The sequence below is a fragment of the Solanum dulcamara genome, chromosome 11 (genome assembly GCF_947179165.1).
Source record: "Solanum dulcamara chromosome 11, daSolDulc1.2, whole genome shotgun sequence".
In the NCBI taxonomy this organism is placed as follows: Eukaryota; Viridiplantae; Streptophyta; class Magnoliopsida; order Solanales; family Solanaceae; genus Solanum; species Solanum dulcamara.
This window is the reverse complement of record NC_077247.1, coordinates 24,883,078-25,171,435: the sequence shown is the minus strand read 5'-3', so window position 1 is coordinate 25,171,435 and position 288,358 is coordinate 24,883,078. Positions and strand designations below refer to the sequence as shown.

The 288,358-nt window shown below is 36.6% G+C and overlaps 2 protein-coding genes and 2 long non-coding RNA genes across 12 annotated transcripts; all 4 read left to right on the top strand.

Annotated features, from left to right (window-relative positions):
* Nucleotides 1-138,675: 138,675 nt before the first annotated feature.
* LOC129872459 (protein pxr1-like) lies at nucleotides 138,676-140,345 on the top strand. Its single transcript, XM_055947445.1, has 2 exons — nucleotides 138,676-139,133; nucleotides 140,150-140,345. The coding sequence occupies exons 1-2, from the start codon at nucleotides 138,676-138,678 to the stop codon at nucleotides 140,343-140,345; spliced, it is 654 nt and encodes a 217-aa protein (XP_055803420.1).
* Nucleotides 140,346-144,216: 3,871 nt separating this feature from the next.
* LOC129874525 (protein ROOT HAIR DEFECTIVE 3 homolog 2-like) lies at nucleotides 144,217-179,848 on the top strand. 7 transcript variants are annotated; one of them, XM_055949815.1, is made up of 22 exons: nucleotides 144,217-144,517; nucleotides 145,310-145,376; nucleotides 145,513-145,615; nucleotides 150,742-150,812; nucleotides 159,698-159,761; nucleotides 159,837-159,902; nucleotides 160,016-160,063; nucleotides 160,204-160,266; nucleotides 160,350-160,406; nucleotides 160,525-160,683; nucleotides 160,760-160,828; nucleotides 160,901-160,992; nucleotides 162,104-162,182; nucleotides 163,933-164,098; nucleotides 166,993-167,117; nucleotides 167,273-167,535; nucleotides 167,612-167,708; nucleotides 167,820-167,987; nucleotides 168,069-168,173; nucleotides 172,532-172,626; nucleotides 172,702-172,798; nucleotides 179,329-179,848. In XM_055949815.1, the coding sequence occupies exons 1-22, from the start codon at nucleotides 144,367-144,369 to the stop codon at nucleotides 179,608-179,610; spliced, it is 2,487 nt and encodes an 828-aa protein (XP_055805790.1). In that variant the 5' UTR covers nucleotides 144,217-144,366; the 3' UTR covers nucleotides 179,611-179,848. The 7 variants fall into 7 exon arrangements, with proteins under 7 accessions (XP_055805790.1, XP_055805791.1, XP_055805792.1 ...); XM_055949816.1 differs by having other exon boundaries at nucleotides 172,702-172,793; nucleotides 179,329-179,551; XM_055949817.1 differs by lacking the exon at nucleotides 172,702-172,798 and having other exon boundaries at nucleotides 179,329-179,530.
* An 18,534-nt stretch (nucleotides 179,849-198,382) lies between these two features.
* On the top strand, nucleotides 198,383-259,584 carry LOC129874297 (uncharacterized). 3 transcript variants are annotated; one of them, XR_008762868.1, is made up of 4 exons: nucleotides 214,051-215,503; nucleotides 231,680-231,744; nucleotides 232,306-232,462; nucleotides 259,328-259,584. It is a non-coding gene; the product is annotated as an uncharacterized LOC129874297 (long non-coding RNA). The 3 variants fall into 3 exon arrangements; XR_008762867.1 differs by lacking the exons at nucleotides 214,051-215,503; nucleotides 259,328-259,584 and adding an exon at nucleotides 198,383-199,404 and having other exon boundaries at nucleotides 232,306-233,579; XR_008762866.1 differs by lacking the exon at nucleotides 259,328-259,584 and having other exon boundaries at nucleotides 232,306-233,579.
* Nucleotides 248,664-249,872, top strand: LOC129874298 (uncharacterized). Its single transcript, XR_008762869.1, has 3 exons — nucleotides 248,664-249,028; nucleotides 249,124-249,194; nucleotides 249,831-249,872. It is a non-coding gene; the product is annotated as an uncharacterized LOC129874298 (long non-coding RNA).
* Nucleotides 259,585-288,358: the final 28,774 nt, after the last annotated feature.

Sequence of the window (288,358 nt, the reverse complement as noted above, 5' to 3'; positions counted from 1 at the left end):
TTTTCAGTCTTGACTAGCCCATATCTTTTCTAAACAATCCTAAATTTTATAGATGAGCTGGTCTTCATGTTTCGAATCTTTTGATATGTTATTCACTCTAAACGAATCCCGTTTGCAGTAGGTCAAATTTTAAAATTTGAGTTTTGGAGCTCTTAAATAGCAGTTTGTTTTATTTTTTTCACATGACCAAACCATCTTAGCATTGCGTTCCACATCTTTTCCTTCATCGAAGCCACTCCCACTTCATCCCTAATCATTTTCCAATAACAAAAATAAATATGACTATGAAAATTTGATACCCATAATTTTATTTAATCCATATAACAATGTCTGGAATAGGAAGACAATCAAGCTCCTTATATGGTTATTTGGATCTTTGCAGCAATAAAAAGAATCCAACTTGAGAATTTATTTACAATAAGCACATTATTACAAGAAAAAAATCACAAAGGTAAGAAAAAGAAAATATGTGTGTAATGCACTTTTTCTGTAATGAAAAGAATCGAATGGACATAATTGGTAATAAATAATAATTGAGTTATTTTGGATAATTTTTTTGACTCAATCTATATTTTATCTATTTTTAAAAAATATTTTTCCTTAATTATCTAAGTCCAAAATCCAATTTATTTGGCTATTCCATTTAATTAGGCTAAATATAATGAACCTACTTTATTAAACCGAAGATATCATTTTTTTATGAAATCCAATTTTGTATTATGTGCCAAATGAGCTGGCATACCAAGTTAAAAATAAAGGCAATAGGATCATGTATGCCACATGTCAAAATGACATGCAAGCCTGGTCAAATTAAAGTTCAATGAATATGTGTCACACGTACAAATTATAATTTTTGACCAATCAAATATCGCCATGTCAACTTCAATCTTATTAGTTCAAATGATTTTTCCTTTATCACAACTATTTTCATCCTACAACTATAAATAGAGATTGTCATAATTCACAAAAGAAACTAGAATTCAAATAAAAAGTCAGAGAGAGTTTGTGGATGAAACAACACACATTTCTCTACAAGCTACATTATTCAAGCAATCAAGTATATATCTCTACAAGTTCTATAGATCTAGATGAAAGATTCCAAGATCAAGATTCAGACCCTTGAATTGAAATACAAATCAAAATCATGGTTTCTAAATTTATGATCAAGCTTCAAGCACAATTTATGATTAAATCTATAAAGCTCAAGATGAAACTCAAAAGTCCTTGAATATATTACTCAGTAAAAAAGAATAAGAGAATTTATAAAGTATGATCATTATGGTATTTTCAATCTTGATTGTTTTCTCGATGCAAATTTTGTTATCTTCAATTTCTATTTCACCTAAAGTTAAATGGAGTACCTACTTGGAGAGAAGGAAATTAAAATTGGAAAAAATAAAATGAAAAAAGAAAAAAGAAAAAAGAAAAAAGAAAAAAATAAAAGAATACCACAAAAAAATACATGAGGCAAAATCAGAAATAAGAATGGAGAAATGAACTCTACATTGTAAAATTGGGCGAAATTATTTAAGTATGTTTTATATTTGTAGAATTCAGTTGCCAAATCTTCATTGGTATTTCTTGGCCTAATGAATCCCTTATCTAGAAGATCTTTCAACTTCCCTTTTAGGTCTTTAAACTCTGCTGGAGCCATTCTATATGGTGGAATAGAAATAGGTTGGCTATCGAGAAGAACGTCTGTTCTGAAGTCTATCTCCCTATTGTGAGGGACTCCTGGTAAGTCCTCATGAAAGACTTCAGAAAACTCATTTACAACTAGGACTGGCCAAAGGGATGGTGTTTCCACACTGTCATCTCTAACTCGAATAATATGGTAAATCCACCCTTTAGAGGCTAACTTTCTGATGTTAAGGTATGAAATGAATTTACTCTTAGGAACTATGGGACTACGTTTCCACTATATTATAGGCTCATTCGAAAATTGAAATATGACGACTTGAGTTCTATAATCAACTGAGGTATAAAATGCATATAGCCAGTCCATACCTAGAATGACATTGAAATCTGCCATGTCTAACTAAACTATGTCTGCAGTGGTGTATTTATGGTAGATGGAAACTATATAATTTCTATATACTCTTTTAGCTAGAACATACTCAATAATTGGAGTAAAACACTGAAGGCTCTAAAAGATGTTCCGGTTGAATCTCAAACTTCACTGCTATATATGGAGACACAAAGGACAAAGTGGCACCTGAATTATCAGAACCCAAGCTAGACTCTAGCTATGACATGGTGATTAGAATCCCAAGGAAACACAATCAAGACTCTTAGCATATCATTCATAAGCATACATAAGGCAAGTAAAGAAATAAAGCTAAGACATAGATGAGGAAATAAAGTCTCAATAATAGATAATAAGTCTCAAACTCGAATGAAAGATAACATAAACTCCATGACATCCAACATGCCTCTACTAATTAGTTAAAGGTAGAAGGTAAGCTCCTACATCACCCATGAAAACATAAAAAGTCATAAGTATGATAAAGATAAAAGTCTTGTCCTCTGATAAAGATAAAAGTCTTGTCCTCAAAACAAAGGACTCACCACAAGGAAAAGTATTAGCTCAACTCTACTCACAAATATGAGGTGTCTGATGATCATCCGTCCCAACATTATGATACAATGTATGAAAAAGTAAGCATTAGTACATGAAATGCACTAAGTATGTGAGAAGAATGCATGAACAATCATATTGGAATGTACTCTCACATTGAGAAGGAAGAGGCTATTTTGCCAAGGTAGACTCCGTGATGGTACTTTCTCTAACTTTTGCTTTATGTGGATCCACTAGTTACGCCATATTGGCATCATAAACCTAAGCGGGAAATGTAGTTAGGGACTAAATGTTGCGACTATGATTCCCTTGGGTAGCTACAATGACTACTGAACCGAACTCTACCTTATAGTCCTCTTAGTGCTTAGTCATTATCCCAATGAAACTTCATGAAATATATTATTTAACATCATTAGGAAATAAAATGAAAGATATCAATCCTCGTCATAAGAAAATAAGAAGAAAAGCTAATTAACATGATTGATTCATAAGAGTTCATGAGTTGGTGAGAATGTTCTTTCACCTCTTTAACATGATTATGTGAGAACTACCTTATTACACCATAGCTTCTTTCTTAAATCATAATTGAAAATCATTCAGAATCTTTCATGAGTCGTTCATAATCTTTGATAAGCATTCATAAAATATTAATTGAAATCTTTTGAAATTCATGATCATGATTCATTGAAAACATACTTGAAACTCGCATATATAATTAGTCTTTGGAATTCAACTTGAAATCATGCAACGCATTGTGAATTATGCATAATTAGACTAATAAAAATGAAATTTATCATAATTAGGAAGACCCAACAAAAATTCATTAAACTAGGACTTTTTAGAAGAAAAATTTATAAGAGATTTTGAGAGAAAATTTGGGATTTAATGGGTGAAAAGTACCATGGATGAATTCCTACATACCTTAAATCCTAAAAGCCCTAATCTTTCCCTTCATTGGAGACTTGATTTGATTTCTCTTGAAATTAGCTTGAGGAAAAAGAAAGCTCTTAAGAGAAGACTTTAGAGAGAGGATTTTGGGTTATGAGTGAAAATGAGAGGGTTAGGAGGGATTAGGGGAGTTATTGGAATAGAATAAACCCCCTAAAATTGTCCATATTTATTAATGAAAATATAGAAAAAGACCAAAACACCTCTAACTTAAAATGAGTTAGCCAGCTAGACGGAGGGTCCCGATCCGCCACTGAGGACGCTTCTCCAGACTACAATTCGGACTGCGGGGCCGCCCGATTCTAAGGCTGGGCTGTTCCCGGTTTGCTCGCCGTTACTAGGAGAATCCTTGTAAGTTTCTCCTTCCTCTAAATGATAAGGTTCAATGGACTTCTCGCGACGTCGCGGGCAGCGAACCGCCCACATCGCCATGATCCGAACATTTCACCGGATCATTCAATTGGTAGGAGCGACAGGCGGTGTGTACAAAGGGCAGGGTCGTAGTCAATGCGAGATGATGACTCGCGCTTACTAGGAATTCCTCGTTGAAGACCAACAATTGCAATGATCTATCCCCATCACGATGAAATTTCAAAGATTACCCGGGCCTATCGGCCAAGGCTATAAACTCGTTGAATACATCAGTGTAGCGCGCGTGCGGCCCAGAACATCTAAGGGAATCACAGACCTGTTATTGCCTCAAACTTCCGCGGCCTAAAAGGCCGTAGTCCCTCTAAGAAGCTGGCCGCGAAGGGATACCTCGGCATAGCTAGTTAGCAGGCTGAGGTCTCGTTCGTTAATGGAATTAACCAGACAAATCGCTCCACCAACTAAGAACGGCCATGCACCACCACCCATAGAATCAATAAAGAGCTCTCAGTCTGTCAATCCTTACTATGTCTGGACCTGGTAAGTTTCCCCGTGTTGAGTCAAATTAAGCCGCAGGCTCCACTCCTGGTGGTGCCCTTCCATCAATTCCTTTAAGTTTCAGCCTTGCGACCATACTCCCCCCGGAACCCAAAAACTTTGATTTCTCATAAGGTGCCGGCGGAGTCCTAAAAGCAACATCCACCATAGACCGTAAAACCTACCACGGCCTGTAGTAGCGGTCGTGCTAAAGGACTTTAACTTGGGTGAGTTGGGTTAGCTGGGGGTTCCTCCATGGAGACCACCATGATCCGTTGTGTCCACTACATGTCGTGGACATACAATGTGGTGGAGACTTCTCAGGACCCTTGAGGGGGTCAAACCACGAGACCACACCATACCTCGTAGTGCTTCCCATGGTTTGCGAACCATCCCGTGATCCTCCACCCCTAAGTCCCAATTCAAGAGTTGGACCATGTGAGTTCTCCACAGCCCGTGGTCCTCTTCATGGATCATGAAGGTCTCCTTGAAGTCTACCTAGTACTAAAAAGCTAAGATTTTATGAGAAACTTCTTTTGAACTACGTTTTCCAACTTTCCAATTTTTGGGATCTGACACTGATCAAGTAAAGCAAATACATCAAGATAAAGGACTTTAAGCATACCAATAAAAACATCTAGCGAGTTCTCCTGATCCTGGCGCTTAGCCATAGCATACAAACGGTTTGGACCTGCGCCTTTCCTAGAAGTAGTATCTCTTTGGACACTCTACTTGACAGTGCTGCTGACGATGATTGAGCTTTATTGCCCCAGTTACTCTGCTTTCCAATTGGGAAATCCTTTAGAAAGTGACCTGTCTATTTACATTTGTAGCAACCATTCAACCTAATATAAAACTCCAGATGGGTCCTACCATACTTACATACTGTAAATGTTAGGAAGACCCTTGAGACATACTCTCTTGAGACTAGGAGATCTGAAATTCTAAGTCCTCTATCATTTTGGTTTCTAGGTGTGGGCACACTAGTTGATGACAATGCTAGTACAGATGACCTTTTTGGAAAAAATGGACGATTACCATTTCCAGTTCCCTGCTCTCTCATGGTTTGCTGTCTTAGCCCTCTTATTACAAAATCCTTCCCTTTCCTTCAACTTATCCCCCTCAATTTGCTGCACATGAATCATCGATCTATTGATATCTATGTATCAAATTAACATAGCTGTTTTACCCTCTTATCTGGACAAATGGGAGAGTCCCAAAATGAAATTCAAAGCCAATATTTGGATGGGATTATGAAATTCAGCATTGGTAACTTCCACCTGTGGTGGCTGTTCGACAGGCGCAGTTGGACCTCTTAGTCCATCAGGAACTTAGGGTTCTTGCTGGTTTTTATTCTGTCTTTCAGGATGTTCGACTGATCTTCTTAGAGGCATGATCTATAATACGTGAGCACATGAATTTGAAGGAGTTTTTATAGACAAACTCTATTGCACGAACTGGTGTATGAAAGAAGTGAAAAAATTCCTAAAGTCTGATAACCTCCTAATAATAGGTGTAGTGCATCAAACACCTATAAGCAAGACTCTACTATACACGACTTCATAGACATCCTAGGAAACATGAATCTACTACTCTGATACTAATTTTTCACATCCTGAGTCTATACCCTTAGCGTGACTGTCATTAGAAACCATTGTTGGTTCCGAGGTGAACCCTAGGCTTAGCTAATTTACTATGTGAAAGACTTTAGTTCATATTAGTAACTTAGATGGACACAAGAAGAAAATGCAAACTTAACTTTCTCAATCAAAATGCAGTACTCAAATATGTACTAAATGAATAGTTTTAACATAACTCTAAATGATAATCTCTATGAACTCGAATGAATAAATTTTAATGAAACATACACTATGTCTGACTAGTCTATGAAATCTCTAAGACTGACTCTAAAATAGGTATCATGACAGTCGCACGACTAGCTCAAACTAGTAAAATAAAGAATGAAAAATAAATGACTAAAGAATTCCTTCGAATGCAAGGAGGTCTCTTAAAAGGCCGATGAAGAATGATCCTCAACAATACGTTTATTGATGATCTCTAGCACCTATGTCTGCATCATTGAAAGATACAATTTTAAATGAAGTCAGTACCTGGAATGTACCGTATGCAAAATAGCCAAAAGGAAACTTACTCAACCCAATGAACTCATTTTAAATAGCTCAACTCAATACAACATGCAATATAAACAAAACAATGTTTTACAAGATATGAAATAGTAAATGCAACTTATATATAAAAGAAATATAATACTTTACTTCTTAGGAGTTTCTCTAACCGGCAACTACCACTATATTTTTTATGATGATACAACCTTGCCAACGTTTCTAGAGTGTAAAACCCCAAAAATGTGGAAGGTCCTAAATCAAGGATCAAGAGATGAATTTTTAGAAAGTGAAAAACATTAGCATCATGAGTTGACCATGGAAGCCATTACAGGCCGTGGTAAGCACCACTGACCTTAGGGAGAAACTATGGTAGATATTCATAGACTCATACTTGAAGCGGACGAACCACGATAGATGACCACAGACCATGGTGAGCACCACAGACCGTGAAGGCCTCCGTGGTGACCCATCCCCAAGAACCTTAGGAATTTTCCTAAGGCAAGGTCCATGGATGACCACCACGGATCCTGGAACCCTCCACGGACCATGGTGTGTCCTCATGGTGGTCATTCTGTAGGCTTCCTACAGGACCTGCACCACGGCCACCTTTCACTTCCCTTCGTGTACTTCACAAACTGTGAAGGGGTTCTATGGTGAAAGCTTAGAGACTCTCTAGGTCTTTCCAAAATATTTTCCAATTCCCTTACCACGGGAACTCACCACAATCTGTGGTGAGTATCACAGACCGTGAAGGGTCCCCATGAAGACTCACGACCCAAACTAAGGATAAGCCACGACACAGAGTTTGGAATGTGAGGGACCCAATCATTAGTCATCGTAACATACATCGAATACATAAGGTAAAGAAAAATACTAAAATATAAGCGTAAGTAATAATCAAAAGGGAATGGGACTAAGGGGAATCAACTCAATAGATGACCAAATCGGACTATATTGTATGCCATCTAAACATACCTCTAGTCAAGTATATAATGGGGATAAAGGACAAGCTCCTAACTCACCCTAACAATAGAAGAAAGTCATGAAACAACAACAATAAAAGTTATGTCATCGATAGAATGACAACTCACCAACTCTTTAATACTCTAGGGCAACTCTAGTCAGAAATAGAATGATAAAAAACATCGTCTGTCCCTAAATTATGAGACAGCGTAGGTAAAATATGTGTTAGTACATTTGAATGTACTAAGTATTTGAGCTATGCATAAACAATTAATAGGATCGTGAACAATATGCGATAAGATCCATGACCAATCATAATGAACATGAATAGATCTTAAAAGTATTTATAAACATATGAAACTCATGGTCAATGCATATCATAAAACTTTACCATAAACTCATAACTTAACTTCAAATTTGTGTGGGATAAGACATTTAACTGGCATCTAAGACCATGCGAGTTATCACATAGAATCCGATGATCTCCATATTGATAAGGGGGAGGATACCTTGCCAGGGTATACTCATCATGTTACTCAACTCAACTCAACTCAACTATGCTATACGTCGATCCACTAGCTAGGCCATGAAGGCAATCCTACGCGGGCAACGTACTTTAGGACTTTAAGTTGCTACTAGAATTCCCTTGGGTAACTAACTGCATTACCATACCGAACCCTACCTAGAAGCCCTCTCAGTACTTAGTCAATATCCTAACAGAAACTCATAAAGCATGATCATAACATAATAGGAAAAGATAGTAACTGCTTATCATTCTATCATTAAAACATATTGGGAATAACTCACTAACATAATAGAATTGTCCTCATCACCATCTTTAACATGATTGTCTGAGAATTGTACATATCATACCATAATAACATCTTTGATCTTAACTTTTATCATCATCATAATTTTTATCATAAAATCATAAATTTCAACTTTTAATCATGGAAACTTTCTTTAAACATCATTAAACTCTTGATCAATTCATGGAAATCATTTTAACATCATAAACATAACTTGAAATTAGCTTTATGCATGAGCCTTCATAATACAATTTAAAATCATACGATTCATGTAAAAACTTGCTTATAATGATCATGGATAGTATCTATAAATAGAATTAAATCAATCCAATACAATTCATCAAAACTAGGGGTAATAATCAATTGAAATTAAAAGACACTTTGAGAAAAATATGGGAATTCATGGGTGGAAAGAGTCCATGAATCAATCCCCACATACCTTGAGTGATTTTACTTAGAATTGAAGAAGAAACCTTGAATAAATATGAAACCCTAGTTTGTAGATTGAAGGAAAACCCTTGAGAGACTTTGTTCTTGCCTTTGAGAAATTTTAGGAGAATGAATTGAATAGTAGTGGAATTTGTAGAATTGAATAAATATAGGCTTTGAAATGTCCATAAAAGTGTCTAGGTTTATTGAACCAAACTTTGATAAATACATAATTATCCCTCATTAAACTTTAGATTTTGGACCTACGGGGCCCTTTCTATGGGTCATAGAAGTATTGGCGAGTCATCAAAATGACTCATCCCATGTGTTTGGGAAAAGGCATAATTTTTCAAGTCTCTGAAGTTTACAAATAGGTCGTGTCTACGACCCATAAACTTTTCTACGAATCGTTATTATGACCTATACTACAGGTCCTAAAACCTGCAAATTCTACGGGTCTCTGAATTTTGGTTATGAGTCATTCCTACGACTCGTAAGAGCTTCTATGGCTCATCTTTTCAAGTCATAGACATGACTTTGAGGTACTTCTGAAACATAGTCTTTGAGGTCTATCTACGAGTTGTGTCTATAGGCCATCTAGGAGTTTATGGGTTTTCAACCTAGGTCGTAGGACCTTCCTCTGAGGTTGTCCATGATAAACTACCAAGACTCCCTCTATGACTTGTTTCTATGGGTCATAGAAATATCTACGGCTCGTAGAGGCGATTGTTAACTTGGGTCCAATCATCATTTTGAAGATTTCTCTTTGGTTTCAAACTTTTTGACATTCGAGGTCTTAAAATATCTCCCCCTTGGGAATATTCTGCTTTGAATGAGATTAACTTATGTTAAGGAGGACACAAAAAGAGACCTAGCAGCCCAAGATGAACATGATGACACCTTAAAATTCATGGAACATGAAAACTTCAAATTAACATAAAATCATGACTTTAAAATCAACTTTTCATAAACATGCATGCATATGAATGATATATGAGGAACTGAATACGTAAGAGTTCAATTAACTTTAGATACAAACAACTTACTACTTTAGTCTTGAGTAGAGGGAAAAAGGTATGGGTATCGTTTCATCATATCCGCCTACGCCTCCCAAGTAGCACTTTCTAGTTGGTTATTCCTCCACAACACTTTGACAGATATAACCTATTTGTTCTCTAACTTCTTAACTTTCCAGTATAAGATTTCCACTGGAACTTCTTTATAAGTCAAATCCCCTTCAAAAGTTACATCTTTCAATGGCACTATGGAGTTTGGATCACCCACAAACTTCCTCAACATAGATACATGAAACACCGGATGAACCATATGTAACTCAATTGGCAAATCTAACTCATAAGCCACCTTGTGAATACATCGTAATATCTTATAAGGACCAACGTATCTAGGACTCAATTTCCCTTTCTTGCCGAAATGCATTGCACCCTTCATGGGTGAAACCTTTATATAGACCCAATAATTCATGTCAAATTCAAGGTCTCTTTTCCTAACATTGGAATAAGACTTTTCACGACTTTGAGAAGTCTTCAACCTCTCCCTTATGAGTCTTAACTTCTCCATAATATCTATCACTTGATCTGTACCAATCAGGGTCATCTTTCCTACTTTAAACCATTCCACCGGAGACCTACATCTTCTACCATACAATGCTTCAAAAGGAGCTATTTGGATGCTAGATTTATAACTTTTATTATAGACAAACTCAATCAATGACAAATGTTCATCCCAACTTCCTTTAAAATAAATAACACACGCCCTCAACATATCTTCTAAAGTTTGGATCATTGTTTTGGCTTGACCAGTGGTTTGAGGATGGAAAGCGATACTTAACTTAACCTTGTACCATGTCCCTTTTGGAAGGACTTCCAAAAGTGTGAAGTGAATTGTGTACCTAGATTTGATATAATGGACAAAGGAACACCATGAAGTCTTACAAACTCATGGACATATAACTTAGCATAATCTTCAGCTCCATAGGAAGTCTTAACAATTACAAAATGAGCCGACTTCATCATCCGATCTACAACAACCCAAATGGAATCATATTGCTTCTAGTATGAGGAAAACCTCTAACAAATTCCATATTCACACCTTCCTACTTCCAAGTAAGAATTTCAATATATTGGGCTAAACCTTCCGGCCTTTGATGCTCAACTTTAACTTGTTTGGCATTTAGACACATAGGTACAAACTCTGCGATGTACTTCTTCATGCCATTTTACAAATACAGTTCCTTCAAGTCAGGAAATATCCTGGTGGAACCCAGATGAATCAAATATTGAGAACCATGAGCCTCATTGAATATAAACTCTCTTAACCCATCAATAGTGGGTACACATAACCGACCATGATAATGATTCACACCATCTCAGCCTTAGGAGAAAGTGTCAATGGCTTTTTCAGCAATCGACTATTTCAACTCAGCTAATACCGGATCATGGTCTTGTTTGGTAGTAAAATCCTTCATAAGAGATGATTCCAAACCATTATGAACAAGAATATCTCCATAATCATAGTCAATAAACCAAGAACCTAAATGTTCCAATCTATGAACAACTTTGATCTATTCTTTCTTACCTTCTTCAGCATATGAAACACTACTCATGGACAATCAACTTAGTGCATCAGCAACCCCATTAGCTTTGCCGGGATGTTACAATACACTCATGTCATAGACCTTCAACAATTCAAGCTATCTCCCATGTTAAACGTTCAAATATTTTTGCTTAAACACATATTGTAAAATCTTATGCTCGGTGAATACATCCATATGGACACCATAAAGATAGTGTCTCCAAATCTTCAAAGCAAACACAACCGCCGCTAGTTCTAAATCATGAGTTGGATAATTCTTTTTATGCACTTTAAGTTTACTAGAAGAATAGGCTATTACTTTACCATATTGCATCAAAACACAACAAAGACAAACCTTAAAGCATCACAATACACCACAAAACCATCGAACCCTTCTGGTAGAGTCAAAATAGGAGCAGTAGTGAGATGATCTTTCACTCATGAAAACTCTTTTCACAAGATTTCTACCATTGAAACTTCACCTTATTTTGACTAAACTTGGTCAAAGGTGATGAGATCAATGAAAATCATTCAAAAAATCTCCTATATTATCCGGCTAGGTGAAAGAAATTTCTAATATCCGAAGGAGATAATGGTCTTGGTCAATTTTTAACTACCTCGATTTTCTTAGGATCAACCATAATTCCTTCACCAGACACAATGTGACAAACAAAGGCCATCTCCCTTAGCCAAAACTCACATTTATTGAAATTGGCAAATAATTGCTTGTCTCTTAGAGTTTGCAGCACAAACCTCAAGTTATTAGTATGCTCATCCTCATTTTGAGAGTAAACCAAAATATTATCAATGAACACAATTAAAAATATGTACAAATATTATTTGAACACCCTATTCATTAAGTTCATGAAATTCGCGGGGGCATTGGTCAAACCAAAAGACATAAATAGAAACTCATAATGGCCATACTTTTATTTCAAATGCCATCTGGGAAATATCACAGTCCCTCAGACTCAATTAGTGATAACCGAAACCAAGATCTATCTTAGAGAAGTAACTTGCCCCTTGTAATTGATCAAGCAAATAATCTATCCTAAGAATTAGGTATTTATTTTTGATGGTTACTTTTTTCAATAGCTGGTAGTCAATGCACATATGTAGTGAACAATCCTTTTTTCTAACAAACAAAATGGGAGCACCCCATGGGGATATACTTGTTCTGATGAAACCTTTGTCTAACAAGTCTTTTAATTGATCGATCAACTCCTTTAATTCCATCGGGGCCATTAGGGAAAGAGGAATTAAAATAGGTTAAGTATCCAGAAGAGGATCTATACCAAAGTCAATCTCCCTTTCAGGAGGGACACCAGGTAGATCATCAGAAAACACATTCGGAAAATCATTAATAATGGGGACCGACTCTAGCATAAGGGCTTCAGAATTTTCATCCCTAACCCTCACAAGATGGTTGATACATCCCTTGAAAATCATTTTCTGAGCTTTAAGGTAAGAAATGAATTGACCTTTGAACACGTAATTACTACCCTTTCATTCTAGGATCGGCTCATTTGGGAATTGGAACTTAACCACTCGGGTTCCACAATTAATAGAAGCATAACATGCATATAGCCTATCCATACCAAGGATAATATCAAAATCAGTCATCTCAAGCTCAACTAAATCACATAGGGTACCTTTATGGAACATCGTAACCAGATAACTTCTACAGACTCTTTTAGCCATAACTGACTCACCTACGGAAGTATAAATGGAAAAATGCTCGAACAATTATTCGGGGATAACATCAAACCTCATGGCCACATAAGGGGAAACAAAACATAAATTTTCACCTAGATTAGGTAAGGCATAAACATTATCGTGAAAGACCCGTAATATACTGGTAACCACGTCGGGAGTCTTCTCCACCTCTTGCCTACCATGGATAGCGTAAAACCTATTGTTGTGTTAACCACCATTTGGTTGCATATGAGCACCTTTTGCAGCTTGTCCTTGAAGACGAGCATCTTTTACCTTACATTTCTTAGATTATGACCTGGCTTACCACACCGGTAGTACACATTCAATCTGGATAGACATTCACCCTTATTGTTTTTACCACGCTTCTTACATGCTCGAGTAACTTGGCCAATAGGAGCACCTCTTTGAGGCTTAGGGTTGGGCACCCTATTCTTCTCAAACCTTGGAGTAGTGGAATTAGAAGATCCTTGGCCAGAGAACTTTTGGCGAAAATAAGGATGTCCACCACTTCCGTACTTAGCATGAGAGAATTCACCACCATCGGTCCTTGGCCTCTTGGACTCCCTATTATTCACCTTTAGCTTCTCACTATCTCTTTGCTCTACATAGGTCATGAGTCTAGATATGTTTATATCGCAAATCAACATAGCCATTTTGCACTCTTTTGAGACTATAGCCGACAAACCCGACACAAACTTACTCGTATAGGCTATTGAGTTAGCAATAATGAATGGAGAATATTTTGAAAATTGAGTAAACTTGAGGGCATACTCCCTCACACTCATACCACCTTGCTTATGGTTGATAAAGTCTTTCACTTTGGCATCCCTCAAGTCAAATGGGAAAAAATGATCAAGAAATACTGCTTTGAACTCATCCCAAGTCACAAAATCTACCTCTCTAGGCCTCTCACTTTTCTATTAACCAAAATAAATTTGAGCAACACCCTTCAATTGAAATGTGTCTAACTCCACCCTCTCAACAGAACTAACCCTCATGATGTCCACAATCTAGTGGATATTATAAATGAATTCTTGTGGATCCTTGTCAACTTTAGAATCCTAAAACATCAAAGGATTCATCTTCATAAAATCACAAACTCTTGTTGTTGCCATACTCACATTTGGGTTCACGGGAGCTACCACCTCATGCTTAAATTGAGCCATAACGGCTTGAGCAAGTACTTGAAAGTCCTCTCGAAACATGGCATTAGAAATTTGATCACTCATAGAATCATTCAGAGCTTGTGGCTCCTCCTAACCAGATTCTTTTCATAAGGATATCTTCGTGGAGGCATATTCTGAAAATCATAAAGAACAAGCATTAGAAGGAGAGACTTAACCACTCTACCATTTGACATAGATAGTGAAAGAAGTGAAAATTTTCCTAAGACATTTCATAGCCCCTTATTCATGGATGTGGCATACTTCAAACCAATGAATAGGACTCTACTTAATGCGGCGTGTTAGACTCCCTAGGAATCTTGCAAACCTTATGCTCTGATACCAAGTTTGTTATAATCGAACTACGGCCAAGCCGCAACACGACGATCGAAATGTGAGGGACCTCAACCATAAGCCATCTTAGCATACATCACATACATAAAGTAAAGAAACATATTAAAATATAAGCAGAAGTAATCATACCAAGGGAATGGGACTAAAAGGAATCAACTCAATAGATGTCCAAATCGAACTACATCGTAGACCGTCTAAACATACCTCTAGTCTAGTCTTTGATGAAATCTTAGTAAAAACTCCTAGATCACCTTAACAATTGAAGAAATACATTTTACAACAAGAATAAAAGTGATGTCCTCGATAGAATAAGGACTCACCATCTCCTTGAGATTCAACGATAACTCTAGCCATGAATAGAATGATCAACAATATCATCCATCCCTAAATTATGAGACAATGCAGGCAAAATATGTGTTATTATATTTGAATGTACCAAGTATGTGAGGTCTGCATGAATAATTAATAGGAACATGAATAATATTCCCTAATATGAATGACCAATCATAATCAACATGAATAGAGCATAAAAGCATTTGAAAACATATGAAACTCATGGTCAATGCATATCATAAAACTTCATCATAAACTCATAACTTAACTTCAAACTTGTGTGGGATAAGACATTTAACTAACATCTAAGACCATGTGATTTATAACATAGAATTCGATGATCCCCACATCAAGAAGGGGGAGGATACCTTGCCAGGGTATACTCCATTATATTACTCAACTCAACTGGGCTATATGTGGATCCACTAGCTAGACCATGAAGGCACTACTACGCGGGGCAACGTAGTTCGGAACTTTAAGTTACTACTAGGATTCCATTGGGTAACTAACTGCATTACTAGACCAAACCCCACCTAGAAACCCTCTTAGTTCTTAGTCAATATCCCAATGGAAACTCATAAATGATGATCATAACATAATAGGAAAAGATAGTAACTTCCTCTCAATCCATCTTTAAAACATATTGTGAATAACTCATTAACTTTAATGATTCAGAGGAATCTATAACTTTGGTGAGAATTATCCTCATCACCATCTTTAACATGATTGTGTGAGAATTGTACTTATCACACCATAATAACATCTTTGATCTTAATTTTCATCATCATTATAACTTTTATCATAAAATCATTAATCTAAACTTTAAATAATGGAAACTTTCTTTAAAAATCATTGAACTTATGATCAATTAATGAAAATCATCTTTAACTTCCTAAACATAACTTGAAATTAGCTTTATGCATGGGCATTAAACTTAAAGTCGTTCAATTCATGTGAAAACTTGCTTATAATGATCAGGGATAACATCTAGAAATAGAATTAAATCAGTCCAATGCAATTTATCAAAACTAGGGTTCATAATTAATTGAAATTGAAAGAAACTTTGAGAAAACTTTAGGACTTCATGGGTAAAAAGCGCCCATGAATCAATCCCTACATACCTTGAGTGATTTCACTTAGAATTTAAGAAGAAACCCTAAAGAAATATAAAACCCTATCTTATAGATATAAGGAGAAACCTTGAGAGACTTTGTTCTTAGCTTAGAGAAATTTTAGGAGAATGAAGTGAATAGGAGGGGAATTTAAAGAATTGAATAAATATAGGCTTTGAACATGGCCATAAAAGTGTCTAGGTTCATTGAACAAAACTTTGGAAAAGAAACAATTACCCCTTATTAAATTTTGGATTTTTGACCTACGGGGTCCTTTATATGAGTTGGAGAAGTATTGACGAGTCGTCAAAATGACTCATCCAGAATGTCTGGGAAAAGGCCTAATTTTTCAAGTCTCTGATGTTTGAAAATGGGTCGTGTCTATGATATATCAACTTTTCTACGATTTGTTATTTGGACCCGTCCTACAGGTCACAAAACTTGTAAATTCTAAGGATCTTCGAATTTTTGTTATGATTCATTTCTATGAATCATAACAACTTCTGCGGCTCATCCTATCAAGTCGTAGACTTTGCTTAGAGGGACTTCTAAAACATGGTCTCTGAGGTCTATCTACTAATTGTGACTATGGACCGTCTAGGAGTTTACGGGTTGTCAACCTAGGTCATAGGACCTTCCTCTGAGGTTGGCCATGATCAACTACCAAGACTCTCTCTATGAATTATTTTTATGGGTCGTAGAAACCTCTATGGCTCGTAGAGACGATCATAAATTTGGGTCCAGTCATTATTTTAAAGATTTCTCTTTGGTTTCCAAGTTTTCGACTTTCGAGGTCCTACACTATCTCCACTTTGGGAATATTCCTCCTCGAATGAGATTAACTTATCATAGGGAGGAAACTAAAAGAGGACTAGTAGCCCAACATGAACATGATGAAATGTTAAAATGCATGGAACATGAAAACTTCAACTTAACATAAAATCATGACTTTAAAATCAACTTTTCTTGAACATGCATGCATATGAATGACATAGGAAGATTTGAATACGTAAGAGTTCAATTAACTTTGGATAAGAACAACTTACTACTTTAGGCTTGAGTAGAGGGAAAAAGGTATGGGTATCTTTTCATCATATCCGCCTCCGCCTCTGCCTCCTAAGTAAAACTTTCTACTGTTGATTCCTCCATAACACTTTGACGGATGCAACCTCTTATTTCTTTAACTTGTTCACTTTCCGGTATAAGATTTCCATCAGAACTTGTTCATAAGTCAAATCCCCTTCAAAACTTACATCTTTCAATGGCACCATGGAGTTTGGAACACCCACAAACTTTCTCAACATAGATACATGAACTATCGGGTGAACCATAGCTAACTCAATTGAAAAATCTAACTCATAAGCCACCTTGCCAACACGTTGTAATATCTTATAAGGCCAAACATATATAGAACAATTTCCCTTTCTTGCCGAAACGCATTGCATCCTTAATGGTAAAACCTTCAAATAGACACAATAATCCACCTCAAATTCAAGGTCTCTTTTCCTAACTTTGAGCCATCTTCAACCTCTCCATTATAAGTCTTACCTTCTCCATAGCATCTATCCCCAAATCTATACCAATCAAGGTCAAATCTTTCCTATTTCAAACCATCCCACCGGGGATACCTACATATTCTCCCATACAATACTTCAAAAGGAGACATTTGGATTCTAGAGTGATAAATATTATTATAGTCAAACTCAATCAATGGAAAATGTTCATCCCAACTTCCTTTAAAATACTTAGCATACGCCCTCAACATATTATCTAAATTTGGATCATTCTTTTGGCTTGACCGTTGGTTTGAGGATGGAAAGCAATACTTAAATTAACCTTGTACCAAGTCCCTTTTTGAATGAATTCCAAAATTGTGAAGTGAATTATGTACCTCGATCCGATATAATGGACAAGGAAACACCTTGAAGTCTTACCTCCATCATCAAAGTCAACCAACTGATCACCTAAATAAGCCAATTTATGAACATCTTTGATCAATTCTTTCTTACCTTCTTCAGCATATTGAACACTAGTCATGGACAATTGACTTAGTACATCGGAAGCCACATTAGCTTTGTTGGGATGGTACAACACACTCATATCATAGTTCTTAAACAATTCAAGACATCTCCCTTTTGAAGGTTCAAATCATTTTTCTTAAACACATATTGTAAACTCTTATGGTCGGTGAATACATCCACATGAACACCATAAAGATAGTGTCTCCAAATCTTCAAAGCAAACGCAACCGCCTCTAGTTCCAAATCATGAGTTGGATAATTATTTACATGCACTTTAAGTTGTCTAGAATCAAAGGATATTACTTTACCATGTTGAATCAAAACTCAACCCAGACCAACCCTTGAAGCATCATAATACACCCCATCAAACCCTTCCCTTAGAGCCAAAATAGAAGCAGTAGTGAGCCGATCTTTCAACTCTTGAAAACTCTTTCCACAAGCTTTTGATAATTGAAACCTCGCCTTCTTCTGAGTCAACTTGGTCAAAGGTGATCAGATCAATGAAAATTCTTCAACATATCTCCTATATTATTTGGCTAGGACAAAGAAATTTCTAATATTCGAAGGAGATAATGGTGTAGGTAAATTCTTAACCATCTCAGTTTTCTTAGGATCAACCATAATCCCTTCACCAGATACAATGTGACTAAGAAAGGCCACCTCCCTTAACCAAAACTCACATTTATTGCATTTGGCAGATAATTGCTTATCCCTTAGAGTTTGAAACACAACCCTCAAGTGATTATTATGCTTCTTCTCATTCCGAGAGTAAACCAAAATATCATCTATGAACAAAAGTATAAATATGTACAAATATTGTTTAAACACCCTATTCATTAAGTTTATGAAAGTCATGGGGGCATTGGTCAAACCAAATGACATAACTAGGAACTCATAATGGCTATACTTTTTTCGAAATTCCATCTTGGAAATATCACACCCCCTCACCCTCAATTTATGATAGCTGGAACAAAGATCTATCTTAGAGAAGTAACTTGGCCCTTGCAATTGATCAAACAAATTATCTATCCTCAAAATTGGGTATTTATTCTTGATGGTTACTTTATTCAATAGCTGGTAGTCAATGCACATACATACTGAACCATCCTTCTTTCTAACAAATAAAGTGGGAGCACCCCATGGGAATATGCTTGGTCTAATGAAACTCTTGTCTAACAAGTATTTCAATTGTTCCTTCTACTTCTTGATTTCTATCGGGGCCATTCGGTAAGGAGGAATATAAATAGGTTGAGTACTCGAAAGAAGGTCTATACCAAAGTCAATCTCTCTTTCAGGAGGGACACCGAGTGGATCATCAGAAAACATATCCGAAAACTCAATAATAATGGGGACTGACTCTAGTATAAGGGCTTCAGAAGTTTCATCCCTGATCCTCACATATTGGTAGATACATCCCTTGAAAATCATATTTCGAACTATAAAGCACAAAATGAATTAACCTTTGAACATGAAATTACTACCCTTCCATTCTAGGATCAACTTTTTTTGGGAATTGAAACTTAGCCACTCGGGGTCTACAATCAATAAAAGCATAACATACGTATAGCTAATCCATACTAAGGATAACAACAAGATCAATTATCTCAATCTCAACTAAATCACATAGGGTAACTTTATGGAACATCGTAACAAAACACCTTCTATAGAATCTTTTAACCACAACCAACTCACCTATGAGAGTATAAATAAAAAGAAGTCTCTAACAATGTTTCGGGTCTAACATCCAACCTCATGGCCACATAAGGGAAAACAGAAGACAAATGTGCACCCGGATCAAGTATGGCATAAAAATAATAGTGAAATACTCGTAACATACCACTAACCACGTCAGGAATCTCCTCTACCTATTGCCTACCATGGAGAGCATAAAACTTATTATTGTGTTGATGACCCTTTGGTTGAACTTGAGCACCTTGTGCAACTTATCCTTGAGAAAGATCATTTTTGACCTTACATTCCTTAGCATGACGACCTAATTTACCACACCGGTAGCATACATTCAACCTTACTAGATATTCACCTTTATGGTTCATACCACACTTCTTACATGCAGTAGTAACTTGGCTAATAGGAGCACCTCCTTGAGGCTTAGGGTTGGTAATCCTATCCTTGTCAAACCTTGCACTCCTTTGAGACTATATCCGACACACCTAACACAAACATACTTATACGGGCACTTGTGTCAGTAACCATGAATAGAATATATTTTGACAGTTGAGTAAACTTGAGGGCATACTCCCTCACACTCATACCACCTTTCTCAGGGTTGATGAACTCTTTCACTTTGACCTCTCCGAAATCCACTGGGAAAAAGTGATCAATAAATAATCCCTTGAACTCATCCCAAGTCACGAAATCTACCTCTCTAGGCCTCTCACTTTTCTATTAATCAAAACTAATTTTAGCAATACCCCTTAATTGATATGTTGCCATCTCTGCCCTCTCAACCAGGCTAACCCCATGATGTCTACAATCTTGTGGATACTATCAATGAACTCTTGTGTATCCTTTTCAACTTTAGAACCCCAAAACTCTAGAGGATTCATCCTTATTAAATCACAAACTTTTGTCGCCGCTGTACCCATATTTGGGTTCATGGGAGCAACCACCTCACGATTAAATTGAGTCATCACGACTTGAGAAGGTACTTGAAAGGATGCTTGGAACTCGGCATTAGAAACTTGATCATTCATAGGATTATTCATAGCTTGTGGCTCCCCCTCAACCATATTTATGGAGGGATATTCTGAAAATTGCAAAGAACAAGCGTTAGAGGGAAAGACTTAACCACTCTGTCGTTTGACATAGATAGTGAAAGAAGTGAAACTTTCCTAAGACATTTTGTAGCCCCTTGTTCATGGATGTGACGTGCTTCACACCAACAAATAGGAATCTACTTAACGTAGCATGTTAGACTCCCTATACCAAGTTTGTCAAAACCCGAACTAGGTCCAAGCCATGACATGGTGATTGGGATGTGAGGGACCCCAACCATAAGCCCCTTTACATACATAGTATACATAATGTAAATAAATATATTAAAATATAAACATATGTAATCATCACAAGGGAATGGGACTAAGGGGAATTAAAAGATGTGCTAACCAGACTACGTCGTACTCGTCTAAACATTCCTCTAGTCTAGTATTTGATAGAGGCTTAGGAAAATCTCTAAGCTCACCCTAAAAATAGAATAAAGTCATGAAATAACAAGAATAAAAGTCATGTCCTCGATCGTATGAGGACTCCCCAACTCTTTGAGATTTTAAGGCATTTATAGCCACGAATAAGATGATGAAGAACGTCGTCCATCCCAAAATTATGAGACAATGTAGGTAAAATATGCATTAGTACATTTGAATGTACTAAGTATAAGAGGTATGTATGAAGAATTAATAGGAATGTGAACAATATGCCATAAGATGTATGACCAATCATAATAAACATGAATACAGCTTAAAAGCATTTATAAACATATGAAACTCATGGTCAATGCATATTATAAAAATTCAATATAAACTCATAACTTAACTTTAAACTTGTGTGGGATAAGGCATTTAACCAACATCTAAGACTATGCGCGCTATAACAAGGAATAATTAAAAGACTTGTTAGAAAATAGGTTTATAAGGACAAGTATCTCACCATGGGGTGCTCCCGTATTATTTGCAAGGAAGAAGGATGTGTCACTTTTAATGTGCATAGACTACCATCAATTGAACAAGGTGGCTATTAAGAAAAAGTACCACATCTCTAAAATAGATAATTTGTTTGATCAATTGCAAGGGGAAAGTCACTTCCTTAAGATCGGCCTTCGGCCTAGCTATCACCAACTAAGGGTGAGGGACTGTGACATTCCCCAAACAGCTTTCCAAACAAGGTATGAACACTTCAAGTTTGTAGTGATGATTTTTGGGTTGACGAATGCACTAGTAGTGTTTATGGACCTAATGAATGGGGTATTCAAACCCTACCTTGATGCTTTCATTGTGGTCTTCATTGATGATATCTTAATCTACTCTCAAGGGAAGGAAGAGCATAAGAACCATTTGAGGGTTGTGCTTAAAACATCAAGGGATAGACAATTGTTTGTAAAATTTAGTAAATGCAAATTTTGGTTGAAAGAGGTGGATTTTCTTAGTCACATAGTGTCTGGTGATAGGATCAAGGTTGATCCTAAGAAAATATAGGCGGTCAAGAGTTTTCCTAGACTATTGTCTTCTTCAGTTACTAAGAGCTTCTTGTGTATAGTCGAGTACTATAGAAGGTTCTTGAAGGGTTTTCTTCCATCTTATCTCCTATGAAGAAATTAACCAAAAAGAAAGCAAAATTCATATGTATAGATGAGTGTGAAAAGAGTTTCCAAACTTTGAAGGATCGACTTTCCTTTGCTCCTATTTTGACTCTACTAGAAGGATTTATTGCAACGCTTCAAAGATTAGTTTGGGTTGTGTCTTGATGTAAAATGGCAAGGTTATAGCCTATGCTTCTAGGCAATCAAAAGTGCATGAGTGTAACTACCCAACCCATTATCTTGAGTTGGTGGCTGTTGTTTTTGCTTTAAAAATTTGGTAGCACTACCTCTATAGGGTACATATGGATGTGTATACCTAACATAAAAGTCTCCAATATGTATTCACCCAAAAGGACATCAATCTAAGGCAAAGGAGGAGGCTAGAACTCCTTAAGGACTATGACATGAGTGTGCATTATCATCCGGATAAAGCTAATGTAGTTGCCGATGTACTTAGTAGAGTGTCTATGGGATTGTGGCTCATGTAGATGAAGGCAAGATGTAGTTGGTGAAAGATGGTTGCTTCTAGGTTAGGAGGGAAGTTGAGTGGTACCGATGGTGGTGGTATAGTTGTTCATAATAGGTCCAAATACTCCTTGGTGGTATATGTCAAGTTGAAGCAAAACCTCAACCCGACATTAGTGGAGTTAAAGAGGTTGTTGAACGAGAAGAAGGTAGAGATATTTTCATAAGGGGGAGATGGGGTGATATACTACCAGAATTGGTTGTGTGTTCTGGATGTGGATAGCCTAAGGAGTTTAATCTTGAAGGAGGATCATAATTCTTCATTCTTTATTCATCCTGGTTCAACAAAAAATTTACCGAGATTTAAAAGCGTTCTATTGGTGGGGTGGCCTGAAAAAGGACATAGCAATTTTTATATCTGAATGTCCGAATTTCCAACAAGTGAAGGACAAACACCAAAGTCTAGTTGTTCTAGCACATGATATCAAAATACCTACTTGGAAGTGGGAAAATGTGAATATGGATTTTGTAGTGGGTTCGCGTCATACTCTAAAGCTTCATGAATTTATTTGGGTAATTATTGATAGAATGACTAAGTCGGCTCACTTCCTACCAATCAAGACTTTCTATAATGCCAAAGACTATGCCAAGTTTTATATTCGGGAGTTGGTGAGGTTGTATGGTATGCCATTGTCCATTATTTTAGATCACGGCACCCAATTTACTTATCACTTTTGTAGGTCGTTTCAAAGGACCTCGGTACTAAGGTAAAGTAGAGCACCGCAGTCCATCCTCAAACTGATGAGCAAGCCAAAAGAACTATTCAAACAGTAGAGGATATGTTAGGGTCTTGTGTGTTAGAGTTAAATGGGAGTTGGGATGATCATCTACCACTCATTGAGCTTGCCTATAATAATAGTTACCACTTAAGTATTGAGATGGCATCGTTTGAGGCTTTGCATGAGAGGCGATGTAGATCTCTGATCGATTGGTTCAAAGTAGGTAAGATGACCTTGTTGGGTCCTGAATTGGTTCTTGATGATTTAGAGAATGTGAAGGTCATTAGAGAAAGGTTGAAGATGGCTCAAAGTCATCAAAAGTTCTATTCTGATACTAGGAGGAGAGATCTTGAGTTATAATTTGGATGATTGGGTGTATTTTATGGTCGCACCCATGAAGGGTGTGGTTTGGTTTGGTAAGAATGGGAAATTGAGCCCTATGTATGTAGGACCTTATAGAATCTTGAGGCGTGTTGGAAAAGTTACTTATGAATTGGACTTGCCTTCAGAAATGGCCATAGTTTACCCGATATTCTATGTGTCTATGTTGAGGAAATGTGTGGGAGATCCTAGCTCCATTGTGCCTTTGGAGATTGTGAATGTTGAAGAAAATTTGACCTATTAAGAGGTTTCGGTTAAAATTCTAGACCAGTAAGTCATGATATTGAGGAACAAAGAAGTTACATCCGTTAAAGTCCTATGGAGAAATCAACAAGTTGAAAGTGCTACATGGGAAGCGGAATGGATATGATGAAATGTTACCCCCATCTCTTCCATTCTACTCAAGCCTAAGGTACTAAGTCATTCATGTTCAAGTGTTTAAGACTTATATTTCAGTTTTCCAAGTCTTCATATGTATGCATATTCATGAAGTTAAATTTTAAAGTTATGTTTTATGCTAAAGTTTAAAGATCTCATGTTTGATGCATTTTAAGTTTCATTGTATACATGTTAGGTTGCTAGTCCTCCTTCCACGTCCTATTCTAAGTTAATGATATTCATTCGACGATGAATGACCCTAAGTGGGAGATATTGTAAGACCCCAGAAATGTGGACGGTCTTAAACTAAGGATCAAGAGATAAATTTTTAGAAAGTACAGAAAATTGGCACCACGAGCTGACCACGGAAGCCATCACTAGCCATGGAAAGCACCCTGGACTATGCTGAGCAACCATGGTAGAGATTCAGAGAATCAAACTTGTAAGGAATGAACCACGATAGAGGACTATAGACGAGTCTTCCGTGGGGACCCCTCCCTAAGACCCTCAAAATATTTCCCTAAGCAAGGTCTACCGTGAGTTAGGGACATGTCTTAGCCCCCGCTCATGTTCATTAGTAGAGAAATCTAGTTGGACAAATGTTTTGAGTCTATGTTTTCATGCAATATTCCTCATTTTCTACTTATGGTCTAGACTTTTTTATAATGTTTCCTCTTTTACATTACCTTATACATGCTTATGATATGAACAAGAGGCTTGGTTGGAGCCCTTAGGGGTTTCGATCGACATGTTACAACTGGGTCCTAGGTTGGGTTGTGACAAACTTAGTGTTAGAGCATAAGGTTTAAGATTTCCTAGGGTGTCAAACATGCCGCGCCAAGTCGAGTCTTATTCATTGTTGTGAAGTGCGCCACTTCTATGAATAGGAGGCTATAAGATGTTTTAGAATTCTCCCTTATTTCATGATCTATATCGTGCGGTAGACTGTATTCTAAGACTTTCTATCCCTAACGATTGTTCTTTTTGATTTTCAGAAAAATAGCTTCAAGAAGACCACCATTACCAAGGGGAGACAATTCTAATGAGGCCCAAGCTCCCTTGGCTCCTCAATATAATGGTCCCCTACCGAACCAAGTGACTAATGCGGAGTTCCGGACTGCTATTACTATGCTAGCAAAAGTGGTGACTAATCAAGAGGTTGTAGCTCCTTCTAATGTTCCTACTCCGGCCTTAAGAGTGAGGGACTTTGCACAAATGAACCATCTCGAGTTTCATGGCTCAAAAGTTAATGTGGACTCTCAAAAATTTATAGATGAGGTCTATAAGATAGTGAGCAATATGGGGGTGTTGTCCAAAGAGAAAGTGGAGTTAGCGGCTTATCAACTTAAGGGGGTTGCACAAGTGTGGTATACCCAATGGAAGGTAAAAAGGGTGGATGAAGGTCCTATTGAATGGGAGGCCTTTAAACTTGCCTTCTTTGATCGGTTTTTCCATCTTGAACTAAGGGAAGCTAAGGTGTTGGAGTTCATTAATCTTCAATAGCCAATATGAGAATAAGGGACTATGCCCTCAAGTTTATTAAGCTCTCTAAGTATTCTTCTTCATTAGTTACTGATCCTCATGCCCAAATGAGTAAATTCATATTAGGGGTGTCCGATCTGATTGCTAAGGAAAGTCGTACATATATGCTTATTGAGGAGATGGAAATATCTCGGCTTATGACTTTTGCCAAAAAATTGAAGTAGAATAGTTCAAGGAGATGAGGATAATGGATTCTAAGAGGGCCCGGTATGAAGGTGGATTCTCCAATGCTAGAACCGGAGGTGGTAGTAGTTACTGGTCTCAAAAAGGCCAAGGTTCGGGGAAGAAGTTTGTTAAGGATAGGGTGCCATACCCTAAGGCTCAAGGAGGAGGCGATGTGAATGCTAGTAGCTCTTATTTTCCTAAGTGTGAAAAGTGTGGAAAGAATCATGAAGGTAGATGCTTGATGGTTACGTGGCTTGTTATAGATGTGGCAAGATGGGCCATAAGCTATCTGAGTGCCCATATGTTGACAACAAGGGTAGAAAAGATCATCCTCAAGGAAGCTAAGTGCAACAAGGCCCCCAAGCTCAACCAAAAGGTTCCAACTTGTCTTTTGTTACTCCTTACCTTTCTATGAGATTTCATGTGTGCCCCAAAGTGTTGTTAATGTGACCAATTTTTACATCATTCTTGGTATGAATTGGTTACATGCCACTTATGCATCTAAATATTGTAGGACTAGTGTGGTTAAGTTTCACTTTCCTAATGAGTCCATTATTGAATGGAAGGGTAATAATTTGGTGGTTAAGGGTCGATTCATCTCATGTCTTAAGGCTTGGAAAATGATTTCCAAATGGTGCATTTATCATACTGTGCATATTAGGGATGTTGATTCTAAAACTACTACTTGTGAGTCGATCCCCATAGTTAATCAGCTCTCCGATGTATTTCCCGATGATTTTCCCGGTATTTATCCTGAAAGGGAAATTTACTTTGGCATAGATCTCCTTTGTGATACCCAACCTATTTCTATTCCTCCTTACCGAATGGCTCTAGTGAAACTTAAAGAGTTGATAGAGCAATTGAAGGATCTATTGGATAAGGGTTTTACAAGTCCAAGTATTTCACAATGGGGGTGCTCCCGTGTTGTTTGTTAGGAAGAAATATGGGTCACTCCGAATGTGCATAGATTACCGACAATTAAATAAGGTCACCATTATGAACAAATATCTAATTCCAAGGATAGATCACATGTTTGACCAATTACAAGGAGCAAGTTACTTTTCTAAGGTTGATCTCCGTTTTGGTTATCATCAATTAAGATTAAGGGAGTGTGATATTCCCAAAATGGCATTTCATACAAGATATGGTCATTTTGAATTTATAGTAATGTCGTTTGGGTTGATGAATGCTCCTGCTATCTTCATGCATTTGATGAATCATATTTTCAAGCCATATTTGGACATGTTTCTTATGGTGTTCATTGATGACATCTTGATTTATTCTCTAAATGAGGAAGATCATATGAGTCACTTGAGGATTGTGTTGCAAAAGTTAAGAGAGAATCAATTATTTTCCATGTTTAGTAAGTGCAAAATTTGGCTAAGGGAAGTTGCATTTCTTTGCCATGTGGTGTCCGGTGATGGGATTAAAGTAGATCCATAGAAAATAGAAGAGATTAAGAATTTTCCTAGACCGTTATCCCCTTCGGATATTAGAAGTTTCTTGGGTGTAGCCGACTACTATAGAAGCTTTATTGAAGGATTTTCGTCTATTGCTTCACCTTTGACTAAATTAACCCAAAAGAAGTTAAAATTTCAATGGTCAGATGAATATGAAAAGAGTTTCCAAACATTGTAGTATCATCTCACATTGGCTCCTATTTTGACATTGTCCGAAGGATTAGATGGGTTTTTTATTTATTGTGATTCCTCACGCATTGGTTTTGATTGTGTTTTGATGCAACATGGTAAGGTGATAGCCTATTCTTCTAGGGAACTTAACGTACATGAGAGAAACTATCCTACTTATGATCTTGAACTTGTGGCGGTGGTATTTGCTTTGAAAATATGGCGTCAATATCTTTATGAGGAGCATGTTGATGTGTTCACTGAACATAATAGTTTGCAATATGTGTTTAGCCAAAGGTACTTGAAGCTTAGGCAAATGAGGTATCTTGAACTTCTACAAGACTATGACCTGAGTGTGTTGTACCATCCAGGTAAGGTAAATATTATAGCCAATGCTCTTAGTCGGTTGTCCATGGGTAGTGTTGCATGTGTTGATAAAGGAAAGGAGGATTTGGTTAAAGACATACATAGATTGGAATGTTTAGGTGTGCATTTTGCTGACTCCAATAATGGAGGTGTTCTTACATAATAGTTCAGAATTATCTCTTGAGGCAGACGTCAAGGCCAAACAAGATAATGACTCGTTGTTGGTTCAATTAAAGAAGTCGGTTGCCGAAAATCCAATGAGGCTTTCTACCAAGGAGGAGATGGGGTATTACATTACCAAGTTCATTTATGTTTTACGGATGTCGATGGATTAAGAGAGTTGATATTGAATGAGGCCATAGTTCTTGGTATTCAATTCATCCGAGATCCACCAAGATATATCGTGATTTGAGGAAAGTATATTAGTTGAATGGGATGAAGAAGGACATAACAGAGTTTGTGGCTAAGTGTCCTAATTTCCAACAAGTTAAAGTTGAGCATCAAAAGAAGGGAGGCTTAGCTCAAGACATAGAGATTCCTACATTTAAGTGGGAAGACATGAATATGGACTTTGTAACGGATTTCCCTGGCACTGGGAGATAACATGATTCTATTTAGATTATTTTAGACCGAATGACTAAATCGACACATTTTTTTACCGTTTAAGACTTCTTATGGTGCTGAGGACTATGCCATGTTGTACATTCGTAAACTTGTAAAACCTCATTGTGTTCCTTTGTCGATTATAGCAGATAGAGGTACTCAATTAACTTCCCATTTTTGGAATTCATTTCAAAAGGGTCTTGGTACTAGAGTCAAGCTAAGTACCATTTTCCATCCTCAAACCAATAGACAAGTCGAAAGAACGATTCAAACTTTTGAAGATATGTTAAGAGTGTGTGTGATTGATCTTATAGGAAGTTCGGGTGAGAATTTTCCATTGATTGAATTTTCTTACAATAATAGTTATCACTCTAGCATCCAAACGGCTCCTTTTGAAGCGTTGTACGGGAGAAATATAGGTCTCTTGTAGGATGGTTTAAAGTATGTGAAATGGCATTAATTTGTTTATACTTGGTAGTTGACGCAATGTAGAAGGTAATACTTATAAGAGAAATGTTGAAGGAAGTCAAAGTCGTCATAAATCTTATTTAGACAGTAGAAGAAGAGAGCTTGAATTTGATGTGGATGATTGGGTGTATTTAAAGGTTTCACCTATGAAAGGTGTAAAGCGATTTGCTAAGAAAGGGAAGCTGAGTCCTAGATATGTAGGACCTTATAAAATAGTGAAGTGTATTGTAAAGTGGCATATGAGTTAGACTTGCCATTTGAGTTCGCTATGGTTCATCGTGTATTTTATGTGTCTATGTTGAAGAAACTTATGGGTGATCCTAGCTCGATTGTGACATTGGAAATTGTGAACGTTCAAGAGAATTTGACTTATGAGGAGGTCTCGATGGAAATCTTAGACAGGCAAGTGAAAAGACTAAGGAATAAAGATGTTACGTCTGTTAATGTGGAGAAATCAACAAGTACAGAGTGCTACGTGGGAAGCATTTTCCCTATCTCTTTCCTCCCACTCAAGCCCAAAGGTACTAAGTTGTTCATGATCAAATCAATTAAACTCCTATGCATGAAACTTATTTTTTTCAAAAGCTATGTTTTATGATAAGTATGATGTTTACATGTTTTATGCTTTCTAGAAATATCCTCATGTTCATGTTGGGTTGCTAGTCTTCTTTCTATGTCGTTCCTACGCTAGTTGAATCTCATAGAAGATGAATGCTCCCAAGGGGGATGTCACGACCCGACCTAGGGCCTAGTCGTAACACGGCAACCGAAACCCTGAAGGGTCTCCAACCAAGCCTCTTGTACATATCATAAGCATACATAAGGTAAAGTAAAAGCAGAAATATCATAAGAGAGTCTAAACCATAAATAGTAAATGAAGAATGTCACATGACGACATAGACTCGAAATATTTGTCCAACTAGATGCTTCTACTCATGAGCATAGGCGGGGGCTAAATTATGTCCCTAGCTCATCCTTAATATTAAACATAACAAAAGTCTTTGAAAATAATAACCAACTCGATGAGTAATCCACGATAAATAAGGACTCACCACAAACACCGCCGAATAGGAAAACTTAACTAGCCACATGGATGAATATGATCTTCAATCTCAACCCCTATGTTATGAGACAATATAGGCAAAGAGTATGCATTAGTACGTTGGAGTGTACGAAGTATGAGGGCATGAAATGCAACGTAAATTATGGAATTCAATGGTCAAGTAAGACATATGATAAGATGTGATGACTAAAGTCATAAGAAAATCATAATGACCAAAGTATTAGAAAAGCATAATTTAGATCATGAAAATACATATGAGGTAGTACATATGTGAGATTGGAACCATAATCGACAATAAGATCATGCGAGCTATAACATAAAATCTCATTGTCTCCCCATACAACGAAGGAAAAGGGGAATCTACTTGCCAAGGTAGACTCTACTCCGTTAGGCAAGTCGTACATAAGCTATATGTGGATCCAATAGCTAGTCCATGAAGGCAACCTACGGTGGCACGTAGTTTAAGAGGCATGAGGTTGCTACTAGGGCTTTTGGTAGGCCCCCACCTAGTCCACTCGGTGCTAAGTCAAATCTCACGTAATACATACATAGAATAAAAATCATAATTACATATACCATAGTCATGATCATAGGTTTGAAATAATAGAGTAGCTCATTTTCATAACATACTTGTAATGTGAGAATTGTCCGTTTATCATTACAATCATATTTGCATAATTCATATAGTTAGGTCCTAGGTCACCACATAGGGCCCTAATTCACCTTACTTCATAACTTGATTGAAATTCATACCTTGAACTTAGAGTAAAACTCAATTACATAATCAAGTGACTTAGACATCATTAAATTTTCTTGGAAACATGCATGATCATATACTTTCTATCAGCCCATACACAATTCATAAAGATGATATCATTAGGAAGTATAATTGAAAAATACCTATAATTTACATCATGAACTCTAGAGAACAATATAGGAGAATTAATGGAAGAACTCTTCAATTGAATGCACTAACCATCAATTTATATAAAAATAGACTCATAGTCATATTTTGAATCATAATTAATGCAATTGGACTATTGATCATAATACCCATAAAATACCATACTTTAATTTGATAAAAAACTTGAAAAATTGATTGGGCTTCATGGATGAAAGAATCCATAAATCAATACCCATATACCTTAAGTGAGAAAACCAAATAATTCTAAAAACCTTGAGAGTTTTGAGTGAATTTACTTAAAGTTTTCAATGGAGTCCTTGAGAGTCTTTTGTACAGAGAAAAATATTTGAGTAGGTGAATTGTAGAAGAATAAATAGAATTAGAGGTTTAGGTTAATTTATAGAGCTGAATTAGGTCCTAAAAACATCTAGGTTCATTAACTAACAATTAGGGAAAATTCTAAAGTTCCCTTACTAAAAAATCTAAATTCGGACAAAAATCACTGCCCAGGTGGGCGATGCAGAGGTGTTCCCTGATAGGCAAATTTTGAGCGAATGATATTTTGGCCAGATTTTGACTTTTGAAATATTGCACTGAATAGGAGCAAGTATGCGACACGGACTTGCCATGCACTTTACTGTTTTGTGTAGTTTCTTCAAAAAATCAATCTTTCAATATACGGGTCCTAAAAATCCACCGAGATCATTTTTTACAGGTTTTGACCCCTAATCGATATGATGGACTTGGATTTTCCAAAAAGATTCAGGATAATGTATTACGTGAGTGGCCTATTCTCATGTCATTCTTAAGGAACTTATGAGCATTTTGAGGAATGTTACAATATCTCCCCCTTGGAAACATTCGTCCTCGAATGAGATTCAAATAATATAGGAAGCACATGAAAAAATGACTAGAAACCCAATATGAACATGAAGACACTTTCAAAATGCATAGAACATGTAAACTTCATACTTAACATAAGACATAGTCCTTGAGAAAAAGAATCATTTTCATGAATCATGCATGCATATGAATGACATATGGAACTAAAATGTAGGAGTTTAATCGATTTGATCATGAACAACTTAGTACCTTTAGTATTAAGTGGAAGGAGAGAGATATGGATAACGCTTCATCATGTCCGATTCTGCTTCCCACATAGCACTCTCTACTTGTTGATTCCTCCATAATACCTTGATGGACACAAGGTCTTTATTTCTTAACCTCCTCACTTGCCGGTCTAAAATATCAATCGAGATCTCTTTATAAGTCAAATTCTCTTCAATACTCACATTCTCCATTGGCACAATAGAATTTGGATCACCCACAAACTTTCTCAACATTGACACATGAAATACCAAATGAACCAAAACCAACTCAAGTGTCAAGTCTAACTCGTATGCCACTTTGCCAATGCGCTTCAATATTACATAGGATCCTACATATCTAGGACCCAACCTCCCTTTCTTAGCAAAATGCATTACCCCTTTGATAGGTGAAATCTTAGAATACACCATATCATCCACATCAAATTTAAGCTCTCTCCTTCGAGTGTTTGAATAGAACTTTTGATGACTTTGACCAATTTTCAATCTCTCTTATGAGCCTTACTTTCTCCATTGCGTTAACTACCAAATCTGGAAAAATCAATGCCATCTCACCCACTTCAAATCACCCCACAGGAGACCTACATCGTCTCCCATACAAGTCTTCAAAAGGAGCCATTTGGATGTTAGAGTGATAACTATTATTGTAGGCAAACTCAATCAAGGGCAAATGCTCATCCCAACTTCCTCTAAGATCAATCACACATGCCCTTAACATATCCTCCAAGGTTTGAATTGTTCTTTATGCTTCTCTATTGATTTGAGGATGTAAAGTGGTACTTAACTTGGCTCTAGTACCAAGACCTTTCTGAAATGACTTCCAAAAATATGAAGTGAATTGGGTACCTATATCCAATATAATTGAAAAAGGAACACCATGAAGATTCACAAGTTCTCGAAGGTACAACTTAGCATAATCTTTGGCACCATAAGATGTCTTGACCGGCAGAAAATTCCCAATTTGGTTATCCGGTTCACAATGACCCAAATAGAATTATGTTGTCTTCTAGTACGAGGCAAACCCATGACAAAGTCCATATTAATATCTTCCCACTTCCAAGTAAGTATTTCGATTTCTTAAACTAGACCTCATAGCCTTTGATGTTTAATTTCACTTGTTGAGAATTAATACACTTAGCCACAAACTTCGCTATGTCATTCTTCATGCCATTCCACCAATACACCTCCCTCATATCACGATATATCTTGGTGGATCCTCGATGAATTAAATATCGAGAATTATGGGCCTTATTTAATATCATCTCTCTTAATCTATCAACATTTGGAACACAGACGACCTTGGTAATGTAGTACTCTATCTCCCCCTAGGGAGAAAGCATCAATGGTTTTTTTGGCAACTGACTTTGTCAATTCAATCAAAATCGAATCATTGTCTTGTTTGGCCTTGACGTCTACCGCAAGAGATGATTTCGAACCATTATGTATAAGAACGTCTCCATCATTGGAATCAACCAAATACACACCTAAATGTGCCAATCTATTGACCTCTTTAACCAATTCCCTCTTGCCTTCCTCAACATGTGCAACACTATTCATAGATAACTGATAAGAGCATCGACTACAACATTTGTCTTACCCGGATGGTAAAATACACTCAAGTCATAGTCCTTTAGGAGTTCAAGCCACCTCCTTTGCCTAAGTTTCAAGTTCCTTTGGCTAAACACATATTGCAAGATTTTGTGGTCTGTGAACACATAAATATGCACCCCATAAAGATAATGGCGCCAATCTTTCAAAGTAAACACAACCGCCGCAAGATCAAGATCATGGATAGGATAGTTCCTTTCATGCACTTTAAGTTGCCTAGAGGTATAGATTATAACCTTACCATGTTACATCAAGACACAACCGAGACCAACGCGTGAAGCATCAAAATAAACAACAAACCCATCCAAACCTTTGGGCAATGTCAAAATAGGAGCCGACGTGAGACGATCCTTCAATATTCAAAAACTTTTCTCACATTCATCTGACCATTGAAATTTTGCCTCCTTTTTTGTCAACTTAGTTAAAGGCGAAGCAATAGATGAAAATCCTTTAACAAACTATCTATAGTATCCTGCTTAGCCCAAACAACTTATAATGTCCGAAGGAGATATTGGTCTAGGAAAATTTTTAACCACCTCTATTTTTTTGGGTCTACTTTAATCCCATCACCGGACATCACATGGCCACAAAATGCCACTTCCCTCAGCCAAAACTCGCACTTAATAAATTTAGCGAATAATTGATTCTCTCTCAATGTTTGCAACATAATCCTCAAGTGACCTATATGATCTTCCTCATATCGAGAATAAATCAAGGTGTCATTAATGAAAACCACTAAAAACATGCCCAAGTATGGCTTGAAAATATGACCCATCAAATCCATTAATATAGCGGGAGCATTAGTCAAATCAAACGGCATTACTACAAATTCAAAATGACATTATTCGAAAAGCTATTTTGGGAATATCGCACTCCCTTACCCTCAATTGATGATAATCGGAATGGACGTCAATCTTCGAGAAGTAGCTTGCTCCTTGTAATAGATCAAACAAGTCATCTATCCTTGGAATTCGATACTTGTTCTTTATGGTGACGTTATTCAATTTTGATAGTCTATACAAATTCGAAGTGACCCATCTTTCTTCCTAAAAAATAACATGGGAGCACCGCATGGTAAAATACTCAGTCTTATAAAACCCTTATCAAGAAAATCCTTTAATTGTTCATTCAACTCTTTAAGTTCTGCCGGAGCCATATGGTAAGGAAGAATAGAAATAGGTTGGGTATCGGAAAGGAGATCTATGCCAAAGTCAATTTCCCTTTGGGGAGGAATATCGAGCAAATCTTCGGGAAACACATTGAAAAACTCATTAAATATAGGGACCAACTCAATAGCAGGAGTTTTGGAATCGACGCCCCTAGCTCGCACAATATGATAAATACACCCCTTGGAAATCATTTTTTGGGCCTTAATACATGAGATGAATCAACCCTTAACCACAGAGTCATTACCCTTCCATTCAAGAATAGGCTCATTTGGAAAGTGAAACTTAACCACACGAGTCCTACAACATATAGATGCATAAGCGGCATGTAACCAATCTATACCAAGAATGATTTCAAAGTTAGTTATGTCAAGTTCAACAAGATCATATGGAAAACTCTGCGCAAGACCCATATGCGATAATTTTTATAAGCTCTCTTGGCTAATAGCAAATCACCAACGGGGAGTATAAACCAAAAAAGGTTCTAATAATACATCGGGGCATATATCAAATATCATAGCAATGTAAGGAGTAACAAAAGACAAGTTGGCACCCAGATCACATAATGCATAAACATCATAGTTAAAGACTCGAGAGTCTCATCCACATCTTGCTTAGCGTGAAGAGCATAGAATCGATTGTTACGTTGGCCACCCTTGGGTTGAGTTTGGGTGCCTTGTTTCACTTGGCCTCCTAGAGGATGACTTTTTCCACCCTTTTTGTAAACATGAGCGCACTCGTATTTCTTATGGCCGATATTGCCACATCCATAACAAGCACCCGTTCCCATCAAGCACTTTTCTCCATGATTCTTTTCACACCTTGCACAATTAGGAAAAGGACTACTAGCATTCATACCTCATCCTCCTTGAACCTTAGGGTATGGCACCCTATCCTTTACAAACTTCTTCCCTGAGCTTTAACCTTGCTGAGAGCATCCACTACTACCACCCGTCTTAGCATTGGAGAACCCACCTTCATATCGAGCTTTCTTAAAATCCCCTATGCTCATCTCCTTAAGCTTTTATCCTTCGATTTATTTATTAAAAGTCATGAGTCGAGATATATACATCTCCTTAACAAGCATAGCGGTACAACATTCCTTAGCAACCAAGTCAGATACCCCTGATATGAATTGACTCATTCGGGCATGTGGATTGACAACTAATGAAGGAGCATACTTGGATAGTTTAGTAAACTTAAGGGCATAGTCCCTCAACCCATATTGCCTTGTCAAAGATTTATGAACTCCAAAACTTTAGCCTCCCTTAATCAAGAGAGAAAAAGCGATCAAGGAAAGAAAGGTTGAAAGATTCCCATTTAATAGGATATTCATGTACCCTGTCCATATCGTAAGCATATATAAGGTAAACTAAAAGCATAAAAACATTATAAGAGAGTCACAAATAGTAAATGAAGAATGTCACATGACAACAAAGACTCAAAACATTAGTCCAACTAGATGCCTCTACTCATGAGCATGGGCGGGGGCTAAGACATGTCCCTAGCTCACCCTCAATATGAAACATAAAAAAATTCTTTGAAAACAATAACCAACTTGATGACTAGTCCTCGATAAATAAGGACTCACCACAAACACCGCTAGATAGGAAAGCATAACTAGCCACATGGATGAATATGATCTTTAATCCCAACCCCTATATTATTAGACAATGTACACAAAGAGTATACATTAGTAAGATGGAATATACTAAGTATGAGGGCATGAAATGCAACGTAAATCATGGGATGCAATGCTCAAGTAAGACACATGATAAGGTGAGATAAGTAAAGTCATGAGAAAATTAAAATGACCAAAGCATTAGAAAAGCATAATTTAGATCATGAAAATAGATATAAAGTCTTACATATGTGGAATAGGAACCTTAACCGACAATAAGATCAGGCGAGATATAACATAAAATCCCTTTGTCTTCCCATAAAATAAAGAAAAAGAGGAATCTACTTGTCAAGGTAGACTCTACCCCATTAAGCGGGTCATATATACGATATATGTGGATCCAATAGCTAGGCCATGAAGGCAACCTATGGTGGCACGTAGTTTAAGAGACATGAGGGTTCTACTAGGGCTTTTGATAGGGCCCCCATATCAAGTTCACTCGGTGCTAAGTCAAATCCCATGAAATACAGACATAGCATAGAAATCATAATTACATATATCATAGTCATGATCATAGGTTTGAAATCATAGATTAGCTTATTTTCATAACATACTTGTAATGTGAGAATTGTCCTTTTATCATTACAATCATATTTGAATAATTCATATAGTTAGGTCTAGATCACCACATGGGGCCCTAAGTCACTTTACTTCATAAATTGATTGAAATTCATATCTTGAACTTAGAGTAAAAATTATTTGCATAATCAATTGACCTAGAAATTATGAAATTTACTTGGAAACATGCATGATCATATACTTTCTATCAGTCCATACATAATTCATAAAGATGATATCATTAGGAAGTATAATTGAAAATACCTATAATTTACATCATGAACCCTAGCGATCAATATAGGAGAATTCATGAAAAAACTCTTCAATTGAATGCAATAACCATCAATTTATATCAAAATAGACTCATAATCATAATTTGAATCATAATTTAGGCAATTGGAATAGAGATCATAATACCCATAAAATACCATACTTTAATTTTATAAGAAACTTGAGAAATTGATTGGGCTTAATGGATGAAAGAATCCATGAATCAATACCCACGTACCTTAAGTGAGAAAACCAAATAATTTTGAAGAACTTGAGAGTTTTGAGTGAATTTACTTGAATTTTTCAATGGAGTCCTTGAGAGTCTTTTGTAGAAAGAGAAATATTTGATTAGGTGAATTGTAGAAGAATGAATACAATTAGAGGTTTAGGTTAATTTATAGAGAAGAATAAGGGCCTAAAAAGGTCTAGGTTCATTAACTAACCATTAGGAAAAATCTAAAGTGCCCTTACTAAAAAAACTTAAATTCGGACAAAAACCATTGCCCAGGTCTGCGGCGCAGAGGTGTTCCGTGATAGGCAAATTTTGAGCGAATGAGATTTTGGCCAGATTTTGACTTGGAAAAAATTGCACTAAACAAGATCAAGTCTGCGACGTGGACTGGCAGCGCACTTTACTGTTTTACGCAGTTTTTTTGAAAAATCTATCTTTTGATATACGGGTCCTAAAAATCTATCAAGACTATTTTCCCACAAGTTTAACCCCCCCCCCCCCCAATCGATATTTCAGACTCGAATTTGCTAGAAAGATTAAGGATAATGCATTACATGAGCGGACTATTCCCAAGGCATTCTTAAAGCACTTATGACCATTTTGAGGAATGTTACAGGGGAGATATTGCAAGACCCCTTTAGATGAAGAGATGAAAAAAAGGGAAATTTCAAGAAAAAAACACTTACCCCAAGCTTATGAGTGGGTCTACAACCTATAGGGACCTTTACAGGCCGTAGAAGCAGGTCGTTAGACAATGGTTCAAGGATAAAAGTATGGCTAAGGCAAGGTTGGGGTTGACGAGGTATTAAAAGACCCTTAGAGGAAACAACGGCCTATAGGGACGAGTCATCATGGCAAAGAATGTTTGGCTTGCAGGCATCACCCGCAGGACTTCATCTATGGCTTAGCAGGATGAGTCGTATAGAAGTTTACAGCTCGTAGGAATTGGTCGTAACAAAACTTCAGACACTCCTCAATTTATAGGTTTTGGACCTGCAAGACAGACCCATTTGACGACTCGTAGGTGCAACAATGAGCCCTAAACACGGGTCGTAGCAAAAGACCCGTCATAATGTCTACGATTTGCAGAGACGAGTCGCAGGGTTGACCAAATTGGATTTTAATGAGGGGTAATTTAGTATTTTTCCTACATTCTAATAATGTATGTGGAAGTTTTTATGGGCTAGATTCACTACGAATGGGATTCTAAATACTTCTAAAATTCTTCCATTCCCTTATCAATTTCCAAACAAGTTTTTGACTTCTCTCCTAAGGTTTCTCAAGAGTTCTTCAAGCTTCCATTAGGTTTTCTTCAAGATCAAGTAACCTCTCTCAAATCCAAGTCCAATTTAAATCAAGGTATGTGTGGATTGATTCATGAGTCCCTTCCACTCATAGAGACCAAGGTTTTATTCAAAAATCTCAAGACATTTCATTGTTTTCAAACATTAATTTTGATGAATTATGTTGGGTTGATTTAATTTTGTCTTTAATCATTATTTATGATCATTATGAGTATATTATTACATAAATTACCTGATTTCAAGTTTAATTATGGAAGCCCATGCATGATTCTATTTGCTATGGTAATTTTATGAATCATGATTTTGGAGTCACATGGTTTCAAGTATTCTTATCATTTCCAATCAAATTGATTATGTTTATGAGTTTTTGAGTTTTTACTCTATATTCAAGTATGGATTATGACCATAAATTATGGGAATGTTTCAAATCATGATCTTTCATACAAGCTATGAAAAAGGCTGATTTAGAGCCCTATGTGGTGACCTAAGGCCTAATGACATAAATTATGCAAGTATAATTTAAAATGTGGAACGACAATACCCTCATTGCACTTGTTATGTCATGAGCTACTACATGAATTACGAATTATGATCATGACTATGATATATGTTAACTATTATTATGAAACTATGTATGTATTTTGTGGGATTTTACTTAGCACCGAGTGGACTTGAGGTGGGCGCCCTACCAAAAGCCTTAGTAGCAGCCTCGTATCCCATATCTACGTGCCAACGTAGGTTTTCTTTATAGCTTAGCTAGTGAATCCACATATGTACATGACCCACCTAGCGGGGTAGAGTCTACCTTGGCAAGTAGATTCCCCTTTTTCTAGTGTAGGGGCAACATCGGGATTCCATGTTATAGCTTGCATGGTCTTAATGTCGGTTATGATTCTAATCCAACATATGTATATGATTTTCATAATATCTTATGACCTTCAACTATGTGTTTTAAATGCTTTGATCACCATGGTATTTTCTCATGACTTAACTTTTTTTAAACATGCATAATCTTGATGCCTGCATCTCATGATTCATGTTGCCTAAATTGTTTTATAATATAGGGGTTGAGGCTGAGGATCATATACATCTACGTGGCTAGTATACTTTCCATAGGTGAAGTCTTGGTGAGTCCTCATCTATCGAAGACAAGTATAAGTTATTTTTTCTTATTTTCCAAAGACGTTTATTATGTTTCATATTGAGGGTGAGCTAGTGACATGTCTTATCCCCCGCCCATGTTCTTGAGCGGAGGTATCTAGTTGGACAAAAATTTAGAGTCTATATTTTCATGCAACATTCCTCATGTTCTAGTTATGGTTTACACTCTTTTATGATATTTCCACTTTTACATTACCTTATACATGTTTATGATATGAACAAGAGGCTTGGTTGGGGCCCTTCATGGTTTCCAAAGTTGTCTTAAGACTAGGCCCCAGGTTGGGTCGTGACACTTGGCCTGCCTCAACTCTACTGGAAAAAAGAAATCAAGAAACACCCATTTAAACTCCTCACAATTCACGGGCTCCACCTCTCTAGGCCTCTCATCTTTCCATTAATCAAACCAAGTTTGAGAAATGTCCCTCAATTGGTACATAGACAACATCGCCCTTTCAACCAGGCTAATCCCCATGATCTCAAAATTCTTATGGATGCCATCTACAAACCCTTGTGGATCCTCATCAACTTTAGAACCCCAAAACTCTGAAGGATTTATCCTCATGAAATCATGAATTCTTGTCACCACCGTACCAATATTAGGGTTCACAGGAGCAACTACCTCACAGTTGACTTGAGCTGTAATGACTTGAGCAAGTACTTGAAAAGTCACTTGGAACTCGGCATTAGAAATTTGATCATTCAGAGGGTCATTTAGATCTTGTTGCTCCTCTTCAACCACGTTCCTTCTAGAGAGGTATCTTCGTGGAGGCATATTTTGAATATTTCAAAGAAGAAACGTTAGAGGGGTAAAGACTTAACCACTCTACCATACAACATAGATCATGAAAGAAGTGAAACCTTTCCTAAGATATTTCATAGCCTCCTATTCATGTATGTGGCACACTACACACCAATGAGTAAGATTCTACTTAACACAGAATGTTAGACTCCCTAGAATCTTTAAAACATTGTGCTCTGATACTAAGTTTGTCATGATCCAACGTAGGGACAAGTCGTAATATGGTGATCATCATTTGAGGGACCCCGATCATAATCCATATTAGCTTATATCACATACATAGGGTAAAGAACAATATAAATATGAGCTTAAGTAATCATTAATATGAATGGGACTAAGGAAATTCAACTCTATAAACGTCCAATCAGGACTGCACCAATAAGTATCGTCTAAACATGCCTCTAGTCTAATCTTTGATAGGGGCTTAGGACAAGCTCCAAGCTCACACTAATAATAGAAAAAAGTGAAGAAAATATTAACCATGAATAAAAGTCTTATCCTCAGTAGAATGAGGACTCACCAACTTCTTTGAAATCTAAAGAAATCTCTAGCCACGAGTAGCATGATCGTGAGTGTCATCAGTCCCTACATTATGAGACAATGTAGGCAAATATGCGTTAGTATGCTTGAATGTACTAAGTATGTGAAGTATGAATAAACAAGTAAAAGAATGTAATCAATATTCCATAAGATGCATGACCAATCATAATGAACATGTGTAAAGCTTAAAAGTAATTCAAAACATAAGAAACTCTTGGTCAATGCATATCATAAAACTTTATCATAAACTCATAACTTGACATCTCATAGCTTTAACTTGAACTTGTGTGGGATAGGACCTTTAACCAAAACCTAAGACCATGTGTGTAATTAGATAGAATCCAATGACTCTAGCATCGAGATAAACCGATGAATCCTGCATCAAAACAGGAGAAGCTACCTTGACAGGGCATACTCCAAAGTAACTCAACTCAACTCAATTGTGCTATATATGGATCCACTAGATATTCCATGAAGGCAACCTATGTGGGAAATGTAGTTTGGGACTTTAGTTTGCTACTAGGATTCCCTTAGGTAACTAACTATGTTACCAGACCGAACCCCACCTAGAAGCCCTTTTGGTGCTTAGTAAATATCTCAACGGAAACTCATAAACATGGTCATAACATAGTAGGGAAAGATAAAAACTGCCTATCAATCCATCTTTAAATCATAGTAGGAATAGCTCATCTACTTGGTAACTCATAAGAATCCATAACTTTGATGAGAATTCTCCTTATCACCATCTTTAAACATCTTTTGATCTTACCTCTGATCATCATCATAACTTTAACTTTAGAATCATGAATCTCAACTTTGACTCATATAAAACTTTCATTAAAAATCATTTAACTCATGATCAACTCATAAACTCATCTTAACTTCATAATCATAACTTTTAAATGTAGCTTTATACATGGACATCTATAATTTAACTTGAAATGATGCAATACATATGAGAACATGCGTATAATGATCATTGATAACATTTAAAAACAAAATCAAACCAGCCCAATGCAATTCATCAATACTAGGGTTCATAATCAATTGAAAATTGAATGAAAACTTGAGGAATCTTTGGGACTTCATGGGTTAAAAGATTCCATAAATCAATCCCCACACACCTTCTAGAATTCACTAAGAATTGAAGAAGAAACCTCGTAGAAATTTGGAAACCCTAGCATTATTTAAAGAGGAAACCTTGAGAGACTTTGTTCTTGCCTTAGAAAATTTTAGGAGAATGAAATGAATAGGAGGGGAATTTGAAGAATTTCATATTTATAGACTTTGAACTTGGCCATAAAAGTGTATAGGATCATTGAATTAAACTTGGTAAAAGGCACAATTACACCTCCTTAAATTTGGAAATTTGGCCCAACGGATCCATTTCTATGAGTTGTCGAAGTGTTGATAAGTCATCTAAACAACTTGTCCTGTATATCTTAGAAAAGTACCAAAAATTAATTCTCTAAAGTTTTGCAATGACTGTAGTTTATGACCCATCATAAAGGAAATGAGTCGATCTTTGGGCTCGTTCTATAGGTCCCCAAAACCTACAAATTGGAGGGTCTCTGAAGTTTTGTCACGATTTATTATTACAACCCATAAAAACTTCTACAGCCCGTCTTGACAATTTCTAGACTTAGCCTTAAGGGATCTTTGAACAAGGCCTCTGAGATCTGGTTTATTAGAGGTTCCTATGACCCGTTAAAATGATGACGTTTTTTGAGGGCAACTTCTTATTTTGCTCGAGGGGTTAGTCTACGACTTAACATTATGAGCCGTAGAAAGCTCTACGAGCCACAGAGTGACTCATTCACATAGGTAAGTTCAACATTTTGAGATTTGTTTCCTTGGTTTCAACTTTTTGACTTTTGGGGTTTTACACCTGAACTTCTCGAAGCCCAAAACTCACCCCTTTCCACGGACTCTTATATGGTCTGTCAAGCTTGTGCAGATCATATAAGGGTTTGTATAGGGGGTCATTTAGTTAAGTTCTCAAGGGGTATTTTGGTCAGTACCACCTATTTTTAGTCCCAGTAACAGGTCATTTAAAAAATTTTCCTACAAACTATACATACCCACGCCCTCCAAGTTTGCCCATGCCCTTTTATTCACCTAAAATTCTCTAAGAATCACAAGGATTTCTCTCTTAAGGTTTTCTTCAAGTCCAAGCTAGGATTTCAAGAACCCAAGTCTCCTTTTTAATTTTGTAGCTAAGGATCATTGAGGTATATGGAAATTTAATTTGTGGATCATTTTCATTCATGGAGTCCCAAAGATTTCTCTCTTTTTCTATCAATAAATAGTCGTAGGGTTGTGATGATTTAGCATTGGGTTCATTCAATTATGTGTTTACTCATCTTCAATGATCTTATTACGCATGAATTGATGTTAATATCATGTTTTCAGGGTTTTTTACATGAATCCAAGCATTATGACTATTTTAAGACTATGAACTATGATTTGAGATTATGCATGCATCACAAATTTATGAACAATGATTTTAAGGATGCTTATTGATACAATGTCAATATAAATTTTATGAAAAGATTATCATGATTTTGATGATTTACATAGTATATTTATGAATATTTTATGATGTCATTCTATGTTGAAGGAGATATTCTTATAATTTTCAAGTATTTATGATGAATTTGGTATTACTAGATTCTTACATCTTCAAAGCTTATAATATATTATGTATGGTATTCCACTGAGAGTTGACCTAGCACCAACTGGACATTGTGATAAAGGCTCACCTGTTAGTAGAGGCGGAGTTCCTTAGAAGCAGTTCCACTGTCCCATTACTACGTGCCACCATAGGAGAAAGGATCACCTATTAGTAGAGGTTTGATTCCTTAGAAAGGGTCACTCGTTAGTTAAGGCTAGATTCCTTAGTAAGTTAGTGGATCCACTTAGGCGATGTTATGGTTCTTACCTTGAAAAGTATGGACCCTCTCTTTTTAGAGAGTGAGAAAAACACCACACTCCATATTATAGCTCACATGGTTTATGTCGGAAAATGGTACCTCTCACAAAGACTTATGGCTCTCATTATGACTTATTGACTCTCTCACTATGTCACATCTGATATAGGAAATTTGCATTATTATTGTATTATGTTTCACATGATGTTTTAAAGGTTTTTAAATATATTTAGATATGTCATTGCATTACCATAATTTACAACATGAATTGCATATTCTCCATATTTAGTATATTTTATGTCCTAACACATACTTTTGCCTATATCATTTCATAATATACTTCACGATGCTCCTTCCCATCCTCATGGCTAGTATGGATTACACTCAAAGTTAGCTTGTTTTGCAGAGTCCTCATATTCCAAGGGTGAACGTGTCTTGCCTTTTCTTTTATTTTCATACTTACGTTCTTTCATTATGTTTTGGTGAGTTGGGAGCTTGTACCATACCCTTTCTATATTAGTAGAGGCTATGTGAGACTAGTATGATGTCTTTCGTATTTTAGATGTTATTCTAAGAGTCTTCTCATGTTGAGTAGTTATGATAAGATTGTTTTTAAGACTTACCTCCACATTGAGGATTCATCTTTGAATTCATGTTATGTATGGTAAGAGACTTGGTTGGAGTCCCTCGAGATTTTAATCATCGTGTCACGCTTAGGAACTAGCTTGATTCATGAAACTTTCTTAGTCTCTACTCCTACCGGTGATTTGATCTTAGCTAACAGATTTTTAGAAATTTCCCAATCTCAATTGTTTTAGAAAATTACCTCAGTTGATTTTGTAGAGTTAGATATGACTAAATTTGATGCTATTCTCTCTATGAATTGGCTTCATGCTTTTCATTCCCCTATTGATTGTAGTACTAGAGTGGTTAAGTTTTATTTTTTGAATGAACCATTCATAGAGTGGAAGGGTAGTAACTCAGTGTTCAGTGTTTAAGGGTCAATTTATCTCGTGTCTTAAATCTCGAAAGATGATTTCTCAAAGTTGTTTCTATTATCTAGTATGAGTTAGGGATATGAATTTTGGAACTCCTACCCCTGAGTCAGTTTCTATTGTGAATAATTTTTTGGAATGTTTGCCGATGAACTTCAGGGTATTCCTCCTAAAAGGAAAATCAACTTTGGAATTGACTCTCTTTTCAATAACTAGCCTATTTCTATTCCACCTTATAGAATGTCTCCAAAATAAATTCTTGAAAGATCAGTTAAAGGACCTTTTGGATAAGGGTTTTATAAGACCGAGTATCTCTCTAAAGGGTGCTCTAGTTCTCTTTTTTCAAAATAAAGATGTTTCTCTTCATATGTGCATTGATTATCGTCAGTTGAACAAGGTAACAATCAATAATAAGTATTTTATCGCAAGGATTTATGACTTGTTCGATCAACTATAAGGTGCTAGTTACTTTTCAAAGATTGATATTCGATCGGATTATCATTAGCATAGAGTGAGAGAATGTTACATTTTGAAGAAGGCTATTAGAACTCGGTATGGTTACTATGAATTCTTGGTTATGTCTTTTGGACTAATGAATTCCCCTAGATATTTTATGGATTTGATAAATAGGGTATGTTTAAACAATATTTAGATATATTCTTCATTGTCTTTATCAATGATATTTTGATCTATTCTCAGAGTGAGGATGAGCATGTCCATCATTTGAGGATTGTCCTGATAGTTCTCAAAGATCATCAGTTGTTTGCTAAGTTTAACAAGTGTGAGTTTTGGTTAAGGGCGATTGCATTACTTGCCCATATCATTTTCGAAGATGGTATTAGAGTTGATCCTAAGAAGACCGAGGAGCTTAGGAATTGCAGGATTATTACATGAGTGTTCTTACCATCAGGTAAGGCAAATATGATTGCCGACACTCTTAGTACATTGTCCATTAATAGTGTTTTCCATACTGAGGATAAGAAAAAGGAGTTGGTTTATGATGTGCATAAGTAGCTCATTTGGGAGTTTGTTTGGTTGATTTCAAGGATGGTAGTTTTATTGTGCAAAATAGCTCAGAATAATCTCTTATGTCATAACCTCCTACTCATAAATGTGGCACTCTTCACACCCATGAATAATATTCTACTTGATGCGGTATGTTGGACTCTCTAGCACACTTCAAATCTTGTGCTCTAATACCGAGTTTGTCATGATCTGAACTTGGTCCTAGTCGTGACACGGCGATTAGGATTCTCGAAGAAACCCTAACCAAGCCTCTTAGCATATCATAAGCATACATAAGGTAAATAATGACAAGCGAAACTCATGTAAGTCAAAGAATATAGCATATCTAGTGAGAATCATGACAACATAGACTCCTTACACAATATGACCAACATGCCTCTATATGACAACATAGGCGGGGACTAGGACATGCTCCTATCTCACCCTCAAGAAAGTAGAAACATCACATGTAATAGTTTAAAAACTTCAGCATAGTCTACAACTGACAATAAAAGAGTAAATGACTCAACTTGCCCTCGAAGCATGAGGACTCACCACACAAATCTTCAACATGGATCACCAACTAGCCACACGAATAATATGGAGCTTTCGTCCCTATGTTGTGATATAATATAGGTAATAGAGCATGCGTTAGTATGTTTGAATGTACTAATTATGTAGGCAATACAATGCATAATTAAAATCATATTGTGCAATGGCCCTTTTTAAGTAGCATGATGAGAGAGTTATAAAATCATAAGTAATCATGAGAAAGGTCAAAACACTTTAAAATCATAAGAGCATCATATAAGAGTAAGGGATAGGAATAACCTTCCAAAATATTATAAGGACCATACATATGTGGGAAATAACCATAACCGACAATAAGACAATGCGAGCTATTATATATAATTTGTTGATCCCCACATCAAGAAGGGGAAGCTACTTGCCAAGGTAGACTCCGTCCAATATTATCATAATAATGTGTTATGTGTGGATCCACTTTCTAGGCCATATTGGCAACCTACGGGGGAAACCTAGTTTAAAGGACTAGAGGTTGCTGCTAAGGATTAGGTCGAGCCCCCACCTCAAGGTCCTCTCTGTGCTAAGTCAACATCCCACGGTATACATATCATAACATAATCATAAATCATAAGACTTTCATAAACTTTTTCATATGAATAGCTCATTGTCATGTAATTCATGTAATGTGGATGCACGACTTCCATCATTACGAATCATTTTCATAAAACATGATTAGGGTCTTAAGTCACCCTCATTCATAAAACTGGCTTACATACTAGAAATTCAAGATCATAAAATATACTTAAAATTAGGGTAAAACATAAATACATGATCAATTGACTTGAAAATCATGAAATTGGATTTAAAAGATGCGTCATCATATACTTTCTATCATCCCATACATTATTCATAAAGATAATATCCTTGGAAGTATAATTGAATATACTCATAAATCATATCATGAACCCTAAAGATTAATATAGGAAAGTTCATGGAAAAACTTTTCAATTCAATGCAATAACAATCAATTCATGTTAAAATAGACTCATAATAATAATTAGAATCATACTTCATGAAACTGGAATGAAGATCATAAAACCCATAAAATACATACTTTAATTGATTGAAAAAGTAGGGAATTTATTGGGCTCCTTGGGTGAAAGTACCCCAGGATCAACTACCCACATACCTTCAATATGGAGACCAAAGAATTTTGAAGAATTTGAGAGTTTTAATAGAGAGCTTGAATGAATTTCTTGGATGTCTTCAATGGAATCCTCGAGAGCTTTTGTAGAAAGAGAAATATTTGAATAGGTGAATTATGATTGAATAAATGAAATTAGACGTTTGGGATGGTTTATAGACTAGAATTAGACCCTAAAAACGTCCAGATTCATTAACTAATAATTAGAAAAATGTCTAAAATATCCTCATTTAAAAACCAAATTCGGATAAAAAGTCACATCAAAGTCCGCGATGCGGAGCTATTCCTACATAGGCCAATTTTGTGCAAATGATATTTTGGCAAGATTTTGACTCGGGGAAAAAATTACACTTAGTGGGAACAAGTGGACGATGTGGACCTGTTGCGCACCTCACTATTTTGTGCGATTTCTTAAAAAAATTATCTTTTGATAAACGGGTCTTTAAAATCCATCGAGACTATTTTTCTACAGGTTTTGACTCCCTGATCGATATTCCAGACTCGAATCAACCAAAATGGATAGGGATAATGTGTTACGCAAGATACCTATTCACAAGGCATTTTTAAGGAAGTTGTGAGAATTTTGAGAATTGTTACACTTAACCTTACCTTTGATCCCAAATTATCTATTCCTGAACAAGGACAAACTATTAGATGAGGGTTGGTAGCCTCAAATATTCGTTGTATAATCTATTTTCCCATTTGTTACCCCCTTGGTCCAAGAATCAAGAATAAGGCAAGTTCTAATATAGGCCTCCATTAAAAACCAATCAAAGTGAAGGGAAAAAAATACATGCATGCACACTTTCCAAGGATTACTAGTCATTAGGTCTACTTCATTAATTCTTTATGGTTCTCACAACCCTAGTTGTAATTTAGCTACTCATACTTGTATGATCATAATCAATAATAATTACATTACTTAATGATGCACTTACAAGATGAAAGTGTGAAATCTCTCCGAAATCCAATAACAAACTCAAAGTAATTATTTCCTTCTATTTTCAAAACTACAACGAGCATAAAGTGTAAAACAAAACCTAGGAAAATTGGAATCGACAACTTCCACATAAAGCTTTTACGAATCATAGATCCATTTACGGGTCATGGAACCCTCTCGTAAACAACAATTATTGTATAGTCTCAGAACTTTTTCCTTGAACAAGAACTATGGTTCGTGGAATGTTATACAGCTCATAATCCCCCTCGTAGAAATTGGGCTCTTTTTCCCAACACTGTGAATATGAACCACGAGAGCATTCTATGACTCGTAAAGTCTTTTACAACTTGTCCTGTTCACTCGAAAAAATCCAACATTTTTGCATACCTTCAATACTTTTTATATGATCCCAATCTATGACTTGTGGATGCATTTATGACTCGTGCTGCACACTCATAAACTCAAGCTCCTTTCCAAGTCTCTAAATCCTCATCTACCAGGGCATTTATGACTTGTGGTTCAAACCACGGCTCCTAGAAGGCACTCGTAAATTTTTTAAAATTCCACTGAACAACTCCTATTTTTGTACTTAGCTACTAAATCTTGTTTTACTTGCAAAACAACAAAACATATAAAATCTACTAAAATGTACTAGAGAACTTACAAAAATCCTAAGTTTTAAGCATCAAAAGTGTCGTAAATCTACGATACATCAACCTTCATGCATAGATAGATAGATAGATAGATAGATAGATAGATAGATAGATAGATAGATAACAAATATATAACTAAAATTAGTAAAAAAAACTATTTTTTATATATTAGAACTTTGACTACTCTATGTTGATTGAATTTTTATGTAATTAATTAATGAAGCAACACACCCTTAAATTCAAGAAATGTGTGTATCACAATTGAGGTTGCGTAGTCGCCACCGGAATATGTCTTTTACTCTAACAAAATAAGAGCAAGTGTATTATCAGTATACAAAACCAATAGTATATAGGTAGAATCATCGGCAAGCAAAATATAAAAAATATGAACATATAACTATACTTAGTAAGGCAAAACAACACATGTATAACCCAAGTCAACAAATATACACAAGACACTCGGTCATAATCATGAATTAACAACAACATGAAAGATGTCCAATATCATAATAATGAATAAACTCAGTGCACTAATGGGACCAACTCACAGAAGAACAATCAATATGTACCAGGCTTGGTACTCGAGCCAATCGTATTAGAACTTGTATTGGGCTTTGTACCTGAGCCAACCTATAGACATAACATACCAAGCATGGTACCCAAGACAACGGAGAGTCACATATATCACACAATCACAACCACAATTAATACAACCACACTTGTAAAACCACAAGCAATTAAGAAAAGTTCATTGCATGAGATTGATAACAAGATATCATTTCATGTTAATCTCTTTTTTCCCTAAATATGTATTGTACAAGCAATAATAAAATAATTAACATGCACACATAGCATAAGTTGAGAATAATTAAATCATCACCTACTTCTAATCAAGTCTAAATGCTCTACTAAACCTTCCCCTTCCCCTTTTGTGAAGATTTAGCTTGTTCTTGTTCTAAACACAATAGCACAACACCAAATCAACCTCAAATTACCTAAATATCCTTATATTAAATTTGAATCCAAAACCCTCGGTCAATCTTATGACCTTTCCACCAAACCTAAGAATTTCCATCAATTATTCACCTAGTATTATCACTTTTTATGGTTATACTAGCAAATTTTTATTAATATAATCATGAATAAATAGTTTATAAATAAAGTCTGAGGTTTCTACACCCAACAATACTTGTACCCCAGATTTTCCATCCTAAACAAGCCAAACCTTCCCCAAGGACCATAACTATCAATTCTAAGGTGTAGGAATCAAAGTACTAGATTAGAGAGATAATTTACTCACCATTACAAATAATTTGGGTGGAAAATCAATGGAATTCACCCAAATTCGCTCCTACACTTCTCCAAAACGTTATTGAGTAATAATGGATGTTTTTGGGGAAGTTTTTGCATAAACAACAACTTACCCACCATAATGGCCCGATATCGCTGTAGCGGCATCGTCATAGTTGGATCCACCCACTATAGCGGGGTTGACTACCTTTGACTTTTGCTATAGTAAAAGTTTCTCTACTATAGCAATCATCGCTATAGTAGTGTGTCACCTGCTGTAGCGGCTGACACAGGACAAAAACTCAAAAATCTTCCTAGTTTTACCTATTTTGTAACACATTCTCAAATCTTGACATTTTAGACTAACCCCTTTACATCAAGTTCGATATCGGAAGTTGTACTCACTCGAATTCAAATATGAAAAGTCCTAAAGATTTCCTAATGTCTTAGCTAGAAGGAAATATAGCTCCAACTTAGATATTTTACACAATATTTTCTCAAATTGCTCTAGACTTCACCTTGCTCAGATTTCGTCCGAGCCTAGCCTAGTGTGAAATTTTCAACACCCCAACCTGGAAGTTTTCTCACTAAATTTATTTATGATCAACTCACCCATAACAATAGGAAGGATCATTAGAATAGATACTAATTTACCCATCGTTCGTCTCCAAATGATCAAATAAGAAAAGATCAGCTAAATTAAGAACAAGGTAGTGCATGCATCCTCAAACAAGTGTAGGTACTTGTTTTGCCTGTCCTTCACTGATCTGATTTCCTTTGTCTTTATTTTCTGGTCATCCCGATCAAGAATCATAATCGACTCCTGCTTGTACCAAAGTTCTTTATCTAGCAAGATCAAATCTAACTTGATAATGTAATTCCCATCTCCATGGTATCTCTTCAACATTGATACGTGAAAAATTGGATGGACTTCAGAAAAATTGGGTGGCAATGCTAACCTGTAAGCTAATAGCCCTACACTTTCAAAAACCTCAAATGGACCGATATACCGGGGTCTAGGCTTATGTCATCCTTATTACTCCTTTCATTGGTAATACTCTTAACAGAACTTGTGCACCAACATGAAATCCAATAACCCTTACCTTGAGATCTGCATACTCTTTTTGTTTGCTCTAGGCTGCCAACAACTTGGTTTGGATACCTCTTACCTTTTCCTTAGCTTCCCCTACCAAGTCAATGCCTAAGGGCTTCACATAGCTTTCCTCAAACCATCATATGGGTGATCTACATCTTCTCCCATAAAGTGCCTCGAATGGGGCCATGTCAATAGTAGAGTGATAGATATTGTTATATGAGAATTGACACAACAGCAAAAATCATTCCCAATGGAGATATCAATTATACAGGCTCTCAACATGTACTCTAACACCTAAATCATCCTCTCCAACTAACCATCCATCTAAGGATGAAAAGTTGTGCTAAAAGTGAGCTGGATACCCAAATTTTCATGTAACTTACCCCAAAACATAGAAGTAAACTCCGTACCCAGTCTAAAATGATAGAAATGGGCAATCCATGCATCCTCACTATTCCCTTGATGTAAATCTGGGCCCGTTGCTAGGAATTGTAATCTATCCTGACCGTAATGAAGTGGGATGATTTAGTAACCTATCCATGATGATCCAAATCAAATCATACTTTTTCAAGCTCTTAGGAAGTCCTACCACGAAGTTTAGTTTTCTCATCAAAATATAGTTCTTTTAGAAAATGAAACAAATTATAAAAATATTTTTTTCACAACTAAACCCAACACACACAAAAACCATAAATGTAAAGACTAATAAATTTTAAAGTTATTCTAAACTAATAATGTTCCTAATTATTGATTAATGTGTCATTGATATGTGAAAGGGTACTTCCTCTATTGTCACGATCTAATTTCCCTGGCCGTGATGGCACCCACTAATATCCACGAGCGTGTAAGCCTAACCCTCAATCCTTAGCCCGGAACTAGAGGTAATGGGCTATCAAGCAAAATATTAATAAATAAAGTGGAAAGTAAGTTCTAATGAGAAGAGAAAGAACAACTGAAACAACACAAGAATCCACCCCAAGACATGGCATCAGTCAGTAATCGAGCATCTAAATCAAAATAGGAGTACAAGGCTTTTACAAATACAATATGAATATAGATAATCTTCGAAAGCGAGTAAAGACTATTCCTATTTTGGCATGGATGGAAATAGGCAACTCCGGACGCCAGGAGCTCACCAAATCTCTAAATCAGAGGCTGCTCCGCACCAGTCCAAATCAACAGTGATAACCCGTACTATGATCTGCAAAGGGCAGAAATGTAGTATGAGCACCAAATAAATAGTACTCAGTAGGCATAGATAGACTGAGCTCCACAGATAAAGAAAGTATAATTAACATATGATCAAGTAAATACTGCACAAGTAACTAATCAAGAATTATCACAATAATGACATGAAATAAGAAAAGAAAACTGGAAAAATAGATAAAGTAACATAGTTAAAGAACGCATCTGAAATGCAATCCAACAACCTATTAACAGGAAGAAGGCATCCTAGGAGTCTACTAATGAAAATACAGTGCTAACTGGCAACTCTAACCGCATAATCACCTAAGAACTATTCCAACTATACCTAACAGGGAGTACCAACCACCATCCAACTCAATTACAACCAAAAAGTGTCACCTACAAGTACAATAGAGAAAAGAACAAGTAAAATCTGACAATCACTGACCGGATGCCCATACCCCCAGAAGGTACAATCAATGACAAATATACACCTAACCGACCGCCATAAAATTAGGGAACCACACCATAAAGTATAGTGGTGATAGGCAATGCTAATGAATACATGTTTGTAGTAAAAATTAGTGACATGATCGGTGGCTATCAGAGATCAACAACAATAAGTGTATACACCCACCTCAACCCCCAGCCTGCCAGGTGGGACCCATGCGACTCTCTCATCTATTTCAGTAGTGCACTGGCCAGAGGGGCTCATAGGGGATGTGGGAAGTCCGTATACACTGCCTGGGCCCAAACCAGGTCTTATATTGACAAATAGTATCCCCGTAGTGGTACCGGAGAGTGAGCAACCAAGCCAATGTAGAAAGGGCAACACCGTGCCAAATATCAATAAACCAGTAAACCCAACTGTGAGCACCCTGAAAAGGGGCCGCCCACCCAATTAGTAACCTCCCAGAGGCATGGCCCTGCTAGCAAGAGTAATGCCGAGGGCATCATTGGGTTAAGAAAGGGAATCAATGAGACGAATAGACAAGTAAAAATGAGCACATCCCAGATGCCTCAAGTAGAAAAAGGAGAACATGTCGACGCCTCATAAGTTTCAAACCAGTGACCAAATATCCAAGTGGTACGACTCCCATTAAAACCAGTTTAAAATAGTAAAAATGTAAGAAAGTCTTCTCAAAAGGAGTAGTGAAAATTCTAATGTCAATACCGAGATCGTACCACAAAATGAGAGAATATGCTCAAACAATGAAAGCATGCCATCACCAACATCCAAACAAGATACATAAAAACATAAAGGAAATACCAAGTCCTAGCACGCAAACAAGTTAAGGGAATAACCTGGGATCCAATCTCTCCTCAGATACGGCTTTGTGCCTAACAATAGAAAACAGTTAAGATAACATCATAAGCCTACCGCTAAACAAAAGTGAGACAATTGAGACATGGATCAGAATCATATAGGGGAAGAAATATCTCTAGGATGGATGACCTACCCCAAATTACGCCAATTCAGCTCCCAATGAACACAATTAAGCAAAACCAACAGCTACGACAAGCCCTAAAGGCCACAGGCACTAGCATAATGAGTATCTTATCCATAATAAGCCCTACCAAAAGCTATGCCTAGTTAAAAAGGCAATAAACACCTGATAAAGCACCTAAGGCTCAAACCTAAACTAAGGCCATCAATAGCAATCCTAAGAAGGATAATAATGCTAAGCCAACACCACAACCATGGCCCTCAACCCGATCTAAGGATTGCACGAAACTATTCTAGCCTAAAGCTCACCCGAGAATAAGAAAATGGGATTGGATGAGAAGACTGCTAACCTCGGCAGATACTCAACTAAGTATTAGGTCAAATATACTACACGATATCTAATAGAGTTCAGTCAAAAGGGGGAGACCGTAACCTACCTCGAAGCTGATTATGCGTGCTCTAAATCTACCACGATGAAGCTCCCGTCCTTCAAATCGCCTCCAATTTATGCCACACTAACAAAATATTAATCACCTCATCAATATGACCATTTTAATGCTAAAATAATTGAATTCGGAGATAGGTCAATTTCGAAGTAAAAATCAGGAATTGTGGGACCCGCTTTATAACTTATGAAATTGACTCCGATAATAGATCCTAAATGCTAAACCTAGCTTGTCTTCCAAAAGGAAGCACAATTCGCACACTAAAACAACTATAATATCAACATGCATCTATATTCATAATTTGGCCAAGCACAAGAAGGGGCCACAACAAGACGGAAGAAATTACCTCTAATGAAGGTTTTACACCAACTTCTGAGCTAACCACCTGATTCCCCTCAAAAATAAATGTGAAATAGCCTTTGGAATAACTCAAATTGCCTCAAAATGGGGAGAGAAATCGATCTTTAAAGTTAAATACTTACCTAAATTTTTGAACATAAAATGACCCTCAGGTGCTTCTTAAGTAGAGCCCCGCTGGTCGCTCAAGGGACACCCACCAAAAAGTGGGCATTGCTTTTAAGACACAAGGTCACTTAAGTAACATGCGCTTTAGCGACCCCTGCCCCTAGGGCCAAAGGCGCATTAGCGACTCGCGCCCCTAGGGCTAAGGTCGCTTCACCGACCCTTTGGTCTCTTTAGCCACCAGGGATCACAAAAGCGATGGCACCAGACACAACTAGTGCAAGATGGACTTTGGCATGTCCAAGTCTTCAATAGGTTGCTTAGGATTTATTCAGAACCCCATGCGTGCAAATGAGATATGCTACCCCACCAAATTCGACATTCCAGACTCAATGGTGTAGTCAAAATTCCCATATGATGTTATTACGACTGAATGTCATCACACTTGCAATGCCATTTGAAGCCAACTTCCACAATGGGCCTCGAGATTAGACCAAAAGCATCAAGAAGTGAACGAAGGGTCGTTCTAGACCAAACTCGACATTCTAGAGGTAACCAAGCTGATGCAATTTTCATTCGAGTGCGTTTTCCAAGAATGCTGACCAAAGTCAACTATAGGCCAAATTTAAATGGAAAAAGCACCAAATGATCCTAAACTCGTATCGATTGCCTCGAAACTCATGTTGACTATGCTACTAGCCTAATTTGGCTATTGCGGAGCTAATGGAACTATCAGAATTCTTTTCTAAAGTTATTTACCTAAATTTATGACCAAAGTTAAATTTTTAAGTTATAAAATCTCCAGAACAGGGAAATAGGCATAAAACCCAAATGAATGACCAAGCAACAGAACTATTAGTGCCAGCAAGTCATAAAGGACTTAGGGTCTTTACAGGAAAACTCTAAACACTGAAAAGTTCAAAGAATGAATAAAATGACCTGGAAGATCATTACAACATCCACAAATAAAAGAACATTCATCCACAAAAGTAAAAGACAGTCGCAGCCTAGAGGTATGAAAAGAAGAGGGTGCTGGGCCCACTTGCTTTGCCAAACCTCGGACACCGTCTTGGGTCAAGCAAGGCCATCACAGAACTCGGGCAGAGAGGAAAATCCTCAAATTCCATTCAATCTCCCAAAAATCCTCCAAATCACCTTATGGACTCCAACTCTCGCTCGCTTAGCCCAAACTTGACCAAAAACACCGGGTACTGAGGTCGACCAAGCTAATCCAAAACCACCAATATGAGAAATATTGGGCCATGGCAGATAAGACTAACTCAAAATTCCAAATGCTTGTCGTATGCTTCCACATCCCTTTCTCAAACCCACCAAGGTCATTTTGTCAATCCTTAACTATCCTAAGTACTACCAATACCATTTGACACTTGTTTACTGAAAGTACCGCACAACCTCGCGGAAGTCACGTAACTTAACTAAACCTCAAGGGATGACAACAGCCAAAACAAGGAAACTGAACTGAGGCAAAGCCCAAAATTCCAATCTCAACTTCAAAATCCAAAAACCCAACTAAAACCCACCTTCTGAGATTGAACAATCCACTCAAAAAGACCAATTCACCCTGCGAAGGACAAGACCACATTGAGTCCATGTTCTTTGACTTACTCATAGGAAATTCTGAAACACTGACACTAGGATCCCACAAACCACTTTGCCACCTCAAGGAACACCACAAGAACATATGCAAACCTCACACCCTAAACAAGAAACCAAGAGATGATACCACGAATTACTTTGACTCCATCTTGAAGGAGTAATTTGAGAAATTCCATTCATCCATGGAAGCAAGGGTCTGAATTAGTCAAAGCACAACACAACAAAAAACTTAATTCAATAATCTTACTTTTTGAACTATCAAGACACCCATTGTAGATCATGGTAGAACCAAGGAATGATACGGAATCACCAAAACTAAAGGTAGTCCTAGTTGTAAGGTAGAACAAGCCTGCAACTAAGATTTTTGAAACGTATTGACTAATCACCTAAAAGTCCAATAATCACCAGATCACAACAAGGCAATTCTTATAAACCACGACTCATCGATATGAATGCACTCGCTCTGCAATTATCCTTTCTCGCTAATTTTTTATCGGTCATATCCATAAGACAACCACTATTTCCATGACCCCAATAAAACCGTCTTTACATCAACCTTCAAGGTAAAACATCACTATACTTAAAATAACCAGAGATAATTAATTCCAATTTTCTTAACTCAAACATAGAAATCTAATAGCACATCACATAACCAGTTGAACCAATAATTAAACCATTAAACATATCATGAAGAGACAACCCAACCAATCCAAAGGGCAAACCTTAGCTCTGCCACCTTAGAAACTAAGAATAGGAAATCGAACAAAGAAAGAACCGATGCACAAGATCTATAGAGGACCATAAGGGCCACAACTACTAACACACCCTTTTCTTAGCAGCAACCTCACACTACTTAAGCACACTAAGGGGGCAAGCTAGGAAGGGAAAAGTACTAAGCCCAGAAGCTCTATAATAGCTGAACAAATCCCACCAGAGCAATGACCTAGTCTCAACATCCACAAGATATTACTCTACATCTACTATAACATAATAGTAAAACAAAAATAATCCACTACTAAAAGAAATTGACTACAGAGCCAAAACACACACTCATAGGTCAAGATAGGGCAGCCACAACAGTCAGGAGTTATTTAACAAGCCAAATAGACACTTACGGGTGTGAAAACCCCAAAACCACACCAAATGAACAATATAAAATAAAACAAGGAATAAAGAGAACATCACTAATACCTAGATCCTCAGCCTTAGACCGACTTGTAGAAACGTAGAATGGATCATGACCGACCTTGGCCTAAACAACTGAAGCATCACCAGCAACCCTCTGAGTTCTACTTCTAAGTGGAGGCGGCATAAAACCCTAATACTGACATGACTGAGCAAACTGTACATGGGTTCCATATCGGGGATAATCTCTAGATCGATGTCCAGGCCCTCCACATGTACGACAAGATCAAACAACTCTAGTCTGGTGAGTATGACGAGTCTAAAACATTGAATCTCACCTGGGGCACTCCTAGGACCAGTGATCAAGTGAACCGCAGTCATAACACCCTTGTGAATGTCGGCTAAAAACTTGAGGTCGGCCACTTTGGCTGAAAGAACCCATCTGTAAGCCACCTCATGCCTTACTCAGACCAGCACTAGAGCCACCCTAATAGGGCAGGCTACCACAAGTTTCTACTCTCCTAGTTGACTGCATTGGGGCCCTGCGATGCTCCTTAACAAAATAGCCTTCCTCACCAACCCCAAAGCAACTGTCACTAATGACATCCTGCTAAAAGGACCCAAATTGGACAAGATAAGCTCCAACACTTGAAAGACTAATATTCTCACCCAGAGAATTTTGACCTGAACCCTGTCTGCTGTAATCCCCATATCTCACGTCAAAACCTCCTAGGACCTAAGGTACTATCGTTGTGGGCCTGATGGGTCAAGAAGGAAGATAAACTGATACTCTCCCTAAAGAGGGATGTTAGCACCACTATACTGATGGAGAGTCATGTTACCACTACCTTTGTACACCTCAAAGCATGCTTACTCCACTGCCCTCACGTGGCTGACAATCTGGGGAAAGGTAGACTCAGCTGCTCTTAAATGTTCTGATACCAAATGGAATAACAAGGATAATCCCTTAATGAACTCCAGTTGATAAGTTGATATCAGGATCAGTAGAGGGTTATCCCTAACCACCATCCAACTCAATTACAACTCAAAGGTGCCAACTACAAGTACAATAGAGAAAAGAATAAGTAAAAGAAGACAATAATCGATGAGATGCCCATACCCCCCAGAAGGTACAACTAATGACAAACATACCTATAGCCCCATAATATTAGGGGGCCACACCATACAAGTATCACAAAATGAGTGAATATGCTCAAACAATGCAGGCATTCCATCACTAGCATCCAAAAAAGATACATGCAAACATAAAGAAAATACCAAGTCCTAGCACGCAAACAAGTCAAGGGACTAACCTAGGATCCAATCACTCCTTGGATACGGCCTCGGTCTCAACAATAGATAATAGGTAAGATGACATCATAAGCGTATCGCTAAACAAAAGAGAGACAATCAAGACATGGTTCAGAATCATATAAGGGAAGAAATATCTATATGATCAATGACTTACCCCAAAATATGCCACCTCACCTCCCAACAAGTACAGTAAAGCCAAACCTACTGCTACGACAAGCCTAGAGGCCACAGGCACTAGCATAAACAGTATCCAGTCCATAATAAGCCCTACCGGAAGCTACGCCTAGCTAAGAGGGCAATAAACATATGATAAACCACCTAAGGCTAAAACCTAGACTAAGTCCATCAATAACAATCCTAAACAGGATAATAATTCTAAGCCAACGCCACAACCTAGCCTTACAACCCAGTCTAAGGAATGCACGGAACTATTCTAGCCCAAAGCTCACCTGGGAACAAAAAAATGGGATTGGATAAGGAGACTACTGACCTTGGCAGATATTCACCAAAGTCACATATAAAATATACTACACGATATCTAATGTAGCTCATTCACAACGGGAGAGACCGTAGCCTTCCTCAAAGCTGATAATGCATGCTTTGAATCCACCATGATGAATCTCTAATCCTCCGAATCGCCTCCAATTTTTGCCGCGCTAATAAAATATTAATTACCTCATCAATATGACCATTGTGATGCTAAAATAATTGAATTCAGAAAATGGCCAATTATGGAGTCAAAATTAGGAATTATGGGACCCGCTCCATAACTTACGGAATTGACTCTGAGAATAGGTCTTAAATACTAAACCTAGACTTTGTACCAAAAGAAAGAACAATTCGCACACTAAAAACAACTTCAATATCAACATGCATCTATATTCATAATTTGGCCAAAACAAGAAGGGGCCATAATAAGATGGAAGAAATTGTCTCCAACGAAGCTTTTACACCAACTTCTGAGCTCACCACCTGATTTCCCTCGAAAAACCAAGCGAAATAGCCTTTGGAATCACTCAAATTGCCTCAAAATGGGGAGAGAAATCGAACGTCAAAGTTAAATACTTAACTGAATTTTTGAACATAAAATGACCCTCATGGATCGCTTCAGCGAACCCTCGCTAGTCTCTTAAGTGACACCCACTAAAAAGTGGACATCACTTTTGCGACATAACTTTACTTAAGTGACCTATCTATATAGCGATTGGCGGTCACTTTAGGACCCCGCCTCTATTGCTAAGGCCTCTTTGGCGACTAGTGATAGTAAAACTGATGGCACCAGACACAGATGGTACAAGAAGGACTTTGGTATGTCCAAGTCTCGGATGGGGTACTAGAGATTTATTCGGAACCCCGTGCGTGCAAATAAAATATGCTACTCCACTAAATTTGATGTTTCGGACTCATTGGTGGAGTTAAAATTCCCATACAAGGTTGTTACAACTAAATGTGGTTCCTATGCCCAATGCCATTTGAATCCAAATTCCACAACGGGTCTCTAAATAAAACTAAAAGCCTCGTGAAGTGAATAAAGGGTCATTCTAGACCAAACTTAACATTTTGGAGTTAACCACACTAATGAATTTTTTATTCGAGCGTGTTTTCTAAGAATGTTGACTAAAGTCAGCTATAAGCCAAATTTCAAAGGCAAAAATGCCAAATTCTCCTAAACTCGTACTAATGGCCTCGATACTCATGTCGAACATGCTTCTAGCCTAATTTAGTCATTCCAAAGCTGATAGAATGGTCAGAATTTTGTTCTAAGGTTTGTTACCTAAATTTATGACCGAAGTCAAATTTTCAAGTTATAAAAGCTCCAGAATAGGGAAATGGGCATAAAACCCAAATGAATGACCAGACAACTGAACTATCAGTGCCAACAAGTCATAAATGACTTGGAGTTACTGCAGGAAAGCTTTAAATGCTGAAAAAGTCAGATAATAAAGAAAATGACCTGCAGGGTCATTACATCTATGTATTTTTACTTGCTCATATTTTATTTAGTTTACTCTATCACGACTCGAGCTACCCCATAGATATGACACAACGAATAAGTTCCCGAAGACCCTAAACAATCCTCTTAGCATAAGCATGACTTAAGATAATACTATAATAAAATTAAATAAAAAACAAAAGATAAGTCTCAATAGCAGTCTCATCGCAGCTTAAAAATATTTGAAAAAGACCATAAGTGAAAAACTAAGTCAGACATATGCCTCTATTACCATAGGTGAGATGTTAGGACATCTCCCTAGCTAACTCGGACATATGAAAACTAAAAAGATAGTCTGAATGAAAATCATATAAAACACATCCTCGGAGCATGATGACTCACCATTCAATAGACAACTGATAAGAATCCAATACTAACTGTAGGCATGACTAAAAGTATTGTGACCTATATTATAAAAAACTTTATGCAAAAGAAGTATGCGATCAGTAGTATGGAATGTATTGATTATGAAGAATGTGCAATGTATCGTATAAAACCATTGTAATGAATTGACCAAGATAAAATATGACATAATCATTTAAAACATTATTATAAACATGAAACATGGTCAATGCAAAACTCGTAAGAACATTCACTATTCAAAGCATAGTATAATGAGAGATACCATTAACCGATGTAAACCCTGTGAGCAATAAAATAGAGTCAAGTGTCTTTCCCACACTGAAAAGATGTTGTCCTACTTTCCAAGTAAGGACCATAAACATGAGCTACATATGGATCCAGTAGCTAGAGATAATTAAGGTAAAGTCCTATGTGGCACGTAGTTCTAGGATCTGGTTAATTGCCACTATTCCAACTCAGTGCTAGGTAATATGCTAAACTAGAATAGCCATAATCATAGCATAGTCTTTTAAAATGGTAAAGATCTAGTAATACCAAATTCATCATAACGTACATAAATGATAAGAATATCTCTTTTAACAAATCATGAATTCATAACATATTCATAAAAGACACCTATCTAATAATCTTGATCATGATAAGCTTGTTCATAGAAAAATCATGAAAATCCTTTATGATGAGAATACTTCACTTTGAAGGAACCTTATTTTCATAAAATCATAATTGAAATTTTGTTCAAAACATCCTTAAAATCATAATTTCATAAGTTCATGATATATGCATAATGTTCAAATATAGTTATAATCATAAAATAGCCATAACATATGGGTTCATGAGAAATTTATGAAAACATGTAATTAATATCAAATCATGCGTAATAAGATCATTGAGAATGAGTAAAGCTATAATTGATTGAAAATAATGCATTAACATGAAGACCCTAGGTTTTTGGAGGAAATCATAAAGCAAAATTGAAGATTCTTTGAAATTTTATGGATGGAAAATAATCAATAGATGAAATTTCCGCATACCTTGAATCAAAGTCCTAAAAGATCTTGTAATGGAGACTTGAATTTGAAACTCTATCTTGATTGGAGAAGATGACCTTGCGAGAAATACACTTGAGAGTCTTACGTGTTTTGAGTGAATGAGTGGGAATGGGTAATTTTTGAAGGGTAAGGGTAGTTATAAATCTTGGGAGTATTTCCAACAAGACATAGCTTTTGGGTTAAAAGAATCAAAAATTACTAAAATAGCCCTAATAAAATAATTTTTGGGGCCTAGTTAACGAGGTAGATCATGCTAGCCGACTTAATCAGCGAGTCGCCAAACGCAGGCCACATCGCCAATTTTTCTTGGTCCCTGAATATAAATTATATTTTAGGCGAGATCAATTGTGCTCCTCGACTCAATCACCAAGTCACCAATCTCTTTCACACCTCACCAAACTGCTTGAGTTTCGGGAAAAATTCTCCAATCATGTGGGCGATATCAACTATGTTCGAAGACTCATCAGCAAGTTGTCGTTTCCATTATCCTCTCACTGAGTTTTCTTTAACTTTTGACCAAAATACTCTCAGAATAATTTGGTGAGATCACGTCACTTTGGTGAGTTTCAGACTCGCCAAATTCTAAATTATTTTTTTAGGCTCGATTTGAACTTTAGAATTTCTAGGACGTTACAATATCTCCTCCTTGGAAATATTCTTCCTCAAATAAGACTTGAGCTAGTATGTATAAAGTAGGGAAAAAAGATCTATCAAACCAATCATGAATGCAAAACACTTCAAAATGCATAAAACCAAGGAGTGCTCCATCCCAAGCTAAAACACGAACTTAAAAATCAATTTTATGAACATGCATGCATATGAAAATATGAGAATTACTAAGGCGCATTAATCCGAAGGAATAAATATGAGGAAATAATACTTTATGCTAAAATTAAAGTAGAGAGAACGAGATGAGGATACCAGGACATCATATCAGATTCAGTCTCCCAAGTAGCACCCTCAATTAATTGATTCCTCCAAAGGACTTTCACGAAAGAAACTCATTTATTTCTCAACTTTCAGACTTGACAATCAAGAATCTCAACTAAAACCTTATAAGATAGACTTTCTTTCACACCAACACTCTTTAATGGAGCAGTCAAAGTAGAATCACCAATACACTTCTTCAACAAAGAAACATGAAACACCGGATGAACCCATTCCAATTTCGAAGGCAAATCCAACTCATAAGCCACCTTACCAAACTGCCTCAAATCTAATATGGGACTAAATAAAAGGGTCTAATCCTACCTTTCTTACAAAATTGCATCATACCCTTCATAGTTGATATTGTCAAGAAAACCCAATCTTTAACTTTGAACTCAAGCTCTCTTTTTCTCATATCGGCATAGGATTTCTGTTAGATTTGGCAATCCTCAACCTGCCTCTAATGAGTCAGAAATTCTTGTGTTTAGGTCCATACTAAGAAGAATTCATAAACTATTCAAAGGCTCTTTGAAGATTAGAAACTTTCTCCATGGCCTCATGAAAATACTCACAGGCCCTATCAAATCGACCTTACCAACTTCAAACCAACAAATAGGAGATCTACACCTCTCACTATAAAGAACCTCAAACACAAACATTTGAATACTCAAATGATAGATATTATTATAAGAAGACTAAATCAAAGGCAAATGGCCATCCCAATTACCCTTGAATTCAATCACACAAGCTCTCAAATATCCTCTAAAATCTGAATAGTCCACTCGACTTAACCATCAGTTTGAAGGTGAAAATCTGTATTAAGCTTTGAGTACCAAGACCCTTCTGAAACAGCCTCAAAAATTGAGAAGTAAACTAAGTACCTTTGTCAAAAATGATATACAACAGAACATCATGCATCTTAACAAACTCCCAAATGTAAAGTCTAGCTTAATTCTCAGTTGAATAAAAAGTCTTAATGGGAAGAAAATAAGCAACCTTAATTATTCATTCTACAAAAACCCAAATTAAATCATGTTGATGATGAGTATGAGGTAGACCTATAATGAAGTCCATAATCAAATATTCCCACTTCTAAGTAGGAATGCTAATATCTTGAGGTAAACCTCTATTTTTTGATGCTCGACTTTCACTTGTTGGAAATTTCGGCACTTAGCCAAGATTTTCATACATGAAATTATACCAATAGAATTCCCTTAAATCACAATACATCTTAGTGGGTCTTGTTTGAATAGAATATCACAAACTATAAGCTTTTGTCAATATTTTTTACCTCAACCCATCAACATCGGGAACATAGAAGCAACCTTGATAATATGGCACACCATCTCCCCCTTTGGAGAAAACCTCAATATCTTTTTCTCAAACCACTTTCTTCAATTCATACAAAGTTGGATCACTATCTTGTTTGCGTCTTAGGAAATCCTCACTTCTTTCATGATCTATGTTGTGCGATAGAGTGTACTCTAAGTCTTTTCCCCCTAACGATTGTTCTTTACAATTTTCAGAAAATGCATCCAAAAAGGCCTCCACTTCTAAGAGGGGTTAATTCTAATGAGATACAATCCTCTCAAGCTTTTAATGATCCTCTAGACGATCAAGTTACCCATGCCGAGTTTTGGACTGCTTTCTCTATGCTAGCCCAAGCCATGACTACTCAAGTGAAAAAAAATTAGTAGCTACTCCCAATGTGTCTACACTAGCTTCAAGGGTTAGAGATTTCAAAAGGATGAACCCTCCAGAGTTTTATGGGTCTAAGGTTGATAAGGATCCCTAAGATTTTATTGATGAAGTGTATAAGATTGTTGCTATTATCAGGGTGTATCTGGAGGAAAAGGCGGAGTTGGCGGCCTACCAACTCAAGGGTGTTGCTCAAGTATACAATCAATGAAAGGCCAAAAGGGTTGAGGAAGGTCCCCTAGGTTGGGAGAATTTCAAAGTTGCTTTTCTTAACCGCTTCTTTCCACTTGAGTTGAGGGAGGCAAAGGTGATGGAGTTTACCAACCTCAATCAAGGTGACATGATTGTAAGGGAATATGCCCTCAAGTTTACAAAGTCCTCCAAGTATGTTCCTTCTTTGGTAGTTGATTCATGCCCGAACGAGTAAATTTATTTTGCGTGTGTTTGACTTGGTGATGAAAGAATGCCAAACCACTATGCTCATCAAGGAGATGGTTATTTCTAGGATTATGACATATGTCAAACTAATTCATGAGAAAAGCTTAAGGAGAGGAAGGAGCTCAATTTGAATATGGGTTTTCTCAACCCAAGTCCAACGGATTTGGAGGTAGAATTCACCTATCTAAAAGACCCCAAGTCTTCCTAAGCTTATTCACTCTCGCTCTCATTTCAATAACTCAAACCCTAACCTCCTAAGTGCTCTCAAAGTCTCTTTCATCTTCAAGAAAGGTTCTAGGGTTTCTCTCCAAGAAGATAAAGCCTTCATTTTTTTTCAAAGTTTGCAAAGGAATTATTTCCCTAAGGTATGTGGGTCTCATCCATGGTTTTTCCACTCATGGAGCCCAAATATTTTCTCAATTTATTATTTAAATTTTAAATGATGAAAGCTTATGGGTTTTTATATGATGGTTCCAAATGTATAAATTTTAGTTTATTTGAAGATTATTTACCTACATTGATACATATTGACTCTCTATTTCATGAAATGAATGATTTTTCAAGTTCATTATATGAAGGCATGAAAGTAGTTCTAAAGTGTATGTGGTGGTTTTTTTAAGATGTTTTAATTGATGCATTTCCATCACTCTCATGCAAGTTTGAATTTTTTTAAATATATTTGAAGGTTGAATAAAATGAACCCACCTAGTTTTATTATATTGAAATGAAGTTGAATTGAAAGCTTTGACTCCCAATAAACATTTTATGAAAGCAAATGTTTATGTTTAAAGGGAGTCTTATGAAATGAAAGAATGATTGAATGAGGATAAAAGGGCTTCTTAGACAAAGAATGGGTTCAGTGTGATAAGGACAATTCTCACATATTTGAATCAAATGAATGGTTTTAATGAGCTATTCCACCGAATGATGATTTGACATCTCAAGTTATATCAATTCTTATGTAGTATGATATTTAGATGTTATTCTGTGGGATTGACCTAGCACCGAATGTAGCATGTAGATGGGGACTCAACCTAAGGGTTCCTTAAGTAAAGTCTCATATTGCATTAATTATGCGACAACATAGGAGCCCTTATAGGCTTAGGCTAGTGGATCCACAAATAATCTTTTTGGCATCCCTCCTGAAAGGAAAGTTGATTTTAGTATTGATCTCCTCTATGATACCCAACCTATCTCCATTCCTCCTTATTGAAGGAGTTGAAGAAATAGCTAAATGACTTGTTAGAAATAGGGTTCATAAGGCTAAGCATTTCACCATAGAGTGCTCCCGTTTTGTTTATTAGGATGAAGGATGGGTCTCTTCGAATGTACATAGACTACAAGCAATTGAATAGGGAGACCATCAAGAACAATACCCAATCCCTAGAATAGATAATTTGCTTGATCAACTAAAAGGGGAAAGTCACTTTTCCAAGAACGATCTTCGGTTTGGCTATCACCAATTAAGGGTGAGGGAGTATGACATTCCCAAGAAGGCATTCCGAATAAGGTATGGCCACTTTGAGTTTGTGGTGATGTCATTTGGGTTGACGAATACGCCGGCGGTGTTTATAGATCTAATGAATAGGGTGTTCAAACCTACCTTGATCTTTTGTAGTGGTCTTCATTGATGACATCTTGATATACTCTCAAGGTAAGGAAGAACATAAGAATTATGTGAAGGTTATTCTTCAAACACTAAGAGGTAGGAATTTTTTTGTAAAATTTAGTAAGTGCGAATTTTGTTTGAAAGAGGTAGCATTTCTTGGTCACATAGTGTTCGGTGATGGGATCAAGGTTTATTCTAAGAAAATAGAGGTGGTTAAGAATTGGCCTAGACCATTGTTTCCTTCAGACATTAGGAGCTTTTTGTGTCTAGCTGGGTATTATAGAAGGTTCGTTGAAGGATTTTCTTCCATCTCATCTCCTATGACAAAATTGACCCAAAAGAAGGCAAAATTCATATAGACGAATGATTGTAAAAAGAGTTTCCAAACTTTGAAAGATTGACTTACCTCCGCTCCTATTTTGAATCTGCTGGAAGGCTTAGAAGGGTTTGTGGTTTATTGTGATTCTTCAAATATTGGTTTGGGTTGTGTCTTAATGCAAAACGGTAAGGTCATAGCCTATGCTTCTAGGCAATTGAAGGTGCATGAACGTAAATACCCTACCCATGATCTTCAGTTAGCGCCGTTGTTTTTGCTTTAGAGATTTGGAGGAATTACCTCTATGGGGTACATGTAGATGTGTTCATCGACCATAAAAGTCCCCAATATGTATTCACCCAAAAGGACCTCAACCTAAGGCAAAGGAGGTGGTGAGAACTCCTCAATGACTCATTAGTGTGTATTATCATCTGGATAAAGCCAATGTGGTTATCGATACACTTAGTAAAGTGTCAATAGGGAGTATGTTCCATGTTGATGAAGGGAAGAGAGTGTTTGTAAAGGAGGTTCACCAGTTGGCTAGGTTAGGGGTTAACTTGAGTGGTGCCGAGGATGGTGGTATGGTTGTTCATAATGGGTCCAAATCCTCTTTGGTGGCGGATGTTAAGTCAAAACAAGACCTTGACCCAATATTTGTTGAGTTGAAAAGGTTGATGAAGGAAAAGAAGGTCGAGGTCTTTTCAAAAGGGGGAGATGGGTACTATACTACCAAGGTCGGTTATGTATTCCGGATGCAGATGGCCTAAGGAGTTTGATATTCAAAGAGGTTCATAATACTTTATACTCTATTTATCCCGATTTGAAGAAAATGTATCGAGACTTAATGGAGCTCTATTGGTGGAATGGCATGAAAAGTAATGTAGCATGGTTCGTGTGCAAATGGGTAATTATTGATAGAATGACTAAGTCAGCTCACTTCCTATCGGTCAAAACTTCTTATAGTGTCGAAGATTATGCAAAGTTGAATATTCGGGAGTTGGTGAGGTTGTATGGTGTGGCATTGTCAATTATTTCGGATTGTGGTACCAAATTCACTTCTCACTTTTGAAAATCATTTCAAAGGGATCTCAATACTAAAGTAAGTTTAAGCACCATATTCTATCCTCAGAATAATGGGAATGCCGAAACGATAATTCAAACACTAAGAGATATGGTAAGGGCTTGAGTGTTAGAGTTCAAAGGGATTTGGGGTGATTAACTACCGCTCATGGAGTTTTTCTATAATAATAGCTACAACTCAAGTATTAATATAGACCCATTTGTGGCTTTGTATGGGAGGCGATGTAGGTCTCCGGTTGGTTGGTTTGAAGTAGGTGAGATGACCTTGTTAGGTCCCAATTTAGTGCTCGATGCTTTTCTAGAAGGTCAGAGTTATTAAAGAGAGGTTGAAGACGGCTCAAAATCATCAAAAATCCTATTCTGATACTAGGAAGATGGGCCTCGAGTTTAATATGGATGACTCGCTATATTTGAAGGTTTCACCCATGAAGGGTGTAATTCGGTTCGACAAGAAAGGAAAATTGAGCCCTAGGTATGTGTGGCCCTATAAAATCTTAAAATATGTGGGAAAGGTGGCCTATGAGTTGGAGTTGCTTTTAGAGATGACTATGGTTCATCTGGTGTTTCATGTGTTAATGTTGAGAAAATGTGTGGGTGATCCAAATTCCATTGTGCCTATAGAAGTAGTGATTTTGAAGAAAACTTGACCTATGAAGAAATTTCGATTGAAATTTTGGACCGGTAATTTAAAAGATTGAGAAACAAAGAAGCTGCATCTGTTAAAGTCCTTTGGAGGAATTAACAAGCTGAAAGTGGTACATGGGAGGCAGAAGCGGATATGATGAAACATTACCCTCATCTCTTCCATTCTACTCAAGCCTTAGGTACTAAGTTACTCATTCTCAAAGGTTTAAAACTCCTACGTTTTAGTTTTCCTAAGTCTTCATATGCATGCATGTTCATGAAGTTGAATTTTAAAGTCCTGTTTTATGCTAAGTTTAAAGATCTCTTGTTTATGCATTTCAAATGTCATTGTATTCATGTTGGATTGCTAGTCCTCGTGCAATGTCCTTATCTATGATAATGACTCTTATTTAAGAATGAATGTTCCCAAGAGGGAGATATTGTAAGACCCTGGAAATTTGGAAAGTCCTTAAATGAGGAACAAGAAATCAAAATGCAGAAAACTAGCACCAGGTGTCGACCACGAAAGGCCATCACAGGTCATGGTACACACCATGCCTCGTGGTGAGCCATTGTAGTGGTGATTCAGAGGCTCAGACCTGTAGGAAAGGGACCATAATGAGGGACCACGGACTGTGGTGAGGATGCCCTCCGTAGTGACCCTTCCCCAAAGCCCTCAGGAAACATTCAAAGGCATAGACCACAAAGGACTTCCATGGGCAGTGGAGATCTTCCAGACCGTGGGGTGTTTCCATGGTGGTCACTCTGCAGGCCTCCTACAGGACCTGAACCATGGCCACGTTTCACGGGCTGTGATGCCATTCACGGACGAAGGTCTTCGTGAAGAAAGTTCACAGACCTACCCTGCAAACTTCCAAAAATATTTTCCCAAATCCTTTACCACAGGACCCCACCATGGGCCATGGTGAGCACCACGGACCGTAAAGGGTCCCTATGAAGCCCATTCTGACCAGATTTTAAGAGGGGCATTTTGATCTTTTCATACATTCTAACACAAAGTGAGGTCATTTTGGAGGCGGATTTACCTATCTAAAATACCCCAAGTCTTCCTACACTCATTCATTTTCACTCTCATTCTAATAACTCAAACCCTAACCTCCCAAGTGCTTCTAAAGTCTCCTCCGTCTTTAAGAAAGGTTCTAGGGTTTCTCTCCAAGAAGATCAAGCCCCCATTTCTTTTTCAAAGTTTACATTATGGAATTATTTCCCCAAGGTATGTGGGTCTCATCCATGGTTTTTTCACCCATAGAGCCCAAATATTTTCTCAACTTATTATTTGTATTGTAAATGATGAAATCTTATGGATTTTTATATGATGGTTCCAAATGCATAGATTATTATTTATTTGAAGCTTATTTACCTACATTTATATAAATTGACTCTCAATTTCATGAAATTAATGATTTGTCAAGTTCCTTCTATGAAGTAATGAAAGTATAAAGTGTATGTGGTGGGTTGTTTTAAGATGTTTTAATTGATGCATTTCCATCACTCTCATGAATTCTTCAATTATTTTAAATGTATTTGAAGGTTGAATAAAATGAATCCACCTAGTTTCATTATATTGAAATGAAGTTGAATTGAAAGCTTTGAATCCAAATGAAGGTTTTATGAAAGCAAATGTCTATATTTAAAGGGAGGCTTATAAAATGAAAGAATGATTGAATGAGAATAAAAGGATTTTCTAGCCAAATAATGGGTTCAATGTGATAAGGACATTTCTCACATATTTGAATTAAATGAAAGGTTTTAATGAGCTATTCCACCGAATGATGATTTGATGTCTAAAGTTATATGAATGTTTATGCTATTTGACATTTAAATGTTATTCTGTGGGATTGACCTAGCACCAAATGTAGCATGTAGATGGGGACTCGACCTAAGGGGTCCTTAAGTAAAGTCTCATATTGCATTAACTATGCGCCAACACAGGAGCCTTTGTAGGCTTAGGGTAGTGGATCCACAAATAGCCCTTAAAGTTAAAGTTAAAGAAATGATTAAAGTTGACTGAGTTCTACCTGAAAAATAGTCTTCCCATGCCAACATAAGGGGTTATGTTAAATTCCATGTAATAGCTCGCATGGTTTTTAATATTGGTTACAGTCATATATATATAAATATATATGATTTCTCATGCATGCATTCACTAATGTACTATGCTTATAATTGTCTCAACTTCTTCCATTATATTACATGCTCACATACTTAGTAAATTCAAAGTACTAATGCATACTCTTTGCCTATATTATATCACCATGTAGGGACCGGCGTTGCTCCACACTCTCCTCCCCATGTCTAGTTCGATCGTTGAAGGCTACTACTACATTGGTGAGTTCCCATATTTCGGGAATAATACCCCTTTTTCCTTTCTAGTTTATGATTTGTATTGACATTTAAGGTTCTTTGAGTACTTGTTCTATTAGCTATGAGAATGATCTAGGGACATGTCTTAGCCCCCGCCAAGTATTTTAGTATAGGTATGCTTGGACATAATTGTATGATTCTTAAGTCGACTCTTGATTTATATTCTATGCTAAATCCCTTAGTCCCATTATCCCCTCTATTTCACCTTATTGTCTTTGAATGTCATTACTTATGAGAAGCTATGTGAATGCTAAGAGGCTTGGGTGAGGTACCTTCGGGTGTCTCACTCACTGTGTCATGTCTAGGCATAGGCTTGGGTTGTGACACCATCCTTGACCACATTGACATCTCAGGCGAGCATCTGGGTAGCCAGTCCCGGCCTCGGTCCCTGAAGGATTCTTGGTTCATCGATTCTTAGAGATTCTTGATTCAGAAATGACATGGCTCTTCAGTTCCTAGCATTGCAGATTCTTGGTTCCTAGCCTAGGTAGTTGTAGCTATTTTGTGTACTAGATGGGCTTATGGGAGTTCGTCAGGGTTCTTACTTAAACTTGCGCACGAGTGCCTCGGCTGGGCTTATGGGGGTCTAGTTGGGTGTAGTTAGTTGTAGTTCTCTTAGATGGTACCTTCTTTATCTTAGATGCTTATTATGGCTCCTATTTAAACTTATTTCTCTTTTTCATAGTGGTTTTTATCTTTTCTACTCAGTCGGCCTATAATGCCTACTAGGTACCTGTGGTCCTGGTTCTCATACTATACTCTGCATCTTCTTTCATGATGCAGGACTGAGCACCAGTTACCATCGCAGATAGATCAATCTTGTTGCAGTCAGCTTCGTAGACTAGGGTGAGAACTTGAAGTTTTGGGATCATTTATCTCTTCTTCAGCAGGGTGGCTCGTCTTTTGACTTTTGAGACTAGCAGTTGTTGTATAAATTTTTCATTCACTTTTGGGACTTGTACTCATCTTTTATTTTGTAGTAGCTCAGTACTTGTGACCTCCAGGTTCTAGGAGGGATCTTTAGTTGTATATATCATATTTTGATTTGCTTCCGCTTATGTATTCTATTATTTTAGAATTTTCCATTCTTATTTAGTTTGTGCCCTCAAACCCATTACTTTTCATTCCGAATTTACGGGTTGGCTTACCTACTTGTGGGTTATAGTAGGTGCCATCACGACTCGAGAAATCGGATCGTGACATTAACTTACCAAGATTTAGACTCCTAAAAACTTAACTAATGGGTGTTCCACTACAACAATTCTAATTAGTAGCCGCACACAAAATCATGTCAATTACTTTGTCTTCTCCTTTTTTAGGGTCTGTCGTCAGTGACTTTACAAACAAGGACAGTTGTCAAAATTGCAGCATGCAATTCAATAACGAAGATGGATTTATCTGCCTAATGCTGCTTCTTAAGACCTTCTTTGTTGTCTTAATCTTCATGTAACCAATTCACAAGGACAATAGAGAAGAAGAAAACTACACAACAAGTTCAGGCAAGTATTTTACCAAACTATTTTCTTAAAATGTGTGTTACAAAATCTATTTTTCATGAAATTACCATGGGAAAAAGGATTAGCACTTCTAATCCCAGTTCTTAGACATGGTGGTGGTTTATGGATCCAAACATGATTATTGCAATCAAGAAACATTGATTGTTGAATGGACCAAAGTAGATGAAGTGAAATGTGAAGAAGACAAGAAGTTTAGGTATTTTTTTGTTCTCACTTTAGATTGATGTCGATGATATTGAATTTGATTGTAGCAATATTTTGAAATTTGATTATTCATCTGCAGTGGAGAGATTCTCCAAGGTTTTTTTGTTAAATTTTCTTATTTATATCAGAGTTTGGGAGTTATAGTTGATTTGCGACACTTTCAAAGTATTGCTTCTAAAAGAGAAGTATTGTTCATAGATAAAAAAAAATAGAAAAATACTTTTTTATAGAAAAAAAATGAAAAGTTTGTATTCTTAAGCAGATGTCTTCAAGAAAACCGAAAGCCTCTTTAAAGTCAAAAGTAAAATGACATTTTCTTTTCATAGATTTGGAGAAACCATGTTGTTTCTTCTTGGGAGGAAAATAAATCAAATTAAATAACCCATAGTGAAAGATATTAGAACTTGAAAGAATTTTCTGAATGTAATTGTTGTTTTACTTTTCTCTATACATGTCATTAGAGAGTTACTTGCCTTTTGGTATGAAATACAACACCCCTAGAAGGATGGGAAAATCTTTTTTAAAAAAAAAGTTACTTGCCTATTGTGATTGATTTTCTCACTTTATATTATTATAGATAATAAATTATAGACAAGGCAATTCAAACATCCGTGAGAAACCTCTAGCATAAAGTAAGTTTGGGGAAGGTATGATACTTTCATGTTTGATTAGTGTATTGTGTTGAACTTTATCTTCTTTTTTTAGGTTACTCATAGAAATAAAATTTCTAATTATTGATTATATTTTCGTTCACATATAGCGTTATTAATTAAGATTGAAGTTGTCACAACGTCTAACAACAAGACTATTTAATCAATCCTCTTGACTTCTATTTAATTTTAAGTTTGTTTTGCATTAAAAGTACGAACATTTGGTGCTTTTTATTTCTTAAAATAATGACACATGACTGATCATTTAGTACTCCATGAGTTTTTGTCTATGGAAAAAGGATATAGAGGATTTAGTATTCCATGAGTTTTTGTCTATGGAAAAAGGATACAGAGATTGTTGCTTCTCTTTTTTTGAGTATATTTTTAACATTTCACTTGTCATAATAAAGTCCAGATTTATATATCATAATAACAAAGGTGAACAATTTTTCTGATATCATTTGTTATGTGACTCTTCAAAATTGGTATTGCTAGAAAAGTATTAACAACCAGTAAAAGGTATTAACATTTTAACTTGGCTCAAAGACATATACATTGGCTTAAGACTGCTAAATACTATAACTCAATAAATGAATGTTTGGTTGTAAGGCATGTTTGATAGTGTACAGTATAGTTGGTTTTGATCCAAATAAAATTTACTTTTCTGATTTTAGTAGGGTGCTAACAACATATCAATATGTGAGAACCAATCTGGACTGACAACATATTCATTTTTCAGGTCGCACTGCCAAGTTTATGCTCATATTTTAACGGCATATCATTGGATAGCCGAAACACTATTAATTAGCTACTGCACATGTTGAGGATGTCACACTGAGAAATAGAGATACATAATCTTAAGCAATGAATCATTCATTTTGTCCATATAAAAGCCAGGGGTCGTATGAGGGTCTTTTGGTACGTGGATTAAGGATCATACTCCCGAGATAAAATTTAGAATAACTTTATTCCATGTTTGATATGAGGTGTATTAGCTAACGTCCGAATTAATTTATCCACCATTAATACTATTAAATACAATGATGGGGTTACTATCCCATATACAAGGTGGGATAAAATAATTTTAAAGATACTCCAACTCATGGTTTTTAAAAACAGAGGAAATACATCAACTCTCCCCTCTCAAACTTGGCAGCATAACTTATTTTAATACTTCAACTACACGGGTGTTTAAATACCCTCCTTAACAACTTCAAGTGAATTAACTACCACTCTAAAGGGTGACATGACAGAGAGAGTGATTGCACTCTCCTTAAAGCGAGTGAAGACATTTTTTTAAAAAAAATTATAAAATCATACACATGGCATTTTTTATAGGTAAATATATACTTAATATTTTAAATTTTATTTTCTTGATATATTAACTTTTATTAAAATATATAAATTTTCTTATTGGCCACAATTTTTTTAAATCCTTTTCTTTCTTTATTCTTCCCCAACATAGTTTCTTCTCCATAGAAGCATCATTTTTTCCTCCATCTTCATCTTCAACTCTACCATACCCATTTGGCATACCCATCATCGAAATATCAATTACATATTTTCTTTGAAATTTTAATATCTCAAATTCGCCATTGATGAATATCTTGGTGAGAAATTGAAATACATTAATGGTGATTTATTTTTAGAGGAAGAAAGCCTCCATTCTTATTTGCATATCTCATTTTTAGGGAAAAGAAAAAAAGGAAGAGGATAAGAACAGTGAAAGACAAAAAAAGTGAAGAAGGGAGAAGAAAGAAGTGGGGGCGGGGGTGGGGGCGGGGGTGGAGGAAAAATAAAAATAAAATTAATGCTGTGGTGCTGACATGGCAGTGATGTGGTGCTTACATGGCGATGATGTGACAAGTGAGAGTGGTTTTATGATCTTAGGGTGCTATTTAATTCATTTTAAAGTTGTTAACGGGGGCATTTAAACACTCGTGTAGTTAAACTACTAAAGTAAGTTATGCTATCAAGTTTGGGGGGCGGGGGTTGATGTATTATCCTTTAAAAAATTGTTTTCTCCTTCCTTTCCAATTCTTTGTATATTTGTACAATTTCTCAAACTAGAGTGTTCTTTTGATTCCTCAAAGCTCTCATTAGTAAAGTAATGTATATGTTTTAGTTTAAATTTTTTGAAAAAGAAATTACTACAGTGCTACCAATTTTTAAAAATATAAATGTATATAAATAGCTCTGTTCTTAATCACTTCTATTTATTATAAAATGGTAGAGTTGTTTCATTTATATTAAGCGAGAGAATGTAAGCTCACTTTCAATTTAACTTTGAGGTGCTTAAATTGAAACATAATGTTAAACATAATGTATAGAAACTAATAAAGTGGTGGTGTCGTTTCATTTAGATTAAGCTAGAGAATATTTTTCACACTTTCACTTTTACTTTCATATGCTTAAATTGGAACATAATACATTGTGCCTATATAGTTTTCTTTTATCAAAATTTAAAACACTACTCTTTGAATAGATCTACTATCCGGGGATTATATTAAGACTTGTGATGAAAAATCTAGAATAAAATGAAGAATTAACAATAAAATGTATTAAGACTTAGAATTAAATCTTTTTATTTGTAGGATTTAAAAAATTACAATTAGCCTTTGGATAAAATATTCTTGACAGTTCAGTTTATTCACTTGAAAATAGATATATTAACAAATAATCATGGGTAAGTTTAAGGTAGTTCACCACTGCGCGAAGCGCGAGTAAGTTACGTAGTTTAAATTATAAGTCATTATCACAACTTAATAGTGGACATCATAGTTTTAGAATAAACTCCAAATGAATCAACATGACTCTACTCTACTCAGTCTATGAAGCCTCTACTAACTATTAAGAAGGTGCCGAGAAAAGCCCAGGGATACCTCACAAGAACTATCATAATGAAAGAAAATTGAAAGTAAAGGAGCTCTTCTGAATGGAAATAGGTCTTACCAAAAGTTATGGAAGATAGATCCTCAACGGTGCACCTGTTGATGATCTCTAACATCTGTATCTTCATCATAAAACAATGCAGGTTGAATGACGTCAGTATATGGAATGTATGAGTATGTAAAATAGCTGAAAGAAAACTTACATCAAGATACTTAGCTCAAGGAACTCAACTCTGAAAACGAATCAACTTAATAAATCATGCAATATAATAAAATAGTGCTTTCAAAGAAAGCAATCATAAATGTAACTCAGTATAATAAAATATAATATATTTACTTTACTAGGAAGATTCTCTAATCAACAACCATTATTTATGAGCTAGCGACAATACAATAAAGCATTGTTGTTGCCAAAGCCTTACAATACCTTGCCAGGATAAAGGATGTCAAATCATCTCTGAATCCATATAAAAAGTCCTCTTTTGGGACAATGAGGAGTCTCCCAAATGAATGGCAAGATCCTATCCTATGCTGCCTATGTAGTTTATGGAGATTGAGTTATTTAAACTCTTCCCCAAGTCGGTGCTCAATACTACTCCCAAAAGTACTCTGCTCATATACATCAAGTGAGATAAATACTCAAAATATATCTCATCTAGTCTCTTTGGACTTTCACAATAATTTACATCAACTTATCTTACCATCATCTACTCTGTTAAATATAGGTAATACTCATTTTATCAAAAGCATTTAAAGATACATTGTCACGTCCCGGGAGGGTACCCTAGACGTAACCGGCACCCGAAGGCCATTTTTGACCTCCGAGCGAACTCCCTAGTTCAGTCACACATTCGTTCTATCACATTTTCTTAGCGGAACTCAATTAATGAAGTACTATTCACAATATGGGGGCCGAAGGCCATACATGTTTATCTCGACAAAATAAATATAATAAAACTCCTCACAATAACCATTCAACCTCCCCACACTCCAGTCTATGAAGCCTCTATCAAAGTCTAAGAGGTGCCAATAACAAGTCCATGGCTACCAATAATCAAAATAAAGGGAACGACAACACACTATATAAGAAAGCTCAACATCCTCCGGAAACTAGGAGGACTCACCAACTATCTGGGAGTGTATGTGGATCTTCAACGGAGCGCCGGTTGATGATCTCTAGTACCTGTCGCTGCATCATAAGATGATGCAGGCCAAATGGCGTCAGTACATGGAATGTACGAGTATGTAAAATGGCCGGAGGAAACAAACATCAAGAAAACATCAATATCAACTCAGGATCTCAACTCACATATATATATATATATACATAAAATCTCACTCAAGGGTCCTAAATCTAACAAGGAATGAATTAGACTGGACCGAATCTCATGCCACTCAACTCAACTGACTCGGAGTACTATCAAAACCTAAATGGGAGTTTCTCTTACCCGACAACCATCACTTATAAGCCAGTGAAAGTACAACAAACCGACGTTGTTGCCGTCTGTTCATACTTTTCCAGGGTATGAACGAATCAACAAATCATGGATCCAATCCAACCAGGTCCTATAATGTCAGGACAAATCTCTCGGGGAAGCATCCGACTTTAACGGTTCCATCCCCCCTACGTTTGGCAACGCAGTTATTGGGTTCTAGTATGGACTATACTCTTGCCCAATTCGGTGCTCGATACTCCTCCCAAGACTCAATGTTCATAAAACTCCATCCAATAAACTCAATCAAATCACATCGACAAGTCTCATTACAACCTTGTCAACTCATCAACTCTATCACAATCAAATCTCTTCTAATCATACTATCTGATCAATCTCAATCATATCTTCAAAAGAAATTTAAATGCGCATATATAGCAACATCTAGATATAATCAATCATTTCCTCCATCCATATGAGAAATCTTTGAGACTCATCACAATTTCAAGATTTTAAATTTATACTTTTATAATAAGCAACATTTTTAAGAAAATAGCATCCTTTATCAAAATCTACATAGTCAAGAAGATCAATAGAACATATTTAACAACTCATTTTCATCAACTCATACTCACATAAAGGCTCATTTTGGGAACTTCTTCACTCAACAATATCAATACATATAGAATCAAATAAATAGGGGACAAAACTCATTTAAACTTAGACCATACCAAGAAACTCCATTTTTATAAACATCTAACCTCAAAGCAAGAATAGGGCACATGGGTGGACTCAACCCATGTTTTAGATAGCCTTACATACCTTAGTGAAGACTTGAAGAGAACCTTGTGGTTGGGTCTTCAATGGAGAACTCAAACCTTGAAGCTCTTGGAACTCTTCTGGTTGGAAATGGAGAAGAAGAAGAAGAAGAAGAAGAAGAGAGAGAGAGAGATAGGTTTCTAGGGCTTTTAGAGAAAGAGTGAGGGATTGAAAATGATCCCAAAATGTGCTAAGGCTGATACATATATAATTTGGAATAATTCCCAAATTGCCCCTCCTTAAAAGTTCTGAAAAATAGGCGAAAATGCACCTGGAGCGATAGTGACGCGTCGCACTATTGCAGCGCCAGGCCGATTATGCCTAAAACCTGCATACCTCGTAGTGGCGCGCCGCGCCAGAGACCAAACTACTGAGGCATGTTTCTGGCGCGATAGTGGCGCATCGCGCCTTTACAGCGCCAAGGCCATATTTTCTGGGTTCTGGAAATTTGGCCTGAAAAACCCTGCACAACTTTTAGTGGCACGTCGCGCCAAGGACCAAACTACTGAGGCATATTTCTGGCGCGATAGTGGCGCGTCACGCCCTTACAGCGCCAAGGCCATTTCCCCAGCAGTTGCAACCCAGGCCAAAAATGAAATTCCTGCCGTGCTAGTTTGTCTTAGGATCGTCGTATCTTTCGACTCCGAACTCCAAAATTCACATTCTTGGTGGCGTTGGAAAGAAGACTCGACGACCTTTGATTTAATAGGTCATGGGCCACCCCGATCTTTATATATCAAAATATAGGGTCGTTAGAAGTGAACCCCCCCCCCCCCCCATATCACCTCCAACACTCCTAAATTACTTGGGGACTCATCTTAATTTAAGCACACACTTCTAAATAATTGGGTTCGACCCTGCACGATTACAAGAAAGGTCTGAATCCTAGGGGAAAAATTTTGAGGGGTGTTACATTATCTCCCCCTTGGGATCATTCGTCCTCGAATGACGAGTAACCAAGGATGGACTCGGAGTACCAATCACAATCAGAATTCAGTCAATCAACCAATCGATTTCTCAAACAATTTACCAATCAAACTCATAATACGCAAACGAATTCAAGTCAAGGAAATGGACATTACCTCCAACATTATCATCGGTAGGAACGAATAGATGTGGGTATTTAGATTTCATGGCTTCCTCCGCTTCCCATGTGGCTTCCTCAACAAGTTGATTTCTCCACAGGACATTGACTGAGACGATCTCTTTGTTCCTCAATTTGCGAATTTGGCGATCAAGAATTTGGACTGGAACCTCTTCATAAGATAAGCTATCCTTAACTCCAATACTATCAATGGGAACTACCAACGAAGGATCGCCTAAGCACTTCTTCAACATCGAAACGTAGAATACCGGATAGATAGAAGCTAACTCCGAGGGTAACTCCAACTCATAAGCAGCACCCTCAATCCGCCTCAAAATATGGTATGGACCAATATATCGAGGAATGAGCTTCCCTTTCCTTCCAAACCTCATGACACCCTTCATGGGTGATACTTTCAAGTACACCCAATCACCCACCTCAAACTCCAAGTCTCTCCTCCTCACATCGGTGTAAGATTTTTGGTGGCTTTGGGCTGTCTTTAGCCTATCTTGGATAACTCTCACCTTATCCATGGCTTGGTGAACAAGGTCAGGCCCAATCAGCTCAGCTTTACCAACTTCAAACCACCCAATAGGCGATCTACACCTCCTCCCATACAAAGCTTTATAAGGAGCCATTTGAATGCTTGCATGATAGCTATTGTTGTATGCAAACTCTATGAGAGGTAAGTGATCATCCCTATTTCCCTTGAAGTCGAGCACACATGCCCTCAACATATCTTCCAATGTTTGTATGGTGCACTCTGCTTGGCCATCTGTCTAGGATGGAAGGCTATACTCAAGTTCACCCTCGAACCTAATCCTTTCTGAAAGGATTTCCAAAATTGGGAAGTGAATTGAGCTCCTCTGTCTGAGATGATAGACAAAGGGACCCCATGCAATCTGACGATCTCCTGTATATACAACTTTGCATAATCTTCTGCGATGTCAGTAGTCCTAACTGCCAAGAAGTGAGCTGATTTCGTCATTCTATCCACAATCACCCAAATGGAATCATGTTGCTTTCGGGACTTCGGCAAGCCTGTAATAAAGTCCATGTTGATCATCTCCCACTTCCATTCTGGAATTCCTATGTTTTGGGCTAAACCACATGGCCTTTGATGCTCAACCTTCACCTGTTGGCAATTCGGACACTTGGAAACAAATTCCGCAATATCCCTCTTTATCCCACTCCACTAATAGATTTACCTCAAGTCATGGTACATTTTCGTGAAGCCTGGATGAATAGAGTATCTGGAACTATGTGTTTCAGCCATAATTCTCTCTCAAACATCATTGACATCAGGTATACACAATCTAATTCGGTACCTCAACACACCATCTCCCCCTTTGGTGAAAACCATCACCCCTTGTTTGTGAACAACTTCCTTCAACTGGAGGAGGACGGGATCCTGATCTTGTTTCTCCTTTACCTCTGCTACAATTGAGGATGTAGACCCATCCTGAACGGTAACTCCGCCTTCATTGTTCTCTTCCAGGCGAACTCCCAATCGGGCTAATCTATGCACCTCCTTTGCCAATTCCCTCCTTCCCTCCTCTACATGGGTAGTGCTACCCATAGACAACCTGCTAAGAGCATCAGCAACAATATTAGCTTTACCTGGATGGTAGAAGATGCTCATGTCGTAGTCTTTGAGTAGCTCAAGCTATCTTCTTTGCCTCAGGTTGATTTCCCTCTGACTAAAGACGTATTGCAGGCTCTTGTGATCAGTGAATACGTCAACATGCACTCCATATAAGTAGTGGCGCCAAAGTTTAAGTGCAAACACCACAGCTACCAGCTCAAGGTCATGAGTTGGGTAGTTTCTCTCATGAACCTTAAGCTGCCTTGAAACATAGGCTATCACATTTCCCCTCTGCATCAGTACACAGCCCAACCCTATTCTAGATGCATCACAATAGATCAGAAAGCCCTCTGTTCCATCGGGCAGAGTCAGGATGAGCAGTGGTTAGCTTGGTCTTCAATTTCTGGAAACTCCCCTCACAAGCATCGGACCATTGGAACTTAGCCTTCTTTTGGGTTAGCTTAGTCAATGGTGATGATATGGATGAGAATCCCTCTACAAACCTTCGATAATAGCCAGCTAAACCCAAGAAGCTTCTTATCTCTGTTGGGGATGTGGGCCTGGGCCAATTCTTCACAGCTTCAATCTTCTGGGCGTCAACCCGAATACCATCTCCAGATACAATGTGGCCTAGGAAGGCCACTGATGCAAGCTAAAATTCACATTTAGAGAACTTTGCATACAGTACCTGGTCTCTCAAAGTTTGTAAAACGACTCTAAGATGATAGGCGTGCTCCTCTTCATTCTTGGAGTAGACTAGAATATCATCTATGAATACAATCACAAACATATCAAGATATGGTTTAAACACTCGGTTCATGAGATCCATAAAAGCTGCGGGGGCATTTGTCAATCCAAAAGACATGACCAAAAATTCAAAGTGGTCATAACGAGTCCGGAAAGCAGTCTTCGGAATATCACATTCTCTCACCTTCAATTGGTGGTAACCGGATCTCAAGTCTATCTTTGAGAAATACGTGGCACCCTGAAGCTGATCAAATAAATCATCTATTCTGGGGAGAGGGTATTTATTCTTTACGGTGACCTTATTCAGCTGCCTATAGTCAATACACATTCTAAGGGACCCATCTTTCTTTCGAACAAATAGGACCGGAGCTCCCCATGGTAAGACACTCGGCCTAATAAATCCCTTATCTAATAAGTCCTTCAACTGCTCCTTCAACTCTCTCAACTCAGTTGGGGCCATTCTATATGGAGGAATTGAGATAGGCTGGGTATCAGGAAGAATATAAATCCGAAAGTCAATCTCCCTATCAAGAGGGACTCCAGGCAGATCTTCAGGAAAGACATCCGGAAACTCGTTGACAATCATAACCGACTCAAGGGATGGAGACTCAATGCTGTCATCTTTCACTCGGACAATGTGATAAACACACCCTTTTGAGATTAGCTTCCTGGACCTAAGGTATGAAATAAACTTACCCTTAGGCATAACAGGACTACCCCTCCACTCTATGACAGCTTCATTCGTGAATTTGAATTTGACAACCTGAGTTCTACAATCAATGGAGGCATAACAGACATAAAGCTAGTCCATGCCAAGGATCACATTAAAATCAACCATGTCTAACTCAACCAAGTCAGCCAAGGTATCTTTGTGATGAATTGACATAGTGCAATCTCTATAGACTTTCTCAGCTACGACAGAATCACCAACAGGAGTAGCTACGTAGAAAGGCTCACTAAGACATTCAGGGATTTTATTGAACTTACTAGCCATGTAAGGAGTCACAAAAGATAATGTGGCACCCGGATCAATTAAAATATAACAGTCAAGAGAAGAGACTCGAATCATACCCGTCACGACGTTTGGAGAGTTCTCCTGATCTTGGCGACTACCCATGGCATATAGGCGGTTTGTACCTCCACTCGTACTTGAAGTAGTGCCCCTATGATTACCCCTAGCCGGTGGTGCGGTGGTAGAGAACTGGGCTCTGTTCCCCTATGCTGGACACTCCTTCTGAAAATGGTCTATTTGGCCGCATTTATAACAACCCATCCTTCCCGCTCTGTACTCTCCCAAGTGAAGCTTACCACACTTGACGCATGGTGGCTTCCCTTGTGAACCTTAACCCACGCTAGTTTGGGATTGAGAACCCTGGGGTCTGAGATTCTGGCGACCTTGTCCCTGCCGATCATACCTGTTTTGCGGCATAGGTGCGCTGGCGGTAGATGAGGCATAATTGGGAGGCCTCTTCTGGAAGAAGGACCTGTTGCCCTTGTTTTGCCTCTGCTCATTCTCATGCCCAGCTGATCTTGCCCTTTTGCTCAGATGCTCCTCTCTGTCTTTCCTCTTCTCATCCTCTACCTGTTGAGCATACACCATCAATCTGGAAATATCCATGTCCGAGATCAACAATGCTGCTTTGCACTCCTTCTTCACATGTCTCCCTAATCCGGAGATGAACTTTCTCATCTTTGAACTCACATATAGGATCATTTCTGGAGCAAACTTGGATAACTGGATGAACTTTAGGCTGTACTCCTTAACAGTCATGCCTTCCCTTTTTGAGATTTACAAATTCCTCCACTTTCGCTTCCCTCAATTCTCGGGGAAAGAAGTGGTCAAGAAAGTCTCTCTCAAATTCATCTCATCTAGCAGGTTCAGCATCCTCACCTCTACCCTGTTCCCATTGGTTATACCAAATGTTCGCCACATCTTTGAGTTGATAGGACACCAACTCAACCCCCTCAATCTCCGTAGCATGCATAGCTTTTAGAATTTTCCACATCTCATCAATAAAGTTTTGGGGGTCTTCATCAACCTTAAAACTCGGGAATGTAGGCGGATCCATCCTCAGAAAGTCTATAATTCTGGTGGCAGCAGATGGCTCTTGGGAACTAGAGCTGAGAGTCGGCGAACTCTGGTTACCATTTCGGGCAGCCATTAATTGCGTGAGCATTGCAATCGCTCCTCTAAATTCTGCCTCTGACATGGGTACAGGCAGAGTAGCAGGTACTTGGGTTGCCTCCACATTCCTCGCAGGTCGGCCTCTAGCCCTTACTGGGCGTACCTCTGATTGGGGCATCTCGGCGTTGTCAACGTTTCTCTGGACAGCCATACGTTTAGGAGGCATTATCTGTAACGTACAAACGCACGAATTAGAAAGGAGTTTTATAAAGTTTTAACTCAATCGCACGAAGTCAGAGTATGAAAGAAGTGAAACAATTCCTAATGTCCTATAGCCTCCTGCTTATAAGTGTGGTGCACAACACACCCATAAGCAAGACTCTACTAGACACGGCTTCATAGACTCCCTAAGACACTTGAACTCTGTGCTTTGATACCATGTTTGTCATGCCCCAGGAGGGTACTCTAGACGTAACCGGCACCCGAAGGCCATTTCTAACCTCCGAGCGAACCCCCTGGTCCAGTCACACATTTGTTCTATCACATTCTCTTAGCAGAACTCAATTAATGAAGTACTATTCACAATATAGGGGGCGAAGGCCATACATGTTTAACTCAACAAAATAAATATAATAAAACTCCTCACAATAACCATTCAACCTCCCCACACTCCAATCTATGAAGCCTCTATCAAAGTCTAAGAGGTGCCAATGACAAGTCCATGGCTACCAATAATCAAAATAAAGGGAACGACAACACACTATACAAGAAATCTCAACATCCTTCGGAAACTAGGAGGACTCACTAACTATCTGGGAGTGTATGTGGATCTTCAACGGAGCACCGGTTGATGATCTCTAGTACCTATCGCTGCATCATAAGACAATGCAGGCCAAATGGCGTCAGTACATGGAATGTACGAGTATGTAAAATGGCCGGAGGAAACAAACATCAATATCAACTCAGGATCTCAACTCACATATATATATATATATATATACATAAAATCTCACTCAAGGGTCCTAAATCTAACAAGGAATGAATTAGACTGGACCGAATCTCATGCCACTCAACTCAACTGACTCGGAGTACTATCAAAACCTAAATGGGAGTTTCTCTTACCCGACAACCATCACTTATGAGCCAGTGAAAGTACAACAAACCGACGTTGTTGCCGTCCGTTCATACTTTGCCAGGGTATGAACGAATCAACAAATCATGGATCCAATCCAACCAGGTCCTATAATGTCAGGAAAAATCTCTCGGGGAAGCATTCGACTTTAACGGTTCCATCTCCCCTACGTTTGGCAACGCAGTTATTGGGTTCTAGTATGGACTATACTCTTGCCCAATTCGGTGCTCGATACTCCTCCCAAGACTCAATGCTCATAAAACTCCATCCAATCAACTCAATCAAATCACATCGACAAGTCTCATTACAACCTTGTCAACTCATCAACTCTATCACAATCAAATCTCTTCTAATCATACTATCCGATCAATCTCAATCATATCTTCAAAAGAAATTTAAATGCGCATATATAGCAACATCTAGATATAATCAATCATTTCCTCCATCCATATGAGAAATCTTTGAGACTCATCACAATTTCAAGATTTTAAATTTACATTTTTATAATAAGCAACATTTTTAAGAAAATAGCATCCTTTATCAAAATCTACATAGTCAAGAAGATCAATAGAACATATTTAACAACTCATTTTCATCAACTCATACTCACATAAAGGCTCATTTTGGGAACTTCTTCACTCAACAACATCAATACATATAGAATCAAATAAATAGGGGACAAAACTCATTTAAACTTAGACCATACCAAGAAACTCCATTTTCATGAACATCTAACCTCAAAGCAAGAACAAGGCACATGGGTGGACTCAACCCATATTTTGGATAGCCTTACATACCTTAGTGAAGACTTGAAGAGAACCTTGTGGTTGGGTCTTCAATGGAGAACTCAAACCTTGAAGCTCTTGGAACTCTTCTTGTTGGAAATGGAGAAGAAGAAGAAGAAGAAGAAGAAGAATAGAGAGAGAGACAGGTTTCTAGGGCTTTTAGAGAGAGAGTGAGAGATTGAAAATGATCCCAAAATGTGAGGCTGATACATATATAATTTGGAACAATTCCCAAATTGCCCATCCTTAAAAGTTCTGAAAAATAGGCGAAAATGCACCAGGCGCGATAGTGGCGCGTCGCGCCATTGCAGCGCCAGGCCGATTATGCCCAAAAACCTGCACACCTCGTAGTGGTGCGCCACGTCAAAGACCAAACTACTGAGGCATGTTTCTGGCGCGATAGTGGCGCATCGCGCCCTTACAGCGCCAAGGCCATATTTTCTGGGTTCTGGAAATTTGGCCTAAAAAACCCTGCACAACTTTTAGTGGCGCGTCGCGCCAAGGACCAAAACTACTGAGGCACGTTTCTGGCGCGATAGTGGTGCATCGCGCCCTTACAGTGCCAAGGCCATTTCCCCAGCAGTTGCAACCCAGGCCAAAAATGAAATTCCTGCCGTGCTAGTTCGTCTTAGGATCGCCGTATCTTTCAACTCCGAACTCCAAAATTCACATTCTTGGTGGCGTTGGAAAGAAGACTCGACGACCTTTGATTTAATAGGTCATGGGCACCCCGATCTTCATATATCAAAAGATAGGGTCATTAGAAGTGAACCCCCCTCCTCATGCGAACTCCTCCTCAAGTTTAGTCACGACGAATCTTTTTGGACTTAGCTTGGTCCTAGGGGTCCTCTGTGATCCCACATCACCTCCAACACTCCTAAATTACTTGGGGAATCATCTTAATTTAAGCACACACTTCTAAATAATTAGGTTCGACCCTGCACGAATACAAGAAAGGTCCGAATCGTAGGGGAAACATTTTGAGGGGTGTTACATACATCGACCTCTCAAAATATGACATGTAATTTGTTAATACTCGTTGTTGAAAATAGATGGAAAGAGACTTCTTCAACCTCAACATCATACTCAACTCATCATTTATTTAATATGGATAAATCATCGATCTTTTACATCAATAATGCATAAAAATAGATTAATACAACACTCAACAAGGAGTCATGTGAATGTAAACATGAAAAAATGTCTCAAGGATTCAAATCTTGAAAATCATCAACATATATTTGTATATATTCAATAAACTCAATAGAACTCATATAGATAACTCAAGAATTCACTTTAATAAAGTTGGAAACTCATACTCATAATTCAATTTGACTTAACGAGAATGTAGGGAACGAGGACGAGCTTAGTCCAACATTCTGATAACCTTACATACCTAGATTGATGGTTTTCTAGTCGAAAATTTAAGACCCTACTTAAAAACCTTGAACCGTAGCTCTTCTTCTTCTCTCCAATTCTTGCTCTCAAAAGTTATAAGTGTTAATAAGAGGTAAAACCCCTTTTAGGTACTGATAAGGGACTAATTTTAGCCTAAAATGGGTTGGGTTTAATTTGGAAAAGATGGAAAAATACGAAACTAACCCTCATTAAAACTGGGTTCGGGTTATCTACGGACTGTAGGACTTCCTATGGACCATAGAATTTTGGTTGTTGAAACCTAGTCCAAAAACTTGAACTTTCTGGAAATTCCTCACATGGGTCTATGACCACTTTTTACAGGTCGTAGAAACCTCGACATGTCATCTTGCTAACTCATAGGAAAGGTTCGGAGAACCTTCCTGAGGGTGGGGTCTATGGGCCAATTACTATGGCCCGTACATAGTTCTACGGGTCATCACTTTGGGTCGTAGGAATGGTCCTTGACCACTAGATGTTTTGCTAACTATCAAGGTTCTACGGATAGTACAACAATCAAAGGGTCATCCTGGCAAGTTGTCTTGCACACCAAAGTTTCAAGGTCTTAAAACTTCACTTACGAGCCTCCCTAAGGGTCGTAACACTTCCTATAGGTCGTAAAGTTGAATCATAGTAGTGATATGATGTTATGAAAAATGTATAAGTGTTGAGGGGTTCTACAATCCCCTTCAATAGACCGTAGATCACTCTACGGCCCATAGAGTAGGTTGTGGACTCCACTGCCAATTTACTTTCTCAAGTTTTCTCTGGTTCTCTTAGTCCTCGAACTTGATCTTGGCTAGAATAGTATGGGTTGTTACATACCGAAAATCCCTCAAGAATACTTTTATTAATTGTTTGGATTAAAACTTTTAGCTTGTAATTCTATATTTCTACCCAAATTGGGATTATTTGTTTGTTTTTTCTTTTAGTGTTGAATCTATGGCTTCTTTTGATGAAACCAAACTTGGTGGTTGCAATCCCTATGTTTATGATCCATGTCCTTGTTGTGAAAGACCTCATGTTGGGAAAAGTTGTGTAGATGCCTCTCATGATAAAGAAATGTGTGACAAAATGGGTATTGTGCATCAAACTTGTCTTGCTAGCATAACCCAACAATTTAAAAATTATGTGAGGCTATGGGATGTCATGTTTTGGATGAAGGATGAATTCCTTGACTTGCACCTAAATCGGTTCCACGAATTCATCCAACTTGAGATTGCAATTGCAAATTTGAAGAACAATGTAACAAAAAAGATTAGAGCATGTGATGTTCCTCTTCAAGTGGTCAAGAATAGCGAATCTGAGTTAGAGTATTAATAAAAAGGGGTTGTGATAAATGTGGAAGAGATCTTAGGTATTTGCAAGACGATAATAATCCAAGATGTCAAAATCAAAGAAATGATACTAAAGTTGCATAAAAAAATCAAAATATCATATATGACAACTCGAGTTTATTTGGGAGTGAGAATGTCACTCATTTGAAGGCCACCGATTGTGAGATACAATGTTCAAGAAATGACCTAGTGATCTTCTTTGTTTTACCCAATGTCCTCAAAGAAAGAACAATATGAAATTAGGTAAGAAATTAAATTCTTCAAGTTGGAGAGATAGAATGAGACTCCTGACTCTCTCATGTTTTCACCATGCGTCTCAAAGAAGCCTTGTTTTAAAGTTGGGGAGGAGATTCATTACCTCAAAGTAGAAACATAAAGATTGATGTATCTGGTGTCGTGTGGTAATATTAAATTGTGCACTTGATGGGAGGCAACCCATTGGTTTTCAAAATATTTGATTTTGAATTTGAATTTTGTTTTTAGATGAGATTATAATTTTATTTTGATTAATCCAAAAGTTTGCAAAATGTTAAGAGCCAATTTGAATAGGTTTGGAAGCAAAAACTTGAGGTTGCACTACCTTGACAATGGAGTTTGAATTACTTCTTGGGAGCGTTGGGTCACCACAAGCAGTTGGCACATCACTACTTTGACCACTGCATAACCCAAGTTTTAAGAAGTTGTCTACAGTATAGAGGCCTCTGATACCGCTAAAGCAGCAAATTGATTGCTAAAGCGACCATGTACCGCAAAAACGGATCTTCCTGAATCATTAAAGGTCACTAAAGTGGTTGAGCAACCGCTTAAGAGGCTCTAGAGAGTTAAAAAGTCAAAAACTGTATTTAAAATGATACATTTCCTTTCCTCTTTAACTTTGTTCTAAGAATTCTAATCTTGTTCTCTGGTATGTTTTCTACTCTCTTGTGCTATTTAGTTGGTAAAAATCTTTGCTTTGTCTCTCATGGCTTGCTTGAATATTGGTGGATTTTGTTTAGGAGAATGAATTGGGACTCGATTGGTGGTAACTTTTGTGTGAATCTGAGTTTGAGTGAATGTGAGTCTTGATATAATAAGTGGGGAAGCCTTCAGTACCCAATTGTGTTCAAGTGATGTGAAAAAGGTGTTGCACACCAAGTGTTTGTTGGATTTTTTGTGAGATCTTAAATTTAAATTGTTGACGTTTTGATATGAATTGATAAGAAAATTAGGTTGCAGGTTGCTTGTTGATGAGTAAAAACCTAAGTGGGTTGTCTTTTGTGTTAAAAAATGAGTAAAAAAGAGTTTTTGGGGATGGTGGGTCCGCGAAAGCGACCTTTCAGGCATTAAAGTGGTCTTGCTTAAGCGACATCTGGTTGCTAAAGAAACCTATGACCTTTTTTGAGATATCTGAGTCCTTTACCTGTAGAGTCCAAATATGTTGAAATGTGATACTTTTGCCCCAAGTTAATTCTTAACTCATTTGTTTGGCTTCTATCAGTAGTATTGCATTGGTTTATACATTATATTTGTACTCTCTTGCTAATGTGGTGTTGTCAGGTTTTTAGAAAGTCAAGAATGGATCATCGCTTTATTGATGAAGTAGAGGGTGACAGAGATTATGAAAGGACTCATTTCCTTTCTTTTGAAATTCAAACCATCTACTATGTTACCCAAGCAAGAATGTGCATTGGGCCACCACAAAATAAGGGATAATGAACACAGATTTCAAGGCCAAAGTAAGGAACAATACATCAATCATTTCTAGTCGAGTCTCTCAATGCGGAAAGGCGAATTATATTCAAGTGTTGAGGCCACGGATAGTGGCATGCATTCTAGACAACATTTCAGTTAATGTTGGTTATCTAATTATTAATGCACTATGCGAGATCAAAGCACAAGATAACCCTACTCTTATGTTCCCTTCATTAGTCACTGAACTGTGCAAACAGGCTGAAGCCTGGGAGTATACGGGAGACATTTGGATAGGACCAAGGATACCAATCTTTCCTTTGAAAAGATGAGCCGAAGGAACTGCCACCAAGAGAAAGAAGAGGAATATGGATTCAGGGAAGTCAGTTCATATTGAGGTTGAATCTTGGAAGCCATTGGTTGTAGGGCTATTTGAATTAATGACTAAGGAGGTGAGGTTTTTCTGAGATTTAGTATCTAAACTTCCTCAAGAGCCAGATGAGATATTTGAGGACCTAATTCTTTTGTCCCACAATAAAAGTTAGATATGTTTTTGGAAGATCAAAGGAAGTAAAAATCTTATCTCTTAAGGTTGGAGAAATCTTATAATGATCAAGCCAAGTCACATGGAAAGATGAGTCACTCTCACGACAAGATGATGAAGAGAGATAAATTTTCATCTAGATTTGGAAGGATGTGAAAGGGTGTGGAAAGTCCTTAAGGCTAATGATCCACTCCCCTCATCAAGACTAGATGAGAGTGATGATATGATAGCATAGTGGTTTGGTGATGATAATGCTGAGGATGGTGATGGTATCAAGAGTGAAGACAATGAATGATGCAGCTTGAGGGAGCCCACTACCCCCTTTGGTTTTGATTTTGCGTTGGTTGAGGAAAAACAACATCTATAAGTTGGGGGTGTTTATTTGTGTATATGTTGATATGGTTGTTTTTGAGTAACGTTATGTTGATACATTGGTTGCCTTCTCGGGATTGAATCTGTTCGATTATGGATGTTGAGTTTTAGCTTGTATTTGAGTTTGAAGGATTAGTAAATTTTCATTGTTTTTGTTATTTTGTTAGTTTCTCGTAGTTTTTCTTATGTTAAAATTTTTAGATGATTTTTCCCAATGATAGATTGAGTGACAACATATTTAAGGGAAAATTGTTATTGTTAAGTGTGGTATCTTGTGTGCAAGGTAAAGTCTGAGTAGACATTGCATTCATTTAAGCAGTGAAAATCTGAGTACCTGTAGCTAGTATTGTTGTGTGCACGGTGAAGTTTGAGTATCCATTTCGTTCATTTGAGCAGGGAAAGTTTGAGTACCCATAGCTAGTATGAATTGGGTTTGTTCATGGTGAAGTCTACAAAGTTGTGGCATTATTTCCCTTGTTGGAGTTAAAATGTGAGACTATAGCTTGCTTGGTACTAATAGAGTTAGTCGGGCGTTATGAATTGTTGAAATAAGCATACCCCTACTAAATTTTGTGTGAAAAGAAAGTGTTTGGAATTGAATGATGTTGTTACAATCCTTTGACTCTTTTTGTAACTCCTTACTCATTAGTGGTGGAAAAGTGAAAAGAATGACTTTTTTGTTCTTGACTAGAAGTGAAATTGATCCGTCTCAAATAGTTTGCATGCCATGTGTGTTGAATAAATTCTCATATTTTCCTGTGTTATCTACAACTTGCCCGTTTAGTCATTCAATATTGGTCTCAATTGCTTTTGGTTGGAGAGATGACCTTAGGCCTTCTTTGTGCTTTTTGGAAGTCCACTAGACCTAAACAATCCTATAATTGCATCAAATGTATCCCTACTTAAACCTTTGAGCTTAATATCATTTCTTTGGATACTACATTACAAGTTTTATCCTTATTGAGAAAATGAATCTTCTTTTGCACTGATCCCTCTTTAAATGCTAAAGAAGTTGGAAACAGAGGCAAAAAGCCTAATTTGGGGGTGATGAGAATGTATGGAAGAGATGTTAACCGCGTGATGGATTGAGAACTGAGAAATGAAAGAATAATCCAAAGAAAGGAGGAACTTGTGCTAAATATTGTGCATTCTAGAAAAAGAAAGAAAAGGAAAGAAGAGCTGAAAAAGAAAAAAGATTCCTCTAAAAATATGAAATTGTTGCACGCGGGGCCTCTAATGTGAAGTCAAAAGAAGGGTGTGCCTTGAAAATGATGAAAAAGGGTGACGAGGCAAGTGACAAATATATGTAAAGTTCAAGGAGGATGTAGTCACTATTTCCCAAATAATATTAAAAGCTTGAGAAAAGTCTTTTATGATCTCCGACAGATTGATTTTAGTCTAGGTTGATTGAAAATAAGGGCAAGCCTATGTTTTGGTGCTCGTGAACATAAGAAGTACTTTATGAGTGTAACTGTTTGTATGATTTTCCCTTGTTTTGCAAATACTTTGTGAGTGTTTTGGGATATTCTTTCTTAAGAGGGAATACAAATTATGATGGATTGGTGAAGTTGATAGATCTTGAAGTTGAGTCAAGAGAGTTTGTTTGGATGACTAGTGGTTTTGAGTCACCTCTTGAGAATTAGCATTGCTACTTGATTATTCTGGAGAATTCGTTATGTTTTTCAAAGTGAGCTTCAAATTGAGGGAGTTTTTGGCCCCGAAAGTTGGCAAGTCAGAATGTGAAGTATAAAAGAAGAAGTTTAGGAACCTAGAAGTTGTGGCTCGCCCTATGGACTTGGCGACTCGTCGAATAATTTTGGCGTGTCACCAAAGAACGCAAGATCTTGCCAAAATTCTCTACAAATTCACTCAGGGAAACAATAACTTTTTGTGAGAACAACATGGGTTTGGCGACTCTTCAAGAGGGTTTTGCGAGTTGAGGAACTTCGCCAAAAGGTTTAAAGAAAATTTCTTATAAAGCGGGAATTTTTTTTTGAGGAAACACAAAGCTTGGAAACTTGCTGAATAGGTTCGGTGAGCTAATCTACCTCACCAAATAGATTAGAGAAATTGATAGGGAAAGGAAGAGAGTTAATGAGGGAAAGGCAATTTCGTCAACTCACCGACTTGGATGGTGAGCGGAATGAACTCTCCAAGTATTTTAGAAGAAAATCTTCAAAAACTTGGTCAATTTGGCGAGGTGAGAAGGAGATCGGTGACTCGCCAATCAAAATGGCGAGCTCGATCGATCTTGCCGACTAATCTCTTTCATACTTTTAATGAGGTTGTTTTCATCTTTTTCTACCCAATTAATCCCTAATCTACGATATTTAGGACCTATTTCTAAGATCTATAACTACCCAAACCCTTTTAATTTCCCTCATTCCCTCTCCAACCACTCAATAAAATGATTCTCTCTCTAGAATTCTCTCCCAAAGGTCAATTTTTAATTCAACACTAGGGATCCAAGATTCAAGTCTCCTATTCAAGAGTTCAAGCTTGATTTTAATCAAGGTATGTGAGAATTCATGCATGTAATTAAAACCCAAGGGTTTTGATCAAATTTGCATTAGGTTGATTCAATTATGATTTATTCCAATATCAATGACTTAATTATACATGGTTCAAGTTAAATTGCTTGTTTTCAATTGAGTTTTCATAGACCCATGCATTATGCCATTTTCAAAGTATGAATTTATGGAATTTGATCACGGATTTGATGAAGGATTTATGAATGATTTGTGGAAGTAATGAATTATGGTTTCAAGGATGTCTCAAGTAAGTTTAAATGGTTGTGAAATGATTATGAAAATTTTTCTCACCTACTCACGGATTCATAAAAGTGAAAGCTTTTCTCATACTTGTATGAATCATAATGTTGATGACCTATTCTTATGATTATTTTATGATGTGGATTGGTATGGAGTATTTCCTTTTTGAATGTTATTAGTATATGACTTATGTATTCTATTGGAATATTTTCTAAGCACTGAGATAACTTTGAGGCGAGGCTTGGTGAAGAAGCTCAAGTAGCAACCTAAGGGAGCTCTAGTAGAAACCTCGAATACCAAATCGCGTGCCCTCATAGGTTTACCTTAATTGGCATAGCTAGTGATCCATAAATATATTTATATTCAAATATTTACTCACGGATTCTACCTTAGCAAGTTGCCTCTCTCTTTTTTACCTTGGCAAGTAACCTCTCTCTTTATTACGTGGAAGTAACACCAGATGCCATGTAATAGCTTCCATGGTCTTAAATGTAAGTTAAAGGTTATATCCCACAAATGAACTATATTTTCTTCTTATTATCCCTTATGATGATTCCAAATAATGCATTGATCACATTATGCTTTTAAATCTCATGCTTTTAAATCTCATGCTTTTAAATGGCTATTGGTCTTGCATCATACATTTTATGCTCATCATGCTATCATATCTATATCATGCATATTTATCACATATTTTAGTGCATTTTATGTACTAATGTAAGACCCCGAAATTTAGAAAGTCAAAAAACAAGGATCAAAACATGAAATTTCTGAAAACCTGCAAATTTTCCCATCAGGTGATGACCACAAAAGGCCATCACGGGCCATGGTGAGCACCATGCCTCATGGTTAGACACCGTGGTGGTAACATTGAGGCTCAGTCTTGTAGGGTGAAGTCGACGATAGGGCACCACGGTCCATGAAGCCCTCCGTGGTGACCCCTCTCTAGAGACCTCAGAAATTGATTCCAAGGCAAGGACTAAGCTACATGGACCATGGTGAGTTCTGTGGTGGTCATTCCTGCAGGCCACCCTACAGAGCCTACACCATGACCATGGTCCACGGACTATGGTGCACTCCACGTACCATAAAGGGTTTCGTGGAGGAAGTTCAAAAACATTCCTCTGCAACTCCCAAAGTTCAATTCCAAGTCTAACATCACAGACACCACCACAGACCATGATGGATCCTCCGTGGTGAGTCCCAGTTCCAATTAAATGAGAGGTAATTCGTTATTTCCCTATTCTTTTATTAATGTATATGATGTTTTTGAGACTAGATTCATTACAAAAATATCCTAAATACTCCTAAACCTATTATTTTCCCTCATTAATTCCCAATCAACTTTAAGACTTCTCTCTCAAGGTTCATTTAAGGGTTCATCTTCTTCATCAAGTTTGGCTAGGGTTTCTTCAAGAACATGTCTCCTTTTTTAATTCCAAGGTCAAATTCAATAAACATATGTAGGGATTGATCCATGCATCCCTTTCACCCATGGAGTCCCAAGGTTTTCATTCAAAATCTCATGCATTTCAATTGGGTTTGTAACCCTAGTTTTATGAATTTCATTAGGTTGTTAAAATTATGTTTTTAAACATTATAGATGATCATTATAAGTATGTTTTTACATAAATTACATGATTTTAAGTTGATTTATGATTACCCATGCATGAAGCTATTTTCAATTATGATATTATGAAGTATGAATATGAATTCAAGGATTTCAAAGTATTACCAGGGTTTTCATTCCAATTGACTAAGTATATGAGTTTCACTCTAAATTTAAGTATGAATTATGATGATCATTAATTACAAGTATGTTCAAAATATGAATTTCATGCAAGTTATGAAGAAAGGTGACTTAGGGCCCTATGTGGTGACTTAGGACCTAATGACAAGAATTATGCAAGTATGATTTGTAATGATGAAAGGTCAATACTCACATTGCAATTATGTGATGAAATGCGTTATTCTATGAATTATGAAGTTTATGAACAATTTATGATATATTCTAAGTATATTTACTATGATATGTATTATGTAAGATTTGACTTAGAACCGAGTGGACTTGAGGTGGGATGCTACTAAAAGCCTTAGTAGCAGCCTTAAGTCTCTTAAACAACGTGCCACCATAGGTTTTCCTTTATGGCTTAGCTAGTGGATCCATATTAGCATATATACATGACCCACCTAGTGGTGTAGAGTCAACCTTGGCAAGTAGATTCCCCTTTCTTCCGTTGTATGGGGAGACATCAGAATTCCATGTTATAGCTCGCATGGTCATATTGTCGGTTATGGTTCTATCCCACCTTTGTATGACCTCTTATGTACTTTTATGATTTCAACTATGCCTTTCAAATGCTTTGATCATTATGGTTTTCTCATGACTTTGCTTATCCTCTTTATCATGTACTCAGTTAATCATTGCATCTTATGATTTATATTACATGTCATACCCTCATAATTAGTACATTCAAACATACTAACGCATATTGTTGCCTACATTATTTCATAATGTAGGGCTTGAGGATTACATTCCCATGTGTGGCTAGTAGAGCTTTATCCGGTGAAGTTTTTGGTGAGTCCTCATCCATCTAGGACAAGTGATGAGTTGTTTCTTCTTTCAAGATACTTATTTCTTTTATGTTGAGGGTGAGATAGGGACATGTCTTAGCCCCCACCATTTTCATGTAGTGGAGGAATTTGTTGGACATATGTTTAAAGTCTATGTTGTCAATTCTGACACTCTTTAATTTTATGATTTAGACTCCTTTTTTTGTTATTTCCGCACTTATCTTACCTTATGCCTGTTACGATGTGTCAAGAGGCTTTGTTGGAGCCCTTCAAATTTTTGATCTCCATGTTATGAGTAGGCATTAGGTCAGGTCATGACAAACTTGGTATCAGAGCACAAGGTTTAAGATTTCCTAGGTTGTCCAATATTCCACGTCAAGTAGAGTCTTATTCATGGTTGTGAAGTGTGTCATATCTATGAATAGGAGGTTATAAGATGTTTTAGGAAACTTTCACTTCTTTCATTGTCTATGTCGTTCTATAGAGTTTACCCTAAGTCTTCATTTCCCTAACAATCTTCCTTTACAATTTTCAAAAAAATGACTCCAAGAAGACAAATTCCTCAAGACAATGGTCCTCTACCTGACCAAGTTATTAATGTAGAGTTTTGGACTGCTATCCCTATGCTAGCCCAAGTTGTGGCCAACCAAGGAGTTATGGCACCTCTAAATGTTCCCACTCTGGCTTCTAGGGTGAGGGTCTTTGGAAGGATGAACCCTCTAGAGTTCCATGGTTCAAAAGTTAATGAAGATCCCTAAGAGTTTATCAATGAGATATACAAGATAGTGACTATTATAAGGGTGACGTTGGAAGAGAAAGCGGAGTTGGCAGCATACCAACTCAAGAGTGTTGCTTAAGTGTGGTATACTCAATGAAAGATGGAAAGGGTGGATGAAGGACCTATTGAATAGGAAGCGGTCAAACTTTCTTTCCTTGATTGCTTTTTCTTTCTTGATCTAAGGAAACACAAGGTGTTGGATTTCATCAATCTTTGACAAGGCAACATAGGAATGAGGGATTATGCCCTTAAGTTCACCAAGCTATCCAAGTATGCTCCTTTATTGGTTGCCGATCCATATGCCCGAATGAGTTAATTCATATCAGCATATCCAACTTGGTTGCTAAAGAATGTTGTACCACCATGCTTATAAAGGAAATGGACATATCACGGCTCATGACTTTTGCCGAACAAATTAAGGGAGAAAAACTCAAAGAGATGAGAATGAGAGATTCTAAGCGAGCTCGGTATAAAGATGGGTTCTCCAATGCTAAGTCCAGTGGTGGTAGTGGCCATTCTCAACAAGGCCAAATTTTCGAAAAGAAGTTCACTAATGATAGGGTGCCATACCCTAAGGCTCAAGGAGGAGGTGTGAATGCTACTACCCCTTTATTTCCCAAGTGTGCAAAATACGGGAAGAATCATGGAGAGAGATATTTAATGGGAATGGGCTCTTTCTTCGGATGTGGAAAAATAGTACATAGGCAATCTGAATGCATTCATATTACCAACAAGGGTAGAGAAAGTCATTCTCAAAGACAAGTTACGCAAGGTGGCCAAGTTCCACAAGGTGCCCAAGCTCAACCTAAGGGTGGTCAACGCAACAACCAGTTTTATGCTCTTCATGATAGGCAAGAAGTGGAGGAGATTTCCGATGTTGTTACCGGTATGTTATGGGTCTTTCACTATTATTTTTATGCTTTGCTTGATCCAAGTGCAAATTTGTCTTTTGTTACTCTTTATTTGGCTATGAGGTTTGATGTTAGCCCTGAAATATTGATGGAGCCTTTTTCTGTTTATACTCCCATAGGTGAGTCAGTTATGGCTAAAAGAGTCTATATAAAGTGTCCCATATCGGCTTTGCATAAAGTTATCCCTTGTGATTTTGGCAAACTTGACATGACCAATTTCGACATTATTCTTGGCATGGATTGGTTATATGCCTCTTATGCATCCATTGATTGTAGAACCCATAGGGTCAGTTTTAATTTCCTAATGAACCAATTCTTGAATGGAAGGGTAACGATTTAGTAGTTAAGGGTTGATTCATTTCATGTCTTAAGGCTCGGAAAATGATTTTCAAGGGATGCATCTACCATCAAGTTTGGGTTAGAGATACAAAATTTGATACTCCTACTCTTGCGTCAGTTTCAGTTGTAAATGAATTTTCGGAAGTTTTCCCCAAATATCTCGTAGGCATTTCTCCCGAAAGAGAAATTGACTTTGGCATAGATCTCCTTCCTGATATTCAACATATTTTTATTCCTCCTTACCGTATGGCTCCGATGGAACTTAAAGAGTTGAAAGAACAATTAAAGAATTTGTTCGATAAGGGTTTTATAAGGCCAAGCATTTACCTTGGGGTGCTCCCATGTCATTTGTTAGGAGGAAAGATGGGTCACTTTGAATGTGTATAGATTATCGGCAATTGAACAAAGTCACAATTAAGAATAAGTATCCCATCCCAAGGATCGATGACTTGTTCGATCAACTTCAAGGAGAAAACTACTTTTCAAAGATTGACCTTCGATCGGGTTATCATCAACTTCGAGCGAGTAAATGTGACATTCTAAAGACAATTTTTAGAACTTGATATGGTCACTTTTAATTATTTTTATGTCTTTTGGACTAACGAATGCCCCTGCAACTGTTATGGATTTAATGAACATGGTATTTAGGCAATATTATCGATATGTTTGTGATCGTCTTTACTGATGATATTTTGATTTACACACGGAGTAAGGAAGAGAATGCCGATTATTTGAGGATTGTTTTGCAAATTCTCAAGAACCATTAGTTGTATGCCAAGTTTAGCAAATGTGATTATTGGCTAAGGTCAATTGTTTTCCTTGGTCATATTATTTCTGGAGAAGGAATTATGGTTGATCCAAAGAAGACCAGGGTAGTTAAGAATTGGCTAGACCGTTGAGTCCTTCATTTTAATAGATAGTTTGTGGAAGGTTTCTCTTCCGTTGCATCGCCCTTGACTTCTTTGACTAAAAAGAATGTGAAATTCTAATGGTCTGAGGTATGTGAGAAAAGCTTTCAAGAATTGGAAGATAGTCTTACCACCGCTTCGGTGTTGACGTTACCAGAAAGTTCCAATGGTTTTGTTGTGTATTTTGATGCTTCACGAGTTGGTCTTGGTTGTGTTCTAATGAAAAATAGTAAGGTGATAGCATATGATTCAAGTCAACTCAAGGTACATGAGAAGAATTACCCGACTCATGACTTAGATTTGGCACGGGTGGTATTTTCTTTAAAGTTCTGGAAACACTATATATATGGTGTCCATGTGGATGTTTTCACCTATCACAAGAGTTTACAATATATATTCACTCAAAAATACTTGAACCTTCGACAAAGAAGATGGCCTAAACCATTAAAGGATTATGACATGAGTGTGCTATACAATCTGGGTAAGGAAAATGTGGTTGTTGACACTCTTAGTAGGTTGTCCATGAACAGCGCTTCCCATGTTGATGATGAGAAAAAATATTTAGTATGGGATGTGCATAAGTTAGCCTATTTGGGCATGCTTGGCCGATTCGGAAGCTGGTAGTGTTATTGTGCAAAATGGTTCTGAATCATCTCTTGTAGCTGATGTAAAGGCAAAGCGAGATGGAGATCCCTTTTTGGTTAAATTAAAGAAAGCAGTTGCCGAAAATGCTATTGAGGCTTTATCCCAAAACGGAGATGATATTTTGAGATATCAAGGCAGAATGTGTATTTTGAATGATGACAGCTTGAAAGAAATGATATTTTCTGAGGATCATAGTTTGTTGTATTCTCTTAATCCCAATTCCAATAAGATGTATCGAGAACTAAGAGAAGTATATTTGTGGAATGGAATGAAGAGGGACATTGCAGAATTTGTGGCTAAGTGTCCCAATTATCAATAAGTGAAAGTTGAGCATAAAAAATCAGGAGGTTTGGCTCAAGACATTGAGATTCCTACTTGGAAGTGGAAGGCTTTGAACATGGACTTTGTTACAGGTTTTCCACGTACTCGTAGGCAACATGATTCCATTTGGATAATCATTGATAAAAGAACTAAGTTGGCTCATTTTCTCGTAGTTAAAACTTTATATTCAGCTGAGGACTATACTAGATTGTATATTCGAGAGTTGGTGAAGCTTCATGGTGTTCCATTATCTATCATTTCTAATTGAGGTACTCAGTTTTGGAGATCTTTCCAAAAAGGTCTTAGTACCCAAGTGAAGCTAAGTACAACCTTTCACCCACAAACAGATGGTCAGGCCGAATGTACCATTCAGACACTAGTGGATATATTGAGAGCATGTGTGATCAATTTTAAAGGAAATTAGGGTGACCATTTATCGTTAATAGATTTTACTTATAATAACAGTTATCACTCTAGCATTGAATTAACTTCATTTGAGGCTTTTTATGGTAGACAGTGTTGATCCCGTATCGGTTGGTTGGAGGTAGGTGAAGTTTCTTTGATAGGACTCGAGTTGGTATTTGAGGCTATGGAAAAAGTTAGACTCATTAAAGAAAGATTGAAAATAGCCCAAAGCCTGTAAAAGTCTTATTCAGATGTGAGGAGAAGGGAACTTGAATTTGAATTCAATGATTGGTTTTACTTGAAAATTTCACCCATGAAAGGTATGATGCATTTTGGTAATAAATGGGAGCTAAGTCCCCGCTATGTTGGCCCATATCAGATTTTGAGGCAAATTGGTAAGCTGGCTTATGAGGGATTTGCCTTCAGATTTGGCATCAGTGCATTCGGTATTCTATGTGTCATTATTGAGGAAGTTTGTTGGTGATCCTAGCTCCATTGTGCCATTAGAAAAAATTAAAGTTAAGGAGAGTCTTTCTTATGAAGAGGTTCTGGTTGAGATCTTGGACCAGCAAGTTAAAAAGTTAAGAAACAAAGAAATAGCTTCAGTTAAAGTATTATGGAGGAATCAATAAGTTGAGGGTGCTACATGGGAGTCCGAATCTGATATGATATCCTGATATCCTCATCTATTTCCTTCCATGCCTAGTTGAGGTATTTATCTCCTTCACGATCCAACCAGCCCAAATCTTGCATTTAGTTGTTTCATGGCTTCAAATGAGTTTTAAAGTTATGTTTTTACTTAACATTAAGGATTTCATGTTTTATGCATTATCGGGATGTTTTGCATTCATGTTGGGTTATAGTGTTCCTTTCCTATTCCATTCATGCTAGCTTAAGTCCCATTCAAGAATGACTTTTCCCAAGAGGGATATATTATAAGACCCCAGAATTTGGAAAGTCGGAAAATGAGGATCAAAACATGAAATTTCTGAAAACCTGCAAATTTTGGCACCAGGTGATTACCACAGAAGGCCATCACGAGCTGTGGTGAGCATCACGCCTCGTGGTAACCCACTGTGATGGTAACCTTGAGGTTCAGTCCTTCTGGGTCAGGTCCATGATAGAGCACCACGGACCATGGTGAGCACCACAAGCCGTGAATCCCTCTGTGGTGACCTCTCCCCAAAGACCTCAGAAATGGATTCCAAAGCAAGGACTACGATCGACAACCATGGGCCGTGTAGCTTTTCTCGGATGTGGTGAGTTTCGTAGTACTCACTCCTGCAGGCCACCCTACATAACCTACACCATGACCATGGTCCACGGACCGTGGTGAACTCCACGGATTGTAAAGGGTTCCGTAGAGGAAGTTCAGAAACTTTCCTCTAAAACTCCCAAAGTTCAATTCCAAGTCCAATATCATGGACACCACCACGAGACATGGTGAGCATCACGGACTGTGATGGGTCCTCCTTGGTGAGTCCTAATTCCAATTAAATGAGGGGTAATTTGATCATTTCCTATTCTTTTATTAATGTATATGGACATTTTTGGGATACAAAAATATCCTAAATACTTCTAAACCTATTATTTTCCCTCATTAATTCCCAATCAATTTTAAGACTTCTCTCTCAAGTTTCATTCAAGGGTTCATCTTCTTCATTAAGTTTGGATAGGGTTTTTTCAAGAACAAGTCTCCTTTTTCAATTCCAAGGTCAAATTCAGTAGACGTAAGTAGGGATTGATCCATGGGTCCCTTTCACCCATGGATTCCCAAGGTTTTCATTCAAAATCTCACGCACTTCAATTGGATTTGTAACCCTAGTTTTATGAATTTCATTAGGCTGCTTAAATTATGTATTTAATCATTATAGATGATCATTATAAGTATGTTTTTGCATGAATTACATGATTTCAAGTTGAATTATGATTACCCATGCATGAAGCTATTTTCAATTATGATTTTATGAAATATGAATATGAATTCAATTATTTCAAAGCATTATCATGGTTTTCATTCAAATTGACTATGTATATGAGTTTCACTCTAAATTTAAGTATGAATTATGATCATGAATTACAAGTATGTTCAAAATATGAATTTCATATGAGCTATGAAGAAAGGTGACTTAGGGCCCTATGTGGTGACCTAGGACCTAATGATATGAATTATGCAAGTATAATTTGTAATGATGAAAGGCCAATACTCATATTGCAATTATGTTATGAAATGAGCTATTCTATGAATTATGAAGTTTATGAACAAGTTATGATATATGCTAAGTATGTTTACTATGATATGTATTCCGTGAGATTTTACTTAGCACCGAGTGGGCTTGAGGTGGGGGCCTTACCAAAAGCCTTAGTAGCAGCCTCAAGTCTATTAAACTATGTGCCACCATAGGTTTGCCTTCATGGCTTAGCTAGTGGATCCACATATAACGTATGTACATGACCTGCCTAGCGGGGTAGAGTCTACCTTGACAAGTAAATTCTCCTATCTTCTATTATATGGGGAGACATTGGGATTCCATGTTATAGCTCGCATGGTCTTGTTGTCAGTTATGGTTTTATCCCACATATGTATGACCTCTTACATACTTCCATGATTTCAACTATGCCTTTCAAATGCTTTGATCATTATGGTTTTCTCATGACTTTGCTTATCCTATTTATCATGCACTCAATTGATCATTGCATCTTATGATGCATATTACATTTCATACCCTCATACTTAGTACTTTCAAATATACTAATGCATATTGTAGCCTACATTATTTCATAATGTAGGGCTTGAGGATTACATTTCCACGCGTGGCTAGTAGAGCTTTGTCCAATGAAGTTTTTGGTAAGTCCTCATCCATCTAAGACTAGTGATGAGTTGTTTCGTCTTTTAAGATATTTATTTCTTTCATGTTAAGGGTGAGCTAGGGACATGTCTTAGCGCCTGCCATTTTTATGTAGTAGAGGCATTTGTTGGACCTATGTTTAGAGTCTATGTTGTCAATCCTTACACTCTTTACTTACATGATTTAGACTCTTTTTTTAATATTTCCGCACTTACCTTACCTTATGCCTACTTGCAATAAGTCGAGAGGCTTTATTGGAGCCTTTCGGATTTTCAATCGTTGTGTTACGACTAGGCCTTAAGTCAGGTCGTGAAAACTAATACTTACTTTTTACCTACATTGTATCATAATAGAGGGAAAGATGATCATCACGCTCACCCTCTCGCTCGTGGCTAGAGATGGTCCATTTCTAGTATCACTTTATTGGTGAGTCATCATGCTTCGAGGGCGCAACTAAGATGAGTTTACATTCTTTGATTATGACGTTATATTTTATCTTTTGGGTGATCTAGGGCTTGTATTATGTCCCCATCTATACTAGTAGAGGCATGTTTAGACTATCATGAGTATGTAGCTCCATTTATTCAAATATTCATCTTTGATGTTTTCCCTTATACGAGTTTCTAGTTGACACTTATCTTCTATTTTATGCTTTTATTGATGTCTTTACTAACCTTATGTATATGATGTATGCTAAGAGGTTTGGCTAGAGTTCCTTGGTATTCTAATCACCTTCTCACCCCTGGGACCTAGCTTGGATCATGAAAGTCTCTTAGATTGAAATCACATGCATGTTTACTAATTGTTGGTAGCAACCAAATTCATAGTCATGGCTTATAGTTGAAGAATGTGAAGTGGAAATTTGGTGATGTTAGCCTCTTGTATCTTTGAATTTGTTTTTCTTGAGGATGAGCAAAGTTTTTAAGTTGGCAGTGTTGATGAGTCGGGGATTTTGGACTTATTTTTATATCTTTTCTTATGATTTTTGTGTCAGTAATATAGAGTTTGTGGCTAATTATTCTTTCAATTGTGTTGTTTCAGCTATATTTTGGTTGACAAGGAATTTTGATGGAAAGTAATGAAATTCAGGTGAAAGAGTTAAAAAGAAGAGTTGAAATAAATAGGAAAAATGACCCTCTGATGTCGCAAAAGTGGCTAAGGACCACTTAAGTGGTAGGTCAGCAAGAGCTCAACAGCCGCCTAAGCATCCAAGATGATCAACTTAGCGGACAACTCAATAGAAGTCAACTGCCGCTTAAGAGGCCACTTTGACTGCTTTAGCATTTAGTCAATCAGGGTCAATGTCACTTAAGAGGACATCTGATCACCTTAGAGAAAGTCAAGGCACTATTTATGTGCAATATTGTAAATTCATTTTTTGACCCCCAGTTTACTCAAAAGCTAATACTTAGCTCATTTGGGAGATTATTCATTCTATTATTCATCCTACCTTGGAATTTTAGCCTATCTTTGAGAGAGTTTCCACAACCAACACTATTAGAGTGAAGATTGAGAGCTTTAATTATGATGATTCTTAACCCTTTGTTCAATTCTATGATTTGTAATGAATATTTCTAGGTGTAGTTGTAAATTGTAGGTTTGGATATTGTGTTAGCCATAAACAATAGTTGGGCTGTGAATTTTTATCTTGTCCTTTTGCAATTAGTTGAATATATTATTATTTATGAAATGGATCTTTGATTATCTAGTTAATCTCATGATTTAATTGCTTTATAAAGGATTTTATCACTCTTAGGACTTGCCCATTTACTTTAATTTAGCTTGAAAGAGTTTATTAAGGTTGTGAAAGATTAATTGGTGCTAATTTGAAGATCAATCCTTCATCTATTGTAATTGAGCAAGTAATAGTAGAATCCTTGCATTGCCCATAATTGGATTGTCTTTGTTGACACTTAATTAGGTTTGAAAGAGCTACAACAACAACAACAACAACAACAACAACCCAGTGAAATCCCACATCATGGGGTCTGGGGAGGGTAGAGTGTACGCAGACCTGACTCCTACCACTGTAGAACTGCTGTTTCCGAAAGACCCTCGGCTCAATAGAGGCATAGAAAAAGGTCAGACAAGAATATTAGAGTAAATAAGTAGAGGACGAAAATGGTCCAAACAATAGTATAATCAAAGCACAAAAAAACAGTAGATATTATTAGATAATAACATAAATACCATAAATAACATAAATCAGAGTATAAGAAATCATAGTTGAGAAATATTTGCCTACGATCGAAAGTTAAAGGTTGGTAATTGAGATTTCAAGGCATGTTTGATTTGACCCATGATTAATTGAAATTGTATGCAATTAATTTGCAATGGATCGTATATATGTGACTGATTTTCCATTCCAAAATATCCTTGGTATCCTTTCTTGAAAAGTTCATTGATCTTTCTATCCTCTATATCGTATCCTTAATTATCGTGTTTGTGCTGTTACAGAAAAACCCCTAAAAAATACTTGTATCCATTGTTCGGATTAAAACTAGTAGCTTGTATATTTTCAATCACCTAGACATTGTTCCTTGTAGGATTCAACCCCGACCTCATAATTTGGGTATTATATTGCTAGCAACAGCCTACATTTCTATTTAGGAAGTATAGTTGAGCGTTATAAATACACGAGATGCCACTTTATCTGAAAAAAGGCATGCTCAAGATGAGTATTTTTGAGAAGCCTCAAATCCTGACAAAAGGTTTCACATCGATCCCAAAAATTTAGGCCACCTTCTTCTATTATAGGTTCGAGTGGATGGCTGCACTCCTCAGGAGTTACAGTCCAGCCATGGTTAGGGAGTTATATGCTTCATACGTTATTACAGTTTCACAAACTACTCCATAGCAAGTAAAGTATATTGATCAGCATCCACACACCAGTACACTTATTCATCGGGAACCTGTCGATATTTTTTAGTAGACCATTGATGACTTCTTATATGGGCCAAATTATGAGCTCCCCACGACCATAATTGAGTTTGATCACCAAATAAAAATGGTGAGAGACTGGAATAAAATAAAGGATCTAGCCTAAAAGACCGATTTATTGAGAAGTATTGCTGGTTATATCATCGAGAAAGGCGATGATGTTGATTGAGTGATAGGATGGGCCCCAATTAAGAAGGTTTCACTGAACTCTGTGGGAAGTTTTAGTGGGCGAGAGTATGCTCGCATGTTTGTCACACTTTTGTAGACAACACTCTGACTCCCGATCAAGTTATATTGGTAGCTAGATTTATGGGAGGTTATGACGTCAACATACCACGATACATTATTGAAGAGATCCATGAGAGAGCTTTTGAGATAGTACCAGCATTTATTTCCCTTTCCAGATTTATAGACTATGTAGGGAATACGAAGTGTCGCTTATGTATATGGTGGATCGTCCGATTGAGGTGACTCAGAAGCAGGATGTAGAGATGATAAAGGACAAGACTAATCCAATCTCTTAGAGACGAGCTCCTCAGCCCAGATTTCAGCTACCATGGATTTTTTAGTAGCTCGCCGTAGAGCCAAGTATAGAGGGTTCTTTCCCACAGTCTGGTGTTGCTACAAAAGAGCTGATGAGTTGGTAGTTTACAAAATTATTGAACTCATATTCATGACTTATTTCTATATTTTAATGTTAATCAAGGAGATTTTAGGCCCTAGTTCTCTTATTTGCAGGCATTTCTTAGCAAAAATGGAAGTTTAATGGATTTAAAGATAAAAAAGTACTAAATTGGCATCCTAAAAATTGGAACCTGCAATTTGATTGGCTCTTTATAATGGGAGATAGGTGTTTCATCGGTTGAAAAGTCAATTACACTAGTCCTTGTTGATGTGAATAGGTATTTTGAGTGGCGCTTCACAATAGAAAATGGGCGTTCACCGGTTAAAGAGCAATTCAAGAGGTGCAAATCAAAGGCCAGGTCATATTTGATGTCAGAAATACTTCCTTTGGAATATTCCAAGCATATTCCATGCTAAAAAGGCTTCCTTTGTAATATTCTAAGGATATTCTTGAAATATGTGTAACTATATATTCTTATTTTCTTATTATAAATGTATCTTACACCTTATCATAGATTATAGATAATTTTTTTGGGATCTATCAACCCTAATTTGGAAAGGAGAAGAGCCACCACTCAACTTTAAGAGTGAAGATTGCGAGCTTAAATGTGTTAATCTTAAGATCTTTCTTCCAACTCTTGGTTTTGTATTGAATATTCATAGTTGTAGTGTTTGAATTTCATATTTGAATATTGTGTTTTGATTCTAGCTTTGTGTTTTTGCAATTAATTGAATATTATCTTATTTATGATATGGCTTTTTAATTCTCTAATTGATCTCATACTTTAATTGATTTCCAAGGGAGTCATCAACCCAATGGCTTGCCTATATGTCTTGATCTTACTGAGAAAGAGAATTTGAGTGTAGAAATGATTGATTAGCATGATTTGAGTACTGGTTGGGCTATTGGACAAGAGCTCATCTTATGGATTGAGAAAGGAATAAGATGTCCTAGTGTTGCCATATTAGGTTTTTTGAATTGCTATACTTTCTAAGTTCAGAAGGATTAGTCAAGTTATACTTACTTGTGATCGGGAGATACAAGTAGGTACTTAAGAACCCCACCCAAGGCAAACTTAAATCATCCATGCTTATCTTTATAATTTTTGATTGTTTGTGATGGATCATTGAGTATGAATTGAATCCCTATTTGTAAATCCAATTTCTATCCTTTGGTCAAAAGTTATGTGATACCCGTATCCTTTATTTTTATTACCTTCGTCTGGTGTGTATTATCAATTTGAAAATCCCCCCCAAAAAAAGATATGTATCAATTTGTGGATTGAAACTAGTGGCTTGTAATTCTTTATATTTTCAATCACCCTTATATTGTTCACTTTGGATTCGAATCCGACCTCATAAGTTGGGTTATATATTGCTAATGACCACCTACATTTCTTAATTTGGAAGTGTAGTTGAGTGTTATCAAAATGGGTGTCGTTGTCGGGGAACATTTTGGTGTATTTAATTATTTTAGAATTTAGAGTTCACTTGTTTCGATCCATATTTTGCATATTTTTTTGTGTTTTTGTTTGTTTTTATTTTTGTTCTACGGCATCTTTTGGTGAAAACAAGCCTGAGGGTTGCAATTCCTATTTCGATGACCCTTGTCCCTATTGTGGAGGACCTCACTTTGAACAAATATGTATGGAGAATTCTCCAAGTTAGAAAATGAGTGGCACAATGGGATTTGTGGTTGAATTTTGGCTCATGTACATAATCCTACATCTTGAGCTCCAAGAGGAGGTACGGGGGTACTTGCTCCAATGGAGTGATGAAATTCTTGACTCGCATCTTCACCCGTGCCATGAAGTGATCCACTTAGGCTTGAAAATACAAACTTGAAGACAATGTGAGCACAACGCTTAGGGAATTTGATGCTCTTCCTCAAGTGGTCAAAAGTGTCAAATTAGAGTTGGAATCCGAAGAAGGTAGGGTTGTGCTCAATATGGATGATTTCTTGGGTATTTTCACACCATCCGAGTCAAATATAATCTAAGATTCCATAATCAAAGAAATGATATTAGAGTTGGAAGAAAAGGTCAACATCATTATCTCTAATTCATTTGAAAGTGAGATTGCAAAGAAAGAGGTGAATCCAACATTGTTGAGGCTTGCACCTCATTTCTATTATTTTTCCACATTATGCTTGGAGGATGTGATAAAATTCGATGATACTGAGCAAATGGAGGAGGGTGAAGATGAGATTCTAAGTCCTTACATCTTGTAGTTTGTCATACCATGGAGACAAAATGGATTCCTCGCGCAAAGGCCAAGAATGATATGATGTCAACAAAGTGGCCTACTACTTGCCTCCCCCTTGACTAATGTACTCCAATGAAAATTTGATGAGAAATTAAGTAAGAAGTTCAAATCTTCAAAATGGAGGGATAGAAATGTATGCATTGTGTGTGTACTCTTACCTCATGATCCTCAACGAAACCTTGATTTGAAGTTGGGAAGGAGGTTCATATCTTCCAAATTGAGAGATAAATGGAAGATTCAAGCAAGCCAAGTAAGTATTATTGTTTTACTCCTTTTTCTTATCGCCTTTGTAAATAATAGTTAGGTAAATAAACTCCAAGGAATTTCTTTATGCCATGGTCCTTTCCCAAGGAGAAAATATTTCTTTAATATTTAAACTTCTAATGATTGAGCCTTAAGTCTTTTTGTGTCGAACCGGATTGGCCTTTTCATGTGATAGATTGAGAGGTGACTTTCTTAGGGACCACCAATTATATTCATTAGGCAAAGGAAGGTTGAAAATGATTTAAAAATAAAATGAGGGAATAAGTGAATTTGAAGTAATCTCTTGTCATTTTAACTTTGTGATTTGCACGCGGTAAATATCATTGTGGTTTATCAAAAGTCATTCGGTTCAATTGATCTTGGGACTAACTTGAGACATTTTTGGGTTGTGATGCCTTGTGTGGGAAAGGTTTTTGATTAATTCTTGAGTATGCATATTTTCTAGAACTTGCTCCAAAATGTGTTTCAAGGAAAAATTCTAGATATGGATTGGCTTGAAAGATGAACCTAGGCCCTCTTTGATTAGTCACTTTATTCAAAAATTACTTCCCTTGACATGGACTTTATTCAGCCCCATTGAGCCTAAAACTATTTTTTTGGTCACCATGTCGCACACCTAAAACTATTTATTTGCACACCATGTTGCTAATGATGAAAGTGTAGGCTAAATGACTATGTTGGGGAGAGGGGGAGAGTAAAGAACAAAATTGTGATTTAGGCAAAAGCTTAAGTTTGGAGGGTTTGTGCACTAAAGAAAGAAATATGAATGAGTTAAAACGTATTTAGAGCACCATAAGCTTCAGTTTTAAAGTACATAATTGAAATCATGGATGAAAGAATGAAAAGAAAAAAAATACTGGTGTGGGCCTGCGATGTGCACATACTTCACGTGAAAGAAAAATTAGGTGTTTGAATGAGAATATGATGATTTGAATAGGAGAAATAAGGTGAAAATAAGTCAATGATGTGAGCGGTATGCTCAAATGAGAAGAAAACGTATTAGGAAGGCATCTTAGTTACTTGACCAAATAATACCATACCATTTGCCCAAGCGTAAGTTAAATCCGCAAGTCCTTGAGGATTTTGAGCCTTGTGAATCTACATTAGTGGCGATTCACATACTGAACAAGCCTATGGTTAATGTGTGTATAAATGAATTTCTTTGTGAGAGTGAGCGAATTTTTTTTGACCAATAATCTCTTGAATTAATGTTTATAAATTGTGAGCGGGATTCTCTCTTGTGTGAGTGGCATTACACCTTTCATGTGAATACTGATGTCTTGATTTCAATTGAGTTGCACGAATGCGATAAATTCTTGGGAATCTTTAGGCAAACTTTCAAGGTTGATACCATTGACTTGAGATGCATTGAAATTGTACTTGAATGATTCATTGACCCAAATTTTAATTAAAAATTTATTTTGAATGAAAGGGATTTTGAAAGAAAAGAAACCTTTGCCTAGTGATTGATGCAGGATCAAATTGTAAGTTGTGTTTGCTTTGAGATTTTTTTTTTTGATAGTTTTAGAGTTTAATTATGTATATCATATATTTTGTGTGGATGAGGTCAAATGCTATGTTTAGTGAATGTTTTGCTTGAGAACAAGCAATAGTTCAAATTTGGGGGTTTGATGAGTTGGTATTTTACCAACTTATTGAACTCATATTCATGATTTATTGATATGTTTTAATGCTAATCGAGGGAATTTTATGCCCTAGTTCTCTTATGTGCAAGCATTCCTTAGAAAAATCAAGTTTGATGGGTTTGGAGCTAAAAAATCACTAAATTAGCATTGTGAAAATTACAACATGTGTTTTAATTGGCTCTTCACAATAGGGGATAGGCATTTCACCGGTTGACCGATTCCACTGGTCCTATCTTATTTGAATAGGTGTTTTAACTAGTGCTTTACAATAGGGAATGGATGTTTCACTAGTTGAAGAGCAAGTCAAGCGGCATAAATCAAAGGTCAAGTCATATTTGATACTAGAAAGACTTCCATTGAAATATTCTAAGCATAGTCCATGCTAAAAAGGCTTCCTTTCGAATATTCAAAGAATATTTTTGGGTTATGTTTATTTTCTTATTTTTAATATACCTTATGTCACACCCCAAACTAAAGGAGATGCAACAGGCACCTGGTACCTTAATCGACCGAGCTAGCCACCGAAATATAATGGAAAGAGAACAATGAGGGCTGATAAGGCCATCACAATCAATTGTTGAAACAATATAACTGGACCGACAAGGTCACACAATATAAATGACATAATGAAAGGGACGTCAAGACCAACTTAATTAATAAGGAACTAGCAAATCGACAAGGCTGCAACTGAAATCATATATATAATAAGATGACAAGGCTAAAAATGGAAGGTAAGAAGACCCAACAATGATTGTCCATAAGTCTTTACGAATAACACAACTCAACAGGTTGGAACAAGGCTCCAACAATACCAACAATTATATACAAAAAGAAAATATACAAAATCTATACACAACCAATAGCTCTAGGAAGAATAGAGCTTACAAACCTTCAATTGAGATAACACCTCTATTGCAAAGGTCGAGGACCTTTGTCTGAACCTGTAGCACGAATACAACATCCCCAGGCAAGGGGGCGTCAGTATGAATGAGAATATATTGATATGTAAGGCAAAAAGTAAATCATAAATAGCTTCAGTAAAAAGGGTAATAGAGATACCACCTGAAACTAAAACTCTAATAGCCTCTACGGCCGACATCTAAACTCATAGCAATCAAATATGCATGGTATACTCGTGTAATCGTATGTCATGAATACATATACATTTTTAGATGCAAATACATGACATAACCAACCAAATGCTAGCAATGGCGGCCTCTTCCGGTAGAAAACCAACATCATATTTTCCATCATGTGGTCATTTGTACAATATACATAGTCTTCTAGGCAAATAGGCCCCCTTCCCTCCGATTATAGCTCAGATTCCATACATAACATGACATGTATGATATAAACTTTGAATGTCATAGTAGGACATAACAAGACTTAGCAAATCTTGGCTCATAGTACTCTTATTCTCATAATCTCATAATCACTTTCGTATAACATGCAAATGCCTCGTGGAACCTCATATTCTTTTAGAATAATCCTGGATACTTTACTCAACTTTAGAAAGGTAACATAAATATGAGGATGTTTATAAAGAGCTTAAAATGCTTAAAGAATTTCATTGTAACTTCATTTAACTTTTACATGGCCAATTAGGCCTATAAAATTCATAATAGACTCGAAGCTCTTGACTCGACTTCAACTTTGAAAATTAATCATTTAGGAACTTAAAAGGAGACTGACATGCCTGTCTTGATTTACTATAAACAACTCTAGTTGGTAATAGTATGAGCATGTTTAGAAACAAGATTGTTTGACAAGTATATAACCAAATGTCCTCAACCTTTGCAATAAATCTCTATCATTTCAGTCACACTCTTAGGACAATAGCTCGCTAATACGCATAAAGAATAAGAAATTCTATGAAAAATAACCTTAACTGTCAATCATAATTCACAATAGTACAAGAGCGATATAGATACGATAAAGTTAAGAAATAAGATTAGCTGACATCCCAATGCCCTTCGCAAATGGTCTTTTTAGCAATGAAATAGTAAAAATGACTTATTCAATGATTTGCAATTTTTAAAATTCGTGCGATATAAAATAAAAATTTTGCCTTAACATACCTCGCTTTTAATCCTTTCACGTATTACTATGAACAAATATTCCTTGGCAGCTTCAATCTTCAAAATAAGATAACTAACACAAACAATTTTCCAACGTGCAGCTTCTACAAGGCTCGAAGAATGACTACTTTGAAGATGATTAGTATTTTCTTATTTCCAAAAACTGAACATGAACAATAGATGTGAGAAATGTATATGATTATTGGGCTATAAGGCTGTGAAAGCGGTGATACAATTCACTGAATAGGAAAGTTACTAAAAATATTTTTCTCCATATTAATTAGGTCCTCCATTATATTTAATGCAACTGGAGGATAAAATCATATATTTATTATATCTATTCTTTCAATTCTTATTCTCATATATAAAATAATATATATTAGTTACTGCTTATTTTTATTTAAAGAAACAATGAAATCCCTTTTGGATTAACATTACGCAATATATAATAATTTTTTTGCCATAACTAAATTTACTATTTCCGTTAAGATATTAATAACTTATAAAAAAATTATTAAATAAATGCACACACAATTATATCATAACTAAAGAATTTTAATAAATATTTAGGACATTTTAAAAATAAAATTAAAAATATATTCTAATCAAATTTCAATTTAAAATAAAAATTTCCGAACACGAGCGATGTACAATAACAAATCTCAAATTTAGACTTTTAAGCGTTTGATACGGTACGAAGGACAACTGTAAACACCCGAAATGTTACATCTTAGTCCTTATCAAAGATCATAGACCAATTTTTGGGGACCTATCAACCCTAATTTGGAAAGGAGAAGAGCCACTACTCAACTTGAATAGTGAAGATTGTGAGCTTAAATGTGTTAATCTTAAGATCTTTCTTCAACTCTTGGTTTTGTACTAAATATTCATAGTTGTAGTGTTAGAATTTTATATTTAGATATTGTGGTTTTGATTCTTCTTTGTGATTTTGCAATTAATTGAATATTATCTTGTTTATCATATGAGTTTTTGATTTTGTAAATTGTCTCATGTTTTAATTGATTTCCAAGTGAATGATCAATCCAAGGACTTGCCTATGTGCCTTGATCTTACTTGAGAATAGGATTTAAGTGTAGAAAAATGTAAGACCCCAGAAGTTGGAAAGACAGAAAACGAAGTATAAAGGGGGAATCATGGAAATTGGAACTTTTTGGGCACCGTGTGATCTTCACGAAGCCCTTCATGAGTCGTGAATAGGACCATGGGTCGTGAAAAGGAAACGTGGTTTGGCTTGGAAAACTTGGAAAATGGGTGAAGGTCCATGAAGGGGTTCACGACTCATGATAGACTCCACGAACCATAATCCCTCCCATGAACTTGACCCCTACGACCCCTGAAATTTTGCAAGGACCGCGATAGGGTCCACTGTCCATGGAGCCCTTGATGTATTGTGGTGCCCTCCATGGTGGTACCCTCTCCAAAGCCAGACTCACCCTTATCTCCACGACCTAAAGATAACATTCAAAGGACTAGTATACCGCTGACTCCATTTTATGACAATAGTATGTATCGAAGGATCCAAGGTCTAATCATAGGTTAAGGATTTCATCATAATTATAGACCTAAGTAGGGCCAAACCTCACAAATCCCAACACAACCTCAAGGTCCTTGCACTAGCGAAGATACCAAACCCAAGAAGTTCTCACGAGGAGTCACTATAAAACTAAGGATTTCATAATACTAACTAGCCCATAGCTCAAACAGGAATCAAGAAATAGGGGTAGGAAAGAGAATCCTAAACCTGCCACATACAATCTTATATCACATAGACAATATGCTAAGTAATACCTTAAGAAGCACAATCAAGGAACAAGTAGACTGTAGCCTACCTCGAAACCAAATGCGCGCTCCAAAGTCTATGAATCCGAAGCTTTTCTTCCGGGACCACCTCCAATTTTCTACCACACTATCAAAATATCAATCACCTCATCAATACAAAAGCTTTGACACCAAAATTGCCTTAATCGGAGACAGACCCAAAATTAGGTCTAAAATAGAATTATGGGACCCACACCAACAATTTTGAAATTGACTCCGTGAAAAGGTACTAAATATATCCAGGAACTCGTGCCCCAAAAATAGGCGCACACTGAGCTTAAAATTGAGCTAAAATAGTGCAGGAAGAAAATCATCATTAAAGCCCCAAAAATAAAGCTTGGACAGCCCCTATCTGGCAGAAATTACATCAGCACGATGCTCCCTGCACTTCCTCGAATACACCAACATGTAGCCACGTAAATTCCAGACCAACACACCTTGAATCACCCAAATTGAAGGTGTATAGCTCTTAAAATTACAATATGAACTTCAAAGAAGAAGACTAAAACAGGTTGGTCTTTAAATAAAAGACCACCCAAGAGACTATCGCTAATGCGGGAGCTGGGATCCAGATCGCGACACTCCAAAAATGACCATCACAATCGTGGTGGTCAAACCTCACAATCTCAATGACCAACATGGTAATCCCCCACTAGAAGCCCTTCGTGATCGCAGCCAGGGGCCTCGCGATTGATTTGGCCAAGCTGAGTGCTCCTCCGCAATCGTGGAGGCCTCATCGCAATCACAATGAAGAAAAGCATTGGCACAAATATTTTCTGCAATAGCAGGTTTTAGCCAATTCCAAAACTCCCGATGAGGTACTCGGAATTCATTCTGAACCTTGTACGTGCAAACAAACTATGCTACTATAACACCCCCTAAAACGTTGTATGTGGTGTTTCAATTCTCAACGAAAATAATACTGCTTCTATATTTTGGGAAAAACTTTTTATAAAATAGTCCAAATTAGGTGATTCAAATTTCTAAATAACTCCAACAGCATTACCTACAACTTTTATGAGACCATATCTTACGATTCGGAGGATACATATGTCAAATAAATTAATTTTTGCAAGACATGGTGCTGTGACAAAATGGAGTATTTGTAAAAGAAAAATCATAGCTCATGGTAGATTGCTCCAAATCGGTTGATTCTTTATTACATAGAAGTATACTTCTATATCTATAATCATATGACACACCAAATCCTAATTAGGAAGTTATCTTAATCAAATGCAGCTCCGGAATGGGGTATTCCGTTAAAACAAGGTTCATCTCACCAACCATGAAAAGATCTAGATCCATTTGACATAATTCATGACATCAATAGTCCTCTATTTTACATCATCCATGAGGTCGCAATTCTCCATTGAATTTTCAAGATCATCATTTATAATTATTTTTATTTATTGTTAGATCCTTCATCCACACCTATAAATATCCACCTTATTTCCTCATTTTATTCATCAAGTTTTCTCAAGTAACTCTTCTCTCTATACACTTTTTTACTCATTCTCAAATATAGTTTTAGTTTTTAGTAGTATAAAAATTCTATTTCGGTGATTCTTATACTCCGAGTATTACACAAAATGCTCCGGTGAGGAGAAAGGCTGGGGTTCAAGAGTGGTCATTGATTTTTTCAATTCGGAGTAAAGCTTCAAATTCCAGGTATGTAAGGTTATTCATAGCATTGGATTGAGTTCGTCCATGCGTCCAATATTTAAAGTCATCGTAATTGAGCTATAGTTGAGTTTTACCCAAGTCTTGAATATTTAATAAATTAATTCTTATTTTATTGAGTTAGATATATTTATGCATTGAGAATATTATTATTTTTATCTCTCATATTATTGGAATTATTGTTCATTGCTACTTCCCCATGAACCCTAATTGATTTGATGTTCATGAATATTTTTACACGTATTTTGAGTAAAGATATTGGCTTTTAATATTTATTGACAAAAAGAGTGATTTGAATTAATAATATATATGTATTTTATTGAGTTTTGAAAAAAAAAAGAATTCCGTTTAAATGAATTTGAGTAAATGATGTTTTGAGCAAGATATTTTGATAAGATGTAAATAATATTTTGAAGTGTAATGATTGATGAAGAGGTAATAAGATAAGTTTGATGTTTTTCCAATAAGACTAGATGATGATGTTAATATGAGCAAATATTTTGGAAGTAGTATTGAGCACCGAGTTGGGTAAGAGTTTAATTGACTCAAATCTCAGAACTACGTAGTCAGCATAGGATGGAGGCTATAACTCTTAAGTCCCAAAAAGAGGACTTTGATGATTGGATCCAAGATGGTGATGTCCTTTACCCTGGCAAAGTGATTGATGGATGTGGCAAAAACATCGCTTCGTTGTATTATCATTGGCTCATAAGTGATGGTTGTCGGTTAGAGAAACTCTCAACTGAGTAAGCATTGCTTATTATTATTATTTTTAAACTTGCATTACATATTGATATTGAGATAATGTTGAGTTCTGAGGCGAGTCTTCCTGAGAGGAGTTTCTTGATATTTTTCCTTACTTTCCTACCATTTTACATACTCGTACATTCCATGTACTAATGCCATTCAACCTGCATCATTTTATGATGCAGATACAGGTGTTAGAGATCCTCAACAGGTGTATCGTTAAAGATCATTACTTTCAGCTATTTGATGAGTCTTTATTGTATTCGGAGGAACTCTTTATCCTTTTATTATTATTGAGTATTATGTTTCTTTTGAGGTAGCCATGGTCATGTCATTGGCACCATCTGATAGTGTTAGAGGCTTCTACAGAGTTTGATGATGTAGTTAGAGTTTTCTCCTTTGAAACTACTTCTTCTAAGGATTATTTCTTTCATTTGATGTTGATGATGGCGAACCCACATAAGTATTCTTATTTTTGCTTAAGTCTTCCGCTGATGAACGAATGAGTAATGAGATCAAGTGATTCTCTCGAAGGCTAAAGATTGTTTCTAAGTGCCGTCCATGCCTAGGGTACCCTCTCGAGGTGTGACAAACTTGGTATCAAAGTATAGAGTTCAAGAGTCCTAGGGTGTCTATGAAGTCGTGTCTAGTAGAGTCTTTTTTATGGGTATGTCGTGCACCACACTTATAATCAGGAGGCTATAGGACATTAGAAATTGTTTCACTTATTTCATAATTTGATTTCATGCGATAGAGTTTAACTCTATAAAACTTCATTTCTAATTTATGCATTTATACGTTGTAGACCATGCCTCCTAAACGTACAGCAAGTCAGAGAAACGCTGCCAGCATTGAGGTTCCACAGTCAGAGATGCCTCCACTTAAAACTAGGGGCCGACCTGCAAGGTATACTAAGGTACCCCAAATACCTACTGTTCATACCACTCCTACTTCGGAGGTAGAATTCGGAGGAGCTATTACCATACTTACTCGACTGGTAACTTCCCAAATGGGTAACCATAGTTTACCAACTCCTAGATCTAGCTCTCAAAAGTCATCTTCCACCATAAGGATTACAGATTTTTTGAGGATGAACCCGCCAGTCTTCACAGGGTCTAAGGTTGAGGAGGATCCTCAAAATTTTATTGATGAGATGTGAAAGATCTTGAAACTATGCATACTACCAAGGTTGAGGGTGTTGAGTTGATTTTCTACCAGCTCAAGGATGTGGCGAACGTGTGGTATAACTAGTGGTAGCAGAGTCGCGACGAAGATGTTGGACCTGCAGTTTGGGATGAGTTTGAAAGTACTTTCCTTGACCACTTCTTTCCCCAAGAGCTACGGGAGGCAAAAGTTGAGGATTTTGTGAACCTCAAGCAGGAGAGAATAACTATAAAGGAGTATAGTTTGAAGTTTATTTAGCTGTCCAAATATGCCCCAAAAATGATTCCTCATATGAGGTCCAAGATGAGGAAGTTTATCTCTAGCCTAGGCAAACATATAAAGCGAGAATATAAGGCAATGCTAATGATTTCTGACATTGATTTTTCAAGATTGATGATGTATGCTCAGCAAGTTCAGGATGACAAAAAAAAGGACCGAGAGGAACACTTAAGCAAGAAGGCTAGGTTTGCTTAGCATGAGAACAAGTAGAAGCAAGGGAAGGGTAACAAGTCCTTCTTTCAGAAGGGGTCTTCTAATTATGCACCTTCTTCAACAAGTGTTTTTACACCTAATCAAAGGTTGCTGAGTCACTAGAACTTCCGAGCTTAGGGTTCTCAGTCCCAATTAAGTATGGCTCAAGGTTCTAAATGAAATCCACTGTGTGCTAGATGTGGGAAGCTCTATTTAGGAGAGTGTCGTGTGGGCACCAATGCTTAATACGGATGTGGAAAGACATGTCACTTCCAGAATAAGTGTCCTTCAAAGAGATAGGGAGATGGAAGTAGTAGAGCTGAGTTTTCTTCTACAGCTCTACAAAATAGAGGTAATTAGAGAGGTGCAGATTCAAGTGCAGGAGTGGGAACAAATCATCTGTATGCTATGGGTAGTCGGCAAGACTAAGAGAATGCACATGATGTTGTTACTGGTATGCTCCGAATCCTTTCTTTTGATGTGTATACATTACTTGATCCGTGTGTTATACTATCTTCTGTGACTCCTTACTTGGCTAGTAAATTTGAGATCCTTTTTGAGTGTCTTCTTGAGCCTTTTAGCATGTCTACTCCTGTTGGTAAGTCTATATTAGCTAAGAGGGTCTATAGAGACTGTACTGTGTCAATCTATAACAGGATACCATAGCTGACTTAGTTGAGTTAGACATGGTTGATTTTGATGTAATTCTTGGCATGGACTGGTTTTATGCTTGTTATGCCTCAGTTGATTGTAGGACCTGAATTGTCCAGTTTCAATTTCCAAATGAGCCTATCTTAGAGTGGAAGGGGATTTTTGTAGTGCCTAAGGGGGAATTTATTTCCTACCTTAAGTCCAGGAAGTTAATATCTAAGGGATGTATATATCATATAGTATGAGTCAAAAATATTAATAATCAGGCTCCATCTCTTGAGTTAGTTCCCGTTGTGAGTGAATTTTCTGAAGTGTTTCTTAAGGATCTACCCAGAATCCCTCCTGATAAAGATATAGACTTTGGTATTGATGTCCTTCCTAATATACAACCTATCTCCATTCCTCCTTATAGGATGGCTCCCACTGAGTTGAAAGAATAGCTGAAAAACCTCATAGATAAGGGATTTATTAGGCCAAGTGTCTTACCTTGGGGCGCTCCTATCCTATTCATGTGAAAGAAAGACGGGTCCCTTAGAATGTGCATTGATTACCAACAACTGAAAAAGGTTATCATAAAGAACAAGTATCCTCTCCCCAAGATAGATGATTTATTTGACAAACTTCAGGGTGCCACATGCTTCTCTAAGATAGACCTCAGATCAAGCTATCATCAGTTGAAAGTAAGAGAATGTGATATCCCGAAGACGGCTTTCCGAACCCACTATAGTCATTTTGAGTTTCTTGTTATGTCCTTTGGATTGGCAAATGCTCCTCAGCTTTTATGGACCTCATAAATTGGGTATTCAAGCCATACTTGGATACGTTTTTGATTATCTTCATCGATGATATTTTGGTCTACTCTAGAAGTAAGAGTGAGCATGTTAACCACCTTAGGATTTTCCTTCAAACTCTTAAGGAGAAGAAGTTGTATGTTAAGTTTTCGAAGTGTGAGTTTTGGCTTGCGTCAGTAGCATTCCTAGGCCATATTATATCTGGTGAATAAATTCGAGTTGATACTCGAAAGATTGAGACAGTTAAGAACTGGCCCAGACCCACCTCTCCAACCGACATAAGGAGTTTCTTAGGTTTGGCTGGTTATTACAGGAGGTTTGTTAAGGGATTGTCATCTATATCCTCACCATTAACTAAGCTGAATCAGAAAAAGGCTAAGTTTGAATGGTCTGATGCTTGTGAGAAAAACTTTCAAGAGTTGAAAGTTAGATTGACTACTACTCCTGTACTGTCCCTACCTAAGGGGATGGATGGTTTTGTAATCTATTGTGATGCTTCTAGAGTTGGGTTGGGATGTGTGTTGATGAAGAAAGGTAAGGTCGTTGCTTATACCTGCATACAGCTTAAAACTCATGAAAGGAACTACCCTACTCATGACCTTGAGTTGGCAGCTGTGATATTTGCTCTTAAGATATGACGTCACTATCTTTATGGTTTATATGTGGATGTATTCATAGATAACAAGAGCTTGCAGTATGTATTCAGTAACAAGGAGATGAACTTCAGGAAGAGGAATGGCTAAAGTTGCTCAAGGATTATGACATAAGCATTCTCTACCATCCAGGTAAAACAAATATAGTTGTCGATTCTCTAAGCAGGTTATCCATGGGGAGTACGGCCCATGTGGAAGAGGAAAAGAAAGAGTTGGCAAAGTAAGTGCATAGACTTGCACGTTTGGGAGTTCAACTTATTGACTCTAGTGAGGGCGGTATAATAGTCTAGAATGGATCTAAATTATCTCTAGTTGTATAGGTGAAAGGAAAGAAAGATCAGGACCCCATTCTCCTTCAACGGAAAGAAGAGGTTCACAAGCAGAAGGAAATGGTTTTGGCCAAAAGGGGAGATGGAGTGTTGAGATATCAAGGGAGATTATATATTCTAAGTATTGATGGCATTCGAGAGAGAATCATGGCAGAAGCCCATAATTCCAGGTATTCCATCCATCCAAGTTCGACAAAGATGTACCATGACTTAAGAGAAGTATTCTGGTGTAGTGGAATGAATAGAGATATAGCAGAGTTTGTGTCAAAATGCCCGAACTGCCAATAAGTTAAAGTTGAGCACCAAAGACCTTGTGGAGTCGTTCAAAATATAGAGATCCCAAAATAGAAGTGGGAGATGATCAACATGGACTTCATTACCAGTTTACCGTGAACCAATAAACAACATGACTCTATTTGGGTGACTATGGATAGAATAACCAAATCGTCTCATTTCTTGCTAGTTAAGACTACAGACACCGCAAAGGATTATGCCAAACTATATGTTAGAGAGATTGTTAGACTTCATGGAGTCCCTTTGTCTATCATCTCAGATAGGGGAGCTCAATTCACTGCTCAGTTTTTAGAAGTCGTTTCAGAAGGGTTTGGGTTCAAGAGTGAGCCTTAGTACTACTTTTCATCCGCAGACAGACGGCCAGCAGAGCATACGATACAGACTTTGGAGGATATGTTGAGAGCCTGTGTCATCGACTTCAAAAGTAATTGGGATGATCATTTACCTCTTATTGAGTTTGCAGACAATAATAGCTTATTCGAGTATTCAAATGGCTCCTTATGAAGCTCTGTATGGGAGGAGATGTAGATCACCAATTGGTTGATTCGAAGTTGGTGAAGCTGAGTTGATTGGACCAGACTTGGTTCACCAAGCTATGGAGAAGGTGAAAACCATCCAAAAGAGGTTGAGGACTGCTCAAAGTCGCCAAAAATGCTACGCTGATGTTAGGAGGAGAAATTTGGAGTTCGAAGTATATGATTGGGTATACTTGAAAGTTTCACCCATGAAGGGTGTGATGAGATTTGGAAAGAAGGGAAAGCTTAGCCCCCGCTACATTGGTCCTTATCAGATTGTGAAGAGGGTTGGTAACATAGCCTATGAATTGGAGTTACCCCCAGAATTAGCAGCTATTTATCCCGTTCTTCACATCTCTATGCTTAAGAAGTGTTTGGGAGATCCTTCACTTGTTGTCCCGACTAAGAGAATTGGGGTGAAAGAGATTTTGAGTTATGAAGATATTCCAGTCCAGATTCTTGATCATCAAATTAAGAACTAAGAAAGTGGCATCTGTCAAAGTCCTATGGCAAAATCCATTTGTTAAAGAGGCAACATGGGAAGCTGAAGAAGATATGAAGTCTAAATATCCTCATCTATTCATTCCTTCCGAGGATGATGTTTAAGATAATATTCCTTACATCTACCTTTGAGTCGATGTATATTCTTGAGTTTGAGTCATTGACTATTTCAGTATGGGTTATTTGAACATTTGAGAATCAGGGTTTTTGAGAAATTAATGTCTTGATGATATTCGTTATTCATGTCCCCTAGTTTCATCTTCATTCGAGGATGATCCCAAAGGGGAGATACTGTAACACCCCCTATAACATTGTATGTGGTATTTTAATTCTCGATGAAAATGATACTTCTTCTATATTTTGGACATAATGTTTTATAAAATAGTCCAAACTAGGTGATTTAAATTTCTGAATAACTCCAACGGCATTACCTACAACTTTTATGAAAACCATATCTTAAGATTCGGAGGATACGTAGGTCAAATAAATTATTTTTTGCAAGACATGGTGTTGTGACAAAATAGAGTGTTTGTAGAAAAAAAAATTATATCTCACGGTAGTTTGCTCTAAATCAGTTGATTCTTGCATGACATGAAAGTATACTTCTAGATCTATAATTCATATGAGACACCAAATCCTAATTAGGAAGTTATCTTGATCAAACGCAGCTCCAAAAAAGGGTATTCCGTTAAAAGAAGGTTCATCTCACCAACCATGAAAAGACCTAGATCCATTTGACATAATCCAGACATCAATAGTCCTCCATTTGACATCATCCATGACATCATTTGTAATTATTTTTATTTATTGTTAGGTCCCTCCTCTACACCTATAAATACCCACCTTATTTCCTAATTTTATTCATCAAGTTTTCCCAAACAACTCTTCTCTCTATACACTTCTTTACTCATTCTCAAATATAGTTTTAGTTTTTAGTAGTGTAAAAATACTATTCCGGTGATTCTTATACTCTGAATAGTACACAAAATGTTCCAGAGAGAAGAAAAGGCTAGGGTTTCAAGAGTGGTCATTGAGTTCTTCAATTCAGAATAAAGCTTCGAATTCCAGGTATGTAAGGCTATTCATAGCATTGGATTGAGTTCTTCCATGCGCCCAATATGTAATTCATCATAATTGATCTATAGTTGAGTTTTACCCAAATCTTGAATTCTAAATAAATTAATTCTTCTTTTATTGAGTTAGATATACTTATGCATTGAGAATATTATTATTTTTATCTCTCCTATTATTAAAATTATTGGTCATTATTACTTTTTTATGAACCCTAATTAATTTGATGTTTATGAATATTTCTACACATATTTTGAGTAAAGATGTTGGCTTTTAATATTTATTGACAAAAAGAGTGATTTGAAGTAATACTATATATGTATTTTATTGAGTTTTGAAAAAACAAAAGAATTGAGTTTAAATATTTGAGTAAATGATGTTTTGAGCAAGATGTTTTGATGAGATGTAAATAATATTTTGAAGTGTAATGATTGATGAAGAGGTAATAAGATGAGTTTGATGTTTTTCCAATAAGACTAGATGATGATGTTAATATGAGCAAATATTTTGGAAGTAGTATTGAGTACCGAGAGCTCAAAAAGAATAAATATATAATAAGTAGTACGATGATACTAATAACAATAAGAGAAGAGCATAAACTACATATACGGGAAGAAGGTACGGGAATAATCATACGGTAATTAAGTAAGTCCAACCAACCATGTAGTCATCAATAATCTCAACTGATAAAATACCCGGGGAATGCACAATTGTAACTCGTAGTTAAAGGCACAAAATCCTCCAAAAGTGCCCTATTATGTCACCAATAAAATGCTCCTAAACCCATCTAAAGCACTGTCGGGGCTATACTAAATAATGCAATTTCTTCTCATCTGTTTAATTTTTTATGGATAAAATTATCCAATTTCGGGAGTTTTACTCGCCCCAATGCGATTTCGCGAAGCCGTAAATGTTTGTATCATCTTGGTTATCAGCTTATTCAAATAAATTAGAGATTCACTCTCCCACCATTCACATGGTCACCCTAGACTTCACCTGACTCAAAATTCGTCCAAGTCTGGCATAGGCTAAATTTTCCCGAATTACTACCCGAAGTTTTCTGACCCGAAATACTTCCCCATTGGCCAATTCCTTGGGTAAGAGTTTAATTGACTCAAACCCCAGAACTACGTAGACAGCGTAGGATGGAGGCTAAAACTCTTAAGTCCCAAAAATAGGAGTTTGATGATTGGATCCAAGATGGTGATGTCCTTTACCCTGGCAAGGTATTGGATGGATGTGGAAACGACATCGCTTCGTTGTATCATTACTAACTCATAAGTGATGGTTGTCGGTTAAAAAAACTCTCAACTGAGTAAGCATTGCTTATTATAATTATTTTTAAACTTGCCTTACATATTGATGTAGAGATGATGTTGAGTTCTGAGTCGAGTCTTCCTGAGAGGAGTTTCTTGATATATGTCCTTACTTTCTTGCCATTTTACATACTCTACATTCTATGTTCTAATGTCATTCGACCTGCATCAATTTACGATGCAGATACAGGTGTTAGAGATCCTCAAAAGACGCATCGTTGAAGATCATTACTTTTTAACTATTTGATGAGTCGTTCTTGTATTCGGAGGAACTCTTTATCCTTTTATTATTGTTGAGTATTATGTTTCTTTTGAGATAGACATGGACATGTCATTGGCACCGTCTACTAGTGTTAGAGGCTTCATAGACAGAGTTTGATGATGTAATTGGAGTAGTTCTCCTTTGAAACTACTTCTTCTAAGAATTATTTCATTCATTTGATATTGATGGTAGCGAACCCACATAAGTATTCTTATTTTAACTTAAGTCTTCCGCTGATGAACGAATGAGTAATGAGACCAAGTGGTTCTCTCGGAGCTAGAGATCATTTCTGAGTGTCGGCCATGCCCTAGAGTACCCTCTCGGGGTGTGATATCTACCACACCAAAATTGATTTTCTAGACTCAACAGCGCATTCGAAATTTCCATTTGAGGTCATCTCGACCAAAAGTGGGTCACACACCCAAGAGTTGTTTTTGTCAATTCTACAAGGAAGCTCGAAAAGAGACAAAAAGCCTCAGAAAATGCACGAAAGGTCATTCTTGACCAAACTCAATATTTCGGAGCTGCCCGTACTAACGGAATTTCAATCTAAGCATGTTTACCAGGAATGTTGATCAAAGTCAATCTCAGGCCACATTTCAAAAACTAAAGTGCCAAAATGCCCCAAACTCGCATCGAAAGCCTCATACTCGTTCCAACTATGCTACTAGTGCTACTAGCCTAATTTGGTCATTACGAAGCTAATGTAACCATTAGAATTCTGTTCTGAGGTCATTTTCCTAAAGTTTTGACTGAAGCTAACTATTCAAACTCTAAGAGCTCCAAAATAGGGAAACAAGCATAAAATCCAAACGAACGATCAGTAAACCGAACTGTCAGTGCCCAGCAAGTCATAAATGACTTGGGGTCACAACAGAAAAACTCGAAATGCTGAAAAGATTACAAAATGATGAAAATGACCTAATACCCGGTCTTACTAAGTTATGAATTCATGAGGATCACAAAATCCTAGTTTTGTCTATCATTAATTCAAAACTTATTTAATTGATATATTTGGTTACTTGATCTCTGTGAAGATTATATACACTGCTTGTTACACAATCCCCCCCCCCCCCCGAAAACAAGTCAACTAAAAGCACAAATAAATGCAATTGAACTAGTTTCAAACTATATTCCCTGGGGGATCGACTCTAACCTTGGTTAGATTCTATATTTGAACAACGACTGCCATATGTTTTTTGGGGGAGGTGTAATTTACGCGTATCAAAGGTCCTTAAAAATATTAATTGAATTTTTTGCTCTGCATTAAAAATACTAAAAATATTGATTGAACTTTTTGCCCTCCATTAAAAGGACTCTACAATAGATAAAATTGTCATTTATGACTTTTCAAAAATTATTTGATTATCTTTATATCATTGACTTCTAAAATATAGGGAAAAGCCTTCAAAGTTTATGTGTTCTTGTTAAAATTGAAAAAAAAATCCTACATTTCAATTTGTTAGTCTGAATTTGACTTGACATATTAAGAAAATAATTTAAATCGTATTGTCTTAAACTAAAGATATATAGAATTTACCAAAATTTCCTTAGATCTTGTGGTTTTATAAAGAAGTTATATGGAAAATAAAAATTAAAGAAGTTTCAAAAAAAGAAGCTTTCTTTATGAAACAGACTAAGAAAAGTAAAACACACGAATTGAATTAGAGAAAATAGTAACTTGTGAAATCAAGGTGATGATATTATATAGTTGGAAATGAGTTTAAGTTGAACATATAAAATGATGACGGAGGGATTCTATGAGACAAACTCCCTTATTGAGTTAGCTATATTGGATCAATATTTGTAACTTTTACGATTTTAATTTTTTAATTCTTTTTAATCATGATAAAATAGTCAAGGTGGCAAAAAAGAAAATAAACCAATAAATCATTTATTAAAAAAGATCAGGGATACATCGAGCAATAACATATTTAAGATACAATAATTATTCATACAATTAAGATAGAAATAACATTTATGTTAACATCAATTACTACTTTTTATTAATTTTATTTTTCTTGTATATATTTTTATTGATTGATCGATACAAACATGTTAAGGATTCCTAAAATATATGATAAGAGAAAAATATAGTTTAAAAATTAATGAGTTATAAAATATATGGTAAGAAGTGTTAGAATAATTAATAATTAAGGAGTCCTAAAATAGGATAAGAGGAAAATATATTTTAAAAATTATGAAGACCTAACATATATGGTAAGAGGAAAATATATGATAAGAGTTCTAAAGTTTTCTCTCATCAACATGTATGCATTATAAAGGGCCTAATAGACCAATTGTGAAACTATTTACCCTTAATAGACTCATGGCTCAAACTATTTATCCTCTTACCCCACTTTTTCCCTTTTAATTTCACGCATGACATCATGCTAACGTCAACATCACTACTCGTCTTTGATACCGTCAGAGTATATTATACTCTGATGGTATCCAGCAGTTTCGTTGAAGCAGTGTCTCTTCCTTCTTGATACCATTAGAGTATATATATATATTCTCATGGTATCAAACATGTATTTATGTTAATACCCCTTCCGTTGTTCCTCTTTGATATCATCAGAGTATATTATACTTTGATGGTATCAAACAATTTATCAAATAGCTTCTTCTTGATACCATTAGAGTAGATACTCTGATGGTATCAAGAAGGAAGAGACAATGCTTCAGCGAAACTGTTTGATACCATCAGAGTATATTACATACTCTCATGGTATCAAATGCGTGAGATAGTTAAAAATAAGGGGTATGAAAGTAATGGGGTATCCAATGGTAAATAGTTTCCTTTTGGAGGGGAATAACAATAATTATCCCTTTTTTTATATTCTTAAGTTATTTATTATCAGAGAAGATCCAGAAAAGGTAGCTACATAATGATATTTTCTTCTTATAATTATCTTCTTCTTTTTTCAATTATTTTTAAAAATGTTACTATTCATTAGTATTTTTTAGGTGGCACTATTATTTACGAAAACCAAATTGGAAGAAAGAGTAAAATCTAAGGTAACTAATTGTTTTTGGAAAAACTACAAAAAATAGACCAATTATGAAATTATTTATCCAAGTTGGATTCAACCCAAACTATTTACCCTTAATAGACTCATATCCCAAACTATTTATCCTCTTATCCTATTTTTTTTCTTTTAATTTCGCGCATGACGTCAAGCTGACGTCAACATCACTTCTCCTCTTTGATATCATCGGAGTATAAAGCTGGCGTCAACATCACTTCTCCTCTTTGATAACATCGGAGTATATTATACTTTGATAGTATCAAGCAGTTTTTTCTTGATACCATCAGAGAATAATACACTCTGATGGTATCAAGCAATTTCGCTGAAGCACTGTTTCTTCCTTCTTGATACCATCAGAGTATGTATTAAATGTGTATTTACGCAAGTGCCCCTTCCCTTGTTCCTCTTTGATACCATCAGAGTATATTATACGTTGATGGTATCAAGTAGTTTATTCTCAATACCATCAGAGTATAATGTACTAAGAAGGAAGAGACAGTGGAGAAAATTGAATTACAGGTGACAAAAAAGACTCCAATTAAAAAAGGTGACATGTTGACCAAGGCCAATTCAAATCATTTACTAATTAAGGAATTAAGTTAAATGGAGGTGAAGTGTAATTTTAAAACTCGTTATACTTTTAAAAAATACAAACTTTTCTACACTTTTCTAATAGGGCCACAACTGATCCATTTTAATTAGTGTCTCGCGTCTTTCAAAAAAAACAGTTCTCTTCTTCTCCACTCCATCTTCCTCTCCCCTCCAAATATCTCCAAAGTTCTTCAAATTTTTTCTTCATTTTTGGCTCTCCCTTTGCTCTTCATCTTTGTCGTCTTCTTCTCTTGTCCTCGACATTGTCATTGTGTTAAAGGTAAAATTTCTTCAAATAGTTAGAGTTTTGAGTTTGAGTTTTCATAGTTTTTTAAAAAAGAAGAATATGCATGTTGTGTGTGCGCGCTATGTTTATTGTTTCTCCAAATATTTCAAAGTTTATTGTTGTTGTTGTTTTGCCCTAATACATTGTATTCATTATTGTAATGGTGTGATATTGATGAAAATATGAAGAAATAAATGATGTATGAATGACATAGTAGAAAAATAAGAGTAAAAATGTGTATAGTTGCTGCAACAATTTCAAAATTTGTTTGATTTTTTTCGATAGATGAGGTACTTGTTGTAACCGCCCTCTCAATTGTTGAAAAAAAATCATTAGTAGCAACATTAAGTAGTTGCAACAAAACTTTAAGTAGTTGATGAACCAACCGCTTAAATTGATACAATAAATTTCTTAACTTGCAATATTAACTTGTAGCAACAACTTAAGTAATTGATGAAGCAACTGCTTAAATTGCTTCATTAAATACCTTAAGTTGATGCAGCAACTTAAGTTGTTGGTGAAGCAACTGCTTAAGTTGATGTAGTAAATTTCTTGAGTTGTCTTAAGTGTGTCACGACCCAAAATGGCCATTAATGGCACCCACACTTAACCTCCAAGGTGGGAGAAACAACGATACAAACCCCAACTAATAAATATGAAAATAACGCGGAAGCTCAATTAAATATGTTTTCCCAAAACCTGAAAGTCACATGAAGGACATCTAAATTCTAAAACTAAGTCTCAAATTATCAAACACCAAATTAATAAAAAATATAACATGTCCAAAAACTAAGGATACCATACTATGACAAGAGATTCCATCGCCAACTAGATGGATAGCTCACCCTGCAATCCGATGAACTGGAGACTGACTAGATCTGAGGTCGAGTCGAAGCCGATGGAAGACTCGCTCCACTCCACAAATAAAACAAAGAACGATACAAGTAGGGGCCAGTACAGGACAACATGTATTGAATATGTATCATCGGCCGACTCAAAATAGAAATCAATATGCATAAAGTAATAGCGGAAAATCAATAATAACACTTAACAGGTGGAAGCCAATGAACAATTACATAACTAGTCAACAATATCAAGATCACACATGAGGACTCAAGCCTCCACATCACACTCTTTTGGAAAATGAGTTATTGGAGATTGGGTAGTATTAAGTCATTTTAATTTATTTTTCTTTAATATTACTGTGCCCGAATGTGACACCCGATCAAAATATACCATATCGGAATGTGACACCCGATCCAAATATACCGTTTCGAAATATGACACCCAATCCAAATATACCGTATTAAAATATGACACCCGATCCAAATATACAGTGTCGGAACGTGACACCCGATCCAAATATAATTAATCTATAATTCTTTATGATTACATTTCACTTCATTAATAATATTTCATCAAGTCTTTTTTATTCAAGGCACTATTTTTGATAAGGCAAGTTCAAGATTATGGATTTCATGACCTCGATATTTCAGACCAATCACAATAACATATCAATCATCCAAACCACAACAATTAAATGCGTAGTAAATTTCACACATTACTCAATGAATATCAATCACTATTAAGAGTCTATCTATGATATAGAATAAAACCATAACCTACCTCAATCGAAGAACCAAAGTAAAGCAAGTTAATCCACTAATGTCTTTCCTTTCTTCAATGCCTCAGACCAATTTCAATCTATCAAATATATAATATTTATAAGTAAACTAATCTATAAACACCAATATTATATATATGTTTAACCTAGACCTAATAACTCACACAACTCTATAATCAATTCCCTAAAACTCAAGTCTAGGGTTAAGTCTTAGTTTCTCCAATTTCATAACTCTAATTGTATTCATATAATATAATATAATATAATATACTTAACATTTAATTACCTATCTCAATATATCTATTATATTAATATATTATTACTATTGCTCCATATCACATATGTAGTGAATGGACTAATTTGCTGCTGGATTTTTCACATTAACAACATCAATTTGTTGCTGGTAAGTGTCAAAAAAAAGTATTCATTAGTTGTAGCTTTGCTACTATCACCAGGAAAGAAATCTCTACAAACTATAGGTGGGGCAATTGATGTGATAATTTGATGCTAGAATTGGAGTGAAATCTTACCTGAATATGATGTGCTTTTGTGCGGCTGAGGTAATTTTTCTCACTTCGTTCTTTTCTTTTCTAAATATGTACTAAAAGTGATATCCCTACTAATTATTTTAATAAATATAGAATAAGTAGTACATGGTATTAAAATAAATCTGGAATAAGTAGTACATGGAAAAAGAGCAAGGGTAGAAGAGGGTACCTGACTCGACGAACAATTGTGGAGATCTTCCGCGCATATCAGCTTCAATATCCCAAGTGGACTCCTCAATAGGACGATTCCTCCACTAGACCTTCACAGACGAAATCTCCCTTGACCTCAACTTGTGGACCTCCCTATCAAGAATAGCTACATGCTCCTCCTCATAAGATAAATTCTCATCAAGCAAGATCGAATCCCAGCGAATAATATAGTTTCCATCATCATGATATTTCTTTTAGCATAGACACATGAAATACTGGGTGTACTCCAAATAAACCCGGAGGTAAAGCCAATTCATAGGCCACCTCTCCAACCCGCTTAAGGACTTCAAACTGCCCAATATACCTCGGACTGATCTTACCTCGCTTACCAAATCTCACCACACCCTTCATGGGTGAAACCTTCAACAACACTTGCTCTCCCTCCATAAACTCCATATCCCTAACCTTTCAATCTGCATATTCCTTCTACCTGCTCTGAGCTGCTAGAAGTTTCTCTTGAATAAATTTCACCTTTTCTAGTGATTCCCTCAAAAGATTAGTTCCCTAAGGTCTCACCTCAAACGCATCAAACCAACCAATAGGAGACCTACATCTTCTCACATACAACACCTCAATGGAGCCATATCAATACTCGACTGATAGCTATTATTATACGAGAACTCTTCCAGGGGTAGGAACTGATCCCAATGACCACCAAAATCTATCACGCATGCACAAAGCATATCCTCTAGCACTTGAATTATTCTCTCAGACTGCCCATCGGTCTGACGGTGAAATGCAGTACTAAGATCCAATCTAGTACCTAACTCAGCATGCAAGGTCCTCCAAAATTTAGAAGTAAATTGCGTACCTCTATCTGATATGATATATAGAGTTTGGCTAACTTCTCAACATCATAAGTCACCTTGTTCAGCTGCTTGTAGTCTATACACATACGAAGGCTAACATCCTTCTTCTTCACAAATAAAACTAGAGCACCCCAAGGAGAGGCACTTGGTCTAATAAAATCTTTACCCAACAACTCCTGAAGTTGGGTCTTCAACTCAGCCGAGGCCATTCTATAAGGTGGAATGGAAATAGGGCAAGTGTCGAGCTCTAGGTCGATACAAAAATCTATATCCCTATCAGGTGGCATACCAGGTCAGTCTGCGGGGAAAACATCCATAAACTCATGCACTATCAAAATAGAATCAATCGATGGCACTTCAGAACTATCATCCCTGAGATGTGCTAGGAAGGCTAAATAACCCTTACTTACCAACCTCTTAGCACAAAGAAAAGATATAATCCGAACTGGGGCAGAAAGATAGTCACTCTCCCAGACCGACTGATCCATCCTAGGCTTGCCTAATGTCACAGTCTTAGCATTGCAATCTAAGATAGCAAAATTTGGAGAGAGCCAAGTCATACCCAAGATTACATCAAAGTCAATCATCTCTAGAATAATCAAATCTATATAAGTTTTGCTCCTCTCCAAAAGTCACAAGGCAAGACCTATACACTTTCTCAACTAGCACAGATTCACCGACAGGAGTAGAAACACGAATAGGCATGTCAAGTAAGTCACAATGTAAATTGAGTCCATCAGCAAATGCGAAAGATACATAAGAAAATATGGATCCAAGATCAAACAATACGAAAGCCAAGCTATCGCAGACCAGAAGAGTACCTGTGATAACAGCATCGGATGCCTCTGCCTCTGACTTGGGAAAGCATAACAATGGGCTTTGTCGCCCGTCTGACCATTTCCCTTGCCGAACTGTTCTCCAGCAGTTCCAACCTGCCCTCCACCCCAGCCGAATTAGCGAACACCTCGACCTTAGCCACTACGTCCTCCAGAATGACGGCCCCTACCATATTCGTCGCCTCTACCTCTAACTGTTAGGGTTTTATAACCCTGATCATGCCAAGTCTGACTCTGCCTTGGACAATATTTTATGATATGTCCAGGCTCACCACATCCGTAACAAGTCTTAGGGTCAAGAGTGGGTCTTTGTAAAGATGAAAAAGACTGAAGATAACCCCTAAAATTAGAAAAGGGCTCACTAGTATTTAATCGACCTCCATCTAAAATCTGCAATGAAGACTAAATAGGACGGGTCGAATAATCTCCAGAACTCTGTCCTCTAGAGTAAGAACTATTAAAATCACCTTCTTTACAAAACTTCTTGAATGTTGTCTCTTTAGCAAAGTTATCTGGCTTCACTTCCTCTGTCTCTATCACAAAATCAACCACTTTTTGAAAAGATTTTGCTGAAGCAGCAACCTGTAAAGCTGGAATCCATAAATCTGACCTCAATCCCTTCACAAAGCGGTGAATCCGCTCTTCTAGGCTGAAGAAACGTTGAGTAGCATATCTGGATAAGGCACGAAACTTGGCCTCATAAGTGACAACAGACATCCTCCCCTACTTTATATAAAGGAACTCATCTCTCCTCCTATCCCTCAAGGTCTGGTGAATATACTTCTCCATGAAATAGTCAGAAAAGGTTGCTCAGGTCATAAGTGGTGCCTCTGCTGCTCGGCACTCAACATGAGACCGCCACCATATTTTGGCGTCCCCCTGAAACTGATATGTTACAAACTCAAAACCAAATCACTCTACTATATCCATCTTATGAAGCAGCTCATGAAAATCAACAAGAAAATCATAAGCATCCTCAAATTCAGTAACCCTGAAGACTGGGGGTTTCAACTTCAAGAACTTAACAAAGAGATCATGCTGGTCACTAGTCATTACCGTACCTGTAGTCAATCGAGGAAACATACTTGTTCCCAAGGACGCAGTTATGCGGGGAGACACAACATCTGCCTGTTGAATTCCTCGAATATAAGATGCTGGGGGAGCTTGTCCCTGATCAGATAACCCACTGATATAGGTGAGAACCTGGTGGATCATCTCTGGAGTAGGTTGGGGTAGTGCTTCTCTCTCATTAACCTTCTTATCCTCCACCTCAACATCCTCTCTATCTACTTCATCAGCCAGTGGAAGGGTCGCTGCTCTTTCCCTGGCTGGCCCAGTTGCCTGGACCCTATCCCTGGTGGGCTTTCTCCCACAACCTCTACCATGGCCTCTCATTGCTACTCCTTCTCTGCCTACAGCCCCAACGGCTAGCTCAAGTGCTCTTATTGCTCTAGTTCTAACCATCTGCAAAAGTAAAGAGAAGAAGGTCAGATACCAATTGGTATCACCTAGATACCAATTGGATTCAAGTAATAGCATAAAATAAAGAAGGGATGGAGTTTTCCTAAAGTCCTATAGCCTCTTGAAGAAAAGTAAAGGCGTTCCTGTACTGTTCCGCAAGACTCTACTAGACCTGTCCTTATGTGATGAGATCACTGAACCTAAAGCTCTGATACCAAGTTTCTCACGACCCAAAATAGTCCATGAATGGCACCCATATTTAACCTCCTAGGTGGTAGAATCAACTATACAAACCACAACTAATAAATATGACAATAACGCGGAAGTTCAATTAAATATGTTTTCCCAAAACCTGAAAGTCATCACATGAAGGACATTTAAATTCTAAAACTAAGTCTCAAATTATCAAACACCAAATAAATAAATAAATAACATAACATGTCTAAAAACTAAGGACACCATGGTATGACAAGAGATTTTATCGCCAGCTAGATGGATAGCTCATCCTGCAATCCGATGAACTGGAGACTGACTAGATCTGAGGTCGAGTCGAAGCCGATGGAAGACTCGCTCCACTCCACAAATAAAACAAAGAATGATACAAGTAGGGGCCAGTACAGGACAACATGTATTGAATATGTATCATCGGCCGACTCAAAATAGAAATCAATATGCATAAAGTAATAGCGGAAAATCAATAATAACACTTAACAGGTGGAAGCCAATGAACAATTACATAACTAGTCAACAATATCAAGATCACACATGAGGACTCAAGCCTCCACATCACACTCTTTTGGAAAATGAGTTATTGGAGATTGGGTAGTATTAAGTCATTTTAATTTATTTTTCTTTAATATTACTGTGCCCGAATGTGACACCCGATCAAAATATACCATATCGGAATGTGACACCCGATCCAAATATACCGTTTCGAAATATGACACCCAATCCAAATATACCGTATTAAAATATGACACCCGATCCAAATATACAGTGTCGGAACGTGACACCCGATCCAAATATAATTAATCTATAATTCTTTATGATTACATTTCACTTCATTAATAATATTTCATCAAGTCTTTTTTATTCAAGGCACTATTTTTGATAAGGCAAGTTCAAGATTATGGATTTCATGACCTCGATATTTCAGACCAATCACAATAACATATCAATCATCCAAACCACAACAATTAAATGCGTAGTAAACTTCACACATTACTCAATGAATATCAATCACTATTAAGAGTCTATCTATGATATAGAATAAAACCATAACCTACCTCAACCGAAGAACCAAAGTAAAGCAAGTTAATCCACTAATGTCTTTCCTTTCTTCAATGCCTCAGACCAATTTCAATCTATCAAATATATAATATTTATAAGTAAACTAATCTATAAACACCAATATTATATATATGTTTAACCTAGACCTAATAACTCACACAACTCTATAATCAATTCCCTAAAACTCAAGTCTAGGGTTAAGTCTTAATTCCTCCAATTTCATAACTCTAATTGTATTAATATAATATAATATAATATAATATACCTAATATTTAATTACCTATCTCAATATATCTATTATATTAATATATTATTACTATTACTCCATATCACATATGTAGTGAATGGACTAATTTGCTGCTGGATTTTTCACATTAACAACATCAATTTGTTGCTGGTAAGTGTCAAAAAAAAGTATCCATTAGTTGTAGCTTTGCTACTGGCACCAGGAAAGAAATCTCTACAAACTATAGGTGGGGCAATTGATGTGATAATTTGATGCTAGAATTGGAGTGAAATCTTACCTGAATATGACGTGCTTTTGTGCGGCTGAGGTAATTTTTCTCACTTCGTTCTTTTCTTTTCTAAATATGTACTAAAAGTGATATCCCTACTAATTATTTTAATAAATATAGAATAAGTAGTACATGGTATTAAATATATTACCACTTTAGCCCATTAATTAAATTAGTTATTTAAATTTACCTCTCAACTAAACAACCATGGTTATCGAATAGTCGAAAATACTCAATAAGCACACAATCCCAAAGAGAAGCAGCAGTAGCAAGAAACATCTACTAATAAATTAAATTTGTTGGATGATTCCACAATGGTAGATGGTGAGGCAGCCTCAAGTCCTAGGCAATCAGATAAGGGTTCTGAGGCTCAACAACAATCAACAATAGATAAAGATTATTGTTCTTCGAAGAAGTCAAAGAAGAAGTCGAAGAAGAAGTCTTCGAAGAAGTCGAAGAAGAAGTCTTCGAAGAAGTCGAAGAAGAAGTCTTCGAAGAAGTCAAAGAAGAAGTCTTCGAAGAAGTCGAAGAAGAAGTCGAAGAAGAAGAAGTCGAAGAAGAAGTCGAAGAAGAAGAAGTCGAAGAAGAAGTCGAAGAAGAAGAAGTCGAAGAAGAAAAAGTCGAAGTCGAAGAAGAAGAAGTCGAAGTCGAAGAAGAAGAAGTCGAAGAAGTCGAAGTCGAAGAAGTCGAAGTTGAAGAAGTCGAAGAAGTCGAAGAAGAAGAAGAAGAAGTCGAAGTCGAAGAAGTCGAAGTCGAAGAAGAAGAAGTCGAAGTCAAAGAAGAAGAAGTCGAAGAAGAAGAAGAAGAAGAAGAAGAAGAAGAAGTCGAAGAAGAAGAAGAAGAAGTCGAAGTCGAAGAAGAAGAAGAAGAAGAAGAAGAAGTCGAAGTCGAAGAAGAAGTCGAAGTCGAAGAAGAAGTCGAAGTCAAAGTCGAAGAAGAAGAAGAAGAAGAAGAAGTCAAAGTCGAAGTCGAAGTCGAAGAAGTCGAAGAAGAAGTCGAAGTCAAAGTCGAAGAAGTCGAAGAAGTCAAAGAAGAAGAAGAAGTCGAAGAAGAAGAAGAAGAAGAAGAAGTCGAAGAAGAAGAAGAAGAAGTCGAAGAAGAAGAAGAAGAAGTCGAAGTCGAAGAAGAAGAAGAAGAAGAAGAAGAAGAAGAAGAAGTCGAAGAAGTCGAAGAAGTCGAAGAAGTCGAAGTCGAAGAAGAAGTCGAAGAAGTCGAAGAAGAAGTCGAAGAAGAAGTCGAAGAAGAAGTCGAAGAAGAAGTCGAAGAAGAAGTCGAAGAAGAAGTCGAAGAAGAAGAAGTCGAAGTAGAAGAAGAAGAAGATGATGTTGTGTTGGCTGAAAGAAGAATAATTTTTTTTCATGATATCAATGTCCTTTCTGCCTCTACTATTGATTTCTTTCCTAACAATCCTTCAATAGAAGTCGTTGTTATGACAATTAAATTTTCAGATTATGGCTTGTAGATAGTGCTGGATAATTATCCCTGTGATTTAAAAGGTGATATTGTTGTTAGATCAGGTATGAGGAAACCTTTCAAATATTTAAGAAAGATGCTTGTGGAAAAATATTTAGAAAAACATTTTCGATCTAGTATATTTGGGAAGTTTTTGAACATAGATGAGGGAGTAGTTCCACATTTTCAAATGATCTTGACATATCAACTTCTTCGACGAAAGATAATTAGTGATGAACAAAAAGTTATTTGGATAAATTATTGTAGTATGCCAGTTTATTTCGGCATGAAAGAATTTGCAATAATGATAGGCTTAAACTGTCATTATACTCTTAGCGTTGTTGCTAGGTTGGAGAAGGTATCCAAAAGTTCTAAATTTGTCGAGAAGCGTAAGAAACTGCTTAAGTTAACTGAAAAAGGCTTCAGAGAGGGATTTGATTGTCCTTCTAAACTCCGAAGAGGTTTCAAAAAATTACAGCACCTGCTATTGTATGTTTATTTCGATGCATTAGTTGCTGCAATTATTTCATAAAACTATTGCAGCAAGTACAACAATTGTTGTGCCTGCTGAAATAACTTAATAAAATAGCTACAGCAGATGTAGTAACTATTGTTGTGTGTTTATGTTGCTGCATTAGTTGCTGCAATTATTTTATGAAACTATTGCAGTAAGTACAACAATTGTTGTGCTTGCTGCAATAATTTCATGAAATAGTTGCAGTAGATACAACAACTGTTGTTGTGTGTTTATGTTGCTGCATTAGTTGTTGCATCTTCTATACATAGATTGGTTAAAATATTGCAGCAGATGTTGAACATGTGGCAATAATTCTACTTATTAACTGATTTTATATTCATGATTGCAGCATGTAGATGAGATATTATGCCTTATGCGAATAAGACATATAGAATATCCCATACATTATGACCCGACAGACATAATTCTGAACCTCAATTTCTATAATTCTTTCAAAGATCTCTATACTCAGTTGTCGGATGCTAGCATGCAAAAGGGTGCTGTTTCATTGAAGGATCGTGTTGATACACATGTGTTTAGTGAGTTTTACATGACATTTTTTAAAGGAACCGAATCCTTTCCTGGCGGTGTCCCATGGATCGATGCGAAAAAAATTATACTGTGATGAATCTAGAGAAAAAACATTTCGTCGCTCTCGACTTTGTAATCACGAAGGAGTGATAAATGTTTATGATTACAACCTTCCATATTTTGTGGAAGATGAGTTCATCCTATTCATGATGCCGCTAATGGAGTTATTTCCTAGATACTTGAAGCAGTCCAAAATATTCACACACTTGTCTACAAATATACTCAATAAAGAATGGAAGTATGACAGAAAAAAAGAATCTCCACATAAATGAAAGTAGGTCGGCTTGTGGTTCATACTCATTGGCTTATATCGAGCACTTGATTACTCGCACTCCTATGACCTTTATGTGTGATAATATTATTAACCGAATAAGATGAAAATGAGCAGTGAGTGTGTTTGAAAAAGAATTGACACCGTAGTTGAGTTGCTAAAAATGACATGGCTTGTATGTATGTTTTTAGGTTGAAAGACAAACAATATTTTTCTTTTATATTTTTTTAAATGACTGCTTGATGTTGAACCATTATTTTATTGTAAGTAATGTTTGTGTTGAATCCTTGTTGATAAAAATTGATGTAGATTTTTTGTTGTTGAAAATTGATATGAATTTTATGTTTATTTTGAATTATTGTCTGCTTCTATAACTGCTTTACATGTTGAGAAATATTTCAGCAAGTAAGCAAATTACTTCAGCAGCTACTTCACTAGCTGAGAAAAATCTCAACTAGTAAGCAATCTGCTTCAGCAACTGTTTTACTTGTTGAGAAAAAATTAAAAAGTAAAGCAGACTGCCGCAACAATTTTTTCACTTGCTATGAAAAATCTTAGCAAATATATAGTCTATTTTAGCAACTTCTACCATTGCTTTAAAAAATATTAGCAAGTAAGATCTCTGATTTAACAATTATTGTAATTGTTGAGACAACTCATCAGCAAGTAGTTGTTTGATTCAGCGACTGATGCATTTGCTGAGAGAGTTTTTAGCAGATTACTAAATAATTTGAATGTTAATTAACTATATCTATCATACTAAGTGATAAATAAAGTGATTTTGATGTATTAGAGTACTCAGACTTGAGTTTGGTGGTGATTTTGAACCATTACATAGTAATTTATTCATAACAGACGATAAATTGAATAATTGAACACGTAATCAATCTTAATTGAGTAATTTAGTTGTTATTTGATTATGTCAATCATATTCAATGATAAATAAAGTAATTTTTATGTATTATAGTATTTAGACCTGAGTTTAGTGATGATCTTATACATAAGAATGATAGCAATTATCTTAGTTGCTACAAACAAATTCAATAACTTGCTGAGATAAATCTCAGCAAGTCCAATAGTTGCTGAGTTATACTGTCTACTAGCTAAGAATCTGTCCAGCAAGTACAACAGTTGCTGATTCATACTGCGACTTGCTGGGACAATTCAGCAGCAAGTAGTTGTTTGATTCAGCGACTGATGGACTTGTTGAGAGAGTTTTTAGCAAATTACTAAATAATTTGAATGTTAATTAACTATATCAATCATATTAAGTGATAAATAAAGTGATTTTGATGTATTATAGTACATAGACTTGAGTTTGGTGGTGATTTTATACTATTACATAATAATTTATTCGTAAGAGACGATGAATTGAGTAATTGAACACATAATTAAACTTAAATAAGTAATTTGGTTGTCAATTGATTATGTCAATCATATTCAATGATAAATAAAGTGATTTTTATGTATTATAGTACTTAGACTTGAGTTTAGTGATAATTTTATACAATTACATAGTAATTTATTCGTGACAGATGATAAATTGAGTAATTGAACACGTAATCAACATTAATTGAGTAATTTAATTGTTAATTGATTATGTCAATCATATTCAATGATAAATAAAGTGGTTTATATATATATATATATATATATATATATATATATACATACACACTTAGACTTGAGTTTGGTGGTGATTTTGTACAATTACATAGTAATTTGTTCGTAATAGACGATGAATCAAGTAATTACACGCATAGTCAACCTTAATTGAATAATTTGAATGTTAATTGACTATATCAATCATAATAAGTGATAAATAAAGTGATTTTTATGTATTACAGTACTTAGACTTGAGTTTAGTGATGATCTTATACATAAGAATGATATTAGTTCAGTAACTTCAGTAACTTTCTAAGATTTGTCTCAGCAAGTCCAACAGTTGCTGAGTCATACTGTCTACTTGCTAAGAATTTGTCCAGCAAGTACAACAGTTGCTGGATCATACTGCCTAACTTGTTGAAATTTGTCTCATCAAGTACAGAAGTTGTTGAATCGTACTGCGACTTGCTAAGACAATTCATCAACAAGTAGTTGTTTGATTCAGCGACAACTGCACTTGTTAAGTTAGCTTTTAGCAAATTACTAGATAATTTAATTGTTAATTGATTATGCTACATTTGATTCATTTGTTGATGAAGAGTTGCTGAAACATATTCAACAGTTGCTGAAACAAATTCAGCAGTAATCAAAAAAAACCAAATGAGCAATAGACACAAAACAACAACATCTACTTACCAAAATGGTCGAAAATCACCTCTCAAACAATGCTCAATGCCACACCAACATAATTTAGTTTCAAATTGAAGAAATTTTAAAATAATTTTCAAATTAAAAAAGAAGAGAAAAAGAAGAAAAAAGGTGCTCTGCTCTCTCTTCTTTCAAGCACAATAATACCCAATAATACGCGCAAAATTGGAAGAGCTAGGGCTGCGTAGAAGAAGAAGAAGAAGAACAAAAATGCGTGAAATTGGAATAAAGCTGCGCCTTTTTTTAGTTAGAGTTTTATGGAAATGGGTTAAAGTGTAAAAAAAATTTGAGGACTTATTAAAAAAGGGTCAAAGCTCATTAATTACTAACCATAAAATTGTCACCAACTCTCAATATTTAAAACTCTTGTCACTCTTTTTAAATTTCAGCACATTTTTGTCAACCTTAATTAACTCTCCCGGGACAACAGTGATTCAGCGAAACTGTTTGATACCATCAGAATATATTATATATTCTCATTGTATCAAATGCGTGAGATAGTTAAAAACAAGGGATATGAAAGTAATTGGATATTCATTGATAAATAGTTATTTTTGATATAATAATAATTATCCTTTTTAAAAAAAAATGGATACCAATGTCATAATATTAAAAAAATTATTATTTGAATATGATTAAGAATAGGAATGGGAAATAAATGAATAAAAGATTACCTAAAACCAAGGTTACGTAATACTTGTCTCTGGAACAAACGAGAAAAGGAAGGAAAAAAAGTAAGAAAAGCTTGAGTGTATATATGTTGTTACCTTGTCTAGTAGGACGACTCTGCTCACAAGCAATCTTGAGAGAATATAGCTAATTCATAGTTGCTTCTAACTTGGAAGAATAATAAAAGTTTCCATGGGTGTGGAGGACTGTTGCTCAACGCAACTCATAGATGGTAACGGAGAATTCAACTTCAAAGGTCTCGAGAATTTCGTTAGCTCTGTCAAACTTGCCCGCTGTGGTCTCTCTTATGCTGTTGTTGCTATTATGGGACCACAGAGCAGTGGTATGCCTTATTTCTTCTCAATTGCTCATACATTTTGATGAACTTGAAACAAAAAGGGGATGTTATTAGAATCAATTTTGCGAAACCCGATATTCCATTTCGAATACGGTTTTTAGTTAAATCAGTACTTAATCACAAATAAAGCATTCCAATATTGCTATCTTATGCTACCTGTGTATACTCTTGTTGCTCTTTACGGGACCCTTGAACATTGCATGCTCTTTTATTCTCTATTGTTTGTTCTGAATGATGATTGATGCACTGCTTCTAAAATTTTTGATGAACTGAAAAAAGGGGATGTTTTTATTAAATTTGGTGTTATTTTCGCTGTGAAGGTGCGAGATGAAACCTTTCATCCCCTTTCGAAATATGGATTTACTTCAATCAACTATGTCTTGATCCCCAACAAAGTTGGCCTCAGCTATATGGATAGTTTCTATTCATTCTACTCACATATGTTTTGCTTGCAAATTCAGAAGGAGATGTTTTATCAAATAAGCATTTATTTTGTTTTGAAGGCTCTTCTTGCTATCGAAATGAAACCTCCACCATCTTTCAGATTTGGTCTACACCTTCGAAATATTCTGCTCTATTCAGGCACAACTCATTGTGATACTACTTTGCTTTTACTACTGTTTAATGAGAATTTAATGGATAAGCCTTGTGGGTATCTCTATATTCTTCATTCTGTTTTGTCATTTCATTGTGATATTTTTCTTTTCTATTTTGTTTGTAAGATTCTGTGCATGCTTAGTTCTAATTGTGCTAATCGTAATGCATTTTTTTCCACAGGGAAAAGTACCTTGTTAAATCATTTATTCTATACCAATTTCAGGGAGATGGATGCTTTTAGAGGAAGGTAGGGCTCCCTCCCTCTCTCTTTGGCGCTTTGTGCATACAAGAACTTGAACAACAAAATACATCTTCCAAATAAGGAAATATAGTCAATTCAACTTTCACATTCTAAAATTAATGTATTTTGAAATTCATTTCAGGAATCAAACAACCAAGGGAATTTGGATTGCAAATGCTGTCGGCATTGAACCATTGACCATTGTCATGGATTTGGAGGGTACTGATGGAAGTGAGAGGGGTGAGGTAATAAGAATTTTGTTATCTTTTTTAAGCATGTTACAATAACCTGATACAATGTTTTGAATCATTAAATGCCACAAACCATATAGTAACAACACCATAGCTTTAGGTCACTTGGTACAATACTGTGCTGCTGTGCATATTCTTGTAAACAAAAGTAACGACATGTCCTGAACGTGTCAAACTGAGACAATTTGCACTATGTTGTTGAACAAAGTAAAATTAAAAGAATATTCTCGGACAATACATATTTTCTTGAATTATGTTATTGGTGAATAAGCCTATTGCTGGATGGAGAGGTTGTTAGAAGTAATTCTTAACAGTCAATCTGCATATATAATCAGTTTAAAGTTCCTTCTGAACTTCATCCCAAGAGAAAAAAAAGCTGTTGAAATGATGTGGAATTCTTCGTGCTGATCAAAATATAAATATGTATAATTCTATTTATTCCATTTATTCTAGGCTTAATTTACTACATGGATATAGAGTTTTGTATAAAGCTCTTGTAATTCAGGCCATCATTTAACCTGCCTTGCCTCTTTTTCCCACCAACCTGAAGGACGACGGTGTTTCACTGATTGCAATTTATTTTCTTCTCTCATTTAACTTCATTTGGGTAGAGTGTGATCTTTTCTTATTTGGTAAGAGTATCCTTAACTTTTTTCTACTTGAAGTGAGATTTGTGTGGTGTGCTGATCTTGACATCACTGGGAGATATTTTTTCTTCCTGTTTGGTTAACACCTGTATAGTTTAATTAGTTTCAAATAAACTATTTTCCCATTAAGACCTTTTCGGACTCTTCAAGCATGTTAATAAGGCATCCTGGTCTATGTAGTTCCATATCTACAAAAAATGCTCAAGAAAATGCCAGCCAAGTTATACTTGTTTTCTGGGCTAAAGAAAGAGATCAGTGAAGATGGGGACTTCATATCGTTTATGAGTATGGGGTTCTGTTAGCCTTCTCATGAAATTTTGGTTCTCTTCACCAGGATTTTAAAATGTACAAGTAATTGTCTGCCTACTATGAGAAAATAAGACAAGGAAGAGGGAACAGAGAGAAACACAGCTTGATTATATTCTGAAGCTACTGGGAATTTAAATAGTAAAGGTACATGTTCTAAACTAGGAAGAGGAGTAAATAAGTACTTACAGGAGAACAATCAACCTAATTTACTGCAGTTGGCAAACACTAAAATTACAATATTCTTGATATTTCACCTCAAGCTGGTACATACTATTTGTATGTACATACAAATTTGTATGAGACCCTTCCTTTTACCTATATTTTTTTAGTTGTCAAAAGACAAACTGATTTACTATAAAATTAATTTTATTGTAAAACACAAATCAATAGCAACTTTTTTATGACCTTTATTTGTGTCCACATATCTCAAAAGGAGGTTAGAGCTCCAATTCCAAATTACTAGATTGATGCCGGAGAAGCGCCTATTATATGCTTGAAACTGTTTTTTTTTACACAAAAGTCTGTATGATTTGACATAATATAGGCTCTGATACCAATTATTTGAAACCAAAGCACTGTAAGATGAAAACCATCATCTTCCCAAGATCCACCATGTCAAATCATCAAGAACGTACAACTAGATGCGGAAGCATATCTGAAACCATGAGAACGGCTAAGATCCTTGCATCTTGCGGTTGTTGGTCTTCCAAACCTAGACATAAGTTGTTCATATATTTTTGACGACAGGAAATCATAGAAGAAACTCTGCATCTGGTTTGAGGACCATAACGCTTTATTTATATAGCTTTTGCCAATAACCAAAATTAAATTCTCCAAAAAGAACATATCAATTCTCAGGCTAATAAACAGGGGTCTGTAAACTTAAAGCGCAACCAGTATTCAATTAACGAGATACCAAAACAACAATCTTGAATTGAAATAGGTCTCCTTATCAACTAACACTTCTTAACATATTAACAAAAGTAAGAACAAGTTGCACTCAAATATCTTTAACCAAAAATTAGCAAACAGAATACTATATTGAGTACAAAATCTTAATCATGCCAAATATTAGAATAATAATAGTAATAATAATAATAATAATAATAATAATAATAATAATTAAAAAAAATAAAATAGATGTAACTATTGTGCCCCTTTCTGCCAGCCATATACATAGAGGACGAAACACTTCCTCCACATCTCAATGCCGCAACAACAGCGAAACAAACCCCTCCTTGTACCTATATTTTTTAGTTGTCAAAAGACAAACTGAGGACATTGTTGTACGAGGTAGAGTGCTGGCCAGTTAAGAACTCTCATGTTTAGAAGATGCATGTTGCGGAAATGAAGATGTTGAGAAGTATGTGTGGACATATTAGGAGCGATAAGATTAGGAATGAGTTTATCCGAGATTAGGTAGGAGTGGCCTCTGTGGCGGACAAGATTAGAGAAGCATGATTACGTTAGTTTGGACTTGTGAAGTGGAGGTGCACACATGCCACAATGAGGAGGTGCGAGAGGTTGGATGTAGTAGGCATAAGAAGAGGTAGATGTAGGCCGAAAAAACATTGGGAGAGAGGTGATTAAACAAGATATGACGCGACTTTAGATTATCGAGGACATGACTTTAGATAGGAGAGTATGGAGGTCGCGCATCAGGGTAGAAGATTAGTAGGCAGTGGAATGTTGTGTTGCTTGTTCTCGTTGTACTAGCCGTATTCTTGATATCTATCCACATCTGCTTACTAGGTTTCAACTACTGCACCATTTTGTTGTTCGTATTCTTTCTTTTAGGCTTTATAATTCCTCTCTTGTTAGTTGTTATGTTTTCATCACTTATTTCTTCTTCTTTATATCTGAAATTGCTGCACTTAAGCCGAAAATCTTTCGAAAACAGCCTTTCTACCTCCACGAGGTAGTGGTAAGGTCTGCGTACACTCTATCCTCCCCAACCATCACTTGTGGAATTTCACTGGATATGTTGTTGTCAAAAGACAAACTGATTTACTATAAAATTAATTTTAATATCAAACACAAAACAATAGTAGGTTTTTATGACCTTTATTTGTGCCCACATATCTCAAATGGAGGTCAGAGCTCCGATCCAAATTACTAGATTGACGCTGGAGAAGCACCTACCATATGCTTGAAACTCTTTTTTAAACCCACAAAAGTCTGAATGATTTGACATAATATAGGCTCTGATACCAATTATTTGGAACCAAAACACTTTATGACGAAAACCATCATCTTTCCCAAGATCTACCATGTCAAATCATCAAGAGCGTAAAACTAGATGCGGAAGCATACCTAAATTCATGAAAATGGCTGAAATTCTTGTGTCTTGCGGTTGTTGGACTTCTAAACGTAGACGTAAGTTGTTCATATTTTTTTGATGATAGGAAATCATTAAAGAAGCTCTACATCTGGTTTGAGGACCATTACGCTATATTATAATGACACAAGTTTTGTATTTGTAGTTTAGCCCATCATTAAACTAGAAATAACAACCTGGTAGCTACACATGAGACACCATACTTTAGGAGGTGTCTTATAGACCCATTAACTTTAAAACCTTGGTAGATCATTTTTAATTTTGGTCAATCTTCTTAACCATAGCAACCAACATACAATTATTCTTCTAACAATGTCCATGGTGGACTAGTTAAGTTAGACAACTATGCTGACTATGGTATAGTAGAATGAGTGCTATCAGACATGCTAGAACATATGTCCTGATACCTCAGCATTTTCATCTTTTCTGAATTTTGGAGATGGTGTCCCAGATGTGGGATGGAGTGTCTGTAAATGCACTGACAGACATGTGATCACCATTTTCCTACTAGCCACTTTTTTATTTTGTTTTGTGTGTGTGCAGCATTGTGGGGGTGGGGGTGGGAGGCTACAGGCTTAACACATGGTATGAGTTCTCTACAACAATGCTAGTTTGTGTTTTACCAGCAGGGCAAGACGCCAACTGGGTTTGGGGGTGGTGGGTGTGCGAACAGGGTCAAAACTCCAAGTATAACTTAACTAAGCATGGATAAGACACCTTAGTCTTGATCTACAATCTTTTCAACTCCTCATTTGGGGATTTGAAACTTTATGATTTTAGTGGTACGGACTTAGACTTCGACTAAGCACTCTGTGCGACACTTGACAACTCGCTCACGAATCTTTCAAGATCTTGCAAGCTCAAGTAAGCTCTTTTGACTCTAGATCGCTAAGGAAATGCTAGATTGAAGAAAGACACAAGGAAACTACTTAAGAAGGTTTTTGTATTGCTCAAGACTTGGGAGATTTGCTTGATGGTTTATGAATGAATGCCCCTCCTATTTATACTACTCACTACGGGCTAATATGCAAATAGTAATTGCTATACAAGTCCCTACATATTTAGAAATAAATCCCTCTTTCTAGAATTCTCTACAAGCCTAGCGTATTCTAAGGCCTTCCAAGAACTCTTCTTGGATATTCTAGAGTCTTCTCAAAACCTCTCCATAACTCTAGAATCGTCCCACTAAGTATAGCATACTTATGCTTTTTATATGGCCAATTTTATGCCTAAGTGGTAGGATGAAGTGGCCGGTCATGTAGAGAGCAAAGTAAAACCCAAGCAGAAGAAGATAATCATGATGTTGGAAATCTGTTGAGGAGTGTGTCACAAATTTTACAGTGATCAATATCACTGATGAAGTTTTATGGTTCTAGTCTCTATAGTGTGCTATACATTATGTTTCCTCTGCTATTTGTGTCTTACCCCCTACTTTTCACAAAGTAGCTACCTTTCGCTGTCCATGCTATTAAATAGGTAAAAGATGAAAGATTTCTCTAGAAATATTTGACAGTCCATAAATGAAATTAATATTTATATGGTGTTCTTCATTTTGTATTTTCCCTTCTCTCGGATGAAGTTGGTATATTTCTATGTTGCCTGTACCAATTCATGTTGACAGATTAGCAATGAAGCTCCCTTTCTGTAGAGGATGTCATTATTACATTTACAAATGGAAAATGTTTTATTAAGCTTAGATTACAACCCCAGATGCATCACCTTTTGAAACTTATGTGCTTGCAGATGATTGTTTTCCCATCAGAATTAAGTCAATTAACTTACTGTACTCTACATTATCTCACTGTGGTGGAAATTCTTGGTTGCAGGACGATACAACATTTGAGAAACAAAGTGCCTTGTTTGCTTTGGCTGTTGCAGATATTGTGCTAATAAACATGTGAGTTTGTTTGTAGTATGATGCTTGATGACGGAGAAAAATGACGTTAACTTGCTCATTTAAACCTTATTATAGATCACTGAATTTTTCAGTTTCTTTCGTTTAAATACTGCATCCTCGACTGTCTTTTTTGATCTCTTTGACATGACTTCTAGATTTATCTTAGATTAACATATGGTTGATACCTTGATAGAACTGCATCTGTGTTGGTTTTTTAATAAAGAAATTAAGAAATTAACAGAGAAAGACTTTGAAAGAAAATATACTGCAATGAGGTCAAAGAGGATTATTTTATTTTACTTTTTTGAACTCTACATTTATAAGAATAAAAGCATTAAAAGATAATGATAAACTAGCCTAGAGTATCTCTACAAAATATAACTTAACAAAGTAATTACTACAACAACAACAACAACATATCTAGTGAAATCCCACAAGTGGGGTCTGGGGAGGGTAAGATGTGCGCAGACCTTACCACTACCTCATGGAGATAAAGAGGCTGTTTCCGAAAGACCCTCGGCTCAAAAGTCACAGTCTCAAGTAAGGGAGAAAAACAATATATATAGCATAATGACAAAAAAAAGAGATGCAAATTTTACAAGACAAGAACAATAACGATAGTAAAGTAATGTGATAATCAAAGGTAATAACAACACAACTATCAAGGCACGCCTAGACCTACGACCACCCTAAATCGACACACGGCAAGGCACCATTCTATTTCTACTAGCCTTCTACCCTAATCCGCGACCTCCACTCATTTCTATCTAAAGTCATATACTCGGTGATATGGAGTAGCATCATATCTTGTCTAATCAGCTCTCTCCAATACTTTTTTGATCTACCCCTACCCCTCCATATAACCCCTAACTCCAATCGTTCGCACCTCCTAACTGGGGCGTCGACACCCCACCTCTTCACATGCCCAAACCATCTCAGTCTCGCTTCTCTTATCTTGTCTACCATAGATGCCATTCTTACCTTCTCCCGAATAACCTCATTCCTAATCTTATCACTCCTAGTGTGTCCACACATCCATCTCTACATCCGCAACATGCATTTTCTGAACATGAGAGTTCTTTACTGGCTAGCACTCCACTCCATATAACAACGCTGGTCTAACCACCATTCTGTAGAACTTACCTTTAGGTTTACTTTCTTATCACACAGGACTCCAGAGGCAAGCCTCTATTTCATCCACGTTACCCCAATGCGATGCATGACATCATCATCGATGTCCCTACTACTCTGGATAATGGATCCAAGATATTTAAAGCTTTCTGTCTTGGGGATAGGTTGAGCGGCAAGCCTCACTTCCGTGCCCTCTTCGTCCATTGCAACACTAAATTTGCACTCCAAATATTCTGTTTTGGTCCTGCTCAATTTGAACTCTTTGGACTCCAGCGTTTTCTCCAAACCTCCAACCTATCATTAACTCTATCTCGAGTATCATCAATCAAGACTATGTCGTCCGAAAATAGCATACACCATGGAACCTCCTCCTGAATAGACTGTGTCAGCTCATCCATCACCAAGCAAAAAGAAAAGAACTCAGCACAGATCCCTGATGTAGTCGTATCTCAACAAGAAAATGCTCCGAGTCACCTCCTACCGTGCTAACCTAAGTCTTGGCTCCAGCATACATGTCCTTTATCGCCCTAATATACAGCATCGGGACACCTTTAGCCTGCAGACACCTTCAGAGAACATTCCTCAGAACTTTGTCATAAGCCTTTCAAGGTCAATGAACACCATATGGAGATCTCTATTTTTTTCTCTAAATTTCTCCACCAGTCTCCGCATAAGATGAATTGTTTCGGTAGTCGACCGCCCCGGCATGAATCCGATCTGGTTCTCTGAGATTGACACTCCTCTCCTCACCCTCATCTCCACGACTCTCTCTTAAATCTTCATAGTGTGGCTTAGCAATTTGATACCCCTGTAATTATTACAGTTTTGGATATCACCCTTGTTCTTGTACAATGGAACCTTAGTACTCTACCTCCATTCATCGGGCATCTTAGCTGTCTTCAAAATAACATTAAACAACTTAGTTAACCACTCCAAACCTGCCTTGTCAGTGCTCTTCCAAAAGTCCATCATAATCTTATTGGGTCTGGTCGCTCTCCCCCTCCTCAACCTTCTAATAGCACTTCTAACCTCCTCAACCCTTAAACACATGCAGTACCCAAAGTCTCGAAGATTATGAGGGCACCAAATCACCCAATACAATGTCTCTATCTCCTTTTTAATTTAAGAGTTTGTGGAAGTAAGCTTGCCACCTTTACTTGATAGAGGTCTCATCCACTAACACTTTAGGTGCCTGAATCACATTAACTAGGATTTCAATATCAGGCACATAAAGTAATTACTAATAAATAGAAAAAACTATCTAACTAACTATTAACTAGGATTTATTCAAAACTAAAGTAGTAAAATAAAGTTACTACAGTTTAATAGCATAATTCAAACAGTCCTCCTTGCTTGAGGAACTGTAGATTCTAGATTTGGTTGGAATTGACCTCATGAACAAATCTGCCAATTCATCTTTTGTCAAGGCTTGTGTGCATCTTCTGTTGGATTAAATAAGAAGCTTTTGTCTCTCATTTCAGCTTGTAAAATTTCTTGCTTAGTGGAATCAAAAATTCGACAATATTTTTCCCCAAATAATAATTTAAGTCCTTTTTCCATTAACTGACCAACACTCGACAAACTTTTTTCAATATCAGGCACATAGAGAACATCTTCAATTATTTTTGTACCTGAGCTTGAATTTATTGCAACAGACCCTTTTCCTTTTGTAGAAATATAGTCACCATTTTCAATTCTGACTTTGTTATTTTCCATAGTCACAAACTCTTTAAAAAGACTTCGGTTATATGTCATGTGGTTTGTACAACCATTATCAATCATCCAGAAATCAAATTTTTTGATTGAAAAGTAGATTGCCACAAATAAGTGGTCTTCTTCTTCAGTGGTGACTTGGGCAACTGCTTCATCTTTTTGAAATTTGCTTTTACAAATCATAGCTTCATGACCAACTAGCTAACCAACTATTAACTACAATTTATTCAAAACTAAAGTAGTAAAATCAAGTTACTACAGTTCAAAAACTTAATTCAAACAGTCCTCCTTGCTTGAGGGACTGCAGAATCTAGATTTGGCTGAAATTGACCTCATGAACAAATCTGCCAATTCATCTTTTATCAAGGCTTGTGTGCATCTTCTGTTGGATTAAATGAAAAGCTTTCTTCTCTCATTTCAACTTGTAAAATCTCTTGCTTAGTGGAATCAAAGATTCGACAATATTTGTTCCCAAATAATAATATAAGTCCCTTTTCCATTAACTGACCAACACTCGACAAGCGTTTTTCAATATCAGGCACATAAAGAACATCTTCAATTATTTTTGTACCTGAACTTGAATTGATTGCAACAGACCCTTTTCCTTTTACAGGAATATAGTCACCATTTTCAATTTTGACTTTCTTATTTTCCATAGACACAAACTCTTTAAGAGACTTCTGTCATATGTCATGTGGTTTGTACAACCACTATCAATCATCCAGAAATCAGATTTTTTGATTGAAAAGTAGATTGCCACAAATAAGTGGTCTTCTTCTTTAGTGGTGACTTGGGCAACTGCTTTATCTTTTTGAAATTTGCTTTTGCAAATCCCAGCTTTATGACCAAGTTGGTTGCAGATCTTGCACTGAGCATCTGGTCTCTTTTAACATTTATGTGGAGGATGTCTATTTTTGCCATAGTGCTGACAAGGTGGGTATTCCTTCAAGAATTTACCCTTGCTTTGAGTTTTGTGGTTGACTGCTAATGCTCCTTCAATCATGCCATCTTGTCTCATAAGCCTCCTTTGTTCCTGTGCCTGCAAAGAATTTAACAATTCTGCCAAGTTAATTTTAGACAAATCTTGTGTGTTTTACAAGGTAGCTATATATGCTTCATATCTTTTGGGCACCGTTACAAGAAATTTTTCAACAATTTTTGAATCTTTAAATTCAATGCCTAACAGTCTTACCTTGTTAATAATACCAAACAATCTATCAGAGTATTCCTTGACTGTTTCAAACTCTTTCATTCTCTGCAATTCGAATTCCCTCATTAAATTTAATATCTTCATTCCTCGTATTCTTTCTTCAGTGTTTAGATAATCCCAAATTTCTTTTGGTGATGTGAGAGTAATGAGTCTCCAGAAAATAGTTGTTGAAACAACAACAAACAAAGTTTCTTTTGCCTTGGACTTAATCTTGTGACTCTTGATTTGGGCCACTGTGGGATTATTTGGCAGCGGATTAATTTCATAATCCTCTTCCACGGCTTCCCAAAGATCAAGAGCCTCCAATAGGTTTTCATTCTCACAGCCCATAGTTGATAATTCTCACCATCAAAATAGGAGGAACCATTCGTGAAAAACTATTTTTGGAATGCAGTTTTTCACTCACAAGTCCCTCAAGTAAAAGGCTCTTGATAGCAATTGTTGGTTTTTTAATAAAGAAATTAAGAAAATAACAGAGAAAGACTTTGAAAGAAAAAATACTGCAATGAGGTCAAAGAGAATTATTTTATTTTGCTTTCTTGAACTCTACATTTATAAGAACAAAAGCATTAAAGATAATGATAAACTAGGCTAGAGTATCTCTGCAAAATATATCTTACTATTAAATAGGAAAAACTATCTAACCAACTATTAACAAAGATTTATTCGAAACTAAAGAAGTAAAATAAAGTTACTGCAGTTCAAAAGCATAATTCTAACAATCTGATAGTCTTTAAGAAACTAATAATGCACTTATCTTGAACAACTTGTTTATATTCAGAAGAGGTGGCAGCTGTGAAGATGGCATGATTGGCTACTTGGACCTGAGTGAATTGTTAGAGGGTCCTTTAATGATTAACTTCTAGTTACCTGCCTTTTGTAAGTGGCTAGGGCTGGGTGTTCGGTATTCGGTTCGGTATTTTTAAAGTTCGGGTTCGGTAATCGGTAATTCAAAGTATATACCAAATACCGAACTTTCAAATTTCGGTTCGGTAATTCGGTAATCGGTAAATCAAACTTCGGTTCGGTACGGTATTCGGTAATACCATTTTGAAGTAATATACAGTAGGAATTCAAGAAAATTGCTTAGTAATTAAACAAACCACTTTGCTTTTATCAAAGTCTAGTTTTTTAACAGAACAATTGTAACTCCAATTATTTGAGCATTTCTCATACACGAGACATTGTTCAGCAGAAGTCGGGGAAGTGGTGGTCTAAGCTACAAATTCTTTCCTTTTTTTAAACTACTGAGACTAGGATACAAATTCTTGGCATCTAAAGTAACATCAGAAAAATTCAGAACTTTATGAGAATATAGAGGCCCATGATAGAAAAGAACAACCACCACATCCCATGATAGAAAGAACAACAACCACATCAAATTTAGAAAGATTTATTTTCAATTCTCAAAACAACCAAACATCCCATGATAGAAAAGAACAACAACCACATCAAAATCATTAATACTCCCCCAAAAAGGATGCTAATGGGGCTGATCAGTGATCATAAGCAACAACATTTGGCATTATCAAAAGTTAAAAGTACTGGTGAAAATAATGTAGAATAACCAAATGAAAATTCAGAGCCTTATACCTGAGGCATCTAGCGAGTTGCGATTACAAATCAAGAACGAGGGAATCTTTTGAGCTATCAGCCATATCTAAAAAGAATTTAAAATGTGTCAACAATTAAACTAAGTAAAAAAATATAAAAATAAAATACAAAAATTGAAAAACATACCAAGTTCAAGTTTCATAAGATCATTAAAATCTTCTTCAACATTTATGGGATAAGGCTCATTTCGACGCCAATCTTGAAGACAAATGACAGCTTGCACCAATTTCGGAGTCAAAGAACTCCTAAATGAATCAAGAATACGGCCCTCGGTGCTAAAGGCACATTCCGATGCCACACTAGAAATTGGAATTGCTAACACATCACGAGCCATCTCGGAAAGAATTTTATATCTAGGAGAATGAGCTTTCCACCACGACAAGATATCAAAATTGTCTTCATCATCATTCGGCTCTAGTTCTTTACTAAGCTACTTTTCCAACTCCGACTTACCACCCAAACATGTACCATCTTGTTTGTTCCTCTTCATTTGGATCCTATCTCTCACTTTTGCTGATTTTGTGCTAGTGTTAGAGCTAGATGAATCCGATGTCTGATCCGATAAATTAGAGAGAGAAGATGAGCGTCGACATACATTAGAGAATTTTGCTACATACTCTTCAAACATAGATTTCATGTAAGTCACCATTTCATCTTTTATTTCACTCCCCTTTTCATCTCCAAACATATCCTCAAGTGTGTCGCCAACATACTCAAGTTTGTTACGAGGATCTAAGATAGAGGCAATAAAAAACACTTTATTCATTTTTTCAGGAGCACCCCAATACTTGACAAATTTTTCTTTCATTTTTTCTCCCATTTTTGCCAAAGAAGGATCATCGTCTTCCATACACTCTCTTAAATGATTGTGAAGCTCAACTATATCTTCAAAGTGACCATTAGAAGTGAAGCAGAGTGAACCTGAAACCTTCTCAGTTAGATCATAAAACCTTTTAAGAAATATTACCATATTTCTCACCTTTTGCCAATCATCACTTTCAAGTACATCTGCAACACTTCCATCTTCACAAACATGATTAGCAAGATAAGTTGACAATCCACCATCTTCAAGATCAAACCTATCAAATGCACTCTCAAAATGTTGTGCGGCATCCAACATCAAGTAGGTTGAATTCCACCGGGTTGAAACATCTAAAAATAATGACTTCTTACTGTCTATATTTTTTTAGTTCAAAACGTTCCACAAATTTTCTAATCCATGCGGCAGATTGTCTAACATATTTCACCATTTGCCTAACACGTTTGATAGATGGACCAACTTCTTTCATGCCATCTTGCACAATAAGATTCAAAATGTGAGTCATACATCTCACGTGAAGATGGTTACCACATTTCATGTTAGATCCCCAATTAACCATTTGTTTGTGTAACTCTTTCACTATGACATCATTAGAAGAAGAATTATCTACAGTTATAGTGATTATTTTCTCCAATTTCCAATCAAGCAAACACTTACTAATACAACGGGCCATTTCGTCACCCTTATGACTAGTAACAACCTGAAAGTTTAAAATTCGTTTATGCAAGAGCCAATCACTATCAATAAAGTGTACTGTCAAACACATATAATTTATTCTCTGTATAGAAGTCCATGCGTCTGTGGTTAGACAAACTCTCAGTGATGTTTCTTTCAAATACTTCATAAACTTTTGTCTCTCTTCACCAAAAACTACATAACAATCCCTAGTCACTATTCTGCGGGAGGGAACTCGGAATAAAGGTTGGGTTTTTTTCATAAACTTCTTAAAACCTTCCTTTTCAACAAAACGAAAAGGAAGCTCATCAAGGATTAACATCTCAACTAAAGCCCTCCGAGATACCTCCTGATCAAAAGTCCAAATTGTCTCATCACCCATTTCACCTTCTAATGAAAAGTTTAAATTTGATTGTTTGTACTTAGAATTGGAAGTGTTAACCTTATTTGGATTTTTAGGACAAGTTTTCAAATGTTTATTCAGTCCACTTGTTCCATTTTTAGTTGAATCAGCTAAGAGAACTTTACCACAATGCTTGCACTTTGCTTTATTAATTCCATATTCTATGAGCTTATCATAATGCGGCCAAGCAGCAGATCTTGATTCTATAGCTTTCCTCTTCACAGTCACTGAATGTTGTTCAACTTCCGGTGTTGAATCAAGAGACTCAGTAAGAAATGCGCTTCCACTGACATTGACTGTTCGACTTGTTTCATCTTCCATCTAAACATAGAAGAGATTACAAATGTTATAAGACATAAATTGGAAGTGTAAAACAAAATCAAAAAATACAATACGGAAGCTATTAAAGAAGCTTAAATAAGTTCTATTTTCTAAATTGTTATACTATGTTTCTCCTATGTCCTTTCTTCAACTTAAACAAAAAGAACCAAAACAACTTAAATTTTCCCTTTTCTGTGTGACTACACCCATATTCCCCGATGCCCTTCCCACATCAGCATGAACAATATATGAAATACAAAAAGAAAACGAATTGAATAGATGAATACCCCAAGGCCCAAGCTCCCAACATGAACCACAAGATAAAAAAAACAAATCAAGAAAGGACCCAAGTAAGCATCACCTACTCACCTCACGGAAGAAGAAGAAGAAGAAGGAGGTACGACCGTACGAAGATGGAGCAGAATCAGAAATTAACATGGAGAAATCACAGGCTTTGGATGAGAAATTTAGAAGAAGACGCTGCTGTCTAGGGCTGGGCATTTGGATGAATAGAAAGGGAAATGTAGGGCTGGGCGTTGAAATACTGTTTTTTACGGATTTGGGCTGCAGGGGCACAGGGCTGGTCTTAAAATATTTATGGGCCTTTAGCCCTTTACTCCTTTAGGCCCTACAGACGTAATTTAATATTTACCGAATACCGAAATCAAAATACCAAATTTTATACTTCAGTACCAAATACCTAACCGAATTACCGAATTATCGAATATCGAAATACCGAAATAGCCGGTTCGGTTCGGTAATTTGGTTTTCGGTATTTTATGCTCAGCACTATAAGTGGAAGCATAGGAAATTAACTTTACTCCTAATCGTGCTATTGTTGAAGTCCTTTTTCATATTCATGATGAGAATTCCCCTAAAACGAATTTTATTTACTGGTTTTGGGTTTTTGTTCCTCTTTAATTTTGCATGTACCATAGGTTAAGATCACCTATAATGGAATTGTTGTTTGACTGGGATTTTCCTCCTATGGTGTTCAGGTGGTGCCACGATATTGGTAGGGAGAAGGCTGCCAATAAACCTCTTCTCAAAACAGTATTTCAGGTTAATTCTAGTTTATTTGGCTCCTTACAAGTGATTGATTCTTCAATTGTCTAAATCTATTTTCTTGTTTTCTAGGTTATGCTGCAGTTGTTTAGTCCCCGCAAAACTACTCTTCTTTTTGTTATACGTGATAAAACAAAGGTCTGGTATATCTTTCTATTCAACATGTTTTTAAGATTCACTTGTTGCATTACTATTTACATTCCTGAATAGTATTTGCCAACTATTTGTTTCAAATTTCCTTGCACTTGCAGACTCCACTAGAATATCTGGAGCCTATTCTGAGGGAGGATATCCAGAAGGTAAGTGAATTTGCTGTCGCTTTGAAGTGGTGGTTGTTCTAACTGAATTTGTCTATTCCTCTCTACTGCTTTGAAAAATAATCTGGCAAAAGAATGAAATATTTTGTGTTCAGTCTTATTAGGAGTATCTAATTTTGCAGATATGGGATGCAGTTCGAAAGCCTCAAGCACACAAGGACACCCAACTCAGTGAATTTTTCAATGTGAGGGTTTTCCCTCCATTCTTATGTTATCAGTACAGCTGTCCATATTAAAGTTTCCTTATTTATCTTTCTCTGATGTGAAGGTAGAAGTCACTGCTCTACCCAGTTACGAGGAGAAGGAAGAGCAGTTTAAAGATCAGGTAGTTTCCTTTAGCTACATATTATCTGCTAGTACCAGATTGTTGTCATTTTGTGAATCTGATGGTTACCTATCCTAAGTGATTTTACAATTCTTGGCTTTGTACGTTGTTCATTCAGGTTGCTCAACTTAGACGCTGTTTTTTCCACTCCATCTCTCCAGGAGTCTTGGCTGGCGATAGGCGGGGTGTTATTCCAGCCTCTGGGTTTTCTTACAGTGTACAGCAAATATGGAAAGTCATCAAAGAAAACAAGGATCTCGACTTGCCTGCTCACAAGGTGAAGCATGCCTGGTAATGAGTTGACAACTTATTTACTCAAATGATATAATGACCAAACTATTTGCCTTTTGTAGGTCATGGTGGCCACTGTGCGTTGTGAAGAAATTGCGAATGAGAAGTTCAGTAGTTTGATGATAAATGAGGTCTGGAAACTGCTTTATACTTTTCTTGTTTGGATCATAAATATACAGTGCTCAATCGTTACTCCAATATAGGACTGGCTAGCGCTTGAGCATGAAGTGCAAGAGGACGCGGTTCGAAATTTTGGAAGACGACTAAACTCCATTTTAGATAACTTTCTTTCGGAGTAAGTGGATGCGTTTAACTATATTAGTCGGACCCCTAACGCTATCACAAAGGAGAGGATTGGTATCACCATTCTTTACGCCACAAGAATCATTAAATGAGTGTCTGTTTATGTTAATTGTGTGCTTATCAGTAGCTACATGCTTTTTCTTAAGTATATGTGCCTGCATCCACTAAAATAATTCTCCAATATGAGGCATGGTAGTATTGTAATTTTGTAGCGACTCCATTCATTTGTACAAAGATGAGTTCTCGGAGGGGTTTGAAGAGTTTGTCCAATCTAGACTATCTTATTTTAGACCCTTTCTACCGCTCAAAAATAGTTTCAAACTGAAGGTTGGATTAATAGTCTGTTTATTTATAACCTTTTCTCCGCCTTCAGAATCGTAAAGCATATGCATTTCACTCGTGTTACAATTATATGAAAAGGCAACTATCTCCATTTTATAGAGAAATTTATATAGAATTCTTAAAAGGAAGAAACTTTTGACGGATTCCGGTGGGGGTGATTGAGGACCTGCTCGTACCTTTCATAGAAGGATATGAAAACATACTTATTTATTGGGAACTTTCACTCGTATATATTCAAAATATGCTTCTCTAAGAGCACTATGATCAGCAACTCAAATGGTCCCTATGAAGTCTCTACTGGTCTTATTCTTGAAGTGAAGTGTGAACCTTATGAGCACGTTTGGATCCATGAAGCAATTGCTCGGGTGTTCCCCTAACCTAACCCAGGAACAGGCCGGAGGGAAGCACAACATGAGGATACATCTTATCCCTCTTTGAATTTAAGGAATGATACTTCTTTCCTTTCTCTTGCAGTCGAAACTAAACAAGGAAAGAGAAATATTTCAAACTTCCCCTTCCTTTCCTAGGTTAACATAGGATAAGCATTTAGATGGGTTATATGGACATAAGGACATAAATGAACAATTTCCTATGTGCTCCTGTATTTAATATGCATGTCATGCATTTGAACGTCCGAACTTGATGTTCTGCGACTCCATAAATCGGAAAGACACTATGCAAAGCAGGTGGTCGAATTCTTGTTTTGTCCTTAGTGTGAGCTGTAACTGATGCTTTGAATTATCTGTTTTCTCTTTTAAAAGATATGATGCGGAATCTGTCTATTTTGAAGAAAGTGTGAGAAGTTCAAAACGTCAACAATTTCTATCGAAAGCTTTGCAGGTGAGGCCTATATAACTGTGTTGTACTGTTTCATAGACGAATTACCTCATGAATTTGCATGGGATCTGCTTCCGCCTTTTGAGTTTTGCTAGTCATTTGGTAATTTGATCAGTAAACACTGTACGAATCACTCACCCAAGATGGACTTGCTGTTACCGTTCTCTAGAGAATCATGTTTTTACACTGCATATTTTTATTTTTGCTAGCAACTCATCTGGTTTACTATCTCGAAGACTAGTTTTTGTTTGTTTAATTATTGTATTTTTTTTTTTGGTTTCATCTTTACCCCCTTCCCGGTGTACTTTTATTAGATATGTAACTGTTATCTACTGCAGTGGGATCTTTGTAGATTATATCTTTGCCTTTACTTTTTCGTGCAAATTGTTTTCTAGACAATGGATATAATGAACATGGTGCTCGACATGTTTAGCAGAATAAGACTCTAGAAGGAATTTTCTTGACCATGACCTACTATTAGTCCCGGAATTGCAAAATTTGTGAGATGAGAGTCTCCATTCTGTCTTATCAAACACAGGAAGTGGGGAAAGAGTCCCCACATATTTTTAAACATGTTTGACTGCACAAGGGAAGAGAAAGGATAAAACAGGGGTGATTTGTTTCTTCGTCACACTGCTTGGCAGTCATGTACACACTGCAAAACTTCAGCCACACACACTCACAAACGTCTAAGTACTTAGACTGTCTCGTAGGCAACGTGGGATCGGATAGGCAAGGGAGTGGCGTTGGCTTGACGATGGCAAGGCAGTGGAATTGGCTTGACGGTGGCAAGGCAAGACTGCACGATGAGGCATGACATTGGCAGAAGCTGAAATAATTGTAAGTGTTGGAAGGATGCTGAAAATATTCTAGTGTTGAAGGCATGGAAATTCGGCTAAGGCAAAGACTGCCCATGTGTGTGGCACATGTGGTTAAGTTCGAATTTTGAGTGCTGTCTAGATGTTAGGATAATCAGTTTTGCACGTAGTTTTATTTGGATAGATTCTGTTAAAGTCATGAGCCTGGCATGCTGCCAGTTCTAACTAAATGCAACCTCTATGTAAGTGCCTGTGTGTAGATTTTATATGTTGGCAGAATTGTTCAAAGGCAGAGGGAGTGTGTTTCTATGCCATAGAAAAATTCGTGAACATACCTTTTTTGTATTTTGAGAGATTAAAAAAAAGGTTGGGACTTGTTCCCATAAACTATTGTGCTCTTATTGTTCCTACGTTGCCTACGAAACAATCTAAGTACTTAGACGTTTGTGAGTGTGTGTGGCTGAAGTTTTGCAGTGTGTGCATGACTACCAAGCAGTGGTGACGAAGAAAAAAATCACCCCTACCAGAGGAGAAAGTGAAGTAAAAGGGCTGATGTAAAGAGTGTTTTTCCTAGTATTTTTGTGTGATTCTTCCTCATATCAGTCTGTCTTTTGCCTCTCCTTCACACATATATTTTCAACCAAACAGTTCATTCTCCTAAGTGTCTACTTCACCCGGCCCTTGCTGACCCATCTACATCTGTCCTCTGACCAGAATGTATGTTTTATTCGCCTGCACTTTATCCATCTATTTCTATGCATAAATGTCTCATTATATAGAAAAATGATACTCCTTACATCTCAATTCAAGTTTCTTCTTCTGTTTGTGCACCGTAGTGAGGTAAGAGTTAGAATTTTATTGTGTTCAAGCAATGATATATTAGTGGAAAAAACTCACCATTATTTTACATGCTCATCATGCAAAGCTTTCTGCAGTTGGTCCATCCGGCATTTATTTCCCAGTTGGGGCAACTACATGTTAAATCACTTGAAACATTTAAGACTCAGCTGGAACAATCATTACGTAAAGGAGAAGCATTTGCGGCATCTGTTCGTACATGCTCCGAGTCTTGTGTCACTGAATTTGATAAGGGATGTTCAGGTACTTCTACATGAGATTTGAATTGCTAGGTGTTAAAAAATTGTTGAAGTCTCCTATTTAGCCAATTTTAACTTATTTCTATTCATTCTAACCTTTAAAAGAAAAAGAACTCCCTCTGTCCCAATTTAAGTGTCTTACTTTCCTTTTGTTCTGTTCCAAAAAAAGCCTCTTTCTATATTTAGTAAGTTCTCCAAGAAAAGGAAGAATGGAAATCTATTTTTTACCCTTATCTATGAGCTTTTTTACCCTTCTCTATGAGCTAACTTCGGCAAAGGGTGTTCAGGAAAAGAGGTGAGAAGGGGATAGCTCAGCACCTATATCTTGGATGAGACTAAAATCCACAATACAGAATGGGAAGAGTAAAGAGGAGAGAAAACTCTTGTTGAATTTGGTGTACGTATGAGTATCTAGCTAAAGGAGATAAAAAGGGCAGCCCAGTGCACTTAAGCTCCCGCTATGAGCAGGGTCCGGGGAAGGGCCCGACCACAAGGGTCTATTGTATGCAGCCTTACCTTACCTTAATAATTCTTATGATTCCTAAATATTTGAGTTAATTATTAATTACATTCTGCTCGATAATCTTAATGATTCTCCTAACTTTCGACATTCTCCCTCAAACACAAGGTAATGAAGCAACTTGTGTTTTCTTACTTTCACACCAACAACAACAACAACTAAGCGGAGTAATGAATGGTCACCAAAATGATGAATGATCACTGGAAAGTAAAGGGGTACTGGAATCTTTTTCTCAATGGAGGTTGCCATTAACTCCATACTGAAAGAATGAGCATCTTTTACTAAAAAAGATATCTTCTCAATCATAAAAAGAGGGCTACAGTGATACAAATCCATAGGACACCATTAGTGTAGCTTGAATTTGTGGATGAAGAGTAACTGGAGCATTAACCATAAAACTTACTAGATAAGTTGCATCAAGATTAGCCAAGATAGTGTCAGAAAGAGGCATTGCCGTACTGGAAAGGAATGTGACTTGCTAGAATGGTCATTGGAAGAGGCAGGGTGCTGCCAGAACAATCATCAGTAAAGGCAACAACAACAACATACCCATTGAAATCCCACTAAGGTGGGTCTGGGAGGGTAGAGTGTATGCATACCTTACCACTACCTTATAGAGGTAGAGATGCTGTTTTCGAAAAATCCTTGGCTCAAGTGCATCATACCCAAGTGACAGTAGAAGAAAACAATGAAGAAAACATAACATTTAATAAGAAAAACTTTGTGCAAGAACAAAACAATAACAATAACAATAATAAAATAGTGTGATAATCGAAACACAATAAATAACATATGACAAGAATACAAGGATTCTACTAGTACTACAACATGCACTAACAATCCTAAATCTTTTTAAAGCAAGACAACACTCTACCCTTACTAACCTTCTAACTTAATACGCATTCTCCGCTCTTTCCTATCTAGTGTCATGTCCTAGGTAATATGAAGTTGTGTCATATCCTATCTATTCACCTCTCCCAAATACTTCTTCGGCCTACCTCTACCTCTCCGCGTACCCCTACAACCAATCTCTTGCACCTCTTCACTCGAGCGTCAGCGCACCTCCTCTCCAAACCGTCTCAGTTTTGCTTCCCTCATTTTGTCCGTCAAAGAGACCACTCACACCTTCTCCCGGATAACCTCATTTCTAATCTTGTCTCTCCTAGTATACCTACACATCCATCTCAACATCCTCATTTCCATAACATGCATCTTCTAAACATGTGAGTTCTTAACTGATCGGCACTCCACCTCATACAATAAGATAGTCTAATCACCACTCTGTAGTGAGTTGTTAACTGGCCAGCACTCCACCCCATATAATAAGACAGTCTAATCACCACTCTGTAGAACTTACCTTTAAGTTTGGGTGGTGCCTTTTTATCACACAAGACTCGACGATAAACCTCCATATCATTCATGCCGTCCCAATGCAATCTGTGACATCATCGTTGATGTCCCCACTAACTTGGAGTACGGACCCAAGATACTTAAAACTTTCTCTTGGGGATAGTCTGTGTGGCAAGCCTCACTTCCACATCTGTTTCATCCAACTCAATACTGAAATTGCACTCAAAATACTCCGTTTTGGTCCTACTCAATCTGAACCCTTTGGACTCTAGAATCTGTCTCCAACCTAGCATTAACTCTGTTTCGTTTCTCATCAATCAACACTATATCGTTCAAAAGTAACATACACCAAGGAACCTCCTCCTGAATAGACCGTGTCATCTCATCCATCACTAAGGAAAATACGAAATGGCTGAGAACTGATCCCTGATGTAGCCCATCTAGATTGGGAAGTGCTCCGAGTCTCCTCCCACCATTCTAACCCGAGTCTTTTCCCCAACATACATGTCCTTTATCACCCTAATCAGGACACCTTTAGCCTCCAAACACCTCCAGAGAACATCTCTTGGGACATTGTCATAGGCCTTTTCAAGGTCAATGAACACCATATAAAGGTCCCTCTTACTTTTCCTATACTTCTCCACCAGTTTCCGCACAAGGTGGATGGCTTCATTAGTCAAACGCCCCGACATGAATCCAAATTGATTCTCAGAAATGGATACCACTCTCTCCCCAAACTTTCATAGTGTGGCTTAGCACCATCTTTCAAAAACCAACATATTTTTGCTTTTGTTTTCTTCTTGATTATAAATAGAATTGGAAGTTCTTTTCCAAAATATTTCCATTACATGGGAGAAGGGAAGGAGCAAGGAATGAAATAGTGACAATTGAAACCATACCTATTGTGTGAAGAACTGCCACTGATCCCACTAGACTGTAAGGCAGTAAGCTTTGGTAGTAATTGAAATGGAAGTTCATACCCACCATTTCACTCCATTAATTTGAGATTTTCTCTGTACCAATTTCAGATGCTGCCACAAGACATGCTAATTGGGATGCTACAAAAGTTTGTGACAAACTCCGTCGTGATATTGAGGCCCATATGTCCTCTGTTCGTAATGATAAATTATCAGAACTGAAGGCCACTTATGAGGTAAGTTTCCTAAATGTAAAAAACCCACCATTGGTAGTTGGTAAAAATTATGTGCAAGGGCATCTTTGTTTCATTCATCTTGGTTCCATTTATTTCTTCATCAGCAAATCAATAACTTTAGAGGACGCATGTCTTAGCCAAATTTTATTTGACAGAAACAAATCACAGCTGCACTTGCTGAACCTGTAGAATCCCTTTTTGAGGTTGGTGGGAGTGAAACATGGGCATCAATAAGAAAGCTTCTAAAACGCGAGACTGATGTAGCCATATCATGCTTCTCCCCAGCTCTTTCCGGCTTTGAATTGGATCAGGATGCATTTGACAGAATGATGCAAAGTCTGAAGGACTACGCTAGAAGTGTTGTGGAGAAGAAAGCAAGAGAAGAAGCTGGAAAAGTTTTGATGCGAATGAAGGATAGGTGGACAATTTTTTTTGTTTTATATTTTATCTTCTGTTGTCTTAACCTTTAAGTTACTGACAGCTTGGGGCTTTAGGTTTAATACTGTGTTCAGCCATGATAGCGATTCAATCCCAAGGCTTTGGACAGGGAATGAGGACATTAAATCAATAACATTGGAGGCCCGCTCTGAGGTATTTGCAAGGATATGATTTTTTTACCGTTCATCATGAACTGCTTGACTGTGTGTTTTCTGTGCCCAGAACAAGAAGTTTCTTATCGTTTCTTTGTTCTATCTGGAGCAGTCTCTGAAGCTTTTGTCAATAGTGGCTGCCATACGGTTGGATGAAAAATCAGACAGAATAGAAAGCATACTTTTCTCTAGACTCTTGGAAGGGAAGATTTCAATTTCTTCTCGGAATAGTGATATTGCAGATTCTTGTGACCACCTTGCCTCAAGCTCATGGGAAGAGGTCCAATGAACTTACATTGGCAGTTGTATTTTTTTTGATGTTCACCAATAAATTGCTCACTACCGGTACAATGTTTGTTAGGTTTCACCAGAGAACACATTGCTCACACCAGTGCAGTGTTTATCTTTGTGGAGACAATTCATGGCAGAAACAGAGTATGCTGTTAGTCAAGCTATTTCAGCACAGGTAAAAGAAGTATATATTGCTTTTTGGCAGTTATACCTTGACTTTTTTCTGTAAAATTCTTTCCTGGTTTCTTGCTCAGACTGATATATTTGCTCGTGTTCCCATTGATTCCTTCTTTCAGTAATCATTGACTGGAAAAAAGTACCAATCCTGTTCTTATCTCAGAAACTCTGATATTTTCTTTAATACTTGGCTTTGGATCTTCTGTCCCATACTTTCAGTGTGATATAGTGGCCATGCTTATTTCAATGACATGCCATGTTGGTTGAATCAAATTGATTTTGATTTGATTAGTGCAGCTGTGGTTTCAACTGTATTAAGCTGTTTTTCCCCTTCCCAATGCAAAAATTCACACTCTTTATGCTCCCCATTGATAATTGCTTCCTGCCAAATACAAAGGCTAAGAACGCTAGAGCAGAGTCCCAACCTTGCTCTCACTCTTGATGTTATCTGCTTTGCTGAAGCAAAAGTGCCTAATGCTCGGTGGCGGACCTAGAATTTTCAACGATGGGGTTCAACATATAAAGAAGGAGATGCACAAAAAGGTCAATAAACTAAATATTATTATATAATTTTTAATTATTAATTATTAATTTATTTTATTAAATACAAAATTAAAATATATTATTTAATCAAAATAATAACGCCAATCACAAGAAGGGAGACGGTTATGGAAGTAATGAACCTTTGAATGTAAACTTGTCAGAGGCAATGAAGGGTCTGCAAATTGGGAACTATTTTTAGCCTCTTTAGATTTTGTTTAAAGAAAGAACCTAAATAGTGTAATTTTGTTGGTTATTTTAAAAGATGCGGCAACAAAAAAAGGTTGAAAATGTCTCTCAATTATTATTTTTCAGTATAGAAGGGCTTTAAATAGCCAATTTAAAAACATAATCTGCATAAAAAAAATAAAAAAGGCTAAATAATCTCAACAACTAAAAAACCTAATATAAAATTTTAATTTCAAATTCATCCTAAACCTAGGCAACTTATTATGCTAAAAATTACCGCCAGTAAGTGAACAAATTTCAATACTCCTTTGCTTTAGTTGCTGCAATTTAAAAAATGCTCCTCAGTTTCTGCTTTGGCAGTTGGTACTGAATTCTTTTGATTGTTTTTAAATTTGCAAAATTTCTTCTTCTTTCTTTGTCTTCTTTTGGTTTTGTGCTTAAAACACTCAATAATCTTGTCTTGTTTGGAAGCTCTTTTGAAAGTGTTTTTTCTTGACAATGGTAGGATTTTTTTGACCAAAGGCAATTGATGGCTCAAGTGGAGGTCAATATATAATTTATACCTGTATTTCTCAACGACAAACCAAATATACAGGGTAATTTCTTGACGAAGCGGGTTCATATGAACCCTCTTGACATTATGTAGGTCTGCCCCTGCCAATGCTGAGAGTCTGGTACAGAATAGCACCCATAAGTTCTCGTATGATGTTTTTCGGAAGGAGCATTAATTTCATCAAACAGATGGACTTCCCTACCCATTTGACAAAATTTAGCTTTTTCAATACGGTGTGGCTGACAAAACAATGTCAGCAACAAAGAAGAAGAGAGATAAACATGCTCAAATTCTTTTTTTTTCGATAGGTTGGAAGAGGGGTTAGAAAGCAAGTGAAATAAAGGTGTATGTGAGTGAGACACTTGATGAGACGTAAATAATGGAACCCAACATCCTGAGCCTCGTTTTCCAGCTTAGCAGTCCCCTTTGGATCTTTCATTAGAATCTTTCAATTTTACCTTGTGGATTAATACTGTACTAACATTAATCACTCTGAATACCACTAGAAATGAAATGCTAAAGTCGTTCCTTTTTTGCAATACAAATGAAACAAAGAATCAATGAATATTCACACTTTATGGGTGTGTTGGTGGACGAGACCTCCATTAAGCAAAGATGGCAAGCATACTTTCACACAAGCTTTTAAACGACAAAGGGGACAAAGACATTGTGTGGGATGATTTAGCGCTCTTGGAAAGACATCGAGACTTTGGATACCATAGATGTTTTAGGATTGAGGAGGTTAGACATGCTATTAGTAGATGAACTGGGGAAAGGCATGCTATTAGTAGATGAACAGGGGAAGAGCGACTGGACCCAATGAGATTCCGGTGGAATTTTGGAAGAGCACAGACAAGGCAGGTATGGAGTGGTTAACTTGTTTGTTTAATGTTACTTTTAAGATGCAAAAATGCCTTACGAATGGAGGTGGAGTACAATGGTTCCATTGTATAAGAACAAGGGTGATATCAAAAACTGTAATAATTACAGGGGTATCAAGTTGCTAAGCCACACTATGAAGGTTTGAGAGAGAGTGGTGGGGATGAGGGTGAGAAAAAGGGTGTCCAATTTTGAGAATCAATTTGGATTCATGCTGGGACGTTCAACTGTTGAAGCCATCCATCTTTTGCGGAGATTGGTGGAGAAGTATAAGGAAAGGAAGAGGGACCTACATATGGTGTTCATTGACCTCGAAAAGGCCTACAACAAAGTCTCGAGGGATGTCCTATACAGGTGCTTGAAGGCTAGAGGTGTCTTGATGACTTATATTAGGACGAAAGGACATGAACGATGGAGCCAAGACTAAAATTAGGACAGTGGGAGGAGACTCAGACCATTTCCCAGTTGAGATGAGGCTGCACTATAGTCAGTTCTTAGCCCTTTCCTATTCGCTTGGTGATGGATGAGTTGACGCGGTCTATTCAGGAGGAGGTTCCATGGTGTATATTATTTGTGGACGACATTGTATTGATTGATGGGACAAAGTTAATGCTAGGTTGGAGGTTTGGAGACAAACTTTGGAGGGGTTCAGGTTGAGCAGGACCAAAACAGAATATCTGGAGTGCAAATTCAGCATTGCTTTAGATGAAGCAGACAGAAGTGAGGCTTGCTACACAACTATTCAGAAGAGAAAAACTTTTAAATATCTTGGGTATGTAATCCAGAAAAGTTGGGACATCGACGATGATGTCACAGATTGCATTGGGGCGGCTTGGATGAGATGGAGGCTAGCCTTTGAAGTCTTATGTGATAAAAAGGTACCACTTAAACTTGAATGTAAGTTCTATAGAGTGGTGCTTAGATTGTCCTTGTTGTATAGGGTGATTTGCTGGTTAATCAAAAACTCACATGTTCAGAAGATGCGTGTTGTGGAGATGAGGATGTTAAGATGGATGTGTGGGCATACTAGGAGCAACAAGATTAGGAATGGGGTTATTTAGGAGAAGGTGGGAGTGACCCCTGTGGCGGACAAGATGAGTGAAGCGAGACTGAGATGGTTTGATGATGTGAAGAGGAGGTGCACTGATACCCCAGTGAGGAGATGCGAGATACTGGTTGTAGAGGGTATGAGGAGGGGTAGAGGTAGGTCGAAAAAGTATTGAGAAGGGGATTAGACAGGATATGACGCAAATATTATCGAGGACATGACCCTAGATAGGAAGGAGTGGAGGTTGCGTATTAGGATAGGAGGTTAATAGAGGTAGAGTATTGTCTTCCCTTTGTTATCTACCGTCATATATTATGTACTGTGTTCCGATTATCACACTACTTGTTGGTATTGTTCCTTTCTTGTAGACGTTACACTACTTTTTATGTTTATTGTTTTGTTTTCTTTCTCTTTTATTTGAGTTTGATGCACTTGAGTCGAGAGTCTTTCGAAAATAGCCTCTCTACCCCACGAGGTAGTGGTAAGGTCTGCATAAACCCTACCCTCTCCGGACCCCACCTAGTGGGATTTCACTGGGTATGTTGTTGTATGGTTACCTTAAGAGGCTCCATCTAAGCTGTTCTTTGATTTTGCAAGGAAAAGCCTCATTCAGTGATTGATTGAGGCACTGTTGATTGGTTGACTAATTAATTGAAAAGGCTTGTCCGGTTATGTCAATGTGCATAAAGAGTTGCTTGCTGCTTGATTGATGTATTTCTTATGTATTAGTTGAAGATATTGATTTAGGTGGTTCCTACGGATCCTTTTTCCTGTTTGCCCTATGATTTGCATGTTCTTGTAGTGCATTGTCTAGACTATACATAGGAGATTTTTCTTGTTTCACATTCGCTCATCCATCTGCTAATTCTCCCATTGCTCAACTGCAAATACAGGACTTTTTCATATCCTATATTGTATATTTCATGCATGATTACTTTTTCGGTGCACCTTTTATCTATTTTCATATGATGCTTGTCACTCTAAATATGTGTCGTTTTTTATTGTTCTTATTCTTTTAATGAGTGTAATACATAACACAGTTTTACTGCTTCTCAATTGTCACGGTGTCCACCTATTACGACTTTGATCTGTAATCACTTTCAAGTACTGGGACCGTTTTGATGCCTGAAATTCTTTTCCGCTTCAGGAAGCATACAGGCAAAGCAATAATTGGTTACCTCCTGCCTGGGCTATAGTGGCTATGATTATACTTGGTTTCAACGAATTCATGCTTCTTTTAAGGTTCTTATTTCTATTGCACTTTCTTTATTTTTTCTGCACTTTATCTTCAACCTAATTCCGTTGCTGTTGTCACAGAAATCCGCTCTACCTCTTCATTCTTTTTGTTGTATATTTATTTGGGAAAGCTCTGTGGATACAGATGGACATTCCCAGGAAGTTCCGGAATGGTATTGTGAGTAAATAATTGTTCCTTGTTATTATTTATGGTTTTGCCATTTTCTTGAGCATAAGATGGGTTGTTTGAACCAACTGTTTCCTTATCTGAGCATCTGCTGTCTGTGTTTCCCTCCATGAATAACAAAAGATTTGACACACAAGGTTTTTAAAGACGGAGGTGATTGAGGGGCACCATCTTATTTTCAACATCGTACTTTTTTAGGTTAGATTGACCATTGACGTGTTTTATGACTAGTTTTCAGCTTGCCTTAAGCAACATTAAAAAATAAAAATGTTGTGAGCAAAGTTTTTCCCCTGTGGGATTCAAGATGCAAGTACTGTTTTCTGAACTATGGAAGAATGGATCCCAATTGAGTCTTCAGGGCTTTGGCCTAGTGGTAAGAACATAGGGCATGATCTGTGGTTAAGCGCACATCATGAGTTCGAACCGGTTCATAGGCAAAGCCTGATATTTAAGTGGAGAAGGGATAAGAGGCGAACCCATTATCCATCGTGCTTTGAACCGTGCACCACTGACCCTCGAACATTTCTCAGTTATCAAAAACCAAAAAAGTCCGAATGAGAAAGGGGAAAAAGGAAAGGAAGAGCAAGAGCATTGAGTGCATCCAGCACAATGCTGATATACTTGAAATTATGTATTAAATATTAGCATGTCTATATTGCTTGTTTGTGCTACCTTATCTGGGAATATACGAGACTGTAAAATCTTATTTGGTCCTCGATGGAGGTACTCTACAAAGAAGAACGAAAAATACTCTCAGAAGTTATGTCCTTTGTGTCTCTTAACTGCAGCTACTTGCGACCCTAATGGTGGAGACACGCCCGCGAGCTTAGAGACATGACACTTTTAGGTGAGCAAGAAATTGGTGTAGATGCCTTATGGCCATGCTATTTTAGGTGAGCAAGAAATTGGTGTAGGTGCCTTTTGTCCATGCTATGTTGGGGGTGGGGTGTAGTGCTGTGGGGGGTATTGTTTGTTCATTTTGGGAGAGGAACAGCATAGTTCATAGAGCACGGAGGGTATGGCTGGCCTACAGTGGCCTTAGCATTGGCTATGCAACTTTTTTCTTTTTGCCTTTGTTTTTCTTTGGGAGAAGTTTGTTCCATATCTTTGCGAAATGTGTTGGTGCAGGTGATCTCGAAGAACTTAGTTTTTGTTAGGTGATCATGCATAGTGGAGTTTTTGGTCATGCTGCAGATTGTTTTGTCATTGGTCCTACAAGTGGATTTTTTAAATTTTTTTTTTTGGGATGACTAGAAGACTTGAACCCAAAACCTTAGGTATCATGGTTTTTCCTCATTTTGAACATTTATTTTTTGTGTAAATAAAGGATTTTATTGAATGAAGTGCCGTTTTGTACGTGTCTCAAAAGTAAAAGCTGGCTCATGGGAACCAGCAGCTCAAGGATAAAAATTATGGGCATCTAGTCTACTAGCTAGTTTGGGCATGAAACTTGCTCTCCTTACAATCTCCTGAACAATCAATCTAGTGATGGATGCAGGGGATCTCCTCTTGCCTTGGAAGACTCTAGTATTCCTCTCTTGCCAGAGGAAGCACACACATCCAGCAACAATACCTCTGAACACTTCTGCTGTCGCATTCCGTCCATTCTCATGGGCCATCATCCATTTCAGCTTATTGTCCCAGCTAAGTGCATCTCTTTGGTAATTCTGCCAGAGTAAGAACTTGTTACACACAGCAGCCGAGAAAGTACACTGAAAAAAAGGTGGGTAAGCTGACTCTTCCTGAACCTCACACAATGGGCAGGTATTCCGATTAATAAGCCTGTCTCGAGTATACAGTCGCTTCGGGATAGCCAGGTAGAGGATTAAAATCCACTTTGAGGCACCAGCATTGTTGCAAACAAACCTTCTCCATGGCACTTTCTGGAAGTCACCTCTCAAGGCCTTATACACTTGTTTAACAGAGAATGTTTAATGGAGAATGTAGTCGAGTTCCGTACTTGTAGGCTGTCCATTCCAGCATCTGACATTGTCTTAGAAGCTTTGAGAATCCTCTTTAACATCCAAGATGCTTGTTGTGGCAAACATGGTCCATATATCCCCTCCTTTTATATAATATGCATGCACCCATTCCGCCCGTAACTTTTCCTTGTCTTTGCACAAATTCCAGTACGTTTTACAAACAACAGTTCCATTCCAGGTTTGAATATGGATAATATTAAGGACCACAGCCACCTTTGGTAAGCACAACTGATCCCACACAACAAGAGCTTTCCTGGAACTTATATTTTTCCCTGTCCACAAGGACCTACAAATTGATTCAACATTCTTCAGAATTTTCTTGGGTAGAATGAACATCTGTGCCCAGAAAGTCTTTATTGCAAACAACACTGCTTTTATGAGTTTCACTCTCCCAGCATATCAATCAGGATTCACAAGGGCTCTATCTATTCTACTCTGAATATGGCCATTACTCCTGGTATATTTGCAGCCAGCTTCAGGGAGTTCAGTTAAGCCAGTGGTTAGCAGAAAATCCCTGAAATCTCTAACCTCAGATTCCTACACATCAGTGTCATGTACTTTATTCTCAATATCAGTGACGATGTTGTAGTCCCCCATGACTAGCCATGGCTCCTGGATACCATAATTCAGTCCCCTTAGCTTGTCCCATAGAGGTTTCCTATCAACAATTGTGTGTAGCCCATACACAGCAGTAAATAAGAAGTTCAGGCCCATAGTACTAACTGCACAGAGGATGAATTGGCCATGTGATTGTAAGAAAGTAGTAGTGACCTTAGCAGGATTCCACATCATCCAAATTCTCCCTCTTTCAGTAGCATCATAGTTATCTGCCTAATTCCATCCTCGAACTACCTTATTGACAATACCAGGAGCTAGGTTACTAGCTATTCTATGTTCAACCATAGGAATCAACCCAATGTTATTCTCATTAATATACTTTACCATTTCTCTATGCTTATAAAGCTTATTGAGCCCCCTAAAATTCCATGAGACACTAACATTTGGGTGGTGGTGGTGGGGTGTGTGTGTATTTAGGATTTTGAGGTACCTTACCATGATAGTACCACTACTCTTTCCTTGCGCCATGTAGGTGTGTTCAAGCCCCACAAAGATTGGGGCATTAACCACATCATTTCTAGTGAGCTCACCCACTTGTACCCCATCAGTATCAGCACTTGTGCCCACTGCTCTACCTTCATTTTTCTAGTAATCTGTTGCTCTTGTATATACACACCATTCTGCTGTGCAGCCTTGCCTTGCTTCACCTCTAGACTCCCAGGAACCTCTTCCATTGCTTTCCATTCTTGTCTTATCTTAGTATTATGCACCTTAGGACCAGGACCCTGCCCTTTAGGCTTACTAGCACTTGTGTCTGGTTTTTGGGATCAGCTAGAAGTTTCTGAGCTGGCTGCTTACTAGCATCCTTCACTTGAGTCTGATTTGTGGGATCAAGCTGTTGGATTCTTGAACAATCATGTCCTAGTTGGCAGCATTTCCCGCAAGACATAGGCTTCCAATTGTATGTAACCACTTGATCAAATTCCTTGCCTTCGAATCAGCTGTCTTCACTGACCCTGTCAGTGGTCTGGTAATTTCCATCTAATTAGCACCCTTGCGTATGAGATGCTGTCCACTTGGGTAGTGCATTCATCTGCATTTCAAGGTGATGCCCAGTCCACTACTGTTTCTACTCAGGGAGTACAAGCTCCAACAATTGAGGGGCAAGTTTAGGAACTTAACCCACAAGGGGATGATTTTAAGCATCTCCTTTGCAAAATCGAACTCAGCAGTCCATGGTTTTTTCACAAGAGGCCTATTATTCAAGAGTAGGGGGACACCACATATTACCTCATTCCTATCCTCCACACTGTTGAATTTGACAATACAATATCCATCATTGTTGTAATAGAAAAATTCCACTTACTCACTATGAATCTTGTAACTGCTGCTATTGTAGGTGAAGCCCCAATGACATATAGGATAATGTCTTGTTTCCTCTGTTCACTCTCCTTGTCCACTTCAGCTTTCACCAATTCTACCACCTTGATACCATTCTGCACCTTAAGAGGGTATGAAGTTGAGACTCATACCTTTCTCAGCAAGCTTATTCCCTGTAAAGAGTGTATTTCAGCCACTCTTCACATTTCCAGTTTGTCCACTACCACTAGTGGTCTGTTTTGCATCGGCAGTTGTCCCTAGTGCAGTAGACTCTTCCATCGCCACTTGTTCCTTAGGGTTTGGGGAAGCATCCCCTCGCACCACAAAATGAGCCGCCTCATTTTGAACTTCCATGCTCGTCAGGAACAACATACCCAGTAAAATTCCATAAGTGGGGTATGGGGAGGGTACTTAGAGTGTATGTAGACCTTACCACTACCTCGTGGAGGTAGAGAGACTGTTTTCGAAAGACCCTCGGCTTAAGAGAAGCAAATCCAAGTATAAAGATCAAGAAAATCATGTGGAAAACATAGCAACTAACAAAGAAAACTGTTGAATTTTATTTTAGTTACTACAGTAATTCTTAATATAATAAGTTCTCTAGGTTTAGGATAAATTTGTACTAGGTAGGTTGTTTTAGTTGTTGAGAAATTCTATATTTTTTTTTGAATTTTGAATTGTAGATTTTCTGGATATTATGTGCTCAAATTGGCTATTTAAAGCCCTTCTATACTTAATAAAATTATTAGGCGATATTTCAATCAATACTTTATATTGCTCATCTTTTAAAAAAACAACAATGGTATCAGAGCTTTATTGATTTTACGGGATCTGTGAGTTCTTTCAAAGAACTACCTTACCATTTTTAACCCGTAAAGGCTACCTGTTTAACCCGTCAAGGCGACCCATTTTAACCCATTAGGGCTATTTTCAATTCGTGTTTTGTTTAACGCACAGACTAATTTTCAACCTATTTTTTTTAAAAAGGCAAGCGGTAGTCTCTCTTTCAACGCCTCACTAATTTCCACAGACAAAACTATCAAATTTGGTCTGTGAGAATAAAATCATATTTTGAAACCTATGTGATACATGATGTTGTGATGGAAGAAAAAATCTTACAACAATATTTTGCAAATCCTACAAAAGTTCAGACTAAAGCACTTTCAAAAGAGCTTTTAGACACAACAAGGTTATTGAAGGAGTTTTTTTAAGCACAAAGCCAAAAGAAGGAAAAGAAAAAAGAAAAAAGTAGTTTTGAAAGTTCAAAAACAATGAAAAGAATTCAGCATCAACTGCCAAATCAGAAATTGATGAGGAGCAATTTTTTTCAATGGCAGTAACTAAATCAAAGGAGTAGTGTTGAATTTTACTTTAGTTACTGCAGTAATTTTTAATATAATAAGTTCTCTAGGTTTAGGATAAATTTGAAATTTAAATTTTTACTAGGTTGTTTTAGTTTTTGAGAAATTCTAGTTTTTTTCGAATTTTGAATTGCAGATTTTCTTCATATTATGTACTCAAATTGGCTATTTAAAGCCCGCCTATGCTTAATAAAATTATTGGGAGATATTTCAATCAATACTTTAAGCTGCCCCATCTTCTAAAAAAACCAACGAAACAATGCAAAGCCTACAAGAAAGGAACAAGAGTAACAAAATAGTGTGGTAGTCAAAACACATTAAATAACAAAACGTTTCGAGAAGACAAAAGAAACATTTGCAGTCAGCTGTAGACTAAATCTGACCCTATTTAATGCAAAATTTGCCTAATAGAGTTTGAATCTCATCACTGTAGCACCCCTTTTGTCGGTGCTTTTGTGTTCTTTTTGATCTCCCATCTATTTCCTACCTGCTATTATATTGAAGCTTTCTTTTCACAACTCGCTTTAATGTTATGCTTTTATTTTTTTCGTGTTAGCAAGGTGAAGGGTTACAATTGTAGTTTTCTATTGTCAGAAACACCCAATCCAAATACAATTTTTCTCCAAACTTTCCCTTCAAATGGTCTTCCAAACAAGTTATTTTCTTTAGAACTTTGGGAATTTTTTTTCCAAAAAGCTGTATGACTGCCAACATTATTTATTTTTTACTTTGTGTTAAAGCTCACAGATCACTGCTTAGCCCTTTGAAATAGATTCTTGATCTTGAGAATACAATCTCTCTGTAGCTCAGAATTTTAAGATTCGAGTAAATCACTTATTCCACTAGTCAATAATTTTAATAAATTGCAGCATAACCGTTATTCCACTAGTCAATAATTTCGATAAATTGCAACATAACCGTTGCCAAGATAACCTTGAGCAGATCCCCAACTCATAGAATATTGAGATGAAAGGAAATAAATGTACGATTGGTAGTTGGAGGGGAAGAAGCATGGAGTCATTATAACTATTACTGCAGTCTGATTTGCTTTAAGGATGCTTGCCTTGTGAACCTTTCCCATTCCTGATATTTTACTGAAATTGCTATCGTAGTACTGCAGAATGTTGTGTTATGATCTTCTCTTGATGAGACACTTTTTGCTTATATCCCGTCTCCATTTAAGAGGGCAAGAGATTTTACCTTATGTGAGTTCACTAAAGTTAGCTTTCCTTTTCTTCAGCTTGCTGGACTTATTTCCATCTCATCAAGGTTCCTCCCGACGGTTATGGATCTTCTTCGACGGCTAGCTGCTGAAGCTCAGGGAAGTCCTTCTCCTGGAACTTCCAGGACTTCCCAACATGTTACTTCTCAGAGCTTTAGGAGTCAAGTAGATAGTCCTAACTCTGTTTCGAGTTCAGTTCCCAGTTCATCTGTTTCATCCAACATCTCAACTGAAAATGATTTTGAATACACGAGCTCTCAGCTGACACACACAAGAGTTACTCAAGTGGAACAGGAATAATCTTCTTGATAAAGCAGAATAGTGTTATACCATCTCAGCTAGAACAAAAGCTGCTCATGTAAATGATGCTGCTCTTTTTCTTACCCCCCATAGTCCTAGGAAGCTGTAGTGCGTAAAGTGTAGCTTTTGAAGATTCTGAGTGCACTTGTTGTCGTGTTCAAATTCGTGGAATTGACTCTTTGTACTTACTAAGCTATTATATTGTTTGAATCAGTTTTTATGAAATCTGGTTGTCATATCCTCTTTTGTGCATTCTTTTCAGCTGTCCTTCGCCCCTTTTGGATAATGTTCTGCACTGAGTAAATTTTAGGCTGTGTCTTGATAAATGGTGCCTAAAAATCCAAGTTAGATTACACAAAGATAAAGACAATGTGTGAAATTATCATTCCAATTCAGGTATTGTTTTGCACCTGAACGGATAAACCTTTACCTAACCAGTTTGTAGTGGAGAACTTAAGTGACAGATTGTTTTGTCACTTATGGAGATATGGAACCATTTACTCAACACACATAGAGAGTTTCTTTGTTGTATAATTTTTTCTTAAAGTAATAACAATATTCTAATGCTAGTCAATACTCATAGCTAGGGGTATTCATGGGTCGGTTTGGATTGGTTATCGGTCAAAATCAAAATCAAATTAATTTAATCGGTTTTAAATTTATTAAAATCAAATCAAACCAATTAAAATATACATCCATTGGTTTAGTTGTTATCGGTTTCAATTTGGTTTGGTTCGATTATTCGGTTATTAACCATGTACAAAAATAAAAAAACTATTCATTCAAAAGAGAAGAAAAGACAATAATCCATAAAAAATCAATTGTGTTCGTGCCATTTTGGATCTTATAATTTTTATTCTAGAACTTTAATTATTTTTACCTTTCTGATTATATTGTTAGCTGATTCAATGTACTAAACAATATAAACTTACTGAATAATGCATAAGCTCATGATATGATTGTACAAACAAAAGACGTATCATACCTTATTATTTTAAATTAGTGTGTTGTATTTTTTACATAAAAAAGTGTTGATAAAAAATAATATATTATGTATATATAATTATAAAAAAATATGTATATAATTTGTCGGTACAATTGGTTATTTCTTAGTTTTTTTTAGAACAAAATCAAAATCAAATCAGATATTATCGATTTTAAAAAATGTAAAACTAAATCAAACCAAATTAAATAAAAAACCAATTTTATTTAATTTTTCGATTTGAATCGATTTTTACCCAAATCGTGAGCATGCTGCTCATAGCAGTTCTTGAAGAATTTCATATACAATGGTTGAGTTGTGATTGGTACATAAATGGATCTTTCCCTATTAAGATAGAAAAAAAGTCAAAAATGACCTAATATTTTCAGAGAAATTGACACTGAAAGCTACCAATAAAGGAAAAATAAAGGGAGATTATGCAAAAGAAGGGAACAACTAGGTCACAATTCTAAATTAAGATCATATCATTTCCTTTTTTTTCTTTTCTTCTTTTATAGTGTTTCAGTACTTTCCTTAGGATCAAGCAACTGGATTATGGAGTCTGCTGTCCATAAGGTCTTGGAGGCCCAGTTGAACCCATTGGGCGATCAAAACAGTCTAGTAGTAACCAGCAACAGCAAAAAGTGATCAGGCTGTAAAATATTAAACAAGTCAACTTAGAAAAAAAAAATTAAGATAAATTTATTTACATCTGAATCAACACTAATCAGTAAACAAAATGAATCCTAATATTTGTCTTTTCTACTTTTACTTGCATTACTGAAAAATACCAGATTTTTTTTAAAAAAAATCAGGCAACGGAAAGATATAGTTGAAGAGTGTTTTGCCAGAAGCCTATAGGGTTGCAAAAACTACTAAAAAAATCACAGGGTCCTGCCATCGGCGGTCCTCCCGGACCTTAAGGAGGACCTAATCTAGGTGGTCCTCCCGATCCAGGCATCGGTGGTCCTCCCTAACTTTGAGGAGAGGTCCAGGTCCAGGTCCTCCTGGCCCCATGTTTACTTACGCTTTTACTAGTACTAACAATCAATCCTATATGTTAATTCAGACTTTGCTAATTGAGCCAAAAGTTTGTAGAGATAAACTATCTATATATACTGCTCTCAAGTCTCATATACCCTTCTGCAATCAATTAGTCAAAAGGTTAAGACTAACCTAGTCTTTTTTTCTTCTACCTATAACTAGAGTTTAGTTCGGGTAAGTAAGGTAAATTCAAAATTTAAATTTATAAATTTCTAAAGCAATTTTAAATTTATACTATAATAATATAGTATCAAATCTTTATAGATATTTAGTAGATTTTTTAAATATATACATACAAAGTCTAGGTAAAAACTTTTTTCTTGTGAACTAGTATACAAGTCTCTAGGCCCACCACCATTGATGTACGTAACTACATTCGATGCAAGTTCATATTTTAGTCAACATTAATGTTGCAGAATTCAATACAATTTTATGGGAAAAGAACACTTGTGCTCCAAAAAAGTATTTATTCTTAAATATCTATTATTTTCATATTTTTTTAATTTTAAATTCGCGCGCTGACATCATGCTGAAGTCAGCGCCCATCCTTCTTTTTCTCTTTGATACTATCACAATATATTATAATATATAAATATATTCTGATGGTATCAAAGTGTTACTGAGCAGTGTCTTTATTAAAGGACTGATTCTTCCTCCTTGATTCCACCAAAGTATAATATACTCTGGTGGTATCAAAAAGTAACTGAAGTGTTTTCATTGAAGTTTGTTTCAATCCTTCGATGAGATTACTCAATGATGCATGATATCATTATGATATATCTATATGTTGTCATGGTATCATTGATGCATTTTCAATTCTTTATTATTTTCATTTAAAAACAGTTAAAAAAAAGATTCATAATTTAGATACAATTTTTTAAAAATTTGCAACTAGAATTTTTTTTTATAAAAATATATGTTCTACTAATTTAGAGTTTAATAAATAAGATTGTAACTTTCATAATTTTCTCTTGATTGTTTCTTATTTATTTCTTAAGAAAAGAGCTCAATCATATATGATACCGATAAAGTATCAATATACGAAGGAGTATCATAAATGATTAAGCTCAGTCTTACATGATACTGATATGGTATCAATATACCGATAGAGAATCACAGAGGACTAATTTCATAGTTGTGATGCGGACATCATGCTGACGTCATGCGCGAAATAAGAAAAGAGAAAGTGGGGTAGGCGCGTAATAATTTGGGTCATGGGTCCATTAAGGGTAAATAGTTTGGGTTGGATCCAATTTGCGTAAGTAATTTCACTAATGGATCCAATTTATGTAGTTTTCCAAAAAAATTTTACCGATGTTTAAGGATTGGCCATTAAGAATGCACATTATATTATATATTTAGCTAAATACAATATGTGACAAAATAGATCACACTCATCTAATAAATTTATCATCAATGTCTTATGTCTGAAATGAGCGTAGATTTGAAGTATCCGTTACTTTTAACAGTATAATTAGAAGGAAATCTTAAGTTCTATAAAGCGTGGTTGTTAGAATGTTGTATTAAGAACTCACACATCTAAAAAATAAAAATAATGAAAATGAGAATATTTAGATGAATATGTAGACATGGTTGGAGATACAAGATTAGGAATAAGTATATGGAAAAGGTTAGTGTGACCTCTGTGGTGGACAAGATACGATAAGCGAGGCTTAGATGATTCAGACATATGAAGATGAGGAGCATAGATGCCCCAGGACGTGTGTGAGGTTAACGGTGATAGGTCTAGAATTAGAATTATGATAGGTCTATAAAGAGATAGAGGTAAAATTTAGAAAGAAATGGAGAAAGGTGATTATATAGGATTTGACACATCTTTAGTTCATCAAGAACATGATCCTAGAGAGAAAGCATAGAGGTAGAGAATTAGGATAGAAGGTTAGTAAGCACTCTCTCAAAAAAGCAAGGAGATGAATCAGCAAAGTTAAATAGTTCTTTCTTACTTTCCTTCTATCTTTCTTTCTATTTCAAAGTGGTTCAAATCACTACTTACTTACTTGGCTTGCCCCCTTTTTTAAGCAAAGAGGAAGTCGTGCAAGCAAGCGAAGTGGAATTTATCAAAATAAAGAATAATGCAGCTCGATCAGTGTAAGAATAAAGCTAGGAGGTTGGCAGAAAGGGTGACTTTCTTTTCTTTTTCTATAACTTCCCTTAAAACTTCCTGTAAAGTGGAACAGTAGGCCTTTGGCACTAGAAAGGTGAGGATCGAAACTAGGAGAGTGAAGAAAGGAAGGAAACCTCTATTTAAGTCCTATGTAATGCTCTTCTCTCAATCTCTCTTTTTTATTCGTTATTGAGAATGAGTTCACACTCTTTTGGTTATAGTAAGTGCTGCAATTGAATCAAGTATATCCCTCAAGAGAATAAAGAGAGAACCTTCTTCTACTGGAGAAAAGAAAAAAGAGAATCTCACATTAGAAAGCAAATTGTTGTCCTCCGGAGGTTAACTAAGGCACAATGCTATGCCTATCAAAGTTGGAGAAAGAGTAGAGCATTACTTCTGCCGACTTTTGTAGGAGTAGGGGAGACTGGTGAGATAGATAGATGTCTTGTCTGTCGTACTGGTTGCTTCATTGAATATGTTGATCTATATTCTATATAAGGAATTGATTTACATCCTTATCTGACAGTTAGCTCAGTTATCTAAGCAATAAGTTGTGATCGAGTAACCCCTGCCCAGTAGAGGCTGGGTTAGAGAGAGAGCGTGAGATAGTCGGTCTAATAACTAATCCAATTTCCTTCTATCTAACATTGATGACAGGCTGTTAGATATAGTAAGGAGATTTTTTGGATAATTTACTTTCTTAAACCTGTGTCATAAGAACAATGAGCCCTATTAGAGCGGCAAAACATTTACTCACTGTCAATAAACATATACTACAGTACTAGTTTAAAATGATTCACTAAGATAGTTAAACATGAAACTTATGCTTCACTGACTTATGAGGTCTAACCTTGTCATGATCAAGCTACCCCCTAGACATGACATAATAAATAGGATCTCAAAAAACCCTAAACAAGCCATTTGACATACACATGATACTAAAATAAACAACATAAGCAAGTAATTTGAAAAGCGGAAGATAAGTCTCAAGATAGCAATCTCAATATAAGGTGAATCTTAGTATACAACTGATAATGCAAAAATCATATTAAGTTTGACAACAAGCCTCTACTATCATAAGTGTGGCATAGGACAAGCCTTAGCTCACGAAATAATCACAAAATGAAAGAAGTCTGAAAAAAACATAAAGGAACTCATAATATGGTCATGCCCTTGATCCATGAGGACTCACCAAAGCAGTGCAACATTGATAAGATCCAATACTAACCGTGGACATAAGATAGAGCGTGACCTATATTATAGAACAATATAGGCAAAATAAGTATGCATCAGTACTATAGAATATACTTAGTATGGAGAATATGCAATGCATGATATAAAATATGATAATACAATGACTAAGCTAAAATATGACATAATCCTTTAAAACATTGATAGAAACATGGAACATGATCAATGCAAAACTCATAAAAAAATCATAAGCTTGACATAACATAAATAAGATTTATAAGTCTTTGTGAGAGATACCATTAATCTACATAAATCATGTGAGCTGTAACATGGAGTCCAGTGTCTTCTCCATACCAAAAAGAAGTTGTCCTACTTACCAGGTAAAGACTGTGAACATGAGCTATATGTGGATCCACTAGTTTAAGCTAATTTGTCCAATGGGACATCCTACGGGGGCATGCAGTTATGAGACTAGGAGATTGCTACTAAAGAACTACGCCTCTAATAATGGGAAGACCTCCATCCCAAAGTCCTCTCGGTACTAAGTAAACTCTCAACGGAATATCATACATAACATATCATAAGATTTGAAGATGGTAAGAATAGTAATACCAAATTCATCATAACATACATAAAACATAAGAATGGTTCCTTTAACATATCATTATTTCATAATATATTCATAAAAGACACTTGTCTAAAGTATCTAGATCATGATAAATATTTTCATAAAAACCATGGAAATCCTTCATTATAAGAGTACTTTACTTTGAAGCAACTTTATTTTCATAAAACATACTTGATACTTAATCTAAAAGCATTCTTAAAATCACAGTTTCTTCGATTTATGATGGATGCATAATTCTCAAAACATAGTTTATAATCATAAAATAGGTATAATGTAGAGATTCATGTAAAAATATTTGAAAATATATAATTAAGATCAAATCATGCATAATAAGATCAATATAAGTAAAATAAATCATAATTAATTGAACCCAATGCAAAATCATCAAAACCCTAAATTTTGAAAAAAATTATAAAGAGAAATTGGAGATTCTTTGGGACTCTATAGATGAAAAGAGATCCATGGATTAAATTCTCACACACCTCAATGAATTCTAGCCTAGGCTTTGAATAGGAGACTTGAATCTTGAAACCGTAGCTTGTTTGAAGAAAAAGACATTAATAGAGAATTTCTTGAGAGCCTTAGGGGTTTTGAGTGAAAGAGAGGGAATGGAGGAAATTTAAATGATAAGAGTAGTTGTAGGACCTAGGAATAGGCCCAAAATGACATAGCTTAGATATTAAAAGAATATGAAATAACTTAAATTGCCATGGAAAATAAATGCCAAAGTGAGCCTATGGACCGACCTACGAACCGTAGGTCCTCTTATACATGACCTTCGTGGAAAACAGGGCCAAAACCCAAGTTTCTGAAGTTTGTTCTATCGGCACCCCTACGGGCTGTAGACTCTCATATGGATTGTAGACCAGTCTGTCCTGTTGAACCCTTAAAGAAAACTCTCTAAATGTTAATATACAGGATCTCCTATGGTCCTTACTATGGTCCGTAAGAAAACTCGTAGAACTCAACCCCTGAACACCCTGTCTCCAATTCACTTCCTACAGCCACACCTATGGGTCGTAGGTCTCATCTACGGATCATCCTATGGTCTGTAGAAAGTCTTCTAAGGCTTTTAATTTTCCAACCTTTAGCTCTGTTCTAGGACATAACCTATTTCCTACTTCTCACATTCAAATGACAACTAGTTCCTATGGACCGTACAACCTTCTACGATCCGTACAAGGGGTCGTAAAACCAGTGCACCAGGAAAAAAATCCACAACTTTTCCTTTCAAAACTTTTTAACTTCCGAGGTGTTACAAACCTTCTCCACGACATTGGTGGCTTAGCTCTTTACGCTTCCTATATGCTTTTTTATAGAGCTATTTATCTTTTCTTTGAGGAAAGCATGATTTTAGTTTGTAGTATCCTATTTTTTCCCTCTTCTCCTTACCATCTTTTTTAAAATCACAACCACTAAGAGTGGTTTACCTATTTCTTCAACTAAACCATGGGGGAGATGTAAGGTTTCCTCTCCAGATTGCCTCTTTACTTTCCCTTTTCACTATGTCCATGTCTTTTATTTCCATTTTTGATTTTGTTTGATTTATTTTGTTGGTTGTGTCTTGGGCTTATCTAATTTTGTGTTGGGCCCTTTTCTTGTAAATATCCTTTGTTTTTAATTAGTGTAACTTTCAAAATGACTACAAATTGGGCTTAATTAGAAATCTATAGTTATAGCTTGTTTTATTATGATTCATAGCTACATGTTATAAGAAAGAGAGTAGAGAGAAAGATTAGGAAAGGAAGGAGAGAGGTAAGCAAGATTAGTGGAGGTAGGAGAGAGGAAACCTAGATTTAGGAAAGAGAGGAGAGAGGTTGTATAAATTAATACAATTGTATTAAATGAAATAATTGTATCAAGTGTATTTATTCCTTGTGTATTCATCATGTATCAAGTGTATCAACTAATATAAATTGTATCAACTATTTATGTTCCTTATGTATTCACAATATATGAAGTGTATCAACGAATATAATTGTATCAATGTGTAACACTCCGTAGCTTCTAAGCAAAGATCTAATCCATCTTCCGTATGCATATACACCCAAACCCTATGCCTTCTAAGTTGTACATATATGCTAAGGTTTCTTTATAAGTATTTGAAGTGTATTGAATGTAGCTTAGGATCATAAAGAACCTCAAACGCTAAGCCAAGTTCAAAGCATTTCTATTGGCTAAGTTTTCACATAAGTTCATATAAGGGCCATATTCAAATGACCATATCTCTCAGAATATAAATAGTTAGGTGTCTCATGACCTATGAAATTAAAGGTCTATGAGTCTTCTTTCCAATCCGCCAAGTTTGCATCATTTTGAGTTAGAAATAAAAAGATATGGTTGTTTTACTGGAGCATGTCCAGATTGGATAATTCAGCGAGCTCACCTACCAATTTGGTGACTCACCGAATGGTTCATCTAATTGTTGATTTAGCTCGCCAAATAAGTCTGAAGACCTTCAAACCCTTAATATTTTGGCTATCTAAAGTGCCCTTTTAGTGACTCAGCGAATAGTTCTGTGATGATCTTCCAGATCATTTCTTTCTTTTTTGATCTTTTTAGCATTTAGAGCTTTAATGTAGGGATTCTAAGTCATTTATGACTTGATGACACTGACAGTTCGATCGTCTGGTCATTCGTGTAGGTTTTAATGCCTATTTCCCTATTTACGAGCTCTTGGAGTTTGAACGGTTGACTTTGGTCAAAACTTTAGGAAGACAACCTCGAAATGGAATTTTGATTGTTCTATCAACTCTAGAATGATCATTTTAGGCTAGTAGAATATTTGGCTCAAGTTCTGAGCCTTTTGGTGCTAGTTTGAGCCATTATGTGTTTTAGATTTTAAGCTTTAGCCTAAGTTTGACTTTACTTGGAACACATTCTCGGATTGAAATTTTGTCAATGCGGTTAGTTTCAGAATATCGAGTTTGGTCTAGAATGACCTTTTGTATAGTTTCTGAGGCTTCTGGCCTCATTTCAAGCCTCCTTTAGAATTGGAAAAAATGATGCTTGGATGTGGGACCAACTTTTTATTGAGATGACCTCGGATGGAAATTTTGACTGCACAGTTGAGTTCAAAATGTCAAATTTGATGGGGTAGCATAGTCCGTTTGTGTGCATGGGATTTTGGACGAATTTCAAGCGTCCCATCAGAGATTTTAGACGTTGCCAAAATGAGGTATTGCAGAAGTTGCTGGTGCAAGGCAAAAATGCCTTTGCAATCTTGATCCCTAGAGGTTGCTTTCGCGATGCTTAGTTGCCCAGGCCTACGCGATAGTGAGGCTCCCTCCATATTCGCAAGGGTCTGGGTAACTGATCCATCATGATCATGAGGTTACCTCCATGTTCGCGATGGTCTTTTCTTGCGTGGGCCGTGATCGCGATGAGCAGTCTGAGTGAGTCTTTTAAATAAGACCAACCCGTTTTTGGCCTTCTTCTCTAAACTTTAAAATTCAATATCTCAAGCTCTAGACCTCTATTTTTGGTGATTCGAAGTCCAGGGTGTTCAAGAAGTTCATGTCTACACATTAGAGTGTTGGGGATTATTGGGGGACCATTGTTCGAGGTATTTTCTGAGCTATAGATTTTGCCAGCTCTCTTTTCTATTCTTGAAATGTGGGTTTGTTGCATGTTGTAAATTCTCCTATTTTGAGTCCCGAGTTGTGTTCTATTTTAGGACATAAGTTTGGGGAGGTAAAATAAACCTTTTTACGAAGTCAATTTTAGGGTTCCCGATGCGGATCTCACAATCCTATTTTAGATCCAATTTTGGGTCCATCTTTGAAAAATACAATTTTGGTGTCAAAATATTCGTATTGACGAGGTGATAAATATTTTGATAGTGTGGCAGAAAATTAGAGGTGGTTTGGGAAGAAAAGGTTCGAATTTGTGGACTTTGTAGCGCGCGTGCTCGGCTTCGAGGTAAGCTATGGTCTATTTGTTTTTGATCGTGCTTCATAAGATATTATTTAGCATACTTTGCATGTGAGCTTGGATTGTATGTGGCGCATTTAGGATTTCCTTTCCTTATTCTTATTTCTTGATTCCCAGATGAGCCATAGGCTAGTTTAGTATTGTGAAGGCCTTAGTTTTGGTTTGAAATTCCTAGATTTTGCCTTAGTCTAGGGTTGGTAGCCTCTCTTTGGTTGATAGTTGATGCTTTATCGTGCCCGGTATGTTTAGCACTTTAGTGATTCTTGCTACTGTAGTTGCCTCCGATGAGTATTTCTTTGATTTGGTTCCCTTAGCTAGTGCGGAGACCATGAGGTTGTGTTGGGATTTGTGAAGTTTGTCCCTTCTTAAACCCATAGTTGCGATGTAATCCTTATCTTATGGCTAGAACTTGGATCCTTCGATGCATATTATTGCCATAGGATGGAGTTACCAGTATTTTGGTCTTTTGAATGTTATATTTAGGTAGATGTTGAGGTTCTTAAGTTACTCTTTTGGATGTTGTTTCCTTTTTATTCTGTTCTTTGCTTAATCAGAGTTGTTCATCCTTATATTTTATCTTATTGGAGTTTTTCAGAGTATTTTTTTGGGCCCGAGGCCTTGATGGAGGATTAGCTAGATTTCAGATTAGTTTATGTACTCTAGGAGTGAGGTACTTGCTGTGTATATTGTGCTGATATTTTCTTGAGTTGTTTGGATGTTGGTGATGACATGCATTGCATTGGTTTCTTATTCACATATGTTTGTGGTACGATCACATGCATGCATTACTTAGATCATCTTTTTGAGAAAATAGGGTTGTTGTCGTTTTACTACTAAACTCATCTTTTAACGGGAGTTGTACCACTTGTATTATTTAGATAAACAAATTTTGGATATTTACAAGGCGTCGAGGATGTGCTCCTTTTCTACTTGGAAGTATTAGAGGAATCTAGGATGTACTCTCCTTTTTACTTGACCGGTCGAGAAGAACCTAAATTTTTCCATGTTAGTGGTTTATATTGATGATCTTCAATCACAATGACGGAGTGGAAAGTCCTGGATCAGGACCAGACAGATATATATGGACACTCCCGAGTCCCCCATGGATTCCTCTTTCCATGTGACTCACTGAAATAGGAGGAGGGAGGTGCAACATGAGTCCTACCTCACTAGCCGGGATGAGGGGTAAGTATATATATCTTGGTATTATGACACTACTCATTTTATTGATCACTCTCATTCATATACATTGCCTATCACCAACATAATTAGGTGTGGACATGTTGGTCTTATGGAGGATGTATGGGTTTTAGTTTGTGATTATGTACCTACCGGGCATATGGCTCTCAGTAAGGATTTAATTGGCTATTTTTATACTTATGGCAGTGAGAAAGATGGTTCTTTTGTTTGAAGGTTGGTACTGCCTTTGTTTTCTCCTATTTGACTCTTTTTATGCAGGGCATATTTTAGAATAACCTTGTTAGCATTTATGTACTGTTGTGATTTTTTCCGCTGCTTTGTTTCTAGCTAGTTGTCTCCCTTAGTAGAGCTTGTCTTGAATAGGTTGATGAGCTAACACACCCAGGTTCGTCCTTTACTTCCTTTACCATCTTCCTTTGTAACTTTTTCAGTGTTTTAGCGTGTTAATATTATGGGTTTTCTGTAGTTTCTTTGTTACTTTTGATATATGATTCTGTCTTACATGCCTATGATGCTTACTTTATCCTTGGAGGTCAGTCGGCTTATGCCTATTGAGTGCCACTTGTTCATACTCATACTACACTTTTGCACCATGCAGATCTTAGTACAGGTTCTCGTTGCTGATTTGGATCTCTTGCGGAGCAGCTCTTGGGATTTGGAGACTGGGGTGAGCTCCTGACATTCAGAGTTGCCTATCTTCCTCTATGCTGGATATGACTAGTCTTTATTTTATTTTCTTATACAGTTTGTTCTCTCAAGGAAGAAGCTAGGGTTCTTCACCTTCAAGCCTCCGTTCAAGGTTTCAAGTCAGTACTTTCATTCCATATATGTAAGGCTTCAATGAGAACATCCTTTTACTCTCATGCCTAAAGTATGTTAATTCTCAAGATTCTACTAGATTATTTGGAGCAAAAAATTTGGGCTTTTTATGAGATTATGATGTTTCTTCATAAATTCCTATTTTTATCCTTTACTTTGGTTTTAAAAACCTTGATTTAACATGATTTCTATGGTCCCTTATGCCTTTATGATTATTAAGCATGATATAATTTATAACCCAATACGAGTTATTTTAAGGCATGACTTTTGAGCTTAGTCTCACTTATGGTTCAAGATATGAATTTTTAGCTTAGTCTCACTTATGATTCAAGATATGACTTTTGACCTTATTGTCACATATGATTCAGATATATGGATAGTTTTTATAACCTATGATCATTAATATGTACTTATGTATTTTGGGAAGACTATTTATCATCGAGTGATGAAGGTTTTCATTTAGCATCTGTGGATATTTAGTAGCAATCCTTAAGTCCCATAACTATGTGCCACCATAAGACTTGAGTATACCTCTTTGTCAGACAACTCCATATGGACTTGAGAGGCACGGATTAGTGGATCCACATAAATATGATATGGTTCTATACCCTGGCAAGGTATAGGGAAATCCTCCCTACTGGGTTAGCTGTTCGACATCATGAGCTCACATGGTGTATGTCTGTTATGAAAAACTCCCTAGTTTTAGGCACTTTTATGATATGATCGTCACTTATTATGGTCATATTTAATTATGCTATTTTATGTATATGTTTATGCAAGATTAATGAAATAGACTCATCTATATATATGCTTTTGAAAGAAGATTTTGAATGCTATTTAGACATGGACATCAATTGTTTCTCTCAGTTCCTTTATTGTGAATAAGGAAAAAGGACAAATATACCCCCAAACTATCGTAAATGTATGTGTCTACACTTCGTTATACTTTTAGGACATCAGTATCCTTACCGTCCAAGTTTTTGAGTGTATATACCCTTAGTACTAACGGAGGAACACGTGCCTCAATCTTGAAGACCTACCCGAATTTATTTTATTTTTCACCTAAAAAATTAAAAACCCACCCAGCCAATTAAAACCCATCCAAATAACTAAGACCCACACCCAAATTATAACCCAAAATCTTGATACGCCCATTTTAAAAATAAAAGCAATTTCCATTCCTAAAAGAACTCAAATCTTGATATCACAACATAAATATCACATCCCAAATGAAAAGAAATACATTGAAGCATATGAAGGAATCAAATCGGAAACAAGATTAACATCAATGAACTTTCAAATTTCATGGGAAAAAACCTATCTTGGGTAAGAACTCACTCTGCTTTAACCACCAAATTACAAGCCCTAATATGCTTAAAGAAGTAATGGAACACTTTGAAGTCCAAATGAATGAAAAGATCAAAACTTTATCAGAAAATTCAATAACAAACTACCACCAAATCAAATTTAAAACCCATCACTGAATTAAGAAGACAAATTCAAAAACTAAAATGCTCCAAAATAAAATTAAATTGAGCACTTTGAGGTCCAGATTGATAAAAAGATTATCAGAAATCTCAGTCAACTTGATCACTTAAATCTGGATAAGATAAAATGACAATTTCATTTAGATCGTGACTTACACTATAATTTCTAGTATCTCATTATCTTCTCGGATCTTTGCGAGGCCTATTTTCATGGAAGTTGAAGCAAGTCACAACAATCTTTTCACTCAACAACAACAAATCATTTCTAATCAAGGGAATGAGTTTTCCTATAATACCCAGAAATGGGTTTACCTACAATACCGAAATGGGTTTTCCTAAGGTAGTTGAAAAGGTGTTTTGGTAATGGACAAATGGGTGGGTTTATAGTATCTAGGTGGGTTTTTAATTTTTTAGGTGAATAATAAAATAAATTCGGGTAGGCTTTTAAGATTGAGACACGTGTTCCTCAGTTAGTATTAATGGTATATATGCTAATTTGGATGGTAAGGACATTGATGTTCTAAAAGTATAACAAAGGATATACGGATACCATTTACGATAGTTCGGGGGTATATTTGTTGTTTTTCCCTTGTGAATATGATTTTAGAAATGTTGTTTCACTGTTCCTCCATATTCTATTTAATTTTATTGTGTTAGTGTTCCCTTACATACTCAGTACATTGCATGTATTGACACATACTTTTTCTTCAATGCATCCTTTTATGAAGTAGATTGTGACACTCATTCTCAAATTCATGGCTAGTGAGGTTGCATCAGTCCCAGTCAATAGTTGGTGAGTCCTCCATATTCAGGGACTTCATGGAGTAGTTTTAGTTTGTTCTTTTACTAAGTTATGGTATCCGGAGGCATGTCCCAATAAACTTATTTTTTTTATTTTAGATATTAGTGGCTTTTTTAAGACATTAGTTTTCAACCTTCATGGATATGTTATCTTTTAAATAATACCTTTTATGCATATGTTCTAGCTTTTTACTTAGTTTCATATGATATGCTTTGATGTATTTAACCAAGGATTAGCCTAGGACCACTTATGATTCTAAATTTCGTGTCTTGGCTATAGTGTAGACTTGGGTCATGATAAACTTGGTATCCGAGCACTAGGTTCAGTTGTCCTAGGATGTTTGAAAAGCCGCATCTAGTAGAGTCCTTTTTATGGCTGTGAAGCGCGCTACACTTATAAGGAGGAGGCTATGGGATGCTTTGGAAATGTTTTCCGTTTTTCATACTCTCGATCGTGTAACAGATCTATTCCCTAAGACATATGCAGATTCGTGCTTGCTCCAATTCTTCTAACTACTTCTCATATTTGAGGTGATTGATTGTGAAGTCTATTCCTACTAATAAGGTACTTTCAAATAGAACTATCAACATTTCACAGATCACTCAAAGATCTTGAGAGGAGCCTATTAATGTTATTTAGCCCTTCAATTCAAAATCTTACGTCCTTATTTATATGAATCGTGTTGTTTAGCCAAAATATGATATGTATTCACATTTTTCTATAATCTTTCATTACATAGAACATCCATGAAATGAGAAGGAATATGTCCAGATTCTTGGATAGTATTGACACCCTTAAAATAGTGTGATTTGGGATGTTATGATTTATGAGTAGATGAACCTATTTAGAAGTATGAATCTAGAATTATAGTAGTCGGAAGGTGGGGCTAATAAGTTGATGTAGATATCGTTGTAGAAGGTAGAAAAGAAGTTATTGGTTAAGATAACTTAGATTATGGTTAAACTAGGAAGGGAGTTTATGACGCAGGTCATTAGCGAAAGTATAAAGTGGTTAAATATTGATAGATCTAGGCTTTACTTTGTGATTCTTAAAAGAAATTGATTGATTCTCATAGAGTATGAATATAGTTTAGACATATGGATGGATAATTACTAGTGATGTGGGAAAAAAGGGTATGTTAATGTATTATAATTAGATAGACTATAAGAGTAAGGTCAACTATTATTAATATGAGGTTTTAGTGGAATAGTATTTATCAATTTTTATTTAGTACTTTCTAAGACATGATAGTAGGTGAAGTCATGTTGTTATGTATGTTTGGTGTTAGACACTATGTTTGAAATGTGAATGACCACTAAGGTGAAAATAATCGATAGTTTGGAGATAGTGATGCTAGTTTTATGGAATAATCTGGTAGGCTTTAAATAGCATATGTAAGGCTATAAGTTTATTAATTTTCAATAAATTTGATATTGATGGTATGATATAGATGTGATTCATAGATGAGGCAATGAATGGTGATTAAGTGAACCCAAGATGACATGTGGTTGCTTGATATTTTAAGATTATTAAGTGTTATGTGTTCTTAGTTAGTATGTAAGAGTATCTAGGTGTGGAGAACACTATGTATAATATGTATTATATGGTGTTCTTAAGAATCGAGTCAAGGATTTCGAGATAGGCAGTGTTGTGTCTCTTAGTGAAGCTTTATTCTCTATTGATTTAGATGGATATGAACTTAGAGGTGTGATGTCAATAGAATGAAAAGAAGTATTCAGATTATGAGGTGCTAGGGGAAATGGTTGTGTTTTCTATAAAGAGTTTAAGTTTTAGATGATGATCAGAAGTTAGAGGAAGTTAAGAGTGGTATCTTTGAAAGAATTATCCTAGAATGAAGCTAGTATCCTCCAATTATAGTTGCTCGAGTAAGTTAAGCATTCATGTGTATATTATTTCTGCATTTAGAGGATATGAAATAGGCGCATATTCTTAGAATGTCGATCTTGATCTAAGTGGGAGATGCTAGAAAGAAGAATTAAATAAAGTCTTGTGAATCAAATTATGATGTAATTTAGATGAAGTTATGATAAGATAGCAATTCATTTCTACCTGGAGTATTCCTTAGATTTTAGTCATTATGACACCCTACTAATCTCTTACGTGTTAGCATCGTACCAATGACCCGTACTCATGCAGATTCATGCTCATTCTCATATTCTAGAATAGAAAGCAATAACTTCAGTACAACGACCTTCATGTTACTCCATGAATCTATGACTTTTAGCACTATGATATACAACTCACAATGTATGTATTCATGATTTCTCAACATTCTCAGTCCTATATACTCATAAGTATGTTCTTGTTGAGAAGTGAAATCACAATGTATTATGTATATTGTTAGATCAAGTTTCTTGAACAACTCGTGCCAATGATTTCATTATTCTAAACTCTACTTTATTTCACCCATTTATGAGTGTCAAAGTCATGATAAGTATAAGCTCTGATTTAAGAGTATCTCTCTTATTCTAGATCCTCATACTTTTGTTTTTTTTGTGACCCTCCCTATGTTATGATAGTGGTGTTGATTGTAGCTGAATGAGGGTTTTAGATGAGAAGGTAGTTGTCTTTTTTAGGAAAGCTAAAGAATGTTAGATGGGTTGGTTACCTTGAAGTTCATGAAGTATTTATAGTGATAAGCTTAAATATTGTGTTGATAACATGGATGAATGCATTATGCACTAGTAACTTCTTGATTTGAACTTGAGGTTAGTTGAATGATGTGGTAAGAAGCAGTAGTATTCTTGACATGGAATTCCATACTGATATAGGATTAGAACATTTATATTACATGTATCACCTTTTGACTTCAAGTTAGACTTGAACATAGTGAATGTATGTAGTTAGATTCAAACTTCATAAGAAGTAGTCACATGTACCCTTATGGGCATTATAAGTTGCAGCTGATGAAGGGTATTATTCAAGAGGAGAAGTGTAGTTTAGAAGTGTTTCTAATCTTAAAAGTCATCAGTCATATCTCTTAAGGCATATTAATACTATTCTTACCTCATGCCCATGGTACCTACGTTTTATGTCAAGTAGCTTCAAATGATGTGTGACCTATGTTCAAATCTATATCATTCGTACTTTATGAACCCATATCGATCTCGCATGAATTCTTCCTATGATTCCTTCCCCTTGGAATGTTATAAGAGTTTCTTTTTCAAGTCTTACAGAAGCCAATGGGGGCCAAGTTCATGTTCGTGTTTATGTTCTTCATGCCTATACTAGTTTTTGCACTCTAAGCTCGTGCTTTTGCATTCTTATTGTTGATTGCTAGACCCTTATTTTTAGTATAATTCATATTATGCTATTATATTCAGCATAAATAGCCAAAAAACTCATAGCTTACTCTATTCACATGTTAATTCTAGCTTTGATCCTCATTTGAGGATGACTGATCCCAAGGGAGAGATATTGTAATGCCTCATAGCTTTTAAGTAAAGATCCAATCCATCTCCCATATGCATATAGGCCTCAACTCACTAACTTCTAAGTTGTACATATATATTAATGGTTTTTTCTAAGTATTTGAAGTGCATTGGATGTGGTTTAGGGTCATAAGGAATCTCAAATGCCAACCCAAGTTCAAAGCATTTCTATCAGCTAAGTTTTCGCATAAATTTATATAAAGGTCAACTTCAAATGACCATATATCTCAGTATATAAGAATTTAGGTGGCCCATGACCTATGATATTAAATTTCTATGATTATTCTTTCCAATGCTACCAAGTTTGTATCATTTATAGTTTGGAGTATAAAGTTATTGTTGTTTTACTAGAGCATGTCCGGACTAGATAATTTGGCGAGCTCACCTGCCAATTTGTCGACTTACCGAATGGCTTGGTGAATTGCTGATTTATCTCCCCAAATAGGTTTGAAAACCTTCAAACTATGAATATTTTGGCAATCTAAAATGCCTTTTTGGTGACTCCTCGAATAGTTTGGTGAGGAGACCTCCCGATCGCCAATTTGGCCATTTCATTAAAAGGTCGTTTTCTTTGATTTTTATTTTCTTCTTATATTTTCATAATAATATTCTTGAACTTTAAACCTTAATTAACTTCCCTAATTCTATATTATAGCCTAATAACCTATCCATTCACGTTTGATCCTAAAAAAAATCAAATTCGCACGTTCTTAGTTTTTCAAGGAAGAAGCTAGGGTTCTTCACCTTCACGCTTCAGTTCAAGGTTTCAAGTGAGTATTTTCATTCCATATATGTAAGGATTCAATGAGAGTATCTTTTCACTCTCATGCCTAAAGTATTTTGATTGTCAAGATTTTATAAGATTATTAGGAGCAAAAGTTGGGGCTTTTTATGAATTTATGATATTTCTTCATAAATTCCTATTTTTATTATTTTACTTTCGTTTTAAAAACCTTATTGCACTGATTTAGTATGATTTCTATGGTCTTTTATGTATTTATTACTTCTAAGCATGAAAGCAAGCATGATATAATTTACAACCCCAATATGGGTTATTTTAAGGCATGGCTTTTGAGCCTAATCTCACTTATGATTATCACAACCTTTTCTAAATTTCTCTCTTTAAAATTTCTCTTCCTTCTCTCTAAAGAGCTATTACAATTGGAACTGTTGGAAAGCCTTGGAGCTGCTGGTGGAAGTCGTTCGACCATAGGGCTTATCACAGGAGGAGCTTAATGCTGCCTAATGAGAATCAACCTCTAATTCCACTCTCAGCTCCACGAATCATCAACACAGTGGTGCGATTATTATGGAGATTTTGACTAGGGAGCTGAAGTGGTTCATAAGATTAAATCTCAGTCTGAGTTGGGTTTGCTTCGTATAATTTTGAATGATAAGAATGATTCTACATTAAAAGCACTGTCTCCACATGAAAAATCAAAGAAATCCATATCGCAACCAAATTCAACCAAGTTCTATTGAGTTTCGAGAAGAAATGAATCCAACGGAATGTTCTTCACACCAAGTCGCACTTGGGGATGGTTTGGTAAGGAATTCTGACAATGAAATCTCTGTGGAAAAATTTTCCAACGTCAGCAAAGAAACTGCGGTGAGTAACCCCGACCAATCCAATGCTAAATTATTTAGTGGACAAAGGTACACATCACTACCACAAAAACCTTAAGTAATTCAATTCCCACTGATTCAAATGTGCAAATTAAGTTTCCAATTGATCATAATTGCCAATATTTGAATGAGTGAGTTCCTACTATTTGCAAAATTCCCAATATAAACCAGTTAATGGGATTGAAATAAACACATCTAGTGAAAACAGTCCAATGTGTGATCAAAAAAATTCCAAAAACTCCTCCTCTAGAGAGCACAACGGGGTCTTTCCCAAGCCAGCAAAGAAGAAGGTAATCTAGTATGAATAGAAGTGGACATATGCAAGGAGTTTGTGAAGCTACTGTAGAAATCAACACAAGTGCCAATAGAAGTGATCAAAGTCAAAATTCTAGTCTCAATACAGCAAATGAGGTGGTAGATTTGACTAAGGATCAAACTAAAGCTGAGGAAGTCAATGGTTCTACTGAGTTACTGAATCCACTGGCTAGTCCTACAGTGGCAATAGGTAAGTTCTCTAATCCTATTATGAAAAATTTAGCTAATTCTAATATTGTTATCACTAATGATCAACTACAATCTAATGTAATTGATCACAACTCTAGAATGCTAACTCGTCCTCTACAGAATAACATAATTGCCAATAATTCTACTGATAAGGGTAACGAGGTTTAGGATAGTAATACTGATAGCAAAACTACTGAGTTTACAATGGTTGAAGCCATTGAAGTACAAAACCAACACCAAAATCCCCCAACAGCTAGTCCTAATAACTCTTCCAAAGAATGGCCAACTCTAATAGCAACCTGCAAAAAAACAATCAGGAGAACTCCAAGGATATTACCAATAATCCCAACTCCTCAAAACTTCCCAATGTTCCCAAAATCAACAATGTCCCAGCACCAGCTCCTTTCACTGTCATACAGTCTATGGCTATAAGATTAAGAGCAAACTAGATGAAAAATGCCACTCATATACAGCTGGAACCACCTACTATAGCTACAAGACAATGTCTTCCTACAGTGATCTTTGAGAAGGAGGATTTTACGATCAAGCTTGCAGAGAGATGTAAGTATACCATTTTTGGTAAATTTACCAACACAATGTGTAAAATTGAGCTCATCAGAAAAAGCTTTATCCTTCAGTCACAACTTACAAGAGGGGTTAAAATAGCTCACTTTGATGCGAAGCATGTCTATACTGACTTGGATAATGAACATGATTACATAATAGTTTGGGCTCAATAAAAAATGTATATAGAGGGTAAACTAATAAGGTTGCAGGCTTGGTCACCTACTTTCAGACCAGATGAAGAGAGTCCTATAGTGCCTATATACGTTACCTTGTCAGGACTACCTTGGCACTGTTACAATATGAAGTTTGTCTTTGCACTATTATTACAAGTAAGAAAGGAATTATATTTGGATTCTATATCTATATAGAACACTAGGGGGAGTGTTCTCAAAGTTAGGATATAATTGGACATAACAAATGAGAGACCCCCCACATATGGATGGAATTTGATAAAAAGGATCAAACTAGGGGAAAATGGCAGGCTATTCAATATAAGGGTATTTATGAATATTACACATACTGTAGACACCAAGGTCATCTTGTCCATGCATGCAATGTCAAAAACAGGGATGATGAATACAAGAGGAGAAATGAGGCATAAGCTTCTAATAAGAATAAGAACAAACCAACTTAGGGTGATAACAACCAGGTAACTTATAATGCTCAGAACAATTAGCTTGTTACTACTAATGGTTTTCCTAGTGTTATAGGTACCAATATAACCAACAGAAAAATGAACAGGAGCAGCAAAAGGAACAACAAAGGCATCAAGAAGGTCAATGGCAAACTCAAAATAAGAATAACTTTAGAGGCTATAACCAAAATAAACAAAAGAGCAATGTTACTACTCAACAAAATCAAGTGCAAAAACCAGTATCTACCAATACACAGTAGGTGAGGTAACAACCAAGACAATAGGAAAAACAAAAAGGTATTGACTTAGTGCTCCCATCCCCAAATTCCTTTGTGATTCCCAACCCAATGTTACCCCCAATATGACTACTAATCGAGAAGGAATAAAGACATTAGGTATTAACTAAATCTCCTATCCCCAAATTCCCATGGTAACTTTGTGATACCTAATTCCAGTGTTAACTGTCATTACCCAACCCTGTAGGCCATGATGGGTGCCCGAACTGGACACTCGCGTATACCTATGCTAACTATAAATAAACCTGCCCCCTATTTAAGTTATAATGCAACAATAGGCACGATAATATATAAGCCAACGAGGCTGTCGTAGCATATAGGAACAACCATATACACATACATATATCACCCACATACATGTCCACCGACCTCTAAGAGTAAGAACAGTAACATAAGGTGGGACAGGGCCCTCGCCGTACCCATAAAAAATAAATATACACATCGAGGGTTAATACCAAAATCTAGGCTCCAGTATAAAGGAGCGCTTCTGAATTGCTGAGTGGGACTCCTACGTTGGCGAATCCTCAAGGTGTGAGTTCGTACCTGCGGGCATGAATGCACCCCCTCCAAAAAAGGGGGGTTTATACGATATATGTACTGAATATATAAAGCATAACTGGAAATATATTTGAAATAAAGAGAGTCAGGGGACAAATACGTTACTTAAGAAAACATTGTAACTGTACCTTGTGAATCATAAAAACATGCATGCTCATATTATACAATATAGCCGGCCCCTTCAGGGACTCGGTGAAACATATATCTGTAGGACCATCATAGAGGCCGGTTCCATCATCACCTTATCACATCACATCACATCATCATATATATATACATACGTTTCTGGCCCTCTAGTAAGGGACTCGGTGAGTTGTTCATGTCATTGCATTATCATTTCCTCATATAGCATACCAGACCCTTTAGTGAGGGACTCAATGGATAATGTAGTGAACTGCGAACGATTACGTTCCTGGCCCGAGACTCAGTGATAGAAGGATTACGGTATACACGAGTAGAGTAGTGAGTAACCATATGCAATTTAAATCATTACCAAGACTCAATGAAGTAGTAAAGATGAATTTTCATTTGAAAATCAGGACGATATTCATATCAATCATCTCTCGAATATCACTATTAATCATATCAAAAGAGTCTTAGATATCATAGGCATTTTAGATCATATCTGAGACCCGATGGAATACTCAAATGTGCTATCATTTAAAAACCAAGACAAGAGTCATATCAAGTACCTTTGGAGTGTCATTATGGTTTGCATCAAAGTAGCACTTTTGAAATCGTCCACTCGTATCAAGGCGTAATAAAATATCTTTTGGAAGTCAAGAAAATGGCCATCTTAGTGGCTCTCACAATGGGGACTTCCTTGGGATCACATATACTTCGTCTATTCATTTTATAAAGTTCATGCCAAAAAAAAGAAGATTAACTTTACCTACTTACTACTTCCCAAGGTATAGAAAAACTTGAGAAGCCATAGTTCCATTTTTGGAAGAGTTTTAGCTTAAAGGAGTGAATAAGAGTCATGCTTTATACCACAACATAAATTATACCAACTTAGGATGGTTGGACACTTTCACATGTATCGAGGCAAAAGGACATAATTTCTAGGAATTTAAAACGTTGGCCATCCTAGTGTACTTAAGAATAAGAGCTTTTTGTAGACTTCGTGCATTCTTTTTCCGTTGGCTTTCTATGGGTCATGCAAAAATAAGGGAGAGAATAATCTTTACATACCCTCTACTTTCCCTCATAGAGTTATTATATACATATGTGCCGTGGAACGTACATCCCGATCCTTAGATAGTAACATATGCCGAAGAACGTTCGGCTCGATCCTTAGATAGTGACATATATCATACTTGTACCATCAAGGGACTCATTACCATAAAAATTCCATCATAACATCATAATTCATGTCAAAGACATGTCGAGAGAGAAGAAGGGTAGCTTTACATACTTATGCCAAAACATGCCAAGAGAAAGAAGGAAGCTTCACATACCTCTTTATGGATTAATCTAACTCAGCTTGCCTCGATATCTCCTTAACCTATTTAACATGAAAGTAATAATAAGATTAATAACCTTTCATTTTTCAATTTCCAACTCTACACCCACGTATTCATAGGAATCATTCCCTTATCTCTTTCCCTCGACTAGTTTGTTACTAGTTCCGAAGCTACCAAAAACCATGCAACATTTCCCCTGTAACTTCAACATCCCCGATATTTTAACTCGGCCACAATATCAACAAACATACCAACAAAAACAACCAGCATCATATTTATAGCTCACTTCAACCTTACCCAATACAAGCTCCAAACAACTAGCTCCCAACTACGATACAAAAATAGAGTTTTTAGCCTTCCTTTCGTAAAATCTTTTACCATATTAAATGGAGGGTCGTGTGGCTGAAACCAGAAGAACCAACACACCTTTTTGAGTACTTTCCATCCCTGCAACCCGCAATTAAACTTCCCCCAACCTGCAGCATCACAACAACAACACACTACTCGACTCCAATTTACCTACTACGACTTTAATTTAGTTTGTTTCTAACGTCAAAAATTCTTATGTAATTTTTCCACTTACAACCTCATTTAAGATATGTAATATACCTCATAACAACATCATAAACTCCTACTTGAAAGAGAAAGCCTTACGTTTCTCAAAACTCGCCAAAACTCGCCGAAACTCGCCTCAGAACTCCTTTAGCGCGGCTGAAACTTTGGGGCTGTTTGTTGTCCTTTTGGGGATTCTCAAAACCATATATTTATATTAATAACACCTTCATACCTTTTTGGTATAATGTAGATAATTAATTCACGGGATGAAATTGGAGAACTTACCTTTTTTTCTCCCAATTCGTAGCCCTCTTTTTTCTAGCTTAAGGTTTCTTCTTCTCTTTTTTTTTTCTAGATCATTATTGAATGTAGATGAAGTGTATGGATACAGATGAATTGAAAAGTCATAAAACCTATATATAGAGGCCACCTTAGGGGGTGACACATGTCAAGCCTTCATAGGGCCAACACATCGCACCACCCCTCTTGGGCTGCCACATGGAAGGTGCGGTCCACCCTCCTTGCTGCAAGTTCTGCCACGTGGCACTCTCTCATGGGCTGCCACATGTCACTTTCTTTTCCTCCTCGTGGGTTCGTAATTTCATCTTGCTTTACGAACCTATGTAATCCTTACTATGTAACCTTGGTATATGCCCAAGTAGCTTAAGTATGTAAGATTTTCAAATTGGTAGCTTACGTAAGTAAGTCGAGTCCTACGACTCATTACTTGGTCTCCAATTCCTTTCGGATTCTCATAACCATATTTCCAATTTTCCTTACCATGGGGTGTTACATTCTCCCTTTCTTAGAGTTATTTGGTCGCGTTATAGATTATCCGGCGCACATGGTAACTTTTAAGAAGATCAAAGAAACTTAAGATCTTAAGAAGCTTACGATCCATTCAAGAAACTTAAGAAGCTTAAATAAAACTTAAGAAGCTTGAGAACCTTCCAAGGTACAAAAGTATGAGGTATAACATTAACCTCAAAAAGACTACTACTCAAAAAGGAATGAAGATCTTAGGTATTGACTTAACATTCCATAAACCCCTCCCCAATAATTCATTTTTTGTATTGGATTGTGCTGAGAAGTCTGGAGGTAAGGAAGGGGGTTGTTAGGAGGAAATCACTGACATACAGGAAGGGGTACCAAAAAGGGGTGGTAGAACTCATGATACACATGAGAATAGGATGGATGACCCTAAGTTAGACCTTAGAGCCCCTGCTACCACTGAATTACAATCTCCCATGGTAAAAACTCATGCTAACAATAACAATATCATCAACAACACTCATAATTTAGACGATGTTCTTATTGAGGACATTGATCCAGATGCTGCTGAATCAAGTTATGAAACTATGGAAATGAATAAAATGGGTTACAATGATCAGGAGAATGAGGTGTATTCTTCACAGGTTAAAACTCAGGTTGAGGTAATAGGAACTTCTGCTAAACAAGTGCATAATGATTGGCTAGTTTGAAGACATAGATGATATTCCCAAGACAGTGGAGAAAATGATTTATCACCCTACTGAAAAGGGACAGGAGCACCAACCTGGTAACAACGAAAGTTCTAGTCAGCTTAGTCAAAAGAAATAGGATTTTTTGAAAAGAAGACGAAAGAATTGTACTGAAAAATGCTAAGAAACAAGAAAAAATTCAACATATAGCTCAGTAAAAAGCCAAAAAACCTGCTACTTTAAAAGATAAATGCACCTTTCACACTAATCCTAGGGATGCTGATAATGTCACTGGAATTATTGATGAGTATAATGTCATAAACTCAGAAGATAAATTTGACAAAGGTACTCTACCTTTGGAGGGATCAGAAGAAGCTTATGATACCAACAACCATGTAATCCAAGCCTTTGGTTCCATATATGATGTTGCTATGCAGGAAGAAGTCCAACGGATTTCAGCAAAACATGGATTATCTCCCAAGGGTCAACATCTAAAGCCACAATTTAAACCAAAAAACTAGTACCTCTACTAATGATGGTAGAAGGGTCACTAGATCCCAACTCAAAGGTATTCTATGATAAATAAGATCATCTAGAATGCAGGGGCATTAATACCAAGGGTGTCCTGGAAAGGCTTAAAAACTCAAGCATATCTAACAACTTTCTCTCATGCCATCCTTGAACCTTTATCTAATAACTATCATATCCAAAGTTTCAGAAATGAGCTTCAAATGGACAGTGCTACTTGTAATTCAAATGGTAAAATCTGGATTTTTTGGTCCCAAGACATTGATTGCACTATTTTGGAAGCAGATGAAGCATAAGTTACTTGCAGCATTAAGCATATTACACATGCCACTCCTTATTTGATGACATTTGTCTATGCTAAATGTAAGGATCCACTAAGAAGACCTCTATGGAAAAAGATGTCACACTACTCTACTTATTATGACCCTTGGTGCTCTATTGAAGATTTTAATGTTATCACAACTCATGTTGAGATGCTTGGTGGCATCCCTTATAATATTTGGAAATGTTTTGAATTTCGTGGAGTTATTGAGGATTGTGGGCTCACTAATATAGGTTTTCATGGTCACAAATACACCTGGAGTAACTTAAGGGGCATCCACTTCAGAATATGGAAAAGATTGGATAGGGCTCTAGTATTTGATCTTTGGTTAGAAAAAATGCCTCTTACCACCATTACACACCTACCTTTTGTGGGGTATTATCATTGGTCCTTGTTATTGGAAAGGAAAGAAAGACAGGAAGACTACATCAGATATTTCAAATTTCTAAATTATTGGGTGGAAAACCCAACTGTTTTGTCCACTATTGAAGGTTGTTGGTAGAGACCATGTGAAGGTAACCCATGTGGATCTTTCATCAGAAGTTAAAAAGGTTGTCTTCTACTCTGAGTAGCTAGTCTAAAAATGAGTATGGTGGTATTTATTCAAAGGTTAAAGACTATGAGGAGTTGGAATTGGAATAGGTAGTTTTCTCTTTGAGTCCACATTCTGCAGTAGGCCCTAATGGTATGGATGGAAATTTTTTGAGTCTTGCTGGAAAGTTATATGTCATGATCTTCTTAAAGTGACTCATTCATTCTTTTTTGGTAATCTAATTCCCAAATGTTTCTCACATGTCTATTTTTTGGTTCTACTCCTAAAAGTAGACCATCCTAATAAGCTTTCAAAATTTAGGCCAATCAGCCTCAGCAATTTCACTAATAAAATTATCTCCAAACTCATTTTCCTCAGATTGCTCCCATCCTTGCATCTCTAATTTCTCCAAACCAATCTAATTTTTTGATAGGTAAAAACATATCTGAGAATATTTGCTAGCTCAAAAGATCATTCATGGCATTAAAAAACCAAACATTGGTGCTAATGTTGTCATCAAGCTTGACATGATCAAAGTATAAGATATGGTGTCTTGGTCTTTCATCTGTCTTGTACTCAAAAGAATGGGATTTAGAGATATCTTCATTAATATGGTTTGGAGGACTATGTCTAAAAGTTGGTATTCTATGATCATTAATGGGTCAAGATATGGTCTTTTTCACTCAACTAGAGGTCTCAAGCAAGGTGACCCCCTCTCCCCAACCCTATTTATTTTAGGTGCTGAAGTCCTTTCCACACTCCTAAAAAAATTTCATCAGTATCATCATTATTATGGTTTTTATATAGAATCTAGAGGTCCCCAAATTAATTACCTCAACTTTGCAAATTATATCATTATCTTCACTTCTGGGAGGAAACAAATTCTTAGACTCATTATGGAGACTCCAAAAACTTATGAAAGTGTTTATGTCTATCTGATTAATAAGGAAAAGAGTCACTTCTTATTACCCTCTCATGCATTTACTATTACTGTATTCAGAATTATGAAGGAAACTGGTTTTAAGCAAAGGTCCAGTCCTATTACTTATATAGTATGCCCTATCTACATTAGAAGGCAAAGAATTATCTTTTACTCCGATATGGTATCCAAGGTTGTGTCCAGGATCAGTGGTTGGCATTCCAAAATGCTTAGTTATGGGGCTAGAGAAATGATGATCAAGAATGTTCTAAAGTCTTTGCTATTCACAACCTCATTGCAACAACTCCTACTACCACTATAATGAAACAAATAACATCCCTATTTGCTGACTTTTTCTGGGGCTGGAAAGACAACAAGAAAAAAATACCATTGGTCTTCTTGGAAAAACTTAAGTTATCCATTGAAGGAGGGGGGTGTTGGCTTTAGAAAGATTTCTGATATTTGCATTTCCCTTCAATACAAACAGTGGTGGGTATTCAGAGCTAAATCTACTATTTGGGGAGACTTCTTGAGAGCCAAGTATTTTTGAAGAGCTAACCCTGTTAGCAAGAAGTTGCACACTGGTCAGTCCTTGGTTCAGAAACATTTGATGACCAATAGGGTTAATGCTGAAAAGCATATTTTCTGGAAGATAAGCTCTGGCACTTGTAATTTTTGGTGGGACAATTTGTTAGGGGTTGGTAATATTACTAGCTTCAAGACTGATAATAATAAGGAAGAAAACATCAAGGTGTCTTATTTTCTTAACAATGGTGCATGAGATGTTGATAAACTCAACCATAGTTTTTCTACTATTCTGATCCCTAAGATCCTTGACTTCCAGTTTCAATTTAAAGATGACATTCCTTATCAACCCTACTGGAAATTTAATTGTCCTGGGAACTTCACTTCTTCATCAGCTTACCATCTTATTAGATACCACAAAGCTACCACAAGGATCAATAATTACACATGGCACAAGCAAATACCCTTCAAAAGTTCTTTCCTTTTATGGAGAGAATTCAGAGGAAAACTTCCTACAGATGAGAAAATGACATCGTTTGGACATGAACCCTCAGATTGTATATGTTGTTATAAACCTGTCCTTGACAACATTAATCAAATCTTTGTGGATTATCATTACTCTAGGAATATTTGACGATTCTTCTCAAGTGGGATGGGTATTAACCATGCTCCCACTCATCTTAGAAACCTTGTTATGAAATGGGGCCTATTGAAGCATTAAATTGAACCTCAAAAACTTATTCTACATGCTATCCCTATTTATGTATGTTGGAATCTTTGGAAAAATAGATATGTTGTGAAATATAGGGGAGAAGTATAATATGGCAAGAGTAAATTTTTTGATCTATAAAGACATTTCCAACCAACTCACCACCATTTTTCATCATATCCCTTGGCCTTCTAGTTGGCATGGATTGATAAGTTTTGTTGAGAAATACACTCATTCCATTAAAGTCACCAAAATCTATTAGAGAAAACCTCCTGCTAAGATGGTTAAGCTCAACTCAGATGATAGTGCTTTAGATAATCTGGGAAGAAATGATGCTGGAGGTATTTTGAGAGATAACCGTGGTGCCACTATGTATGGCTGTGCTACTACTGTTGGATTTGGTACTAACAATCAGGTTGAAGTAGAGGCAGCAACATGAGGCTTATCTTGGTGTCTTAACAATGGATACAAACAAGTAATCTGAGAAGTCGACTCTAAGTTGGTGTTTAAGTGGATCAAGTTGTTGGCATCACCACCATGGAACCTCCAGCATGCCCTTGATAAACTTAGAAACATCTATGATCAATTCTTGGCTTTCAACTATCTACATACCTTCAGAGATACTAATTTTGTGGCTGATGTTTTATCTAAAACCAGTCACCAACATAAAGAACCTCAATATTACCTATATGAATAGCTAAAACCAGTCACCAACATAAAGAACCTCAGCATTACCTACATGAATATCAACTTCCAAAGGAAGATAGAGGTCACTACAATATGGATAAGAGAAATATGACCAATTTTAGAAGAAGGAGATTGAAAAGGATAAAAAAACCACCCTGAGTTTGAAGATGAATTTTCTATTTTATCACTTTATTTCATTGTTATTTCCTTATGTTTTGAAGATCTTCAGCAAGGATATGTTGTAGTGATATAACCACGTTGAAGATGCCTTTAATTATTTTTTTTATTGTCCTTTGATTGTAAAGACAGAGTCTCCCTCATTTATGCATTCCTAGTTTTATTATGTATTGAAAAGGAGTCCTCTTATCAAGTGCTTAGTATTGCTAGGTTGTTTCTCCTTTTTTGTATAAGGATGAGTTGTCCGACCTTAGTAGGTCAGCCTACTTATGAACCACCATAGGATCGGAGGTAAGGTTTATATCACCCTCTTTGTACTTTATGCTTTTTATATTTATGTTAAGGACTATGGGTGTTCCTCAACCCCTGATCCCTCCAAGGGTCATTAAAATAAAAAATAAAAAGTCTCACTATGGTTCAAGATATGATTTTTGAGCCTAGTCTCACTTATGATTCAAGATATGACTTTTGAGCTTAGTCTCATATATGATTCAGATATATGGACAATTTTTATATCTATGAGAATTAATATATATTGATATATTTTGGGAGGACTATTTATCATCGAGTGGACTTGAGGGATGAAGATTTCTGTTTAGTGTCTGTGGACCTTTAACAACAATTTCTAAGTCCCATAACTACATGCCACCATAAGACTTGAGTATACCACTTTGTCAGACAACTCCATATGGCCCTGGGAGGTACAAACTAGTGGATCCACATAGATATGATATGGTTCTATACCCTGGCAAAGTATAGAACAATCCTCCCAATTGGGTTAGTTGTTGAACATTATGAGCTCATATGATGTATGTCGGTTATAAAAAACTCTCCAATTTTATGCACTTTTATGATATTATCTTCACTTATTATAGTTATATTAAGTATGCTATTTTATATATATGCTTATACAAGATTAATGAAATAGACTAATTTATATATATATTTTTGAAAGAAAATTTTGAATGGTATTTAGGCATGGACACCAACTATTTTTTTCAGTTTCGTTATTAAGAATATGATTTTAGAAATCTTGTTTCACTGTTCCTCCATATGTTATTTAGTATGATTGTGTTAGTGTTACCTTATATACTCAGTACATTCACATATTGATGCATACTTTCACTGTGCTGCATCCTTTTATGATATAGATTTAGACACTAATTCTCAGACTCGTGGCTAGTGAGGTTGCATCAGTTCCTAGTCAGCAGTTGGTGAGTCCTTCTTACTCAGGGACTTCATGAATTATTTTTACTTAGTTCTTTTACTAAGTTATTGCAGCCGAGGGCCATGTCTTGACAAACTTATTTCTTTTGATTTAGATATTAGAAGATTGTTTCTGACATTAGTTTTCAGTCTTAATGTATATGTTATCTTTCTAATAAGACCTTTTATGCATATGTTCTAGCTTTCGTGTAATAACAGTCAAGGTCATTTTCTCTGTTTTCCAATCCTTTCAATATTTAGAGCTTTCCTTTGGCATCCCTAAGTCATTTATGACTTGCTGGCACTGACAGTTTGGTCGCCTGGTCGTTTATTTGGGGTTTATGTCTATTTTCCTATTTTGGAGCTCTTGGAGTTTATACAATTGACTTTGGTCAAAAGTCCAAGAAAATGACATGAAAATAGAATTTTTAACAGTTATATTAGCTCCGTAATGGTCAAATTAGGATAGTAGCATGGTCGACACGAGCATTGAGACATTTAGTGCGAGTTTGAGGTCATTTGGCGATTTAGCCTTTGAAATTTGGCATAAGGTGGACTTTGGTCAATATTCTTAAAAAATATTCTCAGATTGGAATTCCGACAGTACATTAGCTTTGGAATATTAAGTTTGCCCAAGAACAACCTTTCATATGGTTTCTGAGGCTTTTAATCTCATTGCGAGCTTCCTTGAGGATTTTTGCTTAAAATGATGCTTGGACATGGGATCCACTTTTTATCGAGAGGACCTTGGATGGAAATTTTGAGTGCGCTGTTAAGTCGTAAAAGTTGAATTTAGTGGGGTAGCATAGCTCGAGCACCCCATTATAGATTTTAGACTTTGCCAAAATATGATATTGCACCAAAGTCTAGTGCAGGGCCATTTTCCCTTAGCGTTCGCAGGCTATGTGTCGCGTTCGCGAAAGCCAATCACCATGACCTTCGCATTCGTGAGGCTCTAGCCACATTTGCGGAGGCTTGGCAGCTTCTTTACTGTGTTTGCAGAGAGCTGTTCCTCTCTTCACCGCGATCGCGGGACACTTTGGGTGCAATCGCGAAGGCCAAAGTCGTCTTGTCTTTAAGTTAAAAGACAAGACGTATTTAACTTTCTCTAAAAGCTTCAAACTTTGATTTTGAGAACTGTGAGTGTCCGAATTGGGCGATTCCAAATGCTGGTGGTTCGTGAAACTCATGCTTACGGAGGGAATGCTTGGGGAGCATTGGAAATATCATATTGAGGTAAATTCCATCTTCACGGGCTGCCCTCTTCCATGATTTGTCCATTAATGGTCATTTTATTGCAAGGACCGATTCCTATGGTTCCAAGCGTTAAATTCTGTTGCATTTTGAAATACAAGTTTGTTAAGCTCAAATGTAACTTTTCAAAAAATCGAATTTGGGATTCTCAATGCGGGTCCTATAATCTCGTTTTAGACCCAATTTTGGGTCTTTCTTTGAAAAATATGAATTTGGTGTCAAAAAGTTTATCTTGATGTCGTGATCGATATTTTATTAGCATGAAAATAATTGAAGGTGATTTGGAGATGGAGATCATCAATTTGGTAGATTTAGAGCGTGCGTGATTGGCTTCGAGGTAGGCTACGGTCTCCTCCTTTTGACTGGGCTTTGTTACATAATGTTTAGTATATATCACATGTGACTTAGGTTGGTATGTGCCGGGATTAGAGTTCTCCTTTCTTTATTCCATTTTCTTGATCCTCTGTTGGAACTTAGACTTGAATTGTCCCGTGAAACACTTAATTTGGGGTATGCGCCTTATTTGTGGAATTGAATTAGCGTTAGTATCCCTTTTAGGATTGATATTGGTTGCCTTAGTCTAGGTTTGAGCCTTAGATGCTTTAGCTTGTGTGCAGTGACCTTATACCTAGGCATAACTTCTGGTAGGGCTTGTGTTGGTTGGTATGGCTTAGTTCTAGTGACGGGGACCTCTGTGGCTCTTCGTAGCTGTAGATTTGGTGTAGCGGTACTCGTTGGGAACTGTTATGGCATATTTTGGGGGAAGCCATCGGTCCTAGAGATAGTGTGTCCCCCTATCTGATATTGAGTTGTTCTCGATTTCTTCACTGTTCATTTAGCGGTAGGCTTGAGATGTCTTTATATCTAATATCTGTTGTTGAAATCAAAGATGTATTTGAGGAGTGATTGGATACCAGGTTAGTACCTTTGTCTCGTTGGTGTGCTAAGACTTGGCAGTTCCTCTATGATTGCATGTACCTTGTTTTGATGCTTGTGATGACATGCTTGCATTGATTGAGAATATTCACCCATTTTATGGTACGATCTTGGTATTGACATTGGATTTTCATTATTATTTTAAGAAGGCTTTCTCACTCTTTTACTACTTTTAAACTAGTTTTAACGGGAGTCGTATTACTTTGATAAAATAGTTTGAGATTTATGGGGCGTCAAGGACTTGCTCCTTTTTATATTAATAGTTTCAGAGGCATTGAGGATGCACTCCATTTCATTTGATATCTGGCATGGCGTTGCCCTTTTATACCTTGGCTGCATTTGGGATGCCTCTAGCTTGTACTTGATTATCCAGCATGGCTTCACCCTTTTATACATCGGCTTGGACACTCACTCTTCGGTACCACTATGGGGATACTATTGTTTATGTAAAACTTGGTTTGTGACTAGGCAGTGTATACAAACTTCTTGTGTCCTTTATGGGGTCCTCTGAATAGTGCACCACTGAACTGGATGAAGGAGCTGCATGGGTCCTACCTTGCAGTTCTACGGCTGGAATGGATTTATACACTTGTTGTTGATCACTTAGAGCCATCGATGATGTTACTAGTTTTTACTACAAACTTGCATTCATTAGCATCGCCTATCACCAATATACTTGTATGGTGTAGCCCTCCGATTTATAAGGGCCGAGAGTATGTTTTCCATTGTTTGTACCTTCCAAGGGTATGGGTGTCTGGGTTATTAGGATGTTATACTTGTACTTCTTTCTTGTCATATTTGTAATTGGTTTATAGGTGCCTTATTCTAGGGTTGTTTCTTTTCACTGTTAGATTTAGTTGGTTAGTCTTTAGTTGACTTTGTGTTAGCAATAGTAGTCAGTGCTTCCTTTCTTGAATTATTGACTCATTTAGTGCCTCCTTACTGTAAATAGGTTGTGGATTTCGCGTGAAGGTATGCTTTTTGACTATGTCTCCTTTATTTATATATATGTAGCTCTTTACCTTCATTTCCTGCCTCACCTTGTGTTAAATATTATTTGTTCACTTATTCTATAGTTACCTGATTACTATGATTTATACTTGCTTCATCTGTAGAGCTCAGTCTGCCTATTCCTACTGAGTATCATTCATTTGGTACTCATACTACACTTTGCCCCCTATAGATCATAGTTTGGGTTATTGCCGTTAATTTGGATTGGTACACAGAAGCTTTGATTTAGATATTTGGGGAGCTCATGGTATCCAGAGTTGCCGATTTCCATCTATGTTGGATTAGAGCTAGTCTTTACTTACTTTCAAAGACCGTTCATACTTATATTTATTTCTATAAAAGCCTTGTATTCATATTTTTGATTTAGATACTCGATTATCGACTGATGTTAGGTCTTGGGGTGGTTTCTTGTGCTTTATTGCAGTTGTTCCTTTTTTTTCATTGCTATTTATTTTCTGCTTTATTGGTTCATCTTCCATTGGATAGCCCGTTACTTCTCGTTCTGGGGTAAGGGTTAAATGTTAGTCATACCTACTAGTCGATATTAGCAAGTGTCATCACAACTTGAGAAATTAGATTTTCACAAGTTGGTATCAGAGCTCTAGGTTGACCGGCATCATTAGAATGAGGGTAATGCCTACTAGAGCCCTGTGGATCAGTACGGAGATGTCCATATCCTATCTTCGGGAGGCTATGGGGGCATAGATAGAAAATTCGATTCTTGACTCCTTATCGTTTGTCCTTGCTTTGAATAATCTCTAAACTGATCCTTTGGAGTCCATTCTTTTTGATATGGATAACACGAGGTTTCTGGTGAACCCAATCGGAGCGTTAACAGGTTTTACCAAAGTTTCAGTAAATGGTTCTTAGGCCAGAAATGGGTTCGTGGTTCCCTAGTATGGTCTATCCTTATTATAAGAGCACGTCATGTAATTTCTTGAATGGGTTGGGAATAAATCCACATCATCCCCTATGGTTTGGAATATGAGCCGGGAGTTTGTCGGGGGATTGTCTTTGCCACTTTATTTGGCATCAGAGCATTTAATACCAGATGGGTCTACCATTCCCTAGATTGTCAGCCATGTGAGGGCAGTGGAGCAGGCATCCTTTGATGCATACAAATATAGTGCTAGGAGGCCCTGCCATCAGCACAGAGGTGATAACATCCATCTTTAGGGCGAGTATCAGTTTAACAAGGGTCATCTTCCTTCTTGAGCCATCAGGCCTACGATGGTAGAACCTCAGGTCCCAAGAGGTTTTGAGGTAAGTCATGGAGCTTACGGTGGGTAGAATTAAGTTTTTGGATCTCAATGTTCATATTTTAGACATCTAGGTCATAAGGTCCTGGTGCAGTCAGCTAGGGGTAGGGACAGATATGGCAGCCAACCCCGCCAGTATAGTTCTATGGAAGGCTAGAGCTCGAGGGGATCAGATTCACTTTCTTCCTACCGAGGTTAGGTTATTATAAGATTTTTAACTTTGGGGTGTTATGATTATGGGGAGTTTGATCACTGGTACCGAGAGTGCCCTAGGTGAGAGTTGATATTTTAGACATCTCAGACTCCTCATACTCACCGGACCAGAGTTTTTCGGCCTTGCCGTACCTGTGGAGAGCTTGGCCATCGATGCATAGATTGTCCCCAACATGGGACCCATGCACAGTTTGCTCAGCTAGGTTTGTCTCATGGGTCTATGTTACCTCTAGTTGGAGGTAGTGCTCAGAGTGTTGTTGGTGGTGCTTCAGGTGTTCAGGCCAAGGTTAGTCATGATCTATTCCATGCTTCTGCTACCGAGGATCTAAGTATTGGTTGTATTTGCTTAATTTCCTTGTTTTTCTATGTATTGCTTATTTTCTGTGGTTTTATGGTTTTCATACCTATATGTTCCTATTTGACTTGGTAGTTATCTCTTCACTATTGTGGCTGCCTTAAATAAACTTAGAGGTGTGTGTTTTAGCATCGTAGTTGATTTCTTTAAGTAGTGAATTGACTAGGTCGAGTTTCTGTTTAGAGTAGTGGTGGTTGAGAAACTCCCCGTGCCTTTGCCTTGGTGGTTTGAGATGAGTATATAGCCGGATAGTTAGATGTTACCCTTTTTGTCTCCCTTACCAATGATTTTACTTCACTGCCGATCCTTGTTAGATAGTACGGGAGTTGTGTTACTGGAGGATCTAGTTGTCTTCAAGGGTCGACTTAGTTGCATGTTGTCCCGTTGGGTTAGTGGTTGACTGTATCTTTGTACCTTTGTGCATAGATAGTGTTGCCTTGATTAGTATTTCTCCTCTTCCATTCTAGTTTTCTTGGCTTAGATGGTTATCTTCGTATCTGGGTATAGTTTAGTTCAGTTCCAAGGATAGGAAGTTGAGGTTTGCTCTGTTAGCCTACCTAGTTGGTTTCTTTGTAGCAGTGTTGGTGTTCTTGTTCATGTTTGGTAACCGTCTTGATGTTTTTGATCTACCTTTGAAACCTAAATCCATTTTTAAATGGCTAATGCCTAGAATAGGTCTTAAAAATAGCCAGTCATAAATGGAAAAGTAGCGCTATCTTGACCCGACCTAGGGCCTAGTCATAACACGTCGATAGAAATCCCGAAGGGATCCAACCATACCTCTTATACATATCTTAAGCATACATAAGGATCGAGGGTCGGACACCAAAGTCAGAGCATACCTAGACACCCTCAATATACAACGTAAATGAAAGTCTTTTGACAAGAAAACAGTAATCAACTTGAAACTAGTCCGCGGTCAATAAGGACTCACCACAACACCTTGGAATAGGAACGCCTACTAGTTTCGAAGACGATTAGGATCTTCAACCTCAACTCCTACATTATGAGACAATGTAGGCAAAAAGTATGTATTAGTACGTTAGATTGTACTAAGTATGAGGGTATGGCATGTAACATAAATCATGGAAATACAATGGTCAAGTAAATCACATGATAAGATAGAATACATAAAGTCATGAGAAAATCATATTGACCAAAGCATGTAAAAGAATAAATTCAAAATCATAACATACTTAAGAGACCATACATATGTGGAATGGGAACCATAACCGACAATAAGACCATGCGAGCTATAACATAGAATCCAATGAACCCCACATCGAGAAGGAAACATGTGCTATTTGTGGATCCACTAGCTAGGCCGTAAAGGCAATTCCACGGTGGCACATAGTTATAAGACAAGAGACTTCATATAAGGACCCCTTGCTTCGAGCCCCACCCTCAAGTCCACATTCGGTGCTAAGTCAAATCCCACGGAATACATACATAACATAAGATCATAATTTCATATATCATATTCATGATCATAAGCTTGAAATCATAGAATAGCTCATTTCCATAACATACTTGTAATGTGAGAATTGTCCTTTCATCATTACAATCATATTTGCATAATTCATATCGTTAGACCTTAGGTCACCACATAGAGACCTAATTCACCTTACTTCATAGCTTGCATGCAATTCATACCTTAAAACATACTTATAATTCATGATCATAATGGAAATACATAGTCATAATTCATACTTTGAAAATTCATGACCATAGCATGAACTTAAAATTTGGGTATGACATGAATGCATGATCAATGGAATGGAAAATTATGAAATTAACTTGAAAACATACATGATCATAAACTTTATATCAGCCCATATATAATTCATATAGATAATATTATTTAGAAGTATAATTGAAAATATTCATATTTTACATCATGAACCCTAGAAATCAAAATAAGAGAATTCAGAAAAAAACTCTTCAATTTAATTCAATAACCATCAAATTATATCTAAATAGACTCATGATCATGCTTTAAATCAAAATTCATGCAATTGGAATAGGGATCACAAAACCCATAAAATACCATACTTTAATTTGATAGAAAACCTTGAGAATTTGATTGGGCTTTATAGATGAAACGATCCATGAATCAATACCCACATACCTTAAGTCAGAACACCAATTAGTTTGGAAGAACTTGAGAGTTTTGATGGAGAAATTGAGTGAATTTGCTTGAAGTCGTCAATGGAAACCCGTGAGAGCCTTTTTGTAGAGAGAAAAATATTTGATAGATGAATTGTAGAAGAATGAATTGAATTAGAGGTTTAGGTTAATTTATAGAGTTGAATTAGGTCCTAAAAACATCTAGGTTCATTAACTAATAATTTGAGAAAAGTCTAAAATACCCTTTAAAAAACTTAATTTCGGCCAAAAAACCTTCCTAGGTCCGCGACGCAGACCTGTCGTGACCAACTCGGCTAGAAGACTGTCTCCAGTTCTGTGATGCAGTCCTATCGCAGACTACTCTGTCTTTTGAGGCTTCCCAGGTCCGCGACGCAGTCCTATCGTGGACCACACTATTTTGTGGTTTCTTCAAAAATCTTTCTTTCATTCTACGGATCCTAAAAATCCACCAAGACTATTTTTCTGCAGGTTTTGATCCTCTGATCGATATTCCGAACTCGGATTTTTCAGAAAGATTAAGGATAATACATTACATGAGCAGCCTATTTCTAAGGCATTCTTAGGGTATATATATATATAATTGTTTTTTTCAAATTTTGAGGGATGTTACAATCTCTCCCCCTTGGGAACATTCATCCTCGAATGAGATCCAACTAATATAAGAAAGGCATGGAAAAAGGATTTAGAACCCCAACATGGACATGAGGACACTTTCAAAAATGCGTATAACGTGTAAAACTCATACTCAAAATAAAACATGGTCCTTGAGAGAAATCATTTTCATGAATCATGCATGCACATGAATGACATATGGAACTGAAGCATAGAAGTTTAATTGATTTGATCATGAGCAACTTAGTACCTTTAGGCTTGAGTGAAAGAAAAGAGATAAGGATATCAGTTCATCATGTATGATTCCGCTTCCCACGTAGCACTCTATTACTTGTTGATTCCTCCATAATACTTTGATGGATACATCTTTATTTCTTAACCTTTCACTTGTCAGTCTAAAATCTCAATCGGGACCTCCTCATAATTCAAACTCTCTCCAATACTCGTATTCTCTATTGGCACAATAGAATTCAGATCACCCACAAACTTCCTCAACATTGACACATATAACTTAGGCTACTACACCTCTATAGGAAAATAGAGTACTACTCCTTACTACCCGTGCTCATCAAACCTCAAAACCTAATAAAGAAACACACAATGCATCGTACATTCACCCATGTGCCATCATCACCACATTCAAGCCTAGTTCTATAACAACTCTAATACACTCACTTGAAACCCTTAATAAGAAGTCATCAATAGACTACTACAATTATTCACATATCTACAACCACACATTCAAGCCTACCATTCAAACAACTTTATGGCTCCCTTGAAGTTAACATCACATAATAATTTTCGTGTCTTCCCTTAAATATTGAATCATGACCCTTCCATTATAGAATAGACTCATTTGGCAATTGAAACTTAACTTAATGAGTTCCACAATCTATAAAAGCATAAGATACCAATCCATACCAATCGTTACTATTTCAAAAAGGGAATTTACACTTATCGGATGAAGCACCACGCTAAGTTTGGGGGCCCACAAAAGGGTAGGGCTGAGATTGCCAATGACTATCCTTCTCATTCTTAGCAACCCTTGGACAATGCCTCAACTTGTGATCTTTCACACCACAACCAAAACATACACCCAAACCGGCTAGACAATCCCCGGATGGTACTGTCCATACTTTTGACATGCGAGAAAATCTTGACCACTATAATTGTCACCTTGATATCTAGGGTTAGGCACCCTATACTTATGATACTTAGGCACTGAAGTATTATCAAAAGATGATCCATTTTCAATCCGTGCCTTGTTGGTCATCCTAGGAACCTCCTTAAGCTTTTTCTCTTTAATTTGCTCGGCATGAGTCATTAGTCTAGAGATATCCATTTCCTTTATTAACATGGCAGTCTTACATTCTTGAACAACCAAATCTGAAACCCCTAATATAAACTTACTCATTTGGGATCGAGGGTCGGACACCAAAGTCAGAGCATACCTAGACACCCTCAATATACAACGTAAATGAAAGTCTTTTGACAAGAAAACAGTAATCAACTTGAAACTAGTCCCCGGTCAATAAGGACTCACCACAACACCTTGGAATAGGAACGCCTACTAGTTTCGAAGACGATTAGGATCTTCAACCTCAACTCCTACATTATGAGACAATGTAGGCAAAAAGTATGTATTAGTACGTTAGATTGTACTAAGTATGAGGGTATGGCATGCAACATAAATCATGGAAATACAATGGTCAAGTAAATCACATGATAAGATAGAATACATAAAGTCATGAGAAAATTATATTGACCAAAGCATTTAAAAGCATAAATTCAAAATCATAACTTACTTACATAATGGAAATACATAGTCATAATTCATACTTTAAAAATTCATAACCATAGCTTGAACTTAAAATTTGGGTATGACATGAATGCATGATCAATTGAATTGAAAATCATGAAATTAACTTGAAAATATGCATGATCATAAATTTTATATCATCCCATATATAATTCATATAGATAATATTATTTAGAAGTATAATTGAAAATATTAATATTTTACATCATGAACTCTAGAAATCAAAATAAGAGAATTCAGGAAAAAACTCTTCAATTTAATTCAATAACCATTAAATTATATCTAAATAGATTCATGATCATCCTTTAAATCAAAATTCATGCAATTGGAATAGGGATCACAAAACCCATAAAATACCATACTTTAATTTGATAGAAAACCTTGAGATTTGGATTGGGTTTTATTGATGAAAGGATCAATGAATCAATACCTATGTACCTTGAGTCAGAACACCAATTAGTTTGGAAGAACTTGAGAGTTTTGATGGAGAAATTGAGTGAATTTGCTTGAAGTCTTCAATGGAAACCCTTGAGAGCCTTTTTGTAGAGAGAAAAATATTTGATAAATGAATTGTAGAAGAATGAATTGAATTAGAGGTTTAGGTTAATTTATAGAGTTAATTAGGTCCTAAAAACGTCTAGGTTCATTAACTAATAATTTGAGAAAATTCTAAAACGCCTTTTAAAAAACTTAATTTTGGCCAGAAAACCTTCCCAGGTTCACGAGTGTTATCCGTCCCTACATTATGAGCCAATGTAGGCAAAATATGCATTAGTACATTTGAATGTACTAAGTATGTGAGGTATGTATGAACAAGTGAAGGAATGTAATCAATATGCCATAAGATGCATTACCAATCATATTGAACATAAATAGAGCTTAAAAGCATTTGAAAACATAGGAAACTCACGCTCAATGCATATCATACAACTTCACCTTACAACTCATAGCTTAACTTCAACTTAATTGGGATAAGACCTTTAACCAACATCTAAGATCATGCGAGCTATTACATGCAATCCGATGGAACCCTCATCGAGAAGGGGGAGTCTACCTTTCCAGGGTATAATCCATCATGGTACTTAACTCAACTCAACTCAACTATGCTATATGTGGATCTACTAGCTAGGCCATGAAGGCAATCCTACGTGGGCAATATAGTTTGGGACTTTAAGTTGCTACTAGGATTCCCTTGGGTAAGTAACTACGTTACACCCCACCTAGAAGCTCTCTCGGTGCTTAGTCAATATCCTAATGGAAAATCATAAAAATATGATTATAACATAACAGAGAAAGATAGTAACTGCCTATCAATCCATATTTATAACATATTAGGAATAGCTCATTACCTTAGTGATTCACACGAATCCATATAAGAATATTCCTTATCACCATCTTATGACATGATTATGTGAGAATTGTACTTATTATACCATAATAACATCTTTGATCTCAACTTTGATCATCATCATAACTTTCATCATTAATTCATAATCATTACTTTAAATCATAAAAACTTTCCTTTGAAAAATCATTAAAATTCATGATCAACTCATAGAATCATCTTTAACTTTCATAATCATAACTTGAAAGTAACCTTATGCATAGGAATTCATAATTCAACTTAAAATCATGCAATTCATATGAAAACATGCATATAATGATCATTGGTAACATCTAAAAATGGAATTAAATCAGCCCAATGCAATTTATTAAAACTAGGGTTCATAATTCAATTGAAATTGGAAGAAACTTTGAGAAAACTTTGGGACTTCATGGGTAAAAGGAAAGCATGAATCAATACATAATAACTCGATTGAATTCACTAAGAATCGAAGCAGAACCTTGAAGAAATCAGGAAACCCTAGCTTGAGCTTAAAGAAGAAACCTTGAGAGACTTTGTTCTTGCCTTAGAGAATTTTGGGAGAATGAATTAAATATATATAGACTTGGAACTTGTCCATAAAAGTGTCTAGGTTCATTGAACCAAAACTGGGTAATGACACAAATGCCCTTCATCAAATCTGGAATTTGACTCTACAAATCAACTTCTATGGTTCGTCGAAAGGATGAAGAGTCGTCAAAATAACGCATCCTTCAGGATTTGGAAAAGGGAAACAATTCATTTTTGGGTCTACCAGTCATAATATGGACTTGTCCTGTAGGTCCCCAAAACCCGAAATTACACAAGTCTCTAAAGTTTTGTTATGAGTCATTCCTACAACTCGTAACAACTTCTACAGCTCATCCCGTCAAGTCGTAGACTTGACCTTGAGGGACTTTTGAATCTTAGCCTCAGGACTCTCTGTACGAGTTGCGTCTAAGGGTCATCTAGAACATTACGGGCTATAAACATGAGTCATGAACCTTTCTTTAAGTTTGGTCATGATCAACTACCAAGACTCCCTCTATGATCTGTTTTTATAGATCGTAGAAAGCTATACGACTCGTAGAAACTAACGTAAACTTGGGTCCATTCAACATTTTAAAGATTTCTCATTTGTTTCCAACTTTCTGACTTTTGGGGCCTTACAATATCTCCCCTTTGGGAACATTCATCTTCGAATGATATTAACTTATCATAGAAAGGACATAGAAAGAGGACTAGCAACCCAACATGAACATGATGACATCTTAAAATGCATGGAACATGAAAACTTCAACTTAACATAAAATCATGACTTAAAATCATCTTTCATGCGCATGCATACATATGTATGACATAGGATGAACTGATTATGTAAGAGTTCAATTAACATTGAATAAGAATAACTTACTACATTAGACTTGAGTAGAGGGAAAAAGGTATAAGTATCATTTTATCATATCCGCCTCCGCCTCCCATGTAGAACTTTCAACTTTTTGATTCCTCCATAACACCTTGACTGATAAACTTCTTTGTTCCTTAACTTCTTAACTTGTCGGTCTAAGATTTTTATCAGAACTTCTTCATAAGTCAAATTATTTTCAACACTTACATTTTCCAAAGGGATAATGGAATTTGGATCTACCCACAAACTTTCTCAACATAGATACATGAAACACAAGGTGAACTATAGCTAACTCAAGTGGAAAATATAACTCATAAGCCACCTTGCCAACACGCCTCAATATCTTATCAGGTCCAACATATCTAGGACTTAGTTTTCCTTTATTACCAAAATACATTACACCCTTCATGGGTGAAACCTTCAAATAGACCCAATCATCCACCTCAAATTCAAGGTCTTTTTTCCTAACATCGAAAATAGGATTTTTGACGACTTTGGGCCATCATTAACCTTTCCCTTGTGATTCTTACCTTTTCCATAGCATCTATTACCAGATCTAGACCAATCAAGGCCATCTCTCCTACTTCAAACCATCCTACTGGGGATCTACATCTTCTCCCATACAATGCTTCAAAAGGATCCATTTGGATGCTAGAATAGTAACTATTATTATAGGAAAACTTATTCAATGCCAAATGTTCATCCCAATTCCCTTTAAAATCAATAACACACTCCCTCACCATATCCTCTAAAGTTTGGATCATTCTTTTGGCTTGACCATCGGTTTGAGGATAGAAAGGGGTACTTAGCTTAACCTTCGTATTGAGACCTTTTTGAAATGACTTCCAAAAGTGTGAAGTGAATTGTGTACCTCGATCCGATATTATGGATAAGGGAACTCCATGAAGTCTTACCAATTCATGAACATACATCGTAGCATAGTCTTTGGCACCATAAGAAGTCTTAACCGATAGAAAATGAGCAGACTTAGTCATCCAAACTACAACAACCAAAATGGAATCATGTTGCTTCTTAGTATGGGGCAAACCCGTTACAAAGTCCATATTCAAAGCTTCCCACTTCCAAGTAGGAATTTCAATATCTTGGCTAAACCTCCTGGTTTTTGATGCTCAACTTTAACTTGTTGGCAATTTGGACACTTAGCTACAAATTCTGCTATGTCCTTATTCATGCCATTCCACCAATACACTTCTCTCAAGTCACAATATATCTTGGTGGAACCCGAATGAATTTAATATTGGGAACTATTGTCCTCATTCAATATCAACTCTCTCAACCCATCAGCATTAGGTACACATAACCGACGTTGGTAACGTAGCACCCCATATACCCCTTAGGAGAAAGCCTCAATGGATTTTATGAAAACCTACTTATTTAACTCAACCAAAATGGGGTCAGTCTTGCTTGTCGTTAATATCCACTACAAGAGAGGATTCCGAACCATTATGCACAACAAAACCTCCATCACTAAAATATACCAAACGCACAGCTAAACATTCCAATGTATGAACATCTTTGATAAATTCTCTCTTATCTTGCTTAACATGTGGAACACTACTCATGGAAAATCTACTTAGTGCATCGGCAACAACATTAGCTTTACCTGGATGGTATAACTGTCATGACCCGATCTAGGGCCTAGTCATAACACGATGATCGAAACCTTGAAAGGCTCCAACCAAGCCTCTTATACATATAATAAGCATATACAAGGTAAAATAAAAGCAGAAACATTATAAGAGAGCCTAAACCATGAATAGAAATTGAGGAATGTCACACGACAATATAGACTCAAAATATTTGTCCAACTAGATGCCTCTACTCATGAATATGGACGGGGGCTAAGACATGCCCCTAGCTCACCCTCAATATGAAACATAAAAAAATTCTTTGAAAATATTAACCAACTCAATGACTAGTCCCCGATAGATGAGGACTCACCACAAACACTGCCGATAGAAAAGCTTAACTAGCCACGTAGAGGAATATGATCTTCAATGTCAACCCCTACATTATGAGACAATGTAGGCAAAAAGTATGCATTAGTACGTTGGAATGTACTAAGTATATAGGCAATGCAATGCATAAAAAACCATGTTTTTTCAAATGACCATTTCAATTAGCATGATAGAAGAAGTAGTAAAAATCAAAAGAAGTCTTTAAAAAGGATCGATGCATAATAAACCATAAAAGTATCATATAGAGTAAAAGATAGGTTTAGTCATTTAAAACATAAAAGGACCATACATATGTGGGATAGGAACCATAACCGATAATAAGACCATGATTGATATTCCGAACTCGGATTCACCAAAAAGATTAAGGATAATGCATTAATGGGCGGCCTATTCCCAAGGCATTCTAAAGGCACTTGTGAGCATTTTTAGGGATGTTACAACAACATACTTATGTCATAGTCTTTCAACAATTCAATATATCTTCTTGATCGAAGGTTCAAGTCTTTTTGCTTAAAACTGTATTATAAACTATTATGATCGGTGAACACATCCACATGGATATCATAAAGATAGCGTCTCCAAATTTTCAAAGAAAACACAACCGCCTCTAGTTCGAGGTCATGGGTTGGATAATTTCATTCATGAACCTTAAGTTGCCTAGAAGCATATGATATCACCTTACCATGTTGCATCAATACACATCCAAGACCAATCCTTGAAGCATCACAATATACGTACGAAACCATTGTATCCTTCCTGTAAGGTCAAGATAGGAGCGATAGTAAGACAATCTTTCAACTCTTGAAAACTCTTCTCACAAGATTTCGACCATTGAAACTTCACCTTCCTTTGAGTCAACTTGGTAAAAGGTGATGAGATTGATGAAAATCCTTCCACAAATCTCCTATAGTATCCGACTAGACCCAAGAAACTTCTAATATCCGAAAGAGATAATGGTCTAGGCCAATTCTTAACTGCATTGGTTTTCTTAGGATCAACAATAATTCCTTCACCAGACACAATGTGACCAAGAAAAGCCACCTCCCTTAACCAAAACTCTCATTTATTGAACTTAGCAAATAATTGCATGCACTTTAGAGTTTGCAATATAATCCTCAAGTGATTAGCATGCTCTTCCTTATTCCGAGAGTAAACCAAAATATCATCAGTGAGTTTAATCATAAACATGTCTAAATATTATTTGAATACCCTATTCATTAAGTCCATGAAATCCACAGGGGTATTGGTCAATCCAAATGACATAACTAGGAACTCATAATGGCCATACCTTGTTCAAAATGCCATCTTGAGAATATCACATTCCCTCACCCTTAATTAGTGATAACCGGTACGAAGATCTATCTTAGAGAATTAACTTGCCCCTTGAAATTGGTCAAACAAATCATCTATCCTCAGAATTGGGTATTTATTCTTGATGGTTATTTTGTTCATTGTAGGTAGTCAATGCACATACGTAGTGAATCATCTTTGTTCCTAACAAACAAACTAGGAGCACCTCATCAGGATATACTTGGTCTAATGAAACCCTTGTCTAACAAGTCTTTCAATTGATCCTTTAACTCCTTTAATTCCATCGGGGCCATTCGGTAAGGAAGAATGCAAATAGGTTGAGTACTCGAAAGAAGATCTATACCAATGTCAATTACCCTTTCGGGAGGAACACCGGGTAAATTATTGAAAAACACATCCAAAAACTCATTCACAATGGGGACCAACTCTAAAGTAGGGGCTTCAGAATTTTCATCCCTAACCCTAACAAGATGGTAAATGCAACCCTTGAAAATCATTTTTTGACTTCAAGGCACAAAATAAATTGACCTCTAAACATGAAATTACTACCCTTCCATTCTAGGATCGGCTCATTTGGAAATTGGAACTTAACAACTCGGGTTCTACAATCAATAGAAGCATAACATGCATCTAGCCAATCCATACCAAGGATAAAATCAAAATCGATCGTCTTATGCTCAACTAGATCACATAGAGTAACTTTATGGAAGATCAAAATCAGACAACTTCTATAGACTTTTTTAGCCACAACCGACTCACCTATGGGAGTATAAATGGTGAAACGCTCTAACAATGTCTCGGGACTAGCATCAAATCTCAAGCCCACATAAGAGGAAACAAAAGACAAATTTGCACTTGGATCAAGAAAAGCATAAACGTCATAGTGAAAGACCCAGAACATACCGATAATAACATCAAGGGTCTCCTCTACCTCTTGCCTAACATGAAGAACATAAAATCTATTATTGCATTGACCACTTTTTGGTTACACTTGAGCACCTTGAGCAACTTAGACTTGAGGAAGAGCATTTTTGTCCTTGCATTCCTTAGCACGATGACTCAGCTTACCACATCGGTAGCACATATTCAACCAGGCTAGACATTCACCCTTATGGTTCTTACCATACTTCTTGCATGCGGGAGTAACTGGGCCAATAGGAGAACCTCCTTGAGTCTTAGGGTTAGTCACCCTATCTTTGTCAAACCTTAGAGTAATGGCATTACAAGACCCTTGGCTGGAGTACTTTTTGCGAAAACTAGGACGTCCACCACTTTTAGACTTAGCATGAGAGAATTCACTACCATCGGACCTTGGCCTCTTGGACTCCCTATTCTTCACCTTTAGCTTCTCACTCTCTATTTGCTCTGCATAGGTCATGAGTCTAGATATATTCATCTCTCAAATTAATATAACCATTTTGCACTCCTTCGCGACCATATCCGATACACCCAACACAAACTTTCTCATGCAAACTCTTGAGTCGGCAACCATGAACAGAGCATATTTTGACAATTGAGTAAATTTGAGGGCATACTCCCTCACACTCATACAACCTTGCTTATGGTTGATGAACCCTTTCACTTTGGCCTCCCTCAACTCTAATAGGAAAAAGTGATCAAGAAATACTCCCTTGAATTGATCCCAAGTCACGAGATCTACCTCTCTAGGCTTCTCAATTTTCCATTGATTAAATCAAATTTGAGCAATACCCCTCAATTGGTATGTAGCCACCTCTACCCTCTCCACCGGGCTGATCCCCATGATCTCAACAATCTTATGGATGTTATTAATAAACTCTTATGGATCATCATGAACTTTAGAATCCCAAAACTCCAGAGGATTCATCCTCATGAAATGACAAACTCTTATCGCCTCCATACCAATATTTGGGTTCACGAGAGCCACCACCTCTTGGTTACCTTGAGGTGTAACATCTTGTGAAAGTACATGGAAGGCGCTCGAAAATTGCAAAAAAAAATGTTAGAGGGAAAAGACTTAACCACTCTACCACTCTATATAAATCATGAAAGAAGTGAGACTTTTCTTAAGACATTTTGTAGCCTCCTATTCATGGATGTGGCGCACTTCACACCAATGAATAATACTTTACTTAATGCGGTATGTTAGGCTCCCTAGTACTCTTCTAAACCTTTTTCTCTGATACAAAGTTTGTCACAATCCTAACTAGTGCCTAGCCGCGACACGGCAATCGGGATGTGAGGGACCCCAACCATAAGCCATATTTGTATACATCACATACATAAGGTAAAGAATAAGATAAATATAAGCGGAATTAATTGTCATAAGGAAATGAAACTAAGTGGAATAAACTCATTGGATGTCCAAACCGGACTATATCATAGGCTGTCTAAACATGCCTCTAGTCTAGTCTTTGATGGGTGCTTAGGAAAAGCTTCTAGCTCACCCGCACAATAGAAGTAAGTTAAGTAATAGAAATAAGAAACAAGGTCATTTCCCTCGGTAAGATGAGGACTTACCAACTCTTGATATCTAATCAACTCTAGCCATAAATGGGATGGTCGTGAGGGTCATCCGTCCCTATATTATAAGACAATATTGGCAAAATATGTGTTAGTACATTTGAATGTACTAAGTATGTGAGGTATTCTTTAAAAAGTAAAGGAGCATAATCAATATTCCATAAGATGCATGACCAATCATACTGAATATAAATAGAGCTTAAAAATATTTGAAAACATAAGAAACTCATGGTCAATGCATATCATACAACTTCACTTTACAACTCATAACCTAACTTTAACTTGAGTGGGATAAGACCTTTTATTGAAATCTAAGACCATGCTAGCTATTACATGGAATCTAATATAACCCTCATCGAGAATGGGGAGGCTACCTTTCCAAGGTATACTCCGTCATGGTACTCAACTCAGCTCAACTGTTCTATGTGGATCTACTAGCTAGGCCATGAAGTCAATCCTACTTGGGCAACATAGTTTGGGACTTTGGGTTGCTACTAGGATTCCCATGGATAATTAACTACGTTACCAAACCGAACCCCACCTAGAAGCCCCTCTGCTTAGTCAATATCCCAATGGATACTTATAAAAACATGATCATAACATAATAGGGAAAGATAGTATCTACCTATCAATCCATCTTTAAAACATATTTGAAATAGCTCATTAACTTAGTGATTCATAAGAATCCATAATTTTGGAGAGAATTGTCCTTATCATAATCCTATAACATGATTATGTGAGAATTATACTTATCACACCATAATAACATCTTTTATTTTAGCTTTGATCATCATAACATTTATCATAAAATCATAATCTTTACTTTAAATCATAGAAACTTTCATTTGAAAATCATTAAAACTCATGATCAACTCATAGAATCATCTTTAACTTTTATAATCATAACTTGGAAGTAATCTTATGCATGAGAATTCATAGTTAAACTTAAAATCTTGCAATTCATATGAAAATATGCATATAATGACCATTGCTAACACCTAAAAAAGAAATTAAATCAGCCCAATACAATTCATCAAAACTAAGGTTCATAATTCAATTGAAATTGGAAGAAACTTTGAGAAAACTTTGGGACTTCATGGGTGAAAGTATCCCATGAATTAATCCCCACATACCTCGATTAAATTCACTAAGAATCGAAGAAGAACCTTGAAGAAATCTGGAAACCCTAGCTCGAGCTAGAAGAAGAAACCTTGAGAGACTTTATTCTTACCTTAGAGAATTTTGGGAGAATGAATTGAATAGCAGGAGAATTTGAAGAATTGAATAGATATAGACTTTGAACTTGGACATAAAAGTGTCTAGGTTCGTTGAGCATAACTTGGGTAATGACATAAATGCCCTCTATTAAATCTAGAATTTGACCCTGCGAATGAACTTCTATGGATCGTCAAAAAGATGATGACTTGTCCTGCAGGCTTTGGAAAAAGGACTGAAAAATTAAGACTCTAAAGTTTTGAAATGAGTCATTTCTACAAATCATTTTTGGGTCTACGAGTCATAATATGGACTTATCCTGTAGGTCCCCAAAACCTGCAATTAGACAAGTCTCTGAAGTTTTCTTATAAGTCATTCCTACGACTCGTAACAACTTCTACGGCTCATTCTGTTAAGTCGTAGACTTGACCTTGAGGTACTTATGAAACTTAGCCTCAAGACTCTTTCTACAATTTGCATCTACGGGTCTTCTAGAATATTTTGGGCCATAAACATGAGTCGTGAGACCTTCCTTTGAGGTTGTTCATGATCAACAACCAAGACTCCCTCTACGACTTATTTCTATGGATCATATAAATCTATAGGACTCGTAGAGACTATCATAAACTTGGGTCTACTCAACATTTTGAAGATTTCTCATTGGTTTCAAACTTTTTGACTTCCAGGGTCTTATAGGTTTTCACTCAAATTCTTCTACTATGATTATCTTCTAAACCTAATTCTTATGAAATTGCATTGAATCAATTCAATTATAATTTATTTCATTTTCATTGATTTAATTAAGCATGAATCAGGTTAAATTGCATAATTTCAAATAGACTTTCATGGACTTATGCTCTATGCTATTTTCAAGTATGAATTTAAGGAATTATGATCATGATTGATAAATGTTTTTTATTAATGATTATGAATGATTATCAATGACCTATGTATGAATCATGAAACAAATGAATTATAATGAATAATGATTTCAATGATGGTCCAATGATGTTTCAAGTAAGTATAAAGGTTGTGATGGGTTTTCTTGACACTCTCATGTTAAAGATGGTGAATGATGTTCTCATCGACTCATGGATTCATAAAAACGAAATGTTTTCTTATATGAATCAATCGTATTAATGAGTTACTCTTATGACTATTTTATGATGTTGGACAGGTATTTATTATAGCCTTTTCTATTTATGTTAATGGCTATGTTTTCATGAATTTCATTAGAATAATGACTAAGCACCGAGAGGACTTTGAGGTGGAGTTAGATTCGGAATTTCAAAGAGTAACCCAAGAAAATCTTAGTAGAAACCTCTAGTCCCTAACTATGTTGTCCGCATAGGTTTGCCTTTATGTCCTAGCTAGTAGATCCACAAATAGCTCAAGTTAAAGATGTTCTCATAGAGTCTACCTTGGTAAGTAGCTTCTATCTTCTTGATAGAGGAGTTACATCAGATTCCATGTTATAGCTTATATAGTCTTAAATGTCAGTTAAGGTCCTATCCCATACAAAGGTATCTGAAAAGATATAAGTTCTCATGATTTTTATGAATATTGACCACATGATTATGATATGATGTTCAAATATTTTCAAGTTTTACTCATGCTTTAAAGATATTTGTCATGCATCCCATGTTCATATTGATTATCTACAATTATCATTTTTATGCATAATTCTCGCATACTTATTACATTCTATGTACTAACACATACTTTTTGCCTACATTGTATCATAACATAGGGTCCGACGATCATCGTGCACCTCCCCTTTTTGGCTAGAGGTTTAGCACTATTATCTCATTGTTGGTGAGTCCTCATGATTTAAAGAGGAGACATTTATATTTCATTGTTCATTATGATGTTTACTTCTATATTTTTGAGTGAGTTAGGATCTTGTCTTATGACCCCATCTAGACTAGTAGAGGCATTTTAGATATTCATGAAGTCTATGTTATCTTTTGATTTGAGTTTGATATTGATTTATCTTTTATCGAGATATTCATGTTGAGACTATTATTCCTAATTTTGATGTTCAACCTTATTTCTTTATTTAACTTATGTATGCTCATGTATTATATACTAAGAGGCTTGGTTGGAGTCCTTCAGAATTTTGATTATTGTGTCATACCTAGGGCCTAGCTTGGGTCATAATAAACTTAGTATTAGAGTATAAGGTTTAATGTGTCCTAGGGAGTCTAACATGCCACGTCAAGTAAATTCTTGTTCATCCATGTGAAATGCGCCTCATCTATGGATATGAGGCTATGATGCATTTAGAAAACTTTACTTCCTTCAATATTCTTATGTCATGCGATAAAGTTGAACTCTAAGAATTTTACCTCTAACGCTTTCTCTTTGCGATTACAGAAATATTCCCCCACAAAGAAACCACGTAAGAAGGAATGTTGAGGAGGAGAAACAAGCTCTACATGACCGTTTGAATGAGAAAGTCTCTTATGTGGATCCCAAGTCGTGGCTGCTCAAGAAAATAGGGAAGTAGTGGCTCTCGTGAACCCAAATATAGGTACGTTGGCTAGTCAAGTTTGTGATTTCACTCGTATGAACCCTTTTGAGTTTTATAGTTCTATAGTGGATGAGGATCCACAAGACTTCATTGAAGGTATTGGAAAGATTTTTCAGAACATGAGCATTAGCTTGGTAGAGAAGGAAGGTTTAGCATCTTATCAACTCAAGGGAGTTGCACAAATTTTGTATGACTAATGGAATAGTGAAAGAGGTATATATGATAACGCCGTTGATTAGGAAGAGTTCAAAGGTGCTTTCCTTGATTGTTTCTTTCATTTGGAGTTGAGAAAGTCTAAACTGCAAGAGTTCATCAATTTAAGAAAGGGTAGCATAAGTATAAAGGATTATGTTCTTAAGTTCACTAAGTTGTCAAAATAAACCCCTTTCTTGGTTGCCGATCCCAGAGCTTGTATGAGCAAGTTGTTTTGGGTGTGTTGGACTTAGTAGTCAAAGAATGTAGAACTGCCATTCTAATCAAGAGATGGAAGTCTCTAGACTTATGGCACATGGTGAACAAATACAGGACGAGAAGCTAAAAGAGAGATCTAAAAGGTATTCTAAGAGGGTTCAAACTTATGGTGGTGAGTTTTCTTATGGTAATTTCAGGAATGGTGGACGTTCTCACTTTCACCAAAACTATTCCAGCCAAAATTCTTCACATCTCCGACTCCAAAATTTGATAAGGATATTGTTCCCAGCCCTAAGGTTCAAGGAAGAGATCCGAGTATCTAAGCCATTCCTACATGCAAGAAATGTGGAAGAAACCATAGGGAAGAATGCTTGGCGGGATTGAGTACATGTTATAGGTGTGGTAACCCAGATCATCATGCAAAGAATTGTAGAGGTGGCGGTCAACCCCAGGCTAAGACTTATGCTACAAGCAGTCTGGTTCAGTAGGGTGTTACTATAGGGTTTGGTGGTTGATGTAAGGCCAAAAATACATATTTTTAGTCATTATTTACCTCATATTTCATCTTTTTATTTGTTCTTTTTAAGCATAAATTTTATGGATTATGTTAAATAGTGTATTTTATTTATAGGATTAATTTGATGCAAAGTGAAGAAATTTGGAGTCAAAATGAATTAAAGATGAAGGACTAAAGAAGTAAAATCAAGCAGGCAACTTAGTGTATTAAATTCAATGTAATAACATATTTATATACATGTGCGATTATAGCTGCAAATTCTAATTTCAAATTGATTGTTTTACACGTGGCATACAGTGAAGACACGTCTGAAATTGTCCAGCAAACACGCACAATGTTCCGCATAGTCCACTTTCTTTAGCGTTTTGAATTTCCCAATTAGTTTTGGACTCAGTTATTTTATTTATTCAGAAAATGCTCTGAATGTCTCACTCATGCAATGCAGTAATGGCCAACACCCTAGCCACTAAAAAGGAAGATTGGGGAGCTTTCACCAATTCATGCACCATTGGGATGCACAAATTTGATAAAGCCTTATGGGATTTGGGATAAAGCATCAATTTGATGCCCCTCATGATTTTCAAGAAGCTGGGTCTTGGGAATCCAAAACCTAAACCAATGAGGCTATTGATGGCGGATCTCTATATCAAGAGACTGTTTGGTATACTATTTAACGTGCTAGTCAAAGTAGATAAGTTTATTTTATCGGTAAATTTTATGGTATTTTAGGCCGACCATTCCTTTCTATAAGAAGAGAACTAGTTGATGTTGATCTTGGAGAGATTCAATATAGAGTTGGAGAGATTCAAATTAAGTGGGCATACCTATAAAACCTCCGAATGAGTGTAGAGTGGTGTTAGTGAAAGAATCGGTGGATGAGTTAGTAGAAGATCCACAAGAAGGAGAAATGGCACCCTAAATTGGATAATTTTGAGGTACTTGCATCATATCGCGATGTTAAATCAAGCACTTTTTTCAAGGCAACCCAAGTGTTTTTATTTCTTTTACTTCACTTTTTGTTTCTTTTGGTGTGTTCTTAGGAGTGTAAAGGGATTTTAAGTATGAAAGGTAAAAACTGAGCACTATAGCCATCAATACCAAACAAGCATAACGCCAGTCAGAAATTGAACACCGTCTATCAAACGCAGATTCCCATCGAACAACTGGAAACAAATTATAGAATCTACACTTGATCGGGAAAATGCCGATTAAACATTCTACAACACAAGTTGAAGCATCGGTGTAATCCAGTGCACTGCATATTAAGGTAGTTTTATGTGTTGCGATCGACGTCTTTCAAGCTACCTTTGGTGTCTCATCAATCTCACGTAAGGATATTAGAATGAAGAGGTTTAATTTTGACTTTTGAACTTTATTTTCCCAAAACCCAAAAATCTAAAACACTTAATCACCTTCCTTAGACATTTTCCTTAAACCTCCATACCCACATTCATCTACCTCATAAACTTTTCACCTGTACTACTCCCAAACTGCCTTCCAACTCTTTTTTTTCTATATCAACCCTTTTATTCCCCCAGATCTATAACCATCCTCTAAAAATCCAAAAAACCCTCTTTGAAGAAGTTCTTGAGTTCAAGGTTGAAGAGATCCTCCATTTAATTTTTTCTTTTCTTCCTCATATCTTCCAAATTGGGTATGTTACTCCATTTCTGTGATTTCAAGCTTCATACTGCAACAATATGGTAAATATTTTATGTTTTAGGTACATTTTACTTCAAAACCCACTCATTCAAAATTGAAAATTAACTGTTTGAAAAAGGATTTTAGTGTTAAATATTGCAAGATCTAAAGTTAATATGTATAGGTATGATGTGTAGCATGAGAAATTGATGATAGTTTTCTTGCAATATGAGTTTTTAGGTGAAGTCTGAGTAACCCATGATGTTATATAGTGTGTGAAATTATTCTATGATGGAATGGGTGCCACCATTTCTATGGGCAAAATTGTCCTTATGAGAATATTTAATTTTTGAGGAAATAATTTTGACTAAGTAGCATTACCTTGTGTTTGTAACTTGATTTGAGAGAATTTTATCTTATGGAGAGGATGAAATTACGAAAAAGAATTCTTAATTTGTGCTTTTGTTTGTGTACTTGATAATTTCCAATGATAGATGGGTTACTGTACTTCTTAAGGGAAATCGTACAAAGTGTTTTAAATTTCCTTGAGAGTTCTTTGGGGAAGTCTGAGTTCCCATTGGAGTTGATTTATGAAGTTGTTGAACTAAATTAGACTATTTTTGGTCGAAGTGGTGACAGTGAAGCCCCTGCGATTCACAATGGTTGCGCTCTGTTTTGCTGGTGAAATGCCAGTCTAACGAAAGAACTTCATGTTCCCTAAGGTTTTGACTGACATTTTACTTGCGAGTCATAGGTCTCCATTGGTAAAATGCTGGTCCACCCAATTTCATACCAGGTTTTTGATTGAAGATAACGATTGTATCAGCAACTTACAATTTAGTATGTGCGAGCCTCCAGTTCAATGTCGGCTTAACTTTGAGCATTAATTGTTACATACCTGGGTTTTAATTGATGTATTCATTTGATATCCTATGTTTTATTTTATATTTGTTAACTTGTGTAGTTTGTTTCTTATTGTTATTAACCTCTCGTAGCATAGTGACTTCATCGATAAAAGGACTACCCCTACAGCTGGAACAATCCATTTCTATGTAAAAGGAGGTCTTGATGTGTCACAAATTTATGACACATTCGAAGATCAAAACAATGAATTATCGTGAGTTCTAAATATGTTGTTGTAGATATGATGTGTTTTTGTGTTAACAAGCAGGAATATTAAGTCGAAGAACTTAGAGAACAAAAAGTTGAAAAAATTGAAGTTGGGTAAGTCCACGTGACCATATATAAACCATTAAAACCTATACAGCCCGTGGACTTACCCATGAATAGAGTGCTAAGAAGATCAAAAAAAATGCCAAGGAAATTGACACGAGATCCTATACAGACCGTTAAGTATTGTATGGTCCGTAAGGATTACCCGTGAAAGGGGTGCCGGAAGTTCAAGAAAATAAAATCTAAGGGAAAGGTCATGACACCCTATACGGTTTGTGAAAGTATCTACGGTTCATGAACTGGTCCATGAAAGGCAACTAAGGAAAAAAAGAAAGGAACTATATGAGACCCTTGACAAGCCGTGAAGACCAATACGGCTCGTAAAGATGTCCATGGAGGTTGGATAACCAGAACTTTTGTAACTATGTCGAAGTTCACGAGCACCTATACAGGTCATGAACCTCAATACAGGACGTGAAAGGCAAGCATGAACTAGTGATGAGTTGGCTTTTTCTATTTTTAGGTATATTTTATGTTCATAAATAGTCTATAGTAGGGTTTATTATTTTTTTAGGCACTATGAATGCAGAATTGAGTTTTGAGAATGACTTTTCAAGGTTTTGGAGTGATAAAAATATTACTTTCTTCTTGATTCATTGTTCTTACATTGTTTTGATATTAATTGCTTAATTATCAAAAGTAATTATTTCATGAATTCTACACACATTCTTATTATTTTTCTTGCGACTATAAGCATTGAAATTCTACAACTAGGGTTGTGAGAACCACGATGAAATAATAAAGTAGGAAAAGTATAAGTGGTTCTCAATCAATGAATTAGCATGCATTATTGTTATCTTTGTTTTGATTTATTATTTACAATTACACATGCTAGAACTCGTGTGAATTAAATACTTGCTCAGGAGAGGGGTAGTGATTATCTAAGACCCCAAAAGTTGCAAAGTCAAAAAATAAAATGTAAGGATGAAATCTCAGAAAAATTTCACCAATTTAGTTTCACAAAGCCCTTCACGGTCCATGGCCCGTGGAAGGGAGTCATGGTAGTGCCAGAGAATGAAAGTGAGATCAGTAGAGGACCATGCCTGGGTTCACGACACGTAGTCATATTCACGGACCGTCAAATGGTCAGTGGAAGCCAACTCCTAAAACCATGAAGTGGGTCAACTTCACGAGGTCCACTATGGCCTGTCAAGTCCATCACGACCTATGGCCCCCTTCGTCAAGAGTGCTTGTCCAAGCTTTAACAAGGCAATCTTCACGGACCACCCTATGGCACGTGGAGATTTTCACAAACCGTGAAGATGGTCCATCCAGGGGTCCATTCATTTTTATCTTGGGGAGTTAAGGTCAATGTTTTAGTGTGGGAATAGATTTGGAGATATTTTAAGGTCATATGAATCCTTTAGCACACAGTTAAGTTGAGAGCTTCCTTATCAATTGAGTTTCGATGTGAGATTTTACATAGGTCAACTTCAACCAATGATATCTCCTAGAATATAATTAATTTGGTGTTCCATGACCTATTTAATTATATGTCTTTGAATCCTCTTTGCAACTCCACTAAATTTGTCTCATTTGGAGCTCAGAGTAAAAAGTTATGCCTATTTTAGTGAAGCCCTGTCAAGCAGTCTCATGTTCACGACCGGCACTATGAACTGTGAAGGTCAGTACCGGTCTTAATGCCTTCCGTGATGGATGACTACAACCTTTTTTCAGCAATTTCCTACACATATCCTGGGGTTATTTTGGTCCTTTCCAAAGCCTTTTAACACAATTCTAAGTTGTTTTGGGTGTTTTGAAGGAATATATCATTCCACTAACTAGTTTTTCCCTCTTAATCATCAATCTAAACATTCAAGTATCTAGAAATCCTCTCTCTAGAAAATCCTCTCAAGACTCTCTTCTTCTCCTGTTATACTCTATTGAAGGATCAACTAGGGTTTCCAATTCTTCCATTAATTTCAAGCTTCAATCAAGGAATCCACCCAAGGTATGTGGGTATTTGATCATAGGGTATTTTCACGCATGGAGCCCAATAAATTCTCTACTTTCTCAATCAATTAAAGTATATATTTTTATAGGTTTTATGATCTTCTTTCTAATTGCATGAATTATGATTCCAATTATGATTATGATTCTATCTTAATATAAATTGATGGTTATTGTATTGAATTAAAGAGTTTTTTCTATGAATTTTCCTACATTGTTCTTTAGGGTTCATGATATGAATTATGAGTATTTTTAATTATGTATCCAATTGAAATTATTTTCATGAATTATATATGGATTGATATAAAGTACATGATCATGCAGGTTTTCAATTGAATTTCATGGTTTCCAAGTCAATTCATCATATGTTCATGTTTTCACGTTATTTTCAAGTATAAGTCTTGATCATGGAATTTGAAGAGATTTTTAATAAATGATTATGGATGACTCATGGGATATTTATGAATGATGTTTTAGTGATATTTCAAACAAGTTTTATGAATGAGGGTGACATAAGACCCTTATGATATTTCTATGAAAGAGGATTCGTAATGATGGAAAGCTTACACCCACATTACATGAATCATATGATAATGACATACTCTTATTAACAAGTTTTATTAATGATTATTAAGGCCTGGGAATGACTCATGAAGAATAATGAACGATGATGAATGATCTATTCCTACAATATATTTATATTATAATATAATATGTATTTCATGGGATATTGTACTTAACACAGAGTGCACTAGTAGAGATTACCCGTGTCCCATAAACTACGTGACACCGTAGGAAAAGAGATTCGAGGCGAGTACCCAATCTCAAGAGATTAGAGGTGAGTACCCAATCTCAAAGGCTAAAGGCGAGTACCTAGTCTAAATGATGATAATGTTGGACGGAGTTTACCTAGGCAAGTAGCCTCACATCTTCTCAATGTGGATATCATCGAATTCCATATTATGGCTCGCATGGTCTTAATGTTAGTTACGGTTATCTCCCACATATGTATGGCCCTTAACATGCTTAAATGACTAATCCTTTTTTTTACTTTTATATGACACTCTTATGGGTTATTGAGCATTGATATTTCTTATGGCTACTTATGATTAACTTATGGATTTTGCATTGACCATGTCTTATGTCTTATGATGTTTTAAAAGGATTTTCACTATGTTTTAAAGTTCGGTCATGTGTACAACATGGTTTTACTATGCAATGCATTGCCTACATATTTATTACTTTCAAATGTACTAACATATACTTCATTTCCTACATTATATCACAATATAGGGAAAGGAGTTCCATCCTCTTCTCATGGCTAGTTGGTGATCTATTGAAGATTAGTTTGATGAGTATGTCGTGCAATACAGTGTACTCTAAGTCTTTTCCCTCTAACAATTGTTCTTTGCGATTTTCAGAAAATGAGTCCAAGAAGATCTCCACTTCCAAGAGAGGTTTATGCTAATAAGGGACAATCCCCTCATGCTCGTAATGATCCTCTAGTCTATCATGTTACCCATGCCGAGATTTGGACCTCGACCTCTATGCTAGCCTAATTCATAACTACCCAAGTAAACCAAGGGGTGGTGGCTACTCCAAATATGATTAAACTAGCCTCAAGGGTTATAGACTTTACGAGGATAAAGCCTTACAAGTTTCATGGGTCCAAGGTTAGTTAGGATGCCCAAGACTTTACTGACGAGGTGCATTAGATCATCGCTATTATGGGGGTGTCTTTGGCGGAGAAGGTGGAGTTGGTGGCCTACCAACTCAAAGGTGTTTCTCATGTGTGGTATAATCAATAGAAGGCTGAAAGGGTTAAAGAAGGTCCCATAAATTGGGAGAATTTCAAGCTTTCATTTCTTGAACGCTTCTTCCCATTTGAATTGAGGTTGGCGAAGGTGTTGGAGTTTATCAATCTCAAGAAAGGTAACATCAGTGCGAGGGAATATGCCCTCAAGTTCATAAAGTTGTTCAAATCTTCTCCTTTTTTGGTAGTTGACTCTTGTGACCGAATGAGTAAGTTTATTTCAGGGGTGATGGACTTGGTGATGAAAGACTACCGAACTGCTATACTTATCAAATAGATAGATATTCCTAGGCTAGTGATATATGCCGAGCAAATTAAAGAAGAGAAGTTGAAAGAGAGGTCTACGAGGGAGTCCAAGAGAGCTCGAACTGATGATGGTTCATCCTTTTCTAGTGATTTAGTGTATAATTCCAACAAGGATAGGGTGCCAGACCCTAATCAATAAAGTAATGCTTATAGTAGTCTAGCCTTCCCCGCATGTCCCAAGTATGAGGGGAACAACCCGGGAGATTTTCCAGCCGGTTCTGGTGCATGTTTTGGCTGTGGTAAGATGGGTCATAAGATAAGGGATTCCCTTTGGTTTCTAAGATTGATGAGGATAGTCATCGGAGAGATCAGCCCAAACCTTCTTTGGGTTATCTGACTTGACAAGGTACCTCATCTAGTATGTTATGAGTTCTTTGTTTGATTTTATGATTTGTATGGATTAACTTTGTGTTTTTTATGCCTTGATTGAACTTAGAACCCAAGTTGTTGAGTTTCAGAGTAAATTGAAGAGTTAATCCCTCATGTCTACTTTTGTAAATCCTTACATTTCGGTCCTCCTCATGTTTTCATATGCATGCATTTTCATGAAATTGGTCTATGCATTTTGAAAGTGTCACAACATTCATGTTGAGTTGTTATTCCTCTTTCCATGCTTTATTCATTCTAGTTAGAGTACTATTTGAGGACGAATATTCCCAATTGGGACATATTATATAACCCCGAAAGTTGAAAAATGAAATGTAAGGATGAAAGCTCAGAAAAAATTCACCAATTCAGTAGCACCACAATGTGTGGAAGGAGTCGTGGTAGTTCCAGAGAATAAAAGAGTGATCAGGAGAGGACCACGACTGGGTTCAGGACCCATAGTCATGATCACATTCTGTCAAGTGGTCCGTGCAAGCCAACTGTCAAAAAAATGAAGTAGGTCAACTTCATGAGGTCATATATGGCCCGTCGGGTTCATCAGGCCCATGGTCCCCTTCCGTTAGGAGTCTTTGTCCAAGCTTGACCAAGGATATCTTCATGGACAACCCCACAACCCATGGAGATTTTCAAGGACCATGAAGACGGTCTGTTAATTTTTATCTTAGGGATGTTAAGGTTAATTATTTAGTGTGGGAATATATTTGGAGATATATTAAGGTCACATGAATATTTAGTACAAAGTTAAGTTGAAAGCTTAATTACCAATTGAGTTTCGATGTAAGCTTTTACATAGGTCAACTTCAAATAATCATATCTCCTAGAATATAAAGAATTAGGTATCCTATTACCTATCAAATTGAATTTCTTTGACTCCTCTTTCTAACACCACTAAGTTTGCCTAATTTGGAATTCAGAGTAAAAAGTTATGCCTATTTCTGTGAAGCCCTATCAAGGAGTCGCATGTTCACGAACGGCGCTACTCACTAAGAAGGTCAGTACAGGTCTTATTGCCTTCCATGATGAATGGCTGCAATCTTTTTTCAGCAACTTCCTACCACATCCGAAGGTTATTTTGGTCCTTTCCAAAGTCTTTTAACAATATTCTAAGTCATGTTTGGATGTTTTGAATGAATATATAATTCTACTAACTAGTTTTAACCTCATAATCATCAATCTAAACATTCAATATCTAGAAATCCTCTCAAGACTCTCTTCTTCTCCTACAAGACTTTATTTAAGGATCAACTAGGGTTTCCAATTCTTCCATCAATTTTCAAGCCTCAATCAAGGAATCCACCCAAGGTATATGGGTATTTGATCCTAGGGTACTTTCACCCATGGAACCCAACAAATTCTCTACTCTTTCAATTAATTAAAGTATATATTTTTATGGATTTTATCATCTTCAGTCCAATTGCATTAATTATGATTCCAATTATGATTATGAGTCTATCTTAATATAAATTGATGGTTATTGCATCGAATTGAAAAGTTTTTCTATGAATTTTCCTACATTGATCTCTAGGGTCCATGTCACGACCTACTCCATAGGCCGTGACTAGTGCCCGAGTTGGGCACCCATACATATCCTTAGCCCCACTTAGCGTGTTTAGAAGAATAAACAAAAGTAGAAATCAAAAAGAGGTCGCTAGAGAGCGTATGAGAACAGATATAGCACAAAAGGGCCGTTAAGGCCATCACGAAACACAAAGCCCAAAACATATATACATAACTCATATCACAAGTCTACATACCTCTACCGAATGATAGCCTAGTCATATGATGGGACAGGGCCCCATCGTACCCTTAACCAACATGTACAAATGTACAACAAAAAAGTTACTACCAAAATAGGCCTCCAGAAAAACGAGCACTGCCAACCAATAGGGTGGATGTCCTAAGCGAGCGGATCAGCAAACCGAGCGTCTGTACCTGCGGACATGTAACGCAGCCCCTGAATAAAAGGGATCAGTACGGACAATGTACCGATTATGTAAAGCATGGACTGTAATAGGTAAATCCATTACCAGAACAGAAGGTGCAAAAATGAGCAAAATATCCAGAATATCAAAATGCTTTTCATAACTATAGATAATGTATGCAGAAAAGCATATGCCATATCCGGCCCCATTATGGGACTCGGTGAACAAATCATGGTTGCCGTCCCATCACTAGCGCCACAACACATCATAACTCCAGAGTAGAGAATATCTTTGTAACAAATCATATCATATCAGATGGTAATATCAGATCATATTATATCATATGTGTACATGGCACATCATAACTCCACAAATCAAACTCATGTACAGGGCGTACCTTCCCCCTCACGTCGGGGCATGGCAAACGATGCATAAAAGTACGCATGATGACAAAACCTGATTCGGGCTTGGTGAAGGAGGTATTGAGGCATCCACGAGTGGAGTAGTGAGAAACTAAATGCACTTTAAATTATTTTTGAGACTCGATGGATTTAATAAAATGAGCTATTATTCAAAAATCAATACAAGAGTCGTATCAAGTACCTTTTGAATATACTATGAGTTATATCCAAATAGAACTTTTGGAATCATTTACACATATCTAGGCACGTTAAAATATCCTTTGGAAAATTAAGAATTTGGCCATCCTAGCGGCTCTACGAATAGGAACTTCCTTGGAATCATATAAAAGTCATATACTTGTTTCATAAAAACCATGCCAAAAAAGAAGATTAGTTTTATGTACTTATGTCAAAAGAATGCCAAGAGAAAGAATGGTTAGCTTTACATACTTATACCAAAGACATGCCAAAAGAAAGAAGATAGCTTCACATACCTCTTACGGATTACTCCTAATACGTTCCCCTCATCGTCTCTTGAACTTATTTAACATGAAAGTAATACTATGGTTAATTAAATTTCACGTTCCAATTCCAACTCTACAACCAAGTCTCCATAGAGGTCATTTCCTTATCCATTTCCCTTGACCAGTTCATTACTAGTTCCTAAGTTATCGAAAATCGGTCAGTATCTCCCCTATAACTTCAACATCCCCGAGATTTTAACTCGGCTAAGATATCAAAAACCATACCAAAAACAACAACCATCAGAATATATATAAATAAATCACTTCAACATTACTTAATACAACTCCAAACCACTAGCTCAAAATTACGATATCAAAATAGAGTTTTTAACCTGTATTTCGTAAAATCTTTAACCATACCAAACGGGGGGATCATGTGGATGAAACTAGAATAACCCACACACTTTTTATAACACTTTCCATCCCTGCAACACACCATCAGACCAGCTGCAAATACAACACCACAATCACAACACACTACTCGACTTCGATTTATCTATAACGACTTCAATTTAGTTTGTTGCTAATGTCAAGCATCCTTATGAAATTTCCCCACTTCCAACATCATTAAAGACATGTAATATACCTCATAAAATCATCATAAACTTCAGTTCGAAAGGGAAAACTTTACCTTACCCGAAACGCGCCTCGGAATTTCCTTTAGCGCAGTTGAAACTTTGGGACAGTTTGTTAACGTTTTCGGGATTCTCCAAACCATAAATTTATATTAATAACACCTTCATACCTTCGTAGTATACCCCACATAATTAATTCACAGAATGGAATTGGAGAACTTACCTTTTTTCTCCTCCCAAAACCTTAAGTATTTCTTCTCTCTAGCTTAAGTATGTAAGATTTCCAAGTTGGTAGCATATGTAAATAAGTTGAGTCCTATGACTCATTATTCGGTCTCCAACTTCTTCCGGATTCTTATAACTCTATTTCCAATCTTCTCTACTATGGGGTATCGCATTCTCCTTTCCTTAGAGTTGTTTAATAGCATTATAGCTTATCCATCTCACATGGTAACTTCTAACAAGATTAAGAACCTTTAAAGAAACTCAAAACCTCCCAAGGTATAAAAGTCTTTCAAGACACAAAAGTACGGGGTATAACAGTTCATGATATGAATTATGGGTATTTTCAATTATGCATCCAATTGAGATAATTTTCATCAATTATATATGGATTGATATAAAGTACCTGATCACGAACATTTTCAATTCAATTTCATGATTTCCAAGTCAATTGATCGTATGTTCATGTTTTCACCTTATTTTTAAGTCTAAGTCTTGATCACAGAATTTTAAGGGATTTTCAATGAATGATTATGAATGACTCATGAGATATTTATGAATGATGTTTTAGTGGTATTTCAAACAAATTTTATGAATGATAGTGATTTAAGACCCTTATGATATTTTTATGAGAGAGAATTTGTAATGATGGAAGGCTTACATCCACATTACATGAGTCACATGGTAATGAGATACTCTTATGAATGAGTTTTATAAATAGTTATTAAGGCCTATGAATGACTCATGAAAAATACTGAATGATGACAAATGAGCTATTCCAATGATATAATTATATTATGATATGATATATATTTCGTGGGATGTTGTACTAAGCATCAAGTGGACTAGTGGCGATTACTCAATTCATATAAACTACGTGCCACTATAGGGAAAGATATTAAAGGCGAGTACGCAATCTCAAGAGATTAGAGGCGAGTACCTAATCTCAAGGACTAGAGGCAACTACCCGGTCTAAATGATTATAATGTTGGATGGAGTTTACCTTGACAAGTAGCCTCTCTCCCCTTCTTGATGTGGGTATCATTGGATTCCATGTTATGGCTCGTATGATCTTAATATAGATTAGGGTTATCTCCCCCACATGTATGGTCCTTAAGATATTTAAATATCTAATCCTCTTTTTTTTTTTACTTTTATATGGCAATCTTATGGGTTATTAAGTATTGATACTTATGACTACTTATGATTTAATTATGGGTTTTGCAATGACCAATCTTATGTCTTATGATCTTTTAAAAGGATTTTCACTATGTTTTAAAGCTTGTTTATTTGCACAACATGGTTTTACTATGCAATGCATTGCCTAAATACTTAGTATATTCAAATGTACTAACGCATACTTTATTGCCTACATTATATCACAATGTAGGGACAGACTCTCCATCCTCTTCTTGTGGCTAGTCTGTGATATATTAAAGATTAGTATAGTAAGTCCTCATGCTTCGAGGGCAAGCCGAGTCATCCTCTCTTTTATTGTCATTTCTTGACCTGTTGATGCTTTGAGACTATTTCATGTCTTGTCATTTTCTTTCCTTTGAGGGTGATCTAGGAAAATGTCCTAGTCACCGTCTATATAGTCAAGTAGACGCATGTTGGGCATATGTATAAAAAGTCTATGTTGTCTTGATTCTATCTAGATATGCTATATCTTCTTGGAATTTTATGAGTTTTCTCTTATTATTTACCTTATGTATGCGTATGATATGCTAAGAGGCTTTGTTAGGGTTTCTTTAGGATTCCTAATCATTGTGTCACATCTAAACCCTAGTTTGGGTCGTGACAAACTTGATATCATAGCATATGGTTTTGAAGTTTCCTAGGGAGTCAAAAATGCCACATCAACATGGGTGTAAAGCGTGCAACATTTATGAGTAGGAGTCTATGAGGCGTCTTAGGAAATCCTCACTTCTTTCATGATCTATGTCATGTTATAGAGTGTACTCTAAGATTTTCCCTCTAAAGATTGTTCTTTGCAACTTTAAGAAAATGCATCCAAGAAGAGCTCCACTTCCAAGAGGGATTGATGCTAATGAGGGACAAGCCCCTCAAGCTCGTAATGATCCTCTAGTCGATCAAGTTACCCATATCAAGTTTTGGACCACCATCTCTATGCTAGCCCAAGTCATGACTACCCAAGTAAACCAAGGGGTGGAGGCTACTTCAAATGTGGTTAAACTGGCTTTAAGGGTTAGGGAATTCACGATGATGAACCCTCTCAAGTTTCATGGGCCCAAGGTTGAAGAGGATCCCCCAGACTTTATTAACGAGGTGCATACAATCGGTTCTATTATGAAGGTTTCTTCGGTGGAGAAGGTGGTGTTGGCGGCCTACCAACTCAAAGTTGTTTCTCAAGTGTGGTACAATGAATGAAAGGCCGAAAGGGTTGAAGAAGGTCCCATATGTTGGGAGAATTTCAAGGTTAAATTTATTGACCGCTTCTTCCAACTTGAATTAAAAGAGGCGAAGGTGTTGGAGTTTATTAATCTCAAGCAAGGTAACATTAGTGTGAGGGAATATGCCCTCAAGCTCACAAAATTATCCAAATTTGCTCCTTCTTTGGTAGTAGACTCCCATTCCCGAATGACTAATTTTATTTTGAGGGTATCTAACTTAGTGATGAAAGAGTCCCGAACCACTATGCTTTTTAAAGAGATGGATATTTCTAGGATCATGACTTATACCGAGCAGATAGAGGAAGAGAAGTTGAAAAAGAGGTCTAAGAGGGAGTCTAAAAGGGCTCGAACCGATGATGGTTCATCTTTTGCTAGTGATCCAGTTTATAAGTTCAACAAGGATAGGGTAACAAACCCTAATCAACAAAGTAATGTTTATAGTAGTCTAGCTTTCCCCGTATGTCACAAGTGTTGGGGGAACAACCCAGGAGATTTTCCAGCCGATTTTGGTGCATGTTTTGGCTATGGTAAGATGGTCCATAAGATAAGGGATTCACTTTGGTTTCTAAGAGTGATGAGGATAGTTATTGGAGAGCAAATCCCTACCCTTCTTCGGGTCGTCTGACTCAACAAGGTACCTCATCTAGTATGTTATGAGTTCTTCGTTTGATGTAAAGATTGGTATGGATTAAATTCCTGTTTGTTATACCTTGATTAACCTTAGAAACTAAGTGGTTGAGTCTCATAGTAAATTGAAGAGTTAATCCCTTATGTCTACTCTTATGAATCCCTATGTTTCGGTCCTCCACATGTTTTCATATGCATGCATTTTCATGAAATCAGTTTATACATTTTTAAAGTTTCATTTCATTCATGTTGGGTTGATAGTCCTCTTTCCATTCTCTATTCATTATAGTTTGAGTCCCATTCGAGGATGAAAGTTACCAAGGGGAAGATATTATAAGACCTCGAAATTTGAAAAGTCGGAAAACAAAATGTAATGATGAAATCTCAGAAAAACTTTCACCAATTTAGTTTCACGAAGCCTATCACAGGTCGTATTCAGTACCATGGCCCGTGAAAGGGAGTCGTGGTAGTGCCAGAGAACAAAAGTGAGATCTAGAGAGGACCATGACTGGGTTCACAAACTGTAGTGATGATCACAGACAGAAGTGAGTCTGAATCATGAGGTCCACTATGTCCCATCGAGTCTATCATGGGCCATGGTCCCCTTCCGTCAAGAGTCCTTGTACAAGCTTGACCAAGGCAATCTTCATGGACCACCCCATGGACCATGAAGATGGTCCATTCATTTAGCGTGGAACTAGATTTGGAGATGTTTTAAGGTCACATGAATCCTTTAGCACAAAGTTAAGTTGAAAGCTTCTTTAGCGATTGAGTTTCGTTGTAAGCTTTTACTTGGGTCAACTTCAAACAATCATATCTCTTATAACATAAAGAATTAGGTGTCCCATGACCTATAAAATTAAATTTCTTTGAGTCCTCTTTCCAATAAAATTTTTTATTCCTACCCCTTACCCTTTCATTCAATGTTGCGCCACCGAATTTGCCTCCTTTAAAATTTGGAACAAAAGGTTATTCCTATTTTAGTGAAGCTGTTATACCCCGTACTTTTGAACTTCAGAATGTTTTTTTAAACTTCTTGAAAGTTGCCATGTGGCTCGGATTATCGATAACGTTATCAAATAACTCTAATGAAAGGAGGATATGATGCCCCATAGAAGTGAAGGTTGTAAATAGGGTTATAAGGATTTGAAACATGTTGGAGGCTAAATAACAAGTCGTAGAACTTGACTTACTTACGTAAGCTACCAATTTGGAGGTCTTATATAATTAAGCTACTAGAGTACATGTTGAGCTTAAATAGCAAGGAATGCATAGGCTCTTAAAGTGAGACGAGATTACGAACTCACAAAAGAGAAATAAGGAGATGACGCGCCTACTCGAAGCAATAGGTGATGCACCTACTTGGACCAAGTAGGTGACTCACCTGCTTGGGGTGGACTCCATGTTGCCATGTGGTAGCGTATGATTGGGAGCATGGATGAGGTGGAGCCCTAGGGGCTGACACATGTCACCCCTAGGGGCTACCCCATGTCACTCTCCAAGGGAGTGTATATATACATGTCTTGATGACTAAGGATTTATTTCCGTAGTCTTTTACTTAGAAAAAAAGAGAGAAAAACGTGAGAGCAAGAGCAAGGCAGCCACGGGTTGCTCCAATTCAAGGTAAGCCTCTGACTTTCGTTCCGTTCATTAATTATTTAAGGTATCCCACGGCTACATGACGATGTTTAATAACGTAAAATAACTATTTGGGACAGAAAAGGAGTGACGCGAACAGCCCGCAAACTTTCAGCATGTTAACGAGCTTCCAAAGTTGATTTTTGGCAAGGTATGGCTTGATTCTCTTCTCCCATATTTTTGTAAATGTTTAAGCATGTTATCTATGTGTAAATATGATTTGGAGACATGAAAATAGGTATGTTATGGCTGAAGGATGTTGCAGGCCGTGTAGGGGCTGTTTTGACGATATTCTAACGGGTTAAAGTTTGGCTAGTGTCGTTGTTATTGTGGTATTGTATTGGGAGGTGTTTTGTAGTGTTTCAGGGCTGTAAATATGTCTAAATATAGGTATAAGTTCTTCTGTTTGCATCCACATCACGTCCCATTTCGTGTGGTTGAGATTTTATGAAATAAAGATTGAAAACCGTATTATGGAGTCGTAGTTTGAGCGGGCTGTTTGGGACTTGTTTTGTGTAATGTTGAAGTGGTGTAATTGTGTATTGGCTGCTGGTTGTTGTTTTTAATATGTCTTCTAAGGTTTGTAGGTTAATTGGAAGTTCGGATAGGGCTAGTTATAGAGGAGATGCTGGCCGAATTCTATTAACTTCTTAACTAACTTTATAGACTAGTCAAAACTAGTCGAGAAAGGCAAATAAGGAATTGATTCCTATGGGTGCTTGGTTGTGGATTTAGAAGTTGGAAAGTTAAAGGTTATTAATCTTAGTAATACCTTCGTGTTAAATAGGTTCAGAGGACGATGAGACAAGCCGGGTTAAAAGCAATCGATAAGAGGTATGTAAAGCTATCCTTCTTTTCTCTTGGCATGACTTAGCCATAAGTGATGGATATATGAAATGTAGGGGTAATTCAATTCATATAACCCCTATTATGATTTATAATTCTTATCTACTGCTTGATATGAAAACTCTTGCAATAGTTGAGTTGTTGCCTTTCAAGTCTTCTACGTGTTGAAAAATAGTATACATAAAGCCTAAATCTCCTTTATTTTGGAATGTCCTAACTATAAGTGAATTGATATATGATATGAGTTTGGAAGGAGTTCCATCCATAAGTTTCGTACATAACTCATGACTCGTGTTCACTCCTGAATGCTAGAAGTCCTAACGTGAATGTTAGAAGTCCTAAAGTAGTTGAACTACTACCCTCGAGCCTTCTATGTGTTGAGTAGTAACCGAGTACGTAAGCTCCTATTTCTAAAGACTCTGTGATGATAAATGTCTCTGATTGCATAAGTTGTGTAGCATTATCTTGATGAAAGTCTATGATTCCTGAGACATCGTTTGATATTGCCCCTAATGGCCTTTAGAGGAGACTTGACATGATGATCATTTTGAGCCTCAAATGCTAGTTCATGACGATTATTATACCGAGTCTGAGATGATGAGTTAATTGCATATGGTTACTCACTACTCTACTCATGCATGCTGTTAAAACATCTTTCACCTAGTCTCATAAAGGGTCGGGTATGACCAAGTCCTATAAAGGGATGGGTATGATATATGATAATATGATTATTCACCGAGTCCCATGAAGGGCTGGGTATGATTGAGTCCCATGAAAGGCCAGGTATGACCGAGTCCCATAAAGGGACGGGTATGATATATGATGATATGAGTATTCACCGAGTCCCATAAAGGGTCAGGTACGACCGAGTCCCATAAAGGGTCGGGTATGATATATGATGGTATGATTATTATGATCGTTTGATTATTCACCGAGTCTCTCACTAAAGGGCCGGATACCTTGTGTAGGCATGCATATAAAAATATAGTGATACATTTGTGATCCCGAGCCCCATAATAAACCAGAGGTAATGTGATGACATATACGATAAGATTATACCATATACAATGAAATGATTCTGTATACGACAATATGATGAAGTAATATATATGATGATATGATGACATGTTAAGATGATGAAACGATTATGACACCGAGTTCACTAGAGGATCGGGTACAGTGTATGAGAATGTATATGACTACATGTCCTAAGATGCAGGTATAGTGAGTTGTTAAATGTTATATTTGTTTCATGTATCCCTAATTCTCTTATTATCTCACTTATATTGTGTTATGCTTTATATACTCAGTACATATATCGTACTGACCTTCCGTTCTCCGGAGGGCTGCATTTTATGCCCGCGGGCACAGATGTTCATTTCAGAGATCCTCCAGCTTAGGATTTCCACTCATCTATGTTGGAAGGTCTCCACTATTCTTGAGCCTAGCTCTTCGTGTTGGTCATTTGATATGGGTATTTGTTTATTCAGGGGTACGGCGGGGGCCCTGTCCCACCATATGTTATCATTCATAACTCATAAAGGTCTGTAGACATGTATATGTGGGTTGTTTATAAGTTTGTTTCAGTTATGCCTGTATGTCGCATTGTAAATGTTTTTATGTCAGCAGCTTTGTCGGCTTGCGTTCCCTTTCATGATATGGTACGAATGAAAGGGGCTACATGTACCTAAAAAAGATTAGATCCATTGGGGTTTTTATGTATAGTATCATATCATACACAGTTCAACTTGACTATAGCTGATAGATACATATACAAGGGTCCAGGTCGGACCCCAGTCGTGACCTACGAGGTTAGGTCATGACAAAAGTGGTATCAGAGCAGTTCTTCCTTGGAGTGTCTATAGACCGTGTCTAGTAGAGTCTTGTTTATTGGTGTGTTCTGCACCACATGTATAAACAGGAGGCTACAGGACATTTAGGATGTTACTTTCTTTCATATCTATGATCGTGCGATAGAGCCGAGTCATAGGGGATAAAATTCCTTATACTAACCTGTGATTTCATTAGAAGGATAGCATCGATAAAAGAAAGTAACTGACCATATTGGAAGTTACAAAGCACGCAGGTAAGCAAAGGCACGTAGGAGATATGTCAGGTAAGGTGTGGAAATATAATTTACATGTAAAGTTGAAAGGTGAAAGGATAAGTAGACAGGGCAGTGTAATAGATGCAGTTCAGTGGACGTACGAGGTAAGTCCATCATATTATACTATTATTGATATTGGGCACCCTGTGTGGCTACGATGTGATATGACCTAAATATATATGTTGGCCCTGTGAGGCACTGTTGGCATTTTCTGCATGCAAGTGTTGAGATAGTAAGAAATGCAAAGGAAACTCTGCCCAAAGTTTCCCAGAAATAGAAAAAAAAAGAGAAGGGAGAATGAGTTATAAGTTCATAGTATGCTCTGGAAGTTGATACCGATGGGATAAGGCTAGTGTTATGGTGAAGCTCGAAGCACGGGTCATCAAAGTGTAAATGCTCCTGAATGGAGAATTTGAGATGATTATAAGCACTAGCTAATTACTAATTGGAACGTATGGAATGTGGCTTGAATGCATTGCTACCTTAAGAATACTACTCGAGTACCAGTGTTTAGACTAGAGTTAGTACTGTATATCGAGAATTTTTAAGTACCTCTCGATTATGTTAAGGTTTCGTACATAGATAATCTAAAGTATATGTGGTAGAGAGAAAGATATGAATATGATGTAGTATACCAAATATGTGGGGAGAAGACTCATATGCATCTGAAAAGTTGACAATAAACAGACAATGTCATGGATACACCCTAAAGGGGGAAGTGGATATGAGACATACAAGCGTGAGATGAAACCAACCGATATTACAATGTGTTAACATGAACACTTAAACTTCAAGTGAGATCCCATGCTAGAATAAGTTAGCAAGATCTAAAAGCCAACAACGGGCGGATAAAAGTCATGATATCTAAGATCGTGCGGAGAACTATTAGTAAAGACTTTGAATAATATGGCATCATAGAATGGGTACATACAAAAGGGATGAATGCGACAAGAGAATCATAATGAGAACTTAAAGACATTGTAAGGGATAGCCAGGATATACTGGACTAAAGGTTAGGATGTGGGTAACAGAGTTACTGGCTACTGATATTGTGATGTATAAGTAACAAAAAAGAAAGGATGAAAAATATCTTCTATAGTGAAATAGGAGAAAACTTTAAGGGTAAGTAAGAAAAGCAAAAGCAAGTGTGACAAACTAGACTGCTAGTGCGTGTCGGTACAATGAAATGTGTAAAGCAAAATAAGCTAAGAGGAAGAAAGACTATGATTAGAATGGAACGCACTTGGTACAAATTGTACAAGAATAGTTTTGCAACCTACGAATGTTGGTATGTTATGGGTGAGATCAAGTGGTTACTTGATAAAAATAATAAGAACTCAGTAACAATAATATGATTGCAGTATTTTGGGTACATCAAAGAAAAGTATGACATAGTTTGAGGAAAAACTATTGAGATATGGTTAGTATTGAGGAAAAAAGCCATAGTGAGCCCTAACATCAATCGAAGGGGATAAGAGACAATGTAGGGTCTGTATAAAGACTAATATGGAAACACTAAGGCATCTTTGGAACTAACTAAGTACCTACACATGCTCGTGTAAGGATTTCAATATGACGGGGGTAAGAGAACTAGAAAGGAAATCTGAGTAAAGGCACATTGGAATATACCTAGAGTATTATAAGTTGGCATAAGAGAAATTGTGAAATAGCTTAAACAAGATCGAGCATCAAAAGCCTGATAACCTCTTACAAAAGATAGAAATCCTGACTTGGAAATGGATAGGTCCAGATGTGATCCAGCAAGTTATTGATAGAGTAAAGTTTATTCGGGGAAAATCTATTAACAGCCCAGAGTCGACAAAATTCATACACAGATAATTGACGACGACCCGTAGAGTTTAAAGTTAGAGATTGGGAGTTCATGAAAGCCTCACCAATAAAAGGAGCAGTGAGATGCGGCAAGAGAGGAAAACTTATCTCAAGATACGTTGGCCCTTATTAGGTAGGCAAGATTACCTATGAAGCGGACCTACCATCTTATTTGGAAGTGATATATCTATTTGTTCACATGTCAATGCTCCACAAATAAATAAATGACCCTTCTAGAGTATTTCTCGTGGATGAGGTCTACGTATCAAAGGAGTTATCCTACAATGAGCAACCTATCTCCATCTTGGGTTGGCAAATTAGAAGGTTGCGAACTACGGATGTGCCTTCCGTCAAAGTCTTATGATGAGATAAGCATAAAAAAGAAATGACCTAGAAAGCCGAAGAAGAGATGGGAAAGAAATATTTATATAGGTTCCCTATGTCTACAGGTGATCTAAACTCCTAAATTAATTGGGAGGCCTATGGATGACAACCATTATAAAAAGTTCCTGGAGTCCTTGTAAGACCTTATAAGACTAATTAACATTCGAGGACGAATGTTTAAAAGGGGGGAAGGATGTTATGCCCCATACTTTTGAAATTTGGAACATTTTCTTAAACTTCTTGAAAGTTGCCATGTGACCCGGATTATCGATAACGTTATCAAATAAATCTAATGAAAGGAGGATGTGATGCCCCATAGAAGTGAAGGTTGTAAATAGGGTCATAAGGATTTGAAAGGAGTTGGAGTCTAAATAACAAGTCGTGGAACTCGACTTACTTACGTAAGCTACCAATTTGGAGGTCTTATATAATTAAGCTACCAGAGTACATATTGAGCTTAAGTAGCAAGGAATGCATAGCCTCTTAAAGTGAGACGAGATTACGAACTCACAAAAGAGAAATAAGGAGACAACGCGCCTACTCGAAGAAAGTAGGTGATGCACCTACTTAGACCAAGTAGGTGACTCGGTGCTTGGGGTGGACCCCACGCTGCTATGTGGTAGCATATGATTGGAAGCATGGATAAGGTGGTTCCCTAGGGGGGCTGCCATGTGTCACCCCTAGGGGCTACCCTGTGTCACTCTCCAAGGGAGTGTATATATACATGTCTTGATGACTAAGGATTTATTTCCTTAGTCTTTTACTTAGAAAAAAAGAGAGAAAAGTGTATGAGCAAGAGCAAAGCATCCACGGGTTGTTCCAATTAAAGGTAAGCCTCCGACTTTCATTCCGTGAATTAATTATATAAGTATCCCACAGATACATGACGGTGTTTAATAGCGTAAAATAACTATTTAGGGCAGCAAAGAAGTGACGCGAACAGCCCACAAACTTTCAGCATGTTAAGGAGCTTCCGAAGTTGATTTTTGGCAAGGTATGGCTTGATTCTCTTCTCCCACATTTTGTTAAATGTTTAAGAATATTATGGATGTGTAAATATGAGTTGGAGACGTTAAAATAGGTATGTTACGGTTGTAGGATGTTGTAGGCCGTATAGGGGCTATTTTGATGATATTCTAACAGGTTAAAGTTTGGCTAGTGTCGTTGTTATTGTGGTATTGTATTGGGAGTTGTTTTGTAGTGTTGCAGGGCTGTAAAGATGTCTAAATATAGGTATAAGTTCTTCTGTTTGCATCCACATCACGTCCCATTTCGTGTGGTTGAGATTTTATGAAATAAAGATTGAAAACCGTATTATGGAGTCGTAGTTTGAGCGGGCTGTTTGGGACTTGTTTTGTGTAATGTTGAAGTGGTGTAATTGTGTATTGGCTGCTGGTTGTTGTTTTTTAATATGTCTTCTAAGGTTTGTAGGTTAATTGGAAGTTCGGATAGGGCTATTTATAGAGGAGATGCTGGCCGAATTCCATTAACTTCTTAACTAACTTTATAGACTAGTTGAAACTAGTCGAGAAAGGCAAATAAAGAATTGATTCCTATGAGTGCTTGGTTGTGGATTTAGAAGCTGGAAAGTTAAAGGTTATTAATATTAGTATTACCTTCGTGTTAACTAGGTTTAGAGGACAACGAGATAAGCCAGGTTAAAAGCAATCGATAAGAGGTATGTAAAGCTATCCTTCTTGGCATAAGTGATGGATATATGAAATGTGGGGGTAATTCCATTCATAGAACCCCTATTATGATTCATAATTCTTATCCAATGCTTGATATGAAAACTCTTATAATAGTTGAGTTGTTGCCTTTCAAGTCTTGTACGTGTTGAAAAGTAGTATACGTAAAGCCTATCTCTCTTTTATTTTGGGAATGTCTTAAATGTAAGTGAATTGATATATGATATGAGTTTGGAAGGAGTTCCATCCATAAGTTTCGGAGATAAATCATGACTCGTGTTCACTCCTGAATGCTAGAAGTCCTAACGTGAATGTTAGAAGTCCTAAAGTAGTTGAACTACTACCCTCGAGCCTTCTATGTGTTGAGTAGTAACCGAGTACGTAAGCTCCTTTTTCTAAAGACTCTGTGATGATAAATGTCTCTGATTGCATAAGTTGTGTAGCATTATCTTGATGAAAGTCTATGATTCTTGAGACAACGTTTGATATGGCCCCTAATGGCCTTTAGAGGAGACTTGAGATGATGATCATTTTGAGCCTTAAATGATAGTTCATGCTGATTGTTATATCGAATCTCAGATGATGAGTTAATTGCATATGGTTACTCACTACTCTACTCATACATGCTGTTAATACATCTTTCACCGAGTCCCATAAAGGGCCAGGTATGATCGAGTCCCATAAACGGACGGGTATGATATTTGATGACATGATTATTCACCGAGTCCCATGAAGGGTTGGGTATGACTGAGTCCCATGAAGGGCCGGGTATGACCGAGTCCCATAAAGGGACGGGTATGATATATAATGATATGAGTATTCACCGAGTCCCATAAAGGGCCGGGTACGACCGAGTCCCATAAAGGGTCGGGTATGATATATGATGGTATGATTATTATGATCGTTTAATTGTTCACCGAGTCCCTCACTAAAGGGCCGGATACCTTGTGTAGGCATGCATATGAAAATATAGTGATACATTTGTGATCCCGAGCCCCATAATAAACCAGAGGTAATGTGATGACATATACGATAAGATTATACCATATACAATGAAATGATTCTGTATACGACAATATGATGAAGTAATATATATGATGATGTGATGACATGTTAAGATGATAAAACAATTATGACACCGAGTTCACTAGAGGGTCGGGTACAGTGTATGAGAATGTATATGACTACATGTCCTAAGATGCAGGTATAGTGAGTTGTTAAATGTTATATTTGTTTCTTGCATCCCTAATTCTATTATAATCTCACTTATGTTGTGTTATGCTTTATATACTCAGTACATATATCATAATAACCTTCCGTTCTTCGGGGGGCTGCATTTCATGCCCCAAGCATAGATGTTCATTCAGGAGATCCTCCAGCTTAGGATTTCCGCTCAGCTATGTTGGAAGGGCTTCACTATTCTGGAGCCTAGCTCTTGGTGCTGGTCATTTGATGTTGGCATTTGTTTATTCAGGGGTATGGCGGGGGCCCTGTCCCACCATATGTTACCGTTCATAACTCTTAGAGGTCATAGACATGTGTATGTGGGTTGTTTATAAGTTTGTTTCAGCTATGCCTGTATGTCGCGCTGTAAATGTTTTTATGTTATAGCAGCCTTGTCAGCTTGCGTTCCCTTTCATGATATGGTACGAATGAAAGGGGCTATATATACCTAAAAAGGTTTTAACCCATTGAGGTTTTTGTGTATAGTATCACATCACACATAGTTCAACTTGACTATGCCTGATAGATACATATACGGGGATTTAGGTTGGACCCCAGTCGCGGTCTATGGGGTTGGGTCGTGTCAGAAGTCATGTCAAGCAGTCGCATTTTCACAACCATCACTAAGGACCGTAAAGGTCAGTATGGGTCTTATTGCCTTTCTTGATGAATGGCTGCAATCATTTTTCATTAACTTCCTACACGCGTCTCATGGTTATATTGGTCCTTTTCGAAGCCTTTTAACCATATTCTAAGTCACTAACTAATTTTTCCCTCATAATCATCAATCTAAAAGCATTCAAGTATCTAGAAAAATCCTCTCTCTAGAAAATCCTCTCAAGACTCTATTTAAGGATCAACTAGAGTTTTCAATTCTTCCATCAATTTTCAAGTTTCAATCAAGGAATCCACCCAAGTTATGTTGGTATTTGATCATAGGGTACTTTCACCCATGGAGCCCAATAAATTCTCTACTTTTTCAATCAATTAAAGTATATATTTTTATGGGTCTTATGATCTTCATTCCAAGTGCATGAATTATGATTCCAATTATGATTATGAGTCTATCATAATATAAATTGATGGTTATTACATCAAATTGAAGAGTTTTTCTATGAATTTTCTTACATTGATCTCTAGGGTTCATGATATGAATTATGGATACTTTCAATTATGCATCCAATTAAGATTATTTTCATGAATTATATATGTGTTGATATAAAGCACATGATCATGCACATTTTCAATTGAATTTCATGGTTTCCAAGTCAATTGATTATTTGTACATGTTTTTACCTTATTTTCAAGTATATGTCTTGATCATGTAATTTTAAAGGATTTTAAATGAATGATTATGAATGACTCATGAGAAGTTTATGAATGATGTTTTAGAGATTTTTCAAACAAGTTTTATGAATGAGGGTGACTTAATACACCTACAATATTTCTATGAAAGAGGATTCGTGATGATGGAAGGCTTACACCCACATTACATGAATCACATGATAATGAGATACTCTTATGAACGAGTATTATGAATGATTATTAATGCGTATAAATGACTCATGAAAAGTAATGAATGATGACGAATGAGTTATTCCTATGATATGTTTATATTATGATATGATATGTATTCTTTGGGATGTTGTACTTAGAACCGAGTGGACTAGTGGAAATTACTCATGTCCCATAAACTACGTACCACCATAGGGAAAAAGATTAGAGGCGAGTACCAAATCTCAAGAGATTAGAGGCGAGTACCCAATATCAAGGACTAGAGGCAAGTACCCGGTCTAAATGATGATAATATTGGACAGAGTTTACCTTGGCAAGTAGACTCCCCCCTTCTCGATGTTGGTATCATCATATTCCATATTATGCCTCGCATGGTCCTAATGTCGATTACGATTATCTCCCACTTACGTAAGGTCTTTAAGATGTTTAAATGACTAATCCTTTTTTTTACTTTTATATGATCCTCTTATTGGTTATTGAGCATTGATACTTCCTAAGACTGCTTATGGTTTACTTATAAGTTTTGAATCGGCCATGTCTTATGTTTTATGATGTTTTTAAAGGATTTTCACTATGTTTTAAAGCTTGTTCATTTGCACATTAGGGTTGTTGTATGCATTGCATTGCCTACATACTTAGTACATTCAAAACTAACATTTACTTCATTGCCTACATTATATCATAATGTAGGGACAGGCGCTCCATCCTTTTCTCGTGGCTAGTTGTTGATCTATTGAAGAATAATGTGGTGAGTCCTCATGCTTGAAGGGTAAGCCAATTCATCCTCTCTTTTATTGTCATTTCTAGACTATGTTGATGTTTTGAAACTATTTCATGTCATGTCATTTTCTTTCCTTTGAGGGTGAGCTAGGAATATGTCCTAGTCCCCGCCTATATAGGCAAGTAGAGGCAGGTTGGCCATATGTATAAAGATTCTATATTGTCTTATTTTTCTCTAGATATGCCATATCTTCTTGGACTTTTATGTATATGCTTATGATATTCTAAAAGGATTGATTGGGTTTCTTCTGGAATCTTAATTTTCGTGTCATATCTAGGTCCTAGATTGGGTCTTGGCAGATTAGGAAAAGTTAACTACAATATAGATTCTAAGTTACAAACCTTCGTCTAAGACCTTAAGCCCAAAAGGGGATAATCTTTTGATGTCAAAACCAAGGGTTAGTTAGTCATATATTTTGAGACCAAGAGGTGAAGAGTTAAATTTATCTAATAGGGTCGGAAGGCATTTAGATATCCTTAACTTGTTAGAATTTATATGTTATTCATTGAAATGACATCACTAATGCGATATGTCTATTGAGTTAAATGTAACAGGGACACAATCCTAGCTACTTTCTCATATTAATTACAACTCTAAGACTGTTTTACTATGCTATTGCAAACACTATTACTAATTACTAAGTTAAACATAAAACCTAAGTTTAATTTATACATTTTTACTTTTGAGATATATTGGCTACAACTAAACATCACTGTTATTAGGTTTATTTCCTCTGCATTATCTGTGGGATCGAGCCAAAACTAGTTGGATTTCATATTTGACAGCGACTACTTTCTACTTCTTAATTAAAGTGTATGTGTGGGCGTATCCAAATTTGGTGTTTATGTCGGAGATTAAACTTAGGTCACTCACATGGTAGGAGCATTCACCATTACATAATAATTGGTGCATTTAACTTTGCTAGGGCATTGTGCGATCTAGGAGCTAGTATAAATCTGATGTCGCTAGCTATCTATAGGCAGTTGGGTTTGGAATCCCCCAAAATGACTACAATGAGATTGTTAATGGAAGACCGATCAGCCACAAGGACCATGGGTATTCTATGTGACGTGTGGGTAAGAGTTCATAGGTTCATTTTCTCGGCCAACTTTTCCATTCTAGACTATCTGATGAAGGGGTGATTGAGGTGTCCATCGAAGAAAAGTTTGTTCTTGAGACATTGGTTGCTATGATTATGAACTTTGATGGCATCTGTATAGAGGGATATGAAGAAACTGTGAAGGTTTTACAGCGTCACAACCTTATTCCCCTAAAAGCTAGATCTTGACCTCAAAAATAGGCCAGCTATCTAAGCTACCATTAAAGAGTCGCTTGTGCTAGAATTGAAAGAGTTGACTTTCCATCTCAGTTATGTATTATTGGGTTATGATAACACTTTACCGGTTATTATGGCTGTAGATTTGAGTGTGGATTAGGTCAAAGAACTTGTGGAGGTACTACAGAGATTTAAGAAAGCAATGGGATGGACCATTGCTAACATTATAGGCATACCTCCTGGTATTTGCACTCATAAAATTCAACTGGAAGAAGATAGTACCCCAATCATATAGCATCAACAAAGGTTGAACATACAAATGCAAGAGGTGGTGAAAAATAAAAATTCCTAAGTACCCAGGATACCCTATCCCCCTAAATAAAGTTGTGCATTATCCTCAATGCAAACAAAAATCTCAATAATAATAGAGGGGGGTGATAATACCTGCGATACCTTAGGCATCAGTCGATGGATTCAGAGTGGCACTAGCAGTGGCTGGTGCGCTCAATAATATGTCTCTCCTGAAGGATCATCACCGATAGAAATAGTGGGTGTGCCTGCAGGCACCCTAACAATAGGAACCTCTGTAGATTGGGCTGAGGATACTCCACTAGTTGACGCCCCAACCCTCGCACCCTTGATCCACTACCGCTCTTGCTCTTCTCATTTTTTCTGCTGTTCTCGATGACCTTGCAGCCCTTCATAACTACTTTGACTTATCCTCCAACATGTCATCAAGAGTACTAGATCTATCCTGTTATTTCTTTCCTTTTTTGTAAGGATCAGGTGTCAAAACTACCCCCAAACCTCATCCCACCTGTTAGTGTGCTGTTGTGTCACGATAACTGCATCAGCATATCAGTGGTGAGTGGAGGGTACACGATGGGTGATTTTTCTTCCAACTTTGCCAACTCTTCATTCAAAGCTGCTAACTGTGCCCACATCGAGTCGGCCTATAGTCCGCCTTGACTATTAATCCGGTCGATGATATATGCCTCCAAACCATTAAATCTACATTACAAGACGCCAACCTCCTATTGAAACTCACTATGAAGTCTGTCCTCCACCTAATGTATCTCAGTCTGGACTATTCATGGTAGTCGCTTGATGACTTAGTCAAGCAAAGCCCTTTTCTGACGCTGATCTGTCACCAATTTTTGAAGAAAGGCCTAGGCATTGTTACCGACATACCTGTGGTTATTAATGTCAAAGTCGGTGGACTTCTTTCACCCTCAGGCTACTTAATAGCCTCATCTGTATATGCAGCTATAAAATCCCCCTCCAAAGATAGTAAGGAAGGCAGTAGATCCAGAGTAATAGAAACTAGAAGGACAGGCCAAGCTATCTTGACTTTGTATAGCAGATTGTCCAAATATTTTATCAGTGTTGCATTTGTAGACTTAGCAATGGTTGTTTGGAAATCAAAGAAATGGCTAATTAGGACCCCAGTGTGTTCACACAATGTCCAGATCGATCATGGAAATAGGAGGTCTTTTTTTTTATTTAATGCCAGGTCCCTAATATCGATTGCTATCAACTGACCCGCATTTAGCTGATACCTAGGCATGATACAAGCTACTAGTGATTCCTGTGTCAGGTGAAGGTTATTTTCCTTACCGGTCAGCCTCAAATGAACACGAACAACAGTCTACTAAAACTTTCCCTCAAATGATAGAGAGGCCTTAGTGATTAACCGTCTCAGGTTGGTTACTCACGGTGCTTCAACTCCCTTAATAACTATTATATTTGTTATCCATTTCAAAATGTTCGTCAGCTCATTGGGATCCTCCATTCTTTCCTCGCTTGTGACTAAGAAGTGTTAGTGTTCATACAACCTGGTCGGTAGCGGTGCCATGAATTTTGGTCCGTGAAAAAATCGTAGGATGGTAGCCTCTGATATGTCAACAATCACCCCTCACATTTGGACATGATCCAGTGGTGGCAACTTTATATCCAATTCTTTTTTCTTCTTAGACGACTCACTTTTGATGGAATTTAGCAATATGGCAGCATACTTTACGTAGAACTCTTGAGTGAGCCGCTGACTATATACCCTTGAGGTCTAGATATCCACCCAAACTAATTCTTCTCAAACAGATCTTTAATTAAAGGCATCAGTGTAAGATATTTAGTGATGACCCGAGTCTCTTGTACAATTGCCCTTTCTCCTATGCTAGTAGACTTTTTAGAGATTACATGATCAAAAATTTCCCTCGAGTTAGGCACCAACCACCTGTATAGCAGAAAATCAATGAGACAACAATGGATAACCAGATTAGTTTCTTTTTTAGAGTCAAGCTTCTCGATGCTATCCAGGCTTGCTTCCTCCTCATCACTATCCAAAGCATTTTGATTTTCCCAAGACTTTTCTTCCTCAGCACAATTCTTATTTTCAGAGCCTACCTTGTTACCCATACCCACTGTCTCCTCATTCGACTGGGAGGGAGCAGTTTTGGCCTCAACTGCAGTTTTGGATCTTGTGTTGTGGGGTTGATGTGGAGACACAACTTCAATGCACTAAACCTTCGACCCGCTTCCAACTCAATATTTCAGTTTTTAGCTATCTTATCGAAAAGTGAGTTATGAAGTATGGACTATGGAGTATCATGGGGTGGTGCCAACTTCCACCTTTGAGCCATGGTACCTGTGGAGTGAAAGTTAGAAGTAAAAATCATTTGTTAACCAATGACACAAATGGGTACTCAGACTTCCCAGTGTAATATAATATACAAGTGACAATGTCCCTTAAGAATGTCGTCACTCAATCTATCATTGGGAACTCACACATAAACTAGAAATGTCAAAACTCTTTTTGTTATTTTTAGATTTTTTATACGATGGTCTTCATAGACCATTAAAAGTTATACGGTTCGTGGAGGATTCGAAGAGATGTAGTCAAAATTTTGAGAAATGTGGGTCCACAAATTTTTTCATGGTTCGTGAATAACTCCGTATCCCTTGAAACCTCCTGTGAACCTGCACTTGTAAAAAAAATCCTAAGTGCCTGGGTCGTGGGAACCTCTACGGTTAGTGAAGAGCTTCACGATCTGTGAAGATGCCTTTGCGCAAACATAGACCACTTTCTCACATGAGTATCACAATAGCCTTGATCAAATTACAACTCCTAGACAATACATATGCATAATTATGATGCCAAATCCAACCAAACTCCAAATTCATACTCTTTCACTAAAAAAAATCGAACCATATTCCCATCATCACAAAGTATTAAAGAAACTGATTCACTTTGGGCACTTACTCTATTTATTTGGTTCAGGAATAAGGACGAGGATGAAAAGAAAGGGAGAAAAGAAAGTGCAATCTAAAAAGTATGCATATAAAATGAGGAAAATAAATATTGACACCACACCCGAGTTCTAAAAATGGGTGAAGAAAAGAAAGGAGAAATAAGAGGAAAAATAGGCTAGAGTGAAACAACGAACAAATTAATGTAGTTCCAAGGAGGGTTAATTACTTATATCCCAAAATATTCCATACCCTAGCCCGAGCGTAGGTTACAAGCCAAGAAAATCCTATAGTGATCCTAACCGAGCTACTGAAAAGTTAAGGTGTAGAAAATAAGGAAAAGCTTATGGTCTGTATATGTGCATTGTTTGAACTTGTTTTGGAGTGTGAGTGAATTTGTATCAGTCCCTGTTTTATATAAATATACTATGAGAGGGACTTCTTTATGGTGAGGGCACTAAATTTACATTGTCTAGTTGTTGTGTTGACTGAGGGATTGTTGTTTCTAATTGCATGATCAACTGTGAGTAGTGAAATTTCATTCATGGATCCTTCTGAGTTAAATGAATTATTTGGGTATTGCATAGTTGGGTTTGATTAAGAAAATTTGAGAGAAGGTTGTAAATATGATTGTTTGTAGTTGTTTTACATCTTCTAGGATCTTTTGCATTTGAACATCATTATTATTTTAGATTTCATTGCTTTAGGACAAATAATGGTTCTAAGTTGAAGGTGTTGATGTGTTGCGAATTCATGACACGTTCGACACTCAAAATAATGAATTATCATGAGTTCTAAACATGTTGTTATAGATATCATTTATTTTTGTGTTAATGTATAGGAAAAATAAGTCTAAGCACTTGGAGAACAAAAAGTTGAAAAAACTAAAGCTAGGGAAGTCCACCTAACCATATATAGGTCATTAAAACCTATACAGCCCGTGGACTTGCTCGTGAATGAAGTGCTGATAAAATTAAGAAAAAGGCCAAGTAAATAGATACGAGACCCTATACAAACCGTTAAGTCTTATACGGTCCATAAGGATTTCCCATTAAAGGGGTATTGAAAGTTCAAGAAAAGAAAACCTAAGGCAAACGTCATGACACCTTATATGGGCCATGAAAGTATCTTTTATTTGTGAACTAGTTCGTGAAAGGCAACTAAGGGAAACAAGAGAGGAACTATACAACTCTCCATCGGACGTGAAGACCAATACGACTCTTGAAGATGCCTATGGAGGGGGATGAACATAACTTGTGTGAAACAAAGTCAAAGTTAACAGGCAACTATACGACAAGCGTGAACTAGTGCCGGCTTAGCTTTTTCTATTTTGTTTAAAATTTATTTTATGTTGATAAATATTCTATGTTAGGGTTTATTATTATTTTTAAATACTTTGTACGCACTTTGAATGCTGAATTAAGTGTTGAGAATGACTTTTCAAGGCTTTGGACATGATAAAAATTATAACTCTCTTCTTGATTCATTGTTCTTACATTTTTTCTGAGATTAATTGCTTAATTATCATAAGTAATTGTTACATGAATTATACGCACATTCTTTTTTATTTTTTTTGCGAGTATGAGCGGTTAAACTTCATACCTAGGGTTGTGGGAACCATGATAGAATAATAAAGTAGGCAAAGAATACGTGGTTCTCAATCAATAGATTAGCATTCAGTGTTGTTATCTTTGTTTTGATTTATTTTTAATGAGTGCACCGTTATAAGTCTCCTAAATTCAATACTTCTTTGGGTGAGGGAAAATGATTAGGAAACGATAACTACAACATCGATTCAAAGATATAAACCTTCATTTAAAGACTTGATACTTAGAGGGGATAGTCTTTTGTGGTCAAAAGCAATGGTTAGTCAGTCATACATTCTGTGACCAGTAGGTGAAGAGTGAAATTTATCTAATAGGGCTGGAAGGCATTTAGGTGTCCCTATCTTGTTAGATTTCGTATACGATGCATTGAAATGATATCACTTATACGATATGTCTACTTTCTCATATTAATTACAACTCTAAGTATATATTATTGTGCTATTTCTAACACGTACTAATTAATAAATTAAATATAAAACCCTAGTTTACTTTATGCATTTTTACTTTTGAGAAATATTGACTCCAACTGAACATAAGTGTGAATAGACTTATTTCCTTTACATTCCTTGGGGATCGGCCCCACCTAAGATTAGTTCTATGTTTGACAGTGATCGCTTTATGCTTTTTAGTTGAAGTGTAAGTTTGGGTGTATCATGTCTTTGAATATGAAATCATGGTCGAGCACATTAAGAGGGCGACTCAGAAATTTAAGAAATCTCTCCCCTACACGACAATGATCATATTTCCATGTATAGAGTCGGGATGCACAAGAATTGAAAGGAGGTCTTTGTTAAATTTAGACATGTCATAACCATGAAAAATAATAGGGAGAGATATACACCGATGGGACATCAAAGAAAGATAATCATAGCGTCTCCAATCGCCACACCATCCACTATTTCAACAAGACCTTATAATTGAGAATTCGCCACATTAGTAGTAATGCCAATGGGCATAACAACCAACTAACAAAATTAGCAGTTGTCCTACCCTCTCACACTCAGAAAACATTCAGACGTGCAATGAAGCCATTATCCAAATCTGTGAGAGGTATTTGCAAAAAAGTGGACCTGTTAGAAAAGGAAATTGAGATGTTGCACATGCCTAGATCTCCTTCATCACCAAGAACTCACCCAAGAGAACTCTATCTAAATATGCAGTGAGTGATTGCAAATCACCTCCCGCAGACACGAGCCCACCATGACTGCTGGAATGGAAATGATGATGAGCAATTTGATCCGGACGAGGATACCATGTGAACAAAACTTCTACTCCAAACCCCTACACCTCAATAGAGAAATGAGAGACCATAGGCACCTTTTTATATTTCACACCAAGGCTTTTTCTACCATGATCTCATGCTGATGTTAAATCGATGGGTGTGTCACCATCGGATCAAATTGATCTGGCCATTGAGTCGTGATGAAGGCAGTGAGGAATTCCTCTATCTAAATATGCAGTGAGGAATTCCTCTTCCTTATGAGGTACAAATTGATAAAAACCATGCCTACATATCCCCGAGGCAACACCCATTCAGGTGAAGACAGGGAGTGCTATTTACTAGTCATTTGCAATGCGTACATCACTTATCATTTAGTTTATGGGTGGTATGTAAGGATATTTAGGGGATTGAGTCAATAGTATTGATAAACGGTTTGTGTGATTAAATGGTATTCTTTGAGGATAGTTGATCATAGTCAAGTTGGTTCTACATTATCCTATCATCTTACTACTTGTGCTTAATATTTGCACTTAGTTCCTTTCTATAGGTTTTGTTCTCTTAATTAATTAATGGGACATGACTTAATATAGTCATGGTAAATAGTAGTTATTTGAATAAACTCCCAGGAGTTTCTTTGTACCGCGGTTCTTTCCCAAGGATTAAAATGATTTCTTTTTCTTTTTATTTTCTTCCTAAGAGTTTTTGTGTCAAATCAAGTTGGTATTTCCCACTGAAAGATTGAGAGGAGACTTTCTTAAGGGAAATGCCAAGTTTTAGTTTCCAATTGAGTCTTTTTTCATACCTTTTGCAAGAGGGATCAGCAAAAATTTTTGATTGGGAAAGGAAAATTTATCAAATGGTTTCAAGATGGGAAAAAGTAAATTGTAAAGCAATCTCTTTTCATGGCTCTTATATTATTGATTTGGCCTTGTGATTTATAAGTTGGGGATCTCCCATTGTAGTTTGTTAAAAGTTATTTGATTCAATTAATTTTGAAAATAGCTTGTGAATTTATTGGATTGAAATACCTTGTGTGGATAGGATTTGATTCATTCTTGTACATGCATGTTGTCTAGAACTTTCTCCAAAATGTATTTCAAGTCAAAATTCTAGATTTTACTTGGCATGAAAAATGAAACCAGCTCCTTTATGAATAGACACTCTATCCAAATTTTCCCTCAAAGTGATGGGACCTTAGCCAAACCCTTTGAGCCTAAATTGAATTATTAGGCCACTGTAATTCATACCTTGAACCATTACAACCCTTTGTGTTGATATCCTCATACCTCTGTATGTACTAAATTAATTGTAAAATACGCTAAAAGCCTAAGTTTGGGGGAGAGAAGGAGAAAAGATGAACTATGAGAAATGTAAGCAAAAGCCAAAGTTTGGGGGTTTGTGCAATAAAGTAACAAAGAGGTTTGAGTTAAATAAGTATAGAGCACCATAAGCTTCATAAAGAAAAGAAAAAGTGTTGAAATGAGCTCATGAATGAAAGAATGCAAAAAAAAAAAGAAAAAAAATATGGGTGTCAGCTCAATGGATGCACATACTTTAAGTGGAAAGAAGAAGGGAAGGTTGAAATAAGTGATCATCATAAAAAGGGAGAAATAAGGTGGAAGGAAAAGACAAAAATGCGAGCGGATGTCAAAGGAAAAAATAAAAGCATTAGGGAGTCATCTTAGACACTTGAAAAATGATATCCTACCTATTTTCTAAGCCTAAGTTAAACATTCAAGTACTTGGGGTCTTTGGGCCTTGTCAATCTACATTGGTTGAAATCTACATACAAGGCAAGTCTATGGGTCAATATGCATATACTTGAATTCATTTGCAAAAGTGAGTGTATTTGCATGGTCTATAATCCCTTGAAAGAACATTATTAATTATGTGTGGGATTCTCACTTATGTGAGTGGCATTGCATCCTTTATATGAAGGATGAAGTCTTGATTTCAATTTAGTTGCATAAATGTGATAAATTAGTGTGAATCTTTAGGCAAACTGAGAAGGTTGATGCCATTGACTTGAGATGCTTTGAGATTGTGCTTGAATGAAAAATCATCCCAAAATGATGCTTTAAAAGTGTTTTGTTTGACCTTTTCCTAACAAAAAGTGGTGGAACCAATGGTGAGTGCCTTTTTATTTTTGTTATTTTAAATCAAGTATGTGATTGTGCAAATATTATCTTGGGTGTAGCTGAGATTAAGTACTATGGTTAGTGAGTATTTTGTTTAAGGACAAATAATAGTTCAAGTTTAGGGGTTTGATGATTTGGTATTTTACCAACTCACTGAACTTAAATTCATTAATTATTTCCATGTTTTAATGCTAATTGAAGGGGTTTTAGGCCCTAGTTCTCTTATGTGCAGGCACTCTTTTAGAAAAAACAAGTTTGATGAATTTAGAGGTAAAACCCACTGAAAAACACCGTTGGAGGAACTAGTGTCCTGTTGAAGCCAACAAGCATCTTGATATGCCCAAAATTATACTCTAATTAAGAAGTATAAAGAAGTCTCTATCAAATATAGAACTCAACTAGGTTGGAGTCGAACCCACATGGAATACAGAGGAAATAATTCTACTAGCACTTATATTTAGTTGTAGTCACTATTTTCCAAAAGTAAAATTGTATAAAGTAAATTGGGGTTTTAACTGCTTAATTAGTAACAAGTATCAATGATCACAGTAACAAAGTAAAATAGGCTTAAGGTATTGAAAAATATGAGAAGGTAGCTAGGACTGTGTTCCCCAATGACATGTAACTCGGTAGATATCTCGTATTGGTGATATCATTCTAGTGTGTCATATACAAAATCTAGCAAGTTATGTATATCTAAACACCTTTCGTTCCTATTATATGAATTTCATTGTTTACCTTCTAGTCTCCAAATGTATATCTAACTAACCCTTGCTTTTTACCTCAGGAAACTATCCCCTCCCAGGTTTAAGTTCTTAGACGAAGGTTTGTAACTTTGAATCTCCATTGTAGTTTTCTTTTCCTAATCACTACCCTTCTCCCAAGAAAGTAATGAATACATGCGAGTTTTATTGCGTGCACTCGTTAAGAGAAAAACAAGATGAAGAAAACAATAATGCATTCTAGAACAATGAACCAAAATCACCTATACGTTCGCTTACTATTCAATGGTCCCTACAACCCTAGTATGGGGTTTAGCTACTCATATTCATAAGTAGAGTATCAAGAATTGATGTAGAATTCATTAAACCTTGGATCAAATAAGGAAGAACGAATCAAGAAATGAATGAAACTTTAATTGACATTTGATTCTCAAAAAGTAATTCGAAATATGCTTCTCACGTTGTTCAAATTCAGAAAGTTAGTATAATTGTGTAACTCCCAAAATAAAATGTCTTTGGGTATTTATAGAATAAAAAACCAAATCCTAAACCAACTAGGAAAACTTAAGTCAGCACAAGTTCAAAGCCCGTAGTGTTGTTCATGCCCCGTGGTACTGCTCCGTGGTAATTGACATGGCTCCACAGTTGTGTGGTCCTCTTCCTCTTGACGAGCAAGCTTCACCATCTATAATACCTCAACATACCGTAGTCTCTCACTTAGTCCTTCAGGTATGTTTCATCATACTTCTTCCCAACCCTCCACCATGATCCGTGATACCCTCCACAGCGCGTCAAGGGTTCCATGGATTTTTACTTGGACAAAAATTCCTTATATCTCTTTTTAGCACCTATCTTTTAACGACCAGCTTCCATGGGATGTATAAGGCTTCTTGACCCATGGTGGCCCTTGAGGATACCAGTTTAGTGAATTTTTAGCAAACTCTCAACAATATATCCTAATCCCATGCACGACTTAATTTTCCTGAAAAATAAATCCACCGCACATCATATTTACAACAATATGGTTGAAACCCACACTAATTCACCATTTTAAGCGTGGAAAGTGTCATAAACACACGACACAACAACACCCTCAACTTTGAACCAATGTTTGTCCTCAAGCAATGACCCAAAATAAAACACAACGACGCGCAAATACAAATGACTCTTATGAGAAATACAACAGACCAAACATAATGTTATACCCCATACTTTTGTACATTGAAGCATGTTTGTTTTTCTAAAAGATTGCCACGGGATCCATGTTGGTTATGAAGTTCTACCCAAGTAGTAACGGTTGGAAATAGGGTTATAAGGATTTGGAAGGAGTTGGAGGCCGAATAATGAGTCGTGGTACTCAACTTACTTGCGTAAGCCACCAACTTGGATGTCCTACGTACTTAAGCTACTTGAGTGCGTGTTGATCTTACGTAGCAAAGATTACATAGGTTCTTAAAGTGAGACAAGGTTACGAACCCACAGAAGAGGCGAAAGGAGGCATAGCACCTACTTGGAAGAAAGTAGGAGATTCACCTACTTGGAAGCAAGTAGGTGACACACCTACTTGGACCAAGTAGGTGACACACCTACTTGAGGTGGGGCTATGCTGCCACGTGGCAGTTTTGGATTGGGTGCATGATCCCCCCTAGGGGGCTGCCACATGTCACCCTTAGGGTCTTCCACGTGGCACCTTCTAAGGAGGGGTATATAAGTATGTATTGATGATTAATTGCTCATTTTCAGCATCTATACTTAGACAAAAAACTAGAAACACTTAGAGAAAGAGAGAGGGAAACTACGAGTTGAGGAGAAAGAAAAGGTAAGGCCCGATTTCGTTCTATGAATTAACTATTTAAGGTATCCTAAGTTGATATGAAGGTGTTTAATAATGGAAAATTTCGATTTGGAGCAGCGGAGAAGTGATACAAACAGTTCACTACTTTTCAGCACGCTAAGGAACTTCCGAGGCTAGGTTTTGGCTAGTTTTGACCAATTTTGGGTAAGGTAAGGTCCTTACTTTCAATTTGAAGTTTATGGTGGTTTTATAGGGTGTATTACACATCTTTTATTCTGATGTAAGTGTAAGAACTTTGTAGAAATGCTCGACATTAGAAACAAACTAAATGGGAGTTGCCATAGTTGAATTGTCGTCGAAATGAGAAGTTGTGCGTGTGGGGTGCTGCTGAAGGTAGGTGGTTGAGTGTTGAAGGGATGGATCATGGTTTAAATGGGGCGTGTATGCTTCTAGTTGCAGCCACACGACCCCCCGCTTCGTGTAGTTAAAGGTTTTATGAAATAAAGATTAAAAACCGTCTTTGGTGTCGTAGTTTTGGGCAAGTTGTTTGGAACTTATATTTCATCGTATTGTGATATTTACATGTTGTATAGATGCAGGTTGTTTTTGTTGGTTGGCTATAGGGGTTAGGGACATAATTGGAAATTCGGATAGGGCACGTTATAGGGGAGGTGCTGCCCGATTTCCGTTAACTCCCTAACTAATTAAGGAACTAGTCGAGAAGGCAAGCGAGAAAATGAGTTCTATGAATACTCATAGGTAATGTAAGATGCTGAAAAGTCTAAGGATGTTGATACTCATATTGATTTCATGTTACCTAGGTTAACAGGAAGACGAGGCGGACGACATAAAGAGTAACCCGTAAGAGGTATGTAAAGCCTGTCTCTCTTTTGTTTTAGGCATGTCTTAGATTTAAGTGACAAATGATATGTGTATGAAGCCTGGGGTAATTCTATTCATGAGCTCTGAACATGATTCATGATTCAAAATTCGTGCTCACTTCTGAATGTTAAGACTCTCAAAGTAGTTAAGCTCACATCCCTCAAGTCTTCTATATGGTGAAAAGTAGTGTATGTAAAGCTACCCTTTCTTCTCTTTTGGCATGACTTAGATGTAAGTATTATGCATAGGAAATTGGGAGTTATTCCACTATTAAAACTCTGAGTGTGAGTTAAGGCTCTTGTTCACTTCCTACTGAGTAGAACTCTTGTAATAAGTTGAGTCATTACTTTTCAAGTCTTCCATGTGATAGAAAGTTGTACATGTAAAGCTTGTCTTTTCCTACTTCTAGAAAGACTGGGCTATAGGTACTCTAGAACATGGATTTGGAGATAGCTCCATTTATAGATTCTGGATGTAACTCATGACTTGTACCCACTTTTGAATGATAAGGGCCTTGAAGTAGTTAAACTACAACCCTTGAGCCTCCTATAGGTTGAATAGTGTTGGGATGTGTAAGCTCCTATACCTAAGGTCTCTTGAACATGCTTTATGGTGATATCTAAGGGATGTTTGACATGTTACAGAGTTTTACGTGCATGTATATGCATTATGATATATATGGATCGGGCCGAACGTACCTTGACATATTTTGCTATGTAAGGATCAGGCCGTGCGTTCCACGGCATGTTATGCTGTTTACGGATCGGGTCGTCGTACCTCGGCATTGTTACACGATATATGAATTGGGCCATCGTACCTCGGCATTGTTATACGATATACGAATTGGTCTATCGTTCCTCGGCATTATTATAAGATATGTGGATCGGGTCGTCGTTCCTCGGCGTGTACTTTGTATATACGTGGATCGGGCTGTACGTTCCACAGCGCTAATGGTATATATATCCTTATGATGAAAAAATGATGTAGTTATTACATAAGTCCCCAAATGGGCCGGATACAGTACGTGATGATAGCATGTATGCCTTTATTTTATAAAATGCAAGTATGGTAGATGGCTAAATGTTATACTTGCCCCCCCGCATCCCTATTTTAGTTGTTGTCTCAGTTATGATGTTTTATGCTTTATATACTCAGTACATATATCGTGATGCTCATCAGTGTCGGGACAGCGCCAAAAAAGGAATAGATAGGTGGTTCAGTATAGTTTTAAGTAAAAAAAAAAAGAGTACTGACCCTTCTTTCCTTCGGAGGCTGCGTTTCATGCCCGTAGGTACAAAAGTTAATTTCAGGGATCCGCCAGCTTAGGATTTCCACTCATATATATCGGAAGTGCTCCACTGTTCTGGACCTTATCTTTTGGTGATGACCTTCTAATGTATATATTTATTTATTCAGGGGTACGGCGGGGGACCTGTCCCGCCATATGTTACTGTTAATACTCTTAGAGGTCTATAGACATGTGTGTGGGTTATACATGTAAGTTCTGTTCAGTTATGTCTACGTGATGTATTATAAATATCAAGATGCTATGGCAGCCTTGTCGGCTTGCACGCCCTTTCATGACAAAATACAAATGAAAGAGGCTACAGGCATATGAAAATGCTATGATCCACTGGAGTTTTTATGTATAGTTCTTATATTGATGGTTACATCTGATAATTAAGCATATGGGGGTCCAGGTCGGATCCCAGTCGCGGCCTATGGGGTTGGGTCATGACACATAAAGTACATGAGCCTCTCTTTTCACCAACTTAACTATGGAATGTACCAAACATTCCAAATAACTCACAAGGATTGATTTACGACTTTACACTACTCACAGTAAGCAAAACCAATGCAAACAACAATGTAATAGTTAAATTAGAAACCAAATAGTGCAATCATAGTCCCCTTACCACACAACAGAGACTGGAACGATATCACTCACACTCTCAAAAAAGTTCAATCAATGCACATAAACAGACCATAGGCTTTCCCTTATTTTCTACACTTTAACTTTTGAATAGCTCTTTTAGGATAACAATAGAAATTTCTTTGCTTGTAATGTAGGATCGGGCTTGGGTAGGATTCATTTAGGATATAAGTGACTATTTTCCCCCACCAAAATGCTACACTTACTTAGCTATACATTTTCCAACCCCTAACTTATGTTATCCTTACTTTCTTCCTTTATTTATGCCAGGTGTGGTTTTTGGTCTTTTCTTTCTTTTTCTAAATGTTTTCTCACTACATTTGTCTTTCTGCTATTCTAATCTTATTTTTTATTTTCCTTGAGGCCACAACCCAATTCTTTTCTTTTTCCTCTCACTACACACTTCTTTTCATACCCCAAACTTTTTTGCTTTTGTCTATAGTAGCCACCCTCAACTTAGGCTTTTGGCCTGAGTTGACGTATACATTATCCTAGGAGGGACCAGGGCCAAGATAAAGGTCTACAGTCAAATGGGAAAGGTGAATTGTGTTATTTCAAAGAAAATGTCTTTTTTAGGCTCAAACTTTTGGTTCAAAGTACACCTTTATTGGTTGTTTGTTTTTAGTCTAAGTGGACTATTTTCTACAATGGCCTATGATCCTTTCCTAATCAAGCTATTCAATCAATTCAGTGAGACTAACCAGGCATGTTCTATCTTACATATGGACCGCTTGAACTAGGGAATTTAGCTCACACATATATGGCATACATCCAATATTATTCAGCACCAATCAACATGATAAATTTGTAGCTAGCATTTGATCGATAAGTCAATAAGTACAATGTCTTATAAATATCCTAACAAGTCAATAGTTTAGGTACATTCACATATCATTTTCAAAATTTTCACCTGGTCATTTTTATTCAATTCAAAGCGTCAAACATCACAGGCTACTACATACTTCTATAGACTCCTATATTTACAACGAAAACAACCTAAATATGTCAGTTTTATAAGATATTATGCTTGAGAGAAAAGAAACATGACAAAAAAAGCTCCCAAGTAGCCAGGATGCCCCACCACCATCACAAACCTGTGTATTATCCCCAATGCACGTCAAACTTCTAAAAAGTAAAGAAAGGGAGGTGATCATACCTTCGATGCCCTAGGCATCAAGAGATGGGTCTGAAGTGGAACCAGCACGATGCATGTCACTCGATTACTCAGACTTCATCAAGTTTCCATATGGGTTGCCTCTCAGAAAGCGCTTGATTTAACATCGCGGTACGACATCATAAATGTTTTGCTATTTTTCCATTCTTGGGTTTTGAATGTTATCACTGGGCAGTGTATCATTCTTTCTCTGATTTAAAGTAACCAATAATTGTCCCATTTGATGCTATAAATGTTTGATAGAAGTAGAGTGTGAATCCACCAGCTGACTCGTTTTGTACATGTCACCTTTTAACTCTTTAACACCAACTTCTATAGATTCCACATATTATAGCACCTTAGCCAGCATCTCTTCAATTCTTGAGCTACCTATTCCAATTTAGGCTTGATCTATGTTTCCCAGAGGAACATATATACTGCTTGAATCATTTTTATAGTTATCCTTGTTCTGCCAATTTCCTTCATTATTGTCTACCCTGTCATAGTATCTATCCCTCTGATAGTTTCGATCTTGGTTTACCAAATTTTAATTTGAAAAGCCCCCCTTGGTTATTCAAGTACTTTTCCTTCTCATTGTGATTGAAGTCTGGATCATCATAGCTATTCGCACGGCCAAATGCATTTACCTTCTCAGCACCTCTAGATAGTAGGTACTTGGTTAGTTAATCCATATGAGTTTTGATGTGAGCCATGTTCTGGTCTAGCTTTTCTTCTCTCTTTCTCTTCTTGGCAGACATCTCAAATATATAGCCTAGACCTCATATCTTAGAATCTCTCATGTGTTATGCCCTGCTGGTCTTTGAAACTTAGTCCAAGATAGCTAATGCTTCTGTGAAAGTCTTAGATATGAAAGATCCACCATAAGCTTGATAAATAATCGACTTGGTCATAAAGTTGTAAGATATGTAGAATAGCTTTATTAAGTGCTCATCTGTGAGATTATGATACAGATACTATTTCAACTTTTGACGGACTCTCAACCACGAGTCATGCAATGTTTCATAAGGTAGCTGATTATGTACATTGATCACATCTTTGATTTGCAACTTCTTTGAAGGTGGGAAGAATCTCTCTAGAAATGCTTTTTTTAGCTCTCTCTAGTTGGTAATCAAATCATGCGAGAGTTCATTTAGCCACTTGATGGCCTCTCTAGACAGAGATAATTGAAATAATCTCAAATGAATTGATGTTTGGCTTAACTCTAAGGATATCATAAGATTTTCATGTAGCAATGAAGTTCATTAAGTACTGATGTGCATCATCTCCAACAGCTACTTTAAACAGTCCTTTCAAGTTCAAGAGTTACAACATGGTGCTAGTAACGGTGAACTTCGCACCTGGTGGTAGTGGAGGAAGAATTATAGCCCAGTGGCTCCAACTCCATCCATATCTAGATCATCATCCTCAAAAGCAAAGTTAATAGGCCTTTGTTTCCCTCTAGCTCTTGGCATCGACTGATGATGCTGAGGTTCTAACCCATCTTCCACATCTTCTTGATCATCCCCCAGATTATCATTGTTACCTTTGTTGGCTCTAACTTGAGCCTCCGCAAGTTCTATCTCCCTTTGCACCTTGCACTCTTATGCATTCATATTTCGAATAGATGTTTGTAACTCAAGATCGTAAGGGATCAGTGGTTCACCCTTACTTCCAATATATGGCATGCACAAACCAATAAACTACATAAACAAAAATAAAATTAGCAAATAAGACTATAAACCGAAATAACTACTAATAGAGTATTTCAAAGTCATATTCTCCGGCAGCGGTGCCAACATATTATACGCTCAAACTTACACTCTAATTAAGAAGTATAAAAAGTCACTGTCAAATATAGAATGCAACTAGGTAGGGATCTAAACCACAGAGAATGCGGAGGATATAAGTGTACTAGGACTTATGTTCAGTTGTAGTCATTATTCAACGAAAGTAAAAATATATAACTTTAATTGGGGTTTTAGTTTAGCGATGGCAATGTGGCTGGGCAAGGTGTGTGCAAGGCGGGTTGAGCTCAATCCACAATTAATTAAAACCGCCCCACCCTGCCCCGCTTAGCATGATAAGTTATTTAATTTTCAACCCATCCCGTCCCACCCTGCGCCGCATAGACCTGTCCCGCATAAACCCGCCCTATAAAAATTTTAATTTTTTTCTTTTTTAATTGAGTTTACCATAAAAAATAAAATTCATAATTTTTTTTCTTTTTTATCTAATCGACATCAACAACTAATTAATTGTTTCTAGTTAACATTTTAATAATTATTTCTTAATCGCTAATTAACTGTTTCTATTAACATTTCAACAACTAACGATTCACTGGGCATGTCTTGTTTAATTTTTAAAAACTAAAAGTCAAAATTTAATACAAAAAGTTTATATCTTTGATTTTTAGTAATTACAAAGATTTAATTTTCTTTAGGTTATTATTTGGTACCTTAAACACGCATAAACCCACAACTTATCCAGCCCAGCAATAATTTTAAAAATAATTACTTCAACCCGCATAAATTTAAACCTACACCACTACGCATAGCTCTAAACCTTCCCCGTACCTTCCCCATTATCATCCCTATTTAGTTGTTTAATCAGTAACAAGTATCAATGACTGCAGTAACAAAGTAAAATAGGCTTACAGTGTTGAAAAGTATGAGAATGTAGTTAGGACTGTGCTCTTCATAACATGTAACTCGGTAGATGTCTCGTATTGGTGATATAGTTTCAGTGCGCCACATGCAAAATCTAGCAAGTTATATACTTCTAAATACCTTTGGCCCTATAATATAAATTTCATTCTTCTGAGATGAAGGTTTGTAACATTGAATCTCCATTGCAGTTTTCTTTTTCTAATCACTACCCATCTTCTGAGAAAATAATGAATACATGTGAGTTTTAACTTGTACACTGGTTAAAAGGAAAACAAGATGAAGAAAACTACAATACATGCTAGAACAATGAACGAAAATCAACTATAAGTTTATCTACTTTGTTATTTCATCATGTTTCCTACAACCCCAGTTATGGAGTTTAACTACTCATATTTACAAGTAAAGCATCATGAATTGATATAGAATTTATAGAACAACACTTACATTTATGCAATAGTAAACCTTGGATCAAAGAACGAAGAACGAATGAAGAAATGAACGAAATTTGAATTGACGTTTGATTCTCAAAAAGTAATTCAAAATATGCTTCTCACATTGTTCAAGGCTCAGAAAATTGGTAAAATTGCATAACCCTCGAAATAAAATATGTTTGGGTATTTATAGAAAATATAACAAAATCTGAAAGCAACTACGAAAATTTAAGTCAGCACAACTTCACATCCACTCTTCACGGCCTGTAGTGTTCTTCACACCCCATGGTAGTGCTCCATGGTAATTGACTTGGCTCCATAGTTGTGTGGTCCTCCTCCTCTTCATGAGAAGACTTCACGATTTGTAATACCTCCACACCCCATGGTGGGATCTGTATTTTTTCATTTAGTCCTTCAGACATTGTTCATTAGACTTCTTCAGCAACCTCCACCACGATCTGTGATGGGCTCCACGCTCATCAAGGGTTCCGTGGAGTTTTACTTGGAAAAAATTTTGTATATCGTTTTTCAATACCTATTTTTTCAAGACCAGCTTCTACGAGTCGTATAAGGCTTTACGGGCTATGGTGGCCTTCGTGGACACCAATTCAGTGAATTTTCAACAAACTCTCAACAATATAAGCCGATCCCGTGGAAGACTTAATTTTCCTATAAAAAATACAAAAAACATTATATTTAGAACAACATACTTGAAACCCACACTATTTTACCATTTTAAGAATCATAATTATCGTAAATACACGACATATCATGTCTCGCAGGCTAAACGCAAGTTGGAATGGAGAAAAGAAGCTTTAGTACTGGCACTACAATTGATGTGGTACAACGATTGATTGGTTAGTTGTCGTCCCAATGAAGCAACCCCTATTTGGAAATGAAGATTGATGTAAGAAAGAAATTGACGCTTGTCAATTTTAGATTGGTAAGGGGCGCAAGTCTCAAAGAAAAAGGTAATAGTAAAAAATGCAATTATGGAAATTAGTGCTTCTTTTGAAAAGTTTTAAGGACCACTATGGGAATTTATGCAATTATGTAGCTCTATTATCTTTTAATTATGGATAGAGTAGAGAGAATTTTTTGGTTGAGAGATATCTTTTAGTAAAAATATCTTCGTAAAGAATAGTGAAGAACTTCAATTATGGTTTATTTCATTATTATTGATCTAATTATGTATAATTCAAGTTACATTGCATGATTTCAAGTTGATTTTCATAGACCCATGTCCATGATATTTTCAAGTATGAATTTATAGAAACATGATCACAATTGGCAAAGGATTTCATCAATAAATTATGAATGATAACCAATGGTTTATGAATGATTATCAAAGAACTAAGAATGACTCATGAAAGTGATGAATATTATTTTCAATGATGTTTCAAGCAAGTATAAAGGTTGTAAAGTGTTTTTCCTCACACACGCATATTAACGATGGTGAATGATTTTCTCACAAACTCTTGAACTCATCTGGATTGAAAGGTTTTCTCATTCTTGTATGAATCAATCATGTTAATGAGATACTCTTATGACTATTCTATGATATTGGATCGGTGTCTCTTATTACCTTTGCTAATTATGTGAATGAGTATGTTTTCATGAATTCCATTGAGATATTGACTAAGCACCGAGAACACTTTGAGGTGGGATTCGGTCTGAAAGTTCAACTAGCAACCCAAGGAAATTCTAGTAGCAACCTCTAGTCCCTAACTACGTTTCTCAGGTAGGTTTTTCTTTATGTCCTAGCTAGTGGATCCACAAATAGCTCAAGTTTATGATGTTCTCATGGATTCTACCTTGGATAGTAGCCTCTTTTTTCTTCATGTGGGAGTTACATCGGATTGTAATAGCTTGCATCGTCTTAAGTGTCGGTTAAGGCTCTATCCCACAAAGGTATATGAAATGGTATGATGTTTATGATCCATTGACCATATGATTATGATTATGACATTCAAATGTTTTCGAGTTTTACTCATGTTTTAAGATAGTGATCATGGATCCTATGTTCATATTGTTTACATCCTACTATCATTGTTCACACATTCTTCTCGCATATTTAGTACATTTCATATACTAACGTCTACTTTTACCTATATTATATCATAATGTAGAGTTTGATGATCGCGCTCCTTCTACTTGTGGCTAGAGTTGTCCATTGCTAGTCCTTTGTTGGTGAGTCATCATTATTCGAGGACGGGACAGTCCCTTTTTATTATTTCTTATGAATTTTATCTTTTATATTGGGTGAGATAGGAGCTTGTCTTATGCCCCCATCTAGACTAGTAGAGGCATGTTAGACGTTCATGGAGTCTATGTTGTCATTTTGTTTTGACTTTGAGGTTGATTTTTCTTTCAGCTAGATATTCATATTGAGATTATTATTCCGCACTTATGATGTTTCTTGTTATGATTTAATTACATTATGTATGCTCATGTAAGATATGATAAGAGGCTTGGTTGAAGTCTTTTAGGATTCTAATCATCGTACCACACCTAGGGCCTAGATTTGGTCGTGACACCACAGGCCCACCTACGGTCTAAGGAAGCTTCTACGGAGCGTAGGTGGCCTCCTTGCTGACCAAAACTGCATTATTCTCTAAATTTGGGGTACATTAGATTATCATGTAGTTTACATCAGAGTGAGCGGCTAATTCTTCTTGTTTTGGCATTACAGTCATAGCCTAATTGTTTAGTAAACATTTGAGTTGACGAAATTTATTCATCAATATTGGTTATTCTTACATTCTTGTGCTTACTAATTTATGTTTTAGCTACCATTAAAATAAATGTATAATCCCTTTGTGAACTCAGAAGATGAATTATTGAGATAGAATGAAGAATATGAGTAAGATCTCTACTTCAATAAAATAAAGAATTGGTTTGTATGTACGATAAGAATATACCTAGAGGTCCTACTTGGTTAAAAAAAATGGAAAGATACCTATATACGTCCATATTAGTTTATCACATTCCCTCTCAATTATTTAGTTGTGATTTCAATATGGATAGACGATTAAATTTACTAAAAATCATGATCATATTATTAACCCTATATATTAAAAACTAGATAAATAAACTAAGTCAATTAAATTGGATGCTATATATGATTGCTTAACAAAATTGTAACCTGAAATTTTGCTCAATTAGTGATTCCAACTAACTTTACTTGCTTTCAATCTTTTTAAAAAAAATATAGATATAATTAACAATCATAATCTCTCATTGATTACTTAAACATTTGATAAATTTGTGTATTAGATTAAACTATATTATTGCTAAATCACAGTCCTTGTAGGTTCGACATCCAGGTTTAATGTGTCTCTGTATTACTTGCACAATCACATATACTTGCTTTTACATTGGAATCAAACACAAATCATTTGATACCATCAAAAATAACATCATTTCCCCATGAAATACAGTAACAAAGTCATAGAATAACTTGGAGTCGTGTTGTTCGATTTTGTTAAACTCTTAAGGATGCACTTTTTTTGTCTCTATCATATGCCTTGATAAAATAATCTGCAAGCATATTAAAAGAAATAAAATCTTCATCTAATACCATACAAATTCTCCCCTTGAAAAAATTTCTCCAAACCTCTTGACCAAGACCCACTTAAAATTATCCTTAGCCAAGTCGTTCCTTTTAAAAGATATCGTAAAAGACAAAACATGTTTGTGTGGATCTATGGTTTCATCATATTTTGGTTTATCTGATATCCTAAACTTTTTTATAGTAGGATTTGATGTCGTGCTAGCCTTGTATGGCAGTTGAGAGTAACTTTGAGAATATGATTCCTTCAAAATTAGAGATTCTTTTGAAATCTTGTTCATGCGGTTGCGACCCGACCTGAGTTTGTGCCAAATAGTTTTTATCATTGACATTCTAATATTGAAATTGCTTACCAATCGGTCAATCCTCATGATTTTCAAATGAGCCTTAGCTGGGAGATTAATTCTTGAATTTCTTCATGGTGTAGGAGTCCTTGGTGGCATTGCAGACTTTTTCTGGTGTTGCAAGAAGCCATCATGAGCAAATCCTTTTGAAAATCCATCACCCTTTATCATGTGGGGTCTTGTGGTCCATTATTGACCTTCGTTGAGTAAAACAAATATCCAAAGCCTCTTGAGGTCGATGTTAGACAGTGAACCACTTAAACAACTTAGTTAGAGATTGTTTAGGGAACTACTTTTTGGAACTTCCTTCGATCTTAAGCTCATAGCTATATAAAAGTAATTGATGGAGTTTTCTTAATTGAAGAATCATAAATCTGTGTCAGATATTTCTTTTTTCTGAAATGAGCTTCTACATAGGTCCTTCCATGAAGGGGCTTTTCCAATCTGTCTAGCTTTGGTGCATTATTTGTTTAATTAAAGGACATCCCTCTTCTACTATGGTCATCCAGGTGGTCAGGGGAACACCTTTGAGAGTTCCACTTATACTATTGAGAAAGTCTCTAAATTAGTGAGGCCCCGGATGTGTTGTTATATAAGATGAAATTTAAGCTAACAAGTGGACTACCTTCGGCTACTACAAGATCTTTATAGAAGAAAGAATGGGCCTACTTTATGCACTACCTCACTAAGAAGGAAGGACAACTACACAAGAAAGAAGGTATCGCTTGCAGCTTTGGTGGAAGGCAGAAGCGAACAAAAGTATGCTCGCTTGCTATCTTGGTCTCTATAGCGATCTGGGATCACTCTCCATCTATGTCAGATTGGAGCAATATTTTATAAGAACGTATTCCCCATATTCAGGGAAAAGTGGCGGAACATCCTCTCTATCTACTTACTGCATCCCAGGAAGAAACACTTCATCTGCAAAGTCCTATTTTTCAAAGAAGAGAGCCGAGAAAAGCTCAAGTCATCTGGGATAAGAGAAGGTCCTATCATAATAAGTGGAGGACGTATGGGTTCTCCGGTGAGTATGGACTCGATTAGTATACAAGATCATCAACATAAAAATTGGATACATCTGCTGAAGCCAAGACTCATGTAACAACAAGCTAGACCGAAGCTCAGTCTTAGTTGGTTCTGGTCGTTGAAGCTTTGCCGTAGAAAAATAAACCTTACAACTCTAGTTCTACAATTGATAGAAGCATAATGGGCATGTAGTCAATTAATGCCAAGAATAACAACAAAAAAACAAACATGTATAGCTCTACAATATCAATTGAAGTAATTTTCTAAAAGATTGAGACCGAGCAATTTCTATATACCTATTTAGCTAAAATGGTTCACAAACCAGAATATAGACTGGGAAAGGCTATAATAAGATTTTGGGACTGACATCAAATTTTATAGCAACATAAGGAGTCACGAAGGAAAGATTCTCTCCTAGATATAACAAGTCATAAACATCAAACTGAAAGACTCTTAACATACCAGTGACCACAAGAAGAGAATCTTCCTGATCCTTTCAATTCTGAAGAGCATATAACCTGTTCAAAATCTGACCACCACCAGAACCAGATGAAGCACCCTACAGAATCGAACGACCTTAAGAAGTATGCTGAGTCTTATGATGACTATCCTTACCTTTGCTAGCAACCGAAAGGAAATAATGCACAACCTATGACGAGTCTTGACACAATCAAAACATGCATTAGAACCAGCTAAACAATCTCTTTATTGGTTTTTCCTACACCTCCAACATGCGAGGAAAGTCTAACCACTAGGAGCACTCCCTTGTCTCATCCTATCTTTGTTGAAATTCTGAACAGGAGCACAAGATGAAGTCGTTCTGGAGAATTTTTTTCTGAATTGAGAATGACCACCACATTGGATCTCTTATAAAAGTAGTCACCATTATTAGGCTGAGCCCTCTTAGTCTTATAGATTTATCCTTAAGATTTTCTTCCTTAATTTCTTGATCATGAGTTATCAACCTTGATATATCCATCTCCTTAATAAACATGGTGGTTCTACACTCCTTGACCACCATTTTTGAAATATGGGAAAAAACCTGCTCATTCGAGCTCTAGAATCGACAACCATAACCAGAGCATACTTACACAATTGAGTGGATTTCAAAGAATATTCTTTCACACTCATATTTCTTTAATTTCAGATGATGAATTCTTGACCTCTCTCATCTTGAGGGGAAATAATCGATCAAAAAAGAACCCTTGAACTTGTCTCAATCCGAAGGACCCCATCAATAGCCCTCTCCTCCTTCCATTGAGCAAACAACAATTGAGCAACCTCTGTCAATTGTTAAGCGGACAAATCTGCCTTTTCCATTGGAGTGCACCTATAATGCCCATAATCTTTTATTCCCTCAACAAATTCTTGTGGATCAACGTCATCTTTGAACCATGAAATTTTGGAGGATTCATCCAAGTGAAGTCTCAAATCATAATAGTTGTTGTTGTACTCACATTTGAGTTTACGGGACCTACGATTTCTCTATTAGCTTGTGTCATTATAGCTTGGGTCAATACTTGGTAAGCAACCCTAATCTCAGCATGAGTGACTTACTCGGTCAAAGGATCAATCATCTTGAGGTGTTCGTTGATCCTTGTCCAAATTCACATCCCTTCACAATGGGACTCTTCTTAGAGGAATAGTGTTGAAATACATAGAACATAAGTTAGAACGAAACCTTATAGAGTTTAACTCTATTGCACGACTTAAGAGTATGAAAGAAGAGAAGGATTTCCAAAACGTGTTGTAGCCTCTTATTCATAAATATGGCGCACTTCATACTAATGAACAAGACTCTACTTAATGCATCTTGGCAGACATCTAGGACTCTTTAAAAACTTGATGCTCTGAATACTAAGTTTGTCACGACCCAAAATACCCCCCAGACATTACATAGAAAATAGAATTTCGAGAGGCTCTAAACAAGCCACTAGATATAAGCATGACACTAAGACAATCAATGTGAGAAAATGAATAGAATAACAGAATATAAGTCTCAAATGACAATCTCATCATACCATGAAATATTTGAACAAAAGACCATAATGTGGAATCTAAGTCTAATATAAGCCTCTACTAACATAGGTGAGTTGCTAGGATATGTACCTACCTAACTCTAAAAATCTGACACTAAAAGAGAAGTACTCAAAAATAAAGATACCATATCCTCGGAACATGAGAACTCACCGACTCTCGTACTAAACAGATCAGATTTGTACTAATCGCGGGTGTGAAATGGAGCATGAGAACCTATATTATGAAATAATATATGTAAAATTATGCGAACAGTAATATGGAATATATTGAGTATGGAGAATATGTGTGGATGTGATATAATAACATGATAAGTCAAAAAATATGATAATACTATGACCAAGCTAAACCATGACATAATCTTGCTAAAACATCTTTTAAAATATAATGCATGGTCAATGCAATATCCATTAAAGAATTATAATCATGGCATATGTGAGAGATACATTAAATAATATAAACCATATGAGCTATATTATGAAGTTTTATGTACGGCTCCCACACTGAAAAGAGAGTGACCCACTTGAAAAGGTAAGGACCATGATCGTGAGCTTAGGTGAATCCACTAGGTAATTGTCTTATCGGGACATCCTTAGAGGGCACATAGTTCTGGTATCGGGGTAATCACCACTAGTCCGACTCGATGTTATATAAACTCTCAATGGAATAATATACATAAACATATCATAATCTTTGAATAGTAAGAATCTAGTAAAACCAAGTTCATCATAGCATACTTTAAATCATAAGAATAGCTTCTTACAAAATATCATGATCATATCATAACCAAATTATAATAGACACTTTATCGAAAGCATCTACATCATGGTAAAATTTTCATAATAAGATCATACTTCAATAGAAAGTGAGTAAATTATAATAATCTTTCATAATGAGAATACTTCTACTGAAAGCAACCTAGTTTTCTTTAAGAAAATCATGTTGATACTTTGTTGGAAAGCATTCTTAACTCATATATGATTCAATTCATAATGCATGTATAATCTTCAAACCTTGATTTCAAAAACAACATATTCAAATAGCATGGGTTTATGTGAAAATCATTGGAAAACATGTAACTATGATCAAATCATGCATAATAAGATCAATAGGAGTGAGTAAAGTGGTAATCAATTGAACCCATAACATAATCATAGAAACCCTAGATTTTTGAATGATATCATTAGGAGAAATTTAGATTTTTTGGGCATCAATGGATGAAAGGGAATCCATTGATGATTTTTCAACATACCTGAATGAATCCTAGCCTTGAAATTAGAAGAAGAGACTTGAAGCTTGAACAAACCTAATTCACCTTGAGAGAATCCTTGGAGAAGAAGAGTTGGGATCTTTTGGGGTTTTGAGTGATTGAGAGGGAATGGAAAAATTTTGAAGTGTAAGTTCAGATATAGGGCTTAGGAATATTATAGAAAAGACATAGTTTAGAACTTAAAAGGATAGGAAATGACTCAATTAACCTTAGAAAAATAATTGTCGGAATGACTCTACGGACCCACCTACGGTTCGTAGGCCCTACTAAAAAACTATCTTGTTGGTCCGTAGGTCAAGTTCAGAAAGTCAAAAATCCATTCAAAATTCCACGAATCCACTTTATGGTCCATAGACCTCATTACCGGCCGTAGACCCTTCTCGTACAACACAAAAATCCTGAATTTTCACCAAGTCAAGGAACATAACTATGGACCACTTCTTAAAGGTTGTAGGTCCGCCTATGAACCGTCTTGTTGGTCCGTAGAAAAATTGTAAAACCTCAACATTTTTCAACTTTGAGGATAATTTCCACTATTGCCTTCTACAGACCATAGGACCTCGTACGGTCGGTAGATAGGCTCATAGACCCTGGATTAGTAGCAAAATTTGCAGCTTTCATTTCAAATTTATCTTACCAATTTTTGAGGTGTTACACTTTGTCAGTGGCTTGTAATACCCCAAAAGTTGGAAAGTCATAATGGAAAGAAAAGGTTGCAAAAATATTGTTGGTTCTTGTTTGGATGATCCTACGTATGGCCGATACAAGGACCTAGGGACCATAGGAGGCAGTTGTAAAAGGAACTTGGACACTTGGAAAATTTTGAAACTTCAAGGGTTGACCTACGAGAGTCATTTATGGACCGTAGGAGTTCCTTCACCCATAGGTGGGGCCCGTAGGAAGATCTATAAGGAGTTACTTTTTTAGTAGCAAAGGTAAGGTTCTACAACAGGATCCTACGGACCATAGAAAATTTTACAGGCCGTAGGATGACCCATAGAGTGAGGTTCAGAGAATTGATTTTTGGAAATTTTGAAAGTTTGCAAGACGAACCCTTTTGACAATCTGTACATCTTTATACAACCCATAGGTGGAATTCATAAGGATAAGTTGAAACTCAAGTAGCTAATATTTTGAGGCATGACTTCTCCAGAAGAGCTCTACGACTTGTAGGACTACATACAACCCATAGAACAAGGGTCATAGGATTTTTGTGAAATTCCAGCACCTCAGTATTTTGGAGCATGAGTTCTACGAACCCTGTTTGACAGATCATCCAAGCACCTACGACCCGTAGGTTCCAAACGTAAGTTTCCTCTCATAGTTTTAAATGAAGGGTATTTTAAACCTTTCTAATTTTTTTAACCCCTAAAATACGTTGTTTTAGACCTATAACTATTTTTACCCTAAAATACTAACCTATTCCCTCTCATTCACTCAAATTCTCAAAGTCTCTGAAACTCATCTTTTCTTATTCTCTCTCAAGATCAAGGAAGAAAAGCTAGGGTTTCAAGGTCAAGTTAAAGTCTGCATTGCTAGAGATTGCTTTTAGGGATTTGATTTTCAAGGTATGTGGGAATTCACCAATGGATTCCTTTCATCCATTGAGTCCTAAAATATC

What these genes read in the sequence shown, in the direction of transcription:
- LOC129872459 (XM_055947445.1), top strand. Translation starts at nt 138,676, where the DNA reads ATGGTAGATGGTGAGGCAGCCTCAAGTCCTAGGCAATCAGATAAGGGT. An exon ending in TCGAAGAAGAAGAAGTCGAA is followed by an intron (nt 139,134 to 140,149) that starts GTCAAAGAAGAA and finishes TTATACTCTTAG; the next exon opens with CGTTGTTGCTAGGTTGGAGA.
- LOC129874525 (XM_055949815.1), top strand. Translation starts at nt 144,367, where the DNA reads ATGGGTGTGGAGGACTGTTGCTCAACGCAACTCATAGATGGTAACGGA. An exon ending in AACTCAGTGAATTTTTCAAT is followed by an intron (nt 160,267 to 160,349) that starts GTGAGGGTTTTC and finishes TCTGATGTGAAG; the next exon opens with GTAGAAGTCACTGCTCTACC. An exon ending in GAATTCATGCTTCTTTTAAG is followed by an intron (nt 172,627 to 172,701) that starts GTTCTTATTTCT and finishes CTGTTGTCACAG; the next exon opens with AAATCCGCTCTACCTCTTCA.